The sequence below is a fragment of the Ylistrum balloti genome, unplaced genomic scaffold (assembly GCF_031769215.1).
Source record: "Ylistrum balloti isolate Yb309-2 unplaced genomic scaffold, AGI_CSIRO_Ybal_v1 Utg370450, whole genome shotgun sequence".
Lineage (NCBI taxonomy): Eukaryota > Metazoa > Mollusca > Bivalvia > Pectinida > Pectinidae > Ylistrum > Ylistrum balloti.
This window is the reverse complement of record NW_026782299.1, coordinates 1,512-242,581: the sequence shown is the minus strand read 5'-3', so window position 1 is coordinate 242,581 and position 241,070 is coordinate 1,512. Positions and strand designations below refer to the sequence as shown.

The 241,070-nt window shown below is 37.9% G+C and overlaps 8 protein-coding genes across 12 annotated transcripts; 5 read left to right on the top strand and 3 right to left on the bottom strand.

Annotated features, from left to right (window-relative positions):
• The first annotated feature begins 3,150 nt into the window (after positions 1-3,150).
• LOC132555009 (glutamine--fructose-6-phosphate aminotransferase [isomerizing] 2-like) lies at positions 3,151-76,390 on the top strand. 3 transcript variants are annotated; one of them, XM_060219342.1, is made up of 19 exons: positions 3,151-3,227; positions 17,156-17,263; positions 19,374-19,472; positions 21,358-21,483; positions 26,866-26,924; positions 27,100-27,234; positions 27,653-27,714; positions 32,194-32,273; positions 44,746-44,851; positions 47,077-47,240; positions 48,916-49,109; positions 50,122-50,242; positions 50,806-50,963; positions 51,384-51,498; positions 51,648-51,775; positions 52,630-52,758; positions 53,224-53,262; positions 56,774-56,935; positions 71,977-76,390. In XM_060219342.1, the coding sequence occupies exons 1-19, from the start codon at positions 3,221-3,223 to the stop codon at positions 72,025-72,027; spliced, it is 2,043 nt and encodes a 680-aa protein (XP_060075325.1). In that variant the 5' UTR covers positions 3,151-3,220; the 3' UTR covers positions 72,028-76,390. The 3 variants fall into 3 exon arrangements, with proteins under 3 accessions (XP_060075325.1, XP_060075324.1, XP_060075323.1); XM_060219341.1 differs by lacking the exon at positions 3,151-3,227 and adding an exon at positions 61,711-61,783 and having other exon boundaries at positions 17,125-17,263; positions 71,977-72,060; XM_060219340.1 differs by lacking the exon at positions 3,151-3,227 and having other exon boundaries at positions 17,125-17,263.
• Positions 76,391-78,991: 2,601 nt separating this feature from the next.
• On the top strand, positions 78,992-98,693 carry LOC132555008 (5-phosphohydroxy-L-lysine phospho-lyase-like). 2 transcript variants are annotated; one of them, XM_060219339.1, is made up of 12 exons: positions 78,992-79,112; positions 81,034-81,152; positions 83,668-83,827; positions 85,147-85,221; positions 85,564-85,654; positions 85,839-85,955; positions 86,242-86,324; positions 92,121-92,215; positions 93,249-93,361; positions 93,651-93,805; positions 94,282-94,371; positions 95,880-98,693. In XM_060219339.1, exons 1-12 carry the CDS (start codon positions 79,060-79,062, stop codon positions 96,178-96,180), a joined length of 1,452 nt encoding a protein of 483 aa, XP_060075322.1. In that variant the 5' UTR covers positions 78,992-79,059; the 3' UTR covers positions 96,181-98,693. The 2 variants fall into 2 exon arrangements, with proteins under 2 accessions (XP_060075322.1, XP_060075321.1); XM_060219338.1 differs by lacking the exon at positions 78,992-79,112 and adding an exon at positions 79,390-79,526.
• Positions 98,694-107,449: 8,756 nt separating this feature from the next.
• On the top strand, positions 107,450-110,413 carry LOC132554923 (uncharacterized). The gene has a single exon (XM_060219253.1). It carries the CDS (start codon positions 107,450-107,452, stop codon positions 110,411-110,413), a length of 2,964 nt encoding a protein of 987 aa, XP_060075236.1.
• A 3,366-nt stretch (positions 110,414-113,779) lies between these two features.
• Positions 113,780-121,236, bottom strand: LOC132554907 (fas-associated death domain protein-like). The gene is made up of 3 exons (XM_060219237.1): positions 120,802-121,236; positions 116,370-116,492; positions 113,780-115,522 (listed from the first exon to the last, which is right to left on the bottom strand). The coding sequence occupies exons 1-3, from the start codon at positions 121,109-121,111 to the stop codon at positions 115,251-115,253; spliced, it is 705 nt and encodes a 234-aa protein (XP_060075220.1). The 5' UTR covers positions 121,112-121,236; the 3' UTR covers positions 113,780-115,250.
• Positions 121,237-121,341: 105 nt separating this feature from the next.
• On the top strand, positions 121,342-137,955 carry LOC132554912 (alpha-2-macroglobulin receptor-associated protein-like). The gene is made up of 7 exons (XM_060219243.1): positions 121,342-121,500; positions 125,800-125,941; positions 127,820-127,957; positions 132,501-132,596; positions 132,886-133,127; positions 133,955-134,113; positions 135,183-137,955. Exons 1-7 carry the CDS (start codon positions 121,342-121,344, stop codon positions 135,252-135,254), a joined length of 1,008 nt encoding a protein of 335 aa, XP_060075226.1. The 3' UTR covers positions 135,255-137,955.
• Positions 137,956-146,197: 8,242 nt separating this feature from the next.
• On the bottom strand, positions 146,198-175,504 carry LOC132554996 (sodium-coupled monocarboxylate transporter 1-like). Of its 2 annotated transcripts, none has more exons than XM_060219325.1 (15): positions 174,957-175,504; positions 159,376-159,441; positions 157,971-158,022; positions 157,703-157,770; positions 156,185-156,339; positions 155,637-155,777; positions 154,828-154,957; positions 154,433-154,521; positions 153,806-153,921; positions 153,494-153,561; positions 151,735-151,821; positions 151,077-151,282; positions 149,869-149,969; positions 148,286-148,404; positions 146,198-148,086 (listed from the first exon to the last, which is right to left on the bottom strand). In XM_060219325.1, exons 1-15 carry the CDS (start codon positions 175,326-175,328, stop codon positions 147,988-147,990), a joined length of 1,869 nt encoding a protein of 622 aa, XP_060075308.1. In that variant the 5' UTR covers positions 175,329-175,504; the 3' UTR covers positions 146,198-147,987. The 2 variants fall into 2 exon arrangements, with proteins under 2 accessions (XP_060075308.1, XP_060075307.1); XM_060219324.1 differs by lacking the exon at positions 174,957-175,504 and adding an exon at positions 166,626-166,997.
• Positions 175,505-176,892: 1,388 nt separating this feature from the next.
• On the bottom strand, positions 176,893-198,302 carry LOC132554922 (sodium-coupled monocarboxylate transporter 2-like). The gene is made up of 16 exons (XM_060219252.1): positions 198,221-198,302; positions 197,342-197,715; positions 192,989-193,054; positions 189,020-189,071; positions 188,688-188,755; positions 188,192-188,346; positions 186,858-186,998; positions 185,631-185,760; positions 183,902-183,990; positions 183,382-183,497; positions 183,168-183,235; positions 181,794-181,880; positions 181,168-181,373; positions 180,782-180,882; positions 179,753-179,871; positions 176,893-179,615 (listed from the first exon to the last, which is right to left on the bottom strand). Exons 1-16 carry the CDS (start codon positions 198,300-198,302, stop codon positions 179,463-179,465), a joined length of 2,007 nt encoding a protein of 668 aa, XP_060075235.1. The 3' UTR covers positions 176,893-179,462.
• A 32,521-nt stretch (positions 198,303-230,823) lies between these two features.
• Positions 230,824-240,698, top strand: LOC132555053 (mucin-1-like; the record flags this gene model as incomplete). Its single annotated transcript, XM_060219393.1, has 5 exons — positions 230,824-231,739; positions 232,429-232,574; positions 233,328-233,427; positions 233,630-233,726; positions 240,677-240,698. Coding segments are annotated over exons 1-5 (1,281 nt in total), but the record flags the coding sequence as incomplete, so codon positions are not given.
• Between the last annotated feature and the right edge of the window lie 372 nt (positions 240,699-241,070).

Genomic DNA, 241,070 nt, shown 5'->3' with positions numbered 1-241,070 from the left:
AAGAAAAGAGCTTTGATTAGCTCGCGAAAATTCCATGTTGGTCGATTATTTTAAGAAAATTAGTCACCTTTGAAAATTTTATCTTGGTAAAGGTTTCTCGATATGACACCACTCAGAGTGACGACACGTCAGGATTCTGTACGTAAATGATAGAAATACTGCATGTAAACAACAGAGATTCAGCACGTGTATGATAACGATTCTGCACGTGTACGATAGATAGATACCAAATGTATTGTCTACCTGTATGATAGAGATTCTGAACGTGAACGACAGGGATTCTGTACGTGTATGACAGAGATACTGTATGTAAACAACAGAGATTCAGCACGTGTATTATAGAGATTCTGCACGTGTAAGATAGATAGAAATTCTGTGTGAATATTAGATAGAGATTCTGCACGTGTATGTAAATTAGATAACGGCACATTCACCATTCTGTGTGAATATTATAGAGATTATGTACGTGTAAGAGATTCACCACGTGTATTATAGAGATTCTGCACGTGTAAGATAGAAAGAAATTCTGTGTGAATATTAGATAGAGATTCTGCACGTGTAAGATAGATAGAGATTCTGTGTGAATATTAGATAGAGATTATGTACGTGAATAATAGAGATTCAGCACGTGTATTACATGGATTCTGTACGTATAAGGTAGATAGCGATTCTGTACGTGTATGGTAGATAAGGATTCTGTACGTGTATGGTAGATAAGGATTCTGTACGTGTATGGTAGATAAGGATTCTGTACGTGTATGGTAGATAAGGATTCTGTACGTGTATGGTAGATAAGGATTCTGTACCGTTTGGTAGATAAGGATTCTGTACGTGTATGGTAGATAAAGATTCTGTACGTGTATGGTAGATAAGGATTCTGTACGTGTATGACACATAGAGATTCTGTACGTGTATGGTAGATAAGGATTCTGTACGTGTATGATAGATATAGATTCTGCACGTGTATGACACATATAGATTCTGTACGTGTATGGTAGATAAGGATTCTGTACGTGTATGACACATATAGATTCTGTACGTGTATGTTATATATGGATTCTGTACGTGTATGACACATAGAGATTCTGTACGTGTATGTTATATATAGATTCTGTACGTGTATGGTAGATAAGGATTCTGTACGTGTATGACACATATAGATTCTGTACGTGTATGTTATATATGGATTCTGTACGTGTATGGTAGATAAGGATTATGTACGTGTATGACACATATAGATTCTGTACGTGTATGACACATATAGATTCTGTACGTGTATGTTATATATGAATTCTGTACGTGTATGACACATAGAGATTCTGTACGTGTATGTTATATATGGATTCTGTATGTGTATGATAGATAAGTATTTAATATGTGTATATTACATCATGTCATAGGTTTCTTCTCGTCCTATTTTAGCCAATCTGACCCGTATAGCCCTCATGTTTCGTCCGTCGTCGAATGCCGTACGCCGTCTATTAAAGAGCTACCAAGATGTTAATATGAATTACCTTGACGTCCTCTCAAGGTCACAGGGTCAAATATGTTTAAATGACATCTTCTGAATAATTAAAAGACTCATAGTGCTGATAATAGGTCTGTTACATGCTTGGAGTTTTGGCTACCAAGTTTCTTAATAAGAATGACACTGACCAACTTTCAAGGTCACAGGGGTAAAATATGTTAAAATGTGATGAAATGCTACCAAGTTTGTTCAACTTGATCTACTGTCAAGGTCACAGGGGTAAAATGTGTTGAAATGCGTAAGCAACACTTTCTCAATAACCAAAAGACCAGGGTCTTGTTATTTGGCCTGTAGCTTGATTTTTCAAGAAGCTATATGTCCAGAGTAATGGTATTCGTGTAGTGCATGTAAAAAGAATATGATTTCAAGTTTGCAGTAAATGTCTTTATAAAACAACCAATGTCTTCTAAGTAAGCTGAAGTGAAGTTGAGTAATTTATTCTAGTCCTGTTTAGCCTCTTTCATTTAGTCAGATGACACTGAAGGTCCGAGGTCATCTTGTTTTCACTTCTTTTTATCTTTCACATCCTTTCCTTGTACTTCATGTTTTGCTATTTTTCACAAATACAAAAAATGGAAATCAGTTAATTCGTTTTCCCGTTTGATGCCGCCCTACTAATCATTGTGTAACTAATGGATACAGATTTATATAAGTTGCGAAACAATTTTTCTGAATCCGATTAAGATGTGATTCTAACTGCTATGTTATACTATATGTATGTAATTATGAAAGAAATGAAGTTTATATTAAAACGAAATCACGTATTTGTTGCATTTGAGTTTAGGCGAGTGTCGATATGGCAAGTCAAATCAATTAAATACATGAACTGGTCCCAAATGTGATATCGAGTGTTAGCTGTCTTGGTGAAATGCTATCCACTGTTATCTTTGACTGTCGTAAAGATTTATACATATTACATCGAGAGCGATAAAACAAATTATGACGTCAGGTTTAATAACCCGAGTTCCCATTTCGTATGTGATTTGCGAGTCTGAGAACTTTTCATATCAGTGAGGCTGGTACAGATATTCCTTTGTTCAAAATCACTTGTACCAGAGACATATATATACGTCTCTGCTTGTACTACACAAATGACCAAACTCTTTCATCACCGTCAACAATAGATAAACATGTAAAATGGGTTTCTTATCCACTAAGTTTATATGTCAAGCCTTATTTGTTGTCAATCGACACCATACAGGTAACGTTTGTTATTTGGGCTTAAAAAAGAGTCGATTAGGTAGAACAGTGCCTGTATTGGTGACAGTCGATAAGCTATGTTTTCTATACATTTTCTTCTATTTTTTTTTTATTTGACCTTGTGGGCTCGACTTAACTAACGTGGCATCAAATTGAATCCGCATCCGCATACATTTTTAAATATAATGTAAAGCTGCGTCACGCGGCACTCCTAGATTACTAAATACATCCATCAAACGGATCCACTGGAATGCTGAATATTTTTTTCTTGAAATATCGCCTTTAAATAAAAGAAGGACAAAAGCTTAATGCAAGACTAAAAGTACAAGCGCTTTGTTGTAATTCAACCCGGAAGTAATAAATTATTCGACCTCAGCTCTCGAAATTTTGAAGTACATAAGCGTCAGACATGCCGTAACGTGGCATTGCTTGACAGCTAGTAGACGAACACACTTGCATCAGACGTTACGGTTGTTTATATACAGATCCAAAATGTGTGGTGAGTTTTAGCAAACTGAATAAGTGTACTTTTTTCGTTTTTAGCTACATCTGAAGCCGTTGATTTTTGAAAACACGGTTCTCCTCGTGTTGAGCATCTAGTCAGAATCCAACCTAGATGCCGTTGTTTGGATGTAATTTGTCTACTTTCTGTTTGTCTTAAGTATGCATGTGTACAAATATAAAATACTGCCAATATGCACGTACTGTTATTTCACAAAATATTCTAATGTTTCTATGCTTTATAATCCTGAGATTAAGACCGCTACTAGTATATCGTAATACTGGTTGATGTGTTTCAGTAGTTTGTTTACGTTATCGTTTGCTGTGCTGGGTTACAACATCAGATCTAAATAAACAATCAGTAAAACCGTTGTCGGACCGAACTACTTACTTAAACACAGCTGGCAAGATTAAAGATAATGTTGAACCAGTAAAAGTATGTTCCAGATATTAAGACATAAAATGATTTTTTTCCTTAGCCATGAAAAAACCCCAGTTAATTTACCATAATGTACACTTAGGTTTGAGAAAATAAGATAAAAGACATTCTAATTCTAACAAAATGTTATAAATTATGTTAATATGAAATCATCGTTTTCAGATAGAATAAGTTGTATTTGCTGAAAATGAAACATTGAATTGTGAATCTTGAGATCTTGTTTCTATTGCATCAGAAAGACAGTACGCAATTCACATGTAGTTATTTGGTTCATTTTAACTTTCTCGTGTTGTAAGATTTCACATAGGAAAAATTTAATTAAAATCAAATTTGATTAAATGTAGAATGGATAAAGGTTAGTTCATTCTTCAATATAAAATGGATCAAGTTTATTTTACTGTTCAGTGTAGAATGGATAAAGTTTAGTACATTTTTCAATGTAGATCTAGAATGGATCCAGTTTAGCACATTTTTCGATGTAGAATGGAACAAGTTTAGCACATTGCTCATTGTAAAAAGATCAAGTTAATTATATTGTTCAATATAGAATCAGTCACTGAATATATCTGTGTGTACTGTTTTACATGTGAGCATTGAGAATGAAGAGCCTCATTAGATCGGTTTTTCAAGAAACTTAAATTAATTAGTAGTTAGTAATAAAGCTAACATTCCTTATAAGCGTTTATTTATTTCTGCTGTGGATGGTATTGTATGAAGTATCTGTTTCCTTTCACCCCTACTCAAGAGAAAGTGCCTTTGGATAGAAATGTTTGTCATTTAATTTGTTAGAAGTCTGATGTTAGAGACGTGAAGATATTTGTGTGTCACTAAGTTAACAAGCATATGTAAACCTGTAATGTTTTCTTCATCTTATCAACCTGTCCGTAATCAAGACTCATCGTGTAAAGTTTCATTGACTGGGTTTGTACAATTTCTGCTCCTCACCTGTGTGGTACTCACCTGTGTGATAAGAAAGTGTAGGTGGGGTGTTGTCAACCTGTGGTCAGTTTTATCTTAGGAGTGGATCAGGACGACACTTTAATGTCTGTTACATAGCTTTGTGTGACATGTTGGATAGACACAACAGTACTATAATGCCTGTAATGTTATGTAACATAACTTGGTTGTTGGGCAAGATCTGTGAAAGTGACGTACATAAGGTGATGTCACTGATAACTAGGACTAAATGATGTCTTCATCTCATCACTGCTGTATTTTCCTTCTGATTTATTGCAAAATTGTATAAAAGTAGCGAGCATTTCTAGATAATGAATAGAAATTTTTTTAAGCATTCTCTGAAACAAAATGAGTGCTTGATTTGTTTATGTTTGAAAGAAAATAAAAACATCATGACTGAAATACTCGTGTCGAATAATGACTGTCAAACAATTGATCAGTAATTTATTAATTTTGTTGATCTTATAATAGTATATGTCATAGTAATTGTAGTTGAAGCACTGCAAATATTTATTGCAGTGATTGATCAGAATTGAAAATTGAAGTGTGACTTATGAGATCTAAACTTAAGTTACTAGTATAATTTTGTTTTAAGTATTGAAAGTTGAAGGAAATTTCCAGTGATCACATAAAAAGAGAGAGATATACTGATTTTAAATCACATAAAAAAAATTGATTGTCCTTTTCACATTTTCTGAGAAAAATCTTAGATTTATAAATAGACTTTAGAGACACAATGACAGTTAACCTGAGTATACAATTTCATTGTATACATAAAGACATAGGTATGCAAATGTTATGTAACAGGATTTTATTGATAAACATGAAGCAAAGTCAGACCATGTGAAATAGATGAAGTTTGATAAAACAAATAAATAATAACAATATTTGCCTCTTTTTTGTCTGAAATTTTAAAGACAAATATGCTAATATTTGATTTCAATTGTCAAATAACAGTTTTCACAGCAATATAACACAAATTAAAAGTGATTGTAGTATTATTTTTCTCTGGAATCACTTTATGTTATCCAAGTGTTTGAAAACCATGTTGGTTTGATTATCTCCATGCTTGATATGCTGATAATTTCTAGATAAAACATTTTGGTTTGCTTTTCAATCTTTGATAAAATTGCATGAATACATATCTATTACCTAATAAGATTTGAAGATGAAATTAGTAATAAATATCAAACTAGGAAAATTTTGAATACTATGTACAAATTATTTATTGTCTTGATAATAAAAAAAAAGAAAAAGAAAGAAAACTTTGATATGGGTGTCCATTTGTATTTATTGACCTATTTTTGTATCCTAATTTAACTTTACTTGGAAGTTTGGTATGCTATTTGTTAACAGTATTCTGGACTGCATTCTTAGGTCAGGTTTGTACATAGTCATTATGGTAATGTGTGATCCCAGGTCTGCAAAATATGAAATAATATACAATGTAGGTCATGAAACTCCCATCACACTCCGAAGCTGTAAGAAGTGTTTGGTGATGCCACTCCCTTATTTACATATGTATATGTTTATTGTACTACCTATAAAAAGTCTTATTCCATCTAAACATTTCATACTTAATGATTCATTGTCTGACAGTGGTTGGTAAATAAAATAAGTGAGTTGTAAGTAATGATTGAAATGGCCGTAGGCAGAAACTTGGCTCCTTAGAATAGATGTCAATTACTTCGTGTTAATTCAGTTGTACATTTGATAATTGAAATAAAATGACAATAGTGATATACATCTGAAAAATATCTGAAAAATTGATGACTACTTAACAGCTGTGGGAGTGTGGTGGGAGTGGTATCACCAGACACTACTTACAGCTGTGGGAGTGTGATGGGAGTGGTATGACCAAACACTACTAACATTTGTAGGAGTGTGATGGGAGTGGTATGACCAAACACTACTTACATTTGTAGGAGTGTGATGGGAGTGGTATCACCAAACACTACTTACAGCTGTGGGAGTGTGATGGGAGTGGTATCACCAGACACTACTTACAGCTGTGGGAGTGTGATGGGAGTGGTATCACCAGACACTACTTACAGTTGTGGGAGTGTGATGGGAGTGGTATCACCAAACACTACTTACAGCTATGGGAGTGTGATGGGAGTAGTATCACCAGACACTACTTACAGCTGTGGGAGTGTGATGGGAGTGGTATCACCAGACACTACTTACAGCTGTGGGAGTGTGATGGGAGTGGTATCACCAGACACTACTTACAGCTGTGGGAGTGTGATGGGAGTGGTATCACCAGACACTACTTACAGTTGTGGGAGTGTGATGGGAGTGGTATCACCAGACACTACTTACAGCTATGGGAGTGTGATGGTAGTAGTATCACCAGACACTACTTACAGCTGTGGGAGTGTGATGGGAGTGGTATAACTAGACACTACTTACAGCTGTGGGAGTGTGATGGGAGTGGTATCACCAGACACTACTTACAGCTGTGGGAGTGTGATGGGAGTGGTATCACCAGACACTACTTACAGCTGTGGGAGTGTGATGGAAGTGGTATCACCAGACACTACTTACAGCTGTGGGAGTGTGATGGGAGTGGTATCACCAGACACTACTTACAGCTGTGGGAGTGTGATGGGAGTGGTATCACCAGACACTACTTACAGCTGTGGGAGTGTGATGGGAGTGGTATCACCAGACACTACTTACAGCAGTGGGAGTGGTATCACCAGACAATACTTACAGCTGTGGGAGTGTGATGGGAGTAGTATCACCAGACACTACTTACAGCTGTGGGAGTGTGATGGGAGTGGTATCACCAGACACTACTTACAGCTGTGGGAGTGTGATGGGAGTGGTATCACCAAACACTACTAACATTTGTAGGAGTGTGATGGGAGTGGTATCACCAAACACTACTTACATTTGTAGGAGTGTGATGGGAGTGGTATCACCAGACACTACTTACAGCTGTGGGAGTGTGATGGGAGTGGTATGACCAAACACTACTAACATTTGTAGGAGTGTGATGGGAGTGGTATGACCAGACACTACTTACAGCTGTGGGAGTGTGATGGGAGTGGTATCACCAAACACACTACTTACAGCTGTGGGAGTGTGATGGGAGTGGTATCACCAGACACTACTTACAGCTGTGGGAGTGTGATGGGAGTGGTATCACCAGACACTACTTACAGTTGTGGGAGTGTGATGGGAGTGGTATCACCAGACACTACTTACAGCTATGGGAGTGTGATGGGAGTAGTATCACCAGACACTACTTACAGCTGTGTGAGTGTGATGGGAGTGGTATGACCAAACACTACTTACATTTGTAGGAGTGTGATGGGAGTGGTATCACCAAACACTACTTACAGCTGTGGGAGTGTGATGGGAGTGGTATCACCAGACACTACTTACAGCTGTGGGAGTGTGATGGGAGTGGTATCGCCAGACACTACTTACAGCTGTGGGAGTGTGATGGGAGTAGTATCACCAGACACTACTTACAGCTATGGGAGTGTGATGGGAGTGGTATAACCAGACACTACTTACAGCTGTGGGAGTGTGATGGGAGTAGTATCACCAGACACTACTTACATTTGTAGGAGTGTGATGGGAGTGGTATCACCAAACACTACTTACATTTGTAGGAGTGTGATGGGAGTGGTATCACCAAACACTACTTACAGCTGTGGGAGTGTGATGGGAGTGGTATAACCAGACACTACTTACAGCTGTGGGAGTGTGATGGGAGTAGTATCACCAGACACTACTTACATTTGTAGGAGTGTGATGGGAGTGGTATCACCAAACACTACTTACATTTGTAGGAGTGTGATGGGAGTGGTATCACCAAACACTACTTACAGCTGTGGGAGTGTGATGGGAGTAGTATCACCAGACACTACTTACATTTGTAGGAGTGTGATGGGAGTGGTATCACCAGACACTACTTACATTTGTAGGAGTGTGATGGGAGTGGTATCACCAAACACTACTTACAGCTGTGGGAGTGTGATGGGAGTGGTATAACCAGACACTACTTACAGCTGTCATGTGATATAACAAGGACACAGGCCATGGCCATGTGACTCTCCAAGGTCCTGGTTATGGCCTTTTGATACTCCAAAGCCCAGGGTATGGTCATGTAACACATTATAAGGTGCAAGGTATAGTTTGAGTTACAATAAGGTAAAAGGCAGAGTTATCTGTAATGCTATAGTCCTGGGTATAATTTTGTGTCACATGAAAGTTCATGGTAAGGTCATATGACACAACAATGTACATGTTGTAGTTACATGTCACACCAAGGTCCAGGGTATGGTCATGTGATAAAGTAAGTCCCAAGGTGTAGTTATGTGTAACACTCATATTCAGGGTTGCACTAAGGACCAGGATATAGTCATGTGTCACACTGAGAACCAGGGTATGGTCATGTGTCACACAGAGGACCAGGGTATGATCATTTGTCACACTGAGGATCAGGGTATGGTCATGTGTCACACTAGGGAGCAGGGTATGGTCATGTGTCACACTGAGGACCAGGGTATGGTCGTGTGTCACACTAAGGACCAGGGTATGGTCATGTGTCACACTGAGAACCAGGGTATCGGCATGTGACATACTAAGGTCTTGGGTATGATCATGTGACACACTAAGGTCTTGGGTATGATCATGTGACACACTAAGGTCTTGGGTATGATCATGTGACACACTAAGGTCTTGGATATGGTTGTATGACACATTTTTGTGCTGAGATATTGTCATGTTACTAAAGACAAGACTATGGTTGTGTGACTAAGGTCAGAGGTATGGTCATATGTCACTCTAATGTCCAAAATATGGTCATATGATACACTAAGGTCCATGGTATAGACATATTACACACTGATGTCATGGGTAAGGTCATGTGACATATTAGAGACCAAGGTATGGTTTTATGATAAAGATCTAGGGTTGGACGAGGGAATAGGTTTTGATAAACGTAGATCCAGGGTATGGCCAGGGTGTGGTATAACTGAAATATTCCCGGAGAAGTCAGAGGTCTGTTTGGTTAAACACAACCAGGTAGTACTCCTTAGGTTTGCGTAATGTCAATGTCTGAATACTGACAGTTTATTGGCTAACAAAGGGTTGTAAAAACCAACTTGTCCTTGGAAATTTTACTTCCTGGTATATTTTGGTTTGACAAAAGAGTTGAATGCATACCTATCATTGAGTTGCTTTTGTTATTAGCGATCTTGACAACGTGATTGTGTTACACTGAACATGATTACAGTGTATACGCAAGTTGCGTTCATTTTAAGTAGACTGTTTATACTAATTATGTAGACTATGTACATAAATTATTCGTGTCTTTACTTGGAATATTGTGGCCCATAACACCACAGGTTTACTGGCACAAAAGTGACAACTCAAGGTGTTTTTTTAAGCCATAATATCAGATGGACCAATATACATCCTGGAAGAATTAACTTTAGTTAAACTGATATTTAAATTGATCATAAACTTACAGACAAGAAAACTTTCTCGTGTACATTGTAGTTGTTATGGGTTGTATTTACAACAGACCTTGGTTCTGTTTTAGTGATCACATCAATACATAATGTTTACAACAGACTTTGGTTCTGTTTTAGTGACCACATCAATACATAATGTTTACAACAGACTTTGGTTCTGTTTTAGTGACCACATCAATACATAATGTTTACAACAGACTTTGGTTCTGTTTTAGTGATCACATCAATACATAATGTTTACAACAGACTTTGGTTCTGTTTTAGTGACCACATCAATACATAATGTTTACAACAGACTTTGGTTCTGTTTTAGTGACCACATCAATACATAATGTTTACAACAGACTTTGGTTCTGTTTTAGTGACCACATCAATACATAATGTTTACAACAGACTTTGGTTTTGTTTTAGTGACCACATCAATACATAATGTTTACAACAGACTTTGGTTCTGTTTTAGTGACCACATCAATACATAATGTTTACAACAGACTTTGGTTCTGTTTTAGTGACCACATCAATACATAATGTTTACAACAGACTTTGGTTCTGTTTTAGTGACCACATCAATACATAATGTTTACAACAGACTTTGGTTCTGTTTTAGTGACCACATCAATACATAATGTTTACAACAGACTTTGGTTTTGTTTTAGTGACCACATCAATACATAATGTTTACAACAGACTTTGGTTCTGTTTTAGTGACCACATCAATACATAATGTTTACAACAGACTTTGGTTCTGTTTTAGTGACCACATCAATACATAATGTTTACAACAGACTTTGGTTCTGTTTTAGTGATCACATCAATACATAATGTTTACAACAGACTTTGGTTCTGTTTTAGTGACCACATCAATACATAATGTTTACAACAGACTTTGGTTCTGTTTTAGTGACCACATCAATACATAATGTTTACAACAGACTTTGGTTCTGTTTCAGTGACCACATCAATACATAATGTTTACAACAGACTTTGGTTCTGTTTTAGTGACCACATCCACATCAGTACATAATGTTTACAACAGACTTTGGTTCTGTTTCAGTGACCACATCAATACATAATGTTTACAACAGACTTTGGTTCTGTTTTAGTGACCACATCCACATCAGTACATAATGTTTACAACAGACTTTGGTTCTGTTTTAGTGACCACATCCACATCAGTACATAATGTTTACAACAGACTTTGGTTCTGTTTCAGTGACCACATCAATACATAATGTTTACAACAGACTTTGGTTCTGTTTTAGTGACCACATCAATACATAATGTTTACAACAGACTTTGGTTCTGTTTAAGTGATCACATCAATACATAATGTTTACAACAGACTTTGGTTCTGTTTTAGTGACCACATCAATACATAATGTTTACAACAGACTTTGGTTCTGTTTCAGTGACCACATCAATACATAATGTTTACAACAGACTTTGGTTCTGTTTTAGTGACCACATCAATACATAATGTTTACAACAGACTTTGGTTCTGTTTTAGTGACCACATCAATACATAATGTTTACAACAGACTTTGGTTCTGTTTTAGTGACCACATCCACATCAGTACATAATGTTTACAACAGACTTTGGTTCTGTTTCAGTGATCACATCAATACATAATGTTTACAACAGACTTTGGTTCTGTTTTAGTGACCACATCAATACATAATGTTTACAACAGACTTTGGTTCTGTTTTAGTGACCACATCAATACATAATGTTTACAACAGACTTTGGTTCTGTTTTAGTGACTACATCAGTACATAATGTTTACAACAGACTTTGGTTCTGTTTCAGTGACCACATCAATACATAATGTTTACAACAGACTTTGGTTCTGTTTTAGTGACCACATCAATACATAATGTTTACAACAGACTTTGGTTCTGTTTTAGTGACCACATCCACATCAGTACATAATGTTTACAACAGACTTTGGTTCTGTTTTAGTGACCACATCAATACATAATATTTACAACAGACTTTGGTTCTGTTTTAGTGACCACATCAATACATAATATTTACAACAGACTTTGGTTCTGTTTCAGTGACCACATCAATACATAATGTTTACAACAGACTTTGGTTCTGTTTTAGTGACCACATCAATACATAATATTTACAACAGACTTTGGTTCTGTTTCAGTGACCACATCAATACATAATATTTACAACAGACTTTGGTTCTGTTTAAGTGATCACATCAAAGCATTTGTAATGTACTTGTATTGGTGATAGTTACTTCTGTTGACTGACAGAAAAGGGAGGTAACTATAGGGTTTTGATAAGAAGCCATCTGTACATGTATCAATGGTATTAACGGTATCAACCCACAGTGAACTTCCTGGTCAGTCCTAGATAAAGATCATACGTTAATATTGATTGCTTGGTTTTGTTGCACATTTGTTTTGTGTAAACAGTATTATCAAGGCACACACATATACCTATATAGGAAATTCACACTTGTGTAGTGAACTAAAGTCATTGCTGGTGTTTTCCATAACGTTATTAATTTGATTAATCTCTCTATAACTAACCTTAACATTGACAGTTTTACAACAACTGAAGCTAGCCTAGGATATGTAATACTTAAAACTGCTTTTAGCATGGGATACTTTAGTAACATTTGTAGCTAGGTATGGAGATTTCAGTAACATTTGTAGCTAGGCATGGACATTTTAGTAACATTTGTAGCTAGGCATGGAGATTCCAGTAACATTTGTAGCTAGGCATGGACATTTCAGTAACATTTGTAGCTGGGCATGGACATTTCAGTAACATTTGTAGCCAGTCATTTCAGTAACATTTGTAGCCAGTCATTTCAGTAACATTTGTAGCTAGTCTTGGACATTTCAGTAACATTTGTAGCAAGCCTCAAACTTTATTCAACACCTTGACGACTTGGATATAACAAAGTTTGGCTGTAGTTGAATTTGTTGTTAACACATTCAGGCTATGATAAATTACTTCTTAGTATTAGTTTATTGGGGAACATGATTCCAGCTTATTATTACATCTCATTGGTGAAGAAAGCAGCAAGGGGAGGCTACTAGACCAGACACTATGCTTTTATCTCACATTTCTTTTAATCAGAATCTCCAGAAGGGTTCATCAAATTCTATGCTATAAGAATGTTTGTAATGATTAATTCATGTCTTCTCTGTGTGAGGATTTAATTGATTTTTTTCTGATAGATGGGTTGGAGTGATTGAGAGAACTAATTGTTGGGGATATGTTGTCATGCCAGCTGTCACACACTTTATGTGTAGGACTCAAGAGATATCCCACACCAGATGTTAATGGCAAACATGACAACATTGATCTAAAATTTCATCTGCCACAAATTGTTTGATTCTGTAGTTCAGTTGACATGGTCTGGTGAAACTTTGTATTCTGTTTAATACTAAATGTTACAAGTTGATAGATTAACTGTTCAATATTTTCATGACTGTTACCAGGGTTTGAGGAAAGCTTTACTGAGTACAGGGTTTGAGGAAAGCTTTACTGAGTACTGGGTTTGAGGAAAGCTTTACTGAGTACAGGGTTTGAGGAAAGCTTTACTGAGTACAGGGTTTTAGGAAAGCTTTACTGAGTACTGGGTTTTAGGAAAGCTTTACTGAGTACTGGGTTTTAGGAAAGCTTTACTGAGTACTGGGTTTTAGGAAAGCTTTACTGAGTACTGGGTTTTAGGAAAGCTTTACTGAGTACAGGGTTTTAGGAAAGCTTTACTGAGTACAGGGTTTTAGGAATGCTTTACTGAGTACTGGGTTTTAGGAATGCTTTACTGAGTACAGGGTTTGAGGAAAGCTTTACTGAGTACAGGGTTTGAGGAAAGCTTTACTGAGTACTGGGTTTTAGGAAAACTTTACTGAGTACTGGGTTTTAGGAATGCTTTACTGAGTACTGGGTTTTAGGAAAGCTTTACTGAGTACAGGGTTTCAGGAAAGCTTTACTGAGTACTGGGTTTTAGGAAAGCTTCACTGAGTACAGGGTTTCAGGAAAGCTTTACTGAGTACAGGGTTTCAGGAAAGCTTTACTGAGTACAGGGTTTCAGGAAAACTTTACTGAGTACTGGGTTTCAGGAAAGCTTTACTGAGTACTGGGTTTTAGGAAAGCTTTACTGAGTACAGGGTTTTAGGAAAGCTTTACTGAGTACAGGGTTTGAGGAAAGCTTTACTGAGTACTGGGTTTTAGGAAAGCTTTACTGAGTACAGGGTTTGAGGAAAGCTTTACTGAGTACTGGGTTTTAGGAAAGCTTTACTGAGTACAGGGTTTTAGGGGTTTTAGGAAAGCTTTACTGAGTACAGGGTTTTAGGAAAGCTTTACTGAGTACAGGGTTTGAGGAAAGCTTTACTGAGTACTGGGTTTGAGGAAAGCTTTACTGAGTACACTGTTTCTTGAAAACTTTACTGAGTACAGGGTTTTAGGAATGCTTTACTGAGTACAGGGTTTTAGGAAAGCTTTACTGAGTACTGGGTTTTAGGAAAGCTTTACTGAGTACTGGGTTTTAGGAAAGCTTTACTGAGTACTGGGTTTTAGGAAAACTTTACTGAGTACAGGGTTTACTGAGTACAGGGTTTCAGGAAAGCTTTACTGAGTACAGGGTTTTAGGAAAGCTTTACTGAGTACAGGGTTTGAGGAAAGCTTTACTGAGTACACTGTTTCATGAAAACTTTACTTAGTACTGGGTTTTAGGAAAGCTTTACTGAGTACACTGTTTCATGAAAACTTTACTGAGTACAGGGTTTTAGGAAAGCTTTACTGAGTACAGGGTTTGAGGAAAGCTTTACTAAGTACTGGGTTTTAGGAAAGCTTTACTGAGTACTGGGTTTCAGGAAAGCTTTACTATATGGTAACATTTCAACATTGTGTCCAAGTGTCACTGAAATACAATGTTATATATATACTAATAGAATAGTTTTTCAGTTTTGATCAAAATATTTGTTTCAAGATAGAGAAATTATTTTATTTTCATATATCCATGCTCAGTTTCAAATTTTAGAAAGCATTGAATTTTCACAAACACTCAGAACAGGATGTGAATGCTAAATATTAGTGGGATTTGTAAATATATTATGGAATCAACTGAATTAAACAATGTCCTACATTTACCAGATTAGCATACCTTTTGTGATCTGGTCTAAAACCCTCACATATCTGTTGGCATTGTAAAGCCATTCAGGGATGTCCAATTATACTACAGCTCATACATAATAGAAAAGTTTGCTTAAGTAGCTGACAGGATCAGTCTAATAGTACTATATGGTAACGTCACTCACAGACCTGAATCCTTTACTTTTGTAGTAGATTGGCAATAGTATTGGAATTCTATACTGTGAATTTGTAATCAACCCGTGTTATTTAGTTGCACAGGGTAGTGCACATGAAGTTTCAATATACAATTTTGGTACTGTAAAGCCCAATCACACTGACATGTGCTGAATTTTACCTAGAATATTTAAATTGGGCAATTTGCACCTTTTGTATGTTAGCTTATTTAATGCATGTCTGTTTTGGATATCCTTGAGAGTTTTTCCTTAGTAATCACTAAAACATTAGTAATGCTACCTTGTATGTAAATATAGACAGGATGAAAGGACAAAAAATAATCCATTAACATACCTTGTAAATAAAAACATATTTAACAGATAATTTAGCAGAGGCTGTGAAAAACATATTAAAAAGTTCAGTTCATATGATATGCCACAGTCAGTCAAGACTTAAGTTTCAAAACTAATCTTGCCAAGACTTTTGGTCTGAATCTCAACTATAGGAGTGAATGATGGATATTGGATGTTCTGATAACGCAGGTGTGTTCCTCCTACCCACAGTATGTTGATGTGACATATCCCAGGGTGTGTTTCTCCTACCCACAGTATGTTGATGTGACATGTCCCAGGGTGTGTTTCTCCTACCCACAGTATGTTGATGTGATATTTTTTTTTGGATCAGTGATCAAAATTCACCAGTTTTGTGTTATGCAGAATGGTTTCACTTGTATGATCCTGTATGCCTGTCATTGAATAGCCTGCCTTTTGAAAATAAATTGAAGAATATTTTCAAGCTTGATATACTATAAACTCTCTTCAGTAAAAACAGATCTATTTACAAAATTCTAGAAAAGAGTATTTAATTCAGATGTGAAGCTTTTCAAAGAATATTTATCAACCATGAATTGGGCGAGGTGTACTGGTAGAATATGTTTGTTCTAGATCTCATTGTGTGTCTGTTAAGCACGGTGACTGATTATGCTGTATGAGTTTTTTTCTAGAGCTACTAATTTTACTTCCTAGTTAGAGCAGGTTTTGTCTTGGACGTAACTATAGCTTGAGACCATACACCGGTGATCAATCTGGCTTAGGTTTATCGAAGGTCTAGATATTATATAATATTAGAGGGGATTTGACAGTGTGGCTGAATATCAATATGGAAAGTTATATCAGATGAAGACTTAAACTTCAGTGATGGTTGGTAAGTTCATCTGTAGATTGTTAAACAGGAAATGTTATTTGTAGTATTGCTGAATATAATTGTGATCCAAGATGGAAGTTTTAAATTGCTGAATTCAAATAAGATTTGAAGAAAATGTCTTCAAAGACTTTATGATTCATTGAACATTCTTCTGAAAATTATGTGGATCTTCACTTTTTTTCTTTTAATTTTTGTCCATTGAGATTTTAGCACATCAAAGACAATCAGATGCAGACATGCAATATTAGAGTTTTGTAAGCTGTTCAAATTTGCCCTTCACCTGTTTGCTGTCTTCCATTTGTTTGTCTTCAAAATAGTCTGGGTATCTTTATATCTGGAGAAGTACTGGATTTATCATCTTTGCACTGTCATCAAATTTTATTTTGTAGTAACGTATTATTAAAATTTACTGGTTAGTGACTGCAATTCGTCAGTGACTGTAATTTAATTTTAATTGTCAGTGACTGTAATTTAATTTTAATTGTTGGTGATTGTAATTTAATTTCAGTTGTTAGTGACTGTAATGGTATATTTATCTCCTGTTTCTTTGACAGGAATATTTGGGTACCTGAACTATCTTGTTCCTGTCACTAGGAAGGAAATATTAGAAATCCTGATCAATGGATTAAAACGGTTAGAATACAGAGGATACGACTCTGCAGGTAAGACATACAGACCTTTTTATTTTTTATATCCCTGTGATCACAGGTAAGACATACAGACCTTTTTATTTTTTATATCCCTGTGGTCACAGGTAAGACATACAGACCTTTTTATTTTTTATATCCCTGTGATCACAGGTAAGACATACAGACCTTTTTATTTTTTATATCCCTGTGATCACAGGTAAGACATACAGATCTTTTTATTTTTTATATCCCTGTGATCACAGGTAAGACATACAGACCTTTTTATTTTTTATATCCCTGTGATCACAGGTAAGACATACAGACCTTTTTATTTTTTATATCCCTGTGGTCACAGGTAAGACATACAGACCTTTTTATTTTTTATATCCCTGTGATCACAGGTAAGACATACAGATCTTTTTATTTTTTATATCCCTGTGATCACAGGTGAGACATATATTCTTACAATTTTTAACTTGTGCACTTGTGCTCATGAGTGCGATGTTTCCTGTGATCACTGGAGAGATAGATCTCAGGGCTCTCACACTTCATTTTGGGACTGGGGCCCGGGGCCCTTAGAATTGGGAAAAATAATGGTGTTTTCCTTAAAATTGGGAGAACTTGAGGTCTAAATTGGGAAAAAAAGATACTATTTTGCATTGGGAATGGGGCCGAATATTGGCCCCAAATTGGCAGATCGAGAGCCCTGGATCTATTTATGGTTTTAATACCTGTGATCACAGGTAACACAGATCTGCTTATTGTTAGCTCACCTGGTCTGAAGGGCCATTATGAACTTATGCCATGGTTTGTTGTCCGTCGTCAACTTTTTCATTTAATCAACTTCTTCTCAATAACCAATGGACGAAATGTTTTTATATTTGGCTGGTATGCTTTCAGGATATAGCACAACAAAGTTTGTGAACAGAAATTACATTTACCTATATTTAAGGTCACAGGGGTCAGATTTGTTACAACTTTTGAACAACTTCTGTTCATGAACTTAAAGGCCTAGATACATGATATTTGGCTGGTGTGTGTATATATAAATATTCATTTACAATTGCTGTGTTTTCCCCCTAATAAAACATAAGAATATCGACTGTATTTATACTCTAATAAATTTAGTCCAGATTGTGCTAGACGATGACATAACAATATTGGCGTAGGAATACATTTACACACAAGTGGATTTGGGAATTTTAACCTCTTGTTAACGAATCTCTCGTTACTGGATGACAAAGAAAATAGGGATCTTACCGATTTTGATTTTGATGATGATTTAAGCGATTTTTTATCAACTTTGTAAGCATCAGACATTGTACCGTCATTTCTCTCTTCAAATGTGCAATCAACGTCGGGAATGCTCACAAACTCCAGGTTTGAAAATTGCACATTTAACATTAACATGTAACGTGTTCAGTTTCACTTCCAGCCTCGTCGGCTAAGCTGCATCATGACTGACTTCCGCATCTCAATGAATGTTGTGTTGCTATAGTAATTATTGAACATGATTATCTTTTGTTTTAGATAAAAGTTCTGTAGATAAAATTACTACACACAAACTATTCCATTTGAATGACCGATTTCCTTCAGAAAACATGAATAAAATAGTGGAAATCGACGAAATTTTCCAAGGAGAAAAAAGTGGGCGGAGTCTAGGTGTCTTAGCAGCCGTTCCCAGAATTCAACGGAATGGAATGTCACTTTCATTTATGTTTTTAACTACTTGGAAATGGCGAAACTGAAAGTGTTTAACTGGATTGTTTTTGAAAGTAAAAATTGAAATAAAAGGATTATCTTTGATTTTTCGTTGTTTATGAGGTAAGAAATCCAGTAGATCACGCGGTAAATTTACACATAAACGCTTTGAGTTCATGCAATTTACCGTGTGCTTTACTGGAGTCATTACCTCATAAACAAAGAAAAATCAAAGACAATCCTTAAATATATATATATACGACATGAGTTCTGCAGGCCCATTTGGTCTCTTGTTTATTTACATGTGATCACAGGTAAGACAGATCTATTTATTGTTTCTATACCTGTGATTACAGGTAAATAAACAACCACTCAAAGAAAAGTAAAACATATACTGTGTATGATAAGTGTGGTTTATGGACAATATTTCCTTTGTTTTCAGGAGTTGCTTTTGAAGGAAGTGACTGCGGAGATGAAAAATGTGTGATTCGTATGATAAAACAAAAGGGAAAAGTTAAGGCACTGCAACAGGAGGTGGAAAGTAAGTATGCTCACACAGAGATAAAGTTAATACATGCTGGTGGAGGTGGAAAGTAAATATGATCACACAGAGATAAAGTTAATACATGCTGGTGGATGTGGAATATAAGTATGATAACACAGAGATAAAGTTACTGCATGCTGGTGGATGTGGAAAGTAAGTATGATCACACAGAGATAAAAGTTAATACATGCTGGTGGATGTGGAAAGTAAGTATGATCACACAGAGATAAAAGTTAATACATGCTGGTGGAGGTGGAAAGTAAGTATGATCACACAGAGATAAAAGTTAATACATGCTGGTGGAGGTGGAAAGTAAGTATGATCACACAGGGAATGTTAAGGCACTCAAGATGATATGGAAAGCATGTATGTATAACACAGAGGGACAAAGTTAAGGCACAAATGTGAGTCGCTGGAAAAAGAGTATAAAAATGAGGGACAAAGTTTATGTACTCCAGAAGGACAAAAACCCAGAAAATAAGTATTTAACCAGGTTGAATAACTTTAACAGGAAATTAAGGTTGTATATCTGTTGGAGGAGGTGGAAAGTCAGTATTTAACAATGAGACAAGGTTGTATATCTGTTGGGGGGGTTGAGAGCTAGTATTTAACAGAAAGACAAGGTGGTATATCTGGGAAGAGGTGGAAAGCCAGTATTTAACAGAAAGACAAGGTGGTATATGTGTGGGAAGAGGTGGAAAGCCAGTATTTAACAGAAAGACAAGGTGGTATATCTGTTGGGGGGGTTGAGAGCTAGTATTTAACAGAAAGACAAGGTGGTATATCTGGGAAGAGGTGGAAAGCCAGTATTTAACAGAAAGACAAGGTTGTATATCTGTTGGGGGGGTTGAGAGCTAGTATTTAACAGAAAGACAAGGTGGTATATCTGGGAAGAGGTGGAAAGCCAGTATTTAACAGAAAGACAAGGTGGTATATCTGTGGGAAGAGGTTGAAAGCCAGTATTTAACAGAAAGACAAGGTGGTATATCTGTTGGGGGGGTTGAGAGCTAGTATTTAACAGAAAGACAAGGTGGTATATCTGGGAAGAGGTGGAAAGCCAGTATTTAACAGAAAGACAAGGTTGTATATCTGTTGGGGGGGTTGAGAGCTAGTATTTAACAGAAAGACAAGGTGGTATATCTGGGAAGAGGTGGAAAGCCAGTATTTAACAGAAAGACAAGGTGGTATATCTGGGAAGAGGTGGAAAGCCAGTATTTAACAGAAAGACAAGGTTGTATATCTGTTGGGGGGGTTGAGAGCTAGTATTTAACAGAAAGACAAGGTGGTATATCTGGGAAGAGGTGGAAAGCCAGTATTTAACAGAAAGACAAGGTGGTATATCTGGGAAGAGGTGGAAAGCCAGTATTTAACAGAAAGACAAGGTGGTATATCTGGGAAGAGGTGGAAAGCCAGTATTTAACAGAAAGACAAGGTGGTATATGTGTGGGAAGAGGTGGAAAGCCAGTATTTAACAGAAAGACAAGGTTGTATATGTGTGGGAAGAGGTGGAAAGCCAGTATTTAACAGAAAGACAAGGTGGTATATCTGGGAAGAGGTGGAAAGCCAGTATTTAACAGAAAGACAAGGTGGTATATGTGTGGGAAGAGGTGGAAAGCCAGTATTTAACAGAAAGACAAGGTTGTATATGTGTGGGAAGAGGTGGAAAGCCAGTATTTAACAGAAAGACAAGGTGGTATATCTGTGGGAAGAGGTGGAAAATAATCAGGTTCACTGGTATTGCCAATTAGTCACGTTCCATTGCTTCCTTGGAGAAATATTTTATGTATCTGGTACACCATGTTATATTGATTGTATTACAGGAAGTCCGACATATTGTCACATTTCTGTATCCTACTGCATTGTCTACCTTTTGTTTTCATAGCCTGTTCTGACCTGAAGTTTGATCGGGCATATAACATCCATATTGGTATTGCTCACACACGATGGGCCACTCATGGGGAACCAAGTTGTGTCAATAGTCATCCACAGCGGTCCAATGCAGACAACGGTGAGCACCATGTGACCATATAATGTACTGTATCCTTGTATAACACAACAGTCACTATAATGTACTGTATCCTTGTATAACACAACAGTGACTTTAATGTACTGTATCCTTGTATAACACAACAGTGACTTTAATGTACTGTATCCTTGTATAACACAACAGTCACTATAATGTACTGTATCCTTGTATAACACAACAGTGACTTTAATGTACTGTATCCTTGTATAACACAACAGTCACTATAATGTACTGTATCCTTGTATAACACAACAGTGACTTTAATGTACTGTATCCTTGTATAACACAACTGTGACTTCTCTTTAATGTACTGTATCCTTGTATAACACAACAGTGACTTTAATGTGACTTTAATGTGCTGTATCCTTGTATAACACAACAGTCACTATAATGTACTGTATCCTTGTATAACACAACAGTGACTTTAATGTACTGTATCCTTGTATAACACAACAGTGACTTTAATGTACTGTATCCTTGTATAACACAACAGTCACTATAATGTACTGTATCCTTGTATAACACAACAGTGACTTTAATGTACTGTATCCTTGTATAACACAACAGTCACTATAATGTACTGTATCCTTGTATAACACAACAGTGACTTTAATGTACTGTATCCTTGTATAACACAACAGTGACTTTAATGTACTGTATCCTTGTATAACACAACAGTGACTTTAATGTACTGTATCCTTGTATAACACAACAGTGACTTTAATGTACTGTATCCTTGTATAACACAACAGTCACTATAATGTACTGTATCCTTGTATAACACAACTGTGACTTCTCTATAATGTACTGTATCCTTGTATAACACAACAGTGACTTTAATGTGCTGTATCCTTGTATAACACAACAGTGACTTTAATGTACTGTATCCTTGTATAACACAACAGTGACTTTAATGTACTGTATCCTTGTATAACACAACAGTCACTATAATGTACTGTATCCTTGTATAACACAACAGTGACTATAATGTACTGTATCCTTGTATAACACAACAGTGACTTTAATGTACTGTATCCTTGTATAACACAACAGTCACTATAATGTACTGTATCCTTGTATAACACAACTGTGACTTCTCTATAATGTACTGTATCCTTATATAACACAACAGTCACTATAATGTACTGTATCCTTGTATAACACAACAGTGACTTTAATGTACTGTATCCTTGTATAACACAACAGTGACTTTAATGTGCTGTATCCTTGTATAACACAACAGTCACTATAATGTACTGTATCCTTGTATAACACAACAGTGACTATAATGTACTGTATCCTTATATAACACAACAGTCACTATAATGTACTGTATCCTTGTATAACACAACAGTGACTTTAATGTACTGTATCCTTGTATAACACAACAGTCACTATAATGTACTGTATCCTTGTATAACACAACAGTCACTATAATGTACTGTATCCTTGTATAACACAACAGTCACTATAATGTACTGTATCCTTGTATAACACAACAGTCACTATAATGTACTGTATCCTTGTATAACACAACAGTCACTATAATGTACTGTATCCTTGTATAACACAACAGTCACTATAATGTACTGTATCCTTGTATAACACAACAGTCACTATAATGTACTGTATCCTTGTATAACACAACAGTCACTATAATGTACTGTATCCTTGTATAACACAACAGTGACTTTAATGTACTGTAGCCTTGTTCTTGGTTTTCTGTGTATTTGTTGATACAGAATATCTCAAATCAGGATAGTGTGATTTTCGGTATATTTAGCCTTCTTATATTCATTACATGGTCATTTTCTTCTAAGAAAATTTCATGTGATTTTGCTGTGATCATGTGATTGGTCAGTCAGAAGTTTTTCACAAGTATACTGTAAAGCCAACTTTCTTCATACCCAGGTCAGACTGTAAATATCTTATAACTAATGTCAGGCTGTAAACATCTCTTATAACCAGTGTCAGGATGTAAACATTTCTTATAACTAATGTCAGGATGTAAACATTTCTTATAACTAATGTCAGGATGTAAACATTTCTTATAACTAATGTCAGGCTGTAAACATCTCTTATAACCAATGTCAGGATGTAAACATTTCTTATAACTAATGTCAGGATGTAAACATTTCTTATAACTAATGTCAGGCTGTAAACATCTCTTATAACCAGTGTCAGGATGTAAACATTTCTTATAACTAATGTCAGGATGTAAACATTTCTTATAACTAATGTCAGGCTGTAAACATCTCTTATAACTAATGTCAGGCTGTAAACATTTCTTATAACTAATGTCAGGATGTAAACATCTCTTATAACCAATGTCAGGATGTAAACATTTCTTATAACTAATGTCAGGATGTAAACATTTCTTATAACCAATGTCAGGATGTAAACATCTCTTATAACCAATGTCAGGATGTAAACATTTCTTATAACCAATGTCAGGATGTAAACATCTCTTATAACTAATGTCAGGATGTAAACATCTCTTATAACCAATGTCAGGATGTAAACATTTCTTATAACTAATGTCAGGCTGTAAACATCTCTTATAACTAATGTCAGGCTGTAAACATTTCTTATAACTAATGTCAGGCTGTAAACATCTCTTATAACCAGTGTCAGGATGTAAACATTTCTTATAACTAATGTCAGGATGTTATCATTTCTTTTAACTAATGTCAGGATGTAAACATCTCTTATAACCAGTGTCAGGATGTAAACATTTCTTATAACTAATGTCAGGATGTAAACATTTCTTATAACTAATGTCAGGATGTAAACATTTCTTATAACTAATGTCAGGATGTAAACATCTCTTATAACCAGTGTCAGGATGTAAACATTTCTTATAACTAATGTCAGGATGTAAACATTTCTTATAACTAATGTCAGGATGTAAACATTTCTTATAACCAGTGTCAGGATGTAAACATTTCTTATAACTAATGTCAGGATGTAAACATTTCTTATAACTAATGTCAGGATGTAAACATTTCTTATAACCAATGTCAGGATGTAAACATTTCTTATAACTAATGTCAGGCTGTAAACATCTCTTACAACTAATGTCAGGCTGTAAACATCTCTTATAACTAATGTCAGGCTGTAAACATCTCTTATAACCAATGTCAGGCTGTAAACATCTCTTGTAACCAATTTCAGGCTGTAAACATCTCTTATAACTAATGTCAGGCTGTAAACATTTCTTATAACTAATGTCAGGATGTAAACATTTCTTATAACCAGTGTCAGGATGTAAACATTTCTTATAACTAATGTCAGGATGTAAACATTTCTTATAACTAATGTCAGGATGTAAACATTTCTTATAACCAATGTCAGGATGTAAACATTTCTTATAACTAATGTCAGGCTGTAAACATCTCTTATAACCAATGTCAGGCTGTAAACATCTCTTATAACCAATTTCAGGCTGTAAACATTTCTTATAACTAATGTAAGGCTGTAAACATCTCTTATAACCAATTTCAGGCTGTAAACATTTCTTATAACTAATGTAAGGCTGTAAACATCTCTTATAACCAATGTCAGGCTGTAAACATTTCTTATAACTAATGTCAGGCTGTAAACATTTCTTATAACCAATGTCAGGCTGTAAACATTTCTTATAACTAATGTCAGGCTGTAAACATTTCTTATAACCAATGTCAGGCTGTAAACATTTCTTATAACTAATGTCAGGCTGTAAACATTTCTTATAACCAATGTCAGGCTGTAGAAAAATCTTTCATACCCAGGTAAATATTCTAATTAGGTCAGAGTGTAAAACTTATTTTGTTGAATAAGTGGGATCAGCTCTCGTGATGCAGTTTGGAATCTTACGGTGTTATTTGTCCATTAAACGGAGAAATATGAAATAGTATGCACTAATCGGACTGTGCTCTGCTCTGATGTTAGTCATGTAGATATAATGCGAGGATCTTGTTTACTGTGATAGCTTAGAATCTCACTAACAGGATATGCAGTACCTTCTTATGTCTGAAAAAATGTTTCTTTTAAAATCTGACTTCAGGATATAAACTTATTGTGAATTCATTCAATAAAATATCTTAAAAACTTTATAAAAGTTGAAACTGAAGGAGGGTGAATCATGTGTTGCTTTGATCATAGAACAAGTTATCTTCTCAAATCTGTTACGGATGAAGGTCATAATCCTGCAATTTTCTCAGAAATATGCTTCTCTTTATTGGAATAAGAATGGGTTTTTTTACCTGATGATTATATGTACACTAGGATAAGATTTCCCTTCTTAATGCCTTACTGCACAACAGGCATGTAAGCTGCTATAATACTGCTACCTGATGAAAGCAAACCCCATAATAAGCACCAGGATTGGAATATTAACTAAGCATAAATTGGAAGTTTTTATTTGGCATGACAAAGCTGAAAAACATCTAGAGAGCACCTGATATGCCTTGGATTAAACATAGTGATGTATTTGTAATGTCAAGACCATGTGTTTATTTGTGGTGACAAGACCACATGTTTGTTGGTAGTGTCAAGGCCACATGTTTGTTTGTGGTGACAAGACCACATGTTTGTTGGTAGTGTCAAGGCCACGTGTTTGTTGGTAGTGTCAAGGCCACATGTTTGTTTGTAGTGTCAAGGCCACATGGTTGTTTGTGGTGTCAAGACCACGTGTTTGTTTGTAGTGTCAAGGCCACATGTTTGTTTGTGGTGTCAAGGCCACATGGTTGTTTGTAGTGTCAAGGCCACATGTTTGTTTGTGGTGACAAGACCATGTGTTTGTTGGTAGTGTCAAGGCCACATGTTTGTTTGTGGTGACAAGACCATGTGTTTGTTGGTAGGGTCAAGGCCACATGTTTGTTTGTAGTGTCAAGGCCACATGGTTGTTTGTGGTGCCATGACCACATGGTTGTTTGTGGTGTCAAGATCACATGGTTGTTTGTGGTGTCAAGGCCACATGGTTGTTTGTGGTGTCAAGGCCACATGGTTGTTTGTGGTGTCAAGGCCACATGGTTGTTTGTAGTGTCAAGGCCACATGGTTGTTTGTGGTGTCAAGGCCACATGGTTATTGGTGGTGCCATGACCACATGGTTGTTTGTGGTGTCAAGGCCACATGGTTGTTTGTGGTGTCAAGGCCACATGGTTGTTTGTAGTGTCAAGGCCACATGGTTGTTTGTGGTGTCAAGACCACATGGTTATTGGTGGTGTCAAGGCCACATGGTTGTTTGTGGTGATAGAATATTTCTGTTTGAATTATCTCATGCTAAAATTTACTTAATGGAATAAAAATTTATTTAAGAAAACAAAAAAATAAATACTGTATATATTTATGAGATATAATGTATTTTTTGTTTTTTATTGCAGAATTTGTTGTTGTACACAATGGTATCATCACAAACTACAAAGATGTCAAATCATTCCTGGTAAGGTGTTCTGATGCCTTTCACTTCATCTGTATAATTTATGCTGACATTTTTCTGAATCTTACACGGTATAAGTAACCTGTATTCTGTTCATAAATTAACTAAGATATTAGAAATTATCAAAAAATGTTTACACTATATATCAGTGTGACTGATGGCTTGTTTCTGTTGGCAGCAATCAAAAGGTTTTGAGTTCGAGTCTGACACAGATACAGAAGTTATTGCCAAGCTTGCACAACATGTCTTCAACAATCACAAGGCAGAGAGCCTGACCTTTCGTGAGTGTGTGGAAATGGCCATACAGCAACTGGTCAGTATATTCTGGACATAGGAATTATTTTTTGTGTCAAGGTCAATCATTAAATATATTTGGTCATTATAAATTTTCAGGATATAGAATTAACTTATTGTTCAAGATCAATTTTTAAACACAACTGGTCAGTACTTCCTTTGGATATAGAACTTACTGTATTTCATTACACCAAGGTCACTTAAACCTTGTATGGAATGAAGTTGAAGTATCAATAATCTATCGTTGGATTATAGTTAAAATGATTCCACTTGTTGAATGGAAACCATGTTACACCAACACTGGTGTTATATCTTATGTGAAGTGTTTAGGACTGAAGACAATAATAGACTGTATAACACTATCAAATAAGACATTGCGAGACTAAAAGACTAAAGCTGTGCATGTCTCTGATGTTTCTGGTCATTTTTCTGTTTAGGAAGGAGCGTTTGCTTTGTGTTTCATGAGCACAAATTACCCTGGGGAATGTATAGCCACAAGGTAAGTCTTACTACCCTATGTAATATATAACCATCAGTTAAATCTTATCACTCTGTGTAATATATAACCACCAGTAAATCTTATTACTTTGTGTAATATATAACCACCAGTAAATCTTATTACTTTGTGTAATATATAACCACCAGTAAATCTTATTACTCTGTGTAATATATAACCACCAGTAAATCTTATTACTCTGTAATATAACCACCAGTAAATCTTATTACTCTGTGTAATATATAACCACCAGTAATATATAACTTATTATTACTTTGTGTAATATATAACCACCAGTAAATCTTATTACTCTGTGTAATATATAACAACCTGTTAAATCTTATTACTCTGTAATATATAACCACCAGTCAATCTTATTACTCTGTGTAATATATAACTGTGTAATATATAACCACCAGTAAATCTTATTACTTTGTGTAATATATAACAACCTGTTAATAATTATAAATCTGTGAAATATATAACCACAATTAAATCTTATTACTCTGTGTAATATATAACCACCAGTAAATCTTATTACACTGTGTAATATATAACCATCAGTAAATCTTATTACTCTGTGTAATATATAACCACCAGTAAATCTTATTACTCTGTGTAATATATAACCACCAGTAAATCTTATTACTCTATGTAATATATAACCACCAGTAAATCTTATTACACTGTGTAATATATAACCACCAGTAAATCTTATTACTCTGTGTAATATATAACCACCAGTTAAATCTTATTACTTTGTGTAATATATAACTACCAGTAAATCTTATTACTCTGTGTAATATATAACCACCAGTAAATCTTATTACTTTGTGTAATATATAACAACCTGTTAAATCTTATTACTCTGTAATATATAACCACCAGTAAATCTTATTACTTTGTGTAATATATAACCACCAGTAAATCTTATTACTCTGTAATATATAACCACCAGTAAATCTTATTACTCTGTAATATATAACCACCAGTAAATCTTATTACTTTGTGTAATATATAACCACCAGTAAATCTTATTACTCTGTGTAATATACAACCACCAGTAAATCTTATTACTTTGTGTAATATATAACCACCAGTAAATCTTATTACTTTGTGTAATATATAACCACCAGTAAATCTTATTACTCTGTGTAATATATAACCACCAGTTAAATCTTATTACTCTGTGTAATATATAACTGTGTAATATATAACCACCAGTAAATCTTATTACTTTGTGTAATATATAACCACCAGTAAATCTTATTACTCTGTGTAATATATAACTGTGTAATATATAACCACCAGTTAAATCTTATTACACTGTGTAATATATAACCACCAGTAAATCTTATTACACTGTGTAATATATAACCACCAGTAAATCTTATTACACTGTGTAATATATAACCACCAGTAAATCTTATTACTTGTGTAATATATAACCACCAGTAAATCTTATTACACTGTGTAATATATAACCACCAGTAAATCTTATTACTCTGTGTAATATATAACCACCAGTAAATCTTATTACACTGTGTAATATATAACCGCCAGTAAATCTTATTACTCTGTAATATATAACCACCAGTAAATCTTATTACTCTGTGTAATATATAACCTCCAGTAAATCTTATTACTTTGTGTAATATATAACAACCTGTTAAATCTTATTACTCTGTAATATATAACCACCAGTAAATCTTATTACTCTGTGTAATATATAACCACCAGTAAATCTTATTACTCTGTGTAATATATAACCACCAGTAAATCTTATTACTCTGTGTAATATATAACCACCAGTAAATCTTATTACTCTGTGTAATATATAACCACCAGTCAATCTTATTACTTTGTGTAATATATAACCACCAGTAAATCTTATTACTTTGTGTAATATATAACCACCAGTAAATCTTATTACTTTGTGTAATATATAACCACCAGTAAATCTTATTACTCTGTGTAATATATAACTGTGTAATATATAACTGTGTAATATATAACAACCAGGTTTTATTCGATTTTGTTGTTCTTGTTTGGTACTGAAATGTAATATTTGTACCATTCAAAAGAAAATTATGCTCACAGAATGGAGTGTTCTGATCAGAAATATATATCATATTAAAAGATGCTGTGTCAAGATGCCATTAGTGTAAACAGAATTACAAAAAGGTCATAATGGAGTTGGTGATTTGACACACAGTGTATAAGGTGGTCAGACACAGAGACAAGGACAATGCTGACAGGTCAACAGAATTTAGATTAACATTCAAATTTAATGAAACAAGACCGAAATATGAACAAATGAAGATTTATACAGCAAACCCTGAAAAAATGATACTGGTCATGCATACTAATGAGCTTCAAACACCTAACAGGTAATCGATGAATTCCTAGGTACTGTTATTTAACAAAGTTCCATTGGTCCTAGACTCTTACTACCATGGAATTTGAATTAAGAAGTAAATGAGTTACTGTTGGTATTTAAGATTACATTGCCCACCCATTCTATATGTTTACCATTGTAACATAAGATGTGTGCACAGACAGGTCACTTGATGCGGCTGTCAACTACTGGTGTTTACTAGGCTAGTCTGGCACTTATTTACTGTACTTAATGAAAGATTTTGAAGATGTTTATTGTACTGAATAGATAGGTAAGAGTAGAAATTGTTTTCTCTGATTTATGTGAAAATCTATTTGACTGTACCTCACCTGGTAAACTGATAACAAGGCTGTTGTAGATCTACTTGGCAGGTTGGTCCATATTGGAACTGTTCCCCTATGTCAGGGTGGTAGTTTAGTACTGAAGGTCTTGATTCAGGAAACAGGGGTCATTATCATAGCACTGTAGTTCAGGGGTCAGGGTCATAGTGTAGTACTGTTGGTCAGGGAAATAAAGCATAGTTATGGAGAGCAGGGTCATAGTGTAGTACTGTTGGTCAGGGAAATAAAGTATAGTTATGGAGAGCAGGGTCATAGTGTAGTAGATTTTTAGGGCAGGGGTCATGGTCGTTGTGTATTATTGTAGGCCAGCTTAGGTCAGGTTCATAGTGTTGTATTGAAGGTCAGGGGTCAGTGTCATAGTGTAGTACTGTAGGTCAGTGGTCAGGGTTATAGTGTAGCATGGTAGTACTGTTTTTTAGGGTTAAAGGTCATAGTATAGTACGGTAGGTCAGTGGTCATGGTCACATGTCATACTATAGATTAGGGGTAAGGGTCATAGTGTAGTACTGAATGGCAGCGATCGGAGTCAGTGTAGAATCTTAAGACAGGGTCATGGTCATAGTACAGTACCGTAGAGCAGGGGTCATATTTGAGGGGTCAAGGTCATAGTTATGTACTGTGAAGTGGGCTCAAGTGTACTGTGTGGTAGATTACAGTTGTGTACAGTGTGCAGTTGTGTGTAATTTTGTGAGAATGTGTTTGTGTGTAGAGTAAAAGGGGAGAGTTCATGTTGCCTTACTAGCTGGTGGGAATTTCTTTTAGTCCATTGATAGAGTGTCTGGCTAGACAACGAAAGGTTGCTAGTTTGAACTCCAGCAGGGAGATGATGTTTTTCATTACTCTTTCCTATTATGATAGTGTGTGGATATGTGTAATGTATTGTTTGATTATGTGTGATTCCTGTTTATGTAGAGACAGCCGTTAAGTGTTGTGTGTGTTTGCTATACTTTATTATCATAATCAGCAGCTCCTCGCTATCAACATTAATATTTACTCTTGTTTCATTGTTTGTGAAAACTCTTGACATAATTAAGTTAGGAGTTGTTAATGTTTATTACAATGTAGTGAATATGTTGATGTTGCTCTCAAGTGTCACATTTGTTGACAGATCATACCTATAAACATGTATATAGTAAGTACTTAACAAAATTTGCACTGTAATCAGCTTTTCAGCCTGTCCTTTTATCTGTAGAAAAAAAATGTCTCTGAAAAACTCATAAATTCATTAACCAATTACATACAGATTTTTCTCTTTCAGGAGAAATTTTGGTTCACCGAGTATCCAATTTGCTATACTCATGTTTCTTGTAATGGCCCATAGCTCATCAGTCTTTTGATCAATTTGAATGAAAGTTGGTAAAACTTTTCCGAGCGTATAATTTGACACCTCAAGTTTTTCAGAATATAATGAAGGCTTTTGATTGGTCAATATTGAAATATTATCAGCATAATGCTGAATATTGATATATGAGGGCATTGAATAATGTTTAAATTATAGGAAACGGGACAAAAGAATGGAACATGTCTAGGGAAATTCAAGATCAAACAGAAACTGTTTAGGTCACTGGAACTGAAACTGAAGGAGTTGATAAATAAAGAATTGCATATGCAGATGGATAAATTAGTTATCATTAGGATGAGAGGTCTAGTGTATTTCTGTTCCTAATAAATCTCAGAAGACTTGAAATCAGTCAGAGCATTCTTTGTTTCAGAAGCTGATCTATTATTTCTATGTATTTGTAGACGAGGCAGTCCCCTGTTGGTTGGGGTCAAGAGCAAGGCTAAATTGTCGACTGATCACATCCCAATCCTCTATAGCAAAGGTAAGTTGTCACATGTAAAGGTAAATAACTCACTACATAACAGCCATCATCCTGCTAGGGGTCAGTCCTCACTAGAAACTGGTGGTCATCCTGCTAGGGGTCAGTCCTCACTAGAAACTGGTGGTCATCCTGCTAGGGGTCAGTCCTCACTAGAAACTGGTGGTCATCCTGCTAGGGGTCAGTCCTCACTAGAAACTGGTGGTCATCCTGCTAGGGGTCGGTCCTCACTAGAAACTGGTCATCATCCTTCTATAGGTCAGTCAACACTAGTTACTGGTCATCATCCTTCTAGAGGTAAGTCCTCACTAGAAACTGGTCGTCATCCTTCTATAGGTCAGTCCTCACTAGTTACTGGTCATCAACCTTTTAGAGGACAGTCCTTACTAGGTACTGGTCATCATCCTTCTAGAGGTAAGTCCTCACTAGTTACTGGTCATCAACCTTCATGAGGTCAGTCCTCACTAGTTTCGGGTCATCATCCTTCATGAGATCAGTCCTCACTAGTTACTGGTCATCCTCCTTCTAGAGGTCAGTCCTCACTAGTTACTGGTCATCATCCTTCATGAGGTCAGTCCTCACTAGTTACTGGTCATCATCCTTCATGAGGTCAGTCGTCACTAGTTACTGGTCATCCTCCTTCTAGAGGTCAGTCCTCACTAGTTTCGGGTCATCATCATTCTAGAGGTCAGTCCTCACTAGTTTCTGGTCATCATCCTTCATGAGATCAGTCCTCACTAGTTACTGGTCATCATCCTTCATGAGGTCAGTCCTCACTAGTTTCGGGTCATCATCCTTCATGAGGTCAGTCCTCACTAGTTACTGGTCATCCTCCTTCTAGAAGTCAGTCCTCACTAGTTACTGGTCATCATCCTTCATGAGGTCAGTCCTCACTAGTTACTGGTCATCCTCCTTCTAGAGGTCAGTCGTCACTAGTTACTGGTCATCCTCCTTCTAGAGGTCAGTTATCACTAGTTACTGGTCATCCTCCTTCTAGAGGTCAGTTATCACTAGTTACTGGTCGTCATCCTTCATGTGGTCAGTCCTCACTAGTTACTGGTCATCATCTTTCATGCGGTTAGTCCTCACAATCAACCCTGACCATCCTATCATTGGTTCTTTATAATGCTCTTTATATGACATTCAGGATCATTACAAGGATATGATAGCATGATAGCATTTGTCAGCAGGCTTTATATACTAATTCATCATTGCATTATTGTCTATAGGCCTCTGTCTGGCACATCCCATTCATATTTGCATCATTATTTAATTGTAAAATGTTGCCATGGAATTATCCTAAAATGAAGGTAAAACTGGGAAAATAAATACCTTATGTTGTTTTTTTTTACAACTATTGATTACTGAATCTCTCTCCTTATCAGTATGAAAGATTGCCCTGATACTTACATACACACTCACACCCCTGATACTTCTACATAAACACATACACCCCTGATACTTCTACATACACACACTCACACCCCTGATACTTCTACATGCACACACTCACACCCCTGATACTTCTACATACACACACTCACACCCCTGATACTTCTACATACACACACTCACACCCCTGATACTTCTACATACACACACTCACACCCCTGATACTTCTACATACACACACTCACACCCCTGATACTTCTACATACAAACACTCACACCCCTGATACTTCTACATACACACACTCGCACCCCTGATACTTCTACATACACACACTCACACCGCTGATACTTCTACATACACACACTCACACCCCTGATACTTCTATATACACACACTCACACCCCTGATACTTCTACATACACACACTCACACCCCTGATACTTCTACATACACACATGCACACCCCTGATACTTCTACATACACACACTCGCACCCCTGATACTTCTACATAAACACATACACCCCTGATACTTCTACATACAAACACTCACACCCCTGATACTTCTACATACACACACTCACACCCCTGATACTTCTACATACACACACTCACACCCCTGATACTTCTACATACACACACTCACACCCCTGATACTTCTACATACACACACTCGCACCCCTGATACTTCTACATAAACACATACACCCCTGATACTTCTACATACAAACACTCACACCCCTGATACTTCTACATACACACACTCGCACCCCTGATACTTCTACATACACACACTCACACCGCTGATACTTCTACATACACACACTCACACCCCTGATACTTCTATATACACACACTCACACCCCTGATGCTTCTACATACACACACTCACACCCCTGATACTTCTACATACACACATGCACACCCCTGATACTTCTACATACACACACTCACACCCCTGATACTTCTACATACACACACTCACTTGGATACCAACAGTAGCACATGTTGATAGATATGACCTTGACCCCTTTACTATCACTGGATACCCAGTTATACCCCAGTATGATATACCTCAGTTGCCCTAATAACCCTGTGATGTGGATTTTAGCTGAACGGAGACTTGGACCTGATGGTTAGTATGACATGACACTGGTAAAGAGGTTATAAATGTTTGCTTCTGAACTAAAGGCTTTGTTACGGTGGAATTCTAACTGTTGCTATATGTACAGTACCAGGAGCAGGTGTTCTATGATATCACATGACATTTGTTACTTCATCAAGAACTTGTTGTCAGCTTCAGGATCTTCACTAAAACTACATTATGGGCATTTTCATACAAATCTCTGAAAACATTGCCTGTAGATTGTTTTCTTGATATGTGAACTGAAAGTTTGCAAAGTAATTTTCTTCCTTCAGAACCCAAACATGACATTGATATATATTGTGTTGCTATGACTGGTAGATTTTAACTGAGGCAAGCTATTGATAGTTTTTCCAACACTGACATTTTTTATGTATAAAGAACACTTGCTCTGGTATGAGATTTGGTGAGGAAGTCAATGTTGGGGACTTATATTAGGAGGATGGTTATCTATTAACAACTGTCAGCTTTACTACTTTTATTGTGATTTGATTTTCAATAAGGTTGGTAGATTTTATACTGTGACCAGAAAGGTATGTAGTGGGATATATAAACTGTAACTGGGATGGTGTTACTGTGTAGGGGGATAATATCTGTAAGAGGGAGGGTGTTACTATGTAGGGGGATATATAAACTGTAACAGGGATGGTGTTACTATGTAGGGGGATATATAAACTGTAACAGGGATGGTGTTACTATGTAGGGGGATATATAAACTTTAACAGGGATGGTGTTACTATGTAGGGGGATATATAAACTGTAACAGGGATGGTGTTACTATGTAGGGGGATATATAAACTGTAACAGGGATGGTGTTACTGTGTAGGGGGATAATATCTGTAACAGGGATGGTGTTACTATGTAGGGGGATATATAAACTGTAACAGGGATGGTGTTACTATGTAGGGGGATATATAAACTGTAACAGGGATGATGTTACTATGTAGGGGTTTATAAACTGTAACAGGGATGGTGTTACTATGTAGGGGGATATATAAACTTTAACAGGGATGGTGTTACTATGTAGGGGGATATATAAACTGTAACAGGGATGGTGTTACTATGTAGGGGGATATATAAACTGTAACAGGGATGGTGTTACTATGTAAGGGGATATATAAACTGTAACAGGAATGGTGTTACTATGTAGGGGGATATATAAACTGTAACAGGGATGGTGTTACTATGTAGGGGGATATATTAACTGTAACAGGGATGGTGTTACTATGTAGGGGGATATATAAACTGTAACAGGGATGGTGTTACTATGTAGGGGGTTTATAAACTGTAACAGGGATGGTGTTACTATGTAGGGGGATATATAAACTGTATCAGGGATGGTGTTACTATGTAGGGGGTTTATAAACTGTAACAGGGATGGTGTTACTATGTAGGGGGTATATAAACTGTAACAGGGATGGTGTTACTATGTAGGGGGTTTATAAACTGTAAGAGGGATGGTGTTACTATGTAGAGGGTTTATAAACTGTAAGAAGGATGGTGTTACTATGTAGGGGGTTTATTAACTGTAACAGGGATGGTGTTACTATGTAGAGGGTTTATAAACTGTAACAGGGATGATGTTACTATGTAGAGGGTTTATATCTGTAACAGGGATGGTGTTACTATGTAGGGGGTTTATATCTGTAACAGGGATGTTGTTACTATGTAGGGGGTTTATTAACTGTAACAGGGATGGTGTTACTATGTAGAGGGTTTATAAACTGTAACAGGGATGGTGTTACTATGTAGAGGGTTTATAAACTGTAACAGGGATGGTGTTACTATGTAGGGGGTTTATATCTGTAACAGGGATGGTGTTACTATGTAGGGGGTTTATATCTGTAAGAGGGATGGTGTTACTATGTAGGGGGATATGTAAACTGTAACAGGGATGGTGTTACTATGTAGAGGGTTATATCTGTAACAGGGATGTTGTTACTATGTAGAGAGTTTATAAACGGTAACAGGGATGGTGTTACTATTTAGGGGTATATAAACTGTAACAGGGATGGTGTTACTATGTAGGGGGTTTATAAACTGTAAGAGGGATGGTGTTACTATGTAGAGGGTTTATAAACTGTAAGAGGGATGGTGTTACTATGTAGGGGGTTTATTAACTGTAACAGGGATGGTGTTACTATGTAGAGGGTTTATAAACTGTAACAGGGATGATGTTACTATGTAGAGGGTTTATATCTGTAACAGGGATGGTGTTACTGTGTAGGGGGTTTATATCTGTAACAGGGATGGTGTTACTATGTAGGGGGTTTATTAACTGTAACAGGGATGGTGTTACTATGTAGAGGGTTTATAAACTGTAACAGGGATGGTGTTACTATGTAGAGGGTTTATAAACTGTAACAGGGATGGTGTTACTATGTAGGGGGTTTATATCTGTAACAGGGATGGTGTTACTATGTAGGGGGTTTATTAACTGTAACAGGGATGGTGTTACTATGTAGAGGGTTTATAAACTGTGTTACTATGTAGAGGGTTTATAAAGTGTAACAGGGATGGTGTTACTATTTAGAGAGTTTATAAACTGTAATAGGGATGGTGTTACTATGTAGGGGGATATATAAACTGTAACAGGGATGGTGTTACTATGTAAGGGGATATATAAACTGTAACAGGAATGGTAACAGGGATGGTGTTACTATGTAGGGGGATATATAAACTGTAACAGGGATGGTGTTATTATGTAGGGGATATATAAACTGTAACAGGGATGGTGTTACTATGTAGGGGGATATATAAACTTTAACAGGGATGGTGTTACTATGTAGGGGGATATATAAACTGTAACAGGGATGGTGTTACTATGTAGGGGGATATATAAACTGTAACAGGGATGGTGTTACTGTGTAGGGGGATATATAAACTGTAACAGGAATGGTGTTACTATGTAGGGGGATATATAAACTGTAACAGGGATGGTGTTACTATGTAGGGGGATATATTAACTGTAACAGGGATGGTGTTACTATGTAGGGGGATATATAAACTGTAACAGGGATGGTGTTACTATGTAGGGGGTTTATAAACTGTAACAGGGATGGTGTTACTATGTAGGGGGATATATAAACTGTAACAGGGATGGTGTTACTATGTAGGGGGTTTATAAACTGTAACAGGGATGGTGTTACTATGTAGGGGGTATATAAACTGTAACAGGGATGGTGTTACTATGTAGGGGGTTTATAAACTGTAACAGGGATGGTGTTACTATGTAGAGGGTTTATAAACTGCAACAGGGATGGTGTTACTATGTAGGGGGTTTATATCTGTAACAGGGATGGTGTTACTATGTAGAGGGTTTATAAACTGTAACAGGGATGATGTTACTATGTAGAGGGTTTATATCTGTAACAGGGATGGTGTTACTATGTAGGGGGTTATATAAACTGTAACAGGGTTGGTGTTACTATGTAGGGGGTTTATAAACTGTAACAGGGATGGTGTTACTATGTAGAGTGATAAAAAAAATGAAACGGGCTGGTTTTAAAAATTTAGGGGATATATAAACTGTAACAGGGATGGTGTTACTATGTAGGGGGTTTATTAACTGTAACAGGGATGGTGTTACTATGTAGGGGGTTTATATCTGTAAGAGGGATGGTGTTACTATGTAGAGGGTTTATAAACTGTAACAGGGATGGTGTTACTATGTAGAGGGTTTATATCTGTAACAGGGATGTTGTTACTATGTAGAGAGTTTATAAACGGTAACAGGGATGGTGTTACTATTTAGGGGTATATAAACTGTAACAGGGATGGTGTTACTATGTAGGGGGTTTATAAACTTTAACAGGGATGGTGTTACTATGTAGGGGTTTATAATCTGTAACAGGGATGGTGTTACTGTGTAGGGGGTTTATAAACTGTAACAGAGATGATGTTACTATGTAGAGGGTTTATATCTGTAACAGGGATGGTGTTACTTTGTAGGGGGTTTATATCTGTAACAGGGATGTTGTTACTATGTAGGGGGTTTATATCTGTAAGAGGGATGGTGTTGCTATGTAGGGGGTATATAAACTGTAACAGGGATTGTGTTACTATGTAGAGGGTTTATATCTGTAACAGGGATGGTATTACTATGTAGAGAGTTTATAAACTGTAACAGGGATGGTGTTACTATGTAGAGGGTTTATAAACTTTAACAGGGATGGTGTTACTATGTAGGGGTTTATAAACTGTAACAGGGATGGTGTTACTATGTAGAGGGTTTATAGAGGAGATATATACAGATGGTGTAAGGAGTTAGATGGGGGTTATTATAATTCTTTTTCTGAATGTCTGTGTGTATGCAGGACAGTCTATTTCCTGATCAGTGGATTAAAAATTTATCTACCAGCTCACTCTATCATAGAAGCATGAGGGATAATCGGCTTGTGGTGTTTGGTTTTTGAAAAATGAAAATCAATTTGAATATTCTAAACATCATTAAAAAACTTAAAGTACTTTTGTATTTGACTCTCACACATGAAATAATTTTCCAATATCAAAAGACAAGAAAGTGTTGTGTTGGACTGTCCAGAAGTTGTGTATTCTACCAGATCAATGACAGTATGTGTCTGATTAATAATACCCCTTGTCTTTATCAAAGGTTTGTCAATATTTAAACTTTCTAAGTATTTATTGCCTGTCAGCATTCTGTTGATTTTAGACCTGGCGTCATAAATTTCAATATTTTGATGATATAGAGAGTGGATCCTTACCATTGGTCTACCACTTAAAAATGTTATAAATTTGTCACCTTAGATGTTTGACTTAAGTTTTTGTATATGTGAGTAACACAAAGACTTTGTAGTACAGATGAGGTAGGTAGTACAAGCAGCAAGCAAGCACCCGTATTAAATCAAACTTTAGGTCGAATGTCTACATTTCTGTTGTTATATTCCCTGCTTAAATAAGAAACAGGGGGATTTTTACTCTAGACATAGAGTTTGTTGGATCAGATTTTCAAGAATTATCACAGTAAATTATTGTGATGGTAAATGTTCAGGTCCAAATAAATTGCTGTGTGAATAACATACAAACAGTGTATTAAGCACGATCATTTTCGTTTTGCATTTAGATGTTGTGAATCCTTTGCTGTGACTGTTTCCCATTCTAACACAATAACCCTGGTTTACCCTGCCTAATCTTCTAACATGATTACCTTGCTTTTCCATCTCAGTAAACCATTTCCTCTTCATCAGTTTAATTTCAACCACAAAGTGAAAGGTGGGTATATGATAACCCTACTCAGTAAAAGGAGAGTATATAATAACCCTATTCAATAAAAGGAGGGTATATGATAATCCTACTCAATAATAGGTTATATGATAACCCTACTCAGTAAAAGGAGAGTATATAATAACCCTATTCAATAAAAGGAGGGTATATGATAACCCTACTCAGCAAAAGGTTATATGATAACTCTACTCAGTAAAAGGAGGGTATATGATAACCCTATTCAGTAAAAGGTTATATGATAACCCTACTCAATAAAAGGTTATATGATAACCCTATTCAGTAAAAGGAGGGTATATGATAATCCTACTCAATAATAGGTTATATGATAACCCTACTCAGTAAAAGGTTATATGATAACCCTACTCAGTAAAAGGAGGGTATATGATAACCCTACTCAGTAAAAGGAGGGTATATGATAACCCTACTCAGTAAAAGGAGGGTATATGATAACCCTACTCAGTAAAAGGAGGGTATATGATAATCCTACTCAGTAAAAGGTTATATGATAACCCTACTCAGTAAAAGGAGGGTATATGATAACCCTACTCAGTAAAAGGAGGGTATATGATAATCCTACTCAGTAAAAGGTTATATGATAACCCTACTCAGTAAAAGGAGGGTATATGATAACCCTACTCAGTAAAAGGAGGGTATATGATAACCCTACTCAGTAAAAGGGGTATACCATGGTTAGATAATGTAAAACCTTAGGAAAATGTAGAGTTGTTGATAACAGTTTTGAAGTTAAAAACTGATCTATGATGAGACTTGTTTATCTGTGTAATGATTTTTGCTTACAGCTGATCGACATCTGTCTCCATGTATGTTAAAACCACACCCTAAGAATGTTACTTACCATGACTTGGTCTGTTATATACCAGAATATGTCAGATACACCCTTAACCTGTATGATGAAATATCTATCAATATTGCATGTACTTTTAATTTTTTGTTGCAGCAATAACATTACACTGCTTACTAAGACTACACAAAAATTCCCGTCTTACTTTTATATAAGCCTTGAAATGGTTAAATTGTAGCCCCTTCCCTACCTTCCCCTCCATTCCTAAAATGATGATGTTTTAGATAAATAGTTATTATTCCCTTGAAATACTTTGGTGTTATTGTTAATCAGTCTTTGATATGATAAAAAAATTGATAGAATAGATTATACAGACTGTCAAGATGCCAAGTATATAAGCATTCATTTGTGTGAAGATTTCTCCTTCTCCTTGTAGGGATTTTTTTTCTTTTTTTTTTTTTTAACCAAAGTGTTAATAAAAAATTGCTTCTGTAGCAAAAGAGAGTTTTTGTTGCAATATTACTTTGATTTGTGCCTGTGTATCACTTCATTTATATTTCTGTTTGTCTCCCTTGTGCATGTAGGTTTTAAGGACGTTAGTTCTACAGAAGGTATCTTAAGCTTTTTCTGATTATTACCACCTTTCAGATCTCAAGCGAGAAGACTTTGCTTTATTTAAATAATTTGCAAAATAGCTTCTTGTGTGCACTGATGATGCTACATAAGTCACATCACCTTCTATCACATACTCACCCCCAGGCTCATGACGTCAGTCAACAGTCATATATTTTTCCTTTTTACACTTTATGTTGTAAAGCTTTTTTTTTATTGTAATGGTGAAGTGACCCGTGGAACCTCATCAGTAAGTAATAAATATCATTTCACTGCTGACACCTACTTCAGGCTTATGTCGATGTATTCAACACAAACATGAAAATATTTTACCCAGTATATGTTAGCCTTAAAGAATTAGTTATGATAAGTGTCATAAAGTTCATGTTCTGGCCCAAAGTGGTAACAACATACCCAATGTTGAGGTAGTTCATGTTCTGGCCCAAAGTGGTAACAACATACACAATGTTGAGGTAGTTCATGTTTTGGCCCAAAGTGGTAACAACATACCCAATGTTGAGGTAGTTCATGTTCTGGCCCAAAGTGGTAACAACATACCCAATATTGAGGTAGTTCATGTTCTGGCCCAAAGTGGTAACAACATACCCAATGTTTAGGTAGTTCATGTTTTGGCCCAAAGTGGTAACAACATACCCAATGTTGAGGTAGTTTATGTTTTGGCCCAAAGTGGTAACAACATACCCAATGTTGAGGTAGTTCATGTTCTGGCCCAAAGTGGTAACAACATACCCAATGTTGAGGTAGTTTATGTTTTGGCCCAAAGTGGTAACAACATACCAAATGTTGAGGTAGTTCATGTTCTGGCCCAAAGTGGTAACAACATACCCAATGTTGAGGTAGTTCATGTTCTGGCCCAAAGTGGTAACAACATACCCAATGTTGAGGTAGTTCATGTTCTGGCCCAAAGTGGTAACAACATACCCAATGTTGAGGTAGTTTATGTTTTGGCCCAAAGTGGTAACAACATACCCAATGTTGAGGTAGTTTATGTTTTGGCCCAAAGTGGTAACAACATACCCAATGTTGAGGTAGTTTATGTTTTGGCCCAAAGTGGTAACAACATACCCAATGTTGAGGTAGTTTATGTTTTGGCCCAAAGTGGTAACAACATACCCAATGTTGAGGTAGTTTATGTTTTGGCCCAAAGTGGTAACAACATACCCAATGTTGAGGTAGTTTATGTTTTGGCCCAAAGTGGTAACAACATACCCAATGTTGAGGTAGTTTATGTTTTGGCCCAAAGTGGTAACAACATACCCAATGTTGAGGTAGTTCATGTTCTGGCCCAAAGTAGTAACAACATACCCAATGTTGAGGTAGTTCATGTTCTAGCCCAAAGTAGTAACAACATACCCAATGTTTAGGTAGTTCACGTTCTGTGATTTATTACGTGTAATATGGAAATGCATGTCTCCATTAACTCTCTTGTATTTATTCAAGTTTAATACTTTGAATTCTCTATATTTAATCAATTTTTGTGAATTATGTGTATACCTTCTCAAACTTACAAGCTTAATCATATTTTACATTTACAGCATAAAAAGTAATAACAAATTTACTTTTAAAAATGTCTTACTGCAGTTAAAATGAAAATTTATTCATCAATACACTAAGCTGATTCTTGTGAAAAGAAAATGGCTGTTTATATTGACCAATGGGACGGCTGGAATGCTAATTAGCCTCTAACACTATGGGGGATGCTCTTAGTGACATATTCCTGGTCTGTTTACAAGCTTTTTTCAGTAAATACAATAATTTGATCAATTTGATATTTCCATGATATATCAGAGTATCTTGGTTAGCTGTGAAAGATGTGTCAAACTGTACATATATGAGCAACATTTCTATATGTGCCCAGCTGTGATATATATGCCCAGCTGTGATATATGTGCCCAGCTGTGATATATGTGCCCAGCTGTGATATATATGCCCAGCTGTGATATATGTGCCCAGCTGTGATATATGTGCCCAGCTGTAACATATACATATATATGCTCAGATGTAATATATAGACCTGCTTGCAACATATGTGCCCAGCTGTAACATATATGCCCAGATTAAACATATATGCCCAGCTGTGATATGCGTACCATGTTCACATTTAGTCCATTTTTCTCCTGCTTAGTGAGGCTTTACATCAGAATTACATGAAATGTTGCCTTTTAGTTTTGTTTTTAGTTGTGTAGTCATCCATCGTCTGTAGAAATTGGTTTTACATTTCAAAGTATAATTGATCAATTTGTATATAATTGATGTAGCCTGGTCTTTACCTATGGCTGTTGTTTAGAGTCACTCTGATTTTGAAATGTTTGATGTAAGCTGTGGTTTAAACAGATATTGTTTGTAACAATAGAAAGGATTGGTATAGAAGATCTCGTTATCTAATTCCTTCATGCTATAAATGTTTGGTTGGATTTTTAGTATTTTTATATTGTACTGAGTTACCTGTAAAGATGTTTGGCAAGTTCTGTATATGTTTAATATGATTAGCTTATTCTTTTGACACAATGTTGTATGAATTAGCAGATTTTAATGAAACTTGGGGTCCTGCGTTTGGTTAGTTCTATGAATATCTAATGAAGCACTGAAATGTGATTGGCCAATTGCATTTGGCAATGTTATGTCTTCTGAAGTAATAATATAATATTTTTTGTAGAATTTGAATAAGTTTAATAAATTTTCATTTCTATCTTTTTTTAACAGGCATACATAGTAATGCCAAAGTTTTTTTATCGTTTATTTCGTTTTAGTTGGGTTTTAGATATCTATGTAGGAAAGTTTTATCAAAGTACTCTACTTTTTGTAATATGTTAAATCTAGCTTTGTAACACTATTCTAAATGTCTTGTTGCTATTTTGATTAAACTGAAGCTTTTGCTGAAGAAAAGAGCTTTCTCTGTTTGTAAGACTTGCATGTTTTTGAGATAACTTCTCTCTCTCCTTTTGTAGTTGGCTAGGGACATGATTTTTCTCGGAACATATTGATTTCTTGAGAGTTTTATTTTATCAGAGAACTTATCAATACATACAAAGATACAGATCTAAAGGAGTCTTACTTATATGATAACTCCTGAAATAAACAAATGATTCCTTAAAAAATTGTGAAATGTTTTTATTAAGTTGAGACTTGTAAATTTGAAAGTTGTTTTGTTTTAATTTTGTTTCATAGCTAATATTTTAGAAGTTGCTTACTTATATCTGAATACTAAATACACTGTATTTTATGGAGGTGTTATTTTAACGTGTATCTGACCTTCACAGATCACCGTGGATATGTCGGACCCACTCAGAGGGTGGACAGCACTACAGAGTTCCACCCAATGGGCCCAGAAAGGGAAGTGGAGTACTTCTTTGCTTCTGATGCTAGGTAACACACTTTTAATTTTTTTTTCAGAGATCAATCTCAACCATAATTTGAAATTTTCTACTGTCCTAATCATGATGATAGTTACAAGTTTTGTGTACTTTTGTCACTAGTGTACCATACAGAAGCTTCCCACCCACAACCCACCCTCATACCTCTAACTATCATTCTGTTGCAAACTGTTAACCATTGTTCTCTAATTTCTAAATCATATGAAATAGATTTATCAATCTCTATGTACTATCAACAGTTGGTTTTATTAGATATTAAAAATTAAAAAGTTACCAAACCAGTGATTGATAGAAATTTCCTTTCACAATTTAAGACTGTAGAACTATTTGGATGTTATTTTCTCACAGCCTGTAAGTAAATATTTAATTATATCAAGTTTACAAAAATTAAGGAAGGAGAGCAGTAAAGAGTATTTAAAAACTATGTCATAATTTGAGATAGTGTAAACAGTTTTAAATTGAAGTCGTACATTTTAAATTGTCATGCATCAGGTTTATATTGCTGTATTAGCCATATCGCCTATCTGGTTAAACTACTAGACACTTGTTCAACATTAGTTACAATTACATTGCCAACTTTGACTGTTTATTAATTCAGTAAACAGATAAAAAGTACAGGTTTTCACCGCAGTTTCTCCACACTTTATTTTCTATCTCCTGTGTAAGTACTGACTTGGTTTTATGTATTCTATTCAGTCATGTTCGATTATCATCTGGTGATAGGGTAATGAATATTGACTAGTTTTAGTCTAATAATCACTTCTTAGTTACAGTGTAATAATTACTTCTTAGTTACAGTGTAATAATTACTTCTTAGTTACAGTGTAATAATCACTTCTTAGTTACAGTGTAATAATTACTTCCTAGTTACAGTGTAATAATTACTTCCTAGTTACAGTGTAATAATTACTTTTTAGTTACAGTGTAATAATTACTTTTTAGTTACAGTGTCATAATCACTTCCTAGTTACAGTGTAATAATTACTTCTTAGTTACAGTGTAATAATTACTTCTTAGTTACAGTGTAATAATTACTTCTTAGTTACAGTGTAATAATTACTTCTTAGTTACAGTGTAATAATTACTTCTTAGTTACAGTGTAATAATTACTTTTTAGTTACAGTGTAATAATTACTTCCTAGTTACAGTGTAATAATTACTTCTTAGTTACAGTGTAATAATTACTTCCTAGTTACAGTGTAATAATTACTTCTTAGTTACAGTGTAATAATTACTTTTTAGTTACAGTTTAATAATTACTTTTTAGTTACAGTGTAATAATTACTTCCTAGTTACAGTGTAATAATTACTTCTTAGTTACAGTGTAATAATTACTTTTTAGTTACAGTGTAATAATTACTTTTTAGTTACAGTGTAATAATTACTTTTTAGTTACAGTGTAATAATTACTTTTTAGTTACAGTGTAATAATTACTTCCTAGTTACAGTGTAATAATCACTTCTTAGTTACAGTGTAATAATTACTTTTTAGTTACAGTGTAATAATTACTTTTTAGTTACAGTGTCATAATCACTTCCTAGTTACAGTGTTATAATTACTTCCTAGTTACAGTGTAATAATTACTTCCTAGTTACAGTGTAATAATTACTAACTAGATTCAGTGTAAGTGTTAATTGTTAAGTTTGGTGTAAATTATTATTCTAGAAAGTGTCTGATTTCAGTGTAAATGATTACTGCCTAATTTCAGTGTAGAATATAACTCTAGTAAGAGTGTAAATGATTATCGGCTCATTTCAGTGTGAAGGATCTTGCCTAGTTTAAGTATGAATTATAAATGTCTGTTTTTGTTAAAGTGTGTGTGGGGAGAGGGGTATATAGGTATATATTAATCACTTTGGCTATGCTATGTGTACATATCACATTTTAAATGTTTAGAATACAAGATTGTACATGTATCACATGAATACATATCTATTTCATATTCACACCATAGCGTCACCAAACCAAGATCTACATGTGATTAAATTTCAATGGGCATCAGTTGAGGCTAAAGGTTAAAATATCACCTTTGACGTTGACTTTTGAAATAAAAAACTTGTGTGGAAGATATTTCCTGAACTCCTAAATGGCTTAACTCCTTAACAGATATAGATCAGATAGAAAATACTATAGGATGGGATATATTTTTGTGAGCCCCTACTAGGATGGGGGTATATATAAGCTCCTTCTAACTTTGTTTTTATTAATGGTTTCAGTGCCATCATTGAACATACCAACCAGGTGATATTTCTGGAGGATGATGATGTAGCTTCTGTAAAAGATGGCTCCCTCTCCATTCACCGTGTCAAACGTAGCATCGATGAGTCGACTGTCCGAGAGGTGATCACACTTAAAACTGAGATTCAAGAGATTATGAAAGGTAAATTACTACATCCACAATACTCCAGAGGTTACGATCACAACATTCACAATACTCCAGGGGTTATGATCACAACATCCACAATACTCCAGGGGTTACGATCACTACATCCACAATACTCCAGGGGTTACGATCACTACATCCACAATACTCCAGGGGTTACGATCACTACATCTACAATACTCCAGGGGTTACGATCACTACATCTACAATACTCAAGGGGTTATGATCACTACATCCACACTACTCCAGGGGTTACAATTACTACATCTACAATACTCCAGGGGTTACGATCACTACATCTACAATACTCCAGGGGTTACGATCACTACATCCACAATACTCCAGGGGTTACGATCACTACATCCACACTACTCCAGGGGTTACAATTACTACAACTACAATACTCCAGGGGTTACGATCACTACATCTGCAATACTCCAGGGGTTACGATCACTACATCTACAATACTCCAGGGGTTACGATCACTACATCCACAATACTCCAGGGGTTACGATCACTACATCTACAATACTCCAGGGGTTATGATCACTACATCCACAATACTCCAGGGGTTACGATCACTACATCTACAATACTCCAGGGGTTACGATCACTACATCTACAATACTCCAGGGGTTATGATCACTACATCCACACTACTCCAGGGGTTACAATTACTACATCTACAATACTCCAGGGGTTATGATCACTACATCCACAATACTCCAGGGGTTACGATCACTACATCTACAATACTCCAGGGGTTACGATCACTACATCCACAATACTCCAGGGGTTACGATCACTACATCTACAATACTCCAGGGGTTATGATCACTACATCCACAATACTCCAGGGGTTACGATCACTACATCCACAATACTCCAGGGGTTACGATCACTACATCCACAATACTCCAGGGGTTACGATCACTACATCTACAATACTCCAGGGGTTACGATCACTACATCCACAATACTCCAGGGGTTACGATCACTACATCTACACTACTCCAGGGGTTACGATCACTACATCTACAATACTCCAGGGGTTATGATCACTACATCCACAATACTCCAGGGGTTACGATCACTACATCTACAATACTCCAGGGGTTACGATCACTACATCTACAATACTCCAGGGGTTATGATCACTACATCCACAATACTCCAGGGGTTACGATCACTACATCTACACTACTCCAGGGGTTACAATCACTACATCTACAATACTCCAGGGGTTATGATCACTACATCCACAATACTCCAGGGGTTACGATCACTACATCTACAATACTCCAGGGGTTACGATCACTACATCTACAATACTCCAGGGGTTACGATCACTACATCTACAATACTCCAGGGGTTATGATCACTACATCCACAATACTCCAGGGGTTACGATCACTACATCTACAATACTCCAGGGGTTACGATCACTACATCCACACTACTCCAGGGGTTACGATCACTACATCTACAATACTCCAGGGGTTACGATCACTACATCTACAATACTCCAGGGGTTACGATCACTACATCTACAATACTCCAGGGGTTATGATCATTACATCTACAATACTCCAGGGGTTACGATCACTACATCCAGGGAAATATTGGCTTCATCAGTTTTAATTTTATTTGAATGTTTTTTCAACCCCTACAGGTAAGTTCTCATCATTCATGCAGAAAGAGATTTTCGAGCAACCTGAGTCCGTCATCAATACAATGAGGGGACGTGTCAACTTTGAGACAAATCAGGTTGTACTTGGAGGCATAAAAGATTTCATGCCTGAAATCAGAAGATGTCGCAGAATGCTGTTCATTGCTTGTGGGACCAGCTATCACAGTGCTGTAGCTGTAAGTATGATTGTCCTAGATTACTGCAAGTATTCTTAAAATAAGTCACAATTTATAACTGCGAGACAGTTTATAATTGTTTTGTGGGGTTGTCGGTAAAAATAGGTTTTACCTAATTTTCTCTCATTCTGCACACTTCATCATTTTGTGCCTCTGAGTCCCATTGTCCACTCTTAATGATTATCATCTTTGGATAGTTGTACCTCTGTTTTCTTCCTCCAACAGGCAACAGGTGTTACTATGCTCCCTTTACAAAATTGTCCCACCTTGTTCCTCCTCCCCCACCCTCCTCCCCCACTCCTCTACAAAATTGTCCCACCTTGTTCCTCCTCCCCCACACTCCTCCCCCACTCCTCTACAAAATTGTCCCACCTTGTTCCTCCTCCCCCCACCCTCCTTTCCCCACCCTCCTTCCCCACTCCTCTACAAAATTGTCCCGCCTTCTTCCTCCTCCCCCACCCTCCTCCCCCACTCCTCTACAAAATTGTCCCACCTTGTTCCTCCTCCCCCACACTCCTCCCCCACTCCTCTACAAAATTGTCCCACCTTGTTCTTCCTCCCCTATCCTCCTCCCCCACTCCTCTACAAAATTGTCCCACCTTGTTCCTCCTCCCCCCACCTTCCTTTCCCCACCCTCCTCCCCCACTCCTCTACAAAATTGTCCCACCTTGTTCCTCCTCCCCCACCCTCCTCCCCCACTCCTCTACAAAATTGTCCCACCTTGTTCCTCCTCCCCCACCCTCCTCCCCCACTCCTCCACAAAATTGTCCCACCTTGTTCCTCCTTTCCCCACCCTCCTCTACAAAAATGTCTCACAATGCTCCCCCTACAAAAATGTCCCTCTATGTTTTACCTTCAAAAATGTTTCGCAATATTTCCCCCTATTAAAATGCCATGCATTGTTTTCATCTTCCATCATCTTTTACAAAAACAATAGTTCTGATGATATTGTCATGCAGAATAGAATCAATGTTTTGTTTCTGTAAAGTCAGTTCTTGTTTTCTTTATACAGACAAGACAACTACTTGAGGAATTGACCGAGTTACCTGTGATGGTGGAGCTGGCCAGTGACTTCCTTGATAGAGATACACCTGTCTTCAGGGATGATGTCTGCTGTTTCATCAGTCAGTCAGGTAAAGCTAATAGAACAAAGTTCTCTCCCTTCACCAATCAGTCAGGTAATCGCCATTAGGACAGAAGTTGACCCCTTCATTAGTCAGTCAGGTAAAGCTAGTAGAATATAATTCTCTCCCTTCACCAATCAGTCAGGTAAACACGCTTAGGACAGGAATTTATCCCCCCATCAGTCATCCTGGTAAACACCATATGGACAGAAGTTGACCCCTTCATCATTCAGTTAGGTAAAGCTATTAGGACAAAATTCTCTCCCTTAATAAGTCAGTCAGGTAAACAGCATCTGCACAGAAATCTGTCCCTTCACAGTGAGGCAGGTATACACCATGAGGACAGAAGTCTGTCCCTTCACAGTGAGGCAGGTATACACCACTAGGACAGAAGTCTGTCCCTTCACAGTGAGGCAGGTATACACCACTAGGACAGAAGTCTGTCCCTTCACAGTGAGGCAGGTATACACCACTAGGACAGAAGTCTGTCCCTTCACAGTGATGTGAACAAGGTATGACATTGCCATATTGAGGTTCAGACATTCAAATGTGTGCTTTTTTTTTTGTTACAGGAGAGACGGCTGACACATTACTTGCTCTGCGTTACTGTAAACAAAGAGGTGCTCTGATTGTGGGAGTTACCAACACCGTGGGCAGTAGTATCTGCCGCGAGTCACATTGTGGTATCCATATCAATGCTGGACCAGAAATTGGGGTTGCCAGTACCAAGGTTAGCATCCTTAGTACATCATGAAAACATATGGTTATATATCGGTGTATTAACCACTTCGGCATGTAGCGAGAGCTAGATTTGAATAATTATATCCCTTGTCATATATCTAATTAAACAACCAAATTACCTCCCTTTTCAGGTGTCACCACATCAAAATAGATTCATCTGTGAGTTCGCTGTCTTCATACCACAAATTTATTATTGCTAGATTTTATCAGTTGCCATTGTCCTGGCAATGAAAATTGGACACATGTATTAATGTCATTTATTGTCACCTCGCAGTTATCTCCCTTTTCTTTTACATAGCCAGTTATCTACCTTGTTAAATGACATATATTGAAATAGGGCAGTTATCTCCCTTCTATGTTAATTCAACAGTTCTCCGCATTGTGATATGACATGCCTATCATGTTACAGGCCTACACCAGTCAGTTTATTTCTCTGGTTATGTTTGGTTTGGTCATGTGTGAGGACAGAATCTCGATGCAGGAACGACGCAAGGAAATCATTCAGGGTCTACATGACCTGCCAGGTATGTATGACTATTTTATGATGTGTTTCACAATATATTCTGATAAATTCTGTTTTCACACAAAACATTGTGATTTAGACATGTCATCCTACAACAAAACTCTGAGTTCTGCTATTTTTGTATAAAAATTAATTTATTGTACTTTCTAGATCTTATTAAGGAGGTGCTGGAGATGGATGATCAGATCCACACCCTATCCCAGGAATTGTACCAACAAAAGAGTTTGCTGGTGATGGGACGTGGCTATAACTTCGCTACCTGCCTGGAGGGAGCACTGGTTAGTACCTGATAAATTTTGTAGCTCTCAGTCTTACTATTGATGGAAGAAAAAGAAATTAAATATACTTATATGACCTGTCCATGTTACTTGTTACCTGTCCATGTTACTTGTTACCTGTCCAAGTTACTTGTTACCTGTCCATGTTACTTGTTACCTGTCCATGTTACTTGTTACCTGTCCAAGTTACTTGTTACCTGTCCATGTTACTTGTTACCTGTCCATGTTACTTGTTACCTGTCCAAGTTACTTGTTACCTGTCCATGTTACTTGTTACCTGTCCAAGTTACTTGTTACCTGTCCATGTTACTTGTTAACTGTCCAAGTTACTTGTTACCTGTCCATGTTACTTTTTACCTGTCCAAGTTACTTTTTACCAGGCCAATTACTTTTTACCTGTCCAAGTTACTTGTTACCTGTCCAAATTACTTGTTACCTGTCCAAGTTACTTGTTACCTGTCCAATTTACTTGTTACCTGGCCAAGTTACTTGTTACCTGTCCAAGTTACTTGTTTCCGAAAAAACACATAAAAAGTATTACCAGACTTATACTGCCCACAAATCTGTTGAGATCCATTTGGTGAAGTCTGACAATGGGGTAGATAACTCAAGGAGTTAATATTCTGTATTTAGTTTTGTTATATATGCCATCAGTGAATACCTTCTAAAGCTATACTCTATGTATCTCTCATTAGTCCCTGCAATCTGTGACTCAGTTCTTCAGTGTCCCTCTCAAAACTTTATGTCATTGTCATCATTATTTGTATCTTAATATGAGTATTTGTGTAGGGGTATCTTAGTATGAGTCTGAGTATTTGTTTGTTTTTTTTCTAATATGTTTCTGTTTTTTTTAGAAAATAAAAGAATTGACCTATATGCACTCGGAGGGAATTATGGCAGGAGAGTTGAAGCATGGTCCGCTGGCTTTGGTGGACAAAGCCATGCCAGTTATGATGGTCATCACCCGTGACAAAGTCTACTCAGTACGTACAGAACATTTCTTTGCAAAACTCAATCTTTTTCTTTCCTAAATCTGTTGGGGAAAAAAGGACAAATGGAAAATGACTGAAGATTCCTGAAAAGGTTGACATTTTATACTTGACCAGTAAAATGAGTATGGATGAAGGATTCGTGCCCTGTGTGGGCCTCAAACTTAGGATTGAGACCCTGACTGTGCACAAGTCAAAAATTGTCTTTCCTTATCAATCACATTACAATGTGCAAGCCATCAATAAATTAACACCATGTATCCTATACAGTAATGTTGTTGATCTGAAGGTTCCTGTCATATTTGTACCCTATTTCTATACACATATATGTTAGAAATTTTAAATTCTCAGAGTGTCTTTGCTAATAATTAGTGTTTTCTAATTCATCATTTATATATACATATCTTCATGTGTTGCTCTGAAGTTGATAGATTTTGAGTAAGATTTTTCATTTTTCAGAAATGTATGAATGCCCTTCAACAAGTAAAGGCCAGACATGTAAGTTAATCAACATTTCTCTTCATTAAAGAACATCCATAATTAAATATTGAAAAAAACTTTTAATTAATCAATATACAATAATTGATAGTGAAACAGAAAATAAAATATTCATCATGATATTATTGGAATATTTTTCTGTTGATATTTGCATCACATGTTATATTGCCTGTATTCCTTGTAATATTAAGTTTCTGTGATGTTTGGCTGTAGAAATCATATCACTTACAGCTGTTGTATACTTGAACAATTTTATGTTTTAAACCTATTACTATGAGTCTTTCTGTTAAACCAGGCCATAAATTTCCATTAAGATCAACTTGTTTCCCTAAAACTTTGTCGAATTTAGACTGACTGCGATAAAATATTTATGAATTTTTTTTGCAAACCGCAATATTATTTGATGTTGCCATTAAAGGGAGTATATTCAAGCCTTATGGACATTTTCTAGAAAATCTTTTTTCAGTATATTAAAAAATATTTCACTTATAAATATGAAAAAACCAAGAAAGGGAAATGGCCTTTCATTGTTCCTGAAGGATTGAAAATTGATCACGAAGAACAAGCCATTAGAAATATGATGTCTACAGCTGAACCAAACCAATCATATCAAAAACATACATGGATTGATACATGCATGTTTGTACATTTCTATGAATAAATGCTTGTTGATGTACTTTATTTTGAATATGTATATGCATGTAGATGTTGTAAATTTAAAACAAAATGTACTCATTCCAAATCTAGCCTGATATGAAGCAATAGCCTCACCCAAGTCATTTCCCCTTCCCAATAATTATTGCAGCAGCTGTAAATTTACTAATACTATATACAGGCTCTATTGATGTATATGTTTAGATTAAATGATAATATGCGTACCATACTCTTGTCATCAGAATATCTTATATCAGGGATAGTAAGCAATAGATTTATCTCTTGTCATCAGAATATCTTATATCAGGGATAGTAAGCAATAGATTTATCTCTTGTCATTAGAATATCTTATATCAGGGATAGTAAACAATAGATTTATCTCTTCTCTTCAGAATATCTAATTTCAGGTATAATAAACAATAGATTTATCTTTTCTCTTCAGAATATCTAATTTCAGGTATAATAAACAATAGATTTATCTTTTCTCTTCAGAATATCTAATATCAGGGATAGTAAACAATAGATTTATCTCTTTCCATGAAAATATCTAATTTCAGGGATATTAAATAATAGATTTATCTCTTGTCGTCAGAATATCTAATATCAGGGAAAGTAAATAATAGATTTATCTCTTGTCGTCAGAATTTCTTATATCAGCGATACTAAACAATAGATTTATCTCTTTCCATGAAAATATCTAATATCAGGGATAGTCAATAATAGATTTATCTCTCGTCGTCAGAATATTTTACATCAGCGATACTAAACAATAGATTTATCTCTTGTCGTCAGAATATCTTATATCAGGGATAATAATCAATAGATTTATCTCTTTCCATGGAAATATCTAATATCAGGGATAGTCAATAATAGATTTATCTCTTGTCATTAGAATATCTTATATCAGTGATAATAATCGATAGCTTTATCTCTTTCCATGGAAATATCTAATTTCAGGGATAGTGAACAATAGATTTTGGAAAAGAAAGCTAATTGTTGCATGAAATCAACCAATCAAAAACCAGTTAATCCTGTATATGTACACTTTATATATAATTTTTAACAGTTATTTTCAGCACCATGACTGATATAGAGCACTTGACTTTACCATGCAATATCAGTTTTCAAACTCACATAAACCAACATTACCAGACTATTCATAATTAACACAGTATCTATACAAAATCAGAAATAATAGAATTTTTTTAAGATTACTATAAAGGTTTGTATGAAATTCAAATAGTGAACAAGGTTTTGACTTATTTACACTGATAGTCATGATAAAGAACAATTTTCATTTCTGATTTATCTATCAATCCTTCCTGTAAACAATCTTTATTTTATTAGAATCACCGTGTTGTTTCTTTTGAAATTTTACTGACAAGATCAGTGTGAATCTTGTTGTTTAAATCACATTTTTGAGATTTATCCCAGTAATTAACAGGTGAGTGATATGGACGGTCACTGTTTTTTACCAGTAATTAACAGGTGAGTGATATGGACGGTCACTGTGTTTTACCAGTAATTAACAGGCGAGTAATACGGATGGTCACTGTATTTTACCAGTAATGAACAGGTAAGTAATACGGACGGTCACTGTATTTTACCAGTAATTAACAGGTGAGTGATACAGACAGTCACTGTATTTTACCAGTAATTAACAGGTGAGTGATCTGGACAGTCACTGTATTTTACCAGTAATTAACAGGTGAGTGATACGAACGGTCAGTGTATTTTACCTGTAATTAACAGGTGAGTGATGCAATGATTACTGTACAAAGTTTTTTAATACTTTCTTTTTTCTTTATATTCAACTATTTCCCCCAAAAAAACCTTACTTAGGGTGTCTTTTCTAGATTAATTTTTTTATTGTTATGTTTTAGGGAGAACCTATCATTCTTTGCAACAGCGGTGATGTGGAAACACAAATGCAAGCCACAAAATATATTGGTGTTCCTAAAACCATTGACTGCCTGCAAGGCATCCTTACCATTATACCAATGCAACTGTTGTCCATGCATATTGCCACTTTAAAGAATTTAGATGTAAGAAATGACATCAGTTGGACTGCATGCAGGTCTTTAGTCCACTCAATTGCTGCTGCTACACATATGCTACTATTTTACCTGCTTTGCTTGCTGCTTATGGCTACAATTGTATATGGTCAAGCATTCATGGTTCAAAATTATTGCTGAATCTTTGATAGATTTTGGCTCTGATGTTACAAAGAATTTATAGATTCAGATGTAACATAAGTATTTTTTTTACTTTTGAACCAGGTTGATGTAATCATTGATGATAATCAATGACACTGAAGTTGATAAGGAATATCCTTGTGTTTAAATGAATTGACCATATATAATTCTTAGACAGGGTTATTTGTAATTACTGACATTATCCGCCTTTGTTTTGTGTTATTTTAATAATAAGCATAGCATAGTACAGATTGGTTTGTACTTTCTGAAATAAACAAGGACTGATTTCAAGTCTATTAATATTTTGATTAACATTATTCAAAAACTATTACTGTAATATAGAAAAAGAAAAATAAGGCTGGAAACTTGATGAAGTAAGATCATGTAACCCTGAATCAGTAGTAGACATCATTAGATTGGGATGCGTGTGGTTGGAAGTCTCCTTACAGTTGTAGTGGGCCGGCATGTGAGAGCATCACAGCCACAGTATTATCTTGGTCTGATGACATGTGCTTGTATCATTGTATGATCCTTCTCGCATGTGTTTCAGTTGTACCAAATAGCTTACCATAAAACACTGAGCAATCTGATTGGTTCTAAGGATGTCCCAATTAGTTTTGGTTGATTCTTATAGGGTGTGGCCTATTTTGATCTTATTATAGGGCCGCCCAATTTTACTTTGTACGCGAGGAGACCTGGATGCTCAAAAGTCTGCATATAAGTACGTGGAACTTCCCCCCACAGTCGACTGCCTGCAGGGCATTCTCACAGTTATACCAATGCAGCTGCTCTCCTTCCATATTGCTGTCCTAAAGGGATACGACGTAAGCCTGTGTTTCTTGTCCTAGTGAACATGTTACAAGTCCTTTTCTATCAGCAAGTAGGAACAGCTGGATGTTGCAATCAAATCGAGGTCTTTTCCCGGGCATTACAGCGATGCTGGCTTTGTTATTTTTACAATACACAAATGAAGTGTGGTCCAATAATCCAGCTATTATACTACTGCTGTAGAGACAGACTTGTAACATGTATCAAAGGTTGGCCCAGATTTCTAGGCTGCAAAATGTTTTCATATTTATGAAGGTAAATGAAAGATCTTAAACAAACATCCTTAACTTGCCAAAGTTTTGCTAGATCAATCTGATATATTCACCATCACATTCTCTTTTGCACTCATTGATTTCTTGGCACAATCTTGTTTCCTTAGTAAAAGCTAGGACCTTCTTCTCTTTTTAGCAAACAGATAATATATCTCTCTGCTAGTTATATCATAAGTGATCAACTTCTCTATTTACATATTTTTGTTAAATTCTGTCGAGTGAGTTTCAGAATTATGTGAACTAGAAATCATGAATACATTGCTTCTGTTTGTAGAACATGTGTTGATTGGGAGACAAAGTTGGAATAGTTTTATAGATTTGTTAAACAAACAGAAATTTTGTCTACAGCTTTGTAGGATTTCATTGTCTGTTGAATATCCTGGGTATCCATCTAAGTATTTTTAGCTCACCTGGTCCAAAGGGCCAACTGAGCTTATGCCGTGGTACGGCATCCGCCATCTGTCATTCTTCCAGGGTCAACTTTTTCTTTGTTCTCAATAACCAATGGACTGACTTTTTTTATATTTGACTGGTATGTTCATAGAATGAAGCCTGACAAATTTGCAAAAAGAAATTACCTTGACTGATCAAGGTCAAGGTCACAGGGGTCAAATTTGTGAAAAACTTGAAACAACTTTTTTAAGCAACCAAAAGACAAAGAAGCGTGCTATTTGGCTGATAGGTTCCTAGGATGATAACTAACATTTTTGAAAAGAAATGACCTTGACCAATATTGAAGGTCACACGGATCAAATTTTTTTTAAACTGTAAAAGATTTTCTTCTGGTAAAACAGAAGTCCCAGAAGCATGTTATTTGGTGGAAATGTGTTTCTAGGTCAAAAATTGGTTAAAATGGATTAAATGTGCCCACATTGAATGCCAATGGTGTATGTGTCAACATGTTTGTAATATGAAAACGGATTCTATTTTTGACGAACATTGAATACCAGGTGAGTGATGCAGGCCCTTTTGGTCTCTTTTTTTGTATATTAATGCTGTTTCTGTGACCAAATCTCTTATTTTTCTAACTTTAGGAGATCAATGGGTTTTCTTGATATCTAACTTCTGTTGTGGCTGAAATGGAAATGATGCAGACTACTTATCATTTGGTTAAAGCTCAGGTCAATGCAATATTTAAACAGTTTTATAAATGATTCAACAGTTGTTCCACGACCAGAGAACAAAAGCTGTAATGCCTAGGTAAAGGGAGAGCATCAACAAAAACTTTTCTAACATTCCAAGAAATTGCTTGTAAGGAGGCTTAGAATGCATGAGGTCAAAGGTCATCATTTCCACTATTAACATCAATATACTCTTCATCAGATTAACAATTTACAATATAAATATATTGAAAAAGATCAGAATATCATGTACTGTAGTCATGACAACAACCAATCTACCCAGTGTACAGTAGTCATGACAACAATTAAGTTCTATACTGTATACAGTTGTCATGACAACAATTAAGTTCTATATTGTATACAGTTGTCATGACAACAATCAATTTCTAAACTGCATAGAGTAGTCATGCAGAAAGTTTTCAAGGTCTAGCTCTGAATAGCTGTGAAAATATATGAAGTCAAGTGTAACTCAATGTTCCTATTTACCTACCTGATGTACCTCAAAGGCCCCTGTCTTCCTGGTGTACAAAGACCAGTGTTCCTTAATGTCCCTGTGCACTTTTGTAACTGAATACCTACTATATTTCAGTGTCCCTGTAAACCTGGTGAAACTCATTGTCCCTGTATACCTTTTGTAACTAAATGTCCTTGTATAGCAGATATAATCCAATGTCCCTATATACCTGGTGTATTTCAATGTCCCTGAATACCTGGTGTATTTCAATGTCCCTGTATACCTGGTATATTTCAATGTCCCTGTTTACCTGGTGTATTTCAGTGTCCCTGTTTACCTTGTATATTTCAATGTCCCTGTATACCTGGTATATTTCAATGTCCCTGTATACCTGGTGTATTTCAATGTCCCAGAATACCTGGTACATTTCAATGTCCCAGTATACCTGGTGTATTTCAATGTCCCTGTATACCTGGTATATTTCAATGTCCCTGTTTACCTGGTGTATTTCAGTGTCCCTGTTTACCTTGTATATTTCAATGTCCCTGTATACCTGGTATATTTCAATGTCCCTGTTTACCTGGTGTATTTCAGTGTCCCTGTATACCTGGTATATTTCAATGTCCCTGTTTACCTGGTGTATTTCAGTGTCCCTGTTTACCTTGTATATTTCAATGTCCCTGTATACCTGGTATATTTCAATGTCCCTGTTTACCTGGTGTATTTCAGTGTCCCTGTTTACCTTGTATATTTCAATGTCCCTGTATACCTGGTATATTTCAATGTCCCTGTTTACCTTGTATATTTCAATGTCCCTGTATACCTGGTGTATTTCAATGTCCCAGAATACCTGGTACATTTCAATGTCCCAGTATACCTGGTGTATTTCTATGTCCCTGTTTATCTAGTGTAACTAAATGTCCCTGTATACCAAGTATATTTCAATGTCCCTGTATACCTGGTATATTTCAATGCCTCTGTATACCTGGTGTATTTCAATGTCCCTGTAACCTGAGATAATTCAATGTCCCTGTATACCTTTTGTAACTAAATGTCCTTGTATAGCAGATAGAATCCAATGTCCCTGTATACCTGGTGTATTTCAATGTCCCTGAATACCTGGTATATTTCATTATCCCTGTATACCTGGTGTATTTGAATGTCCCTGTATACCTGGTGTAACTAAATTTCCCTGTAAACCTTGTGAAACTCCATGTCTCTGTATACCTGGTATATTTCAATGTCCCTGTATACCAAGTATATTTCAATGTCCCTGTATACCTGGTGTATTTCAGTGTCCCTGTATACCTGGTGTATTTCAATGTCCCTGAATACCTGGTATATTTCATTATCCCTGTATACCTGGTGTATTTGAATGTCCCTGTATACCTGGTGTAACTAAATTTCCCTGTAAACCTTGTGAAACTCCATGTCTCTGTATACCTGGTATATTTCAATGTCCCTGTATACCTGGTGTAACTAAATTTCCCTGTAAACCTTGTGAAACTCCATGTCTCTGTATACCTGGTATATTTCAATGTCCCTGTATACCAAGTATATTTCAATGTCCCTGTATACCTGGTGTATTTCAATGTCCCTGTTTACCTGGTGTATTTCAATGTCCCAGTATACCTGGTGTATTTCAATGTCCCTGTATACCTGGTGTATTTCAATGTCCCTGTATACCTGGTGTATTTCAATGTCCCTGTTTACCTGGTATATTTCAATGTCCCTGTTTACCTGGTATATTTCAATGTCCCTGTATACCTGGTATATTTCAATGTCCCTGTTTACCTTGTGTGTAAAGACCATTGTATATCTCTGTATTTATGATGTGTGGAGAGCTAGAGGTTTCTAATACAATAGCATGTGGTTTTGTATAATAGGGGTGATGTAGTTGCTACACTCTTTATCGAATTGTCAAAAATGATATCTTTTTGACAGTTGCTGGTATCCTTGTGCGAGGTTACTTGTATTTAGTAGTAGTCTTGTTTTGTTTTCTCCTAAGATCATATGTGAGGCTATTTTTTAACTAATTCAAAATTCTAGATTAACATGGCTACCTCCTATGTACATCTTCATTAAATTACTCGGTATAATCATATTTATATCTATGTATGTCAGTAATCTAATTGTGTTATTTAATGTTTCTTAACCAATTCATGATTAATTTCAGACAAAGAATTTTCAAAATTTAAATTTTAACTTTTATAAATTTAGGTTTTGACGTAAGTCAGTCTACTGAATTAACTGTCGTTCCTTGTGTATTGCCTGCTGGCTATACACTATAAAACATCTGATACTGATGGTGATCTATAGAGTTTATTGCCTCCGCAGTCTTGTCAAAGTAAATATAACTGAATGCTTCTTGGTCAGGTGTACTAAGGTATATAGAACAAACGAAACTTCTCATCCATGATAAACACTGACATAAAAGGATCTTGTAAACAGGTATTATAAGGTATGATCTAAGGAGAGACTATTCTATAAATTATTCTGTTTAATAGCCCTCATGTGATACAGAGGTGCTCTGAAGTTTTTAACAATTTAGGAGTTTACGTCATTGCTAGCTATGTATACTTTGTTCACATGGAAATTACAGTACTTGACACCCCTGTGTCTGATAAGACAGTTTTGTGGTGACACAGGATAATCTTTGAAGTCTTAAAACAGTTTTTTTATCAGATATATTTTGAAATGTTATAAAAATCATTTTCAAATACAATTGTATGATATTTTAAAAATTAAGACAATTTTTTTTCCTTTCAAGAAATTTGTGAAATTTCCAACACATAGAATCTGATGTAATTTTTTTAATTTGTTGACGTCTATGTCAGATTTAGAGAGATAAAATTTGTTTCTAATTTAACAAGATTTTAAAGATTTTGTTCATGCAATATATTTCTGCTCCTATTTCAAAACAGGTTGACTGTCCTCGTAACCTTGCTAAGAGTGTGACAGTGGAATGATGCTCCTCCCCATGTAAACAGCATCAATGTAAGCATTTTGGATAATATTGAGTGTTGTGGATTCCACCAATGAGGGAGAACAACATATCTGTATCTCTGAATTCTTTTCTAAGAAGTCACATGATTGGATGGTGATTAGTGTGCTTTTGACATCTCACAATTAACTTTGTCACTTTCTCCACGACTTAGACCAGTTCTACTTTAGGGATGTCTTATATGTAAATGCAGAATTTGTGTATTATATACAAGTAAAAGGCTTTGTTTATGATGCAAAAGTGGTGAATATAAGTGAAACAATTTAGAGAAAACACAGAATGTCATCTCTTCTGATGAATTAATTCATTTGTACTTTTTTTTATATATATATTTTCATGATAACTAACCAATTATTTGATTATCACCTATCATCACATTCATGTGACTTTTTTTAACATGGTCAATGGATCCCTGGTTCCTTTATCTAAGTACAAAGGTGGTCAGGGTCTGTAGCATGCTCAAATTGGTTTTTATATCTTTTCATTAATAGTCTTGGAGTGAAAACAAATTGTTTGCTTTGTTTAACTGGCCTGAAGTACTAGCCAAACCTTAACAGAATTTCTGCCTGTCCATCATTAACATTTTCTTCAATGCTGTTAGCCTAGAAAGTGAATTTATATCATGTTTACATTGTACAATAACTGTTCAGAGGAATTCAGTATTATATGATGTTCAAGGAAATTAAAAACCAGATACACCTGTGGTGAATTAGTTCACGTGTAAGTCACTACCCAGATACACCTGTGGTGAATTAGTTCACCTGTAAGTCACTACCCAGATACACCTGTGGTGAATTAGTTCACCTGTAAGTCACTACCCAGATACACCTGTGGTGAATTACGTCACCTGTATGTCACTACCCAGATACACCTGTGGTGAATTAGTTCACCTGTATGTCACTACCCAGATACACCTGTGGTGAATTAGTTCACCTGTAAGTCACTACCCAGATACACCTGTGGTGAATTAGGTCACCTGTATGTCACTTCCCAGATACACCTGTGGTGAATTAAGTCACCTGTATGTCACTACCCAGATACACCAGTTTTTAATTAGGTCACCAGGATGGTCTCACTTCCCAGATAAACCTTATGTCAGTCCGCTCACCTGTTAGATTCACTGTGCAGATATACCCGGGTAAATTTGAGTTAACTTTTAGTTAATTGGGTCACATGTTTCTCTCACTACTGAAATATATTTGTGGTTAATTGGGTCACCTGTTAGTCTCACTAACAAGATACACCTTTTTTGGTTAAATGGGTCATAGTTCAAATGTCATCTGATGCTCCACCATTTAGATCCAATACCACTCTAAGCATGCTCTGTAACACTGAAACAGATGATTGTTGCCTTTTACTGAGCATGCCTTGGAGTCCAAGAGAATAGCAAGGATTCTTATATTTCACTGAATCTGTCATGGCCACCGTTGTAGCTCTTGGTACTGATTTCATTTTCAGCATTACCATAGTTGATAGAACTCTACTAAAACACTGTCAGCTCTTAGTAAGGTTGGACTTTTTAACACTTTCCACTGCTGTTTAGGTTTGATATATATCATCCAGATATCACAATCACTGATGTAATCTTGTATTTATGATATCACATTATTTTGGTCCTATCTCTCATAATTACAGATAAGAGAGGAAAAAGGACCATTAATTGTACCTACAAAGCCATGGAAATCATACTTGTTTAAAGTTACATTTGTATAGAGTAGAGTAGATTACAGGTACAAAGGGCAAGTTCAACCATGAGTCTCCGGTATAAAGGACAAGTTTAGCAATGTGTCTCCGGTATAAAGGACAAGTTTAGCAATGTGTCTCAGGTATAAAGGACAAGTTTATCAATGTGTCTCAGGTATAAAGGACAAGTTTAACAATGTGTCTCAGGTATAAAGGGCAAGTTCAACCATGAGTCTCAGGTATAAAGGACAAGTTTAACAATGTGTCTCCGGTATAAAGGACAAGTTTAACAATGTGTCTCAGGTATAAAGGACAAGTTTAGCAATGTGTCTCAGGTATAAAGGACAAGTTTAACAATGTGTCTCAGGTATAAAGGACAAGTTTAACAATGTGTCTCAGGTATAAAGGACAAGTTTAACAATGTGTCTCAGGTATAAAGGACAAGTTTAACAATGTGTCTCAGGTATAAAGGACAAGTTTAACAATGTGTCTCAGGTATAAAGGACAAGTTTATCAATGTGTCTCAGGTATAAAGGGGACAAGTTTAACAATGTGTCTCAGGTATAAAGGACAAGTTTATCAATGTGTCTCAGGTATAAAGGACAAGTTTATCAATGTGTCTCAGGTATAAAGGACAAGTTTATCAATGTGTCTCAGGTATAAAGGACAAGTTTAGCAATGTGTCTCAGGTATAAAGGACAAGTTTATCAATGTGTCTCAGGTATAAAGGACAAGTTTAACAATGTGTCTCAGGTATAAAGGACAAGTTTATCAATGTGTCTCAGGTATAAAGGACAAGTTTATCAATGTGTCTCAGGTATAAAGGACAAGTTTATCAATGTGTCTCAGGTATAAAGGACAAGTTTAACAATGTGTCTCAGGTATAAAGGACAAGTTTAACAATGTGTCTCAGGTATAAAGGACAAGTTTAGCAATGTGTCTCAGGTATAAAGGACAAGTTTAACAATGTGTCTCAGGTATAAAGGACAAGTTTAACAATGTGTCTCAGGTATAAAGGACAAGTTTAACAATGTGTCTCAGGTATAAAGGACAAGTTTAACAATGTGTCTCAGGTATAAAGGACAAGTTTAACAATGTGTCTCAGGTATAAAGGACAAGTTTATCAATGTGTCTCAGGTATAAAGGACAAGTTTATCAATGTGTCTCAGGTATAAAGGACAAGTTTATCAATGTGTCTCAGGTATAAAGGACAAGTTTAACAATGTGTCTCAGGTATAAAGGACAAGTTTAACAATGTGTCTCAGGTATAAAGGACAAGTTTAACAATGTGTCTCAGGTATAAAGGACAAGTTTAACAATGTGTCTCAGGTATAAAGGACAAGTTTAACAATGTGTCTCAGGTATAAAGGACAAGTTTAACAATGTGTCTCCGGTATAAAGGACAAGTTTAACAATGTGTCTCAGGTATAAAGGACAAGTTTAACAATGTGTCTCAGGTATAAAGGGCAAGTTCAACCATGAGTCTCAGGTATAAAGGACAAGTTTAACAATGTGTCTCAGGTATAAAGGGCAAGTTCAACCATGAGTCTCAGGTATAAAGGACAAGTTTAACAATGTGTCTCAGGTATAAAGGGGACAAGTTTAACAATGTGTCTCAGGTATAAAGGACAAGTTTAACAATGTGTCTCAGGTATAAAGGACAAGTTTAACAATGTGTCTCAGGTATAAAGTGTGTCTCAGGTATAAAGGACAAGTTTAACAATGTGTCTCAGGTATAAAGGACAAGTTTAACAATGTGTCTCAGGTATAAAGGACAAGTTAAACAATGTGTCTCAGGTATAAAGGACAAGTTTAACAATGTGTCTCAGGTATAAAGGACAATATAAAGGACAAGTTTAACAATGTGTCTCAGGTATAAAGGACAAGTTTAACAATGTGTCTCAGGTATAAAGGACAAGTTTAACAATGTGTCTCAGGTATAAAGGACAAGTTTAACAATGTGTCTCAGGTATAAAGGACAAGTTTAACAATGTGTCTCAGGTATAAAGGACAAGTTTAACAATGTGTCTCAGGTATAAAGGGCAAGTTTAACAATGAGCCTAAGGTTGTTGTATATAGTAGAGTAGATTACAGGTATAAAGTACAAGTTAACAATGAGCCTAAGGTTGTTGTATATAGTAGTGTAGATTACAGGTATAAAGGACAAGTTTAACAATGTGTGTAAGGTTGTTGTATGTAGTAGTGTAGATTACAGGTATAAAGGACAAGTTTAACAATGTGTCTAAGGTTGTTGTATGTAGTAGTGTAGATTACAGGTATAAAGGACAAGTTTAACAATGTGTGTAAGGTTGTTGTATGTAGTAGAGTAGATTACAGGTATAAAGGGCAAGTTTAACAATGTGTCTAAGGTTGTTGTATGTAGTAGAGTAGGACACAGTTATAAAGGACAAGTTTAACAATGTGTGTAAGGTTGTTGTATGTAGTAGAGTAGATTACAGGTATAAAGGGCAAGTTTAACAATGTGTCTAAGGTTGTTGTATGTAGTAGTGTAGGACACAGGTATAAAGGACAAGTTTAACAATGTGTGTAAGGTTGTTGTATGTAGTAGAGTAGATTACAGGTATAAAGGACAAGTTTAACAATGTGTCTAAGGTTGTTGTATGTAGTAGTGTAGATTACAGGTATAAAGGACAAGTTTAACAATGTGTGTAAGGTTGTTGTATGTAGTAGTGTAGATTACAGGTATAAAGGACAAGTTTAACAATGTGTCTAAGGTTGTTGTATGTAGTAGTGTAGGACACAGGTATAAAGGACAAGTTTAACAATGTGTCTAAGGTTGTTGTATATAGTAGTGTAGATTACAGGTATAAAGGACAAGTTTAACAATGTGTCTAAGGTTGTTGTATGTAGTAGTGTAGATTACAGGTATAAAGGACAAGTTTAACAATGAGCCTAAGGTTGTTGTATATAGTAGTGTAGATTACAGGTATAAAGGACAAGTTTAACAATGTGTGTAAGGTTGTTGTATATAGTAGTGTAGATTACAGGTATAAAGGACAAGTTTAACAATGAGTCTCAGGTATAAAGGACAAGTTTAACAATGTGTCTAAGGTTGTTGTATGTAGTAGTGTAGGACACAGGTATAAAGGACAAGTTTAACAATGAGTCTCAGGTATAAAGGACAAGTTTAACAATGAGTCTCAGGTATAAAGGACAAGTTTAACAATGTGTCTAAGGTTGTTGTATGTAGTAGTGTAGATTACAGGTATAAAGGACAAGTTTAACAATGTGCCTAAGGTTGTTGTATGTAGTAGTGTAGATTACAGGTATAAAGGACAAGTTTAACAATGTGTCTCAGGTATAAAGGACAAGTTTATCAATGTGTCTCAGGTATAAAGGACAAGTTTAACAATGTGCCTAAGGTTGTTGTATGTAGTAGTGTAGATTACAGGTATAAAGGACAAGTTTAACAATGTGTCTCAGGTATAAAGGACAAGTTTATCAATGTGTCTCAGGTATAAAGGACAAGTTTAACAATGTGCCTAAGGTTGTTGTATGTAGTAGTGTAGATTACAGGTATAAAGGACAATTTAACAATGAGCCTAAGGTTGTTGTATGTAGTAGTGTAGATTACAGGTATAAAGGACAAGTTTAACAATGTGTCTAAGGTTGTTGTATGTAGTAGTGTAGATTACAGGTATAAAGGACAAGTTTAACAATGTGTCTAAGGTTGTTGTATGTAGTAGTGTAGATTACAGGTATAAAGGACAAGTTTAACAATGTGTGTAAGGTTGTTGTATGTAGTAGTGTAGATTACAGGTATAAAGGACAAGTTTAACAATGTGTGTAAGGTTGTTGTATGTAGTAGTGTAGATTACAGGTATAAAGGACAAGTTTAACAATGTGTGTAAGGTTGTTGTATGTAGTAGTGTAGATTACAGGTATAAAGGACAAGTTTAACAATGTGTGTAAGGTTGTTGTATGTAGTAGTGTAGATTACAGGTATAAAGGACAAGTTTAACAATGTGTGTAAGGTTGTTGTATGTAGTAGTGTAGATTACAGGTATAAAGGACAAGTTTAACAATGTGTGTAAGGTTGTTGTATGTAGTAGTGTAGATTACAGGTATAAAGGACAAGTTTAACAATGTGTGTAAGGTTGTTGTATGTAGTAGTGTAGATTACAGGTATAAAGGACAAGTTTAACAATGTGTGTAAGGTTGTTGTAACAATGTGTGTAGATTACAGGTATAAAGGACAAGTTTAACAATGTGTGTAAGGTTGTTGTATGTAGTAGTGTAGATTACAGGTATAAAGGACAAGTTTAACAATGAGTCTCAGGAATAAAGGACAAGTTTAACAATGTGTCTCAGGTATAAAGGACAAGTTTAACAATGTGTGTAAGGTTGTTGTATGTAGTAGTGTAGATTACAGGTATAAAGGACAAGTTTAACAATGTGTGTAAGGTTGTTGTATGTAGTAGTGTAGATTACAGGTATAAAGGACAAGTTTAACAATGTGTGTAAGGTTGTTGTATGTAGTAGTGTAGATTACAGGTATAAAGGACAAGTTTAACAATGTGTGTAAGGTTGTTGTATGTAGTAGTGTAGATTACAGGTATAAAGGACAAGTTTAACAATGTGTGTAAGGTTGTTGTATGTAGTAGTGTAGATTACAGGTATAAAGGACAAGTTTAACAATGTGTGTAAGGTTGTTGTATGTAGTAGTGTAGATTACAGGTATAAAGGACAAGTTTAACAATGTGTGTAAGGTTGTTGTATGTAGTAGTGTAGATTACAGGTATAAAGGACAAGTTTAACAATGTGTCTAAGGTTGTTGTATGTAGTAGTGTAGATTACAGGTATAAAGGACAAGTTTAACAATGTGTCTAAGGTTGTTGTATGTAGTAGTGTAGATTACAGGTATAAAGGACAAGTTTAACAATGTGTGTAAGGTTGTTGTATGTAGTAGTGTAGATTACAGGTATAAAGGACAAGTTTAACAATGTGTGTAAGGTTGTTGTATGTAGTAGTGTAGATTACAGGTATAAAGGACAAGTTTAACAATGTGTGTAAGGTTGTTGTATGTAGTAGAGTAGGACACAGGTATAAAGGACAAGTTTAACAATGTTGTTATATATAAATTGTTCTGATTAACAAAATCTTACAATCAATAACAATAACTGAGAGAATTAGTTTATTTTTGATAATCAAAGACTTATGAATTGTGATAAATATCTAGCGATGCTGATGAATTTGGTGAGTTACATATAGCAACATAAACGTCATCAGTTTTATAACACAGTCGGAATCTCTTGCTGTGATAACAACACTTTCATCTTGTATCTGTTTGAGCCTAATTCACACATGGTTAAGGTAAATAATCGTCTGTACAGCCTCGATGATATTGATTTATGGGTACTATCAACGTGCACGGCTTTTTGTTGTTTAAGCTCCTTACCCACCATGATCAGATGGTGTGGTTAACATTATTCCTCAGATAGCACTAAACACTACACTACCAGTTTCCCAGGGTTTTGGTATCCAACATCTCTTTTTTTTCTTAAATATGAGGAAAATATAAATCCATATGCTGTAAATATATATCACCAGGGAATCTTAAATTAGCAGTGTTGATGCTGAGAGCATTGCACTAAAATCTGATTTCACTAATTGTGATTTTTTTATGCAAATCATTAGTATAGTAATTAGTGTGTATGATCAGTATATCATGCTAATTTACCAAAAGGTCATAATGTGCTGAAATGTTCAGCTAGTGTAGAACTTCAGGGTCTGATCATTGTAAGACTGGCTTAAGGGTTTCAGCTAGTGTAGAACTTCAGGGTCTGATCATTGTAAGACTGGCTTAAGGGTTTCAGCTAGTGTAGAACTTCAGGGTCTGATCATTGTAAGACTGGCTTAAGGGTTTCAGCTAGTGTAGAACTTCAGGGTCTGATCATTGTAAGACTGGCTTAAGGGTTTCAGCTAGTGTAGAACTTCAGGGTCTGATCATCGTAAGACTGGCTTAAGGGTTTCAGCTAGTGTAGAACTTCAGGGTCTGATCATTGTAATACTGGCTTAAGGGTTTCAGCTAGTGTAAAACTTCAGGGTCTGATCATTGTAATACTGGCTTAAGGGTTTCAGCTAGTGTAAAACTTCAGGGTCTGATCATTGTAATACTGGCTTAAGGGTTTCAGCTAGTGTAGAACTTCAGGGTCTGATCATTGTAATACTGGCTTAAAGGTTTCAGCTAGTGTAAAACTTCAGGGTCTGATCATTGTAATACTGGCTTAAGGGTTTCAGCTAGTGTAGAAATTCAGGGTCTGATCATTGTAAGCCTGGCTTACATGTTAAGCTAGTGTAGAACTTCAGGGTCTAATCATTGTAATACTGGCCTGAAGAATTGACTTGTCATCATTGTAAGACTGCACTCAGTGTCTTGTCAGTGTAGGACAGTGTAAGGTTACTCAGTGTCTTGTCAGTGTGGGACAGTGTAAGGTTACTCAGTGTCTTGTCATTGTGGGACAGTGTAAGGTTACTCAGTGTCTTGTCAGTGTGGGACAGTGTAAGGTTACTCAGTGTCTTGTCAGTGTGGGACAGTGTAAGGTTACTCAGTGTCTTGTCAGTGTGGGACAGTGTAAGGTTACTCAGTGTCTTGTCAGTGTGGGACACTCTAATGTTACTCAGTGTCTTGTCAGTGTGGGACAGTGTAAGGTTACTCAGTGTCTTGTCAGTGTGGGACAGTGTAAGGTTACTCAGTGTCTTGTCAGTGTGGGACACTCTAATGTTACTCAGTGTCTTGTCAGTGTGGGACAGTGTAAGGTTACTCAGTGTCTTGTCAGTGTAGGACAGTGTAAGGTTATTAGGAACTATCTTCCCTGATCTCACCTTTTTACTTCCATTGTCTGCTTTGTGTAGCTGCCAATATACTACACAGTGTAGCCTGCTTAATTCATTGATTGAATGACAACATATAATTATATTTTGTTTTAATTGTATTTTTTTGATAAAACGTTTTACCCTTGTTTTGATTTTGTGATAATTTCAGTTTAATTATAGATAGTTAACAAATTAATATCATAACTATCATGTCTTCTTCCACTGTCTTAGTCACAACAGACCCAGGTATGTCACTAGGTAGTCACTACTAATCCTGAACTTCCACTATCTCAGTCACAACAGACCCAGGTATGTCACTAGGTAGTCACCACTAATCCTGTACTTCCACTATCTTAGTCACAACAGACCCAGGTATGTCACTAGGTAGTCACCACTAATCCTGTACTTCCACTATCTTAGTCACAACAGACCCAGGTATGTCACCACTAATCCTGTACTTCCACTATCTTAGTCACAACAGACCCAGGTATGTCACTAGGTAGTCACCACTAATCCTATGCTACCATTATCTTAGTCACAACAGACCTTGGTATGTCACAAAGTAGTCACCACTAATCCTGTTCTTCCACTATCTTAGTCACAGCAGACCCAGGTGTAACCCTGGTAAAATACTAGCCGCAATATACCACTCGGCTAGAGAGAACTTCTCTTTAGCTCGATTGGTTGAGCGTCAGACTAGTAAGCCAGGGGTCCCGGGTTCGATTCCTAGCGGAGGCATTGAGATAAAAAATGACCTCTGTTACATTGGCGCCCATGTAGGGACCCGGGATTACTACTTAGCCATGCCCCATCGGCATCGCTGTAACCCCTGGAAACTCGAGGACGAGTTATTTCCTGGAGGGGGAGTATGTAACCCTGGTAAAATACTAGCCGCAATATACCACTCGGCTAGAGAGAACTTCTCTTTAGCTCGATTGGTTGAGCGTCAGACTAGTAAGCCAGGGGTCCCGGGTTCGATTCCTAGCGGAGGCATTGAGATGAAAAATGACCTCTGTTACACAGGTGTGTCACTAACTAGCCACCACTCATCCTGGTCCCCAAGTTACAGGAACCACAAATATAGGTTTGGCACTCTACAGTCACAACTTACTCAGATCTGCCACTATATAGTAATAACTGTTCCTAGACTGCCACTATACAGTCACCACTAACCCTGGACTGCCACTATACAGTCACCACTGACTCTGGACTCCCACTATAGTCACCACTGACCCACCAGTACACATCACCACTAATACAGATCTCTCACTAACTAGTCACCACTGACCCAGGTCTGTCACTATAATCATCACTTACCTTGGTCTGTCACTATAGTCACCACTTACCTTGGTCTGTCACTATAGTCACCACTTACCTTGGTCTGTCACTATAGTCACCACTTACCTGGGTCTGTCACTTTAGTCACCACTTACCTTGGTCTGTCACTATAGTCACCACTTACCTTGGTCTGTCACTATAGTCACCACTTACCTTGGTCCCTTTACAGCCATCACAAACCCAGGTATTTTTCTATTCTGCTAGCTGTTCTGTAAAGGTTGATAAATTAAGAATATGATGATGATATGATATGAATTAGGGATGTTTTTTGTTTTCTTTTTCTCATTAAGGATCGACACATTAACGATTGTTCTGTTTTCACCAACAGGTAGACCAACCTCGGGCATTGCTGAAGACTTACACCTCACACAGTTCATAGGAGGCCTGATTTGTGGACCAGTATCTAGTGGGCTCGTCTTTCCTTTTATAAATATTTACTATGCAGCTGGATCTTAAGAGAGTATAAATGGTTATAAAGATAATCCATGTGTGATATTTCTGTAAATGATACCTTGTGTTTACTGTGTAAATGACGTGGGACCACGCTTGTGTGACTGTATTGAGGTATTCTATATGCCTGATGTGGTTATCTTGTAAAATCATCCATGGTAACATTTCTTAATTATTTGCTTTTAATTGTAATGATCAATAATTAATACATTTTCCTTTTTTACTGTGGCATTTTCAACCTATAAAAGAGATTTACGATGTTTTATTTCTGCATATCACAGAAGCTGTTTTTTTAAGAGGTGTGTTTTACTGAAATCTGCCAAGACGCTCAATACATCAGTTGTAATGGAAAGTAATGGGTGATCTATTATTTTCCACCCTCATAATGACCCTGGCTGTTGTGGAGAAGTTAAACACCACACAACAAAGTGTTGACAGGAGCTAAACATTAGACAGGTGTCAGTTACACATAGAATTTACTCACAATAAGAAAATTATTGGAGTCAACTCACAATAAGTCACGTATTGGAGTCAACTGATGATAAGATAAATATTGAGGTTAAGTCCATATTTTATATTTATATTTTATATTATTTCTGTCCTAAGTAACAATGTCAGACACGTGGGCATATGTCGTCATTTTCTTATGAAATGTGAAGTATATTTTTGTTTCTCTACACACAACAGTTTATAGCATATCATGACCCAGTCTAAAATTTTAAATACTTTCAAACTTGGAATGGAAATGTCATTTATTGATGATCACAAGATAATAAGGTATTACCAAAATAACACAAGTGTTACTATGTATATCTTAACTGTATATTATCTGTATTTATTGTACACAATGTTTCCTGGAGACTGTTCTACTGATACCAGTTCTGTATCTTCCTGTTTATCAATTTGTTACATTGCTACACTGTTATTGATCTAGCCTGTACATGTTTTGATTTATTCCACTGCTTATGTTCAATGACTATGATTTATCGTATGTTTAATTCACAGTACATACACTGGTGACATTATATAAAATGCTGTCATACACAGGCTGGTGACATCGTATGATGTACTGATTTCAAGGTCATACACAGGTTGGTGACATCGTATGATGTACTGATTTCAAGGTCATACACAGGCTGGTGACATCGTATGATGTACTGATTTCAAGGTCATACACAGGCTAGTGACATTGTATGATGTACTGATTTCAAGGTCATACACAGGCTTGTGACATTTTTTAAACATATTTGTCCTGCAATAAATCCAGGTGCCAACACATAAATCTTACTAGTAAATATTGTTGGTTCTGCTGAATTTCCACATATATGTGGATGGGCTTATTATCAAACATGGACTTGTCAGGCAGTCTGGTGTATTTCATGAGCAGCTGATCAAATCATGTTTTGTTTTTACAATCACTCGATGTATTGCTGCTGCTGATCTCAATTGTCTATTAACATTAAAACCAAAAACATTATTGAAAAATGTGCAACTGGTTATCAACAGTCTATCTAGTTGTTTATCATATTTCCAAAGAATCTGCTTTTTTTTAAATATTGCACCACATAATGTATTTATTATATTAACCGAACCCCCCAAACTCCTGCTCATTAGAGATTTTTTCTTTGTATGACTTACCATGTGTAAAATGAATCTCCACAATACACAAACATGTACTTCCAAAGAAATACAATCCTCAGTGCAATCACAAAATGAACATAATTTTGTACAAAAATGTTCAGAGCAAGCCGACAGGATCCCTCTCTTTGAAGAATTTCATTCTCCTGTGGCATTTATTAGAATAAGAATGGTATTTTCTTTTTTGTTGTTTTGTTTTCATTCTCTTTTTTTTGCCTGGATATTTATTATGATGTGAATCTCATTCTGATTCAGCTTGTGTGTTGAAATATGAGTTAGATAAGATCACAAGGAGAATAAGCCCTCCATTTTGTTCAGTCACAAATGAAGAAACTGTCTTGAGGTGCTGACTCAGAAAAGAATCTGAGCCAACTTAACTGATCAAAATATGACAATATAAAACTTCATACAGTAAAACTACCACCTTCAACATCTTAACTTATATAAAGTGTTTGTTAAGCTCAAATCTGAAAAAATGACTCTGTGGACTTGGTGACTTGGTAAGCTTGAGTCCTGTTCACTGGTACAATACCTAATGACAACTACATGTTTGGGTGCTTTCATAGTAATGTATTCCTCCGTGTGTGAAATTGTCTATTTTCTTCAATTTATTCCCCAAGATATATCCAAAACTATATTTCATGTTATCAAATTCTTACCCTTGTAAAGCAGACTGACTGAGGGACTGTAACTTAGTAAGTTTTTCACAGGAAAACTGGGTGAAATTTAGCAATCTAACTATTTATATTATCTGACAGTATAATTAGGATTCATAACAACAAGTTATCAATAGATACTGGTACTAACATGTCGTACCTGCTTTTTCTTCTTTATATATCTTTGTACTTGATGATATTGTAAGCTGTTGTGATCACGTCCCAGATGGATGGGAGAAACACCAGTACATCGTATTTCTGGAGTGTGATGGTAGTAAAATATGGCTGCTTTAGTGATTCATTTATTGTAAAATTCAGTATAGCTCAGACAGTATTGCACTTACAGTTGTGTATTCTATATTATTGACAGTATTGCAGAACCTGTTTATCACTCTCATGGTTTTAGAGTTGTCAAACCGAACTGTACAGACAATTTTAAGTTATTCAGTATGAGAACTACGTTGATGGCTTTGATTGGTCAGTTTATGTTTAGGATTTGGTAGTTTGTACAGATGTATATTAATATGTATGTTTACTATTTTAATCAGAACATTCAAACGGTTAAATTTGTTTGTTATGAAGGCAATCACATACCTAAATATCAAGTTAGCTCACAAAAGTTATCTATTTTTATTAATGATGAAGCCAGTTTTATTAATGATGAATCCAGTGAGAAATTTTGCTTGGTAAGAAATATATTTTAAGGGATATATATTTAGTTTGTAGATCTAAATTGTGTGCAAATGTAAACAGTGTGTAATCATGTTGTTCTACTTCCCCTTGTTTTACCAGTGTTAAGCCCATAGGCATTCAATATCCATACCTCTTATCAAACAATACAAGTCACATCTGGTTATGACAACATCTATATACAGCTGTAGGTAATATCTAGATACAACTTCTGTATACAACAGTAGGTCATATCTTGATACAACCTATGTATACAACAGTAGGTCATAGCTAGATACGACAACTTATGTATACAACAGTAGGTCATATCTAGATACAACTTATGTATACAACAGTAGGTCATATCTAGATACAACTTATGTATACAACAGTAGGCCATAGCTAGATATGACAATTTCTGTATACAACAGTAGGTCATAGCTAGATACAACTTATGTATACAACAGTAGGCCATAGCTAGATATGACAATTTCTGTATACAACAGTAGGTCATATCTAGATACAACTTATGTATACAACAGTAGGTCATATCTAGATACAACTTATGTATACAACAGTAGGCCATAGCTAGATATGACAATTTCTGTATACAGTTGTGATCTTGTAGTTGGATATATGACCCTTATACAACACGGTTTGTATAATAGAAATTTCATACCGTATAGATAGAACTGTTGGGGTGAAAGGAAATTTAGGACACTGAGGCTTAACAAAGGTAAAATTCATGTGGGATAGAAGCAGTTTTCCAGTGATGGGACAGTGTGTGTACATAGCCTTTTTTGTGATTTTCCAGTGTAAATAACAAATGTGGAGTGACCTTTTACATCGAATTGGAAGGTGTTGTGTTATTGATGTTTGCTATTTTTACCTCATTTCTAACAAATGAATGCTACCAGAAATTTTAATCAAATGTACAGCAGCAACATAATTTTGATGCTACATTGTAAATTATAATTTTATTTCCAGTGACTATACTGTTTTCTATGGCAAATACTGTGGTTGAACTAGTTTGATTGTAACATAACCATGACCTGTTGAAACCAGTGTATGAAAGGTCTTCTTTATTACTGAAATGCTGCTACTGTATTTTAAATGGTGTGAGAGGATCCAAGGGAAACTTCACCTTACCTAATGATGCTTTTATGTAAAAGCTTGATGATTTTATCCACTTCATCACACAATATTGTAGACACAGTAATGTTTTAATGGTATCATAACGAGGGATAGGTTACTGTAGATTTAGTCCTGTATTGAGGGATTGTAATTCATTGACAATTTTAGATGGTAAATTAAAATTGCAGTGACTTATATTTGTGTTGTTTCCTCTTTTCACCTCACAAATTTATGAAGTTCATACATTTTCATATGAACCATCTAACAAGAACATTCCGGGAAATAGATATAAAAAACTTATACTGTCAAAATCAACCTCAAAATTGAATGTGCAAAACAAGGGAAAGAGGGGAACCTACAAATTGTAATAACTTTCACAATCCAAGATGGTTGCATGTCAACCAGTTCATTTTTAGCTGACCTGACTGGTGGAAGGGAGACAAATTTTGAATAAATAGTACATCTCAATCCCCAGAGGCATGAGGGGCAGGGCCAAAAGGATAAATTTTATAATCCTACTCCTGTAGAAATGATTGGATTTTGCCCAAATTTTGCATTATTAGGTGAAGGGGAGTCAATTTTGTATAAGTGGTGGGTCTTGGCCTCCTGGGGCAGGAGGGACAGGGCCCAATAGGGGAAATAGAGCAATTTCTTTAAAATACTACTCCTCCTTTAAGAAGCTTATAAATCAATTTTGTATTTTAAACAGTGGGTCTCATCCCCCTGGGATGGCAAAGGCAGAGCCTAATATAGGAAAATTCTACTTTCTACTCCTGCTTTAAGAATGATTGGATTTTTCAAAGATTTAGCCTGAAGCATTGTTGGATGAAGGGGAATCAGTTGTATATATATGGTGGGTCTTAGTCCTCTGGAATGGGAGGGGCAGTGCCCAATATTGGAAATGGAGCAAATTCTTTAAAATCCTAATCCTCCAGTTTACATGTAGGAATGATTGGATTTTCCCCAAATGTAGTCTGAGGCATTGTTTGGTGAAGGAAAATCCAACGAGAAACAGCAATAACACACTTTCAATGTCAAAGTTAAAGAGGGCTGCCTGTCAGCCATTTTGTCTTCTAATCAGCCTGAAATCAAAAGGGCAAAACTAGGGACCCAAAGGAACCTTAGGAGATTTCCAAAAGTTCTATCCAGTACTCCTCATGAAACATCGATATCGAGAATTGTCTATGGAAGGATAGATGAAGAATCACCTATGTAGGGCAATTTAAATAGCCCACCTGATGATGGTGGGCTTACAATCCACAATGGCTGCTTATCAGCCATTTCCTTTTCCTTATCACTCCAAAAATCAAAACGTCACAACTAGGGACCAAGGGAAATCTTATGAAATTTGCAAAAGGTCTATCCAGTACTTCTCAAGAAATAAGAATAACAAGATTTGTTCATCGATTGATGGATGGATGGATGAAGGACCACCGATTTTGGGTATCTAAAACAGCCCATCTAATGATTGTTGGCTTATAATCCACAATGGCTACCTATCATCCATTTTCTTTTCCTTGTCAGTCCAAAATCTAAAGGATACAACTAGGGACAAACAGCAACCTTCATGTGAAATTTGACAAAAATCAAACTGATACTGCCGAAGAAATTTCAAAATCCAAGGTGGTCGCCTGTCAAGCTAGTTTGCTTTTCTAATCAGTCTCAAAATCTAAACTACAGACAAAGGGGAACCTGCATAAAAAATCAAGAAAGATCAACCCAGTATTTACCAAGAAATACTCTAGTGATAATAATTGTTCATTGTCAAAATAAATCCAATATGGTCGCCTGTAAGCCATTTTGTTATTTGATCAGTCCCAAATCAATTGGGCATAATTAGGGATCAAGGGGGAACTACATTGTACATAAGAAATTGGAAGCTCTTTAGACTTAGCAACAGCAAATTTTCATTGTTAAAGTCTGAAATTGCTGTCTGTTGACCAATATTGAACAGAGAGTGGAACCTTCACATCAGCTTTAAGAAATATCCTTTCAGTATTTCTTAAGAAATAGCAATAAAAAATCTTTCAAACTGTCAAAATCCAAGATGGCTGCCTGTCAGACACTTTGTTAACCTGATCAAACTCATAATTTACTGGGCACAACTAATGATCAAATGGAACCTGCTCATGAAGTTTGAAAACTATCCTTTAATTACTTTGAATTCTCAAAAAATAGCAATAAGAAAAATCAACTGTCAAAATCAAAGATGGCCGTCTGCCAGCCATTCTGTTTTTCTAATCAGACTCAAAATCAAAAAGCCACAACTATGAAGCAAGGGGATCCTTTTTGACTACATTTTTTTTTTTTTAGAAATTTGTGGTTTCTATTTCAAAGCATTTTGTATTTAAGTAAAAAAATCTTCTACTCAGAACTTTCCATCAAATGCTGGACCATACAGGTTTGTTAATAGTGTTAAATACAATCTTTGTCACTCAGCTGACGGAGCATGCTCCTTTGGTCAGTTGGTAGAGCCGGTTGATAACGACACTGGAGACCCGAGTTAGATTCCTGGCCGGGGCACTCAACAGGAAGTTGTACTTTCCCTGTTCTGTTATATGCGACTTGTGCCAATTATATTTGATGATTATGAAATGTTATAAACGTTCCATTGGTTGGTACTTGACGAAATCCACTCCTCGACAATGTAGGAGTCCATTATCGTTCTACCTACTGCAGCAGACGTCAGTTGAACGATTCTGGATGTCATGTGTCTGTGTTCATATCTGCCAGTATCAGTGACGTCACGCACTGTCTAGCACACATTGTAAGTGTAGACTCGTATGTTTACGCTGTTCTTTCTCTGCGTGGTGGATACATCGAAATGACGATCGTGATGTTGGCATAAATCGTGATCGATCACAATGCCAGAGCTTACCTTCAAACAGACGTATGAAATGCGAAGAAATTATGTGGGGTGAGTAGTCGGTACAGATTCTAGCCTAATTGGTTTCGAGGTTCTAGCTTCATTAGGTTGTGAGCAATTATGATTTTATATGACGTGATTTCAGCTGTCAGTTTCTCGATACGGTTGTAGGTGCCACAGACGTGGCATACGCGAAAGGCCTTCGTGTGTTGGTCTTCCGCCGCATCATACCGCGGTCACTTACACAGTACTTCCGTTTCCCGTTTTATGTAACGTTATTGCTTACAAAACAACCAGCACAAGCTTCTGTGAGGCTGGATGTATTCTCCGACCAGGGAACTCGTCTTCTAGTTTAACTTGACTTCATGAAACATAGACTATTGATTTCGGAGGAGGGAGTATTGAAGACATGAAAACTATTCCGAATAAATCTAATCAGTTTTTGGACTCGCTGGCCATTCAAAGGTAAGGCGGTTGGACCAGAGACGTACATGTTTATATTGGTTGGACTTTTTGTAATTTTGCCCAAGAATTAGAGATTACATTATTTTACACTATCTAGATAATATCATCATTCTGAATATCTTTATCTGTACTTTATGGCGATATTTGTTCATTCACTGACAGATTAATAACATCAACAGCTGAACAAGACTTACGTAAAAAAAAAAACTCAGTCTATTAATAGACGAACTCGCCACCAATCAGTGAACAAAGCCATAGAGCTAGTATTATAAGAATACAGATAAAAGCTCACCACATGAATGAAAACAGAAATAGTCAGATAAATAAATCCTTATTAGACCACACATTGAGTATGCAGTAAGTGCATGGTGCCATCTAGAGTTGCAGATATAAAATGGATTGAGAAGGTACAGAGGAGGGCTACCAGGGACGTCCCTGGGGCTACCAAGCTAATCCCAAGACTTAAGAATTTATCATAGGAAGAACACTTTAGGGGATTAGATCTCCCAACACTTCAACATCGCAGAATCAGAGGAGATATCATAAATAATTTTAAAATAGTAAAACATATTTATGATTATAGAGTAACAGAAAACTTTTTCTAGATGGACACTTCAAGTCGAACAAGGAGTCAATCAGAAAAAATTTTAAAATAAACCTGTAACCTGGATATAAAAAATAATTTCTTTAGTCATAGAATAGTAGATATATGGAATAAAATACCGCAACATATCATCGATGCAGATAATGTTTACCATTTTGAAGTATTGCTTGATGAATATTGGAAAAATGTTTGTTTTAATGTCTAATTTTAGTGTTTGGATGATTCTTATTTTTGAACTGTACATAACTATTGTAGTGGAGGATGTAAATTTACTTATTGTATATATATATTGTTGATATGGATATAGAGGCTTTCAGTCTGCGTCCATAAATATTCCTAATAAATTATGACTAGATGTTTCTAGTTCAAGTCCCAGCAGGGGCAGAACATGCTTTCCACTCTTTCTAATGATATATTATATATACTCTAATTTCCTTTTTTAAATCAGATGGATCTTTATCCTGGGTAGATAGACATTCCTCAAACAGATCACTATTTCATTCCTTTTTACTGGACTAAACATGTATTAGTAATTGTGCCAGTAGGTTTAGTTCCTGTTTTTGTTGGTGTCCATGCTGAAGTCCATACAGTGGATTTTACTTACCTTTACCTTAACACTTCACAAAAAAATATTTTCACTTCCTTTATACTATATTCCTTTCCTACTGAATACATCATCACAATGACTTCACTAAACTGACATTTTTTGGTGATCACTAATTCATCAGATTTTGTTTGTATGTTTTACTGTGTTTAATTGAATGCAAGCCTGAATTAAAGACTCCATGACTTCTGGGATAACTAGCCTTGATTGGAGGCTCGAGTTAGGTGGAGATAAAAGACAGATGGTTACAAAGCAGAGTTCAAAATGTATATGAATTATTCTTTTCCTTTTTTTCAAAGGAGGACATGTAAGCTACATTTTGAAGCTGCTCCCCTGAAGATAGTTAGAGCATCACGTCAGTATATGTATGATGACTCTGGAGCAGAATACCTCGACTGCATCAGTATTGTATCACATGGTATGAATTGATTGATTCTGGTAACAGATTTACTGTATTACATTGTATGATCTTGTTAACAGATTACCTGTATTACATTGTAGGATCTTGTTAACAGATTAACTGTATTACATTGTATGATCTTGTTAACAGATTAACTGTATTACATTGTATGATCTTGTTAACAGATTAACTGTATTACATTGTATGATCTTGTTAACAGATTAACTGTATTACATTGTATGATCTTGTTAACAGATTAACTGTATTACATTGTATGATCTTGTTAACAGATTAACTGTATTACATTGTATGATCTTGTTAACAGATTAACTATATTACATTGTATGATCTTGTTAACAGATTAACTGTACTACATTGTATGATCTTGTTAACAGATTTACTGTATTACATTGTATGATCTTGTTAACAGATTACCTATATTACATTGTATGACTTTGTTAACAGATTAACTGTATTACATTGTATGACTTTGTTAACAGATTAACTGTATTACATTGTATGACTTTGTTAACAGATTAACTGTATTACATTGTATGATCTTGTTAACAGATTAACTGTATTACATTGTATGACTTTGTTAACAGATTAACTGTATTACATTGTATGATCTTGTTAACAGATTAACTGTATTACATTGTATGATCTTGTTAACAGATTAACTGTATTACATTGTATGATCTTGTTAACAGATTCACTGTATTACATTGTATGATCTTGTTAACAGATTAACTGTATTACATTGTATGATCTTGTTAACAGATTTACTGTATAACATTGTATGATCTTGTTAACAGATTAACTGTACTACATTGTATGATCTTGTTAACAGATTAACTGTATTACATTGTATGATCTTGTTAACAGATTAACTGTATTACATTGTATGACTTTGTTAACAGATTAACTGTATTACATTGTATGATCTTGTTAACAGATTCACTGTATTACATTGTATGATCTTGTTAACAGATTAACTGTATTACATTGTATGATCTTGTTAACAGATTAACTGTATTACATTGTATGATCTTGTTAACAGATTAACTGTATTACATTGTATGATCTTGTTAACAGATTACTGTATTACATTGTATGACTTTGTTAACAGATTAACTGTATTACATTGTATGATCTTGTTAACAGATTAACTGTATTACATTGTATGATCTTGTTAACAGATTAACTGTATTACATTGTATGATCTTGTTAACAGATTATTACATTGTATGACTTTGTTAACAGATTAACTGTATTACATTGTATGATCTTGTTAACAGATTAACTGTATTACATTGTATGATCTTGTTAACAGATTAACTGTATTACATTGTATGATCTTGTTAACAGATTAACTGTATTACATTGTATGACTTTGTTAACAGATTAACTGTATTACATTGTATGATCTTGTTAACAGATTAACAGATTAACTGTATTACATTGTATGATCTTGTTAACAGATTCACTGTATTACATTGTATGACTTTGTTAACAGATTAACTGTATTACATTGTATGATCTTGTTAACAGATTAACTGTATTACATTGTATGATCTTGTTAACAGATTAACTGTATTACATTGTATGACTTTGTTAACAGATTAACTGTATTACATTGTATGATCTTGTTAACAGATTTACTGTATTACATTGTATATCTTGTTACATTGTATGATCTTGTTAACAGATTAACTGTATTACATTGTATGATCTTGTTAACAGATTACTGTATTACATTGTATATTACATTGTATGATGATCTTGTTAACAGATTAACTGTATTACATTGTATGATCTTGTTAACAGATTACTGTATTACATATATTACATTGTATGACTTTGTTAACAGATTAACTGTATTACATTGTATGATCTTGTTAACAGATTACCTATATTACATTGTATGACTTTGTTAACAGATTAACTGTATTACATTGTATGATCTTGTTAACAGATTAACTATATTACATTGTATGATCTTGTTAACAGATTAACTGTATTACATTGTATGATCTTGTTAACAGATTAACTGTATTACATTGTATGATCTTGTTAACAGATTACCTATATTACATTGTATGATCTTGTTAACAGATTAACTGTATTACATTGTATGATCTTGTTAACAGATTAACTGTATTACATTGTATGATCTTGTTAACAGATTAACTGTATTACATTGTATGATCTTGTTAACAGATTACCTATATTACATTGTATGACTTTGTTAACAGATTTACTGTATTACATTGTATGATCTTTGTTAACAGATTAACTATATTACATTGTAGGATCTCATACTATCATTTTGATCTAAAATATATCTTGAAGCAAACCTATCTGATTAATAACAGATGTTTAGTTAAAGTAACAGCAAACTAGTGACATGTATCTTTAACACTATTCACAATCTGGTGATATTAAGTATGTCTTTTGATCATAATATTCTAAGTGACTCTCTAGATATATATTAACTCCTGGCTGAATTAATTGTGGCTGTTCACATTTCTAGTGGGTCACTGTCACCCCCATGTGGTCCATGCTGGACAGGAACAGATGGCCCGAATGACTACAAGTGCTGGATTCCTCAATGAAACCATGGTGGAATATGCCAAGCGAATAGTGGAGACATTGCCTGACAAATTATGTGTCTGTTTCCTTGTTAATTCTGGGTAAGTTATGCATTAAAGTGACTTTAGTTCATTGGACTAAAGGAATGTCTGGTAAAGATCAGAGGTGTGTAGTTTGATCCCTACCTGGGATGGTCTGTGTTCCTCAGGTAAAGATCAGAGGTGTGTAGTTTGATCCCTACCTGGGATGGTCTGTGTTCCTCAGGTAAAGATCAGAGGTGTGTGGTTTGATCCCTACCTGTGATGGTCTGTGTTTCTCAGGTAAAGATCAGAGGTGTGTAGTTTGATCCCTGCCTGGGATGGTCTGTGTTTCTCAGGTAAAGATCAGAGGTGTTTAGTTTGATCCCTACCTGGGATGGTCTGTGTTTCTCAGGTAAAGATCAGAGGTGTGTAGTTTGATCCCTGCCTGGGATGGTCTGTGTTTCTCAGGTAAAGATCAGAGGTGTTTAGTTTGATCCCTACCTGGGATGGTCTGTGTTCCTCAGGTAAAGATCAGAGGTGTTTAGTTTGATCCCTACCTGGGATGGTCTGTGTTTCTCAGGTAAAGATCAGAGGTGTGTAGTTTGATCCCTGCCTGGGATGGTCTGTGTTTCTCAGGTAAAGATCAGAGGTGTTTAGTTTGATCCCTACCTGGGATGGTCTGTGTTCCTCAGGTAAAGATCAGAGGTGTTTAGTTTGATCCCTACCTGGGATGGTCTGTGTTTCTCAGGTAAAGATCAGAGGTGTGTAGTTTGATCCCTGCCTGGGATGGTCTGTGTTTCTCAGGTAAAGATCAGAGGTGTTTAGTTTGATCCCTACCTGGGATGGTCTGTGTTCCTCAGGTAAAGATCAGAGGTGTGTAGTTTTATCCCTACCTGGGATGGTCTGTGTTTCTCAGGTAAAGATCAGAGGTGTGTAGTTTGATCCCTGCCTGGGATGGTCCGTGTTTCTCAGGTAAAGATCAGAGGTGTTTAGTTTGATCCCTACCTGGGATGGTCTGTGTTCCTCAGGTAAAGATCAGAGGTGTGTAGTTTTATCCCTACCTGGGATGGTCTGTGTTTCTCAGGTAAAGATCAGAGGTGTGTAGTTTGATCCCTGCCTGGGATGGTCCGTGTTTCTCAGGTAAAGATCAGAGGTGTTTAGTTTGATCCCTGCCTGGGATGGTCTGTGTTTCTCAGGTAAAGATCAGAGGTATGTAGTTTGATAGACTGTGTTCGTGGGAACTGGTGAGATTTCACCAAAGTTCAACAAGACAATAATAAGAGAGTGAAGCAGATATTATTAAGTCTAAGTAGTGATACCTGTTATCTTCGTGGTCTTTTTATGATTTCCTGTATTAATCAATATGGAACCAACTTTGCGAGCTTATATTTTGTTTTCAGATCTGAAGCAAATGACTTAGCTCTGCGACTGGCACGGAATTACACAAAGCATTCAGATGTAATGGTAGTGGAAAAGTAAGTCACTTGTATATGTATAACAGTAATATAACAGTTGTAGACTTGTGTTTTAGAAGTGGAATATAAACAGATTCACACTCAAGTGAGGACGAAACCATTTATTGAAATTGCAATTCATAATTCTGTTGATAAATAAGAGATGGAGATATTAATAATCTTCCATCCATTATCTGCCTTAGGATTTTGTACATAGGTATGAGACAGGAATATTGATAATCGTCTGTAATCTGATGCCAAGTTCTATATATAAATGGATGACAGGGATATTGATAATCTACTATACACCATGTATGATGATTTGTTAATATGATAGGTATTTCCCTATGATTTTTCTTATAGTGCCTACCATGGAAACATTGCCAGCCTGTTAGAAATCAGTCCAAAGAAATGGCAACAGATGGGAATACAACAAAAAGATTGGGTCCATGTGGTAAATATATATCATTTTTGTGCATGTAGTGTATATATATACACAGTATTATAGGTTGAAGCTAAAACATGATTTTAGCTAAGTGTACTTTATAATAGTATACAATACAAAAACATGGCTTCAAAGCATTACCAAAACTTGAAAATGTTGGAGAAATGTTTTTTATATTGCTATATATCAACAGGTGCCCTGTCCTGATACCTACAGAGGTATATTCAAGGAGGATTCTGAAAACCCTGGATTACTTTACGCCAATGAAATTAAGAAGATGATCAGAAAATGTAAAGATAAAAACCGAACTGTAAGTATAACTTACTTGTATTATATTTACTTCCAAATTTTGGCTGGTGAAGTGATCAAAGTGTAAAAGCCATTAGGCCTTAAAAATCGCCTTAAAATCTACACAAGTTTATGTATGACGTGGGAATAGATAATTGTTCATTGAGCCTCTTTTCTTCCTGAATGCTTAATTGTTATTGTGTAGGATAGAGTAATATGGTATTGAAATAAAAATTTAATTTAATTGATCCATTAACACCTAGAAAAGTTTTCCCTTCCTGAAATTGTGAATCTTTGATTTGTAACAGATTTCAGCTTTCATTTCCGAGCCATTGATGACGGTGTGCGGCGTGATTGTTCCACCACAAAATTACTTAAAAAACGTGTACAGGTATGCTTTAACATTGTATTACCTCAATCACATGTACAGGTATGCTTTTACATTGTATTACCTCAATCACATGTACAGGTATGCTTTAACAATGTATTACCTCAATTACATGTACAGGTATGCTTTTACATTGTATTACCTCAATCACATGTACAGGTATGCTTTTACATTGTATTACCTCAATTACATGTACAGGTATGCTTTTACATTGTATTACCTCAATCACATGTACAGGTATGCTTTAACAATGTATTACCTCAATTACATGTACAGGTATGCTTTTACATTGTATTACCTCAATCACATGTACAGGTATGCTTTTACATTGTATTACCTCAATCACATGTACAGGTATGCTTTTACATTGCATTACCTCAATTACATGTACAGGTATGCTTTTACATTGTATTACCTCAATCACATGTATAGGTATGCTTTTACATTGTATTACCTCAATCACATGTACAGGTATGCTTTTACATTGTATTACCTCAATCACATGTACAGGTATGCTTTAACAATGTATTACCTCAATTACATGTACAGGTATGCTTTTACATTGTATTACCTCAATTACATGTACAGGTATGCTTTTACATTGTATTACCTCAATCACATGTACAGGTATAACTTCTATCACAACATCATCAGATTGTGTTCTTTTAAAATCACCCTGTTTCTATTGTCCATCTGTTATCCATCCTTTATCAATTCTTAATGTGGATTTTTTAGTCATTCTCAAATTTGATATGTAGATTACTCTTGGTCCCTAATTGTGCATATTCCATTTTTGGACTGATAGCTGACATGTGGATATCTCGTATTGAAACCGCCATATTTTGTTTTTGTCATTATTTCATTGCCCCTCAAAAATTTTAGGGGGAGCATATATTCACGGCTAGTTTTGTCCAGAGCATTACTTTGCCCATAGTTAAGCAAGGATCATGAATTGGTGTAGACATTGGTCGTACAAAGACAATGTGCAGTGTACCAAATTCAGGGCAAACAACCCTTCACTTACTGAGTTGCGGCCCTTTGTTAAAATTTTTGTGTCCAGAGCGCAACTTTGCTTGCCATTAAACTAAATTAATGAAACCAGGTGTATCCATTGGTTATACTATGACAATGTTCAGTATACCAGATTCAGGGCCCATGAGCCCTCATTTACAAAGTTATTGCCCTTTGTTATACTTCATGTCCAGTAAAGTTGTTTCACTGATTGTCGGAGAAGTACTTGATGGATCAAATTTCATATATATGTTTCTGTTGGTCCCTTGTTTTGTGCATAGTTCAAATTTGGACAATCAAAATAACAAAATGGCTGACAAGCAATCAACTTGGAATTTGTTATACTATTTCCTGAGAAGAACTGGATGGATCTTCCTCAAATTTCACCTGAATGTTCTCCATGTTTCTATTGTTTGCTCTTGTGAATTCATGACTGATCACAAAACAAATGGCTGACAGGTGACCATCTTGAATTTTGACAGTGAAAGTTTCTATTGCTATTTCTAATGAAATACTGGATCAATCTTCCTCAAATTTCATGTGTAGGTTTTGTTTTGAGGATGATAACAAAAGTGAAATGGGTCACAGATGACTGTCTTTCATTCACCATTGAAAGGTTTTCATTACATTTTGCTTGAGAGAATTTCTCAAATTTCATTTATGAAGAGCAAATAAGAGGAAAGAAGGGAAACAATCTTACTTTTAAAGAAAAAAATGAAGATCAAACAGAGGTGGATGCCTGTGTGCCACTAATGGTTCAAGCATACCTTTCCATCACTCTGACTTTCATCAACACAATTCATTCTCTGAGGATGATATAATGTAACCACAAAGCTCCATTCATCATTGCTATCAATGGATTTCATCTGAAGATCTTTGTTTGATATCAACGTGGAATGTTTAAGTTCATCTATTTAGAAAGTGTTGTTATGATAAGAAATTAAACAATTTTATCAAAGAAAGTAAGCAAGGGCACTTACATAGATAACTCACACCTTAGGATCAATGACCACCAAAACCTGATCAGATTCAGACCTTGTTGTTATGATGGTGTGATAATGAGCCAAACTTTGTTCAGGGATTAATGAGGTATACACAAGAGATGCTCAGACACACAAGTATCATAACAAGGTCATAAAAGTGGTATTACAATCATCCATTATAAAACAAATGGTAAAAGTGTTGATGCACCTGATGATAACTTTTATTGATCTGAATGACAGTAGGTCAACATTACAACACTATCTACCTGAATAATAATGTATTAATGGCTGTATTCCAATACAACCCACAGCCTGACATACTGACTAACGGATGTCACAACCCACAGCCTGACATACTTACTGACTAACGGATGTCACAACCCACAGCCTGACATACTTACTAACGGGTGTTACAACCCACAGCCTGACATACTGACTAACGGATGTCACAACCCACAGCCTGACATACTTACTAACGGGTGTCACAACCCACAGCCTGACATACTGACTAACGGGTGTCACAACCCACAGCCTGACATACTGACTAACGGGTGTCCCAACCCACAGCCTGACATACTGACTAACGGATGTCACAACCCACAGCCTGACATACTTACTGACTAACGGATGTCACAACCCACAGCCTGACATACTTACTGAGTAACAGATGTTACAACCCACAGCCTGACATACTTGCTGACTTACGGATGTCACAACCCACAGCCTGACATACTTACAAACGGATGTCACAACCCACAGCCTGACATACTTACTAACTAACGGGTGTCACAACCCACAGCCTGACATACTTACTGACTAACGGATGTCACAACCCACAGCCTGACATACTTACTAATGGGTGTCACTACCCACAGCCTGACATACTTACTAATGGGTGTCACTACCCACAGCCTGACATACTTACTGACTAACGGATGTCACAACCCACAGCCTGACATACTTACTGACTAACGGATGTCGCAACCCACAGCCTGACATACTTACTGACTAACGGATGTCACAACCCACAGCCTGACATATTTACTGACTAATGGGTGTCACAACCCATAGCCTGACATATTTACTGACTAACGGGTGTCACAACCCACAGCCTGACATACTTACTGACTAACGGATGACACAACCCACAGCCTGGCATACTGACTAACGGATGTCACAACCCACAGCCTGACATACTTACTGACTAACGGGTGTCACAACCCACAGCCTGACATACTTGCTGACTAACGGATGTCACAACCCACAGCCTGACATACTTACTGACTAACGGATGTCACAACCCACAGCCTGACATATTTACTGACTAACGGGTGTCACAACCCACAGCCTGACATACTTACTGACTAACGGATGACACAACCCACAGCCTGGCATACTGACTAACGGATGTCACAACCCACAGCCTGACATACTTACTGACTAACGGGTGTCACAACCCACAGCCTGACATACTTGCTGACTAACGGATGTCACAACCCACAGCCTGACATACTTACTGACTAACGGATGTCACAACCCACAGCCTGACATATTTACTGACTAACGGGTGTCACAACCCACAGCCTGACATACTTACTGACAAACGGATGTCACAACCCACAGCCTGGCATACTGACTAACAGATGTCACAACCCACAGCCTGACATACTTACTGACTAACAGGTGTCACAACCCACAGCCTGACATACTTGCTGACGAACGGATGTCGCAACCCACAGCCTGACATACTTACTGTAACGGATGTCACAACCCACAGCCTGACATACTTGCTGACTAACGGATGTCACAACCCACAGCCTGACATACTTACTGACTAACGGATGTCACAACCCACAGCCTGACATATTTACTGACTAACGGGTGTCACAACCCACAGCCTGACATACTTACTGACTAACGGATGTCACAACCCACAGCCTGGCATACTGACTAACGGATGTCACAACCCACAGCCTGACATACTTACTGACTAACGGGTGTCACAACCCACAGCCTGACATACTTGCTGACTAACGGATGTCACAACCCACAGCCTGACATACTTACTGACTAACGGATGTCACAACCCACAGCCTGACATACTGACTAACAGATGTCACAACCCACAGCCTGACATACTTACTAACTAACGGGTGTCACAACCCACAGCCTGACATACTTACTGACTAACGGATGTCACAACCCACAGCCTGACATACTTACTAATGGGTGTCACTACCCACAGCCTGACATACTTACTAATGGGTGTCACTACCCACAGCCTGACATACTTACTGACTAACGGATGTCACAACCCACAGCCTGACATACTTACTGACTAACGGATGTCACAACCCACAGCCTGACATACTTACTGACTAACGGATGTCACAACCCACAGCCTGACATATTTACTGACTAACGGGTGTCACAACCCATAGCCTGACATATTTACTGACTAACGGGTGTCACAACCCACAGCCTGACATACTTACTGACTAACGGATGACACAACCCACAGCCTGGCATACTGACTAACGGATGTCACAACCCACAGCCTGACATACTTACTGACTAACGGGTGTCACAACCCACAGCCTGACATACTTGCTGACTAACGGATGTCACAACCCACAGCCTGACATACTTACTGACTAACGGATGTCACAACCCACAGCCTGACATATTTACTGACTAACGGGTGTCACAACCCACAGCCTGACATACTTACTGACTAACGGATGACACAACCCACAGCCTGGCATACTGACTAACGGATGTCACAACCCTCAGCCTGACATACTTACTGACTAACGGGTGTCACAACCCACAGCCTGACATACTTGCTGACTAACGGATGTCACAACCCACAGCCTGACATACTTACTGACTAACGGATGTCACAACCCACAGCCTGACATATTTACTGACTAACGGGTGTCACAACCCACAGCCTGACATACTTACTGACTAACGGATGTCACAACCCACAGCCTGGCATACTGACTAACGGATGTCACAACCCACAGCCTGACATACTTACAGACTAACAGGTGTCACAACCCACAGCCTGACATACTTGCTGACTAACGGATGTCGCAACCCACAGCCTGACATACTTACTGTAACGGATGTCACAACCCACAGCCTGACATACTTACTGACTAACGGATGTCACAACCCACAGCCTGACATACTTACTGACTAACGGATGTCACAACCCACAGCCTGACATATTTACTGACTAACGGGTGTCACAACCCACAGCCTGACATACTTACTGACTAACGGATGTCACAACCCACAGCCTGGCATACTGACTAACGGATGTCACAACCCACAGCCTGACATACTTACTGACTAACGGGTGTCACAACCCACAGCCTGACATACTTGCTGACTAACGGATGTCACAACCCACAGCCTGACATACTTACTGACTAACGGATGTCACAACCCACAGCCTGACATACTGACTAACAGATGTCACAACCCACAACCTGACATACTTACTGACTAACGGATGTCACACACAGCCTGACATACTTACTGACTAACGGGTGTCACAACCCACAGCCTGACGTACTTACTGACTAACGGATGTCACAACCCACAGCCTGACGTACTTACTGACTAACGGATGTCACAACCCACAGCCTGACGTACTTACTGACTAACGGATGTCACAACTCACAGCCTGACTTACTTACTGACTAACAGTTTCACAAACCCAGCCTGACATACTGACTAACGGATGTCACAACCCACAGCCTGACATACTTACTGACTAACGGATGTCTTTCAGATACATACATGAAGCAGGGGGTATATGTATTGCTGATGAGGTACAAGTGGGACTTGGGCGTGTTGGAGAACGTTTCTGGTCATTCCAGACACATGGTAAGTTAACAAAGTTACTACTAAAACTTTGATACTTTTATCAATATTTATGTCTGAAATAACCAACAACTTCTATTCCAGTGCACCAACTTCAAATACCTGTAAATGATCCACCTCAGATATCTGTAGATAACCCAGTCACCTCAGCTACCTGTAGATAACCCAGTCACCTCAGATACCTGTAGATAACCCAGTCACCTCAGATACCTGTAGATAACCCAGTCACCCCTGACACCTATAGATAACCCAATTATCTCTGATACCTGTAGATAACCCTGTTACCTCAGATACCTGTAGATAACCCAGTCACCTCCAATACCTGTTAATAACCCAGTCACATCTGATACCTGAAGATAATCCAGTCACCTCAGATTCCTGTAGATAATTAAGTCACTTAAGACACCTGTAAATAACCCAGTCACCTCAGACTCCTGTAGATTATCCAGTCACCTCAGATATCTGTAGATAATCCAGTCACCTCAAGATACCTGTAGATAATCCAGTCACCTCGGATACCTGTAGATAATCCAGTCACCTCGGATACCTGTAGATAATCCTGTCACCTCAGATATCTGTAGATAATCCAGTCACCTCAAGATACCTGTAGATAATCCAGTCACCTCGGATACCTGTAGATAATCCAGTCACCTCGGATACCTGTAGATTATCCAGTCACCTCAGATATCTGTAGATAATCCAGTCACCTCAAGATACCTGTAGATAATCCAGTCACCTCGGATACCTGTAGATAATCCTGTCACCTCAGATACCTGTAGATAACCCAGTCACCTCAGATACCTGTAGATAACCCAGTCACCTCAGATACCTGTAGATAACCCAGTCACCTCAGACACCTGTAGATAACCCAGTCACCTCAGATACCTGTAGATAGCCCAATTACCTCCGATACATGTAGATAACCCAATTATCTCCGATACCTGTAGATAACCCAATTGTCTCCGATACCTGTACATAATCCACCACTTCTGATACCTTGGGTAGTGTTTATATGACTAGTGTGTTTATGTTTTAGATGTGGTGCCTGACATTGTCACTGTGGGTAAACCGTTAGGAAATGGTCATCCGATGGCATTACTGGTGACAACAAAGGAGATTGCAGACACCCTTGGCGAGTTTAGCAGCACGGTAAGAATTCTATCTAAGGTTTCTGGAGTGAACTCTGCACATAAATATATACAAGATTTGCCCAGTTACAAACATGACTAGATTGGATTGTATTATTGTGATAAGTAATCATGAACTAGTGCCATGTCCCAGGCCTCCATGTCAACATCAAACCCATGTCCCAGGCCTCCATGTCAACATCAAACCCATGTCCCAGGCCTCCATGTCAACATCAAACCCATGTCCCAGGCCTCCATGTCAACATCAAACCCAGATTGTTTGTGATTGATGTCGGTTTTTGTATTATCAGTTTGGTGGAAACCCTGTGGCTTGTGCAGTAGGCATGGCAGTGTTGGACGTGATCCGTAATGAGAAACTACAGGCCAGTGCCAAGTCTGTTGGCAAGTGTCTGCTTGATGGATTCAGGGCCATTCAGCCAAAACATCCCATGATGGGTGATATCAGGTTGGTATGGACAAAATGTAACAAATTACTGTGGGTGGTATTATCTTATTCTGGTTGTAAGGGTGGTAGAATGTGAAAGTAGGGATGGGGACAGTGGACAATGCTTTGTAGGGGTGGGGAACATGTTTATAAAGTTTGGAAATGTGATTGTAAGGGTAAAGGGAAGGGAATGTGATTATAATGGTGGGGAATATGATTGTAGGGGTGGGAAATATGATTTTAAAGGTGGGGAATATGATTGTAGGGGTGGGAAATATGATTGTAAAGGTGGGGAATATGATTGTAGGGGTGGGAAATATGATTTTAAAGGTGGGGAATATGATTGTAGGGGTGGAGAATATGATTGTAAGAGTAGGGAATATGATTGCAGATGTGGGGAAAGTGAATGTAGGGGGGGGAATATGATTTCAGGGGAATGTTTAATATGTTGTGATCATTATATGATTGTGAATGAGTACATATGATTTTGATTTTAGGGGTATGGGAATGATCATTGGGATTGATATCGTTTTGGACAAGGAGAGCAGGAAACCTGCAAAACAGGCCGCTGAAATCCTAAGCTACAAGTAAGTGTGCAGTTCCTTTAATCCTTAGAATTTATTACAGTCATTCTGCATTATACTTCAGACATTGATACCGGCAACCCCACTGACCTCCACTTTTCTGACCCCCACTTGGACTGACTTCCACTATGAATGACTTTTACTTGGACTGACCTCCACTTGGACTGACCTTTACTTGGACTGACCTCCACTTGGACTGACCTTTACTTGGACTGACCTCCACTTGGACTGACTTCCACTTGGACTGACTTCCACTTGGACTGACCTCCACTTGGACTGACCTCTACTTGGATTGACCTCCACTTTGACTGACCTTTACTTGGACTGACCTCCACTTGGACTGACCTCCACTTGGACTTACTTCCACTTGGACTGACCTCCACTTGGACTGACTTCCACTTGGACTGACCTCCACTTGGACTGACTTCCACTTGGACTGACTTCCACTTGGACTGACCTCCACTTGGACTGACCTCCACTTGGACTGACCTACAACTAAACTCTCACTGACCAACAGCTATACTGAACTATAGACACCACCAACTGTACTGAATATAGCCTGACCAACATCTGTACAGAACCCTGACCAACATCTGTACTGAACCCTTACCAACATCTGTACTGAACCCTTACCAACATCTGTACTGAACCCTTACCAACATCTGTACTGAACCCTGACCATCATCTGTACTGAACCCTGACCAACATCTGTACTGAACCCTTACCAACATCTGTACTGAACCCTTACCAACACCTGTACTGAACCCTGACCAACATCTGTACTGAACCCTGACCATCATCTGTACTGAACCCTGACCATCATCTGTACTGAACCCTGACCATCATCTGTACTGAACCCTGACCAACATCTGTACTGAACCCTGACCAACATCTGTACTGAACCCTGACCAACATCTGTACTGAACCCTGACCAACATCTGTACTGAACCCTGACCAACATCTGTACTGAACCCTTACCAACATCTGTACTGAACCCTTACCAACATCTGTACTGAACCCTGACCAACATCTGTACTGAACCCTGACCAACATCTGTACTGAACCCTTACCAACATCTGTACTGAACCTTTACCAACATCTGTACTGAACCCTGACCAACACCTGTACTGAACCTTTACCAACATCTGTACTGAACCCTGACCAACATCTGTACTGAACCCTTACCAACATCTGTACTGAACCCTGACCATCATCTGTACTGAACCCTGACCAACATCTGTACTGAACCCTGACCAACACCTGTACTGAACAGTGCTACTAATCTCACACTTGCAAGTCTATTCTCTGATTTTATGAAAAGAATTCTGACTTGTTATTCTATATCCAATACTCATCTCATAGTTGTCAAGGGAATGTGCAGATTTAAAGGCCCTTTGTTGTGATAGTAAAGTCTTCAAGCCTGTTTTAGTGATAAGTCAAGTCTAAAGACCCTTTGTTGTGATAGTAAAGCCTTCAAGCCCTTTTAAGTTAACATTATTGCTGTATTTCAGACTTAAGGAAGGAAAGATCCTCATTGCAAATGATGGTCCAGACAAAAATATCATGATTATTTCTCCGCCCATGTGCTTCACATGCGACAATGCAAGACAAGTTGTGCAGGCTTTTGATGTTGCACTAGCTGCCATTGAACAAAGTGCGTTAGAGGCAGGAGTGACATCATTACCTGATGAACAGAGGATATTAAATATTCCACTGGATATCCTCTCATCAAACCTGGACACAGGACTAGACTCAGACTCTGACAGTGAAGGTTCACAAGCCAAGAAAGCACGTTACGAAGAAATGGACTAAGCAGTGTGTTACAGTTAATACACCTAAGATACGGGTCATTAATTACAGAAGACGAAAGATTTGATATGAAAGAAGGTAAACGAGAAATGTGACTTAATCCTTTCTTTAAGGTTTATAAGGTTGTAAAAGTAGGAGGAACACTGTGTTTGAATGCTTATGAACAAATGTTTGTGTGATGAAGGCAGCTCAAGGGATCTTGGTATTTAATTGAAGGAAAATGTTTAAACATGTTATAACATATGAGAATTCTGTACACTTTAGGGGGACAATGAAGTCAAAGCAATGTCAGTATATAGTGTTTATGTTGTATATTGCTGTAGTAGACTGTATAAACTGGGCTATTGTGATCAATATTTGTTACTAAGTGTTATATATCTCAGCACGTCAAGTCCCATCTTGTCTTTTTCTGAATCAATATTATCCAGGTAACATTACCTGGACATTTGTATCTGATATGTAAGTGTTTATTTCACAGGTCAAGGTTAATATTTGTAGACATTTATCCAACAGTCTGTGATACAATTTTTGTATGGGAGACACTAATGCCTTATAGATTTTATAATCTCTTTGAGACACCATATACCACAATAAAACTGCAATAGAGTTGTGTGTAAATGAACAATTAAATAATTTTGTGGTACTTGTTTTTTATGGAGAATTGTGCTCTGTAAAAATACAATGTGTATATATAAGACAGTGGTCTAAATAACAACATCACAGTGTATAGCAAAATATTAAATGTTCTACGGTACTTTAATGAATACACTATATAGAAAGGACAAAGTTCTGACAATACACAACATAGAAAGGACGAAGTTCTGACAATACACAATATAGAAAGGACAAAGTTCTGACAATACACAATATAGAAAGGACAAAGTTCTGACAATACACAATATAGAGAGGACAAAGTTCTGACAATACACAATATAGAAAGGAGGAAGTTCTGACAATACACAAATTGAAAGGACAAAGTTCTGACAACACACAGTATAGAAAGGACAAAGTTCTGACAATACACAATATAGAAAGGACAAAGTTCTGACAATACACAATATCGAAAGTATGAAGTTCTGACAATACACAACATAGAAAGGACAAAGTTCTGACAATACACAAATTGAAAGGACAAAGTTCTGACAACACACAGTATAGAAAGGACAAAGTTCTGACAATACACAATATAGAAAGGAGGAAGTTCTGACAATACACAATATAGAAAGGACAAAGTTCTGACAATACACAATATAGAAAGGACAAAGTTCTGACAATACACAAATTGAAAGGACAAAGTTCTGACAATACACAATATAGTAAGTATGAAGTTCTGACATTACACAGTATAAACAGAACTTAGTGTAGCCATACAATACAGTGTAGATATGAAAATAACTTTGTTCTACAAAATAGTTAAGGTGTAAATAAATCTTTGTTCTACGAAACAGTATAGTGTATCGATAGGATAAAGTTGTACAATTAAGTATATATAAAGGATGGATTGGTACAAAAATGCATAAATATTATATACATTACAGTGTAAAATAGGACTGATTTTTACAATACAACATATAAATAGGACAGAGTTCTACATTACAGTGTAAAATAGGACTGATTTTTACAATACAACATATAAATAGGACAGAGTTCTATATTACAGTGTAAAATAGGACTGATTTTTACAATACAACATATAAATAGGACAGAGTTCTACATTACAGTGTAAAATAGGACTGATTTTTACAAAACAATGTATAAATAGGACAGAGTTCTACATTACAGTGTAAAATAGGACTGATTTTTACAATACAACGTATAAATAGGACAGAGTTCTACATTACAGTGTAAAATAGGACTGATTTTATCAATACAACATATAAATAGGACAGAGTTCTACATTACAATGTAAAATAGGACTGATTTTTACAATACAACATATAAATAGGACAGAGTTCTACATTACAGTGTAAAATAGGACTGATTTTTACAAAACAATGTATAAATAGGACAGAGTTCTACATTACAGTGTAAAATAGGACTGATTTTTACAAAACAATGTATAAATAGGACAGAGTTCTACATTACAGTGTAAAATAGGACTGATTTTTACAATACAACATATAAATAGGACAGAGTTCTACATTACAGTGTAAAATAGGACTGATTTTTACAATACAACGTATAAATAGGACAGAGTTCTACATTACAGTGTAAAATAGGACTGATTTTTACAATACAACATATAAATAGGACAGAGTTCTACATTACAGTGTACACATTGTATGATAGGACTGAGTTGTACAATATAACACATAAATGTTTTTACTATAATTTTAACATCAGTTTCAACAACCTCGTACTGAATAATGTATCGAATGTAATTCAAGAGTGTAATCTTTATTTAACTTGTATAAATCACATTAAAAGTATTATAAAATGTATTACCATCTTTTACAAAAGGATTCCATTGTGAGAAATTATATCACATTTTATTGATACAGAATAATTTTATGCCTTCATGATGTTTCAAATAAATGTACATTAAATGTACTTTATAGAATTATGTGGTGTTTTTTCAGTTCTACGTGGCTATGGTGGATTGTTAGTTTCAGATAGGAATTTTTATCTGGGGCCATATTACTGAAGATAGTATCATGATAACTTTTCAAGTAGGAACCTTTGTCAGAGGCTATGTTACAGATGTAAGGATTGTGATAGGTGAATTTCAGGAAAGATTTTTGTGCCCCAACGATAAAATAGGAGTTGGTGGAGTGGGGTTGGGGGTTGGCATATAGTGCTGCCCATGTACATCCTATCCCATCCAATTTCATCCCTAAAATGGGAGTTGGTGGAGTGGGGTTGGGGGTTGGCATATAGTGCTGCCCATGTACATCCTATCCCATCCAATTTCATCCCTAAAATGGGAGTTGGTGGAGTGGGGTTGGGGGTTGGCATATAGTGCTGCCCATGTACATCCTATCCCATCCAATTTCATCCCTAAAATGGGAGTTGGTGGAGTGGGGTTGGGGGTTGGCATATAGTGCTGCCCATGTACATCCTATCCCATCCAATTTCATCCCTAAAATGGGAGTTGGTGGAGTGGGGTTGGGGGTTGGCATATAGTGCTGCCCATGTACATCCTATCCCATCCAATTTCATCCCTAAAATGGGAGTTGGTGGAGTGGGGTTGGGGGTTGGCATATAGTGCTGCCCATGTACATCCTATCCCATCCATCATCCCTAAAATGGGAGTTGGTGGAGTGGGGTTAGGGGTTGGCATATAGTGCTGCCCATGTACATCCTATCCCATCCAATTTCATCCCTAAAATGGGAGTTGGTGGAGTGGGGTTAGGGGTTGGCATATAGTGCTGCCCATGTACATCCTATCCCATCCAATTTCATCCCTAAAATGGGAGTTGGTGGAGTGGGGTTGGGGGTTGGCATATAGTGCTGCCCATGTACATCCTATCCCATCCATCATCCCTAAAATGGGATTTGGTGGAGTGGGGTTGGGGGTTGGCATATAGTGCTGCCCATGTACATCCTATCCCATCCATCATCCCTAAAATGGGAGTTGGTGGAGTGGGGTTGGGGGTTGGCATATAGTGCTGCCCATGTACATCCTATCCCATCCATCATCCCTAAAATGGGAGTTGGTGGAGTGGGGTTAGGGGTTGGCATATAGTGCTGCCCATGTACATCCTATCCCATCCATCATCCCTAAAATGGGAGTTGGTGGAGTGGGGTTGGGGGTTGGCATATAGTGCTGCCCATGTACATCCTATCCCATCCAATTTCATCCCTAAAATGGGAGTTGGTGGAGTGGGGTTAGGGGTTGGCATATAGTGCTGCCCATGTACATCCTATCCCATCCAATTTCATCCCTAAAATGGGAGTTGGTGGAGTGGGGTTGGGGGTTGGCATATAGTGCTGCCCATGTACATCCTATCCCATCCATCATCCCTAAAATGGGAGTTGGTGGAGTGGGGTTGGGGGTTGGCATATAGTGCTGCCCATGTACATCCTATCCCATCCAATGTCATCCCTAAAATGGGAGTTGGTGGAGTGGGGTTAGGGGTTGGCATATAGTGCTGCCCATGTTCATCCTATCCCATCCAATTTCATCCCTAAAATGGGAGTTGGTGGAGTGGGGTTGGGGGTTGGCATATAGTGCTGCCCATGTTCATCCTATCCCATCCAATTTCATCCCATCCTGATTTTTTATAGCAACTTCATTCTTTGACCGATTTTGGTCAAACTTTACATAAAGGTCAAATATGAGTAACATTTTGACATCCTAGTGTTTCCAGGGTTCAAGGTCAAAGCCAATTCAACCTTGCTATATCTATATAGGAAATCTTCAACTAATTTAAGTTAAACACTTAACAGTTTTAGTCAGTGGTGCTTTATATGTAAAAACCAGTTCAGTTTAAATACTTAGTGACTTCATTTTTTCCACAATTTTTGTCAAATTTTATACAAAGGTAAATTGTGAGTATACTTTGGATATTGTGTTTCAGGAGCCCCAAGGTCAAAGCCAAGATCACCCTCATTATATATAGTAATTTTGACAGTCATCACTTGATTAATTTTAATATCTTAGCAACTTAAGTCTTTCAATGAATTAGGTCAGGTTTTATGCACAGATAAAGTGTGAGATGTTGTGTTCCAGAAGCCTAGGTCTAAGGCCTTCTCGGTGGGAGCATTCACATCTCACAGAACTTTTTTTTTCATCTAGGAATCTATTCTGTAGTAAGGTTTATGGTAGGTTAAGTTAAGTTTTTTACTGGGGCTATATTTCAGAAGTAAGCATTGTGATAGATTAATATCTTGTATGAACTTTTTATCTGGGGCTATATAACATAGTTAGGATTGTAGTAGGTTAATTAAAGGTAGGAATTATTAACTCACCTGACTGGGAGACCCAAATGAGCTAATGCCCTTGCATGGCATCTGGCATGTGTCTACGTCAGATGCCAATTTTCCACATAAACAACTTCTCCTCCATAACAAGCAGACTAAATGTCATGATATTTGGTCAATGGAGTGCTTGGATGAAGCCTCACAAAGTTTCTGGAAAATAAATGACATTGACCCTTATTCAAGGTCATAGGTCAAATTTATTTAAACCTTAAACAACTTCTTCTGACTAAAAGGCACAGAAGCAAAGTATTTGTGTGATTAGTTCTGAGGGTGAAGCCTGACAAAGTTTGTGAAAAGAAATGACATTGACCTTTATTCAAGGTCACTGGAATTTAATGTAAATTAAAACCTTTGAACAAGGTCTTCTGTCTTACCAAAAGGCACAGAAGCTATTTGGCTGATAGGTTCCCAGGATGACACCTGACAAAGTTTGAAAATAAATGATCTTGACCTGTATTCACATTTTGGTGAACTAGTTAAATCTTTAAACAACTTCTTTTGACTTACTAAAAGGGGAAGAATAATAGTATTCGGGTGATTGCATCTTATATAAAATAAATGACCTAGGCCCATATTGAAGGACACAGAGATAAACATTTATTAAATCTGTAAAAAGAAATCTTCTGGTAAACCAAAGGCCTGAGAAGCAGGATATTTGGTGGAAAAGGATTTCTTAGTCAAAAGTCAAAAAAGTGTGAAAAAAAAGAAAGGCATTTACTTAAAATTCTGGTCATAATTGTCTCTGGCACTTTTTATCTGGGACTGTATTACTTAGCAAGGATTGTGGTAGTTAATTCAGGGTAGGATTTATATATGTGGGGCTATATCACCATGGTAAGGATTGTGGTAGTTAATTCAGGGTAGGGTTTATATATGTGGGGCTATATCACCATGGTAAGGATTGTGGTAGTTAATTCAGGGTAGGATTTATATATGTGGGGCTATATCACCATGGTAAGGATTGTGGTAGTTAATTCAGGGTAGGATTTATATATGTGGGGCTATATCACCATGGTAAGGATTGTGGTAGTTAATTCAGGGTAGGGTTTATACATGTGGGGCTGAACTTTTTATCAGGGGCAGTAACTGAGAGACTAAAGACCTTGTGTGTAGAGCGCTGCCGTTTTGCCTTTCTTTTATTGATTGTGATGTTTAGTTGTTGTATTATGAGATTATCTGTGAATTTAAGATGCATTTTAGATAGCATACTCATGGTTGTGTGCTGCCTGTCCTTAAATGATTCCCAGTAGATATTATTTTCATCAATGTATACAGGATGTTTGAAAAAATAGGTTATATTCAACAAGATACATGTAGGTACATTTATATTGTGAGTTTCATCCAAGATGTATATGTATTTGTTTTTAACATCATTTTCATCAAATCGTTTTCTTAAGTGTCATGTAACATTAAATCTTGTTATTGTTATGAATTGAATTTCTTGTTATATGTATCATACACTTGTTAATACTGCTGTCTTTATCAATACCATACAACTCTTCTGTCCGAAGAACTAGCAGTAAGCATACAGCTCTCCTGTCTAACCCGATAGACAAAATACACACCGTACAAGCATGGCGAATGTCGATGACGTCATGAAAATTAACCCGATAGACAAAATACACACCGTACAAACATGGCAAATGTTGATGACGTCGTGAAAATTAAACCGACAGACAAAATACACACCGTACAAACATGGCAAATGTTGATAACGTCGTGAAAATTAAACCGACAGACAAAATACACACCGTACAAACATGGCGAATGTTGATGACGTCGTGAAAATTAAACCGACAGACAAAATACACACCGTACAAACATGGCAAATGTTGATAACGTCGTGAAAATTAAACCGACAGACAAAATACACACCGTACAAACATGGCGAATGTTGATGACGTCGTGAAAATTAAACCGACAGACAAAATACACACCGTACAAACATGGCAAATGTTGATAACGTCGTGAAAATTAAACCGACAGACAAAATACACACCGTACAAACATGGCGAATGTTGATGACGTCGTGAAAATTAAACCGACAGACAAAATACACACCGTACAAACATGGCGAATGTTGATGACGTCGTGAAAATTAAACCGACAGACAAAATACACACCGTACAAGCATGCCGAATGTCGATGACGTCGTGAAAACTAACCCGATAGACAAAATACACACCGTACAAGCATGGCGAATGTCGATTACGTCGTGAAAACTCACCCGACTGTTCAAATACACACAGGCAGAGAGTCGATGACGTCACAAAAACTGATCCGATAATCCAATTATTCCATTTCAGGATATCAACATCTCCTACATTGTAAGAATCTCTCTCAACCCTCGTTAGGATTCCTGCTTATCTCAACCCCTGGTTATCTTAATTCATCTGCTAATCTCAACTTATTTCCTGCTCAACTATCTTCTGCTAATCTCAATTATCTTCTGCTAACCCGAGTTCATCTGCTAATTCCACCTTATGTCCTACTTACCTGAACTCATCTTCTACGATACATCCAGGTTACATTTCTCAACGTAACAATTTAGAATTTCTCATTTATGAGGCTATAAGCCTGAGATGTATTAAATATAGAATCTGGACAATGTTATGGAGAAATAGGATTGTATCATACAAGTTGCCATTCTAGTTACAAATATAAGACAGAGAATCCTCATCTCTCTCGGTCCTTGGGTAAAGCATGTGTATTCTCTAATACATTTTCAATATATAATCTCGGTACACGTTGATACGAGCCCTGTTGTAAATCATTCAGTAGTATCGGTCTCTGATAAACAAATATTTGTGAAAATCTTCATGTAGAAATGGTATCGATCCTCCTGGTGAAAATATTAGTATCAATCTTCGTGTGAAAATATATTGATATCGATTCTTGGGTAAAAATGTATTGATATCGATTCTCGGGTAAAATATATTGATAACGATTCTCGGGTAAAAATATTAGTATCGATTCTCGGGTAACAATATTAGTATCGATTCTCGGGTAAAAATATTAGTATCGATTCTCGGGTAAAAATATTAGTGTCGATCCTCGGGTAAAAATATTAGTATCGATCCTCGGGTAAAAATATTAGTATCGAATCTGCGGTAAAGCATTAGTTTCTGTCACTGATCAAGTATGACAAATAAATCAAAATTAAGTTGCGTATCGTTTGCAAAAACATTTTGACTGTATCAAATCGATTCCCGGATTAATATATTAGTATTGATTCTCGAGAAAAAATATATTAATATCGATTCTTGGGTAAAAATACTTGTACCGATTCTCGAGTAAATGTATCAGTATCGATCCTCGGGTAAAAACATTAGTATCGTTTCTCGGCAAAAATATATCAATATCGATTCTTGGGTAAAAATATTAGTATCGATCCTCGGGTAAAAAATATTAGCATCGATTCTCAGATAAAATATTAGTATCGATTCTCGGGTAAAATATTGATATCGATTCTCGGGTAAAAATATTACTTTCGATTCCCGGGTAAATATATCAGTATCGATCCTCGGGTAAAAATATTAGCATCGATTCTTGGGTAAAAATATTAGCATCTGTTCTCGGATACAATATAGGTATCGATTCTTGGATAAAATATTGATATCGATTCTTGGGTAAAAATATTAATATCGATCCTCGGGTAAAAATATTAGCATCGATTCTTGGGTAAAAATATTAGCATCTGTTCTCGGATACAATATAGGTATTGATTCTCGGATAAAATATTAATATCGATTCCCGGGTTAATATATTAGTATCGATTCTCGGGTAAAAATATTAGTATCGATTCTCGGGTAAAAATATTAGTATCGATCCTCGGGTAACAATATTAGTGTCGATCCTCGGGTAAAAATATTAGTATCGATCCTCGGTGAAAATATTATTATCGATTTTCGGGTAACAATATTATTATCGATTCTTGGGTGTAAATATCAGTATCGATTCTCGGGTAAAAATATCAGTATCGATTTTCGGGTAACAATATTATTATCGATTCTCGGGTAAAGATATTAGTATCGATTCTTGGGTGTAAATATCAGTGTCGATTCTTGGGTGTAAATATCAGTATCGATTTTTGGGTGTAAATATCAGTATCGATTCTTGGGTGTAAATATCAGTATCGATTCTTGGGTGTAAATATCAGTATCGATTCTTGGATGTAAATATCAGTATCGATTCTTGGGTGTAAATATCAGTATCGATTCTTGGATGTAAATATCAGTATCGATTCTTGGGTGTAAATATCAGTATCGATTCTCGGGTGTAAATATCAGTATTGATTCTTGGGTAAAATATTTGAACTCGACACTCTCTGGTAAAGCATTCATATTGATCCTCTTGAAAAATAAAAGTATCGAATCTACGGTAAAGCATTAGTTTCTATCATTGATCAAGTATGACAAATAAATATAAATTAGGTTGAGTATCTTTTGTAAAATTCTTTCGACTGTATCAAAACAATGTAAGCAGGAATGCTTCGATGACAATACTCAAGCGTGACAATGTTAAATAATACATGTGTTCGAGGTTATATACCTGGGAACAGTTCACTGAACCGTCGCTATTTCTTTACGTCACACATTGTTATTAGTATCTGTCCCGGGAATAAGAAAAGTAGAACAGCCGGGGATAAAATCCATGAACACACATTGTTGAAGATGCCAGAACGTTTAGAGACATATCACCATTATCGGTCGGTTAACTGAAGAATACCTTGATGTGATAACATTTGCTGTTGAGTACTGTCAGTATCTGCACAAACGGTACGTATACTTGGGAAAATTAATCACTACTCATAAAACACACGTTATACAAAACCGTTTACATTCACACATAAACATACATATTCTGCACACCTTCACACTCACAAAATATAAATTGTCTTCCAACTTCCACACATACAAAATCCACATTCTACAAAAAAATAAAAACATTCATACACGCACAATCTAAATCATACAATAACTCCGCACATTCACGCGAAAATAATATATATTTACTCCAAACCACTGTCACACACAAATTCCCTTGTCACAGTGAAGACGATGTAAATTAATTTTGAATAAATAATTATCGTTTGCTAACAGTGATGTTCGTTCGATATTTTATGTATGAAATCGATTCCTGTATGTATTTTTCTATTTGTCATTATTGTTTAGGTACAGACAACAGCTGTGGAATATATTAAAGAGAAGTAATCAATGTGTTACTTGGTAGATGATTGACAATTATTTTCTTCTAACCTCTTTGATACGTAGAAGTTACAACACAAGTATATTGTGCGTTTCTCTGTATCTACTTACAGATGGGCCATGGCGGCGGCTAACTACAAGTCTTAACGTGTCTGTATCCCGACCTTGTGTATTATTAGCTAATTTTTCTGCCGAGTTATAATGCATTATTCATTGACACTATCAGCGTGAACCGTCCGCCAGAGAATGGAAAACTAAGTACTGTCAGTCAGCGACGCTATGATACTGTCATTAGGACCTAAGGGACCAGTATCAAACATGTCATACCTCAAGTCTTAAGTGACCAGTAACATCAGTGAAAAGTGACTGGTAGACTGAAGGCCAGAAACCTTAGTGACCATTAATGGAAAGTCCCAGTGATCGGCCTGTTGACCAGAGACCTCAGTGCCCGGTAACATTAATGAAAAAATCCAGTGATCGGCCTGTTGACCAGAGACCTCAGTGCCCGGTAACATTAATGGAAAAATCCCAGTGATCGGCCTGTTGATCAGAGACCTCAGTGACCGGTTACATTAATGAAAAAATCCAGTGATCGGCCTGTTGACCAGAGACCTCAGTGCCCGGTAACATTAATGGAAAAATCCCAGTGATCGGCCTGTTGACCAGAGACCTCAGTGACCGGTTACATTAATGAAAAAATCCAGTGATCGGCCTGTTGACCAGAGACCTCAGTGCCCGGTAACATTAATGGAAAAATCCCAGTGATCGGCCTGTTGACCAGAGACCTCAGTGAACGGTTACATTAATGGAAAAGTCCCAGTGATCGGCCTGTTGACCAGAGACCTCAGTGACAGGTAACATTAATGAAAAATCCCACAGCCGGTAAACTTTGTGGCCAGAAAAGGCAGTGACAGTAGTAAAAGTGAAGAGTCCCTGTGACCGGTACATTTGATGACCCGAATCCTCATTGACCCTTAATATTAGTGACAAATCGCAGTGATCTGTAAAATTGATGATCAAAGATCTCGGTGACCAATAGAACATTAGTGGAAAGCCCTAGCGATCAGAAAAGCATAATGACCAGTAATCTTAGTGATCAGTAGCCTTAGTGACCAATAAACTTGGTGTCCCTAGTGACCAGTATGGAATATTTCACACGTCAGATCACTCTTCAGGACAGACTGAAGCAGCACGAATGCCAGCTTTACCCACTTTTTGGATCGTGTTTGGAACTCCGGGATGATTCTCCCCCAGGTCGCTATCAGGCCGGACCTCTTGATCTGAGTTTTAACCGAATGACACCCACAGACACGTTTTCATCAGATGAAAGTGGCAAATTTGTACCAACAGGTAGGATTTCGTCATCGGAAGGTGGTACACGTGTAACCACAGACACGTCTTCGTCACCTGAAGGTGGTACACTTGTAACCACAGACACGCCTTCGTCACCGGAAGGTTGTACACTTGTAACCACAGTCACGTCTCCTTCACCGGAAGGTGGTACACTTGTAACCATAGACACGTCTTCGTCACCTGAAGGTGGTACACTTGTAACCACAGACACGTCTTCGTCACCGAAATGTGGTACACTTGTAATCACAGACAAGTCTTCGTCACCGGAAGGTGGTACACTTGTAACCACAGACACGTCTTCGTCACCGGAAGGTGGTACACTTGTAACTACAGTCACGTCTCCTTCACCGGAAGGTAGTACACTTGTAACCACAGACACGTCTTCGTCACTGGAAGGTGGTACACTTGTAACCACAGTCACGTCTCCTTCACCGGAAGGTGGTACACTTGTAACCATAGACACATCTTCGTCACCTGAAGGTGGCACACTTGTATCCACAGACAGGCCTTCGTCTACTAAATTTGGCACACTTGTATCCACAAGCACGCCTTCATCACCTGTAGGTGACACACTTGTACCCACAGGCACGTCTTCAAAACCCGAAGACGACACTTCTGTATCCATAGACAGGCCTTCGTCTTCTAAACGTGACACACTCTTACCCATAGGCACGTCCTCGTCAGCTGAAAGTGGCACACTTGTTCCCAATGTTGTGTCTTTGATACAAAAACCTGGCGAAGCTTGTGGGTTGCAACCTATTGAGAAGTTTCCGGAATCAGAAAATGCCGAATTCGATCACAATTCAGATTTACATACCGCACATTCATCTTTAATAAGTAACGATGGGAAAAAAGGAGAATTGATCACAAGAAACACAAAATGCTCACTCGAAAACACTTCGCGACTGGAGGAGCAAACTCAAGATACAATCCTAACAAGAGCACGCGTACAATGCGACAATATAATTGATAGATCTAACCCCTTATTAAAAGAAGTGCTCGAATCTGGAGAATCAACTGTGTCTACACTATACACCAAGGATAAGCATCAAAACACACAGAAAGTGTTGCACCAAGACGAACACAATGATCCATCTTTACACAGAGATCATGAAGACAGCAGATCTGAATCAGTTATAAACAATGAACATAAGCAACATTTTTCAACATTAAACGATGACCACGAAAGCAAGCGTTCCGATTCAGCAATGACTAAAGAATACATCTCGACAATAGCAGAGGGTCACGTGAGCATGCACTGTAATTTACCAACCGCCAATGACGATATACCAGTGACAATAAACACTACAACATGTGATGTTTCATGCTCAAATCAGGAAAAAACCTTCAAAACTAAGTATTCCAGAAAGCGGAGAAGACGCCTTGCTTTCCTGGCGAGTGGAAAAAGACAAAACGAGTTGATGATATGTCCAAATATAAACGTCAGAGATTTTACCGAGCAGTTTACCAATGACAGATGTCGCTACCATTCGGTTAGGGAATCGAATCATCCACAGCATCCCCTAACAAACTACAGTCAACGTAACATCGATGTAAACCCGTCAGGGTCTTGGGTAGAAGAAAACCAGGAACAAATGCCATCTCATGACCATATCAATCAGCTGTCAATGCCTTCAAATCTATCACATAGTATGAACACACCCGTCCTAGACAAATCGGAAGCATTCTTCCCAACGGCCAATAGAACACTGAAGCACAGTGTACCACCTCCACTAACCTCTGTGAAAAATTATCAATCTGAATCCAGACCGGACCGGAATCTTTATTGTCCTGGTTCTTCCCTAAATGTTGTGACACACGATTTAATGACCGATTCATCTACATGGTCAAACTATCAGCGACAACAGCGGGAACGACAGTATTGTCAGCAACCGGTAAAACAGACATTACACTCGTCAGAAGCTCCCGACAAACATTCCGTTTGTCCAACAGCACCGTTAGATATGACAGCAAAGCGCTCTAAAGAACACAAGAGTCCTGCTGGGAAATCATCCTCGATATCCGAAGAAGCTCGGATCAAGGAAATAAGCGATAACTTGCGCGCTCAGTTACTCGGGCAGTTGTCCAATGTACCTCATTCATGTCCCGGCGTTTGTCTCGGCCATTCCGTTGGTTCGTTGCATAATGATAAGACGCCGAAGTGTATACCGTCACCTCGGCAACCGAAAAGGTTCTCAAACATTAACCAGACGTCAATTATTATCGACCGTCAGCTTTTACTGAACCTTGACTACCAACAATTACTGAATACCGACCGAGAAACAACCCCGAAAGTTGATCAAGGGCTATCGTCAAATGAGTCAGTGACGAGTGATACCGATAGGTTACATAAATGCAACAGTTTTAGAAGTGATGAAAGACATGGTTCAAACAGTGCGGATCCAACAGATGCACAGAATAGAGACTACTCGAATTCTCCGGATGGTAACAGGCCCTCAGACCATCAGAGATCACCAAACGATACCACGTCACAAGGCGGGGACAGGAACACGTTGCCAATGATTACAGCACGTGATGAGATCGTCACGTCTGTGTCAACTCACGTGGATACCAATGGGTCGACGTGTAGCCGATCCTCGCGTTTGATGGCATGGAACTTGTCTGTCAGCAAGACGATTGGGCTACATTCTGACTGTAATAACTGTAAGGCCTGTAGGAGAATCTTTGCCAGACTCAGCATCCCTCCGATCGAGGAACCACATACTCCCACAAAACAAACCAAAATCAAATAAATCGACTAAATGATACGCATGGACATATATCTAAATGTTGGTGAATTCAACAACTAAGCTAAACATATGGTAACCTACACGTGTTGACAAACATCAGCTCTTGTAGGAATCCGCATTTGTACCTTCTGTAGTACCAATGTAGCTTACGGTTACTATAAATAAGTTGAATTTTGTACCCTTTATGTAAATGCTACCTAGATGGCAGAGTGGACTGTGGAATACTGGAAGATGATGTCTGATTTGATGACGTGAATGAACTAATAAAATGATGCTAGGCGCTGGTAAATTGGTTTTTAATGGAAGACAATGCATTTGGTGTATTATCAATGTCACAATTTAAGTCTCCCGGTAGACAAGCTGAAGCATTTAGAGTGGTGACATCCAAATTTCATTTTTTTTTTAAGATAGTAAAGTTGACTTAGCTTTTTAACCACAGAAGGTCAAAACTAACTCCTACAAAAGATGATCTTTGTGAACACGTTTGAAGTTTGGCAAGAACCTTAGAAGCAAAGGAGCCTTTAGGGCAATGACATGAAAATTTTGTTAGTTTCTATTTATAGTTACAGTGACCTAGTATTTGATTGCACACGTTCCGAAGTCAAACTGGTGTAAGATGTGATATTTGTGATAATGTCTGGAGTTTTGTACCAAATAGTTTAGAAATACAGTCTGTTTAACAGTTACATGTATTTTTTTGTTAATTTCATTTTATAGTGTCATCAACCAAATTTGTAACTGCACAAGGTTTGAAGTCAAACTCATACAAGAATTGCTATTTTTTACTGAGGAGTTCAGTGACCTTTAGAAGGGGAAAATGCAGTATGTAAATGGATGTGGGGGTCGTGTCTGTATAACTGGAGAAAAGTCTTATTTCATTTTGCGATCAATTATTTATGTCCTATAAATCAGAAGGAAAACAAGCATACATTTGAACTGATGACTTACAGCGTATCAGTACATTGTACTGATGAACATCATGTGTTGATGACCTACAGCATATCAGTACATTGTATTGATGAACATCATGTGTTGATGACCTACAGCATATCAGTACATTGTATTGATGAACATCATGTGTTGATGACCTACAGCATATCAGTACATTGTATTGATGAACATCATGTGTTGATGACCTACAGCATATCAGTACATTGTATTGATGAACATAATATGTTGATGACCTACAGCATATCAGTACATTGTATTGATGAACATCATGTGTTGATGACCTACAGCATATCAGTACATTGTATTGATGAACATCATGTGTTGATGACCTACAGCATATCGATACATTGTACTGATGGACATCATGTGCTGATGACCTACAGCATATCGATACATTGTACTGATGGACATCATGTGCTGATGACCTACAGCATATCGATACATTGTACTGATGGACATCATGTGCTGATGACCTACAGCATATCAGTACATTGTATTGATGAACATCATGTGTTGATGACCTACAGCATATCAGTACATTGTATTGATGAACATCATGTGTTGATGACCTACAGCATATCAGTACATTGTATTGATGAACATCATGTGTTGATGACCTACAGCATATCAGTACATTGTATTGATGAACATCATGTGTTGATGACCTACAGCATATCAGTACATTGTATTGATGAACATCATGTGTTGATGACCTACAGCATATCAGTACATTGTATTGATGAACATCATGTGTTGATGACCTACAGCATATCAGTACATTGTATTGATGAACATCATGTGTTGATGACCTACAGCATATCAGTACATTGTATTGATGAACATCATGTGTTGATGACCTACTGCATATCAGTCCATTGTATTGATGAACATCATGTGTTGATGACCTACAGCATATCAGTACATTGTATTGATGAACATCATGTGTTGATGACCTACAGCATATCAGTACATTGTATTGATGAACATCATGTGTTGATGACCTACAGCATATCAGTACATTGTATTGATGAACATCATGTGTTGATGACCTACAGCATATCAGTACATTGTATTGATGAACATCATGTGTTGATGACCTACAGCATATCAGTACATTGTATCGATGAACATCATGTATTGATGACCTACAGCATATCAGTACATTGTATCGATGAACATCATGTGTTGATGACCTACAGCATATCAGTACATTGTATTGATGAACATAATATGTTGATGACCTACAGCATATCAGTACATTGTATCGATGAACATCATGTATTGATGACCTACAGCATATCAGTACATTGTATTGATGAACATAATATGTTGATGACCTACAGCATATCAGTACATTGTATCGATGAACATCATGTGTTGATGACCTACAGCATATCAGTACATTGTATCGATGAACATCATGTGTTGATGACCTACAGCATATCAATACATTGTATTGATGAACATCATGTGTTGATGACCTACAAAAGATAGTGTACCGCTATTTATGACCTACTAAAGATAGTGTACCACTATTTATGACCTACAAAAGGTAGTATACCACTATTTATGACCTACTAAAGATAGTATACCACTATTTATGACCTACTAAAGATAGTATACCACTATTTATGACCTACTTAAGGTAGTATACCACTATTTATGACCTACTGACGATAGTATACCGCTATTTATGACCTACTTACTATAGTATACCGCTATTTATGACCTACTGACGATAGTGTACCGCTATGACCTACTAAAGATAGTATACCGCTATTTATGACCTACTGACGATAGTATACCACTATTTATGACCTACTAAAGATAGTATACCACTATTTATGACCTACTAAAGATAGTATACCACTATTTATGACCTACTGAAGATAGTATACCACTATTTATAAATAGAGAATCTTGATGGACTAGATGTTCATGTAACATGACCTCTACAAGATTTGAGTGTAATGTTTCGATGACTTCAGTCACATTAATCAGGCAAATAACCAGTGTGTGACCAGATGTACGTAGTGACAAGATATACACATGTACAAGATGGTCAGGAATCCACCATCTTTATATGCTGTACTATAATCCAATCGTACAACTAATTCGAAAAAAATGTGATGAGATAGTGAAGAGATCAATTCAGCTACACTTTACTAAACACTTGGTCATAGACCTGTGAGAGTCTGTGGTCTCCCTCCTCCCTGTTTAGTCCTGGACCACTGCAACACATCCAGATGCCCTTCTTATCATATATTCTGAAATATTGTATCTTGAAGAATTTTATTACAATAGAATAACACTATATATAAATATGTTTTCCTGCCCTACTGAAAATGATATATCACTATTTATAACACTGTGTCTTAATAACCTTTTGAAATAAAAAAGAATACAGACTTTCCTGGATTACATTTCACAAAATTATTTATTCCTTTTTCAGCCGGGGCAATTGACAAAACATACTGATTTGATGTTTGAGGAACAATGTATATAAATAATTTTGCTTTTTATTGAAATAAACAAAAATCAAAGAAGTCGCCAAATGGACATATAAGGTCATGCCTGGTACTCAGGATATACTATCTAACCTGATACCTGTGATGTTCTGTCACACCTGGTACCTGGGATGTTCTGTCACACCTGGTACCTGGGATGTTCTGTCACACCTGGTACCTGGGATGTTCTGTCACACCTGATACCTGGGATGTTCTGTCACACCTGATACCTGGGATGTTCTGTCACACCTGGTACCTGGGATGTTGTCACACCTGGTAACCAGAATATACTATCACAAACCCTGGATATATTATCACACTTGTGAGTGATAATATAGTCGCATCTGGTATCTAGGATAGACTACCATACCTGATGTAAAAAGGATATACTGTCATTTCTGATATCCAGGATATATTGTGACATCTGATACCCAAAATATATTGCCACACTTAGTATCCAAGATATTCTCTCACACCTGGTATCCAAGATCTTCTCTCACACTTAGTAACCAGGATACACTATCACACCTGATACCAAGGATATCCAGTCATTAAAGTGACCAGGAGTAGGAGGGGAGGAATGACAAGTATTCTTTATATCATTCTAGTTTCACTTTCATATTTGTTTACAAATTGGTGATAGTAAATATATAAAAATGCATTTATATAGTAACCATCTCTTGTAAAGATATTGTAACAAAATAGCCTATCAGACACAACACTACACAGAACAGAGCATACATCTACAGTATCTTACTTCATCAACATACATTTTAGTTTATCTACTCTGTGTACAAAATCTTGTTTTAGGCGAGAAAGCATAGCTAGTGTGTTATGGCTTTCTATCAATGACAGATGGTTATATAAACAATCTGGAGTAAGTTTGGATAATCCAATTTGACAATTTAATGATGCATGATGAATAGGTCATTTCAGTAAATGTCTGATTTCTATAGTATATTGGAAAGCTGATTGTTAAACAGATCAATGTTTTTTTCAGGAAAAGTAAGGTTTTGAAAGGCTTAAATTCAGAATTTAATTTCTAAGATTAAATAGTCATAATAATCCGAGGAGTTTTAATTATGTAGATTGGATGGTGAAAAAAAGAAGAGTTTTATCTTCATAGGGCGTCATTTTGTCACAGACACACTCAAGCAGCTCAAAGATACATCACATCATCATGCAGGCTAATGGTTGTCGAGCTACAGTTTCAGGAATGTTCCTAAAAAAACCTATGGAAATTTCCTCATTTGGAAACCAGCAATGCTTTCCTATCGCCAAAGTTAAGGAATATCTTCCAGTACAGCAAATTTCCTGAAACTGGAGTCAGGACATTTAATACTTCATGTTATCTTAGTAGCCTCATTGCTTCTAATGGATAATTAAGAAAAGTCACCGTCTTCAAGATCAGCTGAAAGGTCATATCTCTCAACAGAAGCATCCATCAAAGCGGTCATCAGCATGTTTTTGTTTACAAGCCCTCTATTTTGCTGCGACCAAATAACAAAACAGCCATGAATCTGTTCACGCATATTGCGTGGGTGTTGCAGCTCCATTTCAGCCATGTCGTTGTCAGATATTCCCAAGGCTCGCATGAAAAAACGCCATTCCCTTCCTAGTTTCCTTGTAAGATAATTGATTTCTTTTTCAACATCTGCAAATTAAAATAATATGTTTAATTTCTAAACTTTGTGTACCCTATCAAATCTTCATAATTGTAATTTCTGTAGTGAATTCTCCTGAATTATTTTACTCTCCACTAGTTTTTAAACAAGAGGCCCATGGATCTGAACGGTCACCTGAAGCCTTCAGGTCTTTGGAGAGTTTAAGAACCTGTCGATCAGTCCCAGCATTAGGGCAGACAGAAAAGAACTGATGTATGTATACTTACAGGCCTTTGGAGAGTTTAAGAACCTGTCGATCAGTCCCAGCATTAGGGCAGACAGAACAGAACTGATGTATGCATACTTACAGGTCTTTGGAGAGTTTAAGAACCTGTCGATCAGTCCCAGCATTAGGGCAGACAGAACAGAACTGATGTATGCATACTTACAGGTCTTTGGAGAGTTTAAGAACCTGGTCATCTGTCCCAGCATTAGGGCAGACAGAAAAGAACTGATATATGTATACTTACTAAGTTTTTATTATTTCACAATAAGTCACTTCAGACTTATCTCAGGTGACCTAATAAAAAGCTTGTGTGCTTCACTAAATATCATATATATATATAGCTCTCCATGTGAGCCCCTTGCTCACTTCCTTTATACATCACACAAAGATTCCACTTCATTTGGTAATTTATGTAACGAGTGTAAGCACTCGTTATTTTATCGCATGTTGGGTAAGGTTTCAAACGTAACATAAGATGAATCACATTAGCATTTTATCACAAGGATAAAAAATCTGAATTTGGTACTATTCAATGTTCCTGTTACACTATTGAATGCTACTGATAGTTTCACAAAGTCTACCAATATATATAAGTCTGTTTGGAGACTTACCTTTGTAGTCATATGTTTGTGCTACCTGATGGCTAGAGACAGCTGTCACTGGTACATATACAGTCTGTTGTGGCGTGCTCACATTTACGGGATATAACTGCACATTCTGTGTGTTGTTGGGTACTGAAACAAGAAGAATCCTTTTGAAAATGTGATTAAGTCCAAGTTATGATGTGAATGAGGTTTTATTTCAAACAAAGAAAGTGGCAGCATAGACTCTCAAACCATAATTAATTGCTTGTTACTGTTTGGAAGTTTTCTCTAAAGTGTCAACTGTGTCCTAGCATTCTCTGTGTTGTATTACAAGTCTTCTGGAGCCATCAATAATGAAACAACAAAGCAAAACCAGAATCCCTCAAAATTACATCACAATTCCAAAATACTGTTTCACAAACAAGAGGCCTAGCGATGTTGGCGGTCACCTGAGATAAGCAATATTGAATATAATGTTTAAAGGGTAAGTTGCTTCCAAGTGTCATGAAAAAGAAATTGTGACATAGATGATAGTAAGCCAGTGTAAATACATGCATACCATCAAAACTGTCATCCTATACTTATAATTCTTATAAAGTTACTTCCAGAGGGATATAAGCAACACTATGCACAAAAATGCAATTTTTCTATAAAAGTCATAGTAAAGTTAACCTCTTTCCCTGTTCACCAATAAGTTTGGTCGGGTGATTCTACATGTCAAGTGTGTAACGAAGGACAAACGTCGAGTAGTTATCACAGAAATGAAAACAATTCCTATATTCAAATCAACAATTTATTTACAACACAAACAAAACACACATGCTCATGCACCCAGTTTTACACAAATAATGCAACACTCTATACTGATTACAGTCTCTGCTGAACTCGAAATCACTACATCAGCCTCTTTACATCAGTTCCAATTTGCAGATGAAAACCTTGTCATTGGATTCCCCAGAGGAAATCACCTAAGTACATGTAGTTCCACCAAGACTTAGCAACCACCTCAGTAGCAACCTGGCACTACCTGTGCCAAACAAGGGAGTCTGTCACTCATGTTGCCCTACACAAACACTGCTGTGCTTCAATTGGTAGTAGTCTCTTTATCTGCATTGTACACAATATCGCAGACTCTCTACTTGTACTGCTTGTGATGTCCACCTCAAGACCTGTCCTGGGTGTTCCAGTGAGTTGGCTGACCTTACAGTCCAAAGGTCCTGGTGTCGTCACCTACTAGTAACCGAGATGAACCTAGTTTGCGATGTCCTCAAGACCTGTCCTGGCGTTCTAGTGAGTTGGCTGACCTTACTGTCAAAGGTCCTGGTGTTGTCACTTACTAGTAACCGAGATGGTTCTGGATGCGGTAACTGAAGGCGTTGACTGTCATATGGATCTTAAAGAATAATAATAACGAAAAACTAATGATTGCATACAACACCTGCACACAACTTATGACACAATAAATTCATAATTGAACACTAGCAATCATCCATAAAAAAACCCAGTAAATTACTATCATATGTTACATAACACATAGCAAAGAGTAATTAAAGTAATAATTTCAAATTGGTTTTGTGCGGGCTATCTAACAACTATCTTGAAAAGGATACAGGAGACATTTACAGCAATTCATAGTGTCCATACTTTTTCAAACACGCACATGTTCTCACCTGAGTAATCTAAATGTTTATAAAATATATATATGTTATGATAAATGCCTCAACACATAGACTTGGCTACAATAAGGATATTCCTAGCTGATAAAAACAAAATATTAAAAAAATATCCGCCCTAATTTAGCATTACACATCATAACAATGCTACTCATGGCTGAGCCGCACAACCTAAACAAGTGTTTACCAAAGATATTTAATTAGTAACATGCGAAGAAAAAAGTAAAGCATAGGAAAAATTACAACGATAGACTTACCACAGTCTGTAATCTGTGTCTGAATATGTTACACAACTGCTACCGCAGATTCAATTGGGTAAATAACCGGTAAACAACGGCTTGAAAATTCACACGACTGCCATGAATTCCCACTCACCTGGTCCCACCCAAATTACGGTGGCTTGACAGGAACAAAAACACAGAATGTACACAAACAACAAATATATACATACAACGTGACAAAGTGATTGTATATTTCAGTCATTTCATTTCTCCCAAATATATCCCGAATGTTCAGAGCCGTATTTTTGTTTTAGAAATATATTTTAGTGATCCTGTTTGCAACAAATAGTGGCTTTTGTGAGGTATCTTACAAACAGGCAACTCCTGTAGAATTTGATGTACATGTTCAATGATCAGTGTGGTATAAGAAATAGATACTTCAATTTCTCTAGAAGCTGTCCTATAACCAGCATTGAACACATCAAAGTCAATCCAAAACCACCCATAACTACCTTAAAGCAGACCATAAATCATACCACTATGTATCAACTGAAAGCAGTACAATGTTTGTTTACCGTCTTCTTGCCAATATGATAGCTGTGCATTGTACAATTTAGTATCATTTGAGTAACTTACAACAGCACAATGTCAATTATATTAATAACATTGCACATAGACTAAAATAGCTAAATGCAGCCTGGAATTCTGAAAAAAGAAATAGTTTTAGGACAAATAGTTTGAAGAAAACAAGATATCCCAAAGGGATCATGGCACCATTCATTGTATATTTGTTCTCTATTTAGTTGGATCTTTCCCTTTTCTTCTCTCCTTTCCTTGTCTTTCCTCTTATCATATTTTCCTGATTTTAAGCCACAACTTTTTCCTCATGGTCTGGCATGAGGCTTGTATAACATTGTAGCTTATATGTGGTACTTTCCCTTTTATCAGACATTCTGTTTTCTCGTGCCAGTCCTAGTCCATGAATTGACCATGTTTAACAAGGATCAAGGATATGTCCACATACAGGTAATTTGAGAAATATCCATGCTGTGAAGTTTGAGAAAATTTCATCCAATTATTGTCAAGAAAAAGCGACAAGAAACTTAAATTTCAAAATCCAATATGGCCAACTGTCAGCCCTTTTTTTCTAGATATGGCCCAAAATGGATTATGCATACCTTGGAACCAAGAGGAACATTCAAATAAAATCTGACAAAAGTTTGTCCAATTGTTTCCAAGAAATAGTTATAACAAATAGTTTTTAAAGACAGATGCACAGACAACTGACCACAGACACTGAGAAGCCCACTATCTTATGAAGGTGCATGGGCTAAAGATTTTGAAAACAAGGGTATTATTAAAATTTGCCAATTTCATTGTCACATATATGTAACCTCAGTAAATACCAGTCATGATGCCATTCAGCTATTCAGAAATCTTCAGCTTGATGAGTTGAACAAATTAGAGTATGCTAGTAAGTAGGTTTGTATCCTAGAGGAGACATTGAAACAATTAGTATAATGATGCCTGTACAGGCTGGTCACATCTCCATGGCCAGCAGACAGTCAAGTAAGAGTTGTCTCAATTTTTTTTTGGTATGGACACAAAGTTTTACAACTCTAACTGATGATGGCACAACCACATAATAATCTATATCACAATATGGAGAATTCCTGTAGGGTGCTCCTATTCAGGAACATATAGTACAGAAGGACAGAGACTGTCTATATCTCTTTGTAATGCCGTAGCAATGAAATTCAAGTCAACTAGCCTTGCAGTTTTTATAAACCATTTTTCTCCAACAGTACCCAACTAAACATTTCAATGTAAACAGTATTAAAAAGCTTAGTACTTTTGAAACTCATTGTACTAAGTTTTGTGACAAATAATTTCGGTCTGTTGAACTATTTACAACTGAAATACCACCCATATTGTATACCACTTTTTGCCCAAAATAAGAAAACCATCTTTAAATTGATGGCAGTAAAAATTTTTGTAATTTTCCAATTGACTCATGTAACTTTTGTGATAAGTTACTTTATTTATTAGTATTAGTTTTGTTACAAAACTGAGCTTCACTTCTCAGTCAACAAAATGGCTCTGGTCAGTGCTAAGTCCACATTAACTACATCTTAGAGGCATAGGTAGATTAGCTGTAAGAAGAGTGGACTCCATGTCTTCACATCTCAGTTTGCAAAAAGCTTAAGTCAGAGTATTTACCAAAAAGCCTAGTTTCTTATCAGTCTGTACTTTATGTCCCTGTCCTATTCAAATAGGAAATTTATATGACAGCACAGTCGAGAACATTAATGTCACATTCGCAGTAAAAATACTTATATTACATACTTACTGTATCATTAACACCAGTATTGGAATAAATTAATTTCTAAATAAAATGACTTGATAATTTTAGGGTAGAAATGACCCCTGTTGATTCTATTTTGTTGGGAGGAGAGGGGGATCGAGTTATTGAACCACCCTGTGTGAGATATAAAGTGAACGACTCTGAAATAACTGACTTTATGGTTTTATGACCAGTGTCCTTATTGTTTTCTTGTTGCTAACCTTTTCCGTTGTTAATCCTGTTATTTGGTACAGTATAACTTTCTAAAACATGCAATATGTCCTTTCTTCCGGAGCAGCAGCTAGACAGCAGATTATGTAAGAATGTAACATTGGTACTATCAAGCATATCACGACTTTCTAGATTGTCACACAATTCGAAAAAGCTTTCTATTTTTGATAAGTCTCGTTTTCCAATCACATCTTTACACATGTATTTCATTGCCTCCAGATCGTCTTTTTTCAACAAGTTTGACAATCGCACCAACGTTCCTCTGAAGTCCGGATTCTCTCCACTGCTTTGGGCAGACATTATCAAATCCCTTTCTGATTTTAAAGTTACCACAAACGTCTGATAGAGTCTACTATTTAACACGTATTCATATTTTTAACAAAACGATAACATTTTAGTTGGTACGAAAAAATCCCCAACAGGAAATATCAATATGGAAACTTGATCCGTGTCAATAAAACGTTTAGCTACATAATGAATTGGAATAAGATTCAAGCGTTTTGCGGACTCTAACTTACAGAATTGCCAAGATGAAAGTAGGAGGCGTGTGTGCGATCTTTCTGTTTCTGACATTTATCTATACTTCTGAAGCTGGAAAATACTCTGAGAATGTTAACAAACCTTTTACAGAATCTAAGAAACCTTTTAGAATGAACAAAGTGAATATGATATGGGAAAAAGCACAAAAAGTAAGTAGATGTGTTCATTAAGCCAATCCCTCGGGAATCGCGGATTCTCTAATGCAACACGAACATCATAACACCCAGTGACGTATAATGATGATTATTATGAAGATTGTTATCGTTTCCTTGACACTGCCGTCGCCCGGCAGAGTCAGATCGAGATTTGTCGATTCTCTGGCGACGTGAGGGGGGTGCTCCCCGGAGTGGCGTATAATGTATCGTTTGTATTATATATCCATATTACAACACATTTACGCTAGCTAGGCTGTATCAGGGCTACCGATGTCAGGTGCTTTCCTAGGGATTACCTGACCGAAATAAATGCTATTGATCAGATCGGGAAACCCGCAAATTTGACTTATAATACGCCAATTGGGGAATTGATTTGTTACTTAACATGGCAAAAAATCACTTTAAACTTAGTTTTTATCATTTTCCCCCAAGTCACATCTATATAGCCAAGAAACACATAAAACTGCAAAAATAGAATTAATTGCACATTGGAAAGTATCGAAAATAGATGCAGTACTTATTACCTGTGTGTATGGCCTACAATAGTACAGTTACTACGGCGGGGACAGTTACATTGGTCTCAAAGAGCTAGAACTTTCAGTAAACATCTTTTCGTAAAAAATATCTTTTCCTTGATTTATGAGACTTTTAATAATATATTGCGAAAGTTAAGGTTGAAACAATTTCAGCAATTTTCAGTAACCAATTCATACCCCATTTGGCATATAATAGTCTAGTTTCCGTGATATATGCAACTTTATGGTTTCCTCCGACTTGTTAAAGGTGGTTTGAAGCCCTGAAGTTCAGATTGACACTTTTGATCTATCAATGGTCACTGACAACCAAAGCAGTTCTGATGTGCTACATTCCTTCCTCCTTTTTAAAGTCTCTGCCCTCGGCCCACAGACACAACTATTTAGAACACAAAGAGTGGAAAAATACATGGCGTGTATTATATACCAGATGTTTTTTCCTGAAGTTGTTTTGCACCATTACATTTCGTACCAGCTTTGGACAATTTACTGTTGTGTTCACTACAGTGATTATACAGCATTTCAATGAACCTCACCTTACATGTCTTTATTACTGTGGTGTTCCCCACAGTGACTATACATTATCCTCACCTTACAGGTCTTTATTACTGTAGCGTTCCCCACAGTGACGATACAGTATCCCCACCTTACATGTCTTTATTACTGTAGTGTTCCCCACAATGACTATACAGTATCCCCACCATACATGTCTTTATTACTGTAATATTCCCCGCAGTGACTTTACAGTATCCCCACCTTACAGGCCTTTATTACTGTAGTGTTCCCTGCAGTGACTTTACAGTATCCCCACCTTACAGGTCTTCATTACTGTAGTGTTCCCCACAGTGACTCTACAGTATCCCCACCTTACAGGTCTTTATTACTGTAGTGTTCCCCACAGTGACTATACAGTATCCCCACCTTACAGGTCTTTATTACTGTAGTGTTCCCCAAAATGACTATACAGTATCCCCACCATACATGTCTTTATTACTGTAATGTTCCCCGCAGTGACTTTACAGTATCCCCACCTTACAGGTCTTCATTACTGTAGTGTTCCCCACAGTTACTATACATTATCCCCACCTTACATGTCTTTATTACTGTAGTGTTCCCCTCAGTGACTATACATTATCCCCACCTTACATGTCTTTATTGCTGTAGTGTTCCCCACAGTGACTATACAGTATCCCCACCTTACATGTCTTTATTACTGTAGTGTTCCCCACAGTGACTATACAGTATCCCCACCTTACAGGTCTTTATTACTGTAGTGTTCCCTGCAGTGACTTTACAGTATCCCCACCTTACAGGTCTTCATTACTGTAGTGTTCCCCACAGTGACTCTACAGTATCCCCAGCTTACAGGTCTTTATTACTGTAGTGTTCCCCACAGTGACTATACAGTATCCCCACCTTACAGGTCTTTATTACTGTAGTGTTCCCCAAAATGACTATACAGTTTCCCCACCTTACAGGTCTTTATTACTGTAGTGTTCCCCGCAGTGACTTTACAGTATCCCCACCTTACAGGTCTTTATTACTGTAGTGTTCCCCATAGTGACTATACAGTATCCCCACCTTACAGGTCTTTATTACTGTAGTGTTCCCCACAGTGACTATACAGTATCCCCACCTTACAGGTCTTTATTACTGTAGTGTTCCCCAAAATGACTATACAGTATCCCCACCATACATGTCTTTATTACTGTAATGTTTCCCGCAGTGACTTTACAGTATCCCCACCTTACAGGTCTTCATTACTGTAGTGTTCCCCACAATGACTATACAGTTTCCCCACCTTACATGTCTTCATTACTGTAGTGTTCCCTACAGTGACTATACAGTATCCCCACCTTACATGTCTTTATTACTGTAGTGTTCCCCACAGTGTCTATCCAGTATCCCCACCTTACAGGTCTTTATTACTGTAGTTTTCCCCACAGTGGCTCTACAGTGTCCCCACCTTACAAGTCTTTATTACTGTAGTGTTCCCAACAGTGACTATACAGTGTCCCCACCTTACATGTCTTTATTACTGTAGTGTTCCCCACAGTGACTATACAGTATCCCCACCTTACAGGTCTTTATTACTGTAGTGTTCCCCACAATGACTATGCAGTTTCCCCACCTTACATGTCTTCATTACTGTAGTGTTCCCCACCTTACAGGTCTTTATTACTGTAGTGTTCCCCACAGTTACTATACAGTGTCCCCACCTTACAGGTCTTTATTATTGTAGTGTTCCCCACAGTGACTATACAGTTTCCCACCTTACATGTCTTTATTACTGTAGTGTTCCCCACCTGACAGGTCTTTATTACTGTAGTGTTCCCCACAGTGACTATACATTATCCCCACCTTACAGGGTTTTATTACTGTAGTGTTCCCAACAATGACTATACAGTTTCCCCACCTTACAGGTCTTTATTACTGTAGTGTTCCCCACCTTACAGGTCTTTATTACTGTAGTGTTCCCCACAGTGACTATACAGTGTCCCCACCTTACAGGTCTTTATTACTGTAGTGTTCCCCACAATGACTATACAGTGTCCCCACCTTACAGGTCTTTATTACTGTTGTATTTCCCACAGTGACTATACAGTATCCCCACCTTACATGTCTTTATTACTGTAGTGTTCCCCACAATGACTATACAGTGTCTCCACCTTACAGGTCTTTATTACTGCTGTATTTCCCACAATGACTATACAGTATCCCCACCTTACATGTCTTTATTACTGTAGTGTTCCCCACAATGACTATACAGTGTCCCCACCTTACATGTCTTTATTACTGCTGTATTTCCCACAGTGACTATACAGTATCCCCACCTTACAGGTCTTCATTACTGTAGTGTTCCCCACAGTGGCTATACAGTGTCCCCACCTTACAGGTCTTTATTACTGTAGTGTTCCCCACAGTGACTATACAGTGTCCCCACCTTACATGTCTTTATTACTGTAGTGTTCCCCACAGTGACTATACAGTATCCCCACCTTACATGTCTTTATTACTGCTGTATTTCCCACAGTGACTATACAGTATCCCCACCTTACAGGTCTTCATTACTGTAGTGTTCCCCACAGTGACTATACAGTATCCCCACCTTACATGTCTTTATTACTGCTGTATTTCCCACAGTGACTATACAGTATCCCCACCTTACAGGTCTTTATTACTGTAGTGTTCCCCACAGTGACTATACAGTGTCCCCACCTTACAGGTCTTTATTACTGTTGTATTTCCCACAGTGACTATACAGTATCCCCACCTTACAGGTCTTTATTACTGTAGTGTTCCCCACCTTACAGGTCTTTATTACTGTAGTGTTCCCCACAGTGACTATACAGTGTCCCCACCTTACAGGTCTTTATTACTGTTGTATTTCCCACAGTGACTATACAGTATCCCCACCTTACAGGTCTTTATTACTGTAGTGTTCCCCACAGTGACTATACAGTGTCCCCACCTTACAGGTCTTTATTACTGTATTGTTCCCCACAATGACTATACAGTGTCCCCACCTTACAGGTCTTTATTACTGTATTGTTCCCCACAATGACTATACAGTGTCCCCACCTTACAGGTCTTTATTACTGTAGTGTTCCCCACAGTGACTATACAGTGTCCCCACCTTACATGTCTTTATTACTGTAGTGTTCCCCACAGTGACTATACAGTGTCCCCACCTTACATGTCTTTATTACTGTAGTGTTCCCCACAGTGACTATACAGCATCTTCATTTTTCCCCTACAGAGACTCTCTAGACCACGCCTTGCTGACCTATATGCTGATCTGACTATCCAGGATAAAGTGGAGAGGGAGCTTAAGAAACTAAAAGCTGAAGACAGAGATAAAGATGGGATGAAGGATGCAGAGGTTCGACAGAGACTCTTAGGTCAGTAAAAGATACTGCACATTTCAAGCTTTTAGATAACTGTAGTTAACCTTCATGTTGCTATCAAAATGAAACCACTAGACATCTATTTGATTGTTTTAGCTCGTCTAGCCATTATATACCATTGTCTGTCTGTCTGCCCATCAGTTTTTCCTACAAATCCTTACTAGTCGTAAATGACTGAGCAGATTTTGACCAAATTTGGCCAGAAGAAATTTTGGGGCAAAGGAAAACAGGTGGGTCTCTGCCAGGGGCAGGAGTGGGGCCCAATTGACCCAATAGTAGTGCAAATTCTTTAAAATCCTGCTTCTGTTGTCTATTCACTTTTTGCCCAAATTTGATGTGATGCATCCTTGCATGAAGAAAACTTAAGTTTTGTATAAATTGTTTATCTTACCTTGCTTGGAGTCTTCCTTTTGTCTTTGTAATACTCTTCCTTTAGTTATTATGAACAAATTTCAGCAAACCAGACCAGGTAAGAAATACAGGCCCTATGGGCCTCTAGTCTTTAAATTAGATATAGAGCAAATAAAAAATAAGTTAACATTCAACATATTAGGGAGTTTATCCTTTAAGCTTGATTGTATAGAAGCTTGACTCATTCAAACGTCAAAACATCACCGACAACCAATTCCAATATGGCAACTGAAGAGCAGCCAACACATGTGGACATTGAATAACGTATTTCAGCAAGTAAACTTTGTACAATGTACTTGTGTTGTCATATCCTTTAATTTAGTCACAATGTATTCAGATTAGTTGTTGTTAAGTCACTGTGATCATTAACATAAAAGTATTATTATTATAATTTTACAAAATTACTTATTTAATTAAATCATATGTGAAACTAACTGTTAATAAGTATTTACTTATCATTGTATTTTAAATGCAGTTATGTTTAAAAAATGATGATATTTTGTTAAAGTGTCCCAATGCGTTGTATTTGGCCCTACAACACACAATACAGCTGCAGCAGTTGTAGTAAAAGAAAGTAAATGAACTGTGTATGTTGTGTAGTAAAAAATATTAGATTCAGATAAGAGAATAAATGAAAATGTGACATGATAAAAAGATAAATCAATAAAAAGTGTCCTAGCTCCAAACCCAGCCATAATCAAGATCATTGATGTGTTTCCTTGTTTAACATCAGGAATTTATCAACTGTTTGCTCCATATTACATAAGCAGTTAACCTATAAATTATCTGGAAGTAGCTACTTAAGGAAAAGCAGTTGATAAGTTCCTGGGGTAGATACTTTCAAGTCGTTTAGAAGCTTTTGCAATGCTGACTCTTTCATATGCTCTAGTGTTAACAAAATGGGTGGCCTTCAGGAACAGAAGGCAGAGATTTGGGTTTAATAGTGTATATTTCAGCAAGTATATTTTTGTACAATGTCCATGTGTGGTAAAATTATGTAATTAGGCCATGATCTTCTCAGATCAGTTGTTGTCACTACAGTCATTAACATAAAAATTTGGATTAGTATATAAATAAATGTTTGATTATTATTAGTGGGATGGTAGATCTAGATTGATAATAATATAATATTTACAGGACAGATGGGCGGGGCCAAAAATGGTCAGATTGACTGAAATACTTCATATCTAGGTGACAGTTAAGGCCCATGGGCCTCTTGTTAAACATGCACAGATGGTACATAGAAATTCAAGCAAATACCTACACATTGTGTATTTGTTAGGTACGCAGATTGTGTGATTTATATTGATAGTAAATAAATTACAGTGGTATAAAAAAGACATTACACATTTTTTACTACCACAGCACCTCCTTATTAGTCATTAATTGAAATCTTTGTAGTCAACAAATCAGTCTTTTGATTTAGAAAAAAATAGTACATGTATTCTTTTGTGATTTCAGAAATTATGAACAGATATGGATTACAAGATGTTATTTCTGTCCCTCCTGGACCAACCATGTCTAATGAGATTCCACAAGAATTCCATGATAAAAAACTCCAAAAAATGTGGAAGAAAGCTGAAATGAGCGGGTTTACAGGTGAGTTGAATAAATCCATTTCTGAAATTATTAATTTTGTCAATATGTAGGTTTTAGTCCTTGCTTCGATACATAAATTTCCAATTAAAGACCATTTAACTATTTGGATATGTTTACAATCAGATATGTATCATACCATATTCTCCAGACTGTCTGTTGTTTACAATCAGATCTGTATCTTACCACATCCGTTGGACTTTCTGTTGTTTACAATCAGATCTGTATCATACCACGTCCTCTGGAATTTCTGTTGTTTACAATCAGATCTGTATCATACCACATCCTCTGGAATTTCTGTTGTTTACAATCAGATCTGTATCATACCACGTCCTCTGGAATTTCTGTTGTTTACAATCAGATCTGTATCATACCATATTCTCCAGACTGTCTGTTGTTTACAATCAGATCTGTATCTTACCACATCCGTTGGACTTTCTGTTGTTTACAATCAGATCTGTATCATACCACGTCCTCTGGAATTTCTGTTGTTTACAATCAGATCTGTATCATACCACATCCTCTGGAATTTCTGTTGTTTACAATCAGATCTGTATCATACCACGTCCTCTGGAATTTCTGTTGTTTACAATCAGATCTGTATCATACCACATCCTCTGGACTGTCTGTTGTTTACAATCAGATCTGTATCATACCACGTCCTCTGGAATTTCTGTTGTTTACAATCAGATCTGTATCATACCACGTCCTCTGGAATTTCTGTTGTTTACAATCAGATCTGTATCATACCACATCCTCTGGACTTTCTGTCATTTACAATCAGATCTGTAACATACCACATCCTCTGGACTTTCTGTTGTTTACAATCAGATCTGTATCGTACCACGTCCTCTGGACTGTCTGTTGTTTACAATCAGATCTGTATCGTAACACATCCTCTGGACTTTCTGTTGTTACAATCAGATCTGTATCATACCACGTCCTCTGGACTTTCTGTTGTTTACAATCAGATCTGTATCATACCACGTCCTTTGGACTGTCTGTCGTTTACAATCAGATCTGTATCATACCACGTCCTCTGGACTGTCTGTTGTTTACAATCAGATCTGTATCGTACCACATCCTCTGGACTTTCTGTTGTTACAATCAGATCTGTATCATACCACGTCCTCTGGACTTTCTGTTGTTTACAATCAGATATGTATCATACCACATCCTCTGGACTTTCTGTTGTTTACAATCAGATCTGTATCATACCACGTCCTCTGGACTTTCTGTCGTTTACAATCAGATCTGTATCATACCAAGTCCTCTGGACTTTCTGTTGTTTACAATCAGATCTGTATCATACCACATCCTCTGGACTTTCTGTTGTTACAATCAGATCTGTATCATACCACATCCTCGGGACTTTCTGTTGTTTACTATCAGATCTGTATCATACCACATCCTCAGGACTTTCTGTCGTTTACAATCAGATCTGTATCATACCAAGTCCTCTGGACTTTCTGTTGTTTACAATCAGATCTGTATCATACCACATCCTCTGGACTTTCTGTCATTTACAATCAGATCTGTAACATACCACATCCTCTGGACTTTCTGTTGTTTACAATCAGATCTGTATCGTACCACGTCCTCTGGACTGTCTGTTGTTTACAATCAGATCTGTATCGTAACACATCCTCTGGACTTTCTGTTGTTACAATCAGATCTGTATCATACCACGTCCTTTGGACTGTCTGTCGTTTACAATCAGATCTGTATCATACCACGTCCTCTGGACTGTCTGTTGTTTACAATCAGATCTGTATCGTACCACATCCTCTGGACTTTCTGTTGTTACAATCAGATCTGTATCATACCACATCCTCTGGACTTTCTGTTGTTTACAATCAGATCTGTATCATACCACATCCTCTGGACTTTCTGTTGTTTACAATCAGATCTGTATCATACCACGTCCTCTGGACTTTCTGTCGTTTACAATCAGATCTGTATCATACCAAGTCCTCTGGACTTTCTGTTGTTTACAATCAGATCTGTATCATACCACATCCTCTGGACTTTCTGTTGTTACAATCAGATCTGTATCATACCAAGTCCTCTGGACTTTCTGTTGTTTACTATCAGATCTGTATCATACCACATCCTCAGGACTTTCTGTTGTTTACAATCAGATCTGTATCATACCACATCCTCTGGACTGTCTGTTGTTTACAATCAGATCTGTATCATACCACATCCTCTGGACTGTCTGTTGTTTACAATCATATCTGTATCATACCAAGTCCTCTGGACTTTCTGTTGTTTACAATCAGATCTGTATCATACCACATCCTCTGGACTGTCTGTTGTTTACAATCAGATCTGTATCATACCACGTCCTCTGGACTGTCTGTTGTTTACAATCAGATCTGTATCGTATCACGTCCTCTGGACTGTCTATTGTTTACAATCAGATCTGTATCATACCACGTCCTCTTGAATTTCTGTTGTTTACAATCAGATCTGTATCATACCACGTCCTCTGGACTTTCTGTTGTTTACAATCAGATCTGTATCATACCAAGTCCTCTGGACTTTCTGTTGTTTACAATCAGATCTGTATCATACCACGTCCTCTGGACTTTCTGTTGTTTACAATCAGATCTGTATCATACCACATCCTCTGGACTTTCTGTCATTTACAATCAGATCTGTAACATACCACATCCTCTGGACTTTCTGTTGTTTACAATCAGATCTGTATCGTACCACGTCCTCTGGACTGTCTGTTGTTTACAATCAGATCTGTATCGTAACACATCCTCTGGACTTTCTGTTGTTACAATCAGATCTGTATCATACCACGTCCTTTGGACTGTCTGTCGTTTACAATCAGATCTGTATCATACCACGTCCTCTGGACTGTCTGTTGTTTACAATCAGATCTGTATCGTACCACATCCTCTGGACTTTCTGTTGTTACAATCAGATCTGTATCATACCACATCCTCTGGACTTTCTGTTGTTTACAATCAGATCTGTATCATACCACATCCTCTGGACTTTCTGTTGTTTACAATCAGATCTGTATCATACCACGTCCTCTGGACTTTCTGTCGTTTACAATCAGATCTGTATCATACCAAGTCCTCTGGACTTTCTGTTGTTTACAATCAGATCTGTATCATACCACATCCTCTGGACTTTCTGTTGTTACAATCAGATCTGTATCATACCAAGTCCTCTGGACTTTCTGTTGTTTACTATCAGATCTGTATCATACCACATCCTCAGGACTTTCTGTTGTTTACAATCAGATCTGTATCATACCACATCCTCTGGACTGTCTGTTGTTTACAATCAGATCTGTATCATACCACATCCTCTGGACTGTCTGTTGTTTACAATCATATCTGTATCATACCAAGTCCTCTGGACTTTCTGTTGTTTACAATCAGATCTGTATCATACCACATCCTCTGGACTGTCTGTTGTTTTACAATCAGATCTGTATCATACCACGTCCTCTGGACTGTCTGTTGTTTACAATCAGATCTGTATCGTATCACGTCCTCTGGACTGTCTATTGTTTACAATCAGATCTGTATCATACCACGTCCTCTTGAATTTCTGTTGTTTACAATCAGATCTGTATCATACCACGTCCTCTGGACTTTCTGTTGTTTACAATCAGATCTGTATCATACCAAGTCCTCTGGACTTTCTGTTGTTTACAATCAGATCTGTATCATACCACGTCCTCTGGACTTTCTGTTGTTTACAATCAGATCTGTATCATACCACGTCCTCTGGACTTTCTGTTGTTACAATCAGATCTGTAACATACCACATCCTCTGGACTGTCTGTTGTTTACAATAAGATCTGTATCGTACCATGTTCTCCAGACTTTCTGTTATTACAATCAGATCTGTATCATACCACATCCTCTGGACTTTCTGTTGTTTACAATCAGATCTGTATCGTACCACGTCCTCTGGACTTTCTGTTGTTTACAATCAGATCTGTATCATACCACATCCTCTGGACTGTCTGTTGTTTACAATCAGATCTGTATCATACCACATCCTCTGGACTTTCTGTTGTTTACAATCAGATCTGTATCATACCACGTCCTCTGGACTTTCTGTTGTTTACAATAAGATCTGTATCATACCACGTCCTCTGGACTGTCTGTTGTTTACAATCAGATCTGTATCATACCAAGTCCTCTGGACTTTCTGTTGTTTACAATCAGATCTGTATCATACCACATCCTCTGGACTTTCTGTCATTTACAATCAGATCTGTAACATACCACATCCTCTGGACTTTCTGTTGTTTACAATCAGATCTGTATCGTACCACGTCATCTGGACTTTCTGTTGTTTACAATCAGATCTGTATCATACCACATCCTCTGGACTTTCTGTTGTTTACAATCAGATCTGTATCATACCACATCCTCTGGACTGTCTGTTGTTTACAATCAGATCTGTATCATACCACATCCTCTGGACTGTCTGTTGTTTACAATCAGATCTGTATCATACCACGTCCTCTGGATTTTCTGTTGAAACATCCCATTTTGTCTTACAGATGAAGAATTAAAACAACTGAAAGAGGAATTTTGGCATCAACAGAATAAACTGGATGAGTTTAATAGTCTGAAGGAAGAAGGATTTAAGTTTGATGGTGAGATAAATAGCATTCTAAACCAAAATATTTCTAAATTTTGTAAACTGATACATAGTGTAAATGTTTGGTCAGGTGAAATATTTCAGGAATTAAAGATTTACTTAGGCTACACATGTTTTTGGAACCACAAATTTTCTTATTGACTTGAACTGACATTCATATCAGAATAACAATTTATTTCAAATGATTTCTGAACCATTGAATGCATTTACCCAAACAAATAGGCAAACAACACGTCCTTGGTCGTATTGATACATGCACATGCTTTTTGATGCCTTGTTTCTAGATGTGATGGACAATAGTCTTGACCCTTATAAAGACAAGGAATTTAATAAGATGTCAAAGATGGAAAGGCAGATGGAGCTGAAAAGGAGAAATAAAGATTTGAATAACAAATACCGTGATCTTCATGAGAAGATGGACAAACCAGGTGATGAAGAGCTGGAATTCTCTGACCACAGGGTCTATGAGTTATGGGCCCTTGCGAAAAAAGCAAACATGTCCCATGCAGAACTGGCAGAATTTAAGGTACATAAACAGATATTTCATGGCTTGTATAGGAATCAGTGTTAAAACGTGAAGATACTGGTGGTGTGTTTGGTACAGTTATTAGTTTTGTTTATTATCCGTGATGAAAGATTGGAGGGGGTTATCGTAATGTCGCTATCATTCTGTCCTTTCACAATACTGTTTATTGTCACTAACTTGAGTTCTCTTCAACCGATCAACTGAAGTTCATGAAGTTCAGGTATACCACTCAAACATCACACACACCTTTATTGTCAGCAGTGTTTGAATGGGGTCACTTTTGGGTCAAAAGGTCAAATGAAAAGATACAAAATTGATTTCTGCCCAATAAATAAAGTCACTTTTACCTGAATAACCTCAGACTTCATAAATTGCTTCATGACGTGAAAAGTGAAAGGTAAAACCCAATGTCGCTATCAATGGAAAATTGGTTTCTGCTCGATAATTTAAGCTCCATTGGACCAATCAAACTTCAAACATTGCATTCTGTGCTTGTTTCTTTTGGATTGCTTTTCAAATGAAAATGTCAATTTAGGTCAGGGTTAATGTAACTATAAAAAGAAAGTTAATTTCCACATAACTTAGGTTCCACTCAGTAAGTCGAGGTCTCTTTGATTGAGCAATCTCAAAAAGTATTAAACAGTCCCTGTCCCTGGGAGATAAATATGGTCGAGGGATACCTTTGCCTCTGTACAAAGATCAGTTGGATTATAGTATTTATGTTTGAGGTGTGACTTTGTCATTTGAATGTTATATACAATGTTATCACATCTGGATATAGTACAAACTGTGATGGGATTGAAGATTTCTCTATTATTCCCTTACAGACGGAGTTAGGACACTTTCAGCGTCGGATATCCAAACACGACTATTACCAGGAACAGCTGTCATACACTGAAGATCTGCTTAAAGATGAATTCAAGGAAGGTGAATTGCCAGAGAAACATGCAGATATTAAACAGCGAGCACAGCACATGGAGAAAACCGTAAGTGTATACACCTCATCTGATTGATATGTCTCTTGTTATCTCAAGGCACAGGTTTAACTCACACCTGTCCCCAATTGTGTTACATTCTTCAAGATAACCATCTATACATTATAATATTTTGTGTTGTGATATATTATTTATCAAGATAATTAAAGCAGGGTAAAAAGGGTTTCATGAGAACTGAATCCTAGTGTTTGTTAGTTTTAAACTACATTTTATATTTTAACTAAGATATCTTCTGTTTAAGGGCATTAGCCAAACACCAGTACTCATCATGTTTTAGCCCAGTAAATAACACTGTAATATATGGTTATATTTAGTTTAAAAAAGTGTGAAATATTGATTATTTATTATTTTTAACACAGAGAGGACATCACTAGTAATTAAATTTGACACACCCATTTATTGCTTTTGTAGGGGATGGGGAGGGGGGGTGGAGGGGAGACTCTGGTCTTTATATATATACAGAGACATTGTATTGTAATGGTAGAAAGCAAACAACTATTGCAGTTGTCCGTTAGTAATTTCTCAAAATCTCTATTGTGACTGGATTGTTGTTTTTTGGCACAACATCATCTGATGGTGGGCTATTTAAACTGCCCTATGTCTGTGGTCCACCATCCATCTGTCCGTCTGTAAACAATTCCTTTGTGCATCACTATTTTTTGAGAAATATGTAAGTTCCCCTTGGTCCCAAGTTGTGCCTGTTTGATTTTGGGACTGATCTGAAAATAAAATGGCTTTCAGACTACCATCTGGATTTGCAGTGTAAGATTATTATCAATATTTCTGCAAAGAAATGTTCAGTTGTCTTATCATTAAGAGCAAAATAAAGAAGAGAAGAGAAGGAAAAATCCAAGTATAAACGAACAAATAAAGATCAGACAATGGTTGTCATGAAGATCTCTCAACGATCTCTTGGTTTTTATGATAGTTTTCTAAAATAGAAACGCAGGTTTTGATAATAAGCCAATATCTTCCTATTAGTGATTTTTACCCAACAAAACAGATTGTTTGCAAGTCAAGCAAAGCTTTTGATGATATTTTGATCTTTTGTGTTTAACAGGTTCGTAAATACCATGCCCATCTTAAAGACACAGTAGAAAAAGCCATTAACAACAGACACACAGAGTTATAATCTTTATGATGTAGGAGTGGCCGTCTAGATGGAGAGGAGAATAACACACACAGAGTTATAATCCTTATGATGTAGGAGTGGCTGTCTAGTGGCCATCTAGATGGAGAGGAGAATAACACACACAGAGTTATAATCCTTATGATGTAGGAGTGGCTGTCTAGTGGCCATCTAGATGGAGAGGAGAATAACACACACAGAGTTATAATCCTAATGATGTAGGAGTGGCCATCTAGTGGCCGTCTAGATGGAGAGGAGAATAACTGATATTTAATGGGTGAGAGAGCGGACATGTGTCTGTGGACAGAGAGTGGAATAACACTGAGAATGGAAGAGGTAAATGACCAGCACAGAGAATGGACAGGTTATGGCTGTAGAGAGAAAGGGGAATAACTCTAAGAATCATTTCCAGTTTGAGAGTGTATGCTTACACACATGTTCCTTACATCATTTGATGTGGAATTGGGAGCCATCACAGCTGGCATCCCTATACTTTTCCCAATCTCAGATACTGACACAAATCCTCCTTATCCAGATTGTTTTTTTTATTCTGTTGGTTTTGTTGGAATATTTCAGTCTGATATGTGGCCATATTAGATATAAAATAAACATCGGACTGAAATACACTGTATAGTTATCTCATCATATCACCTTCTAGTCCCTCTCTGTTGCCTTATAAGTGCTGAAAAGGGAAATATCATGTCTATTTGAATCCTTTAGTACATCCATCAGGGAATTAAGTGTTTACATTTTTATGTTTGGATAATCTCAGATATTTGATGACGATGCTTTATGACACATATGTTTGTGTGTTATAAAGATGGTGATCTGAGCCCTCAGAATCTCTTACCCTGGATGTCAGTACCTTAACTTTTCACATTATCAAAAATACCAAAGAAAGATTTACAATGGATTTATCATGGCCTTATGAAAATAGACCTAAAAACTTGTGTGTGTTCCTGTATATATGTAAAGTACAAGTGATATATGTAAAGTACCAGGTACTGATACATGTAAAGTACCAGGTACTGATATATGTAAAGTACCAGGTACTGATACATGTAAAGTACCAGGTACTGATATATGTAAAGTACCAGGTACTGATATATGTAAAGTACCAGGTGTAAAGTACCAGGTACTGATACATGTGAAGTGCCAGGTACTGATACATGTAAAGTACCAGGTACTGATATGGGTACAAATGACAGGCACTGATATATGTAAAGTACCAGGTGTAAAGTACCAGGTACTGATATGGGTACAAATGACAGGTGTTCTGCTTTAGTACAGGTATGGTGTAAACAATATTTACTTTGACTCTATCTCACTGGGAGTCCGACAGGACTGTCATGATCTGTATTCTGTAACTTTTTTTTGATCATTTTATAGTTTATAATATTCAAAATATCACATGTACATGCCAAATAATGTTTTATATCACTGCTTTTATCATCATGCTTCCCAACCCCCTAGGACATAAGATGAATCTATTTCTTCATTAAATTCCTGTGCAGGAAGATACCACTACTGTAACCTTTAGAAGTCCTCTGTGTGTAGATTAAATACAGGACTCCTCTATAGGAGACATTTGTCAATTCACAAGTTCATCACTCATCCTTTATGGTTTAACCAATAGTATGTTTGTAACATGTTGACATATTTTATTTCATTTTTGCAGTTTTAGAGAAGTTGGACATTTATTAGCATATATAAAAGTCTTTAGGAAAGTGTCATATACACATGCACACACTGTGCTATAAAAACACAGAGGTATTGAAGATGATACGTTTCTTAGTTATTGATAATACATCATTGTTAGGTTGTGATTTGTGACAGTGTTACCTGTGAATGTTGTTCAGATTGTTTATTATTGTACCAAGCATTTATAATGACATGTACATCTGTAGGACATGTCTTTATAACGACATGTACATCTGTAGAACATGTCTTTATAATGACATGTACATCTGTAGAACATGTCTTTATAACGACATGTAATGTGTAGGACATGTCTTTATAACCATGTGTATATCTGTAGAACATGTCTTTATAACCATGTGTACATCTGTAGAACATGTCTTTATAACCATGTGTATATCTGTAGAACATGTCTTTATAACCATGTGTACATCTGTAGAACATGTCTTTATAACCATGTGTACATCTGTAGAACATGTCTTTATAACAATGTGTACATCTGTAGAACATGTCTTTATAACAATGTGTACATCTGTAGAACATGTCTTTATAACAATGTGTACATCTGTAGAACATGTCTTTATGTTAAGAACATATCAGTCGTCTTGAAAGGACATTAAACAGCTGTATTTGGACCTATTAGTGAGAATATGAGATTTATGTCTGTGACAAAACTCGGGGACAAAATGAGAGTATGATTGCATTTGTTATTGTAAAATAAATTCTTGGATTGTAAGACTTAATTTACAACAGACCACTTTGTCAGTGTTCAGGTGCTACTGGTCATAAAGTATCATGTATATAAATGTATATTTGCTGAAATGTGTATATATTTGTAACAACAATAGACAAAGGTTTTATGTACAGGTAACAGTAATCTTTAAGTGCAGTAGAAATAATCATATCAATTCTTACTAAGGAAAGTTATGCCACCATTGTTGATACTCAGATGATTGTAATCTTGATATATTTCTTTTCTGAGGTAGAAATAAAAGAAATAATTTATTGATTTTATTTGTCTTCTGTTTATTAGGTGTAAAATGGTTCCCAAGGGATCTAGGTGTCCTTTCATTGGTTCCTAAGAGATCTAGGTGTCCTGTAGGTGATCCCTGAGGGATATCTAGGTGACCTGTTTGTGATGCCTTAGGGATATCTAGGTGCCCTGTAGGTGATCCATGTGGGACATCTAGATGTCCTGTAGGTGATTCCTGAGGAACCAAGATGCCCTGTAGGTGATCCCTGAGGGATATCTAGGTGTCCTGTAGGTGATCCCTGAGGGATATCTAGGTGCCCTGTAATTGATCACAAAGAGCTATCTAGGTGCCCTGTAGGTGATCCATGTGGGACATCTAGATGTCCTGTAGGTGATCTCTGAGGGCTATCTACGTGTCCTGTAGGTGATTCCTGAGGAACCAAGATGCCCTGTAGGTGATCCCTTAGGGCTATCTAGGTGTCCTGTAGGTGATACTTGAGGGATATCTAGGTGCCCTGTAGGTGATCTCTGAGGGCTATCTAGATGTCCTGTAGGTGATCCCTGAGGACTTTCTATGTGCCCTGTATGTGATCCCTGAGGGTTATCTAGGTGTCCTGTAAGTGATCTCTAAGGGCTATCTAGGTGCCCTGTAGGTGATCTCTGATGGCTATCTAGGTGCCCTGTTGGTGATCCCTGATGGCTATCTAGGTGCCCTGTAGGTGATCCCTGCGTGTTACCTAGGTGTCCTGTAGGTGATCCCTGAAGGATATCTAGGTGCCCTGTTGGTGATCCCTGAGGGATATCTAGGTGTCATGTAAGTGATCCCTGAAGGATATCTAGGTGCCCTGTTGGTGATCCCTGAGGGATATCTAGGTGATCCCTGAGGGTTACCTAGGTGTCCTGTAGGTGATCCCTGAGGGGTATCTAGGTGTCCTGTAGGTGATCCCTGAGGGCTATCTAGGTGCTCTGTAGGTGATAATTGAGGGATATCTAGGTGCCCTGTAGGTGATCCCTGAGGGATATCTAGGTGCCCTGTAGATGATCCTTGAGGGCTATCTAGGTGCAACAAGATGATCCATGAGGGATATCTAGATGTCCTGTAGGTGATCCCTGAAAGATATCTATGTGTCCTGTAGGTGATCCCTGAGGGCTATCTAGGTGTCCTGTAGGTGATTCCTGAGGAACCAAGATGCCCTGTAGGTGATCCCTGAGGGCTATCTAGGTGCCCTGTAGGTGATCCCTGAGGGTTACCTAGGTGTCCTGTATGTTATTACTTGACGGATATCTAGGTGTCCTGTAGGTGATCCCTGAGGGATATCTAGGTGCCCTGTAGATGATCCCTGAGGGCTATCTAGATGTCCTGTATGTGATCCCTGATGGCTATCTAGGTGTCCTGTAGGTGATCCATGAGGGATATCTAGGTGTCCTGTAGGTGATTCCTGAGGAACCAAGATGCCCTGTAGGTGATCCCTGAGGGATATCTAGGTGCCCTGTAGGTGATCCCTGAGGGCTATCTAGATGTCCTGTAGGTGATCCCTGATGGCTATCTAGGTGTCCTGTTGGTGATCCCTGAAGGACATCTAGGTGCCCTGTTGGTAGTCCCTGAGGGATATCTAGGTGCCCTGTAGGTGGTCCCTGTGGGCTATCTAGGTGCCCTGTAGGTGATCCCTGATGGCTATCTAGGTGCCCTGTAGGTGATTCCTGAGGGTTATCTAGGTGCCCTGTTGGTGTTCCCTGATGAATATCTAGGTGCCCTGTTGGTAGTCCCTGAGGGCTATCTAGGTGCCCTGTAGGTGATCCCTGATGGCTATCTAGGTGCCCTGTAGGTGATTCCTGAGGGTTATCTAGGTGCCCTGTTGGTGTTCACTGATGAATATATAGGTGCCCTATAAGTAATCCCTGAGGGCTATCTAGGTGTCCTGTAAGTGATCCCTGAGGGCTATCTAGGTGTCCTGTAGGTGATCCCTGAGGGATATCTAGGTGCCCTGTAGATGATCCTTGAGGGCTATCTAGGTGCAACAAGATGATCCATGAGGGATATCTAGATGTCCTGTAGGTGATCCCTGAAAGATATCTACGTGTCCTGTAGGTGATCCCTGAGGGCTATCTAGGTGTCCTGTAGGTGATTCCTGAGGAACCAAGATGCTCTGTAGGTGATCCCTGAGGGCTATCTAGGTGCCCTGTAGGTGATCCCTGAGGGTTACCTAGGTGTCCTGTATGTTATTACTTGAGGGATATCTAGGTGTCCTGTAGGTGATCCCTGAGGGATATCTAGGTGCCCTGTAGGTGATCCCTGAGGGCTATCTAGATGTCCTGTATGTGATCCCTGATGGCTATCTAGGTGTCCTGTAGGTGATCCATGAGGGATATCTAGGTGCCCTGTTGGTGTTCCCTGATGAATATCTAGGTGCCCTGTTGGTAGTCCCTGAGGGCTATCTAGGTGCCCTGTAGGTGATCCATGAGGGATATCTAGGTGCCCTATAGGTGGTCCCTGAGGGCTATCTAGGTGTCCTGTAGGTGATCCCTGAGGGATATCTAGGTGCCCTGTAGATGATCCTTGAGGGCTATCTAGGTGCAACAAGATGATCCATGAGGGATATCTAGATGTCCTGTAGGTGATCCCTGAAAGATATCTACGTGTCCTGTAGGTGATCCCTGAGGGCTATCTAGGTGTCCTGTAGGTGATTCCTGAGGAACCAAGATGCTCTGTAGGTGATCCCTGAGGGCTATCTAGGTGCCCTGTAGGTGATCCCTGAGGGTTACCTAGGTGTCCTGTATGTTATTACTTGAGGGATATCTAGGTGTCCTGTAGGTGATCCCTGAGGGATATCTAGGTGCCCTGTAGGTGATCCCTGAGGGCTATCTAGATGTCCTGTATGTGATCCCTGATGGCTATCTAGGTGTCCTGTAGGTGATCCATGAGGGATATCTAGGTGCCCTGTTGGTGTTCCCTGATGAATATCTAGGTGCCCTGTTGGTAGTCCCTGAGGGCTATCTAGGTGCCCTGTAGGTGATCCATGAGGGATATCTAGGTGCCCTATAGGTGGTCCCTGAGGGCTATCTAGGTGCCCTGTAGGTGATCCCTGATGGCTATCTAGGTGCCCTGTAGGTGATTCCTGAGGGTTATCTAGGTGCCCTGTTGGTGTTCACTGATGAATATATAGGTGCCCTATAAGTAATCCCTGAGGGCTATCTAGGTGTCCTGTAAGTGATCCCTGAGGGCTATGTAGGTGTCCTGTAGGTGATCCCTGAGGAACCAAGGTGCTCTGGTGGTGTTGGCTTATTAAACCTAATCCTAGTTGGCCCTTAGAGATCTACATAATTTTTATGTTAATGTAGGGGATCAATGAATAGCCCTTAAATGACTGACTAGTGTATGCTGAGCTGCCGTCTTTGAGACTTGGTATGCAAATGTTTAAACCAAGTTTGGGAAACTCCAGAAAAAACTTGTGTTTAGCATGGAACACTTTCAAGATCAGATGAAAAATCATAGCGTAACCAAAATCTTGTCATTGATTTCTTTTCTATTCATTGTATTGTTGATAGCTGGTTTTATATCCCACCTCCAATGAAGCAAATGTTCAGTCATTCATCATGCATTGTTTTTGATTGTCAAAAGTTTCATACAACTTAATGAGACAAAGGTGAATCAATTTGTGGTTTAGGTAAATTGTTTTTATCTGTTATTTTATTAAAACTAATAAAACATTTCCCTTGACATCATATCTACCTTTTTCGTCTCCCAGGGTGTGAGGTAAGTTGTAGATCATTGTCATCATTATATAGCACAATGAACCTTCAATTACCTCAAGTTATGTGGGAGTAGCCACTGACTCAATGACAACAACTGATGAAAACCCAAACTAAGATGAGAATCATCTCGGAGAATAATTCTCACCATCAAAGAGAATAATTCTCATCATCAAAGATAATAATTCTCACCATCAAAGAGAATAATTCTCACCATCAAAGATAATAATTCTCACCATCAAAGACAATAATTCTCACCATCATTCTCACCATCTCGGAGAATAATTCTCACCATCAAAGAGAATAATTCTCACCATCAAAGAGAATAATTCTCACCATCAAAGAGAATAATTCTCACCATCAAAGATAATAATTCTCACCATCAAAGAGAATAATTCTCACCATCAAAGAGAATAATTCTCACCATCAAAGAGAATAATTCTCACCATCAAAGAGAATAATTCTCACCATCAAAGAGAATAATTCTCACCATCTCTGAGAATAATTCTCACCATCAAAGAGAATAATTCTCACCATCAAAGAGAATAATTCTCACCATCAAAGAGAATAATTCTCACCATCAAAGAGAATAATTCTCACCATCTCGGAGAATAATTCTCACCATCTCGGAGAATAATTCTCACCATCAAAGAGAATAATTCTCACCATCAAAGAGAATAATTCTCACCATCAAAGAGAATAATTCTCACCATCAAAGAGAATAATTCTCACCATCTCGGAGAATAATTCTCACCATCAAAGAGAATAATTCTCACCATCTCGGAGAATAATTCTCACCATCTCGGAGAATAATTCTCACCATCAAAGAGAATAATTCTCACCATCAAAGATAATAATTCTCACCATCAAAGAGAATCACCATCAAAGAGAAATAATTCTCACCATCAAAGAGAATAATTCTCACCATCAAAGAGAATAATTCTCACCATCAAAGATAATAATTCTCACCATCAAAGAGAATAATTCTCACCATCAAAGAATAATTCAATAATAATTCTCACCATAAAAGATAATAATTCTCACCATCAAAGAGAATAATTCTCACCATCAAAGAGAATAATTCTCACCATCAAAGATAATAATTCTCACCATCAAAGAGAATAATTCTCACCATCAAAGAGAATAATTCTCACCATCAAAGAGACAATAATTCTCACCATCAAAGAGAATAATTCTCACCATCAAAGAGAATAATTCTCACCATCAAAGAGAATAATTCTCACCATCTCGGAGAATAATTCTCACCATCAAAGATAATAATTCTCACCATCAAAGATAATAATTCTCACCATCAAAGAGAATAATTCTCACCATCAAAGAGAATAATTCTCACCATCAAAGAGAATAATTCTCACCATCAAAGAGAATAATTCTCACCATCAAAGAGAATAATTCTCACCATCAAAGAGAATAATTCTCACCATCAAAGAGAATAATTCTCACCATCAAAGAGAATAATTCTCACCATCAAAGAGAATAATTCTCACCATCAAAGATAATAATTCTCACCATCAAAGAGAATAATTCTCACCATCAAAGAGAATAATTCTCACCATCAAAGAGAATAATTCTCACCATCAAAGAGAATAATTCTCACCATCAAAGAGAATAATTCTCACCATCTCGGAGAATAATTCTCACCATCTCGGAGAATAATTCTCACCATCAAAGAGAATAATTCTCACCATCAAAGATAATAATTCTCACCATCAAAGATAATAATTCTCACCATCAAAGAGAATAATTCTCACCTCACCATCAAAGAGAATAATTCTCACCATCAAAGATAATAATTCTCACCATCAAAGAGAATAATTCTCACCATCAAAGATAATAATTCTCACCATCAAAGAGAATAATTCTCACCATCAAAGAGAATAATTCTCACCATCAAAGAGAATAATTCTCACCATCAAAGAGAATAATTCTCACCATCTCGGAGAATAATTCTCACCATCAAAGAGAATAATTCTCACCATCAAAGAGAATAATTCTCACCATCAAAGATAATAATTCTCACCATCAAAGAGAATAATTCTCACCATCAAAGAGAATAATTCTCACCATCAAAGAGAATAATTCTCACCATCAAAGAGAATAATTCTCAAAGAGAATAATTCTCACCATCAAAGAGAATAATTTCTCACCATCAAAGAGAATAATTAATTCTCACCATCAAAGAGAATAATTCTCACCATCAAAGAGAATAATTCTCACCATCAAAGATATAATTCTCACCATCCATCAAAGAGAATAATTCTCACCATCAAAGAGAATAATTCTCACCATCAAAGATAATAATTCTCACCATCAAAGATAATAATTCTCAACATCAAAGATAATAATTCTCACCATCAAATTCTCACCATCAAAGAGAATAATTCTCACCATCAAAGAGAATAATTCTCACCATCAAAGAGAATAATTCTCACCATCAAAGAGAATAATTCTCACCATCAAAGAGAATAAGTCTCACCATCAAAGAGAATAATTCTCACCATCAAAGAAGAATTCTCACCATCAAAGAAATAATTCTCACCATCAAAGAGAATAATTCACACCATCAAAGAGAATAATTATCACCATCAAAGAGAATAATTCTCACCATCAAAGAGAATAATTCTCACCATCAAAGAGAATAATTCATCAAAGATAATAATTCTCACCATCAAAGAGAATAATTCTCACCATCAAAGAGAATAATTCACCATCAAAGAGAATAATTCTCACCATCAAAGAGAATAATTCTCACCATCAAAGAGAATAATTCTCACCATCAAAGACAATAATTCTCACCATCAAAGAGAATAATTCTCACCATCAAAGAGAATAATTCTCACCATCAAAGAGAATAATTCTCACCATCAAAGAGAATAATTCTCACCATCAAAGAGAATAATTCTCACCATCAAAGATAATAATTCTCACCATCAAAGATAAAAAATATTATCAAACATAATAATTTCCATCATCTCAGATAGACCGATGTGTTGTTCTAGTACAGTGATCTTCCATGTTTGACAATACAAGTTTTATTGGGAATTGATGCGAGTGAGTATAAACACGTGACAACACATGTGAGAGAAACAGGTCCAGATGAACCCCTTTATTTACTAAATATTGATATCTTTATATTAACTTTAATATTGTCTGTAGTAAATGCAGCTCCAAAGACACTATAAAGATACAGACTTGAACATGTGATGTCAGTTGTTGATGCTTTGTCATCAAGGATGTTTGATAATTCGCCATAAATGTCGTTTTCATAATTGTGAATTAAAAAGCTATCACCAGCAGACAAGTTGCTTTCACAGACAAAATTTTAATCTCCCTGAAGATTTATTTCAAATACAACTAACCTAATATTCCAATGTTTCTGTGGTATATTACAGTGTACTCCCTCAGAATCATTGTTAACGATTTATGCTCCGAACTCTGTAAGAAAACTTTTTTTTAAATTTGTTGTTGTTGTTGTTGTTGTTGTTGTTGTTGTTGTTGTTGTTGTTGTTGTTGTGAAAGTGATAACTTCTGTCTAAGTTAGTGTGACTTCCTGTACACGTTATTGGTAAAATCTAACTCACTTGATCTTAAGTAACACGACATATGATTGGCCGATGAAAATAATTTACAGTGATATAACCAAGATATACCACCAAATAACAAAAGCCAATAAGGTGATGATGGTGGGCGATTCATATCTTCGATTTTTAAAATGAAGTTTGTTATCACTATTTTAGAAAAGTTTCCCTTTGTGCGGCTACTTGTGCTGCTTTGATTTTGGGTCTGATTAGAAATGCAAAATGTCCGGCAGGTGGCCATCTTTGACCTAACCTAGTAAACTTTGTTATCGCTCTTTCTTGAGAAGTACTCAATGGATCTCTCTCAAATTTCCTCTGTAGGTTCCCCTTTGTCCCTAGTTGTGTCTATGTGTTTTGGGATTGATCAGAAATAAGAAAATGGTTGATATGCAGCCACCTTGGAATTTGAATTTTAAAGTTTGTTATCTCTGTTTCTCGAGAATTACCGGATAGCGGTAGATCTTTCTTAAATTTCATGTGTAGGTTCCCATTTATCACTAGTTGTACCAGTAAGACGTTGAGCCTGTTTAAAAACAAAATGGCCGATAGGTGGACATATTGGATTTTGACTTTGAAAGTTTGTTATCACTATTTCTTGAGAAATACTGCATAGATCTTTCTCAAATTCCATGTGTCGGTTCCCCTTGATCCATTGTTGTGACAATCCCTCAAAAACGATTCTTGATTGGGGAGCTGAAGTTATCGTTGGCCATCCTGGCGACAGTTCTAGGTATGCTTTTTCTGCAAAGGGTTATTTTGTTTTTATTAAGAGCAAAAACAGAGAAAAGAAGGACATGAGCCAACACTCTAAGAACAAATAGATATCAAACATTTGTGTGTGCCAAGATCCCTCTGGGATATCTTTTCTATTCTAGTACGAGGTTTTTGAAAAGGGGGTTAGTTTTTATAAAGTCAAAAACAAATAATCATTTTCACAATTTTTGTTTTATTATCATTTTTTCTTACAAATAGCAGGTATTTGTTGTTTTCAGGTCAATTTCCCCCTCCAAATTTCACTGTAATTGAAATGTTATAAAATCATACTCAGATAGCACGCGAGTAGGTACCAAGAAAATCATAAATTTTCATTTGATTTTACAAGCTTAAAACAACATACCAACAAAACTCTGATTTTGTTCAGCAATGGCTTAAGTCTTATATCTAAAAAAAGGTTCTAAAGATATTTAATGACTTTCTGCTTCCAGAAATATCTGTTAGGGTTGATGATTGAAAAAAGGTTGTTTACTTAGTTTTTTTATCAGTATACTTATTTTTCATTCTTCTTTTCTAATTTTCATTAAAAAAAACCCTTTTTATTATGAAGAAACATAGAGAAATATCTATATTAGGGTCCTTAAAATGAAAGTTATCGATCAGCCAAGCCAGGATTGCACTAATTTAAAACTTTGATTTGTGGTAATAATTCACTTAAATTTTTTTTGAAGTCTTCTGAAGGTTCATAGAATTGTCTTAAATGCTGAAATATACTGAAAGTTCATAGAATTGTCTTAAATGTTGAAATCTACTGAAGGTTCATAGAATTGTCTTTATGTTGAAATATACTGAAAGTTCATAGAATTGTCTTAAATGTTGAAATCTACTGAAGGTTCATAGAATTGTCTTAATGTTGAAATATTCTGAAAGTTCATAGAATTGTCTTAAATGTTGAAATCGTCGATGCTATTAATTGAATCACGACGTCAACTACTATATGTAGTGAACAAGTCAATCATTCGTCAAACGTCACGTTGAGCACTGTATTTTAGACAGTAAGTAGTATTACAGATTAATAAAAAGTTTTTATAGAAGCGCAACGATAAGATAATTCACTGAAATATATTTCATACTGAGTTATGCACTACTTCCGGTTAAACCTGACCTTCATACATCCTTTATTGTGAATTTTCAGGTACTACGGCTATCTTACGATATGACCCTGGCTTTGATAGTACGAACCTTTTGGTCCTTGTAAAAACAAAAATAGAAGTAAAAACATGTACAGGGATGGCCCTCCTTTGGATGGGAGTCTGGACCTGTTTCAACCAAATTTGCATCCGGTTGTACTGAAATGAATTCACCTTACAACATTTCTTCTAATGATACACGAACATATGTGCAACACGTATACACAGTTAATATGTATCGCAACAGTGACACTTAAATGTCGTTTACATACACCAAAACATGTTTTACATCTGAATGACGTCACATACAGCAACTCGTTCAAACATTGAGAGGATACGATGCATGACAATATCCGCCTAAATGTAATAGGGTTAAGTTTTAGGTAATTTTGGCCGCCGTTGTCTAGCGTCGCGCCGTTTGGATTTCCGCGTCGTCTGTGATCGTTATAAATGTATGTATATATGTTGCGTCTATATGTTTAGTTTGCCCGTGTGACGTAGTGTGTCTACGTATGTCCAGTTATTGTCTCGTTTTCGTTCTTTGGTCTTTGTCTGTATTTGGCGGGTTTTCAGTGGACAAAGGGGACATTGACCATTACGGACGATTGAAACCTCCGTCCAGATTATGAACACCTTGTCCCGTAAATTGGTCTTTAGGGTTTAACCTAATAAACATCTGGAACCGGACCTGGTGTTCGCCCTCATTATTTTTTATAAAACAACCAAATTTACATAAATCTTTTTTGTTTTTGAGCAATTGTTAGAAATTTCCTCCCTTCTCTCTCTCTCTATTTCTACCATCGCCCACGTGGTCAAGATGGTCGACCGTTCACGTCTGTCAAATCCGGGTTATTTTTATCCACAAATATCTCCATTTCATCCCGTGTCGCCGCCTCGTCCTGTTCCCTCATCTGTAAATAACGGAAGTAGCTTCTACATGTCAGTAGGTATTCAGCTGAAAGGTGGTGAAAGTTCCCACAAACTTAATTCAAAATCATATGTAAGTAAAAATGTATATAAAACTGATTAATCTATAAAAACATGAATTTCACACACATGATATGTTTTACAAAACTATATAATTATAACATTATTACAATAATTCGTTACCTTCGAGTAGTCGACTCCAAATCGTAATGGTTTGAGGATTTTCTCAGGAAGAAATGGCATTAGGGTGTCAAATAATGGACACATGAGTTTAGGGTCAAGTGACTTGGGGTCAGTTCGACCTGTAAAGAGATGCATATGGATTAAGGGTCAAGTGATTTGGGATCGATATCTTTTTAACCTGGAAAGAAACACACGTGGTTTTAGTGACGAATTACTCGAGATCATTTAACCTGTAAAGAAACACACGTGACTTTAGTGACGAATTACTCGAGATCTTTTTAACCTGTAAAGAAACACACGTTATTTTAGTGACGAATTACTTGAGATCTTTCTAACCTGGAAAGTAACACACGTGAGACAATTTAATCTGTGAAGTAATACACACGGGTTTATGGTCGAGTGACTTGGGTCTATTTAATCTGTCAAGTAATACACGCGGGTTTAGGGTCGAGTGACTTGGGTCTATTTAATCTGTCAAGTAACACACACGGGTTTAGGGTCGAGTGACTTGGGTCTATTTATTCTGTCAAGTAATACACACGGGTTTATGGTCGAGTGACTTGGGATCTATTCAATCCGTGAAGTAATACACACGGGTTTATGGTCGAGTGACTTGGGTCTATCTAATCTGTCAATTAATACACACGGGTTTATGGTCGAGTGACTTGGGTCTATTCAATCTGTCAAGTAATACACACGGGTTTATGGTCGAGTGACTTGGGATCTATTCAATCTGTGAAGTAATACACACGGGTTTATGGTCGAGTGACTTGGGTCTATCTAATCTGTGAAGTAATACACACGGGTTTAGGGTCGAGTGACTTGGATCTATCTAATCTGTCAATTAATACACACGGGTTTATGGTCGAGTGACTTGGGTCTATTCAATCTGTGATGTAATACACACGGGTTTATGGTCGAGTGACTTGGGTCTATCTAATCAGTGAAGTAATACACACGGGTTTATGGTCGAGTGACTTGGGATCTATCTAATCTGTCAAGTAATACACACGGGTTTATGGTCGAGTGACTTGGGATCTATTCAATCTGTGATGTAATACACACGGGTTTATGGTCGAGTGACTTGGGTCTATCTAATCAGTGAAGTAATACACACGGGTTTATGGTCGAGTGACTTGGGATCTATCTAATCTGTCAAGTAATACACACGGGTTTATGGTCGAGTGACTTGGGATCTATTCAATCTGTCAAGTAATACACACGGGTTTATGGTCGAGTGACTTGGGATCTATTCAATCTGTCAAGTAATACACACGGGTTTAGGGTCAAGTGACTTGGGATCTATTCAATCTGTCAAGTAAAACACACGGGTTTAGGGTCGAGTGACTTGGGATCTATTTTATGACTTTATATAATAATCTGATTTCCTTAGAACAGTAATTATACTGATTATCATTTTTTTTTCAATTATACCAACACACTTTGATACTGACATATGAATGACGATTTACATGTATTAATTAAGTAATTGTGTAGTTGTGAACTTGAGGATTTTACCTGTACAGCAGTGATAATGACCTCTCGGTGAAAAATTCCTAATTACATATGGTAATGACATTTACCTGTAGCGAAGCTGACAATGAGGCCAACACAGACCGTATACAGCATGGCTGTGGCGCTGTACCACAGGTAGGATAGAGAGTACAGACGCACAAACGGATCCCTGAAATAGAGGAATGACCACGTATAACCAGCGAGAACTACATACCAAGTATAACACTGTCAAGGGAAATAACTGAGTTATACAGCGAGAACTACATACCAAGTATAACACTGTCAAGGGAAATAACTGAGATATAGAGCGAGAACTACATACCAAGTATAACACTGTCAAGGGAAATAACTGAGTTATACAGCGAGAACTACATACCAAGTATAACACTGCCAAGGGAAATAACTGAGTTCTACAGCGAGAATTACATTCCAAGTATAACACTGTGTTTTGCAGCGAGAACTACATACCAAGTATAACACTGCCAAGGGAAATAACTGAGTTATACAGCGAGAACTACATACCAAGTATAACACTGTCAAGGGAAATAACTGAGTTATACAGCGAGAGTTACATTCCAAGTATAACACTGCCAAGGGAAATAACTGAGTTATACAGCGAGAACTACATTCCAAGTATAACACTGTCAAGGGAAATAACTGAGTTATGCAGCGAGAACTACATACCAAGTATAACACTGCCAAGGGAAATAACTGAGTTATACAGCGAGAACTACATACCAAGTATAACACTGTCAAGGGAAATAACTGAGTTATACAGCGAGAGTTACATTCCAAGTATAACACTGTCAAGGGAAATAACTTAATTATACAGCGAGAACTACGTACTCATTAATAAAATTCAGAAAGTCGACAACATATTGTCAATGCCATTAGCATAAAGCGGTTGAGGGTCGAATTTAGTACAGATAATTCCACTACGTCTACGTGATATTAAAATATCACAACAAAGTGGTAGGTTATGGATAAGAAAATGAAAGAAATATTTGAGTTAAAGTCTCCATGTCATAATGTCGGACACTGAAGTGACTGTGATAATATAAAAAGCCCTGAACTCGACACACCTTAATGTCTGGTTCTGCATTTACGGCAGTTGGCAAAACAAAATTGTCACTACAAAGGAACAGCTGAAGATCCTAAGGACATTAAGATTAGGTGTTCTGTAAGAGGTATACGTGTAATGAATAAAGCGTCTTCTTAGTCGGAACATTTTCTAATTTGTAGAGCCATACATTACTAATTCAAATTATTCTCTTACCAAGTAGAGTACTCTGGAGCGGGGGCAACAGTGGCGTTGGTGAGGACGGAAGCCAATGGCTGTGTGAAGTTAGTGTCAGTAAGGTTCCAGTTACAGCCAACAAGACTAGTGGGAGAGAAGGGCGCAACAGGAGGCTTGTGAACCTGGTACCCCACACCAATCCACAGCATAAAGATGACACCTGATGACACGGCTGTTAACGCTCCCTGTCGCGAGAAGAAATCCCGGCCATAGTTTATCTCAACATCTCTTTATAGGATATGAGATATATTCATTGTATTATCGATTATTAATCGGGTAAACTCGTCTTAATGCCTTCACTTTATAGTTGGTAAGTTACTCATATAAATCATAAAGTTTAGTGTCAGTGTTATGATTTGTCCACAAGATAGAGCTATTTTAAAAGAAGATTATCGGTTGATATTCCAGAGAGGTGACTTGGGAAATGTTTACACGGAATGATAATTTATGGTCAATATTATAGAAAAACATTTAAAAAGGAGAGGGTGTATCAATATTTATTTTCATAACACTTGATAATCAGCAAAAATCGTAGGGATATGCAATTTTGGATCTCAATACAGACATTTAATGTAAAATAACAATATGAAAGTTAACAAGGCTTATTTGTGTTGATTTTATAATCTACTAATCCTACCTTTTGATTGGCCCAGGGAAAAATGATTCCGAGAGTGAACACGCCGAGTATAGGTCCTCCCAGCATTCCGAACAATGCTAGGGCAGCCTGTGGAGAAGGCGAATCGTGTTAATAACCTCGTGTTTATTGATTAGTCTTTGTCATGGTTATCGGCAAGGTGAAGTAAGCAATTAACTACTTTTCCCGAAAAAAATGGCCGTTTTCTGCATTTAGTCCAAATGAAGTAAAAACAGAGAGAAGAGAGTGGTATATGACTGGTTTGTGCAAAGAATATCTCTTTGTAGGGAAACGCATTATCAATAAAGAGAATTTTGAAGACTTGCCGAGGTCTTTAGAACCCATTCTGATTCATTTTTCGTAAAGATCAGCCTCAAGTGAAAACCAACACGAGTTGGACATCATTGATTGATTTGGATACAAGAACAATCTACTAAAAATACCGCCACTATCCTCCAGAAATCTAAAAAAAGGAAATCTCGTTTTCTTCCCTTTCTTCCGTGACTTCATAATATATCAGAATGTTCATAGACGTTGGATATCATGACTTTATGGTTTGCTCTTTGTTGTAACTCATGATGTGTTTGTTATATAAACTGACCAATTTGATTGGTCAATACATTCCTAGAGTGAATTTGTGAACAGACATGCAGACAGACAGAGTAATTACTATAGGACATCTGTATCGCCGATATAGGACCTTATTGATGTTCCTAAATCAAACCCCTATTTTTTTCAAACCGTCGCCCGTCTTCGATCGATGAGAAAGTTATCATATTAAGACTTTAACTAGCATCAGAAAAAACACAAATGATATTGTGTAATCTTGAAAATAAGATATTCCCTTGTTGTGAAAGACATGGTACTTTAAGGTCGTTTTTGTAAACAAATTCGAGCAATTAAGCCTTTGGAGTAGAGGAGTGTGACTGTATGATTGTGACGTAGAAAGTGTGACGTAGAGTGTAACGGTACGATTGTGACGTAGAGTGTAACGGTACGGTTGTGACGTAGAGTGTGACGGTACGGTTGTGACGTAGAGACTGTAACGGTACGTTTGTGATGTAGAGTGTGTGGCGTAGAGTGTAACAGTACGATTGTTACGTAGAGTGTAACAGTACGATTGAGACATAGAGAGTGTGACGTAGACAGTGTAACGGTACGATTAAGACGTAAAATGTGACGGTACGGTTGTGACCTTGATGTGCGAACAACGATTATTAACGATTTTGGTCATCAACCAGACATTCCGACAGATTGGCCAAACATTGTGGCGAGCCGCCGTTTCCTCTTTCTAAAACTATAATCATTTGTATAATTGCTTTTGCTGGCAAACATTTTTTTCGCCGATTTCACAACCACTTTTGATTTTGACAGCAAGTCCAGAAATACGAATCCTCTTTTTTATGATGATTTTAATTCAAGTCTCATTTAAGGTTTCGTTCTCTTTTAGAACCCAATACAATGTACCTTAAACTTTACATTCCAATCAATTCAATACTTGACCTATATAACGATAAGTCTGTAAAGTACTCATAGTATGAATGCATTATCCTTACATGTCCAAATTCATTAACATAGATTTCCAACATGTATTCACATCCATTCAACACTATATTCACATGGTCAAACTAATCGTCGTATTTGTTTCGACATTTCTTGTTCACATAACATTTCCTAATAGAGTACTAGCAAGAAAACAAAACAATTTTGGAATGACGACTTCATTAAACAACAATCGATGTAGATTACACATTGTACCTACCTGTAGAACTCCGCCCAGCATGGAGGCCACGTACGTCAGACCGAGGCATATAAACCCTGATACCAAAGCTGTGGGATACAAGATCAACATTTAATAGGGAAAATCCGTAATAGTGGTCGTAAAACCGGTCAATTAACTAAATAAAGAGAGAAAAGTACAACAGCCGGAACAAATTACACAAGGTACTATATACATATAGAATACTCTACCTATTGTAATAAACAGAATATCGGAAGTTATACTCTAAAGCTGTTGTAAGGCAGACAGCGAAAATCAACCGATCATCAATCCAAAACACTTTAATGGACCTACCGATCAGTTTTGAAGCGTTAGTGGCCCTCTGTTCGTTGAGGTCCGACACACAGAAGACCTTGACCACGTCCTCCAGCAGGACAGCGGCTATCGAGTTAAGGCCGGACGACAGTGTACTATTGTAACACAAAACATTACCTATAATGAACCGTTCAAAACTGTACAGATCATTTCTCTCTTACAAGTTGTATCTCTTTTTGTCGATGTTTCCTATATATGATTTGATATTGACAGCCTTAACCTTCGGCAAACACTTGGACATTCAGAAATGTTCTACGTTTTCAGTGTGAGAAATGACCGTTTGTCAACAGATCTGTATGAAATATCACCAACAATGTGTTAATATTACATCATCAACAACATATGAATTCCAACAATCTTATTCCATAATTGACAAGGAGAACAAAGCAGGCAGATAAACACCACAGGACCAGGAGACGTGATGGCACCGTTCTGAGGACGATTCTGTCAAATATCCCATTTTACTTGAGATTCCCTTCTCACCATTTGGATCTCCATTTCCCTGGATTCACATTTAGCTTTTTTTTCTAAATTTGTAAATTTGCAAATGTGTAATTAATTATTGATGATTTGAACATTTTTGTTTGACTAACTACATAATGGTACCTCAGAGCTCCACTGAAGATACACGACACGAATATTCCAGGAACACCAGGCATCTTTCCCAAAACGTCCATGACGAAAAGTGGCAGTAACTACAAGTTCAAGATGTAAAGTTTAAGCGACAAAAACACGAAAACTAAAGTTATTGGAAACCGCATACAGTATTGAGAGTTTGGCATTTATAAATATTTAGCTCTAGCAACTTCTTTCGAGTGCATTTTAATTGGGTCATAGATCTACAATACCACTGGGTAAAATATGACATTTATGGTTTGTGAATGCGTTAAATAGAACACTTTCGTATATATTCGTAGTGTTTCTTCTACGTTAACAAAACTTTTCTTGTGCTCTGGTCAGATCTGAGATACATTGGACGTGGACAGCACCAGGACACACACCTGATCAGATGCGGTGATGAGGCCGAAGGTCTTGGGATCACATGTTCGGTAGAAGGCATAGGCTACGGTACCAATAAAACAACACAGGTAGAGAATGACACACAGACCAGGGAAGTTGAACCAGTAGGCCCTGCAACGGGAGAAACATTATGTTAAGCGGCCACTCTACTTGTCTGCATCAACATTATGATGTTATAACTGCGGAAAGACTTTATCAGTTAGGCACTGCCTAAGACCAATCGCTTATGTGAGATGGACGTTGAGCTATTTTAAGTACTTCAATCACAACAATTGTTTCTAACTGTTTCTGTGATAATGACAGCAACTTGTCATTCAACAACAGATTTGAAAAAGACATAATGCAATAAATAATAGTTAAGAATGAAGAGGAAGAAGTGTATTAGAAGTTGATAACATTTTGTTTAGACTCCATACCACCTGAAATGCGAGGATTTATTTACAAATAATTGAAAGCCAACAACTAGCATTGACTACCCATCTCTTACGGTAAGTCCATAATGACAGTTTTCACTACATATACATGGTATCTGTTGCTAACACAAGACAACGGCCCATAAAGTTAATAATGTAGAAAAAAATGGAACTATTCTGTCGTACTTACATAAGTACATCTTACAAATTTATTTTACAGGAAGGACAGACAAAGTTAATGACGTCGATTATACAAATTTGACAAATTAAAATGACGTTTACGAATCTTATTTTGAAAAGTAGACGCAAGGTAGGTGAAGCGTATCCACCTCTTGCCTAACTAAGATGTAGGACCAGGAATAGTATATACTACTTACATCTGTGCCTTTCTCAACGTGGGGCACGTAATGGCACGTTGGATCTGCGCCTGATTTGCCCCATACACCGCCAACCAGGTTATCGCACCTCCAAACACGCACGACCAGACACTATGACGTACGATAGGGTCAGGGTTGAAACTGAAAATGTGATTAATAGAAATATCTTTTGTGGCAACTGACATTAAATTTATTCACTGATACAAATCGTTACAAGGTGAGAACGTTATATATCACAAGCTTACTTTGGTAGACATGTGAATTACAAAATTTTATCACGACTTGATCACAACGATGTGGAGATTTTCAGAATATTATTGAGTCGAAATCAGTATACAGTCGATACCTTACTAAAGCCGGGCAGGCAAGGATGGCAACGACTAGATTTCACTACTGTTATCAATGTATTAAAACTATAGAGAATGTTTTATGTTTAAGATAGTACACCTCTATGCTTTAGTATGCATCCGTTATCCGGTTTTTTCGTGTCTTTTTATTATCACGACATAGAGCTATATTTAGAATACCAGTTTTACAGGAATACATACTCGTCAAACAGGATTCTGCCACTGTCAACAGAATATTGCCATGCTTTGGAGAATCCTCCCACCTCGATTGAACCCTGGATAAGGATGGTGCAAAGACCTGCCAGCATAACTCCTACCTGGAACGTGTCAGTCCACAGCACCGCCTTCATACCACCCTACACAAAATGGCAATGAAGTGTCGATCTATACTTAAAATATCATCATACCATGAGAAGCTAGAGAAGTTTATAGCAACATATTTCCCTTTTGGTTCCGCCCCTCAGTTCCCTGAAGGTCAGCTTCACCACTTAGGTATGCTTTCAGCCAAATTGAGTAAATCAATCGTGTGAAGGAAATGTTGACGGACGGACGACGGACACTGCGGTACAGCAGAAGCTCTCTCTGGTGCCTCGCAAAAGGTGGGTTAAAAAAAGAGAACAAACTGTTGACAGACTGACGACGGACAACTGGCTGTCTCGGAATAGGTTGATTAAAAAACAGAAGATATTGTATATATATATTTAGACAGTCTTCATACCAGGACGGACAAAGGAGTGAGAAAATATCTATCTGTACTTAGATTGTCTTCACACAGCAGTAGGTAAATATCACAAGACGTTGTTTTAGTTGCATTCGAAAATGATTTGATCAACCCAAACAAGACTAGGCCTTAACAGGGACGTAAAACCAGATTATAACATATGGTATTAACAAATTAGCAATCTTATAAATAACACTGTGTATATATTTAAATACCACGCATTTATACTTCATTATCAACATCATGAGAATACTCTGTCCACTTTGAAAGTCAGGAGATTTACCGGTTGCCCCAATGCTAATTTATGACAGGCCTATAAATAAAACGTTCCGAAATGAAGGACGAAGACTAACAACTGATTGCATACCTGTGTTAACTGGAAATAACCCTTCTTAAAACGTATGATGGTAGATACGTTATTTCTTTTCGTCATTGACACTTATTAAAATATTATCAGAAAAAAAAAGTTTGGTGTCCATAATAATTGCACATAAGATAAAATGACACTCGTACTTAAACTGTTTTTATTACTAATTTTAAAAAAATAAAGAAAATGTCGATATGTCAACAGAATCTTACTCCAAACTCAAAGTCAATAAAACTAGGGGAAATATCAACAAAAGAGTCACACGGAAGCTCATTAAAAACCACAAGGACAGTAAGACCATGTGTTCCGGAATCGTAAGTATCTTCTGCTTCATTAAGACACTCACCATGTAAATATACTCATGACATATATATATACAAATATTAAGATGAAGTAGCTGATACTCATAATAGTTGGATATTAAACGCACTAAAAGACAGTATATTTGATAAATATACGTGCTATATGAGATACAAACGACACTCAAGTATCGGTACAAGGTAGACCATACTCTTAATGGTAGTTTATCTAAATGATTTGGGTTCCATTGAAAATATTGCAATAAAAATTAAAACAAATATTCTTTATCATTTAGTAGACGAAGCCCATATTTTACTAAGACGATACTTACAATGGTAGTGTAGAAGATACAGACGAGGCCGACTGCCCACACAGATCCCCACAACGTGAAGCCGGTCACTATAAAACCAGATATAAACAGAAAATATACCATAGCGGTTGAAATCATTATTTTGGAATTCGAAAAAGTGGATCCGCATAAATATCATATAACATACACTAAAATCGCCTCCACTTCGCCATTCGACCAATTAATAAGTATGTTTCCAGGATTTCGTAAAGAGATTATCGAAACGTTTTAGAGTTTTTGCATACATTACCAGCATTCATGGCCAAGGACGGAGCATATAGCACAATGGACATGTAGAGAACCTGGAAATACAAAGATAAAATATATCGATTCTCTTCTCCGAACGATACAGTGAGATTGTTTACTAGAAATATTGCAGGCTGTGATACATTGTATATATTATCAATACACGACTCCTGTTACCTATCGGAAGATAAAATGTACCTATAGGTTTTGAAAATGTAGGAAATATGTCCGCATCATTTACAACATTATCAAAATTCATACCCCTATAATTTTCTTGACGAATACTTGTGAATGAGTGAAAAAAAATCTGCATATATAGGAAAATAACAACAGTTTACATTACAAAAGCATAGATGTTACCAAAATTAATCAAGCGTGTATAAACAGCCTGGGTGTCTTCCGCTACCTTCCACTATCTTCGTTTGAATTTCATAAAATGCCAGAATGACATTCGTTCTTTACATTTTCGTGACTTCGAATTCACCACATCTTGCTATGTAGCACAAGGACAGGACTGTGGGTATGATTCAGGTTTGAGAGTCTTTACGTCGAGTGGCATACCATTTTGGTTGGAGTCCCGTAACTGGACCAGAGATCAACTTTGCTGAGCTCCTAGGAAGAGTCTCGTTTTGTCTACAACTTGATAATGGAAGGTGGGGAGTGTGGAAGCAACGAGGAGACCGTTGTGAGAACTGCTGCGTCACAGGACAGGATCCGTTCCGCAGCGGAAGTATAATGGCTTGGGGTTGTATTTGGGGGTTGGAATTCATACCAGACTTGTTGTGGTAAATGGCAAATTAACCGATATTCAATAAGGAAACGAAATTTTAAAACCAGCGGCACTATCATTCAAAAGACGCTATTAGACTGGACATCGAAATCATCTGGTGTGTCACCAGTTAAGCGTATTGGGACGCTCTTAGGCAACGCCTGAGAGAACGTCAAATTCAGCCGTCAAACACGCAGGAACTGGTCCAATCCTTGAACGATGAACATTTCTCATGACCCACCGATTTACGAGTTCCATGCGACGATGCTACAGTCTGTTTACCTCGCAAACGTTGGTTATACCCGTTCATTTGAAATTGACCGCAATCTTTTTCAATGTACAGTAAAGCCAAGTGAACAGTTATACAACTAACCGTGGCAGTACTTTTATACAAGATTGAGAGGAATTTAAAAAGGGATTATATCAATTAATCGTCACGCGGGTTTACATTTTTAAAAGTAGATTGTAAATGGGGTAAATAACTACTACTTAATTATAGCTTGTGAATGTAGACTTTTGTATGAAATAATCATAATACAAGTTACGTCGATAAATTTGCCTTTCGTCTATACATCAATTAAAGCTTTTTTATTTTTCAATTATATATAAAAGATCATACATACAAAATCAACACACTTACCATCTGTATGACGTAGACAACGGATATCAGCGAGCGTGTAGGTCTACCGAATCTCATTTCCAGGTACTGTTGGTGTAAAACACAGTGCATAAAACAAGGATATCTGCAAATTCGTCTCATTTCTATGCAACCTATATCAAGGACTACCTAATCTCATTTCTATACAACACATAGACACAATAGATATTATTGAGTCTGTATTTCTGCCTTATCTCATCTCTATACAACACATAGACACAATGGATATTATTAAGTCTGTAGGTCTGCCGAATCTCATTTCTATACAACACATAGACACAATAGATATTATTGAGTCTGTATTTCTGCCTTATCTCATCTCTATACAACACATAGACACAATGGATATTATTAAGTCTGTAGGTCTGCCGAATCTCGTTTCTATACAACATATGGACACAATGGATATCATTGAGTCTGTAGGTCTGCCGAATCTCATTTCTATACAACACATGTACACAATGGATATCATTGAGTGTGTAGGTCTGCCGAATCTCATTTCTATACAACACATGGACGCAATGGATATCATTGAGTGTGTAGGTCTGCCAATCTCATTTCTATACAACACATGTACACAATGGATATCATTGAGTGTGTAGGTCTGCCGAATCTCATTTCTATACAACACATGAACGCAATGGATATCATTGAGTCTGTAGGTCTGCCGAATCTCATTTCTATACAACACATGGACGCAATGGATATCATTGAGTCTGTAGGTCTCCCGAATCTCATTTCTATACAACACATGTACACAATGGATATCATTGAGTCTGTAGGTCTGCCGAATCTCATTTCTATACAACACATAGACGCAATGGATATTATTGAGTCTGTAGGTCTGCCGAATCTCATTTCTATACAACACATGGACGCAATGGATATCATTGAGTCTGTAGGTCTGCCGAATCTCATTTCTATACAACACATGTACGCAATGGATATCATTGAGTCTGTAGGTCTGCCAATCTCATTTCTATACAACACATGTACACAATGGATATCATTGAGTGTGTAGGTCTGCCGAATCTCATTTCTATACAACACATGTACGCAATGGATATCATTGAGTCTGTAGGTCTGCCGAATCTCATTTCTATACAACACATGGACGCAATGGATATCATTGAGTCTGTAGGTCTGCCGAATCTCATTTCTATACAACACATGTACACAATGGATATCATTGAGTCTGTAGGTCTGCCGAATCTCATTTCTATACAACACATGAACGCAATGGATATCATTGAGTCTGTAGGTCTGCCGAATCTCATTTTTATACAACACATGGACGCAATGGATATTAGCGAGTCTAGGACTACCTAATCTCATTTCTATACAACACATGGACGCAATGGATATCATTGAGTGTGTAGGTCTGCCGAATCTCATTTCTATACAACACATGGACGCAATGGATATCATTGAGTATTTTGGCGTACCGAATCTCTTTTTTCAGGCACTGAATGTATACTCAATATATGATGTAAGCGAGACATAATAAACACAGCAGAAATACTCATAACTACTATATCGTCTACTAACTAAATTAAAGCGGAACTTGTCTCACGATTTAATAGGTTTTTTAGTTTGTTTTTCGATAAGTGTATCACCAATAAAGAATACTCATACGAAATCACACGGAAACAGGTTGCACTTGGACAGGAAACTTAATTAATCTTTATGTACTCAATCTACATGTACTCAGTCATAGAAGCGTAAAAACTAGGACACAAAAAAAAAAAAAAAAACATCTCAAATACATGTACTCCGAAAGTAGACCTAATCACCCCCTCCCACAGACCGTAACACTGATTCCTACTCTGTACAGTTTTGACATAATATTTAGATTTTGTTTCCTGATAAAAACGTACAAGCCTTGTCGATACCAGATATAATTACTCTATAACTGGAAACAGGACTTCAATACAAACGTGAGGTTGATAATCATCACTTTGCAGATGTTGCCAAAAATATGGACCGTTACATCGTAAAACATAAAACAGTTTTCCTTTTCCTGATAAAACGACCGGATGATTTCTGATATAATACGGGTCGATTTGGAGTCTGGCGCGTGTAACTTGTGAACCCGAGTACAACCTTTTCCAATTCTGATGTGTGTAATGTATTTATTTAAACTGCATTTACGTCACGACATTCAATTAGAAGATTACAATGTAGTTTATCCCTGAGCTTTTAGTGACTCAAAATTGTTACAATTTTTTTATAATAACAAATATACAGAGTGATTTTCTAAGTTTTGTATTTCACTTTTTCATAACTTCTGAATATAATTTTATTTTATCCTCCGGATAAAAAATTATCTGGGTGATTGTACGTAAAGCTTAGAGTAGGTGCTCTGATTATTGTATCGCCCTATGTGCGAATTCTTGTTAAATGTGGTTTTGTTTTATAGTAACAATAGCGTTTTCAGAACACAGTAACGAAACTACCAGGTATACTGATGTTCGTCAGACACATCTAACTATACATCGCACAAGTAAGCGGAATAATTGCAACGGAGATCACGGTGGCAATCATTACACATGCCAAAAGTCTTCATCAAACCTGCATTCCTCTGACATGGGAACAAAACCTGGAATATGGAACAGCGACATGTAATTATCATACATTAGATACGGGAAGCAAACTTATCTGGCAATGGAAAATTCACAATAGGAAATTGGAATCATCCCGTTTATCGTACAGCTAGCTGAAAATCCGCCCCTGTTGCTTTCGTCATAGAAAAATGTCGAGGTAATTGGCTGATGAGAAAATCTACCCCTGTTGCTTTCGTCATAGAAAATTATCGAGGTAAATGACTGATGAGAAAATCTGTCCCTGTTGCTTTCGTCATAGAAAAATGTCGGGGATATTGGCTGGTGAGAAAATCTACCCCTGTTACTTTCGTCATAGAAAAATGTCGGGGTTATTGGCTGATGAGAAAATCTACCCCTGTTGCTTTCGTCATAGAAAAATGTCGGGGTTATTGGCTGATGAGAAAATCTACCCCTGTTGCTTTCGTCATAGAAAAATGTCGGGGTTATTGGCTGATGAGAAAATCTACCCCTGTTGCTTTCGTCATAGAAAAATGTCGGGGATATTGGCTGATGAGAAAATATGTCCCTGTTGCTTTCGTCATAGAAAAATGTCGGGGATATTGGCTGATGAGAAAATATGTCCCTGTTGCTTTCGTCATAGAAAAATGTCGGGGATATTGGCTGATGAGAAAATCTACCCCTGTTACTTTCGTCATAGAAAAATGTTGGGGATATTGGCTGATGAGAAAATCTACCCCTGTTGCTTTCGTCATAGAAAAATGTCGGGGATATTGGCTGATGAGAAAATCTACCCCTGTTACTTTCGTCATAGAAAAATGTCGGGGATATTGGCTGATGAGAAAATCTACCCCTGTTACTGTCGTCATAGAAAAATGTCGGGGATATTGGCTGATGAGAAAATCTACCCCTGTTGCTTTCGTCATAGAAAAATGTTGGGGATATTGGCTGATGAGAAAATATGTCCCTGTTGCTTTCGTCATAGAAAAATGTCGGGGATATTGGCTGATGAGAAAATCTACCCCTGTTACTTTCGTCATAGAAAAATGTTGGGGATATTGGCTGATGAGAAAATCTACCCCTGTTGCTTTCGTCATAGAAAAATGTTGGGGATATTGGCTGATGAGAAAATATGTCCCTGTTGCTTTCGTCATAGAAAAATGTCGGGGATATTGGCTGATGAGAAAATCTACCCCTGTTGCTTTCGTCATAGAAAAATGTTGGGGATATTGGCTGATGAGAAAATATGTCCCTGTTGCTTTCGTCATAGAAAAATGTCGGGGATATTGGCTGATGAGAAAATCTACCCCTGTTACTTTCGTCATAGAAAAATGTTGGGGATATTGGCTGATGAGAAAATCTACCCCTGTTACTTTCGTCATAGAAAAATGTCGGGGATATTGGCTGATGAGAAAATCTACCCCTGTTACTGTCGTCATAGAAAAATGTCGGGGATATTGGCTGATGAGAAAATCTACCCCTGTTGCTTTCGTCATAGAAAAATGTCGGGGTTATTGGCTGATGAGAAAATCTACCCCTGTTACTGTCGTCATAGAAAAATGTCGGGGATATTGGCTGATGAGAAAATCTACCCCTGTTGCTTTCGTCATAGAAAAATGTTGGGGATATTGGCTGATGAGAAAATCTACCCCTGTTGCTTTCGTCATAGAAAAATGTTGGGGATATTGGCTGATGAGAAAATCTACCCCTGTTGCTTTCGTCATAGAAAAATGTCGGGGATATTGGCTGATGAGAAAATATGTCCCTGTTGCTTTCGTCATAGAAAAATGTCGGGGATATTGGCTGATGAGAAAATCTACCCCTGTTGCTTTCGTCATAGAAAAATGTTGGGGATATTGGCTGATGAGAAAATCTACCCCTGTTGCTTTCGTCATAGAAAAATGTCAGGGATATTGGCTGATGAGAAAATCTGTCCCTGTTGCTTTCGTCATAGAAAAATGTCGGGGATATTGGCTGATGAGAAAATCTGTCCCTGTTGCTTTCGTCATAGAAAAATGTCGGGGTTATTGGCTGATGAGAAAATCTACCCCTGTTGCTTTCGTCATAGAAAAATGTCGGGGATATTGGCTGATGAGAAAATCTACCCCTGTTGCTTTCGTCATAGAAAAATGTTGGGGATATTGGCTGATGAGAAAATCTACCCCTGTTGCTTTCGTCATAGAAAAATGTCGGGGATATTGGCTGATGAGAAAATCTGTCCCTGTTGCTTTCGTCATAGAAAAATGTCGGGGATATTGGCTGATGAGAAAATCTGTCCCTGTTGCTTTCGTCATAGAAAAATGTCGGGGTTACTGGCTGATGAGAAAATCTACCCCTGTTGCTTTCGTCATAGAAAAATGTCGGGGATATTGGCTGATGAGAAAATCTACCCCTGTTGCTTTCGTCATAGAAAAATGTCGGGGATATTGGCTGATGAGAAAATCTACCCCTGTTGCTTTCGTCATAGAAAAATGTTGGGGATATTGGCTGATGAGAAAATCTACCCCTGTTGCTTTCGTCATAGAAAAATGTCGGGGATATTGGCTGATGAGAAAATCTACCCCTGTTGCTTTCGTCATAGAAAAATGTCGGGGTTACTGGCTGATAAAAACAATTCAAAGGTCAGACATCGTAATCTTACAAAGGAATTAAAAGACTTGGCCAAGTCTCAGTTGTTCCCTGTTTCGATACGCTCCTCTGCAATGTATATGAAAACCAAAAAAGTCAGCCGAAAGATCGGCCCAGTTTGTTCCCACAGGAATGACAACAGTTCGTTGAACTCAACGAAAATGTTTTAAACCAGGAATTCGGTAACTATCAGGATTTCATCTTCAGTATATTTTTCTATACTTAAGATACCCGTTTTACAAAAAAAGTTTTCCATAGTATGTTTTACTATTTCTAGTAATTAAAAAGCTATTAAACTGACCACATCAGATTTTGGTGACAAATCACGATAGTGTATCATTGTTTGGTATTAATTATCATAAACAATTACTATCTGACCAATGAAAACGCGTCTGTTACCTTCATTGTTTAACTACTAACCAATAAATTTTATCATTTAAATTGCAAATTATTGATGATGTTTTTTTTTCTACAGGAGAAAGCGACATCAACTAATGTTACTGAATTGTTTCTACAGCATTATGATCGGTATTACTGAGGCCTCGGTGTAAGACGGAACACACATTGGACTTATCAGTACATGTTTCGGCATTAGAAGTAGAACGGTGATTGTTAGAACAACCTTACTATAAAACAAACATTTGTTAGAGTACATTAAATACTTCTATACAAATTTAAAGCGGTGCAGTACTTTTTGTAGAGATTATTATATGCTGTATCATTCACCGAACACGATCTACAACATCACAATTATCTTTGTTATATTTATTTATGCAGGGTCACATTTAACATGAATTACAAATCCAGCCCCTGTCATAGTGACAGCGTAGGTACTGTGGTGTTTTTGCTGACAAATGTTTTCTGGAACTTGTCATAATTAACATCAGAGGTTATTCTGAAAGTTTACGCTCTCCATTTTAGCTTATCTCTCCTAGCTCGGCCATGTCAGGAAACCTGATATTGTGACGCGGTCTTGGCACACATATGGTTTGGTATATAACCCTACATCAGATCTTTGAGTAAAATTGTGTAAGAAACGTCACATTTTATCGTAAAGTTGACATATATCTAAAGCAAGAATTCAATGTACTTTATGTGCAGTTTATTACATAATTCAGACATGTAAGACTTATCATTATTATTTGGTATCGTTTACACTGTACAAAACTAGGACCCACCCAGATAGTTATGTCGGCTGGTGCACTGTGATCACTGTATGTATGATATTCTCATAACCTGGTAGGTCGTATCCTCTTGTAGACCTCCTAAGTTTGTGAGTTTGCTGCCGTAGCGACATCAACACGCCACTGTTTTAAACAATCAAGTCTATTTACATACGTACACATCTTTTTATCATTAGTAGTCAACCTTTAGAGGTCAAACTATAAATTAGAGAACAGTCATTACTACCAGTTAATTTCTTCAACAACTTTAAACACCTTCTTAAACAGCCATACATGATTTCAAAGATGTGAAAATCATAACACGTGTACAATATGGATTGACACTCCAGCAATGTCTGTATTTCTTACTTAATGTACGGAGTCGAGTTTATGTATAATACATCAAATTTCTCCGACTGTGGCGTCAGTGGGGGTGACTATACTTAATCAGACAAAACTGATACAATAACACTAAACAGTTAATAGGTGAGCTTATGATTTGGTAACTTTCCACAGACTTTAAACAAAATGTTTTATGATATCCGAGAGACTAGTGTTCAACGTGGGCAAAACACAAGCAATTGTGGGATGCAAGTCCGAGTAATGTGCTCGACTTTTCTACTGGAATACCTGTAACGTCGTCGTTTGTCGACTACGACACAAATAACCCCGTTTTCGTCGTAGAGTACCCGGATGTCAAACGAATATCATTTAACTAGTACACATGCACTAGTATTACGACAGAAGTGCAGGCATACGACCCTGCATTGTTTACATTATAGGACCACTTGACATTACTTCTAATCATACAAATGATGCCCTACGCTAAAAACTACATTAAAATAATTTTCTTAAAACTACGACATTGACCTTCATTTACCTGGTAGGCACTTGTGACCCGCAGCCTGTAAAACACAGGTACGTATATATGGGCAGCTGCCCCAATGGTGAAGAAGTAACCAAGTCCAATCCACCAGTATATGGTCGTGTAGTTGTACATCTCGGCTGGCGTCCCTAGTAACGTAATGGCGGACATGAAACTGGCCAGGAGGGACAAGGCCACAGGGATGGCGCTCATGTTCCCTCCCGCCAATAAAAAATCCTTGGTGTTTTGATTCTTTCTGTCTTTGATGGCGTAAAACAGACCGATGCTTGCGGACACACAGAGTAGTAGGGCGAACAGAACATAATCCACAACTCCGAAAGTGTTTCTTTCTCCTGTCTGAAAACTGTATTTCCCCTCTTCGTCCATGCTGTCGAATCTGTTGCTTTAGAAAACAGAACGTTACAATGCTATAGCTCTCTCTCTCTGCCACGTTCAACTCTCCAGCAGTCCCCGTATCAAAATGTTGATGCCTTTAAAACACAGAGTTGAACTATGATGCGTTTCCAAGTTTCCACACTAGCCAAGTTTCGCGGGTTCAAGATAATTGCACAATTACCAAGTTGAAGGTAATCTGTCATAGCCTCGATCCGTTCACTGACCTCCTCGGGATTTCGCCTCTCCACAAACAGCCACGAGTTATTTATTGTTTTAGTGTGAATCTGAATGAAGCGCTGTTCTAGATTTTAACCAACAGGCCGTGCTACTCCATATTATAGGAAGAAGTGAAGGCCAAATCCCGTTACACTAAGTAACACATGGAAGGCCCCGCCATGTTACTGTACATTCACGAGTTTAATATACAAACTTTGTAGTTCTATTATCAAGCGCTTATCACTAGTGGCACATATAGATAAGTATTTAAGACGTCAATATCTCCTTCAATACATTTTACACAGGTAAAGGGAGGGAAGATAGGTATGGGGAGGGCTGGTTTAATCCATGAAGCCTACCTAAAATAAAAGGGGTACACCTATACCAAGAACAATCCCTACAACTATGTATGTAAACAGCTGATAAACTTTTAGACACTGATATTGTCAGACTGGACACTGGTCAGACTGGACACTTGTCAGGCTGGACATTGATATTGTCAGGCTGGACACTTGTCAGACTGGATACTTGTCAGACTGGACACTTGTCAGGCTGGACACTTGTCAGACTGGACACTTGTCAGGCTGGACACTTGTCAGACTGGACACTTGTCAGACTGGACACTTGTCAGGCAGGACACTGATATTGCTATGTAGTTACGATAATACTGAATGGTCATTATATCATTAGTAACCTTCTATATATATATATATATATATAAGGTAATGCTCCTATTAAATAAAAAAACGAGGGAATTTGTTTTAATGTGGAGACATATGTTTAAAAGAAATGTAAATGTTACTTAAGAACTAGTGAACTTAGAACATGTCAAAATTCTGAGAAACATTTTAAAATGATATAAGCTCAAAACTAAAGGGGATATAATTGAAAAAGAGTGTGTGTTTTTTTCATTATTGGCATACATTACTTCACAGATGGAAAAAGGCGGCTATAATAAGCATTAAGTTTCCACCCTAATTGCGTTCAAGAAACTGAGTATGACTGCTTACTGCACCAACGATTAAGTGTTATATCTGGGTCTTTGAAAATGATAAGCATGGGTTGAATAACACTAGTACTAAATCAGTACTTGTATAATACAGAATATTAAAAAACACCAATAGGAACTATTGCTTCAAGAGATATTATACCAAGAATGTTACTAAAAACATTTAAATGGTGTACATACTGGGGTTCGCACAACAATGCACGTTGCGCGCACGATAGGGAAACTGGACGAAATTAAGCTTTCGCATATTTGTGCGCATGTTGTGCGGTTCTATCGTGGTTGATATAAATTTAGAAATGACATACAATATAAATTTGGGACATTTTTATTTATTTATTTTCGAAATATATAAGAGTACAACTAAGTATATTTCCTAATTAAGCCATAAATCTGTAAGTGAAACACAGGTAAATCTATCAGATACAGAGTTAATGGTTGTATACAATCGTACTTTCACGTGCGTTTTTTTACAAAGTGACACACGTGACCACCCTTAGCATACGGACACTCATTATACGTGTACATGTAAACATTAAATGGACGTATCTTCTAGTCTCGGCAAAGAAAGGACATCTTATTTTCATTACTTCGGTATAACTTACATTTTTCTACCCTTTTCTAAACGAAAAACATCTAATCAGGTACATCTTTAAGCGACATCACAGTAAAGCGATTTTTGATCTTACAGATTTTTATTATTACATATATCCAAGTGTATCACCTTATGGACAAAGACAGGTGGTTTTAGCTGAAATATGTACATAAAGAGGTCAATCAATAGTTTTAAAATGAAATCCTTATCTGTTGATTTGTAATTTTTGCGTCATATATACTTACGCATGCGCATAAAAAACAGTCGCCTGTAAACAGAAATAATCCCTGTCTGAATCGATCGCCGTTAATGTTATGTTTATCTTATGTTTAGTAATTCTGAATTGACTTAGAGTTATCAAATGACCTTTGTCACACCCATAACAAAATCCGGTGCTGATCCGGGATTTTACTGATTGTGTCAATACCGTCACACTGTCTTTTCTGCTCGCCATCATGTGTTCATGTCTACAAAATGAACTGCCTCGTTTTCAAAACCATTGCGTGACGTTATCAGCACTTAATTCAAGTTGAGAGTGGTTTCCTGAACCAAAGAAGTGGTCAAGCTGGACATTGAAAATCGTCTGTGAATATCGGGATAGCATAGAAACATAACTTGACGTGTATAAAACATGCACACTCAATAACAAACGTGTTTTTCCCGTAATCTTACATTAAGTGGCGTGTTAGACGAGAGACGGATCTGGATCGGTCGTGTATATATCCGCTATACGATAATTAGTGCAGGGTCCAGTGTTATTTTTTTTTTAAAAAAATGTCGAATTAAAAATGGCTTTTGTAATCACCAATTAATTGTAATACGTCTGCGACCGCTATTCAGTCATAACTGCGCGAATTTTGACCAACCATTTTTACCAAACCGCACAAAATGTGCGATCCTATCACAAAGTTGTGTGCTACATACAGCAGGGTGCGTGTGTGCTACATACAGCAGAGTGCGTGTGTGCTACATACAGCAGGGTGCGTGTGTGCTACATAGCAGAGTGCGTGTGTGCTACATATAGCAGAGTGCGTGTGTGCTACATACAGCAGGGTGCGTGTGTGCTACATACAGCAGGGTGCGTGTGTGCTACATACAGCAGAGTGCGTGTGTGTTACATACAGCAGGGTGCGTGTGTGCTACATACAGCAGGGTGCGTGTGTGCTACATACAGCAGTGTGCGTGTGTGCTACATACAGCAGGGTGCGTGTGTGCTACATACAGCAGGGTGCGTGTGTGCTACATACAGCAGGGTGCGTGTGTGCTACATACAGCAGTGTGCGTGTGTGCTACATACAGCAGGGTGCGTGTGTGCTACATACAGCAGTGTGCGTGTGTGCTACATACAGCAGGGTGCGTGTGTGCTACATACAGCAGGGTGCGTGTGTGCTACATACAGCAGTGTGCGTGTGTGCTACATACAGCAGGGTGCGTGTGTGCTACATACAGCAGGGTGCGTGTGTGCTACATACAGCAGTGTGCGTGTGTGCGTCTTTTAATAGAAAAGAAGAAATAGTCATCATTACTAGTTTAGAAGAAATGATAAAAGCATACATTCATGGCATGAAAAGCTATAAACTTTGCTAGTAGACCAGTGGGTCTGATTAGTAGGTTGTTCAATTAATCGTATGATTTTCCAACTTAAGTTACTTGTATTTCAATGATATGAAATGCCCATCAAGCCGTTTTCTGAGCATCTTCTTCTAAGCAGAAATAACATCTTGGTTAAGATATTTGCAAATAGTTACGTAACGCAAGTTGATCAATACTACTTCTATAGATGTGCCCGCTCTATGAAAAATAGGTACATCCATCATTTTAAACAACAATAATTGGATACATGTATATATAACTAGTTATTTTTCTGATTGATAAATATTTTTTTTTTTTTTTAAGTTTTCAGGTCATTGTTCAAGAGATTAAGATTTCCATGCTCAGAATAGTGGACTTTTGTTATATTAACAGACTGCATCTAGCTGTGCTACAGGTCGACGTACAGAATCCAGAGACACTGGGCATATCCTTAGACATTTTTTATGATAATTCCAGAGAACATCGGAGTTACAGAGACGCTTGAAGTAGTGTCATCTACAAGGGGAATAACTCCTGAGGCCTTACACACTGAGTAGTCCTTGCACATATATTACAACTATGTCATTTTTTTAAGTTAAGGCAAAAACTTCATGCAAGGATGTTCTCACCGTTAGACTCGGTTACGTTTGTAACTTATCCTTCCAAAATTAGAATCATATAAGTGGATCACATTCGTAAAAGATATAAAAATCTTTCTAATAAAATATTGCAGAAATGGGTATGTCATTCAACTTTGACCAAAACTAGGCAAACTTCAACACAACTAGCCTAAATTAGTTATTTGAAGCTTAATTAGTTTTTGTACATGGATGCACCTATACTATATGGAAATAAAATTTAATTTGTTATTTTTAAAAGTAAATTACAGTCAAATGAATTTGATTCTAAAACACATTGAAACATATAGGTCAGTATTTTTTTGATGCAGTTGAAAACTTTTGGCAAATCTCTGCTGTTTTATACATGTCTATTGTAAAACAAAATGTGGATATTTCACTCAAAGGAAGGTTAGAAATGTATTTTTTTTTATTTTCTAAATCTACTAGAAGTCTTCTTTATGAAAATGATAGACTTTTTTTTACAACAATTGCGAAACAAGTTTTTTTTTAATTTATACTAATCACTTGCTGGCCCGGATCGAAGCACGAGAGGGGCATTACTATGGGAAGAAACCAGAGTACCCTGGAAAAACTACGTGGTCGGGCAGGTGACCCCATACCTTTTCACATCCATTCCGGGAATCGAACCCAGGACGGCTAGGTCAAGGGCCCTTCGGGTGATCTCTTCCAGATCTGTGGTGGCTTCAGACGTGTCTTCTTTACCAGAATCATACGTAGACACGATCTTCTCCAATTCTGTGGTGACTTCAGACGTGTCTTCTTTACCAGTCTCCTACCTAGGCACGATCTTCTCCAGTTCTGATGTGATTTCAGACGTGTCTTCTTTACGAGTCTCGTACCTAGGCACGATCTTCTCCAGTTCTGATGTGATTTCAGACGTGTCTTCTTTACGAGTCTCGTACGTAGACACGATCTTCTCCAGATCTGTGGTGGCTTCAGACGTGTCTTCTTTACGAGTCTCGTACGTAGACACGATCTTCTCCAGTTCTGTGGTGACTTCAGACGTGTCTTCTTTACCAGTCTCCTACCTAGGCACGATCTTATCCAATTTTGTGGTGATTTCAGACGTGTCATCTTTACCAGACTCGTACGTAGACACGATCTTCTCCAGTTCTGTGGTGATTTCAGACGTGTCTTCTTTACCAGTCTCCTACCTAGGCACGATCTTCTCCAGTTCTGTGATGATTTCAGACGTGTCTTCTTTACCAGTCTCGTACCTAGGCACGATCTTCTCCAGTTCTGATGTGATTTCAGACGTGTCTTCTTTACCAGTCTCCTACCTAGGCACGATCTTCTCCAGTTCTGTGGTGACTTCAGACGTGTCTTCTTTACCAGTCTCCTACCTAGGCACGATCTTCTCCAGTTCTGATGTGATTTCAGACGTGTCTTCTTTACCAGTCTCGTACCTAGGCACGATTTTCTCCAGTTCTGATGTGATATCAGACGTGTCTTCTTTACCAGTCTCGTACCTAGGCACGATCTTCTCCAGTTCTGTGGTGATTGCAGACGTGTCTTCTTTACCAGTCTCGTACCTAGACAGAATCATATCATGTCCTGTGGTGTTTTCAGACGTGTCTTCTTTACCAGTCTCGTACCTAGGCACGATCTTCTCCAGTTCTGATGTGATTTCAGACGTGTCTTCTTTACCAGTCTCCTACCTAGGCACGATCTTCTCCAGTTCTGTGGTGATTGCAGACGTGTCTTCTTTACCAGTCTCGTACCTAGACAGAATCATATCATGTCCTGTGGTGTTTTCAGACGTGTCTTCTTTACCAGACACTATGGTGACTTCTGACGTCTATTTAGTGATATTAGGGAATAAACTGGTTTGTCATATAGAGCTTCTGCCCCCTATTTCACAGTCAAGATATCAGGAATGTTGTCGATGTAAACTCGCTGTTCAAGTTACTTGATGTAATTAAAATTCTAATTCTGGTAATGGTGAAACTGTGTGTAAGTTATGTTAGTGTTTTAGTGTGAGACCATTTGTTTTGGATGACGTCATGAGAACAAGGCTAAGACCGAGTATATATGTACAAGAAAGGTCGACACATATCGTTGTTATCAATTTGATTTATCAGGTTTTGAAATTGGTAGATGTCTATATGATAAACAGGTTTTTTTTTCATTGAATAGATTCTGCGTCTGGTTAGTCATTCAGTATTTTCGTCTGACAAGGCTCCTCAGTCTACTTCATTTTGGTGAGGAAGTAACGTGCTAGTAATTGAGTGTATGATTTCAGCCTCGCAATCCTCATACACCTGCTGTACTGCTCCTTGGTATTTATTGCTGCTGTACCTGACGAGCTTAGTTTCCCTCCCGCCATTGCTATGTGGCAATTTTACTGCTCACGTGACATACATCTATCAGGGGGTCTCAGAAGGTTGCTGATTATTTTGTGAACCGTAAATAAATTATATAATATCAAATAAAAATGAAATGACTGGAAATTATCAGCTATTATAGCTAGCAAAAACGAACATGTGAGTCGTGTTTACAATAACGTATACCTGATTACTTCCCTTGATAATCTCTCTATTTATCGTTCATAATTACTTGTCTGTTAGAGTTACCGCTCTTATGCTTTCAGGATAAAGCCTTTTTTTATGTCTGGTGTTTGTCCCCTATCCCATTTTGGTTTATGATAAAATTGTTGGCAAATCAAATCACCCCTCGTCCGAAGTCCGTCGTCTGTCCTGATTTTGATGTGAGATATTTCGTATACCAAGGGTTCTGTTTACAGTTAACATTATACTGAATGGCAATTAGGTCTGATCAAGTCTAAATGTCTAATAACGTGTAATGTGTATATTGTTTGTTACCACTACTATACCGCGTTCTGTGTTGTGACTTGTCTGTTACCACTACTATACCGCGTTCTGTGTTGTCACTTGTCTGTTATCATTACTATACCGCGTTCTGTGTTGTCACTTGTCTGTTACCACTACTATACCGCGTTCTGTGTTGTCACTTGTCTGTTACCACTACTATACCACATTCTGCTGTCGTATATTGTCTGTTACCACTACTATACCGCGTTCTGTGTTGTCACTTGTCTGTTACCACTACTATACCGCGTTCTGTGTTGTCACTTGTCTGTTACCACTACTATACCGCGTTCTGTGTTGTCACTTGTCTGTTACCACTACTATACCGCGTTCTGTGTTGTCACTTGTCTGTTACCACTACTATACCGCGTTCTGTGTTGTCACTTGTCTGTTACCACTACTATACCGCGTTCTGTATTGTCACTTGTCTGTTACCACTACTATACCGCGTTCTGTGTTGTCAGTTGTCTGTTACCACTACTATACCGCGTTCTGTGTTGTCACTTGTCTGTTACCACTACTATACCGCGTTCTGTGTTGTCACTTGTCTGTTACCACTACTATACCGCGTTCTGTGTTGTCACTTGTCTGTTACCACTACTATACCGCGTTCTGTGTTGTCACTTGTCTGTTACCACTACTATACCGCGTACTGTATTGTCACTTGTCTGTTACCACTACTATACCGCGTTCTGTGTTGTCAGTTGTCTGTTACCACTACTATACCGCGTTCTGTGTTGTCACTTGTCTGTTACCACTACTATACCGCGTTCTGTGTTGTCACTTGTCTGTTACCACTACTATACCACATTCTGCTGTCGTATATTGTCTGTTACCACTACTATACCGCGTTCTGTGTTGTCACTTGTCTGTTACCACTACTATACCGCGTTTTGATTTATAGATTGTCTGTTATTACTATTATACCGCATTCTGTTGTGCATTTTGTCTGTAAGTACAACTATACCGCGTTATCCTGGACGTTGTGTTCATATTGGTACAAAGGTTTCGACTCTGAGCATCAGTATCACTGTGCATTTTTTCAATGAACAGAATAGCATCGTAATTATTTTATATCAAAATATAAGTTACCTGATAGACACTTGTTACTCCAAGGTTGTAAAAGACTGGTATATATATATGAGCAGCTAATCCGATAGTGAAGAAATAGCCAAGTCCAATCCAAAAGTAGGAGGTCGTGTAGTTGTACATCTCGGCTGGCGTCCCTAGTAACGTAATGGCGGACATGAAACTGGCCAGGAGGGACAAGGCTACAGGAGTGGCGCTCATGTTCCCTCCCGCTAATAGGAAATCCTTGGTGTTCTGATTCTTTCTGTCTTTGATGGCGTAAAATAGACCGATGCTTGCGGAGACACAGAGTAGTAGGGCGAACAGAACATAATCCACCACTCCGAAAGTGTTTCTTTCTCCTGTCTCAAAACTGTATCTCCTCTCATCGTCCATGCTTCGGTTTGAAATTCTTCGTTCCTAAGTTTTACAGTTCGAATTATAATTTAGTTGGTGTTCTTATTGAGAAATGAATCTCACATGGTACTAAATGTTCAGAAAGGTCGCAATACGTTTCCCAAAAATTGTATAATAGTTGAAGATTATTCCCTCTACACCCTGAGTTGCGCCTGTTGGTACTGTGTAATAGCGACACTCGGCTTAGTTTTCTACGGACGGTTTACATACGGTACAGGCGTTTGACATACACGGCAGCAATCTAATCACTGAAGACATGAATAGTGTACACATGTTTTGTCGAGCCGTACACAAGGTACTGTATACTGTAAATAAGTTCGTTAGGTAACGTCTCTGAACAGGAAAAAGCCCCCTGTAAATAAGATGGATATACTCTATCACAGGATGAATACAGATGGTCATAACAGAAAAATAAAGAGACAGCGAAGTAGGACAAATATAGAATCTTAAATGTATTTTCATTTCATAAAATCTTATATGTTTTCACATTACGAAAATTTTACTGATTTTAAAGTCAAACTGTGGAGAACTTCAAACGGTGGAAGCCATTTAGCTTTGCCATGTCCAAGTGGTTGTCCTTACTCTGACGTCACAAGCGATTTCTGACTGGCGCTACCAATGAAAAACGCTCCTGGATATATCACACTAGTTCCTGACGTCACAAGCGATTTCTGACTGGCGCTACCAATGAAAAACGCTCCTGGATATATCACGCTAGTTCTATATTCACTGTAATGTCGGAATACATCTACCACATACATTTTTGCTGTGTTCGGCAGAGACAGAAAACAGCCGTATAGAAGCAAGTGCTAAATTCAACAGAAATACTTTTTGAATTTACTGAAATGTCACGTTTAACAACATAAATCACTGTTGAAATAAGCGATATTATATATATTGTAATGAACAAGTTTATCTAGGAAAATTCATAAAATCAATGCCTTATCCGTTGAAGTTTGGAATGTGTAAAATAATTATGATAATGATATAAAAATAACCTTGTCATCGTCATGCGTTTTTCAAAGTACGTCACGCCTTTCTATAAACGATACATTTAGAAGATTATCTAGGCTGTTGTGTGTACATTGTACGTTCGACTGGTGACCTAGGTAATACATGTACATTACCTATATCCATTTACATGCACGTGATTCCATCTGTGAGACTTACACGTGTAATATTTGCTGACTGATAACTTCCTTTGTTCAGTGCGCCCACAACATATTTCCTCGTAATTCCATTATGTTCTGACAATGTCGGCATACCTTTGTCGGGGCACTCACTTTTCTCCCATCGTTCTTGACTCATTTGTCACCTTTTTTCTTGGCTGCATCTAAAACATCTGATCTGGGATGCCGTAACTCCTCCGTCTGCCACCAGGTGAACCAGTGCAGTTAAAGATCGTAGGGGACTTTTCCCATGGATTCCTATTCTTATCGATTAGATGGTTTTAAGAAATTGAGAAAAAAATGTAAGCTGTTATGTACTTGTTTGTAAATGTTTACATACAGTCTGACTTCACATATTTTCAATAAACAAAAACTATAGATAAACATTTATTGGTAGATCATTGTGAAATAGCGACTGGTTCTCGTCCAACATTTGCTGGGACAAGTATCATTATAAAGAAGAACACTTGTATGGTTGAAAAGATAACTTCCATTCATTATATATTTTTTTCTCATTCAACTTTTCTTATTCTTCATCTTTTCAACCAAGAAAATTTCAATTTTACAAAGAATCTAAAAGAAGGTGTCCTTAAGCATCAAAACTAAATCTAGACATAACAATAGTAATGTGTTTGTTACAAAATAATGAAGCTTACTAGATTCTATTGCACTCCTAAACAATATCACACACACACACACACACACACACACAAGTAAACGACAAAGTGGCACAAATTTATTGTTGCCTGTCTAGACTTGGTGATCTCCTTAAACAAAATGGTCTCTGATTAATATAAGTGATACAAAAGTAATATATTTAAATACATTCAAAGAAAAAATTCCAAGTTTAAATACCTTGATTTCATTTTCATTTCTCAGCATTCACACAAAATTTAAACGCAAATTATGAAAAAAATATTGAATCGCCTTGACAACAACCTCTACCACTAGACAAAATGGTCTGAGAAAAGCAATGCTGAGTAACACTCAATTAAGCAGTCTTAGTTAAAGTGAAATTATCTCTTTTCACAAAATAGCCAACATTAAAATTGTCAAAAAACCTTCTCAAGAAAACTCTATGATATACATAGAATCGAAAGCTTTCTCAAATAGTATTTTTATGTTCAGCCTTAACTAAAATGCCGTGGAGTTGTCAATTTTTTCTCCACTAAACATGCCTTCAGGAATAAACTTAATACTTTCTGCAAATTCATTTGATAATATTTCATAACAAACATTTAAAAGCGAAATTGTTTTTTTTAACATTATCTACCTTTGGGCGATATATATATATATCACACCTTACTTTTGTGTATAGGACAGGGTTTTTTTTTAGTTTTTTTTTTTTTTTTTTTTACTTTTGATCGATTTTGCAGCCTTCTCAAGTGTGATTGACTAATCCAATTCATTTTTACAAACATCATTTCAGGATTTGTAATATATCATACACCTTCGAATGTCGACTTACTTCATAAAGCATCGTCATCTCTTTTTCAGTCATCTGACAGTGAAATCAGACGTCTTCGCTTCAAAAACAACTTTTTATGGCATGTACGCGATTTAACTTCGATGTTGTGATAAAGTGATCTTAATGTGACCGACATTTGACTCGAGAAAACGGAAATTGTCCACACACCTTTATAAATATGTCAAAAGTGGTGAAAACTCGGCGTTGATCCGCTCGTAAAAATCAGTAAATCAATTTCCATTTCAAACGCGAAAATGGTGGCTTGATAACGATAAGGACAGCACACAAGTAAGTCAGTAGAAAATGATCTAACTCACTCTTTAGGTTGAATCGCATACGTCACGTGAAAGTGTTTTAAAACTAATTTTTAGGGATTCGTTGTCTGATATCGCTGCCAGATGAGTGACCGACTAACTGAAATCTGACAACTTGAGGATGTTTGATGAAGTCTGGCGACAGTTGCATGGCGAGATACGTGTATTTGACGAGTCATACACCAAAAGTATCCGTCCATTCAGAACACTCAAGGGATATCCTAGATAGTTAAGTGATAATCACTAGTTTCCAGAAACTGGATCGTTTCGCTAGACCGCTGGACTTAGCCACCTTCAGTACCTAGAGCTATAGTGACTTGTTTGCGAAGGATGAAACAGCTATATGATGCAGTTGATTGTTTGGCTCTACCGTATCTAACTCTAAATTTGTATAAAAAAAAAATAAAGACGCACAAGTGTATAGAAAAAGCACTTATATGTCTTTTGTAAAATCTTTCGTATGATCTTTCATGACCTATTAAAACCATTGTTCTTCCTTACATATCTTAATTGGCAAAACTTGACTTATGCGGTCCTCCAATCATTCCAACGGGTCCAACCATATGTTGGTACATTAGTAAACACAAACTATTGAACCACTAATCTAGTTGATATTTGTCACATAGCCAGATCCTGATGTTCCTAGGATAATAAATTTAAAAGTTTAACCTGTTGGGTCATTTTGTTATATAAATACTATTTCATTAGAAACAGCTACAAACCACGTGCTTTATTTATGTAGAACTTAGATTTAGAAATTTGATATATCGTCCTGACCCGACCTGATCAATAAACTTATCAATCCGTAAGATTATCTTTACAAAGTTTGTAAAAAAAACCCTACAGAAATAATAGCTACATAGATGTGAAATGTACATCTTCTTTTATATTCTTTATATTCATATTAACATATTACATGTACTTACATAATGTTCTAATGGCTTACACCACGAATAAACTGAGTTTACACATTTCGTAAACCCGGTAACCAATGTAAACAACAAAACAGTGATCTCTGAGTATTATCAGAATTCAGAAAAAGTTAAAATGACATAGACTATTTTATACAGTATCGCTTTAATTATATTATGACGATTAAAATACTTGGATTTCTGTCGTTTTATGATATACTCCAAAGAATTCTAAATCCTTGATTGAATGATTAGAGATGTGTAAATGGAGGGTGAGAATTTTTGTCGTCACCGGAAGGGACATATGCTTGGTTGTTGACGCCATTTTCTGCCTGGTACATCTGTCTAACATTTTCCTTGTTCACAGAAAATTCCAAATCATTGGCAGGCTCATCATCAACAACCTGCCAATCAATAAAAAGACGGTAAGCGGTAAACGGAAATTCCAAATCCAAAAACAATTGATTCTTAATATATGTGTATAAAATTTTAACGATGTAATAGGAGTTCAAACATTAAAAAGTGAAAGGAGAAGAATAACCTGATCGTGACGGACACCAAACCACAGACGTCTCCTCCATCTCTCGGGAAGGAACGGCATCAACACATCAAATATAGGACAGATTAGTCTCGGGTCGAGGGACTTGGGATCAGTCCGACCTAAAGAAGTGGATGTTGATGACTCATTGAATAACAGTGAGAATGAAATACGAGACAATCGTTACAGTGACGTTGATCACTCGCTCTACAACAGTGAAAACGCCATACGAGACAATCGTTACAGTGACGTTGATCACTTGCTCTACAACAGTGAGAACGCCATACGAGACAATCGTTACAGTGACGTTGATCACTCGCTCTACAACAGTGAGAACGCCATACGAGACAATCGTTACAGTGACGTTGATCACTCGCTCTACAACAGTGAGAACGCCATACGAGACAATCGCTACAGTGGTGTTGATCACTCGCTCTACAACAGTGAGAACGCCATACGAGACAATCGTTACAGTGACGTTGATCACTCGCTCTACAAGAGTGAGAACGCCATACGAGACAATCGTTACAGTGATGTTGATCACTCGCTCTACAGGAGTGAGAACGCCATACGAGACAATCGTAACAGTGATGTTGATCACTCGCTCTACAACAGTGAGAACGCCATACGAGACAATCGTTACAGTGACGTTGATCACTCGCTCTACAACAGTGAGAACGCCATACGAGACAATCGTTACAGTGACGTTGATCACTCGCTCTACAACAGTGAGAACGCCATACGAGACAATCGTTACAGTGACGTTGATTACCCTGTTATTTTGAGACAATCGTACCTGTGATGTCGATTACCCTGTTATTTTGAGACAATCGTACCTGTGATTTTTATTACTCTGCTTTTGAGACAACCGTACCTATGACTTTTATTATTCTGTTTTTGAGACAATCGTACCTGTGATTTTTATTACTTTATGTTTTTGAGACAATCATACCTGTGATGTCGATTACACTGTTATTTTGAGACAATCGTACCTGTGATGTCGATTACACTGTTATTTTGAGACAATCGTACCTGTTATGAAGCTGACGATGAGACCCAGACCGATGACAAAGATCATGGCGGTGGCACTGTACCACAGGTAAGACAGCGAATATAGCCTGATCAGCAAATCCCTGTAGATTTTTAAAAGTGGAAAGAGATCAACTCATAACCCAAGGTTTATCGTAAAACGCCTCTTTAACAAAAACACAAAAGTTTATTAACTAATCACAGGACACAGAGGCCAGTTTTATCATTTTTAGCAGCCGAAGGAAAACCAACAGATGTAATCAGCTTAATCTACGAAACATGGAGCGAGAGCTCGCCCCTTTATTCATGAAAAATACACATTAGATAATTATTAGTAAAACTTATTTCATATAACAGACTGACCAAAACAACAGGGCACCTATACTTACGTGCTGGTGTCCGCTGGTGTCGTTACAGCTACTTCCGTTGTTGTGACGATAGCGGAAGTGACGCTGGCTGCGGTGGTAGTCAGGTTCCAGTTACATCCGGTCACATTGGTCACCGAGAAAGTGGATACTTTGGGTTTTTGGATCTGGTAACCAATACTGATCCATAACATAAACGCCAAGCTGGTAACCATACCTGTAATGGCTCCCTGAAAGTAATAAAGCAGTATGGTCACTCGAGTTGTGCTACAATGTAATTCATATTTTGATTTCCTGATACGTACGAAATATTTTACTAAAACTAATAGAGTAAATTAAATACACTGATAGAAAAAGAGTATCATTTTCGTGACGTCACATCCCACGAATCAGTTTTGGTACAAGCTTGAGTGTAAGTATATTTTGATAAAATGCAGTTTGTTCCCTTTTACAAAGATTCAGGTAAACAGAGTCATTACAATTCACTGTAGAGCGATTTTATAAATATAGGCATTCTTTTTAAAACGGTCGTCGCGGGGCCAAGTTGGATTTCAGATCGGCCCGAAAAATGCAAACACTTCATTGAATAAGAGGAGTTACATAATCATATCCTTTTATCCGCATTTATCAGTTCCACACGTACATATTACCTTCTGATTCGCCCAAGGAAACAACATTCCGAGTGTAAACACGCCTAGTAACGGTCCTCCAATCACACCAAACAGCGCCAACGCTGCCTACAATTACAGCAGATTTGTCCAGTAAGTACTGTTTATCAGACACTTAGTACAGTGTATGTTTCAGAATGTTATCCCTGTATACTAACACATAACATCTTATAGGTTCACTAAGTCTACAATGCTATAACAATTATACATATTTACCTCTGAAGTCGTCAGAAGACAATTAAACTTACCCTGCTTTAACCGCACAAGTCAGGACAGGAAAAAGAAATTTAAACATGACTTTCTACCCAGAGGAAAACGTTAACCAACTAGTCGCCAAAAGAAACGATCATTTTACCCGGACAATTTTACCCTGTCGCCAAAAGAAACGATCATTTTACCCGGACAATTTTACCCTGTCGCCAAAACAAACGATCATTTTACCCGGACAATTTTACCCTGTCGCCAAAAGAAACGATCATTTTACCCGGACAATTTTACCCTTTCGCCAAAAGAAACGATCATTTTACCCGGACAATTTTACCCTTTCTCCAAAAGAAACGATCATTTTACCCGGACAATTTTACCCTTTCGCCAAAAGAAACGATCATTTTACCCGGACAATTTTACCCTGTCGCCATAAGAAACGTTCATTTTACCCGGACAATTTTACCCTGTCGCCTAAAGAAACGATCATTTTACCCGGACAATTTTACTCTGTCGCCAAAAGAAACGATCATTTTACCCGGACAATTTTACTCTGTCGCCTAAAGAAACGATCATTTTACCCGAACAATTTTACTCTGTCGCCAAAAGAAACGATCATTTTACCCGGATAATTTTACCCTTTCGCCAAAAGAAACGATCATTTTACCCGGATAATTTTACCCTTTCGCCAAAAGAAATGTTCATTTTACCCGGACAATTTTACTCTGTTGTCAAATGAAACGATAATTTTATCTCATAGTCACAAGAAACAATCATTTTAACCTGATCATTTCACCTAGTCGTCACAGGAAAAGCAAATTTACTGCATAAAAAGGTAGGCATAGGAAACAGAAAAAAGAATAGCTGTTGGACACCTCGGAATGCCATGGACTCACCTGTAGGACATCTCGGAATGCCATGGACTCACCTGTAGGACATCTCGGAATGCCATGGACTCACCTGTAGGAAACCTCGGAATGCCATGGACTCACCTGTAGGACATCTCGGAATGCCATGGACTCACCTGTAGGACATCTCGGAATGCCATGGACTCACCTGTAGGACATCTCGGAATGCCATGGACTCACCTGTAGGACATCTCGGAATGCCATGGACTCACCTGTAGGACATCTCGGAATGCCATGGACTCACCTGTAGGACACCTCCAAGTAGTGAAGCTACATAGGTTAATCCGATGCAGATAAATCCAAATAGGATAGCTGTTAAAGACAAGTGTAGTTGATATCTTGTAAAACGTTCCACATGTCATCATTTCCTATATACATGTCAGGTAACATTTCCATTCTTCTGTTTGGAATTAGTTATTACTTTAAGAAAATATAAACGAACATCTTGTAATACTTACCGATGATTTTTGAAGCAAACGTAGCTTTAAGTTCGGACAACTCTTTAAAACAGAACAATTTTACACAATCCTCCAGTATGACTGCGGCTATGGAGTTTAAACCGGAAGACAGCGTGCTGTAAAAGACGTGGGTTTAGATGTTTATATTAAAGCTGTTCTGGCGTGTCAGAACTATATGTTCCAATTTACCTGAGGAAACATAAGTCGCTGTATTTCCATCATTCTGAATATCAGTTAAGGTTATTTATCTTACCAACAACTCGACAATGTGTTATTTCTATCATCAATACCACTTCCACATCTTCGTCCGACCGTGAAAACGGTCATTAAAACATACAGAGAACAAAATAAAAATACGTAATTAAGACATACTGAGGATGAAATCATTTTTGAGGTTGACTATGAGTTTGGTGGTCAACAATAAGTTTTTTTTATATCTCTGATTACAAAACACAGCACACAACTCTTTTGATAAAACTGTATTTTAGGTGACAAGGTTTACAAGGCACGTGTAGTTTACCTGAGTGCTCCACTGAAGAGACAGGACACGAACAGACCAGGAATACCCGGTATATGACCAAGAACATCCATCACAAAGAGGGGAAGTAACTGTAGCACAAAACATAGAATCAACATTAGATATTGACTGTCAGGTGTAAGAGGTATAGTGTTTTATGATTACAATACAGACAATGTCCGAAATCTTGACCACTGGCGAGGCTGTCTCACCTGACCTGAAATGATGGCGATTCCGAGCGAGGCTGTCTCACTTGAACTAAAGTAATGGCGATTCCGAGCGAGGATGTCTTACCTGACCTGAAATGATGGCGATTCCGAGCGAGGCTGTCTTACCTGACCTCAAGTGATGGCGATTCCGAGCGAGGCTGTCTTACCTGACCTGAAATGATGGCGATTCCGAGCGAGGCTGTCTTACCTGACCTGAAATGATGGCGATTCCGAGCGAGGCTGTCTTACCTGACCTCAAGTGATGGCGATTCCGAGAGAGGCTGTCTTACCTAATCCGAAATGATGGCGATTCAAACGAGACTGTTTTACCTGACCTCAAGTGATGGCGATTCCGAGAGAGGCTGTCTTAGCTAATCCGAAATGATGGCGATTCAAACGAGACTGTTTTACCTGACCACAAGTGATGGCGATTCCGAGAGAGGCTGTCTTACCTAATCTGAAATGATGGCGATTCAAACGAGACTGTTTTACCTGACCTCAAGTGATGGCGATTCCGAGAGAGGCTGTCTTACCTAATCTGAAATGATGGCGATTCAAACGAGACTGTTTTACCTGACCTGAAATGATGGCGATTCCGAGCGAGGCTGTCTTACCTGACCTCAAGTGATGGCGATTCCGAGCGAGGCTGTCTTACCTGACCTGAAATGATGGCGATTCCGAGCGAGGCTGTCTTACCTGACCTGAAATGGTGGCGATTCCGAGAGAGGCTGTCTTACCTAATCTGAAATGATGGCGATTCAAACGAGACTGTTTTACCTGACCTGAAATGATGGCGATTCCGAGCGAGGCTGTCTTACCTGACCTCAAGTGATGGCGATTCCGAGCGAGGCTGTCTTACCTGACCTGAAATGATGGCGATTCCGAGCGAGGCTGTCTTACCTGACCTGAAATGATGGCGATTCCGAGCGAGACTGTTTTACCTGACCTCAAGTGATGGCGATTCCGAGAGAGGCTGTCTTAGCTAATCCGAAATGATGGCGATTCAAACGAGACTGTTTTACCTGACCTCAAGTGATGGCGATTCCAAGAGAGGCTGTCTTACCTAATCTGAAATGATGGCGATTCAAACGAGACTGTTTTACCTGACCTCAAGTGATGGCGATTCCAAGAGAGGCTGTCTTACCTAATCTGAAATGATGGCGATTCAAACGAGACTGTTTTACCTGATGTGAAGCACTGATGAATCCAAGGGAGGTAGTTCTACCTGATCTGATGCGAGTGATTAAGTCTTACCAGATTGGAAGCGCTCATGCGTCCGAGCAAGTCAGCCTAACCTGATCTGATACAACGTTATTCCGAGCAAGTCAGCCTTACCAGATCTGAAAAAACGTTATTCCAAGCAAGTCAGTCTTACCTGATCTAAAACAAGGACTTTTCCGAGCAAGTCAGTCTTACCTGATCTGAAACAACTTTATTCCGAACAAGTCAGCCTTACCTGATCTGAAACAACGTTATTCCGAGCAAGCCAGCCTTCCCTGATCTGAAACAACGATTATTCTTACCTGATCTGAAGCGCTGATTAGTCCGAATGATTTTGGATCACATGTTTCATAAAAAGCATATATAACGGTTCCAATGAGACAGCAGAGGATGAGTATTATACAGAGACCCGGGAAGTTAAACCAGTAGGCACTGTAAGTATAGACAATATACATATTACAATTCTAGATCCACCACACAATTATACGTGGTTGATGACTTATGAAAATCAATACCATTTTGAACTCGCTGTCTTCATTCATCAAAGCCTAATTTAAATACTATAAATTCTATTATCAAGCCTGTCTATTAAGCTATCCTCCTTGATATTGCATAGATCGGTGAAGTTAATGTAGGGCATGGACAAAATGACGGGACAACACAGGTAGTACAGACACAGTGACGGGACAACACAGGTAGTACAGACACAGTGACGGGACAACACAGGTAGTACAGACACAGTGACGGGACAACACAGGTAGTACAGTCACAGTGACGGGACAACACAGGTAATACAGACATAGTGACGGGACAACACAGGTAATACAGACATAGTGACGGGACAACACAGGTAGTACAGACACAGTGACGGGACAACACAGGTAGTACAGACACAGTGACGGGACAACACAGGTAGTACAGACACAGTGACGGGACAACACAGGTAGTACAGTCACAGTGACGGGACAACACAGGTAATACAGACATAGTGACGGGACAACACAGGTAATACAGACATAGTGACGGGACAACACAGGTAATACAGACATAGTGACGGGAAGTTAATGTAAGGCAGGGACAAATAACAAAATAAACTTATTTTAATTTGCCAGGTGTGGGTGATGATGAAACATTGATAAAAACATCTATCTTGTTACAATTTTAGATATTTACTGAAATGAAAAGTATGTGATGTCAACGTGGTCACCGCCTAATTATATTATATTAAGTTGTGTTTATGTATCACTATACCCCTGCGGTAACAACAAAATTAAGATGACTTGGTCAAACATAAAGGTCTTTTCACAAGGAATACATTTGTCAAATATGAAAGCCCTACCTCTTACGGTGTAATATTTATGAGCATTGTTAAAGGTTTTAACATACAAACAGACAAACAAACAGCTAAAAACAATATCCCCCGAACTTTCGATCCGGTGCCATAAAAATGATGCATCGTTGAGAATTATTTCTCATGTAGATATCTGTTTATGTTTTAAAATCTAGCATCAAAATATACTTATACTTACTATTGTGCCTTCCTCAAAGTAGGGCACGTGATCGCGCGCTGAATCTGAGCCTGGTTACCGCCATATACGGACAACCACGTGAAGGCGCCTCCAAACACACATGTCCAGAAACTGTGGCGGACGATCGGATCCGGATCAAAGCTAGAACAACCAAATTGGTCTGCTGAATATATTTAGGGTGAAATATCGACACTTACCAGATCACTGTTATAATTTATTCTTTCCTTATTGCTATAAAACAAGTGATATTCTGTAGATATTTCCCCTCACTATCGATAACTTACATTATAGTAAATGTAATTATACTTGATAAGAATGTGAAATACATTCAATGACAACCCTTTGTTTGCCGGGTCTATCGCCCCACGGACAGCCAGGGTCAATATCTGAGGCGAGGAATCTTCGTAGTGGCTAGTTGCTATTCAACTAAAAACATAGGGAGTCCCGTCGAATGCCGTTTGGGGAAAGTTTTGCCCATGGACAACAACACAATATTACAGATAGGTCCTTTTCCAGCTCCCTGAGAAAAACCGACAAGGATAAGAAGCTTGAAACCATCCACTTCAGATAGCTCATGTTCTTCACATTTTGCAACCCGATATGTTTTCTCAACGTGGCAATACCGTTTTACCTTGTATAGTGTAGCACTGTTTCCTTCCTACAATCCTGACAGCCGTGTACCTACACTATGTATTATCTGACCTTGACCATCCTGACAGCCGTGTACATACACTGTGTATTATCTGACTTTGACCATCCTGACAGCCGTGTACCTACACTATGTATTATCTGACCTTGGCCATCCTGACAGCCGTGTACCTACACTATGTATTCTCTGACCTTGACAATCCTGACAGCCGTGTACCTACACTATGTATTATCTGACTTTGACCATCCTGACAGCCGTGTACCTACACTATGTATTATCTGACCTTGGCCATCCTGACAGCCGTGTACTTACACTGTGTATTCTCTGACCTTGACCATCCTGACAGCCGTGTACTTACACTGTGTATTCTCTGACCTTGACCATCCTGACAGCCGTGTACATACACTGTGTATTCTCTGACCTTGACCATCCAGACAGCCGTGTACATACACTGTGTATTCTCTGACCTTGACCATCCTGACAGCCGTGTACTTACACTATGTATTCTCTGACTTTGACCATCCTGACAGCCGTGTACTTACACTATGTATTCTCTGACCTTGACCATCCTGGCAGCCGTGTACATACACTGTGTATTCTCTGACCTTGACCATCCTGACAGCCGTGTACTTACACTATCGTTATATTTTCTAGTTTTGACCAACCTTCCGATAGTTTCACTTACTCAGTAAACCAAATTCTCCCACTAGCACGAGATATTTCCCAAGCCTTGGCGAACCCCCCTACTTCTATCGAGCCCTGGATAAGGACAGCGAGCAGGCCAGCGATCATCATGGATACTTGGAAAGTGTCAGTCCAAAGCACAGCCTTCATCCCACCCTAATCAACAGAAAAGATTGAGAGTATAAAAGAGCGTGTGTATAAACAGTTTTTGTTCCGCGTTTTGCCTGAATGTTTGGTATCAAATGTTAATACAAATAAACAATAAAAGTAACTTGTACATGAAGTAACAAGTAAGTAAGATCTCTACAGTTTGACATTAGTAGATAGTTCATACATCTCACACAATCATCGGACTGAGCAGCCGAGATTCCCTTATAAAAGTATCTCCAACATCACTACATGTAGGTTCAATAACAACTGGCTGGCAACAAATAATCATCAATACTGTTTTTGCATCACTCCCCAGTAAGAACGGTCAGCTTGTTTCCCGTACTCACCATTGTAGTGTAGAAAATACAAACAAGTCCCACGGCCCAGATGGCGCCCCACAAGCTGAAGTCCGTCACTATGGAAACGGAAAAAAAGAATTGACATATGGCATTTGACAGTTACCAATGTATGATGTCAATTTGTTGACCGTTAAACCATTACGTATGAAGGCGTGTCATTAATGTCTTCAGGCGTATATTATATAGTTTTGTATTATATTGAAGGATAGCACATGATAGTTTTATCACCTACTGATGGTATGGATTTAAAAAAACTTATATAATATTTAAAAGTTTTAATTTTTATTGATTGTTAAACATTTAATACGTGATATACATACCCGCGTTGATAGCCAAAGACGGTGCGTAGAGTACAATGGACATGTACAGAACCTGTTAACAAATAATGGTGTGTGTTACAGCACAATGGACATGTACAGAACATGTATACAAATAATGGTGTGTGTTACAGCACAATGGACATGTACAGAACATGTATACAAATAATGGTGTGTGTTACAGCACAATGGACATGTACAGAACATGTATACAAATAATGGTGTGTGTTACAGCACAATGGACATGTACAGAACATGTACACAAATGATTGTGTGTGTTACAGCACAATGGACATGTACAGAACATGTACACAAATGATTGTGTGTTACAGCACAATGGACATGTACAGAACATGTACACAAATGATTGTGTGTGTTACAGAACAATGGACATGTACAGAACATGTATACAAATAATGGTGTGTGTTACAGCACAATGGACATGTACAGAACATGTACACAAATAATGGTGTGTGTTACAGCACAATGGACATGTACAGAACATGTACACAAATGATTGTGTGTGTTACAGCACAATGGACATGTACAGAACATGTACACAAATGATTGTGTGTTACAGCACAATGGACATGTACAGAACATGTACACAAATGATTGTGTGTGTTACAGAACAACGGACATGTACAGAACATGTACACAAATGATTGTGTGTGTTACAGCACAATGGACATGTACAGAACATGTACACAAATGATGGTGTGTGTTACAGCACAATGGACATGTACAGAACATGTACACAAATGATTGTGTGTGTTACAGCACAATGGACATGTACAGAACATGTACACAAATGATGGTGTGTGTTACAGCACAATGGACATGTACAGAACATGTACACAAATGATTGTGTGTTACAGCACAAAGGACATGTACAGAACATATACACAAATGATTGTGTGTGTTACAGCACAATGGACATGTACAGAACATGTACACAAATGATTGTGTGTGTTACGCCACAATGGACATGTACAGAACATGTACACAAATGATTGTGTGTTACAGCACAATGGACATGTACAGAACATGTACACAAATGATTGTGTGTTACAGCACAAAGGACATGTACAGAACATATACACAAATGATTGTGTGTGTTACAGCACAATGGACATGTACAGAACATGTACACAAATGATTGTGTGTGTTACGCCACAATGGACATGTACAGAACCTGTACACAAATGATTGTGTGTTACAGCACAATGGACATGTACAGAACATGTACACAAATGATTGTGTGTGTTACAGAACAATGGACATGTACAGAACATGCACACAAATGATTGTGTGTGTTACAGCACAATGGACATGTACAGAACATGTACACAAATGATTGTGTGTGTTACAGCACAATGGACATGTACAGAACCTGTACACAAATGATTGTGTGTTACAGCACAATGGACATGTACAGAACATGTACACAAATGATTGTGTGTGTTACAGCACAATGGACATGTACAGAACCTGTTAACCAATGATTGTGTGTTACAGCACAATTGACATGTACAGAACATGTACACAAATGATTGTGTGTGTTACAGCACAATGGACATGTACAGAACATGTACACAAATGATGGTGTGTGTTACAGCACAATGGACATGTACAGAACATGTACACAAATGATTGTGTGTGTTACAGCACAATGGACATATACAGAACATGTACACAAATGATGGTGTGTGTTACAGCACAAAGGACATGTACAGAACATGTACACAAATGATTGTGTGTTACAGCACAATGGACATGTACAGAACATGTACACAAATGATTGTGTGTGTTACAGAACAATGGACATGTACAGAACATGTACACAAATGATTGTGTGTGTTACAGCACAATGGACATGTACAGAACATGTACACAAATGATTGTGTGTGTTACAGAACAATGGACATGTACAGAACATGTACACAAATGATTGTGTGTGTTACAGAACAATGGACATGTACAGAACATGTACACAAATGATTGTGTGTGTTACAGCACAATGGACATGTACAGAACATGTACACAAATGATTGTGTGTGTTACAGCACAATGGACATGTACAGAACATGTACACAAATGATTGTGTGTGTTACAGCACAATGGACATGTACAGAACATGTACACAAATGATTGTGTGTGTTACAGCACAATGGACATATACAGAACATGTACACAAATGATGGTGTGTGTTACAGCACAATGGACATGTACAGAACATGTACACAAATGATTGTGTGTGTTACAGCACAATGGACATATGCAGAACATGTACACAAATGATGGTGTGTGTTACAGCACAATGGACATGTACAGAACATGTACACAAATGATTGTGTGTGTTACAGCACAATGGACATGTACAGAACATGTACACAAATGATTGTGTGTTACAGCACAAAGGACATGTACAGAACATATACACAAATGATTGTGTGTGTTACAGCACAATGGACATGTACAGAACCTGTACACAAATGATTGTGTGTTACAGCACAATGGACATGTACAGAACATGTACACAAATGATGGTGTGTGTTACAGCACAATGGACATGTACAGAACATGTACACAAATGATTGTGTGTGTTACAGCACAATGGACATGTACAGAACATGTACACAAATGATGGTGTGTGTTACAGCACAATGGACATGTACAGAACATGTATACAAATGATTGTGTGTGTTACAGCACAATGGACATGTACAGAACATGTACACAAATGATTGTGTGTGTTACAGCACAATGGACATATACAGAACATGTACACAAATGATGGTGTGTGTTACAGCACAATATACATGTACAGAACATGTACACAAATGATTGTGTGTTACAGCACAATGGACATGTACAGAACATGTACACAAATGATTGTGTGTTACAGCACAAAGGACATGTACAGAACATGTACACAAATGATTGTGTGTGTTACAGCAAAATGGACATGTACAGAACCTGTACACAAATGATTGTGTGTTACAGCACAAAGGACATGTACAGAACATGTACACAAATGATGGTGTGTGTTACAGCACAATGGACATGTACAGAACCTGTACACAAATGATTGTGTGTGTTACAGCACAATGGACATGTACAGAACATGTACACAAATGATGGTGTGTGTTACAGCACAATGGACATGTACAGAACATGTACACAAATGATTGTGTGTGTTACAGCACAATGGACATGTACATAACATGTAAACAAATGATTGTGTGTGTTACAGCACAATGGACATGTACAGAACATGTAAACAAGTGATTGTGTGTGTTACAGCACAATGGACATGTACAGAACATGTACACAAATGATTGTGTGTGTTACAGCACAATGGACATGTACAAAACATGTACACAAATGATTGTGTGTGTTACAGCACAATGGACATGTACAGAACATGTACACAAATGATGATGTTTATTACTGTACAATCGTATTTTGGCTGATTACGACCTTCTCGTGTTATCCCCTTGTCATCTTGTTGAGGTAAAAAGGTTACGACGTCACGAGATGGTTGTGATCATGTACAGAAGTGATTGACAAATCAGGAAGTGAATCAACCTAATACTCGCAGTATAAGTTACCTAAATGTTTGCGACAGAAAATGAAGCTAACCCGCCCAACTCAGAACTGACTTATGATTTAAACAGACATCTCAATATCAGGAAAATAAGGGGAAATGTGGAAAAAACAAAATGTAGAAGCACGCGAGTTCTATTTTCTGCTTTCGTCCCGTTAATGTAATTTCCTCAAAGTGGAAACCAAGTCAGTAACAACAGAACCACCAAACATCATAACGTAATACTAGTGGACAAATGATGATACTATCATTGATGTGGTTACTGGATATAAAATCAGCTGACATTGTTCATTGTGTTTTTGGGGTTAAAAATAGTTCAGGAATTAAGAGATATTAGCATCTATTTCATCTTACATATTTACCATTTGTATAATGTAGATAATTGAGGCAATGGTCCGTGTCACCAGGCCAAACCGTATACCCAGGTACTGCAAAAGACAGAAGGCATATGTAGATAAACGTTTACCCAAGTACTACAAAAGACAGACGATTTTTATGAAAAGTTTCAGTAGATACTGCATTCTGTCTGTTTTTTTATATATACTTTCCCAGTCCTCGTTATATTTTATCATTCACTGGCTGTGACCTTTGTTTTCTGTGATTTGTTTGTTACGTCTCCATTTTGTCTGTGATAAAACATTCTGGAAAAGTTCTAGAAAATCTAGGTTGTGAATTAAAGAGAATTAGATAAGATCACGTGACACGGCATTCCCAACCTAGATAAAATACACGATTATCATAAACAATATAGTTAGACTGGAATAAAGATTATGCAGATTACTGCCGGATTACTATACTAAATAAAGGTCAGATAAAAAATCAATAGCGTTTTAAATTATATCTTCATCGTTCATCATCACAGAGTTTTTAATTATACCTTCATCGTTCATCATCACAGAGTTTTTAATTATACCTTCATCGTTCATCATCACAGAGTTTTTAATTGATATCGTCATCGTTCATCATCACAGAGTTTTTAATTGACATCTTCATCGTTCAATATCACAGAGTTTTTAATTGATATCTTCATCATTCATCATCACAGAGTTTTTTATTGATATCTTCATCATTCATCATCACAGTTTTTAATTGATATCTTCATTATTCATCATCACAGTTTTTAATTGATATCTTCATCATCACAGAGTTTTTAATTGATATCGTTATCGTTCATCATCACAGAATTTTTAATTGATATCGTCATCATTCATCATCACAGAGTTTTTAATTGATATCTTAATCCTCACAGAGTTTTTAATTGATATCTTCATCATCACAGAGTTTTTAATTGACATCTTCATCGTTCAATATCACAGAGTTTTTAATTGATATCTTCATCATTCATCATCACAGAGTTTTTTATTGATATCTTCATCATTCATCATCACAGTTTTTAATTGATATCTTCATTATTCATCATCACAGTTTTTAATTGATATCTTCATCATCACAGAGTTTTTAATTGATATCGTTATCGTTCATCATCACAGAATTTTTAATTGATATCGTCATCATTCATCATCACAGAGTTTTTAATTGATATCTTCATCCTCACAGAGTTTTTAATTGATATCTTCATCATCACAGAGTTTTTAATTGATATCTTCATCGTTCATCATCACAGTTTTTAATTAATACCCTCATCATTCATCATCACAGATAAAAATAATCGATTCCTCTATTCACACCAGTTTTCATTGATGCATACGGTATCTGGTTTACCGTTCACAACGTTATCACAGAATCATGTCGAGATTTCTGATCCTACAGGACTTAACTAATTATTATTGACAGAAAACCAAATTAACGAAAAACATGGTTATAAGATATACGATTAACGATAGATCAAAATAGGACCCCTTGGGTGTCATTCTGGTCCCCTTAAGACGGACCCTGTTCAGCTATCTGATGTTGACGTGACTACCTTGGAGTTCGTCATTCTAAAATGTTGATAAAAATCTTATGCATTTTTGAAAGACCTCGACCAAGTGAACCAGGAAGGACAGCAACATACGACCTTCTTGTGAATAGGGACAAAATCACCCGTTTATCAGCAGGTCTTGTAGTTGGGTAAGTAAACATCAAGTAACGAAGGCTGTATCCTTCCCGAAATAACCAGGTTGAAATACAACACTATTTTTCTCCGTTGATTGAGCACAGAGCTTGTCTATCTATGGTACCTATTAATACACAAAAGTGATTGAGCACAGAGCTTGTCTATCTATGATACCTATTAATACACAAAAGTTATTGAGCACAGAGCTTGTCTATCTATGATACCTATTAATACACAAAAGTTATTGAGCACAGAGCTTGCCTATCTATGATACCTATTAATACACAGAAGTTATTGAGCACAGAGCTTGTCTATCTATGTTACCTATTAATACACAAAAGTTGTTGAGCACATAGGTTGTCTATCTGTAATACCTATTAATACACAAAAGTTATTGAGCACATAGCTGGTCTATCTGGGATACGTATTTATACACAGAAATTATTGAGCACATAGCTTGTCTATCTGTGATACGTATTTATACACAGAAGTTATTGAGCACAGACCTATCTGGTACAACACGAGTCGATAAGCACACATCGTTTTATACTGAAATGTCTTAATATAGTCACATTTGATTGGCACATGAAATAAAAATTAAAGTCAATGATGTTATCATCAAGAAGATTAATTATACATTGAAAACAGCTGTTACTTTTGTCTTATGTAATGTCGATATATGTATGTAACAAAAGGTTTCCACTAACTTCACTCTACTTCATACTGCAATGTGTTATGTCGTATTGTAAATAACCGGGTACCCCAGAGTCTGAACTGTAAAGAGGGTCAAACGTAACACGATATTACAGTGTCTAAAAGACAGGAAATTGACACGCGTCCTTGATACACAAGAGTATGAACTATTAGAAGTGTCATTGACGGGTCGAATTTACAATATATTACACAGTTTCCAAAAGACAGGAAATTCGCAAATGTCCTTGATCCGCTGATTTGCATCATTATTGATCGACATTTAATTTTTTTTTTTGATAAGTTACCTGGTCCTTTTTGGCAGCTCGGTTCAGGGAGCTGGAGTGAGTAATGAATACTGATTGGTTACACTGTGACGGAATCCAATTCTTGAAAACGATACTTGTCTAATATACTCGACAAAAAAAGAAAGGTTAACATGTTTCCTTGGCGAATACCTGTAAATGAGTGAAAACAAAATGACGTTTGTGCAATATTAGAAAATGGTAATGTTTTACATTACAAAATCCAAGGGGGTTACCAAAATCATTCAAGCGTGAAAGTCTGTATTAGCGAAAGAGCTGCACGAGGTTTTCTTCGACTAACTTGTATCTTCGCTTGAATTTCATAAACATTCAAACTGACAACTGTTCCTTAGATCTTTGGGACTTAGAAATCACCGAATCTTGCTATCTATCAACTTTATCATTATGCCCCGGCTGTCACAAGTACAGAGAGAAAGGGCTGTAGGCATGATCCAGACTGGGGAGTCTCGCCGTCGAGTTGCACGGCATTTTGGTTGCAGTGTTAAGACAATTTGCCAGTTGGTAAGTCGTTTAAACCAAACTGGGTCAACATCCGATCGTCCCCGAAGCGGCCGACCCCGTAAAACGACCGCCAGAGATGACCGTCGTATACGATTGATACACTTGCGCAATCGATTCGTAACCGCAGTAGAGACTACAAGGACATTGTTTGGGCGTCGTGTGTCTCCCCAAACAGTCCGCAACAGGTTGAGGGCCTACCAATTGAAAGCGCGGCGTCCCTAAACTGGACCCAATTTGTTGCGACGTCACCGTAATAATCGGCGTAACTGGACCCGTGTTCACCGTCGTTGGGCCTTACGACAATGGAACAATGTTCCGTTTTCAGATGAGTCAAGGTTTTGTCTGCAACACGGTGACGGAAGGCGCAGCGTGTGGAGGCGACGAGGGGAGCGTTTTGCGAACTGCTGCGTCGCAGAACGGGACCGCTTTGGCGGCGGAAGTGTAATGGTTTGGGGTGGTATTTGTGGGGGGACTCGTACCAGGCTTGTTGTGTTAAATGGCAATTTAACCGGCATTCGATATCGGGACGAAATTTTAAGACCAATGGTTCTGCCATTCTTAAGACGCCATGGCGTTGGCGCCATTTTTCAACAGGATAACGCACCAGCGCACACCAGTCGCGTCAGCAGAACGTTCTTGCAGCATAATAGCGTACTGTTGTTAGATTGGCCATCTAAATCATCTGATTTGTCACCGATTGAGCATGTCTGGGACGTTCTTGGGCGACGCGTGAGAGTACGTCAAAATCAGCCGTCAAACTTGCAGGAGCTAGACCAAGCCTTGGTCGCTGAATGGAACAACATCTCTCCTCGAATTATCCGCCGGTTTACGAGTTCCATGCGACGACGCTGCAATGCTATTTACTTCGCAAACGGTGGCCATACTCGTTACTAATGGTGTTACCTTTGAAATTGACCCCAACGTCCTTTACAGTCGAATAAAATCGACTGAACGCAAAGTTTTATAATGGACCATGACTGCAGTTTTATCAGAATCGATCAATTACTTTATTCGTACATGATTGGTAAGGAATTATGAAGGGATTAATTAATTAATCACATAATAAAGTAGTTTTATCTTATTTTTTTTGTTTAGTGTATAGTAGCACGGGAAATATTAAGTTATTTATGGAAAATACTTGCCTGGTATGCACTGGTAATCCTCAGGCGAAAGAAAACAGGGATATATATGTGAGCGGCAAGAGCGATGGTGAAGAAGTAGCCAAGTCCAATCCACCAGTATATAGTCGTGTAGTTGTACATCTCGGCTGGCGTCCCTAGTAACGTAATGGCGGACATGAAACTGGCCAGGAGGGACAAGGCCACGGGGATGGCGTTCATGTTCCCTCCCGCCAAAAGGTACTCTTTTGTGTTTCTTCTCTTTCGGTCTTTGATGGCGTAAAATAGCCCGATTCCAGCACATATACATAGTAAGGCACCAAATAGTACGTAATCCACAATATGGAAAGTATTCCGCACACCGGTCTGAAAACTATATTGGCGCGTCATGGTTAAAACTGAAAATGTGTTCCCTTCAGTAATAAGATTGTCGTTATACCACCAGACTTTTCACCTTTCGTTAGTAAGTTGTCGATAACACGAACAACGCCTTGTGTGGTTGTACAAATTTTATAAACAGGACCTACGACTTGATGGATGGAGCGTCAGTCACTGACGTCATACCATGACAGAAATCGTATTTACCAGCTATTGTTATTCCTGAGAGTGATCTGGTCATCTGTACTCAACCAGCTAAGATGTCGCACTTAGTCCACGCGTGGTTTTTGTCAAATCGGGATGAAATGTTCATGAACTCCTCGCGATACGCTCCTATCCTATTGCCCTTCCTCGTTGTACGTCAAATCTTTTTAATGTTTTCTGTCGTGGCGTAGGTAATCATATGGATCTTAAATTATTCACTGTCAGTTTAAATGATAAATTTCCCCAATAGCAGTGATGGAAGGATGTGGCTTTGTGTGTCTCCATCTGATCGAGGGCGGATCAAGTTTTCTAGCTTCTTACCTGTACCGTCAGCTACACAGGTACATTCATAATTGGTAGTGAAGAAGATGTTTTGTATACCAATGGCTGTGTGCAACGACATATAATTGGTATGATTTACGGGCCTTCCCAATACTGGTGAAACGTACAATAATTGGTATGGAGTTTAGGGGGTGAAACGTACATTAATTGGTATGGTGTTTAGGGGTTGAAACGTACAATAATTGGTATGGTGTTAAGGGGGTGAAACGTACAATAATTGGTATGTTTAGGAGGTGAAACGTACAATAATTGGTATGGTGTTTAGGAGGTGAAACGTACAATAATTGGTATGTTTAGGGGGTGAAACGTACAATAATTGGTATGGAGTTTAGGGGGTGAAACGTACAATAATTGGTATGGTGTTTAGGGGGTGAAACGTACAATAATTGGTATGGTGTTTAGGAGGTGAAACGTACAATAATTGGTATGGTGTTTAGGGGGTGAAACGTACAATAATTGGTATGGTGTTTAGGGGGTGAAACGTACATTAATTGGTATGTGTAGGAGGTGAAACGTACAATAATTGGTATGGTTATTTAGGGGGTGAAACGTACAATAATTGGTATGGTGTTTAGGAGGTGAAACGTACAATAATTGGTATGGTGTTTAGGGGGTGAAACGTACAATAATTGGTATGGTGTTTAGGAGGTGAAACGTACAATAATTGGTATGCTTAGGAGGTGAAACGTACAATAATTGGTATGTTTAGGAGGTAAAACGTACAATAATTGGTATGGAGTTTAGGAGGTGAAACGTACAATAATTGGTATGGTGTTAAGGGGGTGAAACGTACAATAATTGGTATGGAGTTTAGGGGGTGAAACGTACATTAATTGGTATGGAGTTTAGGAGGTGAAACGTACAATAATTGGTATGGAGTTTAGGAGGTGAAACGTACAATAATTGGTATGGTGTTAAGGGGGTGAAACGTACAATAATTGGTATGTTTAGGGGGTAAAATGTACAATAATTGGTATGGTGGTTAGGAGGTGAAACGTACATTAATTGTGAAACGTACAATAATTGGTATGGTGTTTAGGGGGTGAAACGTACATTAATTGGTATGTTTAGGAGGTGAAACGTACAATAATTGGTATGTTTAGGAGGTGAAACGTACAATAATTGGTATGTTTAGGAGGTGAAACGTACAATAATTGGTATGGTGTTTAGGAGGTGAAACGTACAATAATTGTGGTGTTTAACGTACAATAATTGGTATGATGTTTAGGGGGTGAAACGTACAATAATTGGTATGGGTTTAGGAGGTGAAATGTTTAGGGGGTGAAACGTACAATAATTGGTATGGAGTTTAGGGGGTGAAACGTACAATAATTGGTATGTTTAGGGGGTGAAACGTACAATAATTGGTATGTTTAGGAGGTGAAACGTACAATAATTGGTATGGTGTTTAGGAGGTGAAACGTACAATAATTGAAGGTGGTGAAACGTACAATAATTGGTATGGTGTTTAGGAGGGTGTTTAGGGGGTGAAACGTACAATAATTGGTATGGTGTTTAGGAGGTGAAACGTACATTAATTGGTATGGTGTTAAGGGGGTGAAACGTACAATAATTGGTATGGTGTTTAGGGGGTGAAGCGTACAATAATTGGTATGTTTAGGAGGTGAAACGTACAATAATTGGTATGTTTAGGAGGTGAAACGTACAATAATTGGTATGGTGTTTAGGGGGTGAAACGTACAATAATTGGTATGTTTAGGAGGTGAAACGTACATTAATTGGTATGGTGTTTAGGGGGTGAAACGTACAATAATTGGTATGGTGTTTAGGAGGTGAAACGTACAATAATTGGTATGGTGTTTAGGAGGTGAAACGTACAATAATTGGTATGGTGTTTAGGAGGTGAAACGTACAATAATTGGTAATTTGGTATGGTGTTAGGGGTGAAACGTACAATAATTGGTATGGTGTTTAGGAAACGGTATGAAACGTACAATAATTGGTATGGTGTTACAGGTATGGGAGGTGAAACGTACAATAATTGGTATGGTGTTTAGGAGGTGAAACGTACAATAATTGGTATGGTGTTTAGGAGGTGAAACGTACAATAATTGGTATGGTGTTTAGGGGGTGAAACGTACAATAATTGGTATGGTGTTTAGGAGGTGAAACGTACAATAATTGGTATGGTGTTTAGGAGGTGAAACGTACAATAATTGGTATGGTGTTTAGGAGGTGAAACGTACAATAATTGGTATGGTGTTTAGGGGGTGAAACGTACAATAATTGGTATGGTGTTTAGGAGGTGAAACGTAAATAATTGGTATGGTGTTAGGGGGTGAAACACAATAATTGGTATGGTGTTTAGGAGGTGAAACGTACAATAATTGGTATGGTGTTTAGGGGGTGAAACGTACAATAATTGGTATGGTGTTTAGGGGGTGAAACGTACAATAATTGGTATGGTGTTAAGGGGGTGAAACGTACAATAATTGGTATGGTGTTTAGGGGGTGAAACGTACAATAATTGGTATGTTTAGGGGGTGAAACGTACAATAATTGGTATGGTGTTTAGGAGGTGAAACGTACAATAATTGGTATGTTTAGGAGGTGAAACGTACAATAATTGGTATGGAGTTTAGGAGGTGAAACGTACAATAATTGGTATGGTGTTAAGGGGGTGAAACGTACAATAATTGGTATGGTGTTTAGGGGGTGAAACGTACAATAATTGGTATGTTTAGGAGGTGAAACGTACAATAATTGGTATGGTGTTTAGGAGGTGAAACGTACAATAATTGGTATGTTTAGGAGGTGAAACGTACAATAATTGGTATGGTGTTTAGGAGGTGAAACGTACAATAATTGGTATGGAGTTTAGGAGGTGAAACGTACAATAATTGGTATGTTTAGGAGGTGAAACGTACAATAATTGGTATGGGAGGTGTTAATTGGTAGGGGGTGAAACGTACAATAATTGGTATGGTGGTAATTGGTATGGGGGGTGAAACGTTAATTGGTATGGTGAAACGTACAATAATTGGTATGGTGTTTAGGGGGTGAAACGTACAATAATTGGTATGGTGTTTAGGAGGTGAAACGTACAATAATTGGTATGTTTAGGAGGTGAAACGTACAATAATTGGTATGGTGTTAAGGGGGTGAAACGTACATTAATTGGTATGTTTAGGAGGTGAAACGTACAATAATTGGTATGGTGTTTAGGGGGTGAAACGTACAATAATTGGTATGGTGTTAAGGGGGTGAAACGTACAATAATTGGTATGCTTTGGAGGTGAAACGTACAATAATTGGTATGGTGTTTAGGGGGTGAAACGTACAATAATTGGTATGGTGTTTAGGAGGTGAAACGTACAATAATTGGTATGGTGTTTAGGGGGTGAAACGTACAATAATTGGTATGTTTAGGGTATGGTGTTTAGGAGGTGAAACGTACAATAATTGGTATGGTGTTTAGGAGGTGAAACGTACAATAATTGGTATGTTTAGGGGGTGAAACGTACAATAATTGGTATGGTGTTTAGGAGGTGAAACGTACAATAATTGGTATGTTTAGGAGGTGAAACGTACAATAATTGGTATGGTGTTTAGGAGGTGAAACGTACAATAATTGGTATGTTTAGGAGGTAAAACGTACAATAATTGGTATGTTTAGGGGGTGAAAGTCAATAGGTATGTTTAGGGGGTGAAACAATTTGGTATGTTTGGTAACACTTTTAAAGATAATAATTGGTATGGTGTTTAGGGGTGAAACGTACAATAATTGGTATGGTTTTTCAAAAACGTACAATAATTGGTATGGTGTTTAGGGGTGAAACGTACAATAATTGGTATGGAGAGGATGATCTGGTTTCTGTGAAATCTGCATAAGATCTTCAAACTTAGCGCAAGTTTACTGTAATGTTGATAACACTCCTTAAACAGAGAACAAAGACACCACGTTTGTATTTCTGAATCCAAGACAATTTTTTCCGGATCTCTGCTACTGTACGGTTCAACTGTATAAAGGAGAGTATTTAATAATTCATTAGCTACCTTTGAGTTCAAATGTCATTCAAAATCAGATTACCTGAGCCCGGAGGAAAGGGAGACCGGAAACCGGACTCCTAGCCTGAAGCCCCAAACCCTGGGGAGAAACCCTGCACTAGGAAATCTGGAGTGTCACTAATCCCCGTAGTCACAGACAATCCTGACAAAAAGTCTGTGGCCCCTGACCCTATACCCGAAGGCACAGGTCCGGAGTCAAAGCGGCCCCCACCAACGACGCCACATGGCGCGCTGAGGTCCCTGAAGGAATCAGAGACCTCGACCGGAAGTCCATTTCCGACGGTAACACCGCCGGCTATCGAGAGCTACCGGCCAATTCGACCCTTGACTGCGTTTGTCTTATTTTGGTGTTTTATTGTATTTACATACCCGTATGTAACAGTAGGAATAACAAACTACAAAAGACATCTGTAACAAAATTGTGTCTTGTGAAACTAATTCTGACTAAAAAACCAACATTCTATCCCACTTCGAATTATTACACAAAGCAATTTAAAGAATTGTTTATGTATACTGATGATAGACTGTTCAATGTCGTGAACACGTGATTAATATCACGTGAAGATCAGCATTAAGGAGAACACATAACGTTATGATTCTACTTCCGTAGTATTTTGATGTTGGTAGTGTTCATTATACTTTGAATCTGTTTGTTTTGAACCAAAGATATTTATCTTTGTGTGGTCGTTTCCTTTAAGTATAGCTGATAAAATTTTATGATTTGATGTTCGGAATTCTAAAATAGACTGAAGCAATAAAGTGACATTAGGTGGTAGTATACAGTCGTTATAAATGCACTTTGGGTGACGGATAAAAAAAATGTCGCCCATGGATTTTTTATATGTCACGCAAATTGTATTTATATCGACTGTTTACTACAATCTGGAGACAGACCAGTACCTAAATTTACATTCATATATAAATCCCGCCACCTGAAAAAGAAATGCATTTTAAATTCCATTGCTTACAATACCGACGTCAGCAAGTTCAAATCCAACAGCAGCCGACATGATAACGTTCCTCGTATTATTATAATCAACAAGATATGAAATGGTACGATCACAAATTTAATGTGAATTTTTATATGAAATGTAAACTATCGCAATTTTCTTGAATGAAGTGTTTCCTTAAAAAAATAAATACGTTTTGTGTCATTGGGTGGATTGATATGATTTTAAGAATAGTATAACTATGCAAATAACATATAAATGGAAGTCACTCTTGTCAGCAAGTGAAAACGATCACAAAGACATCTTGTTTGTAATTATTTGTGGACTGTCAGATCGACTTCTACGACTAAGCAGACAACGCGGGGTTGGCACTACTTGGTAATGTTACATCTTATTATGATAATAATAAATTTGTGGCAAATCACGTGTTTAACAATAAATTTGTGGCAAATCACGTGTTTAACAATAAATTTGTGGCAAATCACGTGTTTAGCAATAAATTTGTTGTCTATAATATTATAACATGTGAATGTTACTTCAGATTTTTGTGAAGGCCTCTTACTGAAGTTCAACAATTCCGGATATTCGTCCCAGTATGTTAACACCAAATCGCTGTAAATTGTAGTAAAAACTCTCATATACTACAATTTGGTATACTTATATATATCGACGAATGCAAGACAGAAGGTAAACATATATCTATATTTGTCATATTAAATTTATCAACAGCATTTGGCATGACAATTTTCTTTAGAAGTTATTATAAAACAAGTAGCTTTGGATAAGGCCACGGTCCGTATCTGGATAAATTAGTCACTTAGTCACCGGACAAGTAGGCTTACATAACAGATGTTGTTGAATAAAGTCTGGCGGAACCTTCGTACATATTTATTGTGAATGAAACGAGGGACAAACAACTGTTACCGTACCTGAAACACGTATTTAGTATTCCAATCGCGTATATCAAAGCCAAATAAACTTGCGAATGAAATAAACAAATTTCTTCTAAATGGACGTTCAGTCGTGTAGGATGTATATCATTTGAAAGGATTCCTTTTACACACTCGAATAGTTTCGTGTTTAATTACGTAATATGGTAAACATATCGATATGAAATGGGAGTAGAGTTGTGTGGTTAAATTGGACGACACTACAAAACAAAGCATTCACATGTCATTTTAACATGTTTGTTTATAAACTGATGACAAAATTCAAACTGTTCTTTTTTCCATTTAAAACGAATTTGATAGTGAGAATTGATGACGCACTGATTGTATCAGTATTAATCACTTCAGCAATAGCGTGTACCAGTCAGGGAGGCAATGCCATTTAAGCGTCGGTGTAGTATTATTCTTTTTCTGTGTGGTAATTTCCTATATACATACCGTGTCAGTGATGTACTATTCAATGAAGCCCTCTCTCACGACTCTTGGTACATCCTTACTTGCCGACCTAAGCACTGAAAGTTCCGAGGTACACCGGTCATCAGGAGGTTACCCTGTCTTGCTACTCCCGTCCCGATTTGCCCACCTTTTCAGATAACATGGACGAAGGAGTGTTCTATTTACTACTTGTGTTTTTACCTGAGAATACCTTTGTTATGTCGGAAAGATGATAATTCAAGTTTTACATACTTGTATTCCTACTTCATGTTAATACGACACAGAAAATAATGAAAAAATAAAACACTATGCTCACGGTTACAACAAAACTTTAAAGTGGGACATTAAACTACCTTGTAAGGCATGCGCTAATTGCATGCATACCACGTGAAATACTTATGTGCTCACTGTGGAAATGATTTGACTGTTTCAGTTCAACAGTTATGGTCAGTGTTAGATATATTAAATGTAGGTCAAAGGTCACAGTAACAAGGATAATTTTGGTACCACCAGAAAGGTCTTGTCACAAGGAACACACATGCACAATATGAAAAACTTACCTCTTACGGTGTAAACAACAGACACCATCATATCAATATGCCTTTGATCTTTAGATCCTCACCACTTACAACTCCGGGACAACTATCCACTACTCCCCACTCCGGGACAACTATCCACTACTCCCCACTCCGGGACAACTATCCACTACTCCCCACTCCGGGACAACTATCCACTACTACACCTCCGGGACAACTATCCACTACTCCCCACTCCGGGACAACTATCCACTACTCCCCACTCCGGGACAACTATCCACTTCTCCCCACTCCGGGACAACTATCCACTACTCGCCACTCTGGGATAACTATCCACTACTCCCCACTCCGGGACAACTATCCACTACTACACCTCCGTGACAACTATCCACCACTCCCTACTCCGAGACAACTATCAACTACTTCCCACTCCGGGAAAACCATCCACTACTCCCCACTCCGGGACAACTATCCACTACTCCCCACTACGGGACAACAATCCACTACTTCCCACTCCGGGAAAACCATCTTCTACCACTCCGGGAAAACCATCCACTACTCCCCACTCCGGGACAACTATCCACTACTCCCCACTCCGGGACAACTATCCACTACTCCCCACTCCGGGACAACTATCCACTACTCCCCACTCCGTGACACCTATCCACTACTCCCCACTCCGGGACAACTATCCACTACTCTCCACTCCGGGACAACTATCCACTATTACACCTCCGGGACAACTATCCACTACTCCCCACTCCGGGACAACTATCCACTACTCCCCACTCCAGGACAACTATCCACTACTCCCCATTCCGGGACAACTACCCACTACTACACCTCCGGGACACCTATCCACTACTCCCCACTCCGGGACAACTATCCACTACTACCGGGACCCTCCCCCACTCCGGGACTATCCACTACTCCCCACTCCGGGACAACTATCCACTACTCCCCACTCCGGGACAACTATCCACTACTCCCCACACCGGGACAACTATCCACTACTCCCCACTCCGGGACAACTATCCACTACTCCCCACTCCAGGTCAACTATCCACTACTCCCCACTCCGAGACAACTATCCACTACTACACCTCCGGGACAACTATCCAGTACTCTCCACTCCGGGACAACTATCCACTATTACACCTCCGGGACAACTATCCACTACTCCCCACTCCGGGACAACTATCCACTACTCCCCACTCCGGGACAACTATCCACTACTACACCTCCGGGACAAATATCCACCACTCCCCACTCCGGGACAACTATCCACTACTCCCCACTCCGGGACAACTATCCACTACTCCCCACTCCGGGACAACTATCCACTACTCCCCACTCCGAGACAACTATCCACTACTCCCCACTCCGGGTCAACTATCCACTACTCCCCACTCCGGGACAACTATCCACTACTACACCTCCGGGACAACTATCCACTACTCCCCACTCCGGGACAACTATCCACTACTCCCCACTCCGGGACAACTATCCACTACTCCCCACTCCGGGACAACTATCCACTACTCCCCACTCCGGGACAACTATCCACTACTCCCCACTCCGGGACAACTATCCACTACTACACCTCCGGGACAACTATCCACTACTCCCCACTCCGGGACAACTATCCACTACTCCCCACTCCGGGACAACTATCCACTACTCCCCACTCCGGGACAACTATCCACTACTCCCCACTCCGGGACAACTATCCACTACTACACCTCCGGGACAACAATCCACTACTCCCCAATCCGGGACAACTATCCACTACTCCCCACTCCGTGACACCTATCCACTACTCCCCACTCCGGGACAATTATCCACTACTCCCCACTCCGGGACAACTATCCACTACCTCCCACTCCGGGACAACTATCCACTACCTCCCACTCCGGGACAACTATCCACTACTCCCCACTCCGGGACAACTATCCACTACTCCCCACTCCGGGACAACTATCCACTACTCCCCACTCCGGGACAACTATCCACTACTCCCCACTCCGGGACAACTATCCACTACTCCCCACTCCGGGACAACTATCCACTACTCCCCACTCCGAGTCACCTATCCACTACTCCCCACTCCGGGACAACTATCCATTACTCCCCACTCCGGGACAACTATCCACTACTCCCCACTCCGGGACAACCACTATCCACTACTCCCCACTCCGGGACAACTATCCACTACTCCCCACTCCGAGTCACCTATCCACTACTCCCCACTCCGGGACAACTATCCATTACTCCCCACTCCGGGACAACTATCCACTACTCCCCACTCCGGGACAACTATCCACTACTCCCCACTCCGGGACAACTATCCACTACTCCCCACTCCGGGACAACTATCCACTACTCCCCACTCCGGGACAACTATCCACTACTCCCCACTCCGGGACAACTATCCACTACTACACCTCCAGGAAAACCATCCACTACTCCCCACTCCGGGACAACTATCCACTACTCCCCACTCCGGGACAACTATCCACTACTCCCCACTCCAGGACAACTATCCACTACTCCCCATTCCGGGACAACTACCCACTACTACACCTCCGGGACAAATATCCACTACTCGCCACTCTGGGATAACTATCCACTACTCCCCACTCCGGGACAACTATCCACTACTCCCCACTCCGGGACAACTATCCACTACTACACCTCCGGGACAACTATCCACTACTCCCCACTCCGGGACAACTATCCACTACTACACCTCCGGGACAACTATCCACTACTCGCCACTCCGGGATAACTAACCACTACTCCCCACTCCAGGACAACTATCCACTACTCCCCATTCCGGGACAACTACCCACTACTACACCTCCGGGACAACTATCCACTACTCCCCACTCCGAGACAACTATCCACTACTACACCTCCGGGATAACTATCCACTACTCCATACTCCGGGACAACAATCCACTACTCCCCACTCCGGGACAACTATCCACTACTCCCCACTCCGGGACAACAATCCACTACTCCCCACTCCGGGACAACTATCCACTACTCCCCACTCCGGGACAACTATCCGGGACAACTATCCACTACTCCCCACTCCGGGACAACTATCCACTTCTCCCCACTCCGGGTCAACTATCCACTACTCCCCACTCCGGGACAACTATCCACTACTACACCTCCGGGACAACTATCCACTACTCCCCACTCCGTGACACCTATCCACTACTCCCCACTCCGGGACAATTATCCACTACTCCCCACTCCGGGACAACTATCCACTACTCCCCACTCCGGGACAACAATCCACTACTCCCCACTCCGGGAAAACCATCCACTACTCCGGGACAACTATCCACTCCTACACCTCCGGGACAACTATCCACTACTCCCCACTCCGGGACAACTATCCACTACTCCCCACTCCGGGACAACTATCCACTACTCCCCACTCCGGGACAACTATCCACTACTCCCCACTCCGGGACAACTATCCACTACTCCCCACTCAGAGACAACTATCCACTACTACCCACTCCGGGACAACTATCCACTACTCCCCACTCCGGGACAACTATCCACTACTACACCTCCGGGAAAACCATCCACTACTCCCCACTCCGGGACAACTATCCACTACTCCCCACTCCGGGACAACTATCCACTACTCCCCACTCCGGGACAACTATCCACTACTCCCCACTCCGGGACAACTATCCACTACTCCCCACTCCGGGACAACTATCCACTACTACACCTCCGGGACAACTATCCACTACTCCCCACTCCGGGACAACTATCCACTACTCCCCACTCCGGGTCAACTATCCACTACTCCCCACTCCGGGACAACTATCCACTACTACACCTCCAGGAAAACCATCCACTACTCCCCACACCGGGACAACTATCCACTACTCCCCACTCCGGGACAACTATCCACTACTCCACCTCCGGGAAAACCATCCACTACTCCCCACTCCGGGACAACTATCCACTACTACACCTCCGGGACAACTATCCACTACTCCCCACTCCGGGACAACTATCCACTACTCCCCACTCCGGGACAACTATCCACTACTACACCTCCGGGACAACTATCCACTACTCCCCACTCCGGGACAACTATCCACTACTTCCCACTCCGGGAAAACCATCCACTACTCCCCACTCCGGGACAACTATCCACTACTCCCCACACCGGGACAACTATCCACTACTCCCCACTCCGGGACAACTATCCACTACTCCCCACTCCGGGACAACTATCCACTACTCCCCACTCCGGGACAACTATCCACTACTCCCCACTACGGGACAACAATCCACTACTTCCCACTCCGGGAAAACCATCCACTACTCCCCACTCCGGGACAACTATCCACTACTCCCCACTCCGGGACAACTATCCACTACTACACCTCCGGGACAACAATCCACTACTCCCCACTCCGGGACAACTATCAACTACTCCCCACTCCAGGACAACCATCCACTACTACACCTCCGGGACAGCTATCCACTACTCCCCACTCCGGGACAACTATCCACTACTCCCCACTCCGAGTCACCTATCCACTACTCCCCACTCCGGGATAACTACCCACTACTCCCCACTCCGGGACAACTACCCACTACTACACCTCCGTGACAACTATCCACCACTCCCTACTCCGGGACAACTATCCACTACTCCCCACTCCGGGACAACTATCCACTACTCCCCACTCCGACACAACTATCCACTACTCCCCACTCCGAGACAACTATCAACTACTCCCCACTCCGGGACAACTATCAACTACTCCCCACTCCGGGACAACCATCCACTACTCCCCACTCCGGGACAACTATCCACTACTCCCCACTCCGGGACAACTATCCACTACTCCCCACTCCGGGACAACTATCCACTACTCCCCACTCCGGGACAACTATCCACTACTCCCCACTCCGGGACAACTATCCACTACTCCCCACTCCGAGACAACTATCCACTACTACACCTCCAGGAAAACCATCCACTACTCCTCACACCGGGACAACTATCCACTACTCCCCACTCCGAGACAACTATCCACTCCTCCTCACTCCGGGTCAACCATCCACTACTCCCCACTCCGGGACAACTATCCACTACTGCCCACTCCGGGACAACTATCCACTACTCCCCACTCCGGGACAACTATCCACTAATCCCCACTCCGGGACAACTATCCACTACTCACCTCCGGGACTCCCACTACTCCCCACTCCGGGACAACTATCCACTACTCCCCACTCCGGGACAACTATCCACTACTCCCCACTCCGGGACAACTATCCACTACTCCCCACTCCGGGACAACTATCCACTACTCCACCTCCGGGAAAACCATCCACTACTCCCCACTCCGGGACAACTATCCACTACTACACCTCCGGGACAACTATCCACTACTGCCCACTCCGGGACAACTATCCACTACTCCCCACTCCGGGACAACTATCCACTAATCCCCACTCCGGGACAACTATCCACTACTCCCCACTCCGGGACAACTATCCACTACTACACCTCCGGGACAACTATCCACTACTCCCCACTCCGGGACAACTATCCACTACTCCCCACTCCGAGAGAACTATCCACTACTCCCCACTCCGGGACAACTATCCACTACTCCCCACTCCGGGACAACTATCCACTACTCCCCACTCCGGGACAACTATCCACTACTCCCCACTCCGGGACAACAAACCACTACTCCCCACTCCGGGACAACTATCCACTACTCCCCACTCCGGGACAACTATCCACTACTCCCCACTCCGGGACAACTACCCGCTACTCCCCACTCCGGGACAGTCCTGTTTTATTTGTTTTAATACTACACTTTGAATAAATTGACGCAGTAAAGTATATATACAATGAATGATGATATCAAATCATTCCTGATATTCTTTCATTACAATTTGTTTTCCAGATCTTCAATTTATATTATAATGACAAAACATTCACAATGTTACTTGTAACAAAATGAGGAAAGTAACGATAAATATTTGGTACAGCAATTTGAAACATTTCTTTTGAAAATTATGACTCAGATAAATGGTGAATTTCTGAATTCAGGCAACATGATGTGTGGGGCATTCACCACTGTAATAAACAGTCTTCCAAATAACAGTCTTCTATGTAACAAACAGTCTTTCATGTAACAAACAGTCTTCTATGTATCAAGCAGACTTCCATGTAGCAAGCTGTTTTCCATGTAGCAAACAGTCTTCCATGTAACAAACAGTCTTCTATGTAATAAGCAGTCTCCCATGTAACAAGCAGTCTTCAAGCAGTCGTCCATGTAACAAGCAGTCTTCAAGCAGTCTTCCATGTGATAAGCAGTCTTCAAGAAGTCTTCTATGTATCAAGCAGTCTCTCATGTAACAAGCAGTCTTCCATGTAGCAAGCAATCTTCTATGTAACAAGCAGTCTTCAAGCAGTCTTCTATGTATCAAGCAGTCTTCCATGTAACAAGCAGTCTTCCATGAAGCAAGCAGACGTCCATGTAGCAAACAGTCTACTATGTAACAAGCAGTCTTCCAAGTAGCAAGCAGATTTCCATGTAACAAGCAGTCTTCCATGTAGCAAGTAGTCTTCTATGTAACAAGCAGTCTTCCATGTAGCAAGCAGTTTTCTATGTAACAAGCAGTCTTCCATTTAGCGAGCAGTCATCCATGTAACAAGCAGACTTCCATGTCACAAGCAGTTTTCCATGTAGCAAGCAGTCTTCCATGTAGCGAGCAGTCTCCCATGTAACAAGCAGTCTCCCATGTAACAAGCAGTCTTCAAGCAGTCTTCCATGTTACAAGTAGTCTTCAAGTAGTCTTCCATGTAACAAGCAGTCTTCAAGCAGTCTTCCATGTAACAAGCAGTCTCCCATGTAACAAGCAGTTGTCCATGTAACAAGCAGACTTCCATGTCACAAGCAGTTTTCCATGTAGCAAACAGTCTTCCATGTAACAAGCAGTTTCCCATGTAGCAAGCAGTCTCCCATGTAACAAGCAGTCTTCAAGCAGTCTTCCATGTAACAGGCAGTCTTCAAGCAGTCTCCCATGTAACAAGCAGTCTCCCATGTAACAAGCAGTCTTCAAGCAGTCTCCGATGTAACAAGCAGTCTCCCATGTAACAAGCAGTTGTCCATGTAACAAGCAGACTTCCATGTCACAAGCAGTTTTCTATGTATCAAGCAGTCTCTCATGTAACAAGCAGTTTCCCATGTAACAAGCAGTCTTCCATGTAACAAGCAGTCTTCAAGCAGTCTCCCATGTAACAAGCAGTCTCCTATGTAACAAGCAGTCTTCAAGCAGTCTTCCATGTAACAAGCAGTCTTCAAGTAGTCTTCTATGTATCATAGACTTCCACGTAACAAGCAGACTTCCATGTAACAAGCAGTCTTCCATGTAGCAAGCAATCTTCTATGTAACAAGCAGTCTTCAAACAGTCTTCCATGTATCAAGCAGTCTCTCATGTAGCGAGCAGTCATCCATGTAACAAGTAGATTTCCATGTAGCAAACAGTCTACTATGTAACAAGCAGTCCTTCATGTAGCGAGCAGTCATCCATGTAACAAGCAGACTTCCATGTAACAAGCAGTCTTCCATGTAGCAAGCAGTTTTCTATGTAACAAGCAGTCTCCCATGTAACAAGCAGTCTCCCATGTAACAAGCAGTCTTCCATTTAGCGAGCAGTCATCCATGTAACAAGCAGACTTCCATGTAGCAAGTAGTCTTCTATGTAACAAGCAGTCTTGCATGTAGCGAGCAGTCTCCCATGTAACAAGCAGTCTCCCATGTAACAAGCAGTCTTCAAGCAGTCTTCCATGTAACAAGCAGTCTTCAAGAAGTCTCCCATGCAAAAAGCAGTCTCCCATGTTACAAACAGTCTCCCATGTAACAAACAGTCTCCCATGTAACAAGCAGTCTCCCATGTAACAAGCAGTCTTCAAGCAGTCTTCCATGTTACAAGTAGTCTTCAAGTAGTCTTCCATGTAACAAGCAGTCTTCAAGCAGTCTGCCATGTAACAAGCAGTCATCAATATAGCAAACAGTCATCCATGTAACAAGCAGACTTCCATGTAATAAGCAGTCTCCCATGTAACAAGCAGTCTCCCATGTAACAAGCAGTCATCCATGTAACAAGCAGTCTTCCATGTAGCGAGCAGTCATCCATGTAACAAGCAGACTTCCATGTAACAAGCAGTCTTCCATGTAGCAAGCAGTTTTCTATGTAACAAGCAGTCTTCCATTTAGCGAGCAGTCATCCATGTAACAAGCAGACTTCCATGTAGCAAGTAGTCTTCTATGTAACAAGCAGTCTTGCATGTAGCGAGCAGTCTCCCATGTAACAAGCAGTCTCCCATGTAACAAGCAGTCTTCAAGCAGTCTCCGATGTAACAAGCAGTCTCCCATGTAACAAGCAGTTGTCCATGTAACAAGCAGACTTCCATGTCACAAGCAGTTTTCTATGTATCAAGCAGTCTCTCATGTAACAAGCAGTTTCCCATGTAACAAGCAGTCTTCCATGTAACAAGCAGTCTTCAAGCAGTCTCCCATGTAACAAGCAGTCTCCTATGTAACAAGCAGTCTTCAAGCAGTCTTCCATGTAACAAGCAGTCTTCAAGTAGTCTTCTATGTATCAAGTAGACTTCCACGTAACAAGCAGACTTCCATGTAACAAGCAGTCTTCCATGTAGCAAGCAATCTTCTATGTAACAAGCAGTCTTCAAACAGTCTTCCATGTATCAAGCAGTCTCTCATGTAGCGAGCAGTCATCCATGTAACAAGTAGATTTCCATGTAGCAAACAGTCTACTATGTAACAAGCAGTCCTTCATGTAGCGAGCAGTCATCCATGTAACAAGCAGACTTCCATGTAACAAGCAGTCTTCCATATAGCAAGCAGTTTTCTATGTAACAAGCAGTCTCCCATGTAACAAGCAGTCTCCCATGTAACAAGCAGTCATCCATGTAACAAGCAGTCTTCCATGTAGCGAGCAGTCATCCATGTAACAAGCAGACTTCCATGTAACAAGCAGTCTTCCATGTAGCAAGCAGTTTTCTATGTAACAAGCAGTCTTCCATTTAGCGAGCAGTCATCCATGTAACAAGCAGACTTCCATGTAGCAAGTAGTCTTCTATGTAACAAGCAGTCTTGCATGTAGCGAGCAGTCTCCCATGTAACAAGCAGTCTCCCATGTAACAAGCAGTCTTCAAGCAGTCTTCCATGTAACAAGCAGTCTTCAAGAAGTCTCCCATGCAAAAAGCAGTCTCCCATGTTACAAACAGTCTCCCATGTAACAAACAGTCTCCCATGTAACAAGCAGTCTCCCATGTAACAAGCAGTCTTCAAGCAGTCTTCCATGTTACAAGTAGTCTTCAAGTAGTCTTCCATGTAACAAGCAGTCTTCAAGCAGTCTGCCATGTAACAAGCAGTCATCAATATAGCAAACAGTCATCCATGTAACAAGCAGACTTCCATGTAATAAGCAGTCTTCCATGTAACAAGCAGACTTTCATGTAGCAAGCAGTCATCTATGTAACATGCAGTCTTCAAGCAGTCTTCTATGTATCAAGCAGTCTTCCATGTAGCGAGCAGTCATCCATGTAACAAGCAGACTTCCATGTAGCAAACAGTCTACTATGTAACAAGCAGTCTCCCATGTAACAAGCAGTCTCCCATGTAACAAGCAGTCATCCATGTAACAAGCAGTCTTCCATGTAGCTAGCAGTCATCCATGTAACAAGCAGACTTCCATGTAACAAGCAGTCTTCCATGTAGCAAGCAGTTTTCTATGTAACAAGCAGTCTTCCATTTAGCGAGCAGTCATCCATGTAACAAGCAGACTTCCATGTAGCAAGTAGTCTTCTATGTAACAAGCAGTCTTGCATGTAGCGAGCAGTCTCCCATGTAACAAGCAGTCTCCCATGTAACAAGCAGTCTTCAAGCAGTCTTCCATGTAACAAGCAGTCTTCAAGAAGTCTCCCATGCAAAAAGCAGTCTCCCATGTTACAAACAGTCTCCCATGTAACAAACAGTCTCCCATGTAACAAGCAGTCTCCCATGTAACAAGCAGTCTTCAAGCAGTCTTCCATGTTACAAGTAGTCTTCAAGTAGTCTTCCATGTAACAAGCAGTCTTCAAGCAGTCTGCCATGTAACAAGCAGTCATCAATATAGCAAACAGTCATCCATGTAACAAGCAGACTTCCATGTAATAAGCAGTCTCCCATGTAACAAGCAGTCTCCCATGTAACAAGCAGTCATCCATGTAACAAGCAGTCTTCCATGTAGCGAGCAGTCATCCATGTAACAAGCAGACTTCCATGTAACAAGCAGTCTTCCATGTAGCAAGCAGTTTTCTATGTAACAAGCAGTCTTCCATTTAGCGAGCAGTCATCCATGTAACAAGCAGACTTCCATGTAGCAAGTAGTCTTCTATGTAACAAGCAGTCTTGCATGTAGCGAGCAGTCTCCCATGTAACAAGCAGTCTCCCATGTAACAAGCAGTCTTCAAGCAGTCTCCGATGTAACAAGCAGTCTCCCATGTAACAAGCAGTTGTCCATGTAACAAGCAGACTTCCATGTCACAAGCAGTTTTCTATGTATCAAGCAGTCTCTCATGTAACAAGCAGTTTCCCATGTAACAAGCAGTCTTCCATGTAACAAGCAGTCTTCAAGCAGTCTCCCATGTAACAAGCAGTCTCCTATGTAACAAGCAGTCTTCAAGCAGTCTTCCATGTAACAAGCAGTCTTCAAGTAGTCTTCTATGTATCAAGTAGACTTCCACGTAACAAGCAGACTTCCATGTAACAAGCAGTCTTCCATGTAGCAAGCAATCTTCTATGTAACAAGCAGTCTTCAAACAGTCTTCCATGTATCAAGCAGTCTCTCATGTAGCGAGCAGTCATCCATGTAACAAGTAGATTTCCATGTAGCAAACAGTCTACTATGTAACAAGCAGTCCTTCATGTAGCGAGCAGTCATCCATGTAACAAGCAGACTTCCATGTAACAAGCAGTCTTCCATGTAGCAAGCAGTTTTCTATGTAACAAGCAGTCTCCCATGTAACAAGCAGTCTCCCATGTAACAAGCAGTCATCCATGTAACAAGCAGTCTTCCATGTAGCGAGCAGTCATCCATGTAACAAGCAGACTTCCATGTAACAAGCAGTCTTCCATGTAGCAAGCAGTTTTCTATGTAACAAGCAGTCTTCCATTTAGCGAGCAGTCATCCATGTAACAAGCAGACTTCCATGTAGCAAGTAGTCTTCTATGTAACAAGCAGTCTTGCATGTAGCGAGCAGTCTCCCATGTAACAAGCAGTCTCCCATGTAACAAGCAGTCTTCAAGCAGTCTTCCATGTAACAAGCAGTCTTCAAGAAGTCTCCCATGCAAAAAGCAGTCTCCCATGTTACAAACAGTCTCCCATGTAACAAACAGTCTCCCATGTAACAAGCAGTCTCCCATGTAACAAGCAGTCTTCAAGCAGTCTTCCATGTTACAAGTAGTCTTCAAGTAGTCTTCCATGTAACAAGCAGTCTTCAAGCAGTCTGCCATGTAACAAGCAGTCATCAATATAGCAAACAGTCATCCATGTAACAAGCAGACTTCCATGTAATAAGCAGTCTTCCATGTAACAAGCAGACTTTCATGTAGCAAGCAGTCATCTATGTAACATGCAGTCTTCAAGCAGTCTTCTATGTATCAAGCAGTCTTCCATGTAGCGAGCAGTCATCCATGTAACAAGCAGACTTCCATGTAGCAAACAGTCTACTATGTAACAAGCAGTCTCCCATGTAACAAGCAGTCTCCCATGTAACAAGCAGTCATCCATGTAACAAGCAGTCTTCCATGTAGCGAGCAGTCATCCATGTAACAAGCAGACTTCCATGTAACAAGCAGTCTTCCATGTAGCAAGCAGTTTTCTATGTAACAAGCAGTCTTCCATTTAGCGAGCAGTCATCCATGTAACAAGCAGACTTCCATGTAGCAAGTAGTCTTCTATGTAACAAGCAGTCTTGCATGTAGCGAGCAGTCTCCCATGTAACAAGCAGTCTCCCATGTAACAAGCAGTCTTCAAGCAGTCTTCCATGTAACAAGCAGTCTTCAAGAAGTCTCCCATGCAAAAAGCAGTCTCCCATGTTACAAACAGTCTCCCATGTAACAAACAGTCTCCCATGTAACAAGCAGTCTCCCATGTAACAAGCAGTCTTCAAGCAGTCTTCCATGTTACAAGTAGTCTTCAAGTAGTCTTCCATGTAACAAGCAGTCTTCAAGCAGTCTGCCATGTAACAAGCAGTCATCAATATAGCAAACAGTCATCCATGTAACAAGCAGACTTCCATGTAATAAGCAGTCTCCCATGTAACAAGCAGTCTCCCATGTAACAAGCAGTCATCCATGTAACAAGCAGTCTTCCATGTAGCGAGCAGTCATCCATGTAACAAGCAGACTTCCATGTAACAAGCAGTCTTCCATGTAGCAAGCAGTTTTCTATGTAACAAGCAGTCTTCCATTTAGCGAGCAGTCATCCATGTAACAAGCAGACTTCCATGTAGCAAGTAGTCTTCTATGTAACAAGCAGTCTTGCATGTAGCGAGCAGTCTCCCATGTAACAAGCAGTCTCCCATGTAACAAGCAGTCTTCAAGCAGTCTTCCATGTAACAAGCAGTCTTGTAACAAGCAGTTGTCCATGTAACAAGCAGACTTCCATGTCAAAAAGCAGTCTTTCCCATGTTACAAACAGTCTCCCATGTAACAAACAGTCTCCCATGTAACAAGCAGTCTCCCATGTAACAAGCAGTCATCCATGTAACAAGCAGTCTTCCATGTAGCGTGCAGTCATCAATCTAACAAGAAAGCAGTCTTCCATGTAACAAGCAGTCTCCCATGTAACAAGCAGTCTTCCATGTAACAAGCAGTCTTCCATGTAACAAGCAGTCTTCCATGTAGCAAGCAGTCATCTATGTAACATGCAGTCTTCAAGCAGTCTTCTATGTATCAAGCAGTCTTCCATGTAGCGAGCAGTCATCCATGTAACAAGCAGACTTCCGTGTAGCAAACAGTCTACTATGTAACAAGCAGTCTTCCATGTAACAAGCAGACTTCCATGTAACAAGCTGTTTTCCTTGTAGCAAGCAGTCTTCTATGTAACAAGCAGTCTTCCATGTAGCGAGCAGTCATCCATGTAACAAGCAGTCTTCCATGTAATAAGCAGTTTTCCATGTAGCAAGCAGTCTTCCTTGAAGCAAGCAGTCTTCTATGTAACAAGCAGTCTTCCATGTATAAAGCAGTCTCCCATGTAGCAAGCAGTCTTCCATGTAACAAGCAGACTTCCATGTAGCAAACAGTCTACTATGTAACAAGCAGTCTTCCATGTGGCAAGTAGTCTTCTATGTAACAAGCAGACTTCCATATAACAAGCAAACTTCCATGTAGCAAGCAGTCTCCCATGTAACGAGCAGTCTTCAAGCAGTCTTCCATGTAACAAGCAGTCTTCAAGCAGTCTCCCATGTAACAAGCAGTCTCCCATGTAACAAGCAGTCTCCTATGTAATAAGCAGTCTTCAAGCAGTCTTCCATGTAACAAGCAGTCTTCAAGAAGTCTTCTATGTATCAAGTAGACTTCCACGTAACAAGCAGACTTCCATGTAACAAGCAGTCTTCCATGTAGCAAGAAATCTTCTATGTAACAAACAGTCTTCTATGTATCAAGCAGTCTCTCATGTAACAAGCAGTTTCCCATGTAACAAGCAGTCTTCCATGTAACAAGCAGTCTTCAAGCAGTCTGCCATGTAACAAGCAGTCTCCCATGTAACAAACAGTCTCCTATGTAACAAGCAGTCTTCAAGCAGTCTTCCACGTAACAAGCAGTCTTCAAGAAGTCTTCTATGTATCAAGTAGACTTCCACGTAACAAGCAGACTTCCATGTAACAAGCAGTCTTCCATGTAGCAAGCAATCTTTTATGTAACAAGCAGTCTTCAAGCAGTCTTCTATGTATCAAGCAGTCTCTCATGTAGCGAGCAGTCATCCATGTAACAAGTAGATTTCCATGTAGCAAACAGTCTACTATGTAACAAGCAGTCATTCATGTAGCGAGCAGTTTTCTATGTAACAAGCAGTCTCCCATGTAACAAGCAGTCTCCCATGTAACAAGCAGTCATCCATGTAACAAGCAGTCATCCATGTAGCGAGCAGTCATCCATGTAACAAGCAGACTTCCATGTAACAAGCAGTCTTCCATGTAGCAAGCAGTCATCCATGTAACAAGCAGACTTCCATGTAGCGAGCAGTCATCCATGTAACAAGCAGTTTTCCATGTAGCAAGCAGTTTTCAATGTAACAAGCAGACTTCTATGTAACAAGCAGTCTTCCATGTAGCAAGCAATCTTCTATGTAACAAACAGTCTTCAAGCAGTCTTCTATGTATCAAGCAGTCTTCCATGTAACAAGCAGTCTTCCATGAAGCAAGCAGACGTCCATGTAACAAGCAGTCTTGCAGAAGTCGCGAGTCTTTGTATTAGATATAATTCAAGTATGGCCGCTATGAGGAAAAGTGCGAAATCGTCGCCCGTGTTGTCATTACTGATGGAGTAATTAATATTCCGTGTTAATGACATATTTAGGTAATGAACATGATGCTATAGAATGTATACATGTATTTACATACTCTACATTGCAGCGACTCTGTACTACACATTAGTGAAGATCAGGAATTGAGACTGAAGACCAACATGACATCCATGTAAACAGGAATGCGGAAGTTTCGTTCTCGCTTGGACAGATATGTCTACAGAATTTGTTCTAAGGGAAAACCAGGAGTTCCACATCATACCTACATTATATACAGGACGCTATATACCGGTACACTGGCCTTGCTGACACTGGCCGTTACGTATACATGTAGACGTGACTGAAGGAAGTTTGTCCTTTATTACAAGTAACACGTACGTTGTTTAGGTGTAAATGACATTTGTCACATTTGTCCCCGGAAGGCATTTCTGGTGTAATAATTTGTAACATATTATCTGTCAGATATTACGTCGTCAAAGTGAATAATTGTTTTACCTATATGATCATGCACAGTTAATGTAAATATACTTAAAAGCATAAGAGTTACCTGCCTTCCCCCTTAATACTTTGGGAAAAACATCGGAATCTTCCTTACCAATAGCGAAAAGCAGCATTTCGACTGATTAATTTACATATTCATACACAACATACACTTTGTATCAACTATTTCTTCACAATGCATTTTCATAATAACACACTAAATCAAAATATTACTCAAAACTGATTTGTAACAGTGACGAGTTCTAGATGGATGACATTTAATTCTCTCTATCATCAGTGACAAGTCCTGGAAGGATGACATTTAATTCTCTCTATCATCAGTGACGAGTCCTAGAAGGATGACAACATTTAATTCTCTCTATCATCAGTGACGAGTCCTGGAAGGATGACATTTAATTCTCTCTATCATCTGTGTTGAGTCCTTCAAGGATGACAACATTTAATTCTCTCTATCATCAGTGACGAGTCCTGGAAGGATGACATTTAATTCTCTCTATCGTCAGTGACGAGTCCTGGAAGGATGACATTTAATTCTCTCTATCATCAGTGACGAGTCCTGGAAGGATGACAACATTTAATTCTCTCTATCATCAGTGACGAGTCCTAGAAGGATGACAACATTTAATTCTCTCTATCATCAGTGACGAGTCCTAGGAGGATGACAACATTTAATTCTCACTATCGTCAGTGACGAGTCCTAGGAGGATGACAACATTTAATTCTCACTATCATCAGTGACGAGTCCTAGAAGGATGACAACATTTAATTCTCACTATCGTCAGTGACGAGTCCTAGAAGGATGACAACATTTAATTCTCTCTATCATCAGTGTTGAGTCTTTGAAGGATGACAACATTTAATTCTCACTATCGTCAGTGACGAGTCCTAGAAGGATGACAACATTTAATTCTCTCTATCATCAGTGACGAGTCCTGGAAGGATGACAACATTTAATTCTCTCCATCATCAGTGACGAGTCCTCGAAGGATGACAACATTTAATTCTCTCCATCATCAGTGACGAGTCCTGGAAGGATGACAACATTTAATTCTCACTATCATCAGTGACGAGTCCTGGAAGGATGACATTTAATTCTCTCTATCATCAGTGACGAGTCCTGGAAGGATGCCATTTAATTCTCTCTATCATCAGTGACGAGTCCTGGAAGGATGACAACATTTAATTCTCTCTATCATCAGTGACGAGTCCTAGAAGGATGACAACATTTAATTCTCTCTATCATCAGTGACGAGTCCTAGAAGGATGACAACATTTAATTCTCTATCATCAGTGACGAGTCCTGGAAGGATGACAACATTTAATACTCACTATCATCAGTGTTGAGTCCTGGAAGGATGACATTTAATTCTCTCTATCATCAGTGTTGAGTCTTTGAAGGATGACAACATTTAATTCTCACTATCGTCAGTGACGAGTCCTAGAAGGATGACAACATTTAATTCTCTCTATCATCAGTGACGAGTCCTGGAAGGATGACAACATTTAATTCTCTCCATCATCAGTGACGAGTCCTCGAAGGATGACAACATTTAATTCTCTCCATCATCAGTGACGAGTCCTGGAAGGATGACAACATTTAATACTCACTATCATCAGTGACGAGTCCTGGAAGGATGACATTTAATTCTCTCTATCATCAGTGACGAGTCCTGGAAGGATGCCATTTAATTCTCTCTATCATCAGTGACGAGTCCTGGAAGGATGACAACATTTAATTCTCTCTATCATCAGTGACGAGTCCTAGAAGGATGACAACATTTAATTCTCTCTATCATCAGTGACGAGTCCTAGAAGGATGACAACATTTAATTCTCTATCATCAGTGACGAGTCCTGGAAGGATGACAACATTTAATACTCACTATCATCAGTGTTGAGTCCAGGAAGGATGACATTTAATTCTCTCTATCATCAGTGTTGAGTCCTTCAAGGATGACAACATTTAATTCTCTCTATCATCAGTGACGAGTCCTGGAAGGATGACATTTAATTCTCTCTATCATCAGTGACGAGTCCTGGAAGGATGACATTTAATTCTCTCTATCATCAGTGACGAGTCCTAGAAGGATGACAACATTTAATTCTCACTATCGTCAGTGACGAGTCCTAGAAGGATGACAATATTTAATTCTCTCTATCATCAGTGACGAGTCCTGGAAGGATGACATTTAATTCTCTCTATCATCAGTGACGAGTCCTGGAAGGATGACATTTAATTCTCTCTATCATCAGTGTTGAGTACTTCAAGGATGACAACATTTAATTCTCTCTATCATCAGTGACGAGTCCTGGAAGGATGACATTTAATTCTCTCTATCATCAGTGACGAGTCCTGGAAGGATGACATTTAATTTTCTCTATCATCAGTGACGAGTCCTGGAAGGATGACATTTAATTCTCTCTATCACCAGTGACGAGTCCTGGAAGGATGACATTTAATTCTCTCTATCATCAGTGTTGAGTCCTTCAAGGATGACAATATTTAATTCTCTCTATCATCAGTGACGAGTCCTGGAAGGATGACATTTAATTCTCTCTATCATCAGTGACGAGTCCTGGAAGGATGACATTTAATTCTCTCTATCATCAGTGTTGAGTACTTCAAGGATGACAACATTTAATTCTCTCTATCATCAGTGACGAGTCCTGGAAGGATGACATTTAATTCTCTCTATCATCAGTGACGAGTCCTGGAAGGATGACATTTAATTCTCTCTATCACCAGTGACGAGTCCTGGAAGGATGACATTTAATTCTCTCTATCATCAGTGTTGAGTCCTTCAAGGATGACAACATTTAATTCTCTCTATCATCAGTGACGAGTACTTCAAGGATGACAACATTTAATTCTCTCTATCATCAGTGACGAGTCCTGGAAGGATGACATTTAATTCTCTCTATCATCAGTGTTGAGTACTTCAAGGATGACAACATTTAATTCTCTCTATCATCAGTGACGAGTCCTGGAAGGATGACATTTAATTCTCTCTATCATCAGTGACGAGTCCTGGAAGGATGACATTTAATTTTCTCTATCATCAGTGACGAGTCCTGGAAGGATGACATTTAATTCTCTCTATCATCAGTGACGAGTCCTAGAAGGATGACAACATTTAATTCTCACTATCGTCAGTGACGAGTCCTAGAAGGATGACAATATTTAATTCTTTCTATCATCAGTGACGAGTCCTGGAAGGATGACATTTAATTCTTTCTATCATCAGTGACGAGTCCTGGAAGGATGACATTTAATTCTCTCTATCATCAGTGACGAGTCCTAGAAGGATGACAACATTTAATTCTCACTATCGTCAGTGACGAGTCCTAGAAGGATGACAATATTTAATTCTTTCTATCATCAGTGACGAGTCCTGGAAGGATGACATTTAATTCTTTCTATCATCAGTGACGAGTCCTGGAAGGATGACATTTAATTCTCTCTATCATCAGTGACGAGTCCTAGAAGGATGACAACATTTAATTCTCTCTATCATCAGTGACGAGTCCTGGAAGGATGACAACATTTAATTCTCATTATCGTCAGTGACGAGTCCTAGAAGGATGACAACATTTAATTCTCTCTATCATCAGTGACGAGTCCTAGAAGGATGACAACATTTAATTCTCACTATCATCAGTGACGAGTCCTAGAAGGATGACAACATTTAATTCTCTCTATCATCAGTGACGAGTTCTGCAAGGATGACATTTAATTCTCTCTATCATCAGTGTTGAGTCCTGGAAGGATGACATTTAATTCTCTCTATCATCAGTGTTGAGTCCTGGAAGGATGACATTTAATTCTCTCTATCATCAGTGACGAGTCCTGGAAGGATGACAACATTTAATTCTCTCTATCATCAGTGACGAGTCCTAGAAGGATGACAACATTTAATTCTCTCTATCATCAGTGTTGAGTCCTGGAAGGATTACATTTAATTCTCTCTATCATCAGTGACGAGTCCTAGAAGGATGACAACATTTAATTCTCTCTATCATCAGTGACGAGTTCTGCAAGGATGACATTTAATTCTCTCTATCATCAGTGTTGAGTCCTGGAAGGATGACATTTAATTCTCTCTATCATCAGTGTTGAGTCCTGGAAGGATGACATTTAATTCTCTCTATCATCAGTGTTGAGTCCTGGAAGGATGACATTTAATTCTCTCTATCATCAGTGACGAGTCCTGGAAGGATGACAACATTTAATTCTCTCTATCATCAGTGACGAGTCCTAGAAGGATGACAACATTTAATTCTCTCTATCATCAGTGTTGAGTCCTGGAAGGATTACATTTAATTCTCTCTATCATCAGTGACGAGTCCTAGAAGGATGACAACATTTAATTCTCTCTATCATCAGTGACGAGTTCTGCAAGGATGACATTTAATTCTCTCTATCATCAGTGTTGAGTCCTGGAAGGATGACATTTAATTCTCTCTATCATCAGTGTTGAGTCCTGGAAGGATGACATTTAATTCTCTCTATCATCAGTGACGAGTCCTGGAAGGATGACAACATTTAATTCTCTCTATCATCAGTGACGAGTCCTAGAAGGATGACAACATTTAATTCTCTCTATCATCAGTGTTGAGTCCTGGAAGGATTACATTTAATTCTCTCTATCATCAGTGACGAGTCCTAGAAGGATGACAACATTTAATTCTCTCTATCATCAGTGACGAGTTCTGCAAGGATGACATTTAATTCTCTCTATCATCAGTGTTGAGTCCTGGAAGGATGACATTTAATTCTCTCTATCATCAGTGTTGAGTCCTGGAAGGATGACATTTAATTCTCTCTATCATCAGTGTTGAGTCCTGGAAGGATGACATTTAATTCTCTCTATCATCAGTGACGAGTCCTGGAAGGATGACAACATTTAATTCTCTCTATCATCAGTGACGAGTCCTAGAAGGATGACAACATTTAATTCTCTCTATCATCAGTGTTGAGTCCTGGAAGGATTACATTTAATTCTCTCTATCATCAGTGACGAGTTCTGCAAGGATGACATTTAATTCTCTCTATCATCAGTGTTGAGTCCTGGAAGGATGACATTTAATTCTCTCTATCATCAGTGTTGAGTCCTGGAAGGATGACATTTAATTCTCTCTATCATCAGTGTTGAGTCCTGGAAGGATGACATTTAATTCTCTCTATCATCAGTGACGAGTCCTGGAAGGATGACAACATTTAATTCTCTCTATCATCAGTGTTGAGTCCTGGAAGGATGACATTTAATTCTCTCTATCATCAGTGTTGAGTCCTGGAAGGATGACATTTAATTCTCTCTATCATCAGTGTTGAGTCCTGGAAGGATGACATTTAATTCTCTCTATCATCAGTGTTGAGTCCTGGAAGGATGACATTTAATTCTCTCTATCATCAGTGTTGAGTCCTGGAAGGATGACATTTAATTCTCTCTATCATCAGTGTTGAGTCCTGGAAGGATGACATTTAATTCTCTCTATCATCAGTGTTGAGTCCTGGAAGGATGACATTTAATTCTCTCTATCATCAGTGTTGAGTCCTGGAAGGATGACATTTAATTCTCTCTATCATCAGTGTTGAGTCCTGGAAGGATGACATTTAATTCTCTCTATCATCAGTGACGAGTCCTGGAAGGATGACAACATTTAATTCTCTCTATCATCAGTGTTGAGTCCTGGAAGGATGACATTTAATTCTCTCTATCATCAGTGTTGAGTCCTGGAAGGATGACATTTAATTCTCTCTATCATCAGTGACGAGTCCTGGAAATATGAAACAGCTATAATCATCAATATTAAATCTTATACTAAATTTGGATTTCTTGGAGTGTTAAAACGATAAAATCCATTATCTAAATTCAAGTATATGAGATTAAACAGACATTCTATACCCATCCTAAAGTAGTTTGAGTCTAAAAGGGATTAAATTATCGTAATAACAATGAAATTCAACAAAAACTAAGAACAGCACAATTTCGCTCGAGACCGTCCCTCACGTGTTCTTAGCCAATCAAAACGTCTCTTTCAACCGCTGATGACGTAGAAGCTCCGCCCACTTCCAGTCAAGTTGTCGATAGATTCGGTGAGGATGTAGGTCGAGGCATTTTAAAAGGCTTAAATGTTTATGTATATGCGCTATCTGTCTAAATTGTTGTTTATATTGATTCTATCTGAACATAACTAAAACTTGTATTTGTTCACTGAAGTAGATCGGCACAATCACAGACATCATGGAGAGACATCGACAAAAGATAGTGACGGGAGACTCATCCAAAGTTGTCAGTACGTTTCTTTCTAACGGAGATTGGGCTTCATGTATCATTCTCTATATAATTATCTAGTAAAGGTAGGAGACAATACCCTGTGATGTGATTTCATTTAGCTGTAATATCATTCACTGAAATTGAATCCTGGATTGAGAATATCACCTACTGTTACAATTAGCGTGTTTATGGAGGTTCTGACATTACCAAGGAACTCATTTGAAAAGAATAAAAGTGAATAGGAATTTGTCAGATAGATTATCAATATTGTACGCTCCTCTTTACATTTCAATGATACATTTAGTATATCATTATCATAAATTTCTCCAAAGTTGATGCCGATCGACTGTCTTAACCGGAAAGATGGCCGCCATATTTGGGCTAGCGTCAGAAATGATGTGTTTATCGGGGATTAGATCATGCAAGTTATCCAATAGAAAGGTGTGTTACATAACCATTATCTAATAATGTATCTTATACCATATTAGTATTAAAAGTATTCAAAATCAAAAGTCTTTTTGTACAATCCATAAACATGAACCTTATGATTCACTGCAAGACTCAACAATATTTTTTTGTCATCAAATGTTGTGGACACGATTTAATGTTCAAAATGCATAATATAAGAGGCAACAGTGATATAAAAATCCCTCTGGTGTTAAATTGACTAGATGGTTTGTTAACACTATCACACAATGGAAGGGAGGTAAATCAGAATACACCCTCACAACTTCATTTTGTATGTCGTTTTTAATACAGTGTAGTTGTTTTATATGTCCATGACTACCACTTGTCTGTTTCAAGATTCTGTTTGGGTTTACTATCCCGTAGTTCAATCATTAATTGCCGCTTACGTAATTCACGGTCACTCGATGTTACACCATTAGGGGTTTCTTTACTGTGTCCTTATCTATACAAACCACAGCCATTATTAACTCGTCACTAATTGTTTTCTAAAAGTTAACATTTTTTTCTCAATTGCTCCGAAATGATATGAACAAACTATATAAAAAGGTCATATATGATATATGCCACTGAAAGGAAAAGGCACCATTAGGTCCAGGAGCCCACTTCCAAAACAACACAACAATTCTTACACCCGACAGACGACTCCAACATATGAGGGAGTGCAAGTCATCCTCTAACGCCACCAGAACACACTTTTGTTGGTGGGACAACGCCTAGAAAGAGAAATAGTCAAGGAGACAGAAACCGAATCAACCAACGAATCAGTCCGGGGAGCTATATTTTGAGATGCATGTGCATTGCTATGTAGGATTACACTGCGTTGTAGGTGCGGTCTTTTCATGTGAACAGTTACATCCACACCCTACATATGTATGCTGATGCTTCTGAATACAGAAGTCCGAAACGAAGGGTTTGGTATTAAATTATAATTCAAAAACGGTTATTGTGGCGGATAACCAAGACGTTAATTGATTGGGTGAGTCCCTAACTGTGATATTGCTCCGTGAATGACGTTTCACAGTTTGTTGCGGCTGTCTGATTTACGCTATATATCTCCTGACCAAACGTCCATACGATGACCACTACCTACTGACCACTGTTTTATACTGATTATGATATTAACCTAATCAATAAGTTTTATTAATCAAATTATTAAGTAAGCCATATCAAAGTACAGGTATCAGCTAGTGGCCATAGTTGTAGACGTAACGTCAGTAATATCCTACAATAGAAGAACTGTGTAGAAACTGTGGCCAGGCGGGTTATAAAATACCACACGTCCATTATAATACCCATTAAATTACCGATGATGTAAAATAACGACTCTTACGGCTGGAATTCTTCAGTGTTGTTATGGAGGACAGAAAAACAATGAAAAATACCAAGATATTCAGAAAATCACGAAACAAGCCTAAGACAGTTGCCACCATGACAAATGGTAAACAAAGGAAACATTTATACTCAGGCCCTTGAAAAATACCAGGAGAACCGTTTGGTTGTTGTACAAATCTCACCTAAACCTCTACAAACCTTCAATATATCATGTTCTCTCCTCATCCGAACACATGCATTCCTCTAATGACACACTGTATGTGTTATATCAAAGGTGAAGTAAGATATTTGGGAATGTTCGTTCATATAAAATGAAAATCCTAAATACATTGTACAGATAAACAATCGAAATTAACACATTTAGTTTGACGTGTTTATGTAATATCAAAAGCTCAGTTTCATTTTGTCTGTTGTTGTTGTGGTTCTGGGTTTCTTAAATCAATCTAGAAGGCTCCAAATTTTATGGCCAGTTTCTCAAATATTCGTACTTTTGTACAACGCGTTTCTTTATCAAGCTGTGTGTACTGTCCGGTTCAATGTAACTGCTTCAGATATAACGATGACTTCACACACAAAATCTGAGTCACACTGAAATGACGTCATCTTTTATATCGCACCTTCTTATCAGGGTTTGGAGAAAATGTCTTTGATAACCTATATAGGTCATTGACATGTGATAGACACGCACCTTACCTGACGATTCCACAAATATCATGTATATCGTCTTTATGACGTGATAGCAAATCCATTTCATGCCAACGTTGTCCATCCCGCCTCCCGACAACATTCGGAATATATTAGCTGAACAGTTTGGTCCGTTGTGTTATGCTGAGCTGACACTTAATGTACGACAGCCGATAACGGACATATTTTTCCTATCTCTATGTACCGATTAATGGTACATAAAAACAATTTTCATATCAATCAACTTTTAATGTTACACAACGATGTAATGTTCGTCTTGTTTAGGTGTATAATAAGTAATGCGATAGACTTTTAATAACACATATGCACGTGATTTTTGCATGGTTTAGTTGAATGCTATGCATGATCAATGGTACATAAAATAGGTCTTTCCATCATTAAGTGTCATGCGATGAACTTTTTACTAGTGCATAAAAATCTTATTTTGGATAGAATTGTTTACCGCAATGTAACTTTTAAGGTGTATGTAAATGTGATGTTGTTTTCTTCCCACATCCTAATGTTTGTACTGCTTCTAAATACATTTTAAATTTAACAACTTTAGCATTATTTTGCTTCATAGTTCTTTGTTCTAGTTTCAAAACCCATCTGACGCAGAAATCCTGTGTATCCCAGTTAGACTAAGAATGGTAGATTTTCATGATTTTCACGATTGGTGCACTACCACAGTTCCTATTTTGAGAGTGTGACATTATTGTGATTCCTCTGATATTGTATAAATAAGTAATAACATTTATGTCGTCAATAACATCCATATGATAACATATTGATATCATGGAGTTGATCAGCTGATCGGCAGCTCCAGTGAACCCAATTTCTTTACCCTTATTCCAAGATGTTGTTGTCGTAATTTAAATATCAAATTTAACTTGTGAGATAGGGTCACGGATGGTTCATCTTTACTAACCGGTTACAAACGCATGTGATCACACCAGAAAGATTGTATATTACACACACACATACGTGATTAGTACCTGTAAATACAATTTTAGAGTTAGACACAATAGAGCCAAACAATGGATTATACTGAATTGTACAGTTGTTTTGTTCTTCTGGGACTTGTCAGCGATACTAACGGCCTAAATTACGAAGCCTAGGAGGCGACTGAGTAAAACCCGAAGTGTTCGAAAGAAAAGTCAAAATCAACACGGGAAGGTGTCCTAGCCCCATAATTAGATAAATTCATAAATCACATAATTTTAGAACAATGTGGAGTACATGCCTATATTCTGAACCGTTCCACAGGTTTGTCAAGGGCTTACGAAATATTACATACCAGAAATAACCATAAAAGGTTATCTCCTTATGTTGTACCCAATGGCTTGCAACTTGTATTTTGTAATCGAGAGAAATGTTTCCCTGGTTAATACTGCGGATGGTTAAACATTGTAGATAATATATTGATACATTTTTATGGTCAAGATCATCCTTATGAACATCTTGAAAGTTTGTTATGCCTTACATATATCACAAATTTCTGACCGATTCTTGACCATCGTAGAAATGTCAATCGTGGTAGTTTTATAAGGGTAGAAAGCTAAGATCAAACCGCTATCGTCCCGAGATAATGAAGATCTAGGTCATTGCTAGGGTTAAATTCGAGGTCGTCAATATTGTCAGAAGTACGGATGAATGTAATCATTATTTGTTGTCGGGTAGAGGCAGACAGATGTACCCGGTGTCTGTCAGCTTGCGTGTGTTGTAATCTATACTAACAGTTCATAAAGCACAAACCACGAGAGAAAAATGGATTTACCTAAAGGAACAGCCATTATTTATATGGTTTTGGTAATAATGTATGGGTGCGTTAGTGCCGAAATTACAGTGTCAAATGTGGCATCAATCAGCCCAGACTCCACGACGAACCCGGGGCCCAGTGTTGGTGTCACGGACAGTCCAAGCCCTGCCTCAAAACCGGGAACAAGTGTTGGTGTCCTGGGCAGTCAAACCCCTGCCTCAAAACCGGGAACAAGTGTTGGTGTCACGGGCAGTCCAACCCCTGCCTCAAAAACGGGACCTACTGTTGGTGTTACGGGCAATCCAAGCCCTGCCTCAAAACCGGGAACAAGTGTTGGTGTCCTGGGCAGTCAAACCCCTGCCTCAAAACAGGGAACAAGTGTTGGTGTCACGGGCAGTCCAACCCCTGCCTCAAAAACGGGACCTACTGTTGGTGCCACGGGCAGTCCAAGCCATTCCCCAAACCTGGGACCAAGTGTCGGAGCCACAAGCCATCTGATCTCCGACAAAACCCAGCCACCCAGTGTTTCTGTCATGGGAAGCTCGACTCCGACAGGAAAACCGGTGCCAAATATTGCTACTACAAAAATCCCAACATCAGTGAAAAATCAGACAACTCAAACCTCATCAGCAGTAAACACGAATTTTTTTGAAAATATACAAAAGTTTCTATTAAATTCCCAAGCCACCAAACTTATTCAGAATCAAATTGGAGACTTCATTAAAACCAACAATGTCTCGTTTCCTATCTCAGTCATGACACCAGAAAATTTACAAAAAGTCCTACAGTTACTTGGCTCTGGTTCCAATAACTTACAAGGTATTTCTCAGTACGCGGGATTGCTCGGGAACTTTTCTAATGATCTACGGAATGTTACTGAAGAATTGGAACAGCACATCTCACCTCAGTGTTTCAGTCACTTAGAATTTCTTGTCTCGGAACTTCTGAAAAGGGAGCAATGGGCATTCAAAAGTAAGTAGTATCACGATGGGCGATCAACAGTAAGTATCACAATGGACGATCAAAACTAAATAGTATCACGATGGGCGATCAAAAGTAAGTAGTATCACGATGGGCGATCAAAAGTCAGTAGTATCACGATGGGCGATCAAAAGTAAGCAGTATCACGATGGGCGATCAAAGGAAGTAGTATCACGATGGGCGATCAGAAGTAAGTAGTATCACGATGGGCGAACAAAAGTAAGCAGTATCACGATGGGCGATCAAAGGAAGTAGTATCACGATGGGCGATCAGAAGTAAGTAGTATCACGATGGGCGATAAAAAGTATGTAGTATCACGATGGTCGATCAAGAGTTATTCTTATCAATGTATTTTATTCTAATTGTTTCCCATGTATAACAAGTATGACATTTATTTGTCTAGAACAGCTGCCGACTTTCCACCGATTTTACCTGTATGTTTTTGACGTACTCTGTCCCGATTGTCTTGTCAACGATATAATGTATCTAAATGATAATACTTACTCCCCGATACAACCTCAGTGGTGTCATCCCTTTCCGTAAGATTATCAATTATCGATACACTGGTGACATCTATACATAACATGTGACATTAATATCGATTGCATTACCATCATTCTTACTAATTGATTTTAGTTTTCAATAAAGTGGTGTTATCCTGGTATTTGTACGGTTTCAGTGATAGACGCTTCAGGAAAGATCCCAGCCGGAATTCTTGATGGAAACATGGTGTGGATGGGTTCATACGACGAGTGTCTGAAGGTCGATACCGAGAAGTTCCAAGGGCAACACTGCACGACTACTCTTTCTGTTGCTTCGATACTGGTATTATTTATTTACCTGGTCACATGATATATTAACCAGATCACATGATGTATTTCGCAGGTCACATGACGAGTGTACTTGATCATATCTTTTTTTATATGAATAACGACATATCAAAGAAACTCGATAAAAACATAATGGAAGAGACAGGTCTGAACTGTGTAAACTGATTTCATTCAAAGTAATATCGTATTTGAAGCGAGAGTCGATTGATGGAGTCACGTGACCTGCTGGCATATATCGAATAAGACTAGGTGATTCAGAATTGTTAGCGTCCTCCGCTTCTAGATCATTGCATAACGGTTACTCCATGAGGTGACACCCTTGATAAAAAAAAATCAGTAAAAATGTTTTTACCGTGATGTCACCTTGTTTGAAATCGTTAGACAGATTTACATGACATTAACCTGACCTTTTCCCCCCATGTTTTTTTCTTGTATTTTCTTTTAATATATCTTTTTCTTATTTAAACCTAGTTTCATCGATTTTGAATTAAGAATCTATGTCCTACATCTATTCACCACCTAACGACCCATTGAGATGGTCGTATACAAAGTAGTGTCGTAAAAGTGACTTCAGTTACGATATTTTATAGATACATAACTCCGAGTGTGGTAGTGCTCATAGACTTGATACCGAAATTAATGCTTCTGTAGTTATTGTCATCCTATGTTTTACATCATTCGACTTAGTTTTCATGTTATTTGACACAGCAGATAACCTGCACCGGTATATGATTTTACACTCATTCAGGGATCCATGTTTGATATACCGGCGGGACTAGACGTACATCTTGGTGTGTGTATGCCAGATAGCTGTAACGTATCGGAGACGAATGCCGTGTTAAATACCCGTAAGACTTTTGTCTGTGTATTTATAATCCTTTGTTTTAAATGGACGATTCTTTATTTCTTATCGCTTATTTATCGTTACTGAACTATATTACATCGTGTATTGTGTAACCATTGGAGATAGTTAAACTTTCTGTGTCTGTCTGCCGTCCTATAACTGTTACCATCACCTATTATTCACCAAGATATTTGATGTATTTTCAGTATTGGGATTACTGCCCCTTGGTGAAAACAAACTCAGTGCTTCGAATGTCGCTTGTTCCGAACGTCCCGAGTATGACGACCTCGCTATCGGAGGATTGTAAGTTTGAAATGGCAGTTTCAAAGGTCTTGAATTATTCTTTTTTTAAATGTTGAGTTTCTAAACCCTCCCCAATAGCCTACAAAATATAAAGCCTGTGTCGTTTGTTCAATCCTTTTTCTCTGAGACAAAATATGCTAAGAAATGAAGTATGAATTTCAACTCATTTGCAATCAAACACAAAATCTACACGACAAAGGAAAATGTTTGTTAATGACAAAAATAAAATGAAAGCTTCATAAATAAATGCCATGTTTTGTATTTATTCCATATTGTACGTATATAATGTAGTTTATCTAGTATAAAATTCAATTTCCATGATCTTGTCTCCCCTATATGTAATTTTGACCTAGTTATCGACATTGCCATGAAGTAAGACTAGGATATCAAGTCAATATACGTGCGTGTGTGGAACACTAAAACAGATCAATTCGGTAGTATTGGGTTAAACTTAGAGAATCAAGAAGGAAAAAAGTATATCAATTCGGTAGTATTGGGTTAAACTTAGAGAATCAAGAAGGAAAAAAGTATATCAATTCGGTAGTATTGGGTTAAACTTGGAGAATCAAGAAGGAAAAAAGTATATCAATTCGGTAGTATTGGGTTGAACTTAGAGAATCAAGAAGGAAAAAAGTATATCAATTCGGTAGTATTGGGTTAAACTTAGAGAATCAAGAAGGAAAAAAGTATATCAATTCGGTAGTATTGGGTTAAACTTAGAGAATCAAGAAGGAAAAAAGTATATCAATTCGGTAGTATTGGGTTAAACTTAGAGAATCAAGAAGGAAAAAAGTATATCAATTCGGTAGTATTGGGTTAAACTTAGAGAATCAAGAAGGAAAAAAGTATATCAATTCGGTAGTATTGGGTTAAACTTAGAGAATCAAGAAGGAAAAAAGTATATCAATTCGGTAGTATTGGGTTAAACTTAGAGAATCAAGAAGGAAAAAAGTATATCAATTCGGTAGTATTGGGTTAAACTTAGAGAATCAAGAAGGAAAAAAGTATATCAATTCGGTAGTATTGGGTTAAACTTAGAGAATCAAGAAGGAAAAAAGTATATCAATTCGGTAGTATTGGGTTAAACTTAGAGAATCAAGAAGGAAAAAAGTATATCAATTCGGTAGTATTGGGTTAAACTTAGAGAATCAAGAAGGAAAAAAGTATATCAATTCGGTAGTATTGGGTTAAACTTAGAGAATCAAGAAGGAAAAAAGTATATCAATTCGGTAGTATTGGGTTAAACTTAGAGAATCAAGAAGGAAAAAAGTATATCAATTCGGTAGTATTGGGTTAAACTTAGAGAATCAAGAAGGAAAAAAGTAAAGGGAAACATAACTATCACAAAACTAAAAAGCTTGTGTATATGGTACTGATGACCTCTGACCTTTAAAAGCTTTACTGTGTATATCTTGGTATCATGGTATCAACATCTCTATCGGGCTGGAAATTGGTGGTCATTGGTCAACTTTAAACGATCAAAATCTGGGTAGGGTATATATGTGAGCCCAAGCTCATGTTCCTTTTGGTTGTAAATATTGTACTGTTCATTTTATTATCGCAGTGTGTAGTGTGTTTTGTCCTGATAATGTTGTTCTTTATTACAGTACAGTGTGTGGTGTGTTTTGTCCTGTTAATGTTGTTCTTTATTACAGTACAGTGTGTGGTGTGTTTTGTCCTGTTAATGTTGTTCTTTATTACAGTACAGTGTGTGGTATGTTATAATGATAATGTTGTTCTTTATTACAGTACAGTGTGTGGTGTGTTTTGTCCTGATAATGTTGTTCTTTATTACAGTACAGTGTGTAGTGTGTTTTGTCCTGGTGATGTTCTTTATTACAGTACAGTGTGTAGTGTGTTTTGTCCTGGTGATGTTCTTTATTACAGTACAGTGTGTGGTGTGCTATAATGATAATGTTGTTCTTTATTACAGTACAATGTGTAGTGTGTTTTGTCCTGGTGATGTTCTTTATTACAGTACAGTGTGTGGTGTGTTTTGTCCTGATAATGTTGTTCTTTATTACAGTACAGTGTGTAGTGTGTTTTGTCCTCATTATGTTGTTTCTTATTACAGTACAGTGTGTGGTGTGTTTTGTCCTGGTGATGTTGTTCTTTATTACAGTACAGTGTGTAGTGTGTTATAATGATAATGTTGTTCTTTATTACAGTACAGTGTGTGGTGTGCTATAATGATAATGTTGTTCTTTATTACAGTACCGTGTGTGGTGTGTTATAATGATAATGTTGTTCTTTATTACAGTACAGTGTGTAGTGTGTTTTATCCTGATAATGTTGTTCTTTATTACAGTACAGTGTGTGGTGTGTTATAATGATAATGTTGTTCTTTATTACAGTACAGTTTGTGGTGTGTTATAATGATAATGTTGTTCTTTATTACAGTACAGTGTGTAGTGTGTTTTGTCCTGGTGATGTTCTTTATTACAGTACAGTGTGTGGTGTGTTTTGTCCTGGTGATGTTCTTTATTACAGTACAGCGTGTGGTGTGTTATAATGATAATGTTGTTCTTTATTACAGTACAGTGTGTGGTATGTTATAATGATAATGTTGTTCTTTATTAGAGTACAGTGTATGGTGTGTTTTGTCCTGGTGATGTTCTTTATTACAGTACAGTGTGTGGTGTGTTTTGTCCTGGTGATGTTCTTTATTACAGTACAGTGTGTGGTGTGTTTTGTCCTGGTGATGTTCTTTATTACAGTACAGTGTGTGGTGTGTTTTGTCCTGGTGATGTTCTTTATTACAGTACAGTGTATGGTGTGTTTTGTCCTGGTGATGTTCTTTATTACAGTACAGTGTGTGGTATGTTATAATAATAATGTTGTTCTTTATTACAGTACAGTGTGTAGTGTGTTTTGTCCTGGTGATGTTCTTTATTACAGTACAGTGTGTGGTGTGTTTTGTCCTGATAATGTTGTTCTTTATTACAGTACAGTGTGTGGTGTGTTTTGTCCTGATAATGTTGTTCTTTATTACAGTACAGTGTGTGGTGTGTTTTGTCCTGGTGATGTTCTTTATTACAGTACAGTGTGTGGTGTGTTTTGTATGTTCTTTATTACAGTACAGTGTGTGGTGTGGTTTATCCTGATAATGTTGTTCTTTATTCCAGTACAGTGTGTGGTGTGTTTTATCCTGATAATGTTGTTCTTTATTACAGTACAGTGTGTGGTGTGTTTTGTCCTGGTGATGTTCTTTATTACAGTACAGTGTGTGGTGTGGTTTATCCTGATAATGTTGTTCTTTATTCCAGTACAGTGTGTGGTGTGTTTTATCCTGATAATGTTGTTCTTTATTACAGTACCGTGTGGTATGTTATAATAATAATGTTGTTCTTTATTACAGTACTGTGAGTAGTGTGTTCTGTCCTGGTGATGTTCTTTATTACAGTACAGTGTGTAATGTGTTTTGTTCTGATAATGTTGTTCTTTATTACAGTACAGTGTGTAGTGTGTTTTATCCTGATAATGTTGTTCTTTATTACAGTACAGTGTGTGGTGTGTTATAATGATAATGTTGTTCTTTATTACAGTACAGTGTGTAGTGTGTTTTGTCCTGGTGATGTTCTTTATTACAGTACAGTGTTTGGTGTGTTTTGTCCTGGTGATGTTCTTTATTACAGTACTGCGTGTGGTGTGTTATAATGATAATGTTGTTCTTTATTACAGTACAGTGTGTGGTATGTTATAATGATAATGTTGTTCTTTATTAGAGTACAGTGTATGGTGTGTTTTGTCCTGGTGATGTTCTTTATTACAGTACAGTGTGTGGTATGTTATAATAATAATGTTGTTCTTTATTACAGTACAGTGTGTGGTGTGTTTTGTCCTGATAATGTTGTTCTTTATTACAGTACAGTGTGTGGTGTGTTTTATCCTGATAATGTTGTTCTTTATTACAGTACCGTGTGGTATGTTATAATAATAATGTTGTTCTTTATTACAGTACAGTGTGTAGTGTGTTCTGTCCTGGTGATGTTCTTTATTACAGCACAGTGTGTGGTGTGTTATAATGATAATGTTGTTCTTTATTACAGTACAGTGTGTGGTGTGTTTTGTCCTGATAATGTTGTTCTTTATTACAGTACAGTGTGTAGTGTGTTTTGTCCTGATAATGTTGTTCTTTATTACAGTACAGTGTGTGGTGTGTTTTGTCCTGATAATGTTGTTCTTTATTACAGTACAGTGTGTGGTGTGTTTTGTCCTGATAATGCTGTTCTTTATTACAGTACAGTGTGTGGTGTGTTTTGTCCTGGTGATGTTCTTTATTACAGTAGAGTGTGTGGTGTGTTTTGTCCTGGTGATGTTGTTCTTTATTACAGTACAGTGTGTAGTGTGTTTTATCCTGATAATGTTGTTCTTTATTACAGTACAGTGTGTGGTGTGTTCTGTCCTGGTGATGTTCTTTATTACAGTACAGTGTGTGGTGTGTTTTGTCCTGGTGATGTTCTTTATTACAGTACAGTGTGTGGTGTGTTTTGTCCTGGTGATGTTGTTCTTTATTACAGTACAGTGTGTGGTGTGTGTTGTCCTGGTGATGTTCTTTATTACAGTACAGTGTGTGGTATGTTTTGTCCTGATAATGTTGTTCTTTATTACAGTACAGTGTGTGGTGTGTTTTGTCCTGGTGATGTTGTTCTTTATTACAGTACAGTGTGTGGTGTGTTTTGTCCTGATAATGTTGTTCTTTATTACAGTACAGTGTGTGGTGTGTTTTGTCCTGGTGATGTTCTTTATTACAGTACAGTGTGTAGTGTGTTTTATCCTGATAATGTTGTTCTTTATTACAGTACAGTGTGTGGTGTGCTATAATGATAATGTTGTTCTTTATTACAGTACAGTGTGTGGTGTGTTTTGTCCTGTTAATGTTGTTCTTTATTACAGTACAGTGTGTGGTATGTTATAATGATAATGTTGTTCTTTATTACAGTACAGTGTGTAGTGTGTTCTGTCCTGGTGATGTTCTTTATTACAGTACAGTGTGTAGTGTGTTTTGTCCTGGTGATGTTCTTTATTACAGTACAGTGTGTGGTGTGTTTTATCCTGATAATGTTGTTCTTTATTACAGTACAGTGTGTGGTGTGTTTTGTCCTGATAATGTTGTTCTTTATTACAGTACAGTGTGTGGTGTGTTTTGTCCTGTTAATGTTGTTCTTTATTACAGTACAGTGTGTGGTGTGTTTTGTCCTGATAATGTTGTTCTTTATTACAGTACCGTGTGGTATGTTATAATAATAATGTTGTTCTTTATTACAGTACAGTGTGTAGTGTGTTTTGTCCTGGTGATGTTCTTTATTACAGTACAGTGTGTAGTGTGTTTTGTCCTGATAATGTTGTTCTTTATTACAGTACAGTGTGTGGTGTGTTTTGTCCTGCTGATGTTCTTTATTACAGTACAGTGTGTAGTGTGTTTTGTCCTGGTGATGTTGTTCTTTATTACAGTACAGTGTGTGGTGCGTTTTATCCTGATAATGTTCTTCTTTATTACAGTACAGTGTGTGGTGCGTTTTGTCCTGGTGATGTTGTTCTTTATTACAGTACAGTGTGTGGTGCGTTTTATCCTGGTGATGTTGTTCTTTATTGCAGTACAGTGTGTGGTGTGTTTTGTCCTGGTGATGTTGTTCTTTATTACAGTACAGTGTGTAGTGTGTTCTGTCCTGGTGATGTTCTTTATTACAGTACAGTGTGTGGTGTGTTTTGTCCTGGTGATGTTCTTTATTACAGTATAGTGTGTGGTGTGTTTTGTCCTGGTGATGTTGTTCTTTATTACAGTACAGTGTGTGGTGTGTGTTGTCCTGGTGATGTTCTTTATTACAGTACAGTGTGTAGTGTGTGTTGTCCTGGTGATGTTCTTTATTACAGTATAGTGTGTGGTGTGTTTTGTCCTGATAATGTTGTTCTTTATTACAGTACAGTGTGTGGTGTGTTTTGTCCTGGTGATGTTCTTTTTTACAGTACAGTGTGTGGTGCGTTTTATCCTGTTAATGTTGTTCTTTATTACAGTACAGTGTGTGGTGCGTTTTATCCTGATAATGTTGTTCTTTATTACAGTACAGTGTGTGGTGCGTTTTATCCTGATAATGTTGTTCTTTATTACAGTACCGTGTGGTATGTTATAATAATAATGTTGTTCTTTATTACAGTACAGTGTGTAGTGTGTTTTGTCCTGGTGATGTTCTTTATTACAGTACAGTGTGTAGTGTGTTTTGTCCTGATAATGTTGTTCTTTATTACAGTACAGTGTGTGGTGTGTTTTGTCCTGCTGATGTTCTTTATTACATTACAGTGTGTGGTGTGTTTTGTCCTGTTAATGTTGTTCTTTATTACAGTACAGTGTGTGGTGTGTTTTGTCCTGGTGATGTTCTTTATTACAGTACAGTGTGTAGTGTGTTTTGTCCTGATAATGTTGTTCTTTATTACAGTACAGTGTGTAGTGTGTTTTGTCCTGGTGATGTTCTTTATTACAGTACAGTGTGTAGTGTGTTTTGTCCTGATAATGTTGTTCTTTATTACAGTACAGTGTGTGGTGTGTTTTGTCCTGCTGATGTTCTTTATTACAGCACAGTGTGTGGTGTGTTTTGTCCTGTTAATGTTGTTCTTTATTACAGTACAGTGTGTGGTGTGTTTTGTCCTGCTGATGTTCTTTATTACATTACAGTGTGTGGTGTGTTTTGTCCTGTTAATGTTCTTCTTTATTACAGTACAGTGTGTAGTGCGTTTTATCCTGTTAATGTTCTTCTTTATTACAGTACAGTGTGTGGTGCGTTTTATCCTGATAATGTTCTTCTTTATTACAGTACAGTGTGTGGTGCGTTTTATCCTGATAATGTTCTTCTTTATTACAGTACAGTGTGTAGTGTGTTTTGTCCTGGTGATGTTGTTCTTTATTACAGTACAGTGTGTGGTGTGTTTTGTCCTGGTGATGTTCTTTATTACAGTACAGTGTGTGGTGTGTTTGTCCTGATAATGTTGTTCTTTATTACAGTACAGTGTGTGGTGCGTTTTATCCTGATAATGATGTTCTTTATTACAGTACAGTGTGTAGTGTGTTTTGTCCTGGTGATGTTGTTCTTTATTACAGTACAGTGTGTGGTGTGTTTTGTCCTGGTGATGTTCTTTATTACAGTACAGTGTGTGGTGCGTTTTATCCTGTTAATGTTGTTCTTTATTACAGTACAGTGTGTGGTGCGTTTTATCCTGATAATGTTCTTCTTTATTACAGTACAGTGTGTGGTGTGTTTTGTCCTGGTGATGTTGTTCTTTATTACAGTACAGTGTGTGGTGTGTTTTGTCCTGGTGATGTTGTTCTTTATTACAGTACAGTGTGTGGTG

Bases quoted from the DNA above. Each gene is read 5' to 3' on its own strand.
- LOC132555009 (XM_060219340.1), top strand. From the start codon at position 17,125: ATGGTATATTTATCTCCTGTTTCTTTGACAGGAATATTTGGGTACCTG. The intron at 44,852-47,076 runs GTAACACACTTT...TAATGGTTTCAG, and splicing joins TTCTTTGCTTCTGATGCTAG to TGCCATCATTGAACATACCA. The intron at 56,936-71,976 runs GTAAGCCTGTGT...TTTCACCAACAG, and splicing joins CTGTCCTAAAGGGATACGAC to GTAGACCAACCTCGGGCATT.
- LOC132555008 (XM_060219338.1), top strand. From the start codon at position 79,471: ATGAAAACTATTCCGAATAAATCTAATCAGTTTTTGGACTCGCTGGCC. The intron at 93,362-93,650 runs GTAAGAATTCTA...TTGTATTATCAG, and splicing joins TTGGCGAGTTTAGCAGCACG to TTTGGTGGAAACCCTGTGGC. The intron at 93,806-94,281 runs GTTGGTATGGAC...TTTTGATTTTAG, and splicing joins CCCATGATGGGTGATATCAG to GGGTATGGGAATGATCATTG.
- LOC132554923 (XM_060219253.1), top strand. From the start codon at position 107,450: ATGGAATATTTCACACGTCAGATCACTCTTCAGGACAGACTGAAGCAG.
- LOC132554907 (XM_060219237.1), bottom strand. From the start codon at position 121,111: ATGTCTGCCCAAAGCAGTGGAGAGAATCCGGACTTCAGAGGAACGTTG. The intron at 116,493-120,801 runs GTTAGCAACAAG...TTCTTGTTTCAG, and splicing joins CAGGATTAACAACGGAAAAG to TACCCAACAACACACAGAAT. The intron at 115,523-116,369 runs GTAAGTCTCCAA...TTTAATTTGCAG, and splicing joins ACAAACATATGACTACAAAG to ATGTTGAAAAAGAAATCAAT.
- LOC132554912 (XM_060219243.1), top strand. From the start codon at position 121,342: ATGAAAGTAGGAGGCGTGTGTGCGATCTTTCTGTTTCTGACATTTATC. The intron at 127,958-132,500 runs GTGAGTTGAATA...TTTGTCTTACAG, and splicing joins TGAAATGAGCGGGTTTACAG to ATGAAGAATTAAAACAACTG. The intron at 133,128-133,954 runs GTACATAAACAG...ATTCCCTTACAG, and splicing joins CAGAACTGGCAGAATTTAAG to ACGGAGTTAGGACACTTTCA.
- LOC132554996 (XM_060219325.1), bottom strand. From the start codon at position 175,328: ATGGACGATGAGAGGAGATACAGTTTTGAGACAGGAGAAAGAAACACT. The intron at 154,958-155,636 runs GTAAGTAGTATA...CTCCCGTTGCAG, and splicing joins ACGTTGAGAAAGGCACAGAT to GGCCTACTGGTTCAACTTCC. The intron at 154,522-154,827 runs GTGTGTGTCCTG...TTGAACTTGTAG, and splicing joins TCATCACCGCATCTGATCAG to TTACTGCCACTTTTCGTCAT.
- LOC132554922 (XM_060219252.1), bottom strand. From the start codon at position 198,302: ATGTCGTTGCACACAGCCATTGGTATACAAAACATCTTCTTCACTACC. The intron at 197,716-198,220 runs GTAAGAAGCTAG...ACACATTTTCAG, and splicing joins CTGTGTAGCTGACGGTACAG to TTTTAACCATGACGCGCCAA. The intron at 188,756-189,019 runs GTATGTATATCA...CCGTTTCCATAG, and splicing joins GTCTTTGGCTATCAACGCGG to TGACGGACTTCAGCTTGTGG.